General features: G+C 39.5%; 2 protein-coding genes across 7 annotated transcripts; one reads left to right on the top strand and one right to left on the bottom strand.

Moving 5' to 3' along the window:
- Positions 1–7,823: 7,823 nt before the first annotated feature.
- On the top strand, positions 7,824–57,743 carry FBXL5 (F-box and leucine rich repeat protein 5). Of its 3 annotated transcripts, none has more exons than XM_055246507.2 (11): positions 7,824–8,102; positions 18,886–19,101; positions 22,819–22,914; positions 25,005–25,191; positions 27,326–27,508; positions 33,532–33,657; positions 36,276–36,424; positions 37,350–37,432; positions 38,317–39,042; positions 50,389–50,537; positions 56,950–57,743. In XM_055246507.2, exons 1-11 carry the CDS (start codon positions 8,019–8,021, stop codon positions 57,024–57,026), a joined length of 2,076 nt encoding a protein of 691 aa, XP_055102482.1. In that variant the 5' UTR covers positions 7,824–8,018; the 3' UTR covers positions 57,027–57,743. The 3 variants fall into 3 exon arrangements, with proteins under 3 accessions (XP_055102482.1, XP_055102484.1, XP_055102483.1); XM_055246509.2 differs by having other exon boundaries at positions 7,895–8,102; positions 18,937–19,101; XM_055246508.2 differs by having other exon boundaries at positions 7,939–8,102; positions 27,329–27,508.
- Positions 57,744–63,124: 5,381 nt separating this feature from the next.
- CC2D2A (coiled-coil and C2 domain containing 2A) lies at positions 63,125–199,671 on the bottom strand. Of its 4 annotated transcripts, XM_055245538.2 has the most exons (39): positions 199,451–199,664; positions 193,554–193,610; positions 190,690–190,773; positions 188,693–188,816; positions 164,796–164,884; positions 164,390–164,491; positions 157,036–157,137; positions 155,859–156,032; positions 152,416–152,578; positions 151,284–151,420; positions 150,533–150,664; positions 139,619–139,828; positions 137,783–137,889; positions 133,331–133,471; positions 129,631–129,787; positions 128,569–128,807; positions 125,723–125,900; positions 115,452–115,608; positions 111,437–111,584; positions 109,525–109,663; positions 107,227–107,430; positions 105,477–105,569; positions 104,103–104,194; positions 103,121–103,135; positions 101,199–101,366; positions 97,240–97,345; positions 96,936–97,045; positions 95,332–95,428; positions 94,215–94,313; positions 90,395–90,571; positions 88,098–88,118; positions 84,561–84,764; positions 78,491–78,580; positions 76,802–76,915; positions 75,060–75,194; positions 68,463–68,585; positions 67,206–67,264; positions 64,985–65,162; positions 63,125–63,442 (listed from the first exon to the last, which is right to left on the bottom strand). In XM_055245538.2, exons 2-39 carry the CDS (start codon positions 193,590–193,592, stop codon positions 63,254–63,256), a joined length of 4,896 nt encoding a protein of 1,631 aa, XP_055101513.1. In that variant the 5' UTR covers positions 193,593–193,610; positions 199,451–199,664; the 3' UTR covers positions 63,125–63,253. The 4 variants fall into 4 exon arrangements, with proteins under 4 accessions (XP_055101513.1, XP_055101514.1, XP_063475476.1 ...); XM_055245539.2 differs by lacking the exons at positions 88,098–88,118; positions 103,121–103,135 and having other exon boundaries at positions 199,451–199,663; XM_063619406.1 differs by lacking the exons at positions 88,098–88,118; positions 103,121–103,135; positions 193,554–193,610; positions 199,451–199,664 and adding an exon at positions 190,168–190,423 and having other exon boundaries at positions 190,690–190,760.
- Between the last annotated feature and the right edge of the window lie 25,404 nt (positions 199,672–225,075).

The raw sequence follows: 225,075 nt of genomic DNA, 5'->3' as shown, positions 1-225,075 counted from the left end.
GTCAGTTGTTCAGTGACAGAAAGATTATTTTGACAAAGATCTGGTAGTAACAGTTGTGCACACTTAACATTTTTTAAAATCTGGGAATAATGTTTAGCCACAAACTTGTTCATTATTCTGCTGTTCCTTGTCAGCAACAAGAAAACCTTTGCAAAGACAAAAAAATTACATCTTACCATAGTATCAGCTACCTAGGAATAGATTACATAAAGATAATGGATTGAATGGATTGAGATTACATAAAGATAATGGATTGAATGGATTGATTCAATTTTAACTCCCTCTAGAATGATACTGAAAAAAACAATTTTTATCCTTCACCATTTCTGGGCTGGGAATGGAGACGAGAGGCTCACTTGAATTATCCAAGTAGAGCTTTTTTATTACCAGTGATTTCTAAGCTTGACCTTTTCATGGAACAATGCATATCTGATGATCTCCTGGGATATTCTCATTATTTAATGTATATAGCAATATTAAAAGATAGTATTGAATGCTTAATATGCCAAGTACTGTGAAAGCCTATTACACTTATTCTGTTAATCTTTACAACAACACTATGAAGTATGTTTTACTCTTTTTCATAGTTTATTAAGTGAGGACCCAGAAACTCAGAATAGATAATTTGCCCTTGGTCACACAAGTGCCACCACCTTTGAACTTAAATATGAAGACTACCCTCTAGAGTTGGTAGAGCCGTGGAAGGAGCCTATGCCCCTAAATAAAGTAGAGCTGTCAAACCAGTTCTGGACCACTTACATGGTGTACACATGAGTTTAGTAGCCAGCTTCAAAGATGGCCCTCAATTAATCCCTGCATTTATTAGGTACACCGTTGTGTAAGCAATCCCCTCCCACACTGTACTGGGGTTGTTCTGTATGACCAGTAGCATACGCATGAGTGATGGCATGTCTCTTCTGAAATTACGTTATAAAAGACTGAGTTATCTTGGGTTTGAAATCATTTGCTCTCTCTCTTTCTTGGCCCTCACCTTGAGGAAAGCAAGCTACCATATTATATGTAACTCTAGAGAGAGTACCATGTGGTGAGGACCTGAGGTCCTTATTCTAACAGCCTATGAGGATGTGAGGCCTCCCAACAGCCACTTGAGTGAACCTGAAAGCAGATCCTTCAGTCCCAGGTTATGTCATCAGATGATCGCAGCTTTGGCTGCCAATTTGACTGCAGCCACATGAGAAAACCTGATCCAGAACCACCCAGTAAGCCACTGTAATTCCTGATCCTCAAAAACTGAAATAATAAAGCCATTTAAGTTTTAAAGGGTGCTTAAGCCATTCAAGTTTTGGGTTAATCTTAAGCAACAACAGATAACTAATACAAGAGAAAAAAAGACCCCATCTTGTTTAAGGCACTGTTATTTTCTATTTTCTGTCACTTACAACTAAATGTAACAAGACCCTTCTCCAGTTAATTTGTAGAATTAACCTAAAGAAACAGCTTTGAAATACTATTCCTAAGGTTCCCAAACACTGAAAATTGGCAGAGACCAAAGAGAACATCACGACCAATCTGCTCATTTTACAGGTAAAAGTAATAGCTAACATTCAGTGCTTCCTATCCCAGGCTCTACTAAATTCCATAAAACACTTAATTCTCAGGATACTCTGTGAGGTAGAGACTTACTATCCCTTTAAGGATGAGGATACTGGTTCCATACTCCAACCCATTTTGCTTTACTGTCTCTTCACCATAAAAGAACACTTTCAAAACTGCAATTACAAGCACATGCCAAAGTTTTGTTACAACCTTGCACACAGGGGAAACACCTATAGTAGTCCAAAGAATCACCTTGGTAGAGACATTTTAGGGAAAGTGAATGGAACTAATCACAGTTAAATTGGTTACACAAATAAAATAATGATTCGTTAAAGGTTACCTAACTTTTTTTTTTTTTTTCGAAATGGAGTCTTGCTCTGTCACTCAGGCTGGAGTGCAGTGGCTCGAACTAGGCTCACTGCAACCTCCTTCTCTCAGGTTCAAGTGATTCTCCTGCCTCAGCCTTTCCAGTAGCTGGTACTACAGGCGTGTGCCACCATGCCCGGCTAATTTTTGTATTTTTCAGTAGAGATGGAGTTTCGCCATGTTGCCCAGGTTGGTTTCAAACTTCTGATCTGAAGTGATCTGCCCACCTCGGCCTCCCAAAGTGTTGGGATTACAGGCGTGAGCCGCTGTGCCAGGCCACCTAACTCCAGACTGACTTATCTGGACGACTGGTGACTGATTTCCCTTAACAAGTCAGCCTGGGAGAGTCCTTTTTACACGTGTTGTAGATTAATTAATATGTATTAATAATTTAGCACCTTTTATCACTCAAAAGTGTCCCAGACCAAGTCTGCACAGTTGAGGAAATGAAAGCTCCAGAATGGCCAAGTGATTTGCCCTAGATCTTGTGGGTAGGTAGGTAGTGAGAAGTGGGATTAGAGTTCAAATCAATGTTTCATGTATTAGCCAGGCTATTAGTCAGTGAACACAAATGAGATGTATACATGACATCTCTATTTCTAGGTAGCTCTCAGCATTTAAATTTTTTAGGAGGTGTCTTGTGTAATTAGGGATTTTTTTGTACTCTGTTTTGAGTTTTTAAAACAACGTCGGGGCTGGGTGCGGCGGCTCATGCCTGTAATCCCAGTGCTTTGGGAGGCCATGTGGGAGGACTGCTTGAGGCTAGGAGTTCAAGATCAGCCTAGGCAACATCATGAGACTGCACCTCTACAAAAAATAAAAATAAAAAATTAGCCTGGTGAGGTGGCACGGGCCTGTAGTCTTAGCTATTCTGGAGCTGAGAAAGGAGGATCATTTGAGCCTAGGAGTTTGAGGATGCAGTAAGCTATGTTTATGCCACTGCACTCCAGCCTGGGTGACAGAGTGAAACCCTCTTTAAAAAAAAAAAAAAAAAAAAATAGTCAGGTGTAGGGAGGAAGGAAACAGAACTGATACTTTCCTAATACTTTTTTTTCCCTCTCTGTAGGCAGGGATTAAGCAACTGCCTGCCAGATTTCATCATTACAATGAATGTAACTCTGACACTTTACAGGAAGCTTATCATTTCTTTCCATTCCAGAAACTTGTGATACTTTCTCACTACATGGTGCAAACAGCTGAGTCAAGTTGTCCCTGAGAGTAGCCACCTTTCCCTCAGGCCATACACATGGGACCATTCTTTCTCCCTACAAGTCAGCCCATAATAGAGCCTCTGATTGAAAATCAACATTTTGGTGTTCACTTGGCAATATTTACTAAGAGGTAAATGACACAAGGTAGGTGACATAAAGGTATATTTGGGAAATGGAAGGCTCTTTTCTGTCTGAAAATTTTGCAAGGAAACTTTATGGACCACTATACACATTATATCTCCAGATTTAAAATGAAAGAAACTATGATTTTAGTATTATGTAAACTTCTCTTCAAAAGGAGATCTAAGGAATGGGACTACTCTATATTTGGACAGTTAACTTAGTTTGTGGTGCAGCTCCCATTCTCCTGGTAGAAGGAATTGGAAATCTGAGTAAAGAGGTTCCCAGAACTGAATCTCACCCAGTACCCAGTTTAGGAATCAATTTTTGCTTATGAGGTCAAAATGAGAACCCTTTAAAGGAGGGTAACAATTGTTGAAAGTAAGAAGGACTTTAAATATAGCTTGTTTGGATTAGTTTTTCTTAACCATATATGTATATTACTGAATAACAGGAGTATTTTGGTTTGTAAAAACTTTTCAAATTCTCATTCATGCAGCAAGAAATATTTTATGCCTACTATGTATGCCTACTACTTGTTCAGGGAATGTAGATAAACATTATTACATAATGTCAGGTACCTACAATTGCTAAGAAATTAATTATTTTACTGGGTACCCTTCCATTTATGGCATTCTTCTAATTTTTTGTCATTAAATATATTATTTAGTTAAAGCACAGGAGGGACTGGAATTAATGAGGAAGAAACATTGATCACTGCAGCTGATTCAGGATGGGGTGGATAGTATGAAACTTTGAATTCAAAAGCTGGGAGATTTCCAAGAACAGTAATCTGGATTTATTCAACTTTATGTCTCAAGCTCCTGCTGCACAGTGGGTGTCCAATTTAATGCTGAATATGAAAAAATTAAGTCTCTGGAGTCCCAGATGGATAATTTTTCTTAATATTTAATGCTGAGCTTAAGGGCCACTTCCACCAAAAAGCCCTCTGTGGCTATCTAGAAAGTAGATTAAGACACCAACCTATATGTGCCTGTCTTAGTCTGTTTTCTATTGCTTATAACAGAATACCTGAAACTGGGTAATTTATAAAGAAAAGGAATTTATTTCTTACAGTGTGGGGCTGAGAAGTCTATGGTCGAGGGGCTGCATCTGATGAGGGCCTTTTTTCTGGTGGCGACTCTGCAGAGTCCCAAGGCAGTGCAGGACATCACATGGCGAGGGACTGAGCATGCTGGCACAGGTCTTTCTTCCTCTTGTAAAGCCACCAGTCCCATTCCTATGATAACCCATGAATCCTTTAATCCATGAATGAATTAAGCCATTCATGAGGGCAGAACTTTCATGACCCAATCACCTCTTAAAGGCCCCACTTCTTTTTTTTTTTTTTTTGAGACGGAGTCTTGCTCTGTCGCCCAGGCTGGAGTGCAATGGCGCAATCTCAGCTCACTGCAAGCTCCGCCTCCCAGGTTCATGCCATTCTCCTGCCTCAGCCTCTCTGAGTAGCTGGGACTACAGGCGCCCACCACCACACCCGGCTAATTTTTTGTATTTTTTTAGTAGAGACGGGGTTTCACCGTGGTCTCGATCTCCTGACCTCATGATCTGCCCGCCTCGGCCTCCCAAAGTGCTGGGATTACAAGCGTGAGCCACCGCGCCCGGCCAAGGCCCCACTTCTTAATACTGCCTTATTGGGATTAAGTTTCAGCATGAGTTTTAGAAAGGACAAACATTCAAACCACAGCAATTCCTAAATCAGCCTGCTGCAGCAGTTGTTGATTGACTATTTTGATGGACAGTAAGGATCAACTCTGGTACTGAGTGAGGACTATGATTCCAAATGGGTCAAAATGTAAACATTCTTTCATTGCTTGTTTTCACAACTAATCCCCTATTGGGGAAAGTGCTGTGTCACATACTCAAATAAAAGGAGTGAAATGCCTTAGAATTGACCTCCCCTGGCCAATAACCCTTTCCAGGGTTCTCAAAATTAGGCTTGGAAACTACTATAGAAGAGGCCTATTGATAACAGAATAAGTTATATTTTTAGGTTGCCAGAGAGAGAATGAGAGTAAGTAAGAGAAACGACCAATTCTACCAGTCATTCTACAATGTGGGTTTTCACTGCTTTGTTCACATGCCTTATTCAGACTTCCTGTGGTGGTCAATTGCTAGACCGTCTGTTGGAATTATCTGCTGTCATATACCCAAAAAGTTCTCACAGAGAGGTAAAGTGACAACCTTGGCCTTAATAACCCTTCCAATCTGCTGTAGTTGCAGTAACCTGTGGTAATGATACTACATTGATCAACGACCTCTCTAGAGCTAAAGTTCAGTATAGGTCAGTCATTTATTTTGGATATATCAGGTGATTAATTGCTACATAATTCAGCATATGGAGCTAATGTTAATAGCTTTCCATGGGAAAAATTACTCACAGGGCTTATTTTTAAAATCACTTTATTTCTTTCATTTTGTCATCTAAAACAAATTCCTTGAAATGGCCAGTGTCCAAAGTGGTTGTTATTACTTTTCAGCTGATTATAGAGCTTCAAATCTGGGTTACAGTGAAACTGTGTGGATGGACTTTTTTTGTTGTTGTTGCCAAATACCTTTTTAATGTGTCTGGTTCTAGAGATGGATACACTAGTGAACAGCACAAACAGTTGATTAGAGAAGACAACATAGCATATTAAACGTTAGTAAAAATGAGGAAATTACACAGTGCTATGAACTATTCTCATTTTTTTTCCAACATATTTACTGAATACTCACTTTATGACAGACATCATTCTAAGTGCTGTGGATAAAACAAAGTGCATGTTCTCATGGAGCTCATTTCTCTATATAACTGGTTCACCTGAGGTCTGATTCTGCATTCCAAGATAGCTGGAGTGAAAGATTAGCATGAGGTAAAGAAATAGAGGGTAAATAAGAAAATGCTCTCTGGGGGTTATTAAAAAATATAGAGGCAAAGTCCTGGGGAAAGAACAGAGAAAGAGAGCGAGAAACAGGGTGAAAGGGGGAAGGAGGAAGAGAGAAATGAGTCTTTATCAAAGATTTTATTATTCTATTTCTTAAGCATTATTCCTGCTTCTTAAGACAGACTGTGAATAAGCCATCTCTGTATCCCAACTAATGCAATGACTGTGGGGGTATTGTCAGATCCAGATTTATATGACCAGATTTTTCACTTACTAATTTGTGGGACCCTAGGCAATTACTAGAATGTCTTGAAGACTTAATTTCCTGCAGCACTACCTCATAGAGTTGCTTTGAAAAAGTATTACTAGCTTACAGACTTATAAGTGCTTCAAATATATAAATCCTCATAAAGATTCTGAGGTAGGTATTATTAGCCTCATTTCATGTAAGAGCAAACTGAGGCACAAAGAAGTCATATAGCTTGTTAACGGTTGTATAGCTAGTGTCTGGCAAAACCAGGAATCTTAACTTCATTTCCAGAGTCTGTGGTTTAACCACTGTTCACACTGTCTGTAATAGCATATAGTAATATAAGATTAGAACTAAATAGGGTGCATTCCACTGCAAAGTTCTTTCTCACCTCCTTCTACTCCATTATTTGTTGACTATTTACTGATCCCCATGTTGTCTTGCAACTGTGATAGGTAATAGAGAACAAGGGTGAACACAGCATATCTGGTTCTTGCCCTCCTGGAGGTTCTGGCCATTAAGCAAATAACAATTCCTCCCAAGGTTCTCAGGCTTCCCTGTTTTCTCCTATTTCTCTATCTGTCCAGCAGTACTCCAGCCAACCAATCTAAGACTGACCGGCGTGAGCAGAGAACAGGGTTTCCAGGAGGTCTGTGGCAAGGGCCAGGCGATTTATGGGGAAGAGAGAGACATTTCCCTGGGTTAGGGACCTTGTTTTCTCTCCGAACCTCCGCTTAAAATGGCGGGATTTGTACCAAGGTTCTTTCCCGCACTAACCTTCCATTGTTCACCCTTCTCCCCACCCCCAAGGCCCGTCGGGCCTATCCCTGACCCGCGTTCCTGCACTTGAGGTGCATTTCCGCACCTGGATCCCCAGATACTGTTTTTCCCCCACGTTGAGTCTCCCGAATTTCACCAGGCCTCTCTCTCGCGGTCTCTGCCCCGCCCCTCGCACCCAGGCCCCGCGCCCGCTGTGGGCGGCCGGCCGGGACCGAAGCTCTCAGAGCCCGCAGCGCTGGTTCACCAACAGCTGGGCGGGAGCCAGGCCCGGCCTTTGACTGGCGGGCGGGGTGGTCTGCGCTCGGCCCCAGGAAAAGTCTGGCACGGACCAATCGCAGGGAGGCGAAGGGCAGCTCTGGAGGTGCCAGCCAGACGCATTGATCACCCAGGCCAAGCAGGCGTCGGGGCCTGGGCACAGGCAGAGCTCGCGGCCCCGACCGCGGCCATTGTGCTTGGCTGCCTCTCCTCAAGGCCTGGTGGGCAGGGCAGCAACGGGAGAAGTGCCGAGAGCGCCACTGAAACGACTTTCCCCTACCCTCAGATACTGTGCTTTCATGTAGTGAAAGAAACAGGGAAAAGGTTTGGGTTCTTTCTGCCGCATATGAAAACGACAAGAAACGAAAAGAGTGGGGGCGGCAGGCAGAAGCCGCGAGCCTCTGCGCGCGCCCGGTCACGTGGGCAGCAGGGACCGCATGGCGGCGGCCTGCGCGCCCCCGCGTCCCCGCCTGCCAAGCGGACCGGGCGCGCGCGCCGACGGGGCGGGCGCATGCGCAAGGGGGCGCGCCGCCTCTGCCCCGCGGCGAGGGTGTCTATGGAGAGGCGGCAGCCGCGGCTGCTGAGGCAGTGGCGATGGCGCCCTTCCCTGAAGAAGTGGACGTCTTCACCGCCCCACACTGGCGGATGAAGCAGCTGGTGGGACTCTACTGTGACAAGGTAACGGAGCGCCAAGCCTCCCGCTGTGGGCGGTGCGGGCGGCGATGGGGAGCGGGCTGGGTTCCTGGGGCGGCCTGGCCTGCGCCGCGCCCGTAGCCCTGTGCCGTCGCCGCGCGAGTAGCCGCCTGCGCAGCTGTCAGCGCCGCCCGCTCCCGCAGCCTCCGCGCCCGCTGCGGGGTCCTCGCAGAGCCGGCCTCCCCGCCTGGCCGCCGCCTCGGACGTGCTCTCGGGGCGGGCGGCGTCCCCTGCCGAGGGTCTGGCGGCTGAGGAGGGGCGCTACCGGCGTCACTGGCCGCCCTCGGGCCGGCCCCACCGCCCTGGGACTCCCGCTGCTGCCTCTCAGGAGAGCGGCCCTACCTCCTCGAAGCCCTGGGTGCCCCGGCCGGCCACCTGCGGTGGACTTCCATCTGCACCGAGTAGTTGTTCCCGTCCCCCGGTCACTCCCCCGGGCCTATTCGGGGCTCTCCGTGCAGACACCCACCCATCCTCTGAACCTCTCGCTGGCTTCCTGGCTGGAACTGCAGCGTCTCCCAGCTACCCGGTTCCTTTTACCCCCAGCTTTCTTTACTGGTTTGATTTGGGAGAAAAGCCAAGTTTAGAACTGAAGAACCTTCACTCTTCATGTGTCGTTATCGTTTTCCTTGCAACTTTTATTGCCCTGAACACTTACTGGATGTAGATTTTGTTATAAGACAGCAATTTTCTGTTGGATTTTTTTTTTTTTTTTTTTTTTAGACGGAGTTTCGTTCTTGCCCAGGCTGGAGTGCAATAGCACAATCTCGGCTCACCGCAACCCCCGCTTCCTGGGTTCAAGTGATTCTCCTGCCTCAGGCTCCCGAGTAGCTGAGTTTACAGGCATGCGCCACCACGCCCAGCTAATTTTGTATTTTTAGTAGAGACGGAGTTTCTCCATGTGGGTCAGGCTGGTCTGGAACTCCCGACCTCAGGTGATCCGCCCGCCTCAGCCTCCCAAAGTGCTGGGATTACAGGCGTGAGCCACCGTGCCCGGCCTTCTCGTGGATTTCTTTACATGAGCTCGAATAAAGGGGGCCTCGGGAAAAGTTGGTTTAACTGTGAGAACCATTTTGGGCTCATAATTGGTGCAGCATAAGCTGAAGAGGCACTTCTGTGGAGATGGTTCAGGGCCCTTTGCTAATGATTTTAAAACAATATTAACATTCCACGTATTCGTCAGTGTATGTTGGGGAAAGTCATGGATATCTGCAAACCTCAGGCAGTCCCGTTTCTTGTGGAAATGATCCAGCTAAAGCATTCAAATGACTACTGTTTAAGCACAGAAATCAACTTTTAGGAATTCTCAGAAATTGCATAGTATTATGCAGAACCATTGTCTACAGAAAAGAGGAGTGTTTCATAGCTCAGCCAGGCGATTGGAGGATGCCCAGGGTATTCACTGCTAGGCCACACTCAAGACCAGCAATTTAAAGCAGTGACGTTGAATTTCTCCATCTTCTCCCTCCCTCCATTCTGAAAATTTAGAAATACCTGGTTCACATGTAGTTGGAAACACCAGGACTGTCTAGGACAATGGTTTGCAACCTTGGTTGCTTATTAGCCTTAACCTAAAAACTATTAGAATTCCTGATGTCTAGGTCACTAAAATTAGGATTTCACCCAGACATCAGGTATAAATGATTAAAGCTCTCCATTTGAGTGCAGTATGCAGCTGAGGGTGCGAACCACTCGTCTAGGAGAAGCATGAGGAATGGTTAAGCCATTAAGCAAAAGGGTATATCCCTGAATTTTTTAGTTAGCAGTATTGTAGTGTTTTTATCCTCTCTGGCTTTTGAATATGGTTCATTCAGACACCATTCTTTAATAGCAGGAAAGAAAAAAAAATTGGTCTCAAAAATCGAAAGTGGAAGTGAAGACTAACAAAATCCAAGGTTTTCTCTCCAGTTTAGACTGTAGAGAGGTAGCCTAGGATCACCTGAAATTATATGGAAGATTTTGTGCATGTGTCCATTTTCCTAGGGGGTTTGTAGCTTTCATCGATTTCCAGATGATTGTGACCTCCCAAAATGAAGAATCACAATTTAATTTACTTGCAGACCAAGGCTAACCAGCCTTATTTTAAAATTTTCAAGAAGTTAGTCACTCTTTTTCTGTGTCTCTTCCTGGTGGTTGAGAGTATTTGAACAGATTTTGAAAATGCAGTTGCTTTTTTACAAAATATCTGAGTCAAGTAAGAAGAGTCTTTTCAGTAATGTTCCCACTTGCATAACTAGTTTAATGAAGCATTTTCAATTTGACATAGTGTAAGTCAAAATTATTACTAATTCTGAATTAATTAGATATAGTTAATGAGATTGTTGTATATGTTTATCACGAAGATTAAAAGTCCAATTTTCTGAACTGAGACCGAGGCGATTTAGGGAAAAAAAAAAAACTGCATGGGAATTTTACATCCGGATTTCTTCTTGATACTGATAGCCAATGGAAATCTCTCTTAGGATGTCCTTTGGGAGCTAGAGTGGAAAATAAGTATTTTGTAATGGTTCAGTAATCTTAAAGGAATTAAAGGAAGAGTACCTTGTTTGTTTTTATTCATTTATCGTCTCACGTTTTGCCGTTATCCTTTGGTTGTATAGACCAAGGATATCCCACCAAACAGTTTACAATAAAGCTATACAAAATGAGAACTAGTTTTTATGCTCAAACTAAAAAGGTACAAAATAGTTATTTCACTGTACAAATTTGGGCTCTGAATGCCCAGTTATTATAAAGAAGGCAGTTACTATTTTCAATATTGAACTTCTCAAGTACAATGTATTTTAGAAGCATCCATTTATTTACTAGCATCAAGTAAACCACTTATATGCTTAAGCCAGTTAGTATAATGTATTCCAAAGTTATCTTAGTCTACTTACTTTTTAGGTATAAAGGTGAATAGGATGAGAAAATAAATTTTCAAAAGCTGACCGATTTATGTCTTAGACCATTTTAAATATTGCTATACAATACCCGATTTAGTAATTTGCCCATGGATTTCTTTTTACATGTGTAAAAAGTTTTATGGAAAGGTTTTTCACCTTTGTTATTCAGGCAACAGTGCTTTGAGTTATGTAAAGACAAGGTATTTCTGTTTTATAGCTGGGGACTTAGAGGCCTAGATTAGCTAGGCCAAGGTTACATAAGCAGCTAGTGGTAGATTCAGATGGAAACCCAAGTCATTGTTAGGATTCCTAGTTTAATTTTCTTTATATTAAATCATAGTAGTTTCTTACTTTTTTGGGAGCAATCTGCTAAGAAATCTCCTGCTAATTCACTGACCTTTCAAACTGGGATGATGTTAGTAAATATTTATATTGAATGACATCCTTTTTCCATTTTACTTCAATTTCTCAGTCTTTTCTCCAGTTCTCCAAGGTTAACTCCATTAATTCTGTCAGTGAGCATTGGAGTTTCTACCGTCTACTCTGTAGTAGCTTGTACTACAGAAAGACGTTGGCAATGTGACATGTGGTCTCTACTCTCAAAAAGTTTACAGTCCAGTATGTAATAACATCTATGCTAGGATGGAAATCCAAATAGGGTATAGTGGGAGCAAAGGGAGTTACATGGTCAGCTCCACATTAAAGTGTCAGGAGTGGTCTCTTTGATTTCTGAGAGAAGAGTAGGCTGTGGTTGTCAGGATGTGGTTCGTTCAGAGATTCCCAGGCTTATATATAAACCAGTTATTAAAAACTCAAGTGGTGGAGGCCTTAAGGCGTGCCCAAATTTTTCAGGTAAGGGTATTAAAAGTGCTGTTTACTTTTATTAAAGAATTTAATTTATTTATACATTTATTTATACACATAGGACATTTTATGACCCAAAACTCAAGTGGGAAGAAGCTTAGAGTAATTTGAATATATTCTTTTTTAAAAAAATGAGTGAATGTAGCTTTATGGTCAGTTTTCCTTCCCCCCTCCCCCATTTTTCTGCATACCTGTAACAATTTATTGACTGGCATTTGAGAAGATTGGCTTAGTGGAGAAAATATTGAATTGAGACCTGTGGAAGAAGGAAAAGGGAATTTAATGAGTTCTTACTACATGTCTACATTGTTTCTTTTAATCTCCACGAACTACGTAAGCCAAATATTATCCTTCATTTAAAGTTGAGGAAACAGTCTTAGTGGTTAAGTAACTTACCCAACTCATTCAACTAGTATTTAGTAGAGCCTGAATTTTAATCTTAGGATTTTTTTTGCCTTCGGAAGCCCATGGGTTTTGCATTACCTTACTAGTTCTGCTACTTATTGGTAGCTCTGTGATTTTATGCAAAACAGTTTACCTGTGGGTCATCATTTTTTCCATATGTAAATTTGATCGGATACTTACTAAGGTTTCTTCACTGAGTATAAGTCTCCCTTGATTAAATTAAAGCATTGTCTGAGTGAGTAGACAAAGTAAAAATGTATTTGGGGGAATAATATATGTGTTTTTGTTATGCCGTTTTCTTATCTATTTTTGAATGTACTGTATCGTCTTTAAGTGACATACCACTTTTGAGAATCAGTTTGAAACCAGGCTGTAATACTTGATTTATCACTGTAGAATGAGACAGAAAGTCAGTTGTAGATTGGGTGCAGTGGCTCACGCCTGTATCCCAGCACTTTGGGAGGCCGAGGCAGGTGGATCATGAGGTCAGCAGTTCAAGACCAGCCTGGCCAGGATGGTGAAACCTCATCTCTACTAAAAATACAAAAATTAGCTGGGCATGGTGGTGGGGTCCTGTAATCCCAGCTACTCAGGAGGCTAAGGCAGAATGGCTAGAATCGGGAGGCAGAGGTTTCAGTGAGCTGAGATCACGTCATTGCACTCCAGCCTGGGCGACAGAGCGAGACTCTGTCTCAAAAAAAAAAAAAGGCAGTTATAAATCCTTTTAAAATGTGGAAGATATCATGTTACTATTTGTTAATTATCTGTGTCCTTTTATATATATAAGTTCTTGAATTTGTGAGGCTTCAGCGTATATAACTTTATAGGTCACTAGGAACCTTTATATTTTACTGTAGAAGAGTGCTCTTCAAAATGTGTTCTGTGACCTATTAGTAGTAGGTCATAAATCTCTTTTGTGGGTCCAAAAAGCATTAAAAATTTTAACCGAAAAGTAAATATTAGAGTACATCACAGATTAGAGAGGGAAATACTGTTCCCTGAAATTTGTTTGAAGTGTTTGTGATGCGTGTGAATCTGGATTGCACTATATTTCATACTAAAGGTCATGGTTAACAGTATTTGAAAAACGGTTTTCTAGAGCAACATTTCTTAACCAGAGCATTATTGACATTTTGAGGCAGATGATTTCTTTTTTATGGGGGCTGTCCTGTGCGTTGTAGGATGTTTAGCCACATCTCTGGGTTTTATCCACTAGGTGTCAGTAGTACATTTCCAGTGGTGACAGCCAAAACTGGCTCCAGATCTTGCCTTTTATCTCTGGGGGATGGGTAGTGGGGTGGCAAAATTACTGCCTTGGTGAGAACTGTTGCTTTAGAGCAAGTGTTCTTTCTGACAATTTACTCTCTTGGATCTGAAAAGATAGCTTTATTAATGGGACTAACATTGTGTATGTAGAAAAGTCGTAGGTGTTAAGAGTTTTAGGGACTTGGTCTCGGTTTTGTTGTTCACTAGTTGTACGATGCGGGGTAAATTTTCCTCCTGAGCCTCTGTTAGTCTGTAAAATGAGGATTTTAATATCTACTTTTTAGATTGTTTTAAGAATTAAATATATAAAAACACTACAGTAATTTCTCACACATCATTGGCTTCCGTATGTCCTAGAAATTATTAGTGTCCAGGTTTTTTTTCTCCGTAAAGTCTATATGTGAAGGCAAACAATTTTAAAAACTATTTATATAAACAGATTTCAAAAAAGTTAAATTGTGTATATTCTGTTTATTCTTTTTTTTTTTTTTTTTTTTTGAGATGTAGTCTCGCTCTGTCTCCAGGCTGGAGTGCAGTGGTGTGATCTTGGCTCACTGCAACCTCTGCCTCCTGGATTCAAGCAATTCTTCTGCCTCAGCCTCCTGAGTAGCTGGGACTACAGGTGTGTGCCAACCACGCCCAGCTAATTTTTGTAGTTTTAGTAGAGGTTAGCAGAGATGGGGTTTCACCATGTTGGCCTAGATCTCTTGACCTCGTGATCCACCTGCCTCGGCCTCCCAAAGTGCTGGGATTACAGGCGTGAACCACCGTGCCTGGCCCTAGTTATTCTTCTAACTGCTAAATTTAGTAACTTTAGGTACCAGGTTAAAAACATTTGCACTTTGCATGTGGAGAAAAACTGAGTTGGGTAGTATCTTTAAGGACTTTTCTCTCTGTTGCTCTTTTTTTTTTTTTTTTGGCTTTGTTTTCACTTCATCAAATCAACAAACATGTTGAGGATTTAATATAGATAGAAATCTTATTTCTTCAACCTGTTGTACAAAATATTTTGTATTCTCCACCAAGAATTTAACTTGATCTGTTGATCACTTTTTCCCAGCTTTATTGAGGTACAATTGACAAATAAAAATTGTATATATTCAAGGTGTACAATGCGATGGTTTGATATACATGTACATTGTATAATGATTACCAAAATCAAATTAACACATCCATCACCACAAATGATTACCCTTTGTATGGGAGTGGTAAGGACACATAGGATGTACTCTCAGCAAATTTCAAGTACATAATACAGTATTATTAGCTATAGTCACCATACTGTACCTTATATCCCCAGAACATACTCATCTTAGAACTGAAAGTTAGTGTTCTTTGTTCAGCATCTCCCCATTTTCTCCATCCCCTGCCCCCTGACAACCACCTTTCATACTCTCTGCTTCTATGAGTTCTACTTTAGATTCCATATATAGTGAGATCATACATTATTTATCTCTCTGTATGTGGCTTATTTCACTTATCTGTTTTCCAGGTTCATCTATGTTGTTGCAAATGACAGGATTTCCTTTTTTATGACTGAATAATATTTTATTGTATATATCACATTTTCTTTACTCATTTGTGGACAAGCACTCAGGTTGGCTTCATATCTTGGCTATTATGAATAATGCTGCATTGAACATGGGAGTGCAGATATCTCTTAGAGATCCTAATTTTATTTACTTTGAACATATACTCAGGAATGGGATTGCTGGAACTTATGAAAATTACATTTTTAATTTTTTGAGGAATTTCCATACTGTTTTCCATAATGGCTGTACCAGTTTCTTTGTAATGATATTTTATTTTGGTCTGAATACAGAATTAATAACAGAAAAGCCTACTAAATAAGGCTTACAGATGCCTAGGTAGGGCTTACATTCTGTGTTCTTTATATTAACTTATTAAATTATCACAGGTAGCCAGGTGCAGTGGCTTGTGCCTATAATCTCAGCAACTCAGGATGCTGAGTCAGGAGGATCGCTTGAAGCCAGGACTTTAAGACCAGCTTGGCCAACATAGTGAGACCCGGTCTCTAAAAAATAAAAAAGTAACTGGGTGTGGTGCGCACCACACCTGTAGTTCCAGCTATTTGGAAGGCTGAGGCCAGCAGGAGGATCACTTGAGCCCAGGAGTTTGAGGTTGCAGTGAGCTATGATCATGCCACTGCACTGCAGCCTGGGCGACAGAGCAAGACCCTGTCTCAAAAAAATTCTCACAAGAACTCTATGAGGTAGTTAATGTTATTAGCCCTGTTTTACAGATGAAGAAACTGAGGTACAAAGAAATGTAATGACTTGCTGGTAGAATGGATTTACCCCTAGGCAATCTTGCCCTAGAGTCAGTGCTTTTAACTACTGTGCTAGATTAGCTGGATATAGATTCTATCTGTAATTTGAGTCTCTTTATATAGTTACTATAGTTAATTTGACTGTCAGTTTGTGGCATGAAACTAATCTTTACCTTAATGTGTTATTAGATCTAAAAGAATTTCTAATAGTCTAATGAGAATATATGCAAAATTCCCTGTATGTCGTTTAAGATACTATTTTTCTTAACTCATGTTAGGGCATTACAGTCTTCCCTTGGTATCCTCCTATTTTGTGGGAGATTGTTTTCAGGACACCCATGGATACCAAACTCCATAGATGCTCAAGTCCCTTAGATAAAATAGCATAGTATTTGCATGTAACTTACACATATCTTCCCATACGCTTTAAATCATCTTTAGATTACTTATAATACATAATACAGTGAAAATGCTATGTATGTAGTTGTTATATTGTTTTTTATTGTTATTTTTAATTTTTATTTTTTTCAATATTTTCTTTTTTTTTTTTGAGACGGAGTCTTGCTTTGTCGCCCAGGCTGGAGTGCAGTGGCATGATCTCGGTTCACTGCAACCTCTGCCTCTTGGGTTCAAGTGATTCTCCTGTCCCAGCCTGCCGAGTAGCTGGGACTACAGGTACACACCACCACTCCCTGCTAATTTTTGTGTTTTTAGTAGAGATGGGGTTTTGCCATGTTGGTCAGGCTGGTCTTGAACTCCTGACTCAGGTAATCCACTCACCTCAGCCTCTCAAAGTGCTGGGATTACAGGTGTGAGCCACCATGCTCAGCCTTTTTCAATCCACAGTTGGTTGAATCTGTGGTTTCTGCATCCCCATGGAGGCTGACGGTGTTTACTTTTTGCCATTAAAAAACTAATATCTAGAAGCTGGAAACCATCATTCTCAGCAAACTATCGCAAAGACAAAAAAACCAAACACCGCATGTTCTCACTCATAAGTGGGAATTGAACAATGAGAACACATGGATGTGGGAAGGGGAACATCACACACCGGGACCTGTTGTGGGGTGGGGGGAGGGGGGAGGGATAGCATTGGGAGATATACCTTATGTTAGATGACGGGTTAATAGTTGCAGCACACCAACATGGCACATGTATACATATGTAACAAACCTGCACGTTGTGCATATGTACCTAAAACTTAAAGTATAATAATAATAAAAAATAATATGTAGCATTAATGGTTTCTTTTGATTTGTACTCTGCTTCTACTAAGGCTATTTTTAAGTTTGCCTTTTTTTTTTTTCCAAAAAATGATACATGATAGTATTTGCAGAGATTAGCCACTAATGGATTTTATTGTAATCTTGTGGGGCGTTTCTTATGATTTAAAAAAAATCTATAATATGTATTTAACCAAATCTGTCTTACTTGTGTTTTTTGTGTGGCTTAAGAGCCAAGCATCACTTTCACATTTTTAAATGGTTGGAAAAAATCAAAAGAAGAATAATATTTTGTGACATGTGAAAAATTATATGAAATTTGAATTTCAGTGTTTATAAAGTTTTATGGAAATACAGCTACAGTCATTCATTTACATATTGTCTATGACTACTTTTGTGCTACAACTGCTGAGGTAAATAATTGCTACAGACCACATGGCCTGCAAAAGTTAAAATATTTGTTATCTGTCCTTTTATAGAAAAGTTGCCAATTCTTGCTCTAGATTATTTACTTGTGTATTGTAGTTAACTGTTCATTGTCTTATTTACCTTCACTGGAATTGAAACTCCATAAAGGCAAGAAATCTTTGTTTTGTTCATTGATATATTCCAGGTACCAAAGAACAGTGCCTACCTCATAATAGCTACTCAGTAAATATTTGTATAGAGTAAAAAAAGTATGAATTTATAAAAAATGAATATTTAATTTTCAAAATGATAATAGCTAATGTTTATTGAGTACCAACAACCATGTGAAATACAGATGTTTTATTATATCCATTTAACATCAAGATTAAACTAACACATTAAGAAAGAAAAGTAGGCTGGGCGTGGTAGCTCATGCCTGTAATCCCAGCTTTGGGAGGCCGAGGCGGGTGGATCATGAGGTCAGGAGTTCAAGACCAGCCTGGCCAAGATGGTGAAACCCCGTCTCTGCTAAAAAATACAAAAATTAGCCGGACGTGGTGGCGAGCACCTGTAATCCCAGCTACTCGGGAGGCTGAGGCAGGAGAATCGCTTGAACCCAGCAGGCAGAGTCTGCAGTGAGCTGAGATCATGCCACTGCACTCTAGCCTGGGTGACAAAGCAAGACTCCGTCTCAAAAAAAAAGAAAGAAAGAAAAGTAACTTACCCAGGGTTACACAGTTAAATAATGGTAGAACTGGTATCCCATCCTAGAGAATCTGACTTTATAACGGGTTCACTATGACTCTTAAAATGCATAATCCACACTACTTTTTATAGAAGATAGTTAATTCTGTTATGTATAGTAGGAATGATTTTGTTTTAGGAGCTTGTATGTCATCTGTTTTGATGGTCTGTCATCAGACTGTCATTCCTGCTGATAACAGGTAATAAGACAGCTTAGATTATATTCCATTTTAGGAATACTAGATACTTCAGAAAGCAAGTCTAGGAGGTATGGTGTTAGTAGCTTTTCCCCTTTCATCTACCTGTCTGTTGTATTTAACCTAATCAAGTTTCCCTCTTTAAAATTTCTGCCTGCCTGTATTTAGCATACATATAGAGTAATGAAATTTTAGGTTTAGAAGGGGCTTGGTTTAATCTCTTCTATTTAAAGAAACCGTGATTTGCGCACATATCATTTTTCTGTATCACCAAGCCCTCCAGAATGCAAACCAACATCTTCCTGGCCTAGTGCACTTTTTATTATACCATTATAACTTGTTAATTTATGAATTTCTTTTATTTGTACTTTAACCAAGTGTAAAGGAAGTATGCTGTGTGCAAAAGTGAATAGGGATGTATTTGAATATTTTTTATTTGTGCATATTTGCACGTATTTATTACACTTTTCTTTTTAAATTTTTATTCAGCTTTCTAAAACCAATTTTTCCAACAACAACGATTTCCGTGCTCTTCTGCAGTCTTTGTATGCTACTTTCAAGGAGTTCAAAATGCATGAGCAGATTGAAAATGAATACATTATTGGTTTGCTTCAACAACGCAGCCAGACCATTTATAATGTACATTCTGACAATAAACTCTCTGAGATGCTTAGTCTCTTTGAAAAGGGACTGAAGAACGTTAAGGTAAGTTGCAAAAATGGATATTCAGCTGTCAAAACTTGTGCCATCTTCTGGTATGTCATTGGCAAAACTTGTCACTGTTTTATAGTAAAGGATGTAATGTTGAAAAAAATTATTTTGTCACTTGTTAAAAATGGCAAGGAAGACTATTTAAAAAGAACTACTGCAGTGGGGAGTTTGCAGTAATAGAGAGAGATCAGGCCCAACACTGAATACAGTAAGGACAAGTAGGGATTTATATCCAAGGGGCAAAGTGGGAAGAGTGGATGGAAAACTACTGAGGAAACATCAAGGCCAAGGGGATTCTTGCTAGACTAACTATAAAATTCTTGCTGAAGGCAGGAGGATAATAACATATTGAAGGATCAGTAGTTTGATCAGGTGTAGATGCAGATCAGATACTAAGGCTGAGAGATTTTCACTAAACCAATTCAGCAGGATTTTTGCTGAAACTGGACTAAGCCGGACAAGAACAGAGTATAAGGTCAGGCCTAAGTTGAGAAGAGGGCCCAGAGGAGCCTGACTCAGGTTTGGTGAGAGTCTTCGTCAGTTACCTCTTTATTACTGTTTAATAAAATTTTATAATGAATGCTACTCACCAAGTCTGAAAGCTGTTTTTTGTAAGTTGAAGTTTTAATTATAAAATTTTTACATTCTGTTAACATTTGCTGAATTCTTAAAGGAAAGCTATCCAGTTAATGGTGACCAAAGGTATAATTATTACTTAGAATGAATAAACACTTTAATTTTATAAATTTTACTTGTTTTAGAATTGAATACCAGCCAGGTGCAGTGTGCGGTGGCTCACACCTGTAGTCCCAGCACTTTGGGAGGCCGAGGCTAGTGGATTACTTGAGGTCAGGAGTTCTAGACCAGCCTGGCCAACATAGTGAAAACCTGTCTCTACTAAAAATATAAAAATTAGCCAGACATAGTGGCAGGCACCTGTAATCCCAGCTGAGGCAGGAGAATTGCTTGAACCTGGGAGGCGGAGGTTGCAGTGAGCTAAAGATACTACTGGGTATAGTTTAGGATAATGATGCAGAGAGACTTTCTTCTTAATTACATTTATATATTATAGGATTTTGAAATTTGATCTTAGTTTATTTCCCTTTTGGCTTGGTGAAGCGTAAGCTTAAGTTACAACTCTGTTAAGCCACCATGCGCTCTTCACCTGGAGATTTATGTTCTGGAAAGGCTGTTCTACAGCTTAGGGAGGATGAATTAAAGATAAAGAAAAGACTAAAGGAGGAAGACCGTTAAAAAATTATTCTAATAGTTTCTGGAAGAATACTTAGTAGCTACTTGGTGGGGAGGTGTGGGAGGTTTGGTTGGGGTAGGGTACTAGATAGTAATATTAATAGAAGGGAGATTTACTTTATTGAATATTCTTTTATATTCTTTGAATTTTGTATCATATTATGTATTGCCACGTGAATATACCTTCAATAAATCTGAACTAAAGTCATGACTAGTTGAAATAAAGGGGAGGGGATCAGACGAGAATTATATAGGAAATAAAATTGGTAGAATGTAGTGATTATACTTAAAGGGAGGAGGAAAGAAGAGGAAAGAAATAAAAATGAGGATTCAACCTGACTTTCTAGAGTATATAGAAGAGGGTCAGGAAATAAAAAGATTCATTCTTGACAGATTAGGTTTGAACTGCTTGTGTAATCCAGATGGGCATTTATTAATAGAAGGTGGTAAAGATGGGTTTCATGGTCAGAAGAATGACCCAGTATGAAAAAGCAAATTTGATAGTTATTATTAGCATATAAGTAGGAATGGAAGCCATGTGGATATGCTTAGGGAAAATGTGTAAAATCATTAAGAGAACAGGACATTAGATTGAATATTGGGAAGCAGTTGAATAAATTAGTTCTGGAAAAAGAGACCAGAGAAGACTTAACAGAGATAAAATATTTTCATATTTTAGAAGTTTTCATAGGCTGGGCATGGTGGCTCATCCCTGTAATTCCAGCACTTTGGGAGGCTGAGGCGGGTAGATCACTTGAGGTCAGGAGTTTGAGACCAGCCTGGCCAATGTGGTGAAACCCCATCTCTACTAAAAATACCAAAAAAATTAGCTGGGAGTTGTGATGTGCACCTGTAGTCCCAGCTACTCAGGAGGCTGAGGTGGAAGAATCGCTTAAACCTGAGGTTGCAGTGAGCTGAGATTGCACCACTGCATTCCAGCCTGGGCAACAGAGCAAGACTTGTCTCAAAAAAAAAAAAAGTTTTCATTATTTTATAAATTTTCCACATGCTTTGAGAGGGCTGATACAGAAGTGGGGAAATGTGATTTTAGGTTATGAGGAGGAACTTTATAGCTCCTTAGAATTGCCCAGAATTAGAATGAGTTACTTCAAGATATAGTGAGCACCTTGCCTTTAGAAGTGTTGATATATATGACCTTACATCAAATAATTTCTTTTTTTTTTTTTGAGACACAGTCTTGCTCTGTCACCCATGCTGAGGTGCAGTGGTGCAATCTCGGCTCACCTTGCCTTTAGAAGTGTTGATATATGTGACCTTACATCAAATAATTTCTTTTTTTTTTTTTTTTTTTTTTTTTTGGAGACAGAGTCTTGCTCTGTCACCCATGCTGAGGTGCGGTGGTGCAATCTCGGCTCACTGCAACCTCCTTTTCCCAGGTTCAAGCAGTTTTCTGTGCTTCAGCCTCTTGAGTAGCTGGGATTACAGGTGCCCATCATTATACCTGGCTAATTTTCGTGTTTTTAGTAGAGACAGGGTTTCGCCACATTGGGCTGGCTGGTCTTGAACTCCTGACCTCAGGTGATCTGCCTGCCTCTGCCTCCCAAAGTGGTGGGATTACAGGCGTGAGCCACTGTGCCTGGCAGGATAATGTTAACAGGTACAGTTGACCCTTGAACAACATGGGGATTGGGTTGCCAACACCCTGTGCTGTTGAAAATCCATGTATAATGTTTGAATCTCTCAAAACTTTACTTACAGCCTACTATTGTTGACTGGAAGCCTTACCGTTAACATAAAACAATCGATTAACAATTATTTCATATGTTATATGTAAAATATGTATACTGGATTCTTACAATAAGGTAAGCTAGAGAAAAGAAAATGTTACTAAGAACATCATATGGAAGAAAAAAACATATTCACTATTAAGTGGAAGTGGATCATCATAAATGCCTTTATCCTCATTGTCTTCACATTGAGTAGGCTGAGGAGGAAGAAGAGGTGGGGTTGGTCTTGCTGTTGCAGGGGTGGGAGAGGCAGAAGAAAATCAGTATTTAAGTGAACTTGCACAGTTCAAACCTGTGTTGTTCAAGGGTCAACTATATTCTGAATTTTTTAGTGGAGGAGACACTAGATGACCATAAAGGGATTCTGTAATGATACAGTCCATTAGGCTTGGAGATATATTAAGAGAACTGACATAGAAATTATATAAATGTATAATTAGAAATCAAATCAATAAAAGTTATGGGCAGATACTTGCTATTTTTAGACTTTTTATGATATTTTAAAAATATGGGGTTACATACATTACTAAAGTAATTCAAAGCTTACTGTTTTACAGATACCTTTTATGCTAAAAGTACAGAGACCACTTTGCAATTTTGTCTATTTTTTTTCCGGAGGTTTTATGTCACATTTTAAACTAGCTTCCTGGAACCAGACATAATTAATGAAGCAAAACTTTTATAAAAATATTTTTTTTTTTTTGGTTTCCAGAATGAATATGAACAGCTAAATTATGCAAAACAACTGAAAGAGAGATTGGAGGCTTTTACAAGAGATTTTCTTCCTCACATGAAAGAGGAAGAGGAGGTAAGCATAATTTTTCCCTCTTGTGATTTAGATTTATAACATTCTTAAAATACTATTTTGCTTTAGAGACTCTTCAAAATAATGCATAGGAAGATGTATCTGGTTGATGGAGAGAAGAACCCAGTTCATTTTGGGAAAAAAGAAAACCCAAGGAAAAAAAAAACATTTGTTTTCTCAGAAAGGTTGTTGCTTTTCATTGAATAGATGATTTAATTAATTTACTCAGGAAATATTAATTTTCTTTTTTGTAAATGGCTCTGTCTTAAATGTTAATAACTTATGCTACCCTAATGTCTTTTCAGAACCTTTAGAGGATTCTTTAAACTTTTAAATATTTTTTTACTTTTTCATGCTATGTTTAAAGATTTTTTCATGTTTTTTTTTTTTTTTTTTCAGTAGTGTACTTTAGTATTTAAATGGTGACTTTAAATTTATTAGTCTTGGCTGAGCGTGGTGGTTCACGTCTATAATCCCAGCACTGGGGAAGCTGAGGCAGGAGAGAGGATTGCTTGAGCTTACGAGTTCAAGACCAGCCTGGGAAAAATAGCAAGACCTCGTCTCTGCTAAAAATTAAAAAAATCAGCTGGGCATGGTGGCATGTGCCTGTCATCTCAGCTGCTTGGGAGCTTGAAGTGAGAGGATTGCTTGAGCCCAAGAGGTTGAGACTGCAGTGAGCCATGATTGCGCCATGGCACTTCAGCCTGGGTGACAGAGCAAGACTGTGTCTCCAAACAAACAAAAACATTTATTATCTTAAGCCTACTTACTATACATGTATTAGGGTATCATTGAATGAATGGGCAAAATGTTTTCCCTTTTTCTTCTGTCTCTAATACAGGGTGAATATCACAGTACGAAATAGATAAATTATTTTATGAGGAACTGAATACCTGTTCAGCTGTAAATCAGTTATTATAGTGATTCTCAACTATAGCTTCACCTTATAATCAAATTGATATTTAAACAAACAAAAGAAACCCCAACAGTATTTTAAGCGCTTTCCAGACAAATTACATCAGAGTTAAATCAGAGGACATGCATTGACCTGGGTATTTTTTCAGGGCCCCCAACTCGTTGTAATATACAGCCAGTGTTGAAACCACTGAATTTCTAGACTGACTCGTGTTTTTTAACTGTATGATATCCATTACAATTATCTGTGGAAGTGAAAACAAAACAAAAAAAGCCTTGTTTCCAACCTCTAAAGATTTAATTCTGTAAATTGGAGGTTGAGACTAAGCATCTGTTTAGCAGAAGAAATCTCCATAGATAATTCTTGTAGGAACCACTGTTCTAAAATAATGATTTGAGGGAACATTTCCAAAATCCAGAAACAATATTGAAAAGTTAGGTGTCTCAGTAGAGTTCTGACTTTTAATGGTTCCAGTACACTGGGTACTACTCTCATGTGAGCCAGAGGCTCTGTCTGAGTAGAGTTCAGTTACTCTAGTACCAGAAGGCAGTTAACTGACCTAAACATCTAACAGAATGATTAAGAGTGTTTGACAAATTCTATGAAGGAAAGCCTTCTGGTCCTCATGCTTTAAAATTGTTTTGGATTGATTTACTAGCTGGGGAACCATAACAAGAAGGATTTATTTTATTTATTTATTTTTTTTGAGACAGAGTGTTGCTCTTGTTGCCCAGGCTAGAGTGCAATGGTGCGATATCAGCTCGCCGCAACCTCTGCCTCCCGGGTGCAAGCGATTCTCCTTGCCTCAGTCTCTTGAGTAGCTGGGATTATAGGCATGCACCACCACACCCGGCTACTTTTGTATTTTTAGTAGAGATGACGTTTCTCTATGTTGGTCAGATTGGTCTCGAACTCCCGACCTCAGGTGACCTACCCGCCTCGGCTTCCCAAAGTGCTGGGATTACAGGCGTTAGCCACCGTGCCTGGCCAGGATCTTCTTGATATACTCTTCTCTGCAATTTTTAGATAAACTAACTCAGTGGTAACAACTAAAATTTTTATCTTTTTGAGATATATGGTCATAATACAACATTCGAGCCATTAATAATTTAAAAGGGTGTAGAGTAAATCAACACGAATTAAGCATCTTTCCTCATGAATATTTTGTTTAATTCAGGTTTTTCAGCCCATGTTAATGGAATATTTTACCTATGAAGAGCTTAAGGATATTAAAAAGAAAGTGATTGCGCAACACTGCTCTCAGAAGGATACTGCGGAACTCCTTAGAGGTCTTAGCCTATGGAATCATGCTGAAGAGCGACAGAAGTTTTTTAAATATTCCGTGGATGAAAAGTCAGATAAAGGTGAGATTCATATATATAAAGAACAATTTATTAGTTATAAGGTCATTGACATCTTACTGATATGAACTGTAGATTTTGGTTGAGAAATAATTCAAGTTAGGCCTGCACTGTGGTCAGTTAAAGGTGTTATTTTCATGTATCAATTTAATTGAAGACGATGGTTCTCATTTTAGAATTTAGTGTTGTGTATGATAATTTAACATATACTTGGGACATATTCAGTGTAGTGTTTCTTGAATAAATTTATATATTAATGAATCAAAATTATTGAAAACTACCAGTACAGAGCACTGGCCCGCTCAAAATTGATCAGTCAAAATTGTTGAAAACTACCATTACACAGAGCACTTTTGCCATATCATCCTGCTTCCTGAGCTTTATTGACCATAGTGGCTGCTTTTCTCTTTCCTTGTGTTTTTTCATTGGTTTTCAAAATTAATTATGTTTATAGGTTATTTTCATCCTTTCCTGTGTATCATTTTTTCAGCTTGTATCCAGTAATATTCAGAGGAATGAGTACTAGAGGCAGAGTTTTTCTGTATTGTTACTCTGAGAATACAAACGAGAAATGCAAATAAAACATGCTGCCTTTTTTTTAAAAAAAAAAAACTACTTCCTCAGTAATTATTTATGTTCAGTAGCTTTGCTTCTTCAAGATTAGTGGCAGCAGTGGGATTTCTGTTAAAATAGCTTGGAGTTTTTTGAAATTGGTCCTTTTATTTTTATTTAACAAAGTAGGTGAAATGCATGTTGAAACTAAAATAATTTTACAAGTTAAGCTATAATTAATCCCATAAAGCTTGTATGCCTTACTCTGAAATGTAACTTGTGCTTTAGATACCCAGCTAAGACTTGTTGTATCTGGTTTAATTGTAATTATAACATGGGATTTAAAAGCATCACACTTATTACATTTTATTTTCCCACTCCTTCAAAGCAAATTGTAGCTGTATTATATTTAAAATATTTGGCATTTTAAAAGTGGTAGTTTAAAGAATGTGATCATAGCATTTCTATATTTAAGTTGCTTTGTGAAACAAATCAGATATATAAAGTACTCAAATTCTTCATAGGACTTTAATGATGAATCTTTTTTTTTTTTTTTTTTTTTTTGAGACGGAGTCTTGCTCTGTGGCCCAGGCTGGAGTGCAGTGGCGCAATCTCAGCTCGCTGCAAGCTCCGCCTCCCAGGTTCATGCCATTCTCCTGCCTCAGCCTCTCTGAGTAGCTGGGACTACAGGCGCCCACGACCACGCCCGGCTAATTTTTTGTATTTTTTTAGTAGAGACGGGGTTTCACCGTGGTCTCGATCTCCTGACCTCATGATCCGCCCGCCTCGGCCTCCCAAAGTGCTGGGATTACAAGCGTGAGCCACTGCGCCCGGCCAATGATGAATCTTTTATGTTTTTTATTATAACACCTCATTTTCATTTTTATTTTGGAAATTATTACTGAAATAATACATTATAGGTTTATACATCCATAAGTACTTCCCGCAATAGTTGCTGACAAAAGATTCCTTATCAGTGTGAAACAACATCAGAAATACTTACATTTTGTCATCTCACCTGTGACATAAATAATTGAAGTAGTTTAAAGCACCTCTAGGTTAAGGCAGTCAGATTTCGCAGACCTCTTGTATGAAATGTGAAAATCAAAGAGGGACTACAAGGAAGATTATTGACAGGAGTCATAATGCATAAATGGAAAAGGTCATGAGATTTGTGTGTGTCATTAAAAACGCCTTGGAGGTCTCATAATCTGGCTGACTCTATACTTGTTGATTTAAAGCCGTATAACCTGTTTGGTTCCTTTTTTAAGTGATGCTACTTAATGTTACAAAGTGAGTATTGTTTTTTCTGTGATGCCTTTGTAAGAGGAAGTTAATTCTGTGTTCATTATTGTAGCTCCCACTGATGAAGTATGATTTGGGCCATGATAGTTTAACCCTATTGGTTCTTCACAAGTTTAACATCCCCATGTTACCTCTAATACATGTTATTTCATTTTCACATCTTGCAAGCAGGAAGGAATTGACTTCAGGCACTGGATTGTGTTTATAGAAATGTAATTGTAATTTCTTATTGCATTTGCTCTTTAGCCTTTACTGGTAAAGTTTTTCTTTTTTATTTCAGAAGCAGAAGTGTCAGAACACTCCACAGGTATAACCCATCTTCCTCCTGAGGTAATGCTGTCAATTTTCAGCTATCTTAATCCTCAAGAGTTATGTCGATGCAGTCAAGTAAGCATGAAATGGTCTCAGCTGACAAAAACTGGATCGCTTTGGAAACATCTTTACCCTGTTCATTGGGCCAGAGGTAGGTAAATGGGTTTTTAAAATATTTTCATGTATTTTTCTAGATGAATATTCATTTACATTAATGAGCAAGGCCAGAGAGAGAAACTCTGAGAGGTCGATCAAAAAGTAGATTTTATAGTTAGATGATGTGTTGGTGGTATATATTTTTGAAAAACTAGCAATGCTGAAGTTCATGGGTAAATTATAATGATGTCTGTAATTAAAAATTAGGAAAATATATTTGTGGGAGGGGATGCAAAAAGATTGACAAAATATTGATAATTATTGAAGATAAGTGATAGATACATGGGGATTCATTATACTAGTTCTTTCTGCTTTTGACTGTTTTTCAGAATTAAAAGTTAAAAATTAAATTAGCTTTCAAAACTGCTTTAAATAATTGTGTTTGATAATAATTATATGACTATTTTAAAAATACAGAATAAATTCTATAAAATTTAAGGGTGATATACCATTATGGCTCCATTTTGGTGATGGCTCAAAATAATTGTGAATCTGTTTTTGTCTTTGACCTATCTTTATTTGATTGGTAATGCCACATTCTCTGAATCACAGTTTCATATTAATATCATTATAGTAAATTACTTTCACATGTGAACAGTTAAAGAAAATTTTCTTTTCATCAACATATAATGCAGTTATGGGTTAAATACAACTAATATAGCATACATTTTTTCTGTGACTGAATTAAAACAATTTCTGCTAGGTGAGGTTTTTTTTTTTTTTTTTTTTGAGACAGAGTTTCGCTCATGTTGCTCAGGCAAGGGCGCAATGGCGTGATATTGGGTCACTGCAACCTCTGCCTCCCAGGTTCAAGCAATTCTCCTGCCTCAGCCTTCCAAGTAGCTGGGATTACAGGCGTGCACCACCACTCCTGGCTAATTTTGTATTTTTAGTAGAGATGGGGTTTCACCATGTTGATCAGGCTGGTCTCGAACTCCTGACCTCTAGTGATCCACCTGCCTCGGCCTCCCAAAGTGCTGTAATTGCAGACATGAGCCACCATACCCGACCCAGGGGAATATTAGCTTCCAAATTCACATAATTTTTAAAAATTTTCTGTTTATGACTTTATGTCTGATTTAAATTGTGAGTCTGATTTAAAAGCAATTTTATTCATTACAATAACGTATAGCACTTTTTTTTTTTTTTTTTTTGAGACGGGGTTTTACTCTCGCCTAGGCTGTAGCTCAGTGGCACGATCTTGGATCACTGCAACCTCCACCTTCCAGGTTCAAGTGATTCTCCTGCCTCAGCCTCCCGATTAGCTGTGATTACAGGCGCCTGCCACCATGCCCGGCTAATTTTTTGTATTTTTAGTAGAGACAGGGTTTCACCATGTTGGTCAGGCTGGTCTCGAACTCCTGACCTCAGGTGATCCACCCGTCTCGGCCTCCCAAAGTGCTGGGATTACAGGCTTGAGCCACCGTGCCTGGCCACGTATAGTACTTTTAAAATAAGCTGTTAGATATTTTTTTGAATGAAGCTATTTGGAATATTAGGTAGACTTATATCATCTAAATAATTAGAGTTGTTATGTGGGATAATTTTTTCTGTTAGTTGTAGGATAATGAAATATTTAGTAAAACGACAAACATGGATGCAGAAAATATTTTCTCTGGCTATTTTTAATTTTTAAGAATTATGTCATGATTTGATAGGAATGTCAAATGTGATAATGCTGTGCTTTCATGAATTCACCTAAATCTCAAATATACTGCTTTTTTCTGTTATTAATATGTTTAAACAAAAAGTTCCAAGAAGCCTGAGCAACATACAGAGACCTCATCTTTACTAAAAAAAATAAAAAAAATGGCCGGGCACAGTGGCTCACACCTGTAATCCCAGCACTTTGGGAAGCTGAGGTGGGCGGATCACCTGAGTTCAGGAGTTTGAGACCAGCCTGGCCAACATGGTGAAACCCTGTCTCTACTAAAAATACAAAAATTAGCCAGGTGTGGTGGCAGGCACCTGTAATCCCAGCTACTTGGGAGGCTGAGGCAGGGAGAATTGCTTGAACCCGGGAGGCAGAGGTTGCAGTGAGCCGATATGTGCCATTGCACTCCAGCCTGGGCAACAGAGTGAGACTCCGTCTCAAAAAAAAAACAAAACAAAAAATAAAAAAAATTAATCAAACGTGGTGGCACATGCCTGTAATCCCAGTTACTTGAGAGGCTGAGGTGGAGGGGAGGATCATTTGAGCATGGGAAGTCGAGGCTGCAGTGAGCCATGATCACATCACTGTACTCCAATCCGGATGACAGAGGGAAGACTCTGTCTTGAAAAAAAAAAAAAAAAGCCGGGCGCGGTGGCTCACGCTTGTAATCCCAGCACTTTGGGAGGCCGAGACGGGCGGATCACAAGGTCAGGAGATCGAGACCATGGTGAAACCCCGTCTCTACTAAAAATACAAAAAATTAGCCGGGCGTGGTGGCGGGCGCCTGTAGTCCCAGCTACTCGGAGAGGCTGAGGCAGGAGAATGGCGTGAACTCGGGAGGCGGAGCTTGCAGTGAGCCGAGATTGCGCCACTGCACTCCAGCCTGGGTGACAGAGCGAGACTCCTTCTCAAAAAAAAAAAAAAAGAAAAAGAAAATCAATAGAAATCGGTTTTTATTTGTTTATAGTATTTGCTTTGAGTGGTTCTCAATCAAATTGATTTTTCCCCCTTCCAGGGGATATTTGAAATATCTGGAGGCATTTTTGTTTGCCCCATCTTTGGGTATCATACCGGCATCTAGTGGGTAGAGGCCAGGGTTGTTGCTAAGCACCCTATAATCCACAGGACAGCACCCAAAAACAACTACCCAGCCCAAAATGTCAGTATTGTCAAAGTTGAGAAACCTTAATTTAGATGTAATGTTAAGAGTTCAGTAAATTGGCCAGGCACGGTGGCTCACGCCTGTAATCTCCTAGCACTTTGGGATGCCAAGGCAGGCAGATTGCCTGAGCTCAAGAGTTCGAGACCACCCTGGGCAACAAGGTGAAACCCTGTGTCTACTAAAATACAAATACAAATAAAAATAAAAATAAATTAGCCAGTGTGGAGGTGCATTCCTGTTATCCCAGCTACTTGGGAGGCTGAGGCACAAGAATCACTTGAGTCCAGGAGGCAGAGTTTGCAGTGAGCGGAGACTGTGCCATTGCACTCCAGCCTGGGCGGCAGAGTGAGACTCTGTCTCCAAAAAAATGAGTTCAGTAAATTGATTCCGCATAATCTCATTTCATGATCATATAATTTAGTTGCAGTACATTCTCCAGGATCTATAAATTTATAGTTAGCTTTACATTAATCTTTCCCTTTGCTTCTGTTCTCATCTACTTCTGAACTGCTGACTGGTTGACTACAGAGTAGACAATCCTGCTTCCTTTTATTTATTAGCTGTTATCATAATGAGGCTATTGTGGGAACCAGTGTGAAACGACAGCAGGGGAAAATGTTTGCTCGTCGTGATTTCTAAAATTTTATGCAAGACTTGATAATCATTAAGCTTATTTCTATAAAAGATAAAGTTGAAAAACTTTTTGTATAGAGAGTAGATACATAGCAGGTACATAGCAGACGCTATACATTTTTGTAGTTATTGTTCTGTTTCCATAGTTTGAAAGAGAAAGATTTACTTTGGGAAAATATGAACTATTGGTTAATTGATTATTATTGTTAGTTGAACCCACCTGTCATAGTTCTTCTCAGTGTGTCTGAAATGGAATCCTTTGCTTATTTCAGTGTAACTTTTTTTAACCATAATTAAATATTTCTAAAAAATTGCCCATTGCCTGGGCAAAAACTGGAAGCGTTCCCTTTGAAAACCGGCACAAGACAAGGATGCTCTTTCTCACCACTCCTATTCCACTTAGTGTTGGAAGTTCTGGCCAGGGCAATCAGGTAGGAGGAAGAAATAAAGGGTATTCAGTTAGGAAAAGAGAAAGTCAGATTGTCTCTGATTGCAGATGACATGATTGTATATTTGGAAAACCCCATTGTCTCAGCCCCAAATCTCCTTAAGCTGATAAGCAAGTTCAGCAAAGTCTCAGGATACAAAATCAATGTGCAAAAATCACAAGCATTCTTATACAGCAATAACAGACAGAGATTCAAATCATGAGTGAACTTCCATTCACAATTGCTACAAAGAGAATAAAATACCTAGGAATACAACTTACAAGGGATGTGAAGGACCTCTTCAAGGAGAACTACAAACCACTGCTCAACAAAATAAAAGAGGACACAAACAAATGGAAGAACATTCCATGTTCATGGATAGGAAGAATCAATATCGTGAAAATGGCCATACTGCCCAAGGTAATTTATAGATTCAGTGCCATTGCCATCAAGCTACCAATGGCTTTCTTCACAGAATTGTGAAGAACTACGTTAAACTACTTTAACTATGTTAAAGTTCACATGGAACCAAAAAAGAGCCCGCATTGCCAAGACAATCCTAAGCCAAAAGAACAAAGCTGGAGGCATCATGCTACCTGACTTCAAACTACACTACAAGGCTACAGTAACCAAAACAGCATGGTGCTGGTACCAAAACAGAGGTATAGACCAATGCAACAGAACAGATGCCTCAGAAATGACACCACACATCTACAACCATCTTCTTTCACAAACCTGAGAAAAAGCAAGAAATAGGGAAAAGATTCCCTATGTAATAAATGGTGCTGGGAAAACTGGCTAGCCATATGTAGAAAGCTGAAACTGGATCCCTTTCTTACATCTTATACAAAAATTAATTCAAGATGGATTAAATATTTAAATGTTAGACCTCACACCATAAAAACCCTAGAAGAAAACCTAGGCAATACCATTCAGGACATAGGCATGCACAAGGACTTCATGACTAAAACACCAAAAGCAATGGCAACAAAAGGCAATATTGACAAATGGGATCTAATGAAACTAAAGCCTTCTGCATGGCAAAAGAAACTACCATCAGAGTGAACAGGCAACCTACAGAATGAGAGAAAATTTTTGCCATCTACCCATCTGACAAAGGGCTAATATCCAGAATCTACAAAGAACTGAAACAAATGTACAAGAAAAAAAAAACCCATCAAAAAGTGGGCGAAGGATATGAATAGACACTTCTCAAAAGAAGACATTTATGCAGCCAACAGACACTTGAAAAAATGCTCATCATCACTGGTCATCAGAGAAATGCAAATCAAAACCATAATGAGATACCATCTCACACAAGTTAGAATGGCCATCATTAAAAAGTCAGGAAACAACAGATGCTGGAGAGGATGTGGAGAAATACAAACACTTTTACGCTGTTGGTGGGAGTGTAAATTAGTTCAGCCATGTGGAAGACAGTATGGTGATTCCTCAGGGATCTAGAACTAGAAATACCATTTGACCCAGCCATCCCATTACTGGGTGTATACCCAAAGGATTATAAATCATGCTACTATAAAGAGACATGCACACATATGTTTATTGTGGCACTATTCACAATAGCAAAGACTTGGAACCAATCCAGATGTCCATCAATGATAGACTGGATTAAGAAAATGTGGCACATATACACCATGGAATACTATGCAGCCATAAAAAGATGAGTTCATGTCCTTTGTAGGGACATGGATGAAGGTGGAAACCATCAGTCTTAGCAAACTGTCACAAGGACAGAACCAAACACCATATGTTCTCACTCATAGGTGGGAATTGAACAAAGAGAACACTTGTACACAGGGCGGGGAACATCACACACTAGGTCCTGTTGGCGGGGGGGTAGGGGACTGGGGGAGGGATAGCATTAGGAGAAATACCTGATGTAAATGATGAGTTGATGGGTGCAGCAAACCAACATGGCACATATATACCTATGTAACAAACCTGCACGTTGTGCACATGTACCGTAGAACTTAAAAGTATTAAAAAAAAAAAGTTGCTTATTGCCTAGGGCTCAGGCGTTTTCTCTGTGTAGAGATTTTTATAGTAAATAGCGTGGTTTTTCGTAATTGCAGACAATCTGATATTATTTTGATCCTTTTACTTGTTTATTCATTGAGTAGGTGACTGGTATAGTGGTCCCGCAACTGAACTTGATACTGAACCTGATGAAGAATGGGTGAAAAATAGGAAAGATGAAAGTCGTGCTTTTCATGAGTGGGATGAAGATGCTGACATAGATGAATCTGGTAAGCTTGTTTGAAATTAAAATTATTACATAGTGTTTCAATAATTTATAATTAAGTACTTATAATTATTAGGTATTAGATTTATGTATTTTGTGTTTTGTAAAGAAACTGGTGTTTCTAAGCCTACTACTTTTTAAAACTTGAAGGAATAATAATAAAATTTTAAATTAGTTGTTTGAAGTACTTTAAAGAGTGCATAGGATTATTTCTCTTATTTTTATATTAAAATCAAAAATCAGAAAATGGTACTTTTTTCTTATGAAAATAATGTACATTTATTATAGTGCTTTATAGTTTCAATGTGATTTTAGCACCACTTCAAGTGATCAGTTGCACAGCATCTATTGAGTCATCTGTGGCTTGAGGGAAATAGGATGAAACTGTTGAGTTGACTTACTCATTTGTAAATAGTCTTACTACTTGCCTAAAAGATTATTGTAGAAGTAAGAAGTAATATACATAAATATTCTTTGTAAATGGTAAGGGATTACAAAAACTAATGTAGCCATTCATTAAACACTGGGGGAGTTCAAGGGTGGATAAGACTTAATCTCTACTCCAAAGAACTCACAAATGAGAGAGAATTTAGAAAACATAATTTTTAATTTAAAGTACATGATGGAAAAATGCTGTCATACTTGTGCAGAAAGATGCTATTTGGAAGTATGAGGAGGAAAACAAATTGTCTTGGATATTCTAGATAATAATTACTAACAGATGGTAAAATAGTAAAAAATGAACAGATGAGACATTCTTCTAGTTGGTAAAACTGAAACTATAGGAAATTTTATTTATAAAGTTACCTGCTTAAAGTAATTTGGTCTGGCGAAAGAACTAAATGTGGAAAAAAGACACGTGGAAAGTAACAGTGTAAGTATAAAGATTGTTGTATCAGCAGCTGAAGTAGTTTATTTTTATGAAACGCAGGTGTGCCACATTTTGATATAAAGATTCAAAATGTCCTATATAAGGAAAAGGTCTATTCTAGTTATGATAGATTTGGTGATGTGCTTACCTGTGGCAGGCATTGTTTTAGGTATGAAGGATCTAATGGTGAACAAAATGGAAAAAAAAAAAAAAAACTGGCCCTCGTTGAGCTTAAAATTTAGAGACGGGAGGCAGACAATAAATACGGGTAAAATATATTCCATATTAGATGGTGACAAGTGTTGTAGAGAAAAATAAAACAAGGAAAACATGCCAAGAAGAATTTAAAATTGCAGTTTTAAATTGAGCGATTAGTTAAGGTCCTTTGGGAAATTTGAGTAAAGACCTGAAGGAGATGAGATATTTGCTCAGATTGCAACTTAAGGAAGTCTCAGTTTATTCGTTCTAGAAAATTAATTCATAATACCCGGGTAAGAATTTTGAAGGTTCTCACAAATTCAGTGTATTTGTCTCAATACTTGAAGATAGCCAGAGCAAAGACTGTCGATTTCCTTCATATTGAAAAGTTAACGCTATAAATATTGAGCCTTTTCAGATAGTATATCTGTTGATTATTAAAGATTAAACTGCCATTTACTTCAGTGCTTTTTTCGGTTTAGCTGCCTTTTTACTTGTCCTAAGAAGTTACTGTTTTTCATAGAATGTTTAACTTTCTTAAAGATTTCACAGTTCCAATTACCTTGATTTAATCATCACACATTGTATACAGGTGCCAAAGTATCACATGTACCCCCAAAATATGCATAATTATTGTATATCACTAAAAAATTAAAAATTTAAGAATTTCATAGTAAATAGTATACATTTAGATAGTGAGGGCCACAGAAACAAAAGAATGGCTTGGGAATAAAATTATAGTAGAATGAGTAGGGCTCAAGTAATTTTTATCTCCTTAATATTTTATCTTCGTGTGTGTGTGTGTGTGTGTGTGTGTGTGTGTGTGTGTGTGTCTGGGTCTGGCTAAAGGAGGAATTTAGGATAATACCTAAACAAGGAACCATGAGTAACAAATTCTTATAGTTGATATCTTTTTGTCTGCTGTACTTAGTTTTGTTTTAAATGAAACTTCCTTAACTTATTCTGTTAAATCGTTTTATGTTTAAAGACATTCAGATTGGTCTTTAGGTAAGAATAATAACAATAGGATCCTGAGAAAGGCAATACAATACAATTATCATTCTTTTTAGTGTAGTGTGTTTTTTCCTTTTTTCAAATTGGAGTTTATAGTGTTTTCATGGTGGATGTTACAGTAGTACATTCTGTTGTAAACATCCAAGCTTTACAGAAGTTATTAAGTAAAACCAAAAGCCATGCTCATTTTTAGCTAGTTAGAAATTCTAAAGTACCTTCCTTTGCTTGATTCATTATGATCAGGCTAATTTAGTTGAGTTTCAAGTCTTTTCTAGCTTTGTGCCCTTTTTAGTTATGTGGAATCAATGATAGTACATTTTACTATGGATCATTTTTCTTTTGATATCGTGTTTTCTTTTCTCTTGAAAACTTATACTGTTCTTTTCAGTTTTCACATTTTTTTCTGAAACTTTTTCATTGCCTAAAAATGGGATGGTTTACATAAGAAAGTATAAGGATAGCACAAAGTATGTCATATTTAACAATTTGGTGAGCCCTTGAGTAGCTTAAGTTCTTAGACTTTTGAATTCATTTTACAGAAGAGTCTGCGGAGGAATCAATTGCTATCAGCATTGCACAAATGGAAAAACGTTTACTCCATGGCTTAATTCATAACGTTCTACCATATGTTGGTACTTCTGTAAAAACCTTAGTATTAGCATACAGCTCTGCAGTTTCCAGCAAAATGGTATGTTTAAATTAACACTAGTTTGGGTATTAAGAAAAATAGCATGATAAGACTTTGGTTTCCTTATTCCTGAGTTTAATTAAGGGGAAACAAACCCAAAAATGATTATTGAGTGCCTTCCTATGGGTAGGCATACACTGCTAGGTTACTTATTATTTCATTGCAGTTCTCACAACAATCTTCGTAGCATAATTATCATTACCTGTGTGTTATAGATGAGGAAACTGACTAGAAGAGGTTAAACATTTTATTCAGTTTCACAGATGTTAAGTGATAAAGCCCAGTTTTATGTGATTTTTAAAATAATATGTAAGGCATGGTAAGATGGGCAAATGAGATGAAATCACTGTTTTATAAAAGTGGAACTTACGACTTCCTACATCAGAATCTTGAGTGTTCCTTAAAAATGTAAATTTCCTGGTTTAGTCTCATAACTGCCAAAACAGATTCTTGGGCGGGTGCGGTGGCTCATGCCTGTAATCCCAGCACTTTGGGAGACCGAGGTGGGCGGATCACGAGGTCAGGAGTTCAAGACCAGCCTGGCCAATATGGTGAAACCCCATCTCTACTAAAAATGCAAAAATTAGCCAGGTGTAGTGGCATGTGCCTGTAGTCTCAGCTACTCAGGAGGCTGAGGCAGAAGACTCACTTGAACCCGGAAAGCAGAGGTTGCAGTGAGCCAAGATCCTGCCAACTGCCCTCCAGCCTGGGTGACAGAGCGAGACTCCGTCTCAAAAAAAAAAAAAAAAAAAAGATTCTCAGGGATTTGAGCCCAGAATATTTTATTATACTTTATTCAAGTATTCAGGTGATTTTTTTTATATTCACAAACTTTGTGAACTAGATTATGTTTACTAATAGTCATTTGTTACTTAGCTAACTGAAGTTCTGCAGATCTTCACAATGACAATTTTTTCCCTTTTAGGTTAGGCAGATTTTAGAGCTTTGTCCTAACCTGGAGCATCTGGATCTTACCCAGACTGACATTTCAGATTCTGCATTTGACAGGTTAGTTATGTTAAACAGTTTAAATATAATGAAAAACTATTTTATAAGGTTTCATTTATGTAATTGCAGTTTAATCATACTATTACTTTTTACTATCAAATCTCAGTCATGTCTGAGTATAATTCGATAGCACCCTCCAGTTCTTCACTTCTTATTCATAGGTCCCAGCTGATCCAAAAATCCCATCTTTATTACCTTGCAATCTCTGTAGTCCTATATTTTGTCTAGGCCCTTGAGCCCTGCTGTGCAACCATATAGATTGGTATTATATGTTTTTAAGAAGTTTTAGTTTTAGTTGGGCTCTAAGTGCCATTTGGCAAAGCTCCCTCTTAGATTCTTCACAGTTACTCTGAAATAGTATAGTATAACTTTCTTCAAGCCACCTTCTTCCCAGAATATATCTCCTTGACCACCAATTCTCTGTATTATTGCTCACTCCCTCTTTCCCACCCAACCATTTATATCAGCACCTTTTTTCCTGCTGCAGAGGAAGAGGTATACTCTTCTCGGGCTAAAGCTTCCTAGAGCTTATTTCTTACGGATCTTCCTCATTAACCATTAGTTATTCTTCTCTTTCTTTCATGTGTTTGCAGCCTTACTTCTGCTGATTACTTTTAGGATATAAATTTAAGTCTTCCAATCTTTACCCCTTTCACATCCTGCCCTTCTGTTAGGTTAGGAATACTTTGACTTCCTAATTACTCTCATTGAGTTTTTGTATCCCTAGCATCAAGAATAGTACTTAACAATAGATAATTCAGTAAATACTTAAGTGATTATATTAGATGTAAAATCTTTCTTCTGGTTTTCATCTACATACATATAGTCAAATGCTTTTGAAAAATTTAACAATATTCATTAATAGTCTTGTGTTTCAATTATAGTTGGTCTTGGCTTGGTTGCTGCCAGAGTCTTCGGCATCTTGATCTGTCTGGTTGTGAGAAAATCACAGATGTGGCCCTAGAGAAGATTTCCAGAGCTCTTGGAATTCTGACATCCTATCAAAGTGGCTTTTTGAAAACATCTACAAGCAAAATTACTTCAACTACATGGAAAAATAAAGACATTACCATGCAGCCCACCAAGCAGTATGCTTGTTTGCACGATTTAACTAACAAGGGCATTGGAGAAGAAATAGATAACGAACACCCCTGGACTAAGCCTGTTTCTTCTGAGAATTTCACTTCTCCTTATGTGTGGATGTTAGATGCTGAGGATTTGGCTGATATTGAAGATGCTGTGGAATGGAGACATAGAAATGTTGAAAGTCTTTGTGTAATGGAAACAGCATCCAACTTTAGTTGTTCCACCTCTGGTTGTTTTAGTAAGGACATTGTTGGACTAAGGACTAGTGTCTGTTGGCAGCAGCATTGTGCTTCTCCAGCCTTTGCGTATTGTGGTCACTCATTTTGTTGTACAGGAACAGCTTTAAGAACTATGTCAGCACTCCCAGAATCTTCTGCAATGTGTAGAAAAGCATCAAGGACTAGATTGCCTAGGGGAAAAGACTTAATTTACTTTGGGAGTGAAAAATCTGATCAAGAGACTGGACGTGTACTTCTGTTTCTCAGTTTATCTGGATGTTATCAGATCACAGACCATGGTCTCAGGTGAGTTATCAGTTCCAGAATATTAAGAAATAGGTGTGTTCTCATTTCCAAATGGAATATAAAAATTTTGATCTAAGTCATTCTTTTCAGTTGATTTACTTAAGCAAAAAGAGTTAACCAAGATCTGCCCTACTTCAGAGTGTTGGAGCAGTGTAACTTCTGTTATCAGTATGAAGTTTCATTTCTGTCAGTTCAAATCCATCGTGATGTATGGAAGAACATAAATTTGAAAGTTTAATAAATGCTTAGTAAATGGCTACATCACATATTTTAAGGTACTTTAGTGGATGAATAAGGTATAATTTTTACTCTCAAGAACATGTAACAAGAAAATATGCATATTCTGTTGCTGTGTATTATTTCTGTATGTTATAGTTTTATATTGAGGGTTTTGGAAAATGTAGGCTGTCCATGGAAGTCATTTAGTCCGACTACACGGCTGTCAAGTGTTTACAAAAGCCAAAGCTGAGCTAGAGTTTTATATGTAGCTAGAGTTTAGAAATTTGGTCTTTGATCATGATCAGCTTACCTTCTGTTGCTTTTTTAAGTCATAAAGAGAACATGTGGAAGAAGTTCTACATTTTCTTTTCTGTTTTTTTTTTATAAGCATAATCTTCAGCAGATTAAACCGACTTTTTTTTTTTTTTTTTTTTTTTTACCTCCTAGAGGAAAGAAGGGCCGAAGGTGACACATGTATCAGCCCAGACAGGTAGCTCTTTTCAGCAGCTAGTTTCTGTATGTTTTATAGGACCCACTTCAAGATTTTTTAGGTTACGAGTACTCTTATGCACTGTTGGAGAAAATACCATGGTGCACTGACTTGGAAGCATGGCAGACTTGATGTAGATTAATCTTGCTTTTTTCTGTATAACTGGCTTCGTGCAAAATACTTCACCTTATACTTTGAGGCTTATGTAAGAGGAATATATATAAGGCATCTAACAATGATACACAATAGATTTTCAATAAGTGGAAACTGATGTGCAGTAATCAATTATCTTTGACATGAGCCTTTGGAAATTGGATACATGTTTTTCTTTGATAATGGGATGTCAGATATTTTATAATGAAGAATTCTTCCAGCATAAAACTTAATACTCCCTACCATTATAAAAGGTACTTAATATGAAATTATTATAGGCCGGGTGCGGTGGCTCACGTCTGTAATCCCAGCACTTTGGGAGGCCGAGGCAGGTGGATCACGAGGTCAGGAGATTGAGACCATCCTGGCTAACACGGTGAAACCCCCGTCTCTACTAAAAATACAAAAAAAAATTAGCCGGGCACGGTGGTGGGCGCCTGTAGTCCCAGCTACTTGGGAGGCTGAGGCAGGAGAATGGTGTGAACCCAGGAGTCGGAGCTTGCAGTGAGCCGAGATCATGCCACTGCACTCCAGCCTGGGCGACAGAGCGAAATTCTGTCTCAAAAAAAAAAAAAAAAAATTATTGTAAAATATTTTCGTTGACAGTCATATACAGTAACCAAAAGTGTTTTCCCCGAGGTAACTGGTATAACAGTGGTTTGGCTGCTGTGAATCATTTCATTAATTTTCTGTTTTCTCAAATCCAAGGGCATATGTTATAGTTTAAAAACATAAGCAAAGATAACTTTATTCTGAGTTTTATTCTTTAAAAAAGTTTTACTACATGTGTGTATTCCTAACTGTAATATGATTTTGTTTTTGAATGCAACTTGATTTTAGAAAGTAAACGCTATTTTTAGTTCAATTTAAAACCTCGTAATTCATTTTTCATTGTCATTTTTTTCATTACCGTCATACTTATTGAAATTTATTTATGGCTCTATTCAGTTTGCATTTTCAGTATGACCAGTTTTTGTGTTTTTTTCAAAGAATGAAGTAATACATGTGACCTTTCAGAGCTGCAATGACTTCTGACCATGTGGCAGTTTTCTTATCTTTTAGTTTTTTAGGCTGTTTTAAAAAATAACCCAGAACTTACTAAAATTTTATATAATTAAAAATTGATTTCAAGAGCAGTCAAAATTTTGATGAATCAAAATTTTGTTTTTTTTTTTTTGCTTTCAAAGTATTTAGAAACTCTTCTAGTATAAGGTTTTGGAAAAAACTAGAAGGGAGCACATTTTATTTAAAAGCAGAATTGTAACGTTTTATTTGAGTACCAAAGAGTTTCTCTCCCCACTTCCTGAAAAGGCAGAGAGTTAATTTCTTAAGAGAAATTTGAAGAAAAGCAGAGAAAAGGTTTTTAGTTGTTGTTTTAGGGTATGATTTTTGGCACTTTATTAACAAATTCTGATATTATCAACCTTAGAACAAAGTGGATAATTTACTGTTGTTGGGATTGGAAATAAATTGCACTTCTTCTTTAGGGTTTTCCTGAGTAGTAGTGAAGAGCTTGCATGTGAGGTATTCTTGAAAAAAAAGTTTGCGTTTGAATTGAAGGAAAAATTCATTTTGGGAACAAGGGAACACATAGGATCTGTCTTATCTGTGGCTAATTGAAAAAGTCTTGTCTGAGTGCAGATTCCCTCATTTTAATTAAACCTTATCTTGAAGGATTCTTTCTAAACATTTAAATTTTTATTGAGCACCTACTGTATTTCTTGCACTGTTCTAATTGCTAGAGGTCTAGAGTAACTAAGACAATTCTCTGCCTTCATGCAGTTTATAATCTAATGGTAGAAATAGACAGAAAACATAGTATCAGACTGAATGTTCTGAAGAAAAGTAAAGTATGGGTACTTTACTTAAGAATACAGAGAATGCCACTTCATATTGAATGAACCAGGAAAGGCTTCTTTGAAAAGAAACAGGCATCATTTGAGTAGAGAGAGAGATAAAATTAGGGCATTCTGTGTACATTTCCTGAGAGACTAAGGAAATAGAAAACAAAAATTTAATTTTTAGAAGCAACTCTTTTTGCATTCATTGTATCAATTTAAAAAGTGTTTCAGTCAACCACTTACAATAGTACAACTTGTGTCAGTAGGTTTGAGGAAAAAATGCAACTCATGTAAACATACAACTTAATTTATAGGAATAGAAATGTTCAGGTATACCAGTTGGGAGCATTCAGTGTATCCTGCTTTAGTCATTATGTTTATTCAGGATGAGTAGCATGAGTTTTGACAAGTTGGTAATATGGAGCTTGTTAAAAGAGCATTGAGGCTGGGTGTGATGGCTTACACCTGTAATCCCAGCACTTTGGGAGGCCAACGCAGGAGGATCACTTGAGCCCAGGAGTTCAAGACCAGCCCGGGCAACATGGCAAAATTACATCTTTACCCAAAAGAAAAACAAAAATTAGTTAGGCATGGTGGCATGCACCTGTAGTTCCAGCTACTCAGGAGGCTGAGGTGGGAGGGTGACTTGAGCCCTGGAGGTAGAGGTTGCAGTGAGCTGAGATGGCACTATTGCACTCCAGCCAGGGTGACAAAGCCAGACCCTGTCTCAAAAAAAGGAGCATTGACTGGAGAATGTTAAGTTGATAAGGTTTTAATTAGATTGAAACCATAGGGAACAGATAGGGCCATTTGTGGTCTTAATACATTATTTTCTGGCTTTCATAGGAATGAAAATAAATCTTGGCTGTTAATTAAAAATAGCCTCTTATCTAAATTTTTAACTTTCTTTGGGCCCCTCATATAAGTGGAATCATATATTACTTGTCCTTTTGTGTCTCGCTTATTTCACTTGGTGTGTTTCAAGGTTTATTCACATCCTAGCATGTATCAGAACGTCATTCCTTTTTATATACTACATTTTGTTTATCCATTCATCTGTTGATGAACACTGAGGTTGTTTCCACCTTTTGGCTATTGTGAATAATGCTGCTATGAATGTTGGCATGTAAATATTTATTTGAATTCTTGTTTCCATTTCTTGCTTAATTCAGTGTACAAGTCCTTGGTTAAATTTATTCTTAAATATTATACATTTTGATGCTATTATAAATACAATTTTATTTCTTAAACTTTTCAAATTGTTCATTGCTAGTATATCGAAATATAACTGAGTTTTGCATGTTGATTTTGTATCCTACTATTCAGCTAAATTTATTAGTTCTAACCATTTTTTTGTGAATTCGTTAGGGTTTTCTATGTATAAGATCATGCCATCTACAGACAGATAATTTAATTTCTCATTTTCCAAAACGGACTGCTGAGACCAGCTTGGTCGGGGAGACCCTAACCCAGCGACGCTAGAGGAATTAAAGACACACACACAGAAATATAGAGGTGTGAAGTGGGAAATCAGGGGTCTCACAGCCTTCAGAGCTGAGATCCCTGAACAGACATTTACCCACGTATTTATTAACAACAAGCCAGTCATTAGCATTGTTTCTATAGATATTAGATTAACTAAAAGTATCCCTTATGGGAAAGGAAGGGATGGGCCGAATTAAAGAAATAGATTGGGCTAGTTAACTGCAGCAGGAACATGCCCTTAAGGCATAAATCGTTTTTATGCTTTTGTTTGTGGCTTAAGAATGCCTTTAAGTGGTTTTCCACCCTGGGCAGGCCAGGTGTTCCTTGCCCTCATTTCTGTAAACCCCCAACCTTCCAGCTTGGGCGTTATGGCCATCATGAACATGTCACAGTGCTGCAGAGATTTTGTTCATGGCCAGTTTTGGGGCCGGTTTATGGCCAGATTTTGGGGGGCTTACTCCCAACAATAGACCTTTTATTTTTCTTGTCTAATTATTCTGACTAGAATTTCCAGTGTTATGTAAAACAGAAGTGGCAACACTTTTGATTATTGTAGCTTTGTTGTAAGTTTTGAAATCAAGAAGCGTGAGTTTTCCAACTTTGTTTTTCCTTTTCAAGGTTATTTAGTATCTGGGGTTCCTTGAGATTCCATCAGAATTTTAGGGTAGGTTTTTTCTATTTCTGCAAAGAATGCCATTGAGATTTTGATAGGGATTTCATTAAATGTGTAGATCCCTTTGGGTAAAATTGACAACAGTATTAAGTCTTTTAACCCATGAATGTGGGATATCTTTCCATTTGTTTAGATCTTCTTTAATTTCTTTCAGTAGTCTTTTGTAGTTTTCGGTATCCAAGTCCTTTACCTCTGTGGTTAATTTCTTAATATTTTATTTTCTTTGATGCTATTCTAAATGGGATTTTTTAAAATTTATTTTTCAGATTGTTAATTGTTGATGTATAGAAATGCAACTGAGTGTTGTGTGTGTCCTCTCTTTATCCTTCTGAATTTTCTTTTTGTTCTTTTTTGAGACAGGGTCTTGCTCTGTTGTCCAAGCTGGAGTGCAGTGACGTGATCATAGCTCACTGCAGCCTCAGACTCCTAGGCTCAGGTGATCCTCTTGCCTCAGCCACTCGAGTAGCTGGGACTATTGGCATGTGTACTTGGCCTGTTGAGTTTATTTAGTTCTAACAGGTTTTAGGGTTTTCTGTATAGAGGATCTTATCATCTGTAAATAGAGATAATTTTACTTACTCCTTTTTCTTTTTTGGGGGGGGTGGGGGGAACTGGGTCTTACTTGTTACTGAGGCTTAACTCAAACTCCCGGGCTCAAAGGATCCTCCCACCTAAGCCTGCTGACTAGCTGGGATTACAGGCATGTGCCACCTTGACATTCCTTTTCAATTTGGATGTCATTTATTTCTTTTTCTTGTCTAATTGCTCTGGCTAAAACTTCTAGTACTGTGATAATTAGAAGTGATAATAGTATACATTTTTACCTTGTTCCTAATCTTAAGGGAAAAGCTTGTATCTTTCACCACTGAATATGATGTTGGCTGTGAGTTTTTCATATATATGACCTTTATCAAGTTGAAGAAGTTCCCTTCTATTTCTAGTTTAAAGAATATTGGGTTTCGTCACATGTTTTTTTCTCAGTCAGTAGAGATGATCATTTTTTTCCTTTATTAATGTGTGATTTGTTGGTTGATTTTCGTATACTGAAAGTTGATAGAAACCCACTTGGTCAGGGTGTGTAGTCCTTTTAATATGCTACTGAACTCAGTTTACTGGTATTAGCTGAAAAATTTTGCATCTGTATTCATAAGGGACATTGGCCTGTAATTTTCTTGTTGTGTCTTTGGCTTTGATAATACTGGTTTCATAGAATGAGTTGGAAGTCCTTCTTGTCCATGTTTGGAAAGAGTTTTTTTTTTTTTGAGACACGGTCTCACTCTGTCACCTAGGTGGGAATGCAGTGGTGCTATTATGGCTCACTGCAGCCTCAATTTCCCAGTGATCCTCTTACCTCAGCACCCCCCTCCCCCACCACTACAAGTAGCTAGGACCACAGGCGTGTGCTACCATGCCCAGGTAATTTTTGTATTTTTGGTAGTGATGGCGTTTCACCATGTTGCTTAGGCTGGTCTCAAACTCCTGGGCTCAAGCAGTCCACCTGCCTTTGCTTCCCAAAGTGTTGGGATTATAGGCATGAGCCACCACACCCAGCCCTCTTTTGGCAGAGCTTGAGAAAGGTTGATGTTAATTCTTTTTTTTGAGACGGAGTCTTGCTCTGTTGTCCAGAGTGCAATGGCACAATCTTGGCTCAACTGCAACCTCTGCCTCCTGGGCTCTAGCGATTTTCTTGCCTCAGCCTCCCAAGTAGCTGGGATTACAGGCATGTGCCACTGCGTCCAGCTAATTTTTGTATTTTTAGTAGAGATGGGGTTTCACCATGTTGGCTAGGCTGGTCTTGAACTCCTGACCTTTAGGTGATCCACCTGCCTTGGCCTCCCAAAGTGCTGGAATTACAGGCATGAGCCACTGCGCCCAGCCAATGTTAATTCTTTTTTAAATGTTTAGTAAAATTTATCAGTGAAACTATTTTGTTTTGGTCTCTTTGTTGAGAGGGTTTTGATTCATCTTCTTATAAGTCAATTCAGATTTTCTGTTTCTTCTTGATCAGTTTGGGTATTTCTTGAGTTTCTGGATTATGAGAGTCTCATCTTTTAATTATTTTCATCATTATTATATTTAGTGTCATTGTGTTGCCCAGGCTGCCTTCAGACTCCTAGGTATAAGCAGTCCTCCCACCTCAGCCTCTTAAAGTGTAGTTGGGAATACAGGCATGCACCACCATGCTGGCTTCTTGTGATCTTTATTTCTATAAAATTAGTGGTAATATCCTTTGTTTCATTTCTGACTTTGGTAATTTGTGTCTTCTCTTTTTTTCTTAATCTAGCTAAAGGTTTGCCAATTTTATTGAAATTCTCAGAGAACAAACTTCTGGTTTTGTTTTTCTTCATTATTTTTGTATTTGTCATTTAAAAAATTTTTGCTGTCATCTTTATTGTTTCCCCTCCTGTTACTTTGGATTTAGTCCATGTTTCCTTTTCTAATTCCTTTTTTTTTCTTTTAACTTCCAACTTTTAAGTTCAGGGGTACCTGTGCGAGATGTGCAGGTTTGTTACGTAGGTAAACGTATGCCATGGTGGTTTGCTGCACAGAGCATCTCACCAATCACGTATTAATCCCAGCATTTACTAGCTATTCTTCCTGATCCTCTCCTTCCTCCCACCCACTGCCGTTTGACAGGCTCCAGTATGTGTTGTTTCCTTCCATGTGTCCATGTGTTCTGATCGTTTAGCTGCCACTTATAAGTGAGAACATGTGGTATTTAAGGTTTTCTGTTCCTGTGTTAGTTTGCTAAGGATGGTTTACCAATTTGCTGGTTTGTTAGTTCCAGCTCCATCCATGTCCCTGGAAAGTACATGATCTTGTTCCTTTTTATGGCTGCATACTATTTCATGGTGTGTATGTACCACATTTTCTTTCTTTTTTTTTTTTTTTGAGACATGGAGTCTCACTCTGTTGCCCAGGCTGGAGTACAGTGGTGCAATCTTGGCTCACTGCAACCTCCACCTCACGGGTTCAGGTGATTCTCCTGTCTCAGCCTCCAGGGTAGCTGGGACTACAGGCTCACGCCACCATGCCTGGCTAACTTTTTTTTTTGTATTTTTAGTAGAGATGGGGTTTCACCATGTTGCCCAGTCTGGTCCAGAACTCCTGAGCTCAGGCAGTCCACCTGCCTTGGCCTACCAAAGTGCTGGGATTACAGGCATGAGCCACTGTGCCTGGCCTTGTACCACATTTTCTTTATCCATTCTATGACTGATGAGTATTTAGGTTGAGTCCATGTCTTTGCTATTGTGAATAGTGCTGAAATAAAAATATGCATGCATATGTCTTTATAATAGAATGATTTATATTTCTTTGGTTATATACCTAGTAATGGGATTGCTGGGTTGAATGGTATTTCTGCTTCTAGGTCTTTGAGAAATTGCTATACTGTCCTCCACAATGGTTGAACTAATTTACACTCCCAACAGTGTAAAAACATTCCGTTTTCTCCACAACCTCGCCAGCATCTGTTGTTTTTTGACTTTTTAACAATAGCCATCCTGGGAAAGAGGCAGCTTGCCACTGCAGGCTCTGTGAGACAGCTGAAAAACTGAGTGCCCAAAGTGTGATGGAAATGTCTGCCTCTGAACACAACATCCTCACTTGGGAACCTGAAGGTTCAGATAACGGGAGAAGGATTTGAGCTTATCTAGAGCTGAGATGAATTTAGAGAGCCGGGCAAAATACAGGGGTAGAGGAAGCAGTGGGGAGATCCCTGTGGGCATTCTTGGTCCCCTGGGAAGTCATTTCTGACTTTTTCTTGCAGAGGTCCTTGGGGAGGGCTGTCACTTGAATTGGGGAAAGACCACAGGGAGAAGGAAACTTCCAGCTGAACTTTGTTGTAACAGTTTCAGTTGAATGGGAAGTTTCCTGGACAGAATCTGAGGGAAGGGATGAAAGGGGAGTTCAGATACGAGCACAGAAGCCATGGCAGACAGGGAGGCATGAAACTCGAAAGCCCTGCTTGCTTTCTCAGTGGGGAGGCTTGTAGTCTAGGCAAGATCTTAGCGCTGCTCACCAGCTGCCTGGTTGAGGGGGCATGGTGCTGTAGGGGGTGCGTGCTGGGAGTGAGACCTGCCTTTTGGGCTGTGTGGGAACTGGGTGAGGCCTGTCACTGCCAGCTTTCCCCCACTTCCCGGGTGACCTGTATGACAGAGCAAAGGCAGCTGTAATACCCCTGGGAACATAACTCCACCCGTACTCCTGGGAACATAACTCCACTGGCCTGGGAACCATACCTTAATCCCCCACAGCAGCCGCAGCAAGCCCTGCCCAAGGACAGTCTGAGCTCAGATGTGCATAACCCTGCCCTCACCTAATGGTCTTTACCCACCCTGGTAGCCAAAGACCAAGGACATAATCTCTTGGGAGCTCTATGACTCTGCCCACTGCCTGAGAAACCTGAATACTTATCCAGGGGATACCAGGGCAAACTTGTACCCTCCCTATACTACTGCAGCTGATGCTTTCTTGAAAGCGGCACCTCCTGGCTGGAGGCCAACCAACACACTAAAGAAAACCACAAACAAGGACCCTCACAGAGTCCACTTCACTCCCCTCCTATCTCCACTGGAGCAGGTGCTGGTACCCATGGCTGAGAGACCTGAAGACAGATCACATCACAAGACTCATCACAGACATTCCCCAGTACCAGCCTGGAGTCCAGCAGCTCTGCGGGGTGGCTAGACCCAGAAAAGAAATAACAATTATGTCAGTTTGGCTCTCAGGAAGCCCCATCCCTAGGGGAAGTGGGGAGAGCACCACATCAAGGGAGCACTCTTGTAGGACAAGAGAATCTGAATAACAGCCCTTGAGCTAGATCTTCCCTCTGACATAGTCTACCCCAATGAGAAGGAACTAGAAAAACAATTCTGGTTATATGACAAAACAAGGTTGTTTAACACCCCCAGAGGAACACACTAGCTCACCAACAGTGGATCCAAATGAAGAAGAAATCTCTGAATTGTCGGAAAGAGGAAATCAGAAGGTCATTTACTAAGCTACTCAAAGAGGCACCAGAGAGAGGTGAATACAAACTTAAGAAATAGAAAAAAAACAAAAGTTACAAGATATGGACGGGAAAATCTCCAGAGAAATTTATAGCTTAAATAAAAAACAATCTCAACTTCTGGAAATGAAGGACACACTTAGAGAAATGCAAAATACACTGGAAAGTCTCGACAATAGAATTGAACAAATAAAAGAAAGAACTTCAGAGCTTGAAGACAAGGCTTTCAAATTAACCCAACCCAACAAAGAAAAAAGAATAAAAAAATAAATAAAATGAACAAAGCCTCCAAGAAGTTTGAGATTATGTTAAATGACCAAACCTAAGAATAATTGGTGTTCCCAAGGAAGAAGAGAATTCTAAAAGTTTGGAAAACATATTATTTGAGGGAATAATCAAGGAAAACTTCTCTGGCTTTCCTAGAGATCTAAACATCCAAATACAAGAAGCCACCTTTTAATTTTATCCTATTTATGTAAATACTGCTTTTATTCTTCTAGGGTATGCCATTAGGTTTTATTTTTTATTGAAATGTAATTAACATACCATAAAATTTACTGCTTTTTAAAAGTATACGATTAATTCAGTGATTTTTAGTATATTTACAGGATTGTTCAACCATCCACCACAGACTAATTCAAAACATTTTCATCATCCCAAAAAGAACCCCATACTTATTAGCAGTCACTTCTCACTCCCCCTTTCCCCAGCCTCTGATAACCATGAATCGACTTTGTGTCTCTGTGGATTTACCTCTTCTGGAATGATAATGTTAATGGAATCATTCAATATGTGGCCTTTAGTATCTGGCTTTTTAAAATTAGGTTTATGTGTTCAAGGTTTATGCATGTTATACTATGTGTCAGTACTTTGTTGGCTGCAGAATATTTAATTGTATGGATTTACCACATTTTATTTATCCATTTATTAATTAATGGACATTTGAGTTGTTTCTACTTTCTGTTATGAATAATGCTGCTATGAACATTCATATGCAAGTTTTTGTGTAAACATGGTTTAATTCTCTTGGGTATATACCTAGGACAGGAATTGCTGGGTCATATGCTAGGTGTATCTATAATTTTTTTTTAGAAACTGCCCAACTGCTCATTAGGTTTTAAGCTTCAGTAATTTTCTTGATAATTTTTACTTACTAATACAGTTGGGTAGGAGAATGAACATTACACCTCCAGGGTTCAGTACTTCCTCTAAGAATTGAGTTACCATGATGTTCTTATAAAGAACAGTTTTATAGATTTCTTTACTGAATGTTGTTAGGAAAAATGTTGAACATTTTCTGAGTTAAATGTATTTCTGCCTAAGGATGAGGTTAGTTATCAGTGTTTTACAGAAATTCTTAAATTTTCTCATTACCATATTGAAAAGTATGTAAAATAGTGGTTCAGTGGACCATAGGAATACAAATGTTTTTATAGATTACTATCTTCTAATTGTCAAATTATTTTTCTTACAGGGTTTTGACTCTGGGAGGAGGGCTGCCTTATTTGGAGCACCTTAATCTCTCTGGTTGTCTTACTATAACTGGTGCAGGCCTGCAGGATTTGGTTTCAGCATGTCCTTCTCTGAATGATGAATACTTTTACTACTGTGACAACATTAACGGTAATGCCTTTTAACAGTGCGATAATTTTGAAGAAATTAATTAAAATTTTTTTTTAGCAGTTCTAATAATTTTTCCATTTAGTTTTCTAGATTTCTGATTACCAGACTGTCTTACTTTCAGATTTAGTTAAATTTGATAAAATTTTAAAATTACATTTCCATTAATTAACATCTTGAAAGGTAAGTTTTTCTTGCAGATGTATATTCTAAATATCCATTGTGTCAGATTTTTGAGGCATGTAATAGTGTAATCAAGAATGGTAAGTTAATAGAAATATTAAAATTCTTGTTAAAAGTTTTAGGTATTCCTCTAGAGTTTTATAGCATTCATTAAAAATTTAGAACTATTTATGTTCTAGATACACTGATTTCTTAGGGATAATAGACACATATTTCTTATAAGACAGCTTTATCAAATGTAGAAAAATGAGGACTTTGGTAATGTGGACTTCCAGAGTTTCTGGATCTGATGTCAACTCCTAGCGAAGATTGAGGGGAGAGGATAGTATGTAGTATTGAGAAGAGGCTGAGATGCTTTAGACATGACTAGAATTCCTATAGTATTTTGGAAATTGATTCCTGAACCTACTTTCAAAAATCACAGGAAATATTTCTTGATTTTGTTCTTTTAAACATATTCTACCCTACAGTGGGCTTATTGAACATGCTTTTTCAAAGTATGTTCAGTGCCTTTTTGCACATTTGATAGTCACTGGTAGAGACTGAATTTCCCAGAAGCATAAAAAGCTGCTCTTCTGTTATTAGTAAGCAAATCAACCTCCTGTATTTATAACTGGAGGCAATTTTAGATGGCTCAGACTACTATGTACCTGTCTTTTTATACTGTGCCCTATTGTCTTTGAGTGCCCAATTCACCTTAAGATGACAGGAAAATCAACAAAATTTTTCTCAGGCAGAACAATTGACAGGAGTCAGGAAGACCAGAGGGAGTAATGACATACCAGAAAGTGGAGAAAACTGCTATTTCTCGAGATTAGACTTTCCTTAAAATATATAAGAGGAAACTGGAGATTGTAGCTGTCTTATTTCAGCAATCACATTGTTATGCAGGAGATGACCTCCCATGTTCTTGATATATCAACACTAAGTTGGACATTTCTTTGTTTTCTGTTGCCTTGTGTGTATAATCAAGGAATGGCCAAAGTGAATGTCATCGTAGTTGGTGAAAGTGAATGTCATCGTAGTTGCAACATGCTAAGCCTATGAAAACAAAGTGTGATTGATGCAGTGAAGCTGTTACTTTTGTGGATGCTGTGGATTTGAGAAGGGAGTTTTGTTTTGTTAACATAAAGTTATTTCATTGTAGGTTTAGTGCTATACTTCCTAAGGCTTATAGGACATATTATCAAGAGTAATAAGCAATTGTTTTTTTATCAGAAAAAATTTTATTTGTATGTTGCACTTGAATTTTTCATATTGATTTCAGCATGGGTTATGCTTTGGAATAAATCTCACTATCGAATTCATTATATTTATTTTTGGATTCAGAGATGTTATTGGGTAGAGGGAGGGGACTGGGTTTCAGTTTGTTTTTATGCTTACTTGTTTTATGTTTGTATGTTTTTAAACTTTGAAATAATTTAGATGATGGGATAAAATGAAATACTTAAAGTCTTTTGCACTTTGTCCTTATGCATTTCCTCTAAACTTGTTTTGAATATATAGTTTCAGAGGAGCTATTATATTCCTTTTGTTGAATGTGAAAGTTTTTTTGGATAAATGATTGATTTTTTAAAATAAATGAATTGTAATGAAGATATCTGACTTTGAAAGATTTGAAAGGAAATTTCAGTGTTTGTATAATCCAATATTAACTCTCCTTTTATGGCTTATTGAAGCATGATTTGGGGGAATGGAAAGCCTTTAAAATTTACAGGGTGACTTGTTATATAACTTGTATCTGAGTTCCACATAAGTTGTTCTTAAAGCAATGCTCTCCTATAGTCTTTTCCTTAAAAGGATATGTGGACAACCTAGAAAGTGTTAGAAAGAAGTTGTTTGCAAGATGACACTTGTTCCAGTATCTTTCAAAACAGCTCAGCTTGTACAGTAGATATCTAGTGAATGCTCAGGGGCATCCTTGTTACTATTTTTATTGTTTCTGAAAGTAGTGTGTTTTAATACGTGGTATTAGAGCAATGGAGAAGTGTATTTAGGTGACAAATTATATTTCAAATATTTGAAAGTGACATTTAACTAAAAATACATTTTTTAAAAGAAAACATATATAGTTAACTATCAGGTTACTAAATATAAAAGAAGTAAATATTGATAAACATTAGTCATTAAGTAATACATGATAAGTAAAACAGAATAATCTATTTTCCAAGCATTAGCAGAGATTTTGGAGACGATAAGTTAGTTATCATATTCAAACAGTAACTACCTTGAGCAAGACACTGTACATAAAGTGTCTTGATATAAAATGCAAATCTAGATTCTTCTGAATGATTCTTTATGACTTTTAAATTTATTTGATAAGATTTGAAAAGTCTTAGCCATAACATTAAAAAAATTCTTAAGAAGGGTTAAATGCAATAGCATAATTGTAGAGCTGTGAAGAACATTTGAACAATGATAGAAACTAAACTTTTTTACTGATTTGCATTTCAATGTATGTATAATTTATAAATTAAGATAGATTAGCTCATAGTTTTGGAGGTGACACAGTCTCAGATGATGTGCTCTTTTATGTTTCTAATTTAAGTTAAAGAGGAATTAAAGGTAAGTGAAGGTAAGTGCAGACATACAGCATAAGTAATATACTTAGAACTCAGTAAAAACAAGTTATTCACTAATAAAAATCTGGAGAAATAATAGCTAACCTTATACTTCCTGTCATCTGATACTTAAAAATGCTTTCTTACAAGATTATTCTTTACCATGCATTTAAATATTTTTATGATTATTCAGTTACCTTTTTCTATTTTCTTTATTATTCTTTAATGTAATTTAGGCTTTATGTATCTTAACCATTTGGGTTCTCTATCCTACATCGAGATGGGAGTTTGCTGGTGATAAGTCAAATATTTAAAGGGAACTACCTTGTGAATTGTCTTTGTCTATTAAAGCATAGCTGTCTACCTGGCAATCCATCATATCTTAGTCATATTTCTTTCTAATGTTCCTTCACCTTTTCTGTTGTCCATTTATTCTGTTGTCCATTTATTCACTTTTCTGAACAGTCCTTCTGTGTTACTTAAGGATTTTATTGTTAATGTTGCTTATACTTTCCATGCTTCGGAAGGTGCTAGTCTCCTGTTTTCTACAGTGTGATACTGAGTTTAAAACAGTGCTTGTCTTCATTTTTGTTTTGGCTCAGGCCTTCAGCAGATCCTTTAAATGGATGCTGTCACTTTCATGATTACTGGGATCAAATACCAGTAACTACTCTATTATTTACCTTATCATAGGATTGTAGTTTTGGGTCATTTAATACTATAGTTACTGATTAAGTTCATATAGGCTTCTTTAAACAGATTCTGCTTTCAAATTTGAAAACAATATATTCTCTCTCTTTACTCTGTACACTTAGAATCTCACTGAAACTCAATTCTGGTGAACTTAGAATGTATTCAGAGTTCTTGCCTATATTCATATAAAATGTGCCTACTATATGAATATAGGCAAGAACTTTGTTTTGTGATAAATAAGGAGATGCTGACAGTAGGATTGTGGTTTTTACCTAATACAGGGTAAAAACTTTTATTTCTACATTTTTCTTCCCCCATTATCTCTGCCACCATCCCTTAGACTTCAAGAGCATAATGACCCAGGTAGCTAGAGTGGAAACTGAGCATGTGGACCCTACATCTTTTGGGGAGGATGGTGAAAAACTGTGTCATGTCAGGTTAGATCTGAATCTCTAGGAGAATAGCTTTTCTGATCTGTTTGCTCCTTTGAGTCTCCCTTTTACTTTATCCTTTGAAAATCAGTTGCATACTTCACTTCCATTGCTTCCAGACATGGCATATGATTTTTCTTAGGCTACTGTTGAAATTTAGCATAATATTTCTCCCTTATCTTTCTGTCCTTTTAAAAAAATAGGACTATAGTAAGTCCTCAGTGTTGGCGGTATGTTTTTGGAAACTGACTTGAAAGAAAACAACATACAGGAAGTCCTCAAATAGTGTCATTTCATTATAATGATGCAAACAAAACAACTACCTTTGTTATACGTTATTTTGCTTAGAGTCGCAGTTTCTAAGAACCTATCGATGTTAAGTGAGGACTTAATGGTATAGACATTTTGAAGTATTTGGGGGAGTTGCAGTTTGGAAAAATTGTATGAGAGTCTTCATGTCTCTTCTTATTTCTTTAAAAAAATTTAGAATGGAATTTTAATCTGATAAAATGATAATCAGATCCATTTTGGCAAAACCCAGTGAATCTGGCATTTCGTGATGGACCTAAGGGTCAGAGCAGGAGAATGGCAGTGAGGCAGGGCTTGTGTCTTGAGGAGAGGCACTAGGTGATTGGTAGACAAAACAGTGAGCAGTGTAAGGGGTGAGGAAAGACAAGCTAAGAAGGGGAATAATGGGGATTGGGTGGTGCACAGTAGGTAAAGCTGGCATTATATTCAAAGGAAAAACTTGGTTAAAGATTGGCAGTGGGAGAATAATTTCAGATCATAGGGTTCCTTCTCAGGGCATTTTTATTAAGTATTCAATATATACTAAAACATTTTATCTTGAGTTTGTGATTAAGATGATTAACATTGTATCTTATTTTAAGGGAAAATAATTTTAACAAAATGCTGCTTTGTGAATTTTAAATATTTAACATATTTAACTTTTCATTTAAAGACCAGAAAAGATTGTTATTTTGATTAAGTAAAAATTGGCTTTAGTAATTCAACTTTATATTTAAAATAATTTTAAACTTCCTGTTATGGAAAAATTTAACATCGAATAATATAACGAATCCTCATGTACCATCAGCTTCAGCAGTTATAAACCTGTGGCCAGTCTCCTTTCATCTATACCATTGCTCATTCCCATATCTACTCCCCCATTAAGCTAATCACAGGTGTCATATCAACTTAAAAATTTAATACGACTGAAAGCATAAGCTATCGTAGTTCCACATATTTGCGTAATGTTTATTAGTTTCTTTCCTAAGACTGTATGTCTTAAGAAATTTGCCCTTTGTATTTTGTGTGTGCCATTTGGGGAATATAAGGAAAAGTTAAATTTCTGTAAATTAATGTGTTCTATGTGTTTAGTTGGAAGTAATTATTATGGTAGTATTAGCCTAGCTGCTTTTTTTTTTTTTTTTTTTTTTTGCAGTTGAATGCTGTTTTAGAAAACAAAAAGTAAATTTAAAATGTGTTTTTGAGTTAAGCTAGATATCACCCCAGAGTACTGTGATTTTTCGGTTACAATCCATTTGATATATTCTGCAGTAAAATTATATTTCATGTACAGTTTTCATTTTGTATTGTTCCTTATATCACAATTGCAAGTATTTTGGTTGTTCTTGTTGATATGTAAAGAACAAATTAACTACTCCTTATTTGTTCATGGTGCAGACATAATGAAAGACTTCAATATAGTTGAAACAGTCTTTTCCACATTTGCCTGCTTTTATGAAAATATCATTCATTCAGAGTACTTGACATTTGAATATGTGCTATGAAACTTCTTCTTTGATATTTTCTAATTCTCAGCTATGTTCCCTAATGGATCTTGTATCTAGTGCCTGGGTAGCATAGTGTGACTGGGATAAAATAACAGTTATTCCACAAATGTTTTATTATTCTTTGTAAGTGAATGATAATTTTTACTATGTCTTAGATAAAGTTTAATTGATCACTCATTATATATTTAATTTTGGAAAATAATTTCATCTAACCCTACCATATATAGATATTTTTGGCTACAAATACTATATAAAAATATGGCAAATATATTAAATCTATGTCTATATAGTTTATTTTGCTTTAAAATTTGAATATAATATTTATTGTAATTGCTCAATACTGACTTCTTTAGCTGATCGATTACAGTTAGGGCTGTTTTTTTGCCTTTATTACATTTCTAGGGAGGATGTTCAGATTATAAGAATCTTTTTATAAATTAGCTTTGCAATCTTGCTTCTGTGGATTGTCTCATTTCCATTTTGGATTTTTATATTATAAGTTGTTGCTAAAAATTATTTTTTTCCCTTCTTCCACTTACCTTTTGGACCATGAAGGATATATTAATTAAAGTCAAGCTGCTATTGAGTTTTGTGTCTGAATAATTTCTTATACACTCATCATAAGATTTACTTCTATCATATAAGTACTGCTAGTAAAACCAGTGAATGTTTGTAACTCCTTCGTAAGCAAAATTATTTTTATGTGATCTCTAAGAAATTCCTCCTTTCACATTTTTCTGTTTTCATACAGGTCCTCATGCTGATACCGCCAGTGGATGCCAGAATTTGCAGTGTGGTTTTCGAGCCTGCTGCCGCTCTGGCGAATGACCCTTGACTTCTGACCTTTGTCTACTTCATTTAGCTGAGCAGGCTTTCTTTCATGCACTTTACTCATAGCACATTTCTTGTGTTAACCATCCCTTTTTGAGCGTGACTTGTTTTGGCCCCATTTCTTACAACTTCAGAAATCTTAATTTACCAGTGAATTGTAATGTTGTTTCTCTTGCAAATTATACTTTTGTTTTAGAAAGGGATTAGGTCTTTTCAAAAGGGTGAGAACAGTCTTACAGTTTTCTTTTAAATGAAATACTTTAAAGAATGTTGGTAATGCCATGTCATTTAAAGTATTTCATAGATAATTTTGAATTTTAAAGTCCATGGAGGTGATTGGTTCTCTTTACACATTAACACTGTACCAAGCTTTGCAGATCTTTTCCAACATACATGTCTGAAGACTTATTTTCAAAGACAGCACATTTTTGGAAACTAATCTCTTTTCCATAATATTTCCTTTATTTCAACAATTCTCAGAAGGCCAATTCAAACAAACCCACATTTAAGGTTCTTTAGGATTATAGAATAAATTGGCTTCTGAGTGTTAGCTCAGTGAGCAAGGAAAGCACCAATCCATATTTGTTTCCTTTAAGGATACCTTGTTCTCACCACTGTCCCTATGTCGTCAAATTTGGGAGAGATTTTTTAAAATACCACAATCATTTGAAGAAATGTATAAATAAAATCTACTTTGAGGACTTTACCAAGTAATACTGTTGTGTTGTGATTTTTATTATAAATCTCAATCCAGGTTTACTTTAGTATAGAATAGGACTGAATACTTTGTCTTTGGAGCTCCCATGAACTTACTACCCTGACAAATAGTTTTAGACAGATACTGAATTTTATTGAGCTGAATTTTCTTTTTGAAATGAGTTATTCAGTAGTCAGAATTTGAATCTGTAGGTATATCTACTTTGCTTTGTTAAAACATCATGGGAGTGGAGGCCTGCCACCCCAAAAGGCACATACTAGTGCCTTTTAGTACAGTTTTATGTCATGTAGAAGAAAATGGCAATGTTCCTCCTATCAATATAGATACAGGCATATGTCATTTTATTGCGTTTTGCTTTATTGCACCTTGCAGATAATGCATTTTTTGCAAATGGAAGGTTTATGGCAACTCTGTGTTGAGCCAGTCTATTGGTGCCATGTTTCCAATAAAACTTATCCCTTCATGTCTCGTATATTTTGATAATTCTTGGAGTATTTCAGTTTTTCACTATTATTAAATCTGTTGTGGTGATCTGTGGCCAGTGATTGTTGTTACTATTGTAATTGCTTTGGAATGCCATGAACTGTGCCCTAATAAGACAGAAAACTTAATTGATAAATATTATATATGTTCTGATTGCTCCACTGACCAGAGGTTCCTGTCTCTCTCCTCCTCAGACCTCTTTCTTCCTAGAGACACAACAATATTGAAATTAGGCCCCAGCTTATAACCTTGCAGTGGACTTTAAGTGTTGAAGTGAAAGGAAGAGTCATGTCTCTCACTTTAAATGAAAAGCTAGAAATGATTAGGCTTAGTGAGCAAGGCATGTCAAAAACTTAGGCCCAAGTCTATGCTTCTTGTGCCATACAGCAAAGTTGTGAATGCAACAGGAAAGTTCTTGAAGGAAATTAAAAGTGCTACTCCAGTGAACACCCAACGATAAGAAAGTGAAACAGCTTTATTACTGATATGGAGAAAGTTTTAATGGTCTGGATAGATGAAACTAGCCATAAAATTCCCTTAAGCCAAAGCCTAATTCAGAGTAAGACCCTAACTCTCTTCAATTCCATGAAGGCTGAGAGAAGTGAGGAAGCTTCAGAAAAGGTTGAAGCTAGCAGAGGTTGATTCATGAGGTTTAAGGAAAGAAACCTCTATAACATAAAAATACAAGGTGAAGTAGCAAGTGCTAATATAGAAGCTGCAGCAAGTTCTTCAGAAGATCTAGCTAAGGTCATTTATTTGAAAGTGGCTACATTAAATATCAGATTTTCAGTGTATAGACAAAACAGCCTTCTACTGGAAGAAGATGCCATCTAAATCTTTCATAGCTAGAGAGGAGAAATCAATGCCTGGCTTAAAAGGGCAGGTGGACTCTTATGTTAGAGATTGATGCAGCTAGTGACTATGTTGAAGAGAATGCTCATTTGCCATTCTGAAAAACCTTAGGTGCTTAAGAATTATTGCTAAATCTACTCTGTGCTCTGTAAATGGAACAACAAAGCCAGTATGACAGTACATCTGTGTACAGCATGGTTTGCTGAATATTTTAGGCCCACTGTTGAGACCTGCTCAAAAAATTTCTTTCAAAACATTACTGCTTATTGACAAGGCTCCTGGTCACCCAAGAGCTCTGGTGGAGATGTACAAGGAGATTAATGTTTTCATGCCTGTTAACACAACATCTATTCTGCAGCTCCATGCAGAATTATTCCATGGATCAAGGAATAATTTTGACTTTCAAGTCTTATTAAGAACGTGATTGTATATCTAGAAAACCCCATTGTCTCAGCCCAAAATCTCCTTAAGCTGATAAGCAACTTCAGCAAAGTCTCAGGATACAAAATCAATGTACAAAAATCACAAGCATTCTTGTACACCAATCACAGACAAACAGAGAGCCAAATCGTGAGTGAACTCCCATTCACAATTGCTTCAAAGAGAATAAAATACCTAGGAATCCAACTTACAAGGGATGTGAAGGACCTCTTCAAGGAGAACTACAAACCACTGCTCAATGAAATAAAAGAGGATACAAACAAATGGAAGAACATTCCATGCTCATGGGTTGGAAGAATCAATATCGTGAAAGTGGCCATACTGCCCAAGGTAATTTATAGATTCAATGCCATCCCATCAAGCTACCAATGACTTTCTTCACAGAATTGGAAAAAACTACTTTAAAGTTCACATGGAACCAAAAGAGAGCCCGCATCACCAAGTCAATCCTAAGCCAAAAGAACAAAGCTGGAGGCATCACACTACCTGACTTCAAACTATACTACAAGGCTACAGTAACCAAAACAGCACGGTACTGGAACCACAACAGAGACATAGATCAATGGAACAGAACAGAGCCCTCAGAAATAATGCCGCATATCTACAACTATCTGATCTTTGACAAACCTGAGAAAAACAAGCAATGGGAAAAGGATTCCCTATTTAATAAATGGTGCTGGGAAAACTGGCTAGCCATATGTAGAAAGCTGAAACTGGATCCCTTCCTTACACCTTATACAAAAATTAATTCAAGATGGATTAAAGACTTACATGTTAGACCTAAAACCATAAAAACCCTAGAAGAAAACCTAGGCAGTACCATTCAGGACATAGGCATGGGCAAGGACTTCATGTCTAAAACACCAAAAGCAATGGCAACAGAAGCCAAAATTGACAAATGGGATCTAATTAAACTAAAGAGCTTCTGCACAGCAAAAGAAACTACCATCAGAGTGAACAGGCAACCTACAAAATGGGAGAAAATTTTCGCAACCTACTCATCTGACAAAGGACTAATATCCAGAATCTACAATGAACTCAAACAAATTTACAAGGAAAAAACAACCCCATCAAAAAGTGGGCAAAGGACATGAACAGACACTTCTCAAAAGAAGACATTTATGCAGCCAAAAAACACATGAAAAAATGCTCATCATCACTGGCTATCAGAGAAATGCAAATCAAAACCACAATGAGCTACCATCTCACACCAGTTAGAATGGCGATCATTAAAAAGTCAGGAAACAACAGGTGCTGGAGAGGATGTGGAGAAATAGGAACACTTTTACACTGTTGGTGGGACTGTAAACTAGTTCAACCATTGTGGAAGTCAGTGTGGCGATTCCTCAGGGATCTCGAACTAGAAATACCAGTTGACCCAGCCATCCCATTACTGGGTATATACCCAAAGGACTATAAATCATGCTGCTATAAAGACACATGCACACGTGTGTTTATTGCGGCACTATTCACAATAGCAAAGAGTTGGAACCAACCCAAATGTCCAACAACGATAGACTGGATTAAGAAAATGTGGCACATATACACCATGGAATACTATGCAGCCATAAAAAATGATGAGTTCATGTCCTTTGTAGGGACATGGATGAAACTGGAAACTATCATTGTCAGTAAACTATCGCAAGGACAAAAAACCAAACACCGCATGTTCTTACTCATAGGTGGGAATTGAACAATGAGAACACAGGGACACAGGAAGGGGAACATCACACTCCAGGGACTGTTGTGGGGTGGGGGGAGGGGGGAGGGACAGCATTAGGAGATATACCTAATGCTAAATGATGAGTTAATGGGTGCAGCACACCAACATGGCACATGGATACATATGTAACAAACCTGCACATTGTTCACATGTACCCTAAAACTTTAAGTATAATAATAATAATAATAAATACATTTTGTATGGCTATAGTTGCCATAGATAGTGATTCCTCTGATGGATCAGGGCAAAGTAAATTGAAAATATTCTGGAAAGGATTCAATTAGAAGGATTCACTATTCTAGGTGCCATTAAGAATATTCATGATTCATTGGAGGAGGTCGGAATATCAACATTAACAAGAGTGTGGATGAAGTTGATTCCAACTCTTAATGGATGTCTTTGTAGGGTTCCAGACTTTAGTGGAGGAAGTCACTGCAGATGTGGTGGAAATAGAACCAGAATTAGAAATAAAGCCTGAAGATGTGACTGAATTGCTGCAACCTCATGATAAAACTTGAATGGATATAGAGTTGCTTCTTACGGATGAGCAAAGAATATTTGTTTCTTGGTCGGGCGCGGTGGCTCACTCTTGTAATCCCAGCACTTTGGGAGGCTGAGGCAGGAAAATTGCTTGTGTCCAGGAGCTCAAGACCAGCCTAGACAACAAAGTGAGACCCTGTCTCTACAAAAAAATGAAACATTAGCTGGGTGTGGTGGCATGTACCTGTAGTCCCAGCTACTTGAGAGACTGAGGTGTGAGGATTGCTTGAGCCTAGCAGGCTGAGGCTGCAGTGAACCATAATCACACCACTGCACTCTGCCTGGACGACAGAGCAAGACTCTGTCTCAAAAAAGTTTTTTGAGATGGACTCTACTCCTGGTGAAGATGCTGTGAACATTTTTCGAATGACAACAAAGGATTTAGAATATTACATAAACTTAATTGATAAAGCAGTGGCAGAGTTTGAGAAGATTGACTCCAGTGAATCTTCTGTGGGTAAGATGCCATCAACATTTCGTGCCACAGAAATCTTTCATGAAAGGAAGAGTCAGTCAGTGCAACAAACTTCATTGTTGTCTTATTTTAAGAAATTCTCACAGCCACCCCAACCATCAGCAAGCACCAGTTGCTAATCAGCCAGCAACATCGAGGCAAGACCCTCCATCAGCAAAAAATTACAACTTACTGCAGGCTCAGATGATCATTAGCACTTTTGAACAATAAAGTATTTTTAAATTAAGGTATGTACATTTTTGAGATAATGCTTTTGCACTCTTAATACACTATAATACAGTATAAACATAACTTTGCACTGGGAAACCAAAAAAATTGGTGTGACTCATTTTATTGCAATATTCACTTTATTGCAGTGGTCTGGAACCAAGTGCACAGTATCTCCGAGGTATGCCTGTACATGCAAACCTATGGAAGATGAAGTAATCTTGCAGTCTTGGATATTTATTTGTTTTGTTTATTTGGAGAGAGGAGGAGGAGTAGCAATCAAAACTGGTAAACATTCAGTTCAGGCAAAGTGTCTTAGTGTTGTCTAAAGATAAAGGACGAATCATTTGATGGAATATAAATAACTGACTACTGCTTTTTATTTCAACTAACATTTGAATTAAACACGGCAAAGGAGGAGGAACTGTAAAGGGTCTAATGATGCTCTCTTTAAAGCTTTACCTTGCTCTAAGGTAAAACTCGTTAAATTTCTCTCAGTTTCATTCCATTGCTGTTAATATTTGCCCAAGCAAAAGGTAAGTAAGTGCAAAGGAATAGAGACAGGAAGCTCATAATGTATCCTACTGTGAGTAGTCTCAATTGAATTTCAGAGTCAAGTAGCAGAGAAAAGGCAGACTGCTAAATAGAACACTTTGCACAGTTTGAAAACAGTTGATAATTTTATTATTTGCCAATAATATGTTCTGATGTGATGCATATAATTTAAAATTTTCTCATATCTTAAGTGTAGTTTTTACATGATACAAAAAGTACAGTGAAAAAAATTACCTGTTGCGTATAAGAGAGGCAACATAGATCCAAACAGAAAAAACATTTTTAGGGTATGGGTGTATGTATACAGCTAAAGCAAATTCAACATTAGGAACATCAATATTATGTACTCCAGTACTATACACAGCATCAATTAAAGGCTTCACTTCAGAATAAGGCATGTGAAGAGGAAATCCAGAGAACTGAAGGGAAAAAACATTTGTAGTCATTAGTGAAGTTTGAAGATTTAATACATTTTTTCCTACTTAAATGTATGCAATTAATATAATAAGTCTTCTGCATCTCAGTTATTTGCTTGTGTTTTTCTACTCAGCTATTTATTAGCAATACAGAAAATGGAGAGTTGCTTAATATCCATTTTGTTTTCCTTGCTAGCATATAGGTGTATACGCCACCTGTTAGTCACCCCATCACTGTTCCCTCTTTTTGAAAGTACCTAGTACGCATAGTAACCATTTTAATTCCAGAGACATAGGTTAAACTAACAAATACATTTCTTTTTTCTTTTTCTTTTTTCTTTTTTTTTTTTTTGAGACAGGTCTCACTGTTGTCCATGCTAGAGTGCAGTGGCATGATCATGGCTCACTGCAGCCTCGGCCTCCTGCTGGGCTCAAATGGTCCCCCCACTTTAGCCTCCTGAGTAGCTGGGACTGCAGGCAAGTGCCACCATCCTGGCTACTTTTTGTATTTTGTGTAGAGATGGGGTTTTGCCATGCTGCCAAGGCTGGTCTTGAACTCCAGGGCTCAAGCGATCCGCTGCCTCAGCCTCCCAAAGTGCTGGGGTTACAGCTGTGAGCCATGGCGCCCGACAATGATTTTCGTCCCCTTGGCTACAGTGATTGATCCACGGGGATGGGCAAGTGATCAAAGGGAGTCTCAGAGGGAATTTCGGGAAACTTTTTAGGAATAATGGCACATGATGTTCTCCTGCTTTGGGTAGTATGTGCGCAGATGTGAATTCTGTAAGTGTTCCAGCATTTGCTTCCATGAGGAAACCCAGTCTCAGGATGATGCCATCATACGGAAGAGGAGGGCAGAATGGGAGGACTTGAAGAAGAGTGGGACAGCCCTGATAGCTACCCTCTAAGCTTTACTTAAGCCAGTAGATTCTCTATTGCTCAAGCCTGTTTTGAGTTTTCTGACACTTGAGCTGAAAATATCCTGGCTGAGAACCTGCCTTATAAGTTAAAGGATAAATTTTACTCAGTGAGTGATCTAATTTGACCTTCACACTGTTTAGCTAATAAGGCTTACTGTTAAGTTTTAGTTATTAGCCTGCTTTCTAGGTTTTATTATCCAGCTATAGTATGTGAACACAGCAGCAGGCAGTAGAGAGGGTATATCGTCTATTAATAACCACCTTTCTTAGCAATGAAAAGCAATCAGTATAAAACCATATCCTTAAAAAAAACTGCTCTAGAGTGTTTTGATCCTTATGCACTGTTGTGTCTAACATGATTTAGCCAGATGTTTTCATTTTATTTGATTCGTAAATGTATTTCATAAAAGGTATTTTTCATGGGATACTTATATGAAAAATGGTGGTATTTTGCTATTCCGTGATTATTGAGGTTTAAAACTTATGATCACAGTTTTTAGTTTATGCTGCTTTAAATATGTACTTCTGGTAGGAACGTGGGTCTTTTGATTCCAGAAACCTATTATTGGCTAATTTCCAATTTGAAACAAATCCACAGTCAGTTTAGGATCCATTTGTAACTTACCCTGTAGTCTCCCAGCTGTTTTAGCAGTTCTGCTCTGTGGTCATCTTCTACATCTTCTCCTTGACTTTTTTCTAACAGAGGCAAGAAGTGACGCAGAGTAGAGGTACAATACCTATTCCACCGAGTCAGATGGCGTGGCCTCCAGTCCATGATTTTTTCTTTTAGTATTTTTTCAATCCTGGTCACAAAACATAAATTCCATTTTTTGGTGACTCATTTTCCCTTGTTAAAAAATGTATGTAATATGTAGTGGGGATTCAGATGATTGTATAACTATTTTTGTTGATGGAATTGTGATTATCCAGGCATAGTTAATGTCTAATAATGGGCTACTCCCTGGGGATTCAAAATTAACATGCAGTCCTGTCCTTAAGGGTTGTATATGAGTTGAGATGGGAAATAGTCCTACAAATAGAAAGTATGTGTATCCTAAGAGCTATAACAGATGCTTGAAATGTAACACAGAAGAGGGAGTACTGAATGACTTGGGGATAGCTAAATTCAATACGTGCAGCAAAAGTTTATTATTATTAATTTTTTTTAAAGGCAGGATCTTGCTCTGTTGCCCAGGCTGTATTGAAGTGGTACAATCACAGCTCACTGCAGTCTCAACTCTCGGGCTCAAGTGATCCTCCCACCTCAGACTCCTTGGTAGCTGGGACCACAGGTGCATGCCATTATGCCTGGCTAATTTTTTTTCTTTTTTGTAGAGACAAGGTCTTGCTGTGTTGCCCAGGCTGGTCTCAAATTCTTGGGCTCAAGTGATCTGCCTTCCTTGGCCTCCCAAAGTGTTGAGATTACAAGTGTGAGCCACTGCGCTTGGCCATGAAATGTTTTTTTGAAATGTTATGACTATACTCATTGGTAGTATATATACAGACAGATGACTTAGACACAGGCATAAGAAGTAGGGCTTATGTTGAAAGCCTCATATTTGTGGGGCTCTTAGTGCCTCGTGATTTATTCACATCATGAATAGTGAATTCTATTCATGATGATGAATTTTTTTCTAAATTGCCTTAAAACTGCCTTTAAAATACCAACATCATTGAAACTATTTGTGATAAGTACAGGTATTGGGTTCATAGGGTATGAAGTTTAAGCATGGAATGAAGGAAAATAGCTACTATTTATTGAGCCATTATTTACCAGATACTGCGCTAAGTGCTTTTTGTAGATTTTTATTTAATCTCAATAATAACCTTATGAGGTAGGGGATATTGTCCTGATTTTACAGATGAGGGGACAGTTTGAGGCAGGATAAGTGATTTGACTAAGGCAAAGGAGCTGGGATTCAAATTGAAACCCTGCTGATTCTGAAGTCTCTTGTACATTCCCTAACTAAATGCATGGGTTTAGAGACCTAGCTAGCTTCTCATTGTTCAATAGTCACAGGGATCATTTCTTTTTTGGCACTTAACACATCTTTGTTTTGGGTTTCAAGATAGTCTGCGCAAGAAAGTGTGGACGAATTGTCAGGCATTTTAATATTGGAGAAATAAATGACTTGGGTCCAATCTATAGCATGTTGAAGCTATCAGAAAAAAACAAAAAGCTTGTTTGGAGATTAGTTCTAGTTGGGAATCTTGAATAATGCATTATGGAGAAATTGAGAGTAAATGAGTGTAAACCGATATTTTCTAGTAATAATGCCTCAAGAGGGGTCACACAGCTTAATACAGTAGAAACAGTACACATGCCTTGAAATCAGAAAGGTTGGGCTGGGCTCAGAAGCTCCCTTTAACACTTAACAAGTATGTGGACGTCTCTGAGCCTCAGTTTTCACATTGTGAAACCAGGAGAGTAAGTTCTATTTTTACAGGGTTATGAGAATTACAGAGACTCATATAGGCTCTTACTGATCTTCTCCATGTGTTAGGTCCATAAACTAGCTGCAGTTCAATAGGACAAAAGAGGTATATTTAAGCTGGTAATTATGATGTGCCTCAACACCTACAACATGATGTTAAACTCCAAGGTGAAGTCCCTGTAGAAGAAATACGTATTACTGGTGTTCCACTCTGGTTGGTTCCACAGGATGCTGATGCTAAAGGCTCCTTTTGAGCCATGGGATTTAGAGATCACATCTGTATTTGGAATCTATAAACATGAATTAAAGTTGCCTAAATTGTTTCACATCCATCCAGGCTGACAGTGGTTTAAAGTTTGGTATTATACTCCTAGTGACAGATTACGTGTGGATTTATGGATGTTATGTTACCTGTCTTGTAGCTCAGCTGCAGCTGCTTTGTCTGAGCGCTGGTAAATTAGCTCTTCAGGCTATAGAAGAAAAAAATAGTTCAGAAAGTATAAAAATCACCTACAGTTAATTTGAACATCCTTTTAAAAATCTTAAAAATCATTGAAGTCTCAGACATCAAGATATAGAAAATAATATAATGCATGCTGATGTACCCATGACCCACCATAAGTAAAACATCATAATATAGTTCTTTCTCAATTTCATTTTTCTTCTCTCTTACCACAGAAGTAACCATGAGCTGAATTTGTTTTAGCACCCCTTCATTCAATAAGTACTGATTCCCTGCTGTGTGCTAGGCACTTTTGTAGGTGAGAGGGATAGGGATTTGGCTATAAATAAAAATTCCTGTCTTCATTAACACAATGTGTTTATGATTTTATTACAGATATATGTACCCCTAAACAACATTTTATTGTTACGCATGTTTTCTAAACTTTACATAATTGTTTTATGAACATGCAACTTGTACTTTCTCCCTTAACTTTAGTGGCAGCAACAAACATATTTTTAGAGGGCTTACTAAGATTCATTACTGCTGATTGTTCTAACTACTGTAAAATATTCCATCGTGTTACATAATTTTTCTCTTCTGTCATTCCAACTCGTATGCTATTTCAAGCAATGCTCCTATTAAAAATCTTGTATATATCACCTTATACACATATGGGAGAATTTCTCCAGGGTAATGTTCTTCAAAGCTTTTTCTGAAAGGTAGATCCAGAGTATAAAATACATTTCATTACAAACCTAGTACACACATACATATATCTATCAAATGAAACAAAACTTTGAGTAAATTGCTTATGCTTACTACTTAACAATCTGCTACTGGTCAGGACCCTGTAAGTTAATTTTATGAGTCCCTAGTGGATCATACCCTGCAGTTTAACTTGATGTTTCATTAAAAGTTATGAAATCTATTTAGTGAATTGAGATGAGCATTTAAAAAATTTAGATAGAATACATTTTGTGGGACTTTTTATGTCATGAAACTTTTTATATCAACACTTTCTTCCACATGCATAAGATGTGTATACTGGTCCTTTCACATATATGTAAACATATATATCTGTTTCTTGTTGTGAGTTGAGCTCAGATGCGTTTGATAAACAAATACTGTTCTAGACTACCCAGAAGTAAAAAATATCTTGTAACCCAGTATAATTTCCTATCTTTCACTTTGTCTACATTTAATTGTTAACAAAAGATTTATACCTGAACACTGGAAAGGCCAGGATATGGAAGGCTTCTTGAAAAGAAAGATTTCCATAGCTTGGGCCTGGTGACATCAAAATTTATCCTTAGTGGAGAATCATATCGTTGAATATTAAACCAAATCTAAGAAAGACAAGACTACATTAGCATATATGTTAGCATATATACATGCACATGTATGTGTGCATGGATGTATGTGTGGCATAGAGGCAGCAGAGAGACAGCAAGTGTTCATACAGGCCACATACTTTTTGTCATTTTTTGATTATAAAAATTGTATTTTACAATCAGTGGCATCATACAGTTGTCATTGGCCATTTTTTCACATTTTTAATCTGAAGTTGGGGGTGCACCTTAGTGTTGACTGTAGATTTGATAAAAAGTGAGGTTTTTTTGTTACAAAAACCAAGGCCACTTCTTTCTTAGGCTAGTCTTTCCTGACCCTTCTCTTCCCCGCCTCCTAATTGAATTGAGTGTCCATCTCTGCATCCATAGCAACGTGCATTCTCTGAGATAGCCCTTGTGTTGGTGAGGCAGCGTAGCATGTTGGTTCTGGAACCAGACCACTTGTGTTTTAATTTTGGCTCCAACATTTACTATTTGTGTGACCTTGGGTGATTTATGTAACTTCTGTGTGCCTCGGTTTCCTCTGTATAACAGTGGGATAATACATAGTATCTACCTCAAGGTTGAGTTGATTCAGTGAGTTAATCTGTACCTCTTAGAAAAATGCCTGGTATGTAGTAAGTGCTCAATAATTGTTAGCTATTTTAAAATTATTATCAGTTAGCATTGTTTATAATTGCCTGTCTATTCGTGTCCACACTAGGCTGTTAGACTTTTGTCCTGAGGACATTAACTATGTGCCTTATTTACCATTGTATCTTTAGCACCTAGCATAGCTCCTGGCATACAGTAGTCATACTGAGTAAATATGTACATGAATTTGTCCATTCAGTATATTTAATCAGCTACCTACCTATGTTGAGGCTCAGTTCTAATTACTGGGGATAAAGCAGTGAATGAAACAGATGTTCTACCCTCACAGAGTATCTAATAAGAAAATATAGCAAACAAGTAAACAGTCAGGCACCGAGGCTCACACTCATAATCCCAGCAGTTTGGGAGGCCAAAGTGGGAGGATCACTTGAAGCCAGGTGTTCAAGACCAGTCTGGACAACATAGTGAGACCCTCATCTCTAAAAAAAAAATTTTTTTTTTTTTTCTTTTTAAGAAGTAGCCAGGTGTGGTGGTGTGTTCCTATAGCCCTAGATGCTTGAGAGGCTAAGGTGGGAGGATTGCTTGAGCCCAGGATTTCAAGGCTCCAGTGAACTGTGGTCACACCACTGCACTCCAGCCTGGATGACAGAGCAAGATCCTGTCTAAAGCAACAAAAACAACAAAAACCAAGTAAACACAAGGGATATCAGATGATGTTGCATGATGTGGTAAATTGTATCATTAGCCCCAATTCTGCACTCCTTTCTATATGCATACCCTTTCTCATGTTACTTTGCAGTTCCTCCCACTAAAAGAGAAAAAATACACTTCTGCATTCCTTGACTTTTGGCCAATAGACTGGGACAAAAGTCAGTGTATGGCCTCTGAGTCTACGCTTAAGAGGCTTTGTGTGTTTCTGCTTGTCCTTTTGTGCCTCTGCCATTGTCATTGCACTGCATCCCAGAATAAACACACCTGAAGCTGAGCTCTCCCAGTTGACCTACAGATCTACTGTGAGAAGCAGAGCTTGTCTTGCTACCACAACTTGCAGCAGAGTTTCCCAGCCTCAATTAGCAGAACCTCCCTAGCTGACTCAGATCCCTGAGAATAAATGTTTGAAGCCATTTAGTTTGGGGGTGGGTTTTTACTGTCTTTATTGTGGCAGTAGTTAATTGTGCAAGGGCTGTGGAGAAAACAAAAATGGAACATTTTAAGGCAGGCAGGGAAGTTCGAACTGGAAAAATCACTTTTCATCAGAAATGCAAGAAGTGAGGGAGAAATCTATGACGATATCCAGTAAGGGGGCAGTGGTCATTTATGCCTAGGAAACAGCAAATGTAAAGTGTGCTTTGTTATGTTTGAGGAACAGCAAGGAATATGAAGTAGTTTTAAAGAATGAGCAAGCTGGAGAGAGCAAGTAAGAGATGACATTATCAGAGGAAGGGGGAGAGAGGTGGGTAGGGTGGGTATCAGATCATGGAGGTCCCGTAGGCCATTTTGAAGATTTAGGCTTTGACTCTCAGGTGAGATAGGAAGTCACTGAAGTATTTGGGTAGAGGAGTGACAATTTGCCTTTTATTTTAACAGGAATTTTCTTTGCTGTTTTGAGACTAGACAAAAGAAGGTAGGGTCAAATGGTGAAACCTTCAGTTAGGACACTTATTTTGAATAATCTAGGTGAGAGCTACAGTGACTTGAACGAACATGCTAGCAGTAAAAGTGGAGAGATGTGGTTGGACGCTGGGTATACTGTGAAGGTAGAACCAGTAGGATTTGGTTTGGATGTAGGAGAGAGAGGAATCAAAGATGACTCCAAGGATTTTGGCCAAAAAACCGACTGATGGAATTGACATTTATTGACATGGGAAAGACTGCAAAGGGGAATCAGGAGTTTGGGCATCTTAAGTTTGAGATATCTCTCTGACATCCAAATGAGGATGTTGAGTAGGTGATTGGATATTTGAGTCTGAAGTTCTGGGGAGCTAGGAGAGCTGGAGATATAAACTTGGGAATTATCGGCATATATATGGTGTTCCCTGGGAGGAAGTATAGGTAGAAAAGAGGTTTGATGAACTTTGAGGATCTGTAATGTTTCAAATTTGGAGAATACAGAAAAGTAGCAAAGGATATAGAGAAGTAGAAGCCAATAAGGTAGGAGGCCTTGACTTGGAATCCAAATCAGAAAATTGGCTTAAGACAAGATCTTTAAGAACTATAATTTGGCTATAGAATAGGGAATGTTCAAGAAAGTAATGGGAAATTGCACTGCATACATAGGGCTTTGAAATCCAAGGTGGAAAGTTTACTCTTAAATCTGTATGCAGTAGAGTGTCCCTAGTACTTTCTGAGCCAGAAAGGGATGAAAGCTTAATCAGGTATCCGTGTATCAAAAAGTGAACTCAATTGGGGATCCTATTTAGTTAGTCATTTATAGAAATGTAGGGCAAAACAATAATGGCATGACCTGGGAAATAGCAGAGATAGCGTCTATATGACTTGGGCTCTATAATTAGGATTGAAGTAGAATGAAGTAAGGGAGAGGGAAAATCAGGAATAATTCGAGGGTTTGAATCAGGATAAGTGATATCCATAGAAATAGGAAGCCAGGAGGGGGAGCTGGTTTTGGGGAAAATGATTTGAGTTTTGCATGTGCTGTGTGAGATTTTGATAAGGCACCTGGGTGTCTGGCAAACAGTTGAAAATTCAAGACAAAGGTTATGGGGCTGGTTACAGATTTATGACTTCTCTACCAGGATAAACTAGATAGAGCCACAATTAATAATAATAGGTGTGGTCCTAGAAGAATCTAAATATAGAATCTTGAGGAACTTCTATTTTTAAGGGGTGGGAAGAAGAGCCAGTGAAAGAAACATAAGAAACAACTGCAGGGTAATGAAGAGCAAACCGTCCTTTATCAGTAAACTACAGAGGGGGAAAGTGTTTTTTCATGAAGAACATTAGTTGTGATTTTTATGTTAAATGACAGAAAAGGAGAGGAGTGAAAATGGGAAGCAGCCATTGGATTTATTTATTCATTAGCAAGACAATGGTGCTACTCAGTTTAATTTCTGCAGTATGGTCAGGAAGGAAGAGCTAGATTACAGTAGGTTAAGGTCTGAGTGTGCTTATAAAGTGAAAGCAAGAGATATAACTAGTATTTTAGTATTTGAAGAACTTGGGGAGGAAAGGAAAGAAAGGCAATGTAGTTTTGGGTGTATAGCCAGGTTGAGAAAAGGGTATTTTAGAATTGTTGGACCCCTTAGCGTATCAATAGATAGAGAAGGACAGAGAAAAAGTAGAGGAGTTAGTTGGATGGAATAGTGGAGCATGGAATGGGAATGGAAACAAGCACAGCGGAAAGGGAAGAGACTTATTCCTTGGAAAAGAAATGACAGGAGGAGAAAGACTGACATCCAAAGTAGTTGTGTGGTGGAGTAGAAGGCAGTTGAGGTTTCACAGTGCCAGGCCAACAAAGCCAGGAGGAGGTCCTCTGCTGAGTGGCCAAGGCTTAGAGCAGGTTTAGAAGAGCTACAATGGGGGATGCACAACATCATAAGCTATTATTACCCATCTCAGAGAAGAGGAGAAAAGAACGTTCTTTCTCACAAAACCTTAGCTTTATGAGAATTAGTCAAACATATAGTAATTGTTTAGAGAGCTGGTAATAATTTTGACAGATAACAGAGTTATTTGAAGGCTTTTTCAGTGCCTGTTAACCCTGCTTGATTACTAATGACCTTAAAATGATCCTCTAAATGTAGATGAGGCTTAGCAGATCACTTTTGATTATAATGACTTTAATTAATAATTAACATGAGAACGGCGTTCCACAGTGCTCTTTACATTTGTAATAGTGCTGTAGTTGCTATTTGCTGAACACATGAAGGACAGATATTTTGCTGGGTGCTTGGCATATATTATCTCTAATTTTAGCAGTAACGCTTAAAAAAATAGGCTGATGGGGCCGGGCACGGTGGCTCACGCCTGTAATCCCAGCACTTTGGGAGGCTGAGGCGGGCAGATCACCTGAGTTTGGGAGCTCAAGACTAGCCTGACCAACATGGAGAAACCCCGTCTCTACTAAAAATACAAAATTAGCTGGATGTGGTGGTGCATGCCTGTAATCCCAGCTACTCAGAAGGCTGAGGCAGGAGAATTGCTTGAACCTGAGACATGGAGGTTGCGGTGAGCCGAGATTGCTCCGTTGCACTCCAGCCTGGGCAGCAAGAGTGAAACTCCGTCTCAAAAAAAAAAAAAAAAAAAAATAGACTGATGGTCTTCAGAGAAGGGTGCATACCCCAGGAGGATGGGAAGAAAAAAATAGATTTTCTAATTATTTCTTTTTATGTTTAAAGTAGTTTTTGGTATATTGATACAAAAATATATATAATTCATAAAAATATGCATGTTGGGGATGCATGTGCAAACGGTTTTTATAGACAGAAGCACATAAAAACAATCATTCAATAATTTGCTGGGTGTGGTGGCTCGTGCCTGTAATCCCAGCACTTTGGGAGGCTAAGGCAGGTGGATCACTTGAGGCCAGGAGTTCGAGATGAGGCTGGTCAACATGGTGAGACCTCATCTCTTACTAAATTAGCCAGGCAAGGTGGCACGTGCCTGTGGTCCCAGCTACTCGGGAGGCTGAGGTAGGAGAATCGCTTGAACGCAGGATGTGGAGATTGCAGTGAGCTGAGATGGCACCACTGGACTCCAGCCTAGGCGACAGAGCAAAACTGTCTCAAAAGAAAAATAATAATAATTAAAAAAATAAAGAGTTGTTACTCTGTTAGGTGCTTAACATTAATTATCTCATTCACTTCTCACAACTATTCTATAAAGTAGTGACTTTACATTTCTAAAGTAATGACTTTACTATTACCTCCATTTTACCCACGAAGAAGCTGAAGCTGTGAGAGATTGACTTTCCCAAGCCCACACAACCAGTAAATGATAAAATTGGAGTTTAAACTGAGGCAGTCTGATCGCATAACTCATTTTTCTTTGAGATGAAGTCTTGCTCTGTTGCCCAGGATGGAATGCAGTGGCTCCATCTCAGCTCATTGCAACCTCCACCTCCTGGGTTCAAGCAAGTCTCCTGCCTCAGCCTCCCAAGTAGCTGAGATTACAGAGGCACACCACCATGCCCAGCTAATTTTTGTATTTTCAGTAGAGACGGGGTTTCACCATGTTGGCCAGGCTGGTCTCGAACTCCTGACCTTAGGTGATCCACCCGCCTCGGCCTCCCAAAGTGCTGGGATTACAGGCATGAGCCACAGCGCCCAGCTCTATAACTTATATTTTTAACCACTACTTTATTTAGTACCCTTCACAATAAAATCACGCAGCCCTTAAAACTGGCGCAACTAGAATTACCTGGGGCTGTTGCAGGCCAGGTGAGACCTGGGAATTTCCCTTGAAAAAACAGAGAGAAAGAGACAGAGAAACCCAATCTGCTCAGGTGACAAATTTGCCTCAGTTCTTAAAACACTACGAATTAGAAATTGTAAACTCTGTTTTGGATGAGAAGACTAAGGACAGACCCAGGACACAAACTCAGGTCCTCTGAATCTAAATCCTGTATTCCTTTGTTATTCTGCTTTGTCATTCTGCTTCTCGGGCAGATCAGGTGACTAAGTGAACCAAAAGTTTTATTGAGCACAGTTCCGCCACTGTCCTTGACACTGCATTTCTTTAACTGGTGTATATATATATATATATGTGTGTGTGTGTGTGTGTATATATATATATGTGTGTGTATATATATATTCATTTATATAAATATTTTGGTTTCATAAAATATTATTTAAATCAATAGGTCAGTTATTTAAAAGAAACAACAGCTAACCATATTTAAGAAGAAATGTTAATACTTACATTATCAGGACCTATTAAACAGCCCACATTTTTCAAGGGACAGAATGTATCGAATTGTCCATAAAAATGTCCACTGCAGGGATTCCATATTAAATAATGACCTTGCTCCCAAGTTAGCACATAGGCAGTTGGACCCTGAAAGAAAATGGCCATTAAAACTAGTTTTCAACTATTTATGCAATGAAGGCCAATAGTAGTTTGCACAGACAATTCATTATTTTACTTGGACCCCTAATTTCTGAAATTTCATGGTTAATGGTGAAAACTAATTTGAAGTTCTAGGTTATGCTGAATTTAAAAAGTAAAGTCGAATGCTTAGTTTTGCAAAATTCTTGCATCTGATACTAGTACAATGACCAAAAAAGGACAGTCATCATCTTACTCAACCAATATATCTTAAGATTGGCTGAAGAACTATTATTAGTGGAAATAAGCAGTCACTGGCGTTTTCTTCTTAGTAAGACTGCCATTTTAAGTCTATAGAAGGCTGATTATGTCTGAATAGAAATATTTCTATTTCTAATATAGTAATTTACATTTGATAAACATTTGTAACTATGTAAATGCATAGTAGATTTGGAGGGCTATGTACCAAACAGTTAAGAATGACTGTACCTGGGGAGGGGAGTGGAATTGGGGGTTGGGGAAGTAGAAGTCCCTTGTCAAGGTATTCTGGGTCTTCTGACAAGGGACTTCTACTTTTTACACAGAATATTTATGTATTGTTAGATTCTATTTTTACAATGAGAATTAATTTTTTATTATTTATTTAAATTATTATTTATTCATTATTGTCATTTATTCCCCCTGTATGATTTCACTTGATGCTCACAACAGTTTTCTGGGGAAGGCAGGGCAGAAATTATCCCAGTTTCCTATAAAACCCAGAGTTGTGGAGTGACCTACTTAGTGTCACACAGCTAATGAGGAGTGGGCACAGAAACTTGAACTTCAGCCTCCTAACTTCCAAGCCCAGTGTTCTTTTATTGGGACCAGACTATCTGGGAGATAATGATGGAGAATGAATTTGAATATGAATATGATACTACTTTATTACCTGCCTTGCAGCAACTCATGCTATCGAATTTCCAAGGATTCCTAGAGCCTTGTGGCCTCTTTGGATAAACTGCTCTAATCCATGTGAATTTTCTGAACTTACCTATTTGTATCCCAAATGTAGGGATATTTGTAGTGGGCTAGGGAAAAATTATTAGTCTCCAATCTAATAAAAATAACAATGTTAATATAAAAATAAAGCTGCTAACGTTCTTTTCATTCCTCCTTATCTGGCTTATTCCCCTTTGCATGCCAGGCTAGCAGCAGATACCTATAGAAGCAGCAGGCATGAAAGGAGGGATCTCTAACCTTACCATACACACTCCTTTGGCTCCTCTTCATTGCAAAGCATGAAGACTACCACATCATTAAGGAAATCTGAATTCTTGGGAACATGGCTGGGAAGAGGCCCATACTAAAAGGACAGAGCTAGGTGGGGGCTTTGGATGGTAAAGGGTTCGAGTTTGCCAAAAAATAATCTGAAGTGTTGCATGGGGCCCTGAGGACCACTGAAAACCATTTCATGTCTTGTCACTGATAGTTCTCTCACCTGTTATGGCATCTGTGGGCCACTTTCCTAGCAACCCAAAGGATCGTTATGAAAATACGTCCTGTGTGTGATCTGGAACACACAACTCAATTAGACAACTATACTCCTCTGTTAAAGGCAGCCTATGTGGTCTTACCTCAGGAATAGCATTGCCCATCAACAGCCAGGCCTTCTTACCCAGAGACAGAAAGTAATTACACAGTAGTACTGCATGTTCTTCTTCATCCCCTGCCAGAAGATCAAGAAATTGCTGACAAAAAAAAAAGAATATGTTGTATGACTCAATGCTTTATTCTGGATTGGTTGTGCAGGATTCTAATATGTCATAGTAGAGATTAGTGCCTTGAAGTGTAAGACCTATAATCTTGCCCCAAATTTTGATACTATGTTGATAATTCATTTTTTTAAAAAACCACTTTTAGTGAACATGGTGTTTTCTCTGACATTGATGATGTGGATTTCTAGAATCAATAGTCACTATGATTGTGGAAGGGCCGGGGAGAAAAATTTCAAAGTTTCGTTTTTATTTTTAATGTATATATAGTTCATGTGCTAAACAATCTTTAAAGCACATTACTTCATTAAACTTATTTAATTCTAGAACAATTTGCATATTTTACAGATGAGCAAGTTGAGGTACAGATTAATAAGGTAACACTTAGGAAGTAGTAAAGCCAGTCTAGCTCTAGAGCAAGGGTCCCCAGCCCCCCAGCTGTGGACTAGTGCCAGTCTGTGGCCTGTTAGGAACTGGGCTGCACAGCAGGAGGTGAGTAGCAGGTGAACAAGCATTACCACGTGAGCTCTGCCTCTTCTCAGATCAGTGGGGGCATTAGATTCTCATAGGAGCGCAAACCCTATTATGAATTGCACATGCAAGGGATCCAGGTCATGCAGCCCTTATGAGAATCTAATGCCTGATGATCTGAGGTGAAACAGTTTCATTCCGAAACCATCCCTGACTCCACCACTGACCAATCCGTGGAAAAATTGTATTCTACAAAACTAGTCCCTGGTGCCAAAACGGTTGGGGACTGCTGCTGTAGAGTACACAAATTCTAGTCTTTCAGTAACTTCTTATAGATGTTTCAAAGTTGTAGAAATTATCTCTCTAAAATTGTCAACATTTATGTTGCCAAAATGTATCGGGGAACAAAAAATTTAAAGTGCACTTAAATTTCTTCAATTTAGGGCTATATTTCAAAGGAAGTTGTATAATGCAATTCAGTTTTATGCAAAAGCAGTACAACATGAGATCCAGAAGTATAATTAATACCTGTGGTAATATATGCTTGTTTCATACTACCTATGATCTATTTGAAAGATTATGCAGCATACATAGATTGTAAATTTCATGAGGGCAGAGACTATGTTTATTTCACTTATAGCCAGAATTTAGTACAGCATCTGGTATGTGGTAAGTGACCAAGAAGTACATACTGAATAAATAACAATATGCCATGCCTTACAAAGCCCACAAATTAAGGAATATATCACTTCTAATTATAATATAGAATGTAATTTTGGTATTTTTCGTGAACAAAACCAAGAAGTTTTACAGTAATACTGGGAGGGTAAATCAGCATTAAGACATCTGAAGTGTTACTTTTAAATTTTTTGTGTAATTAATTTTTTCTTAACTTCTGAACTTTGAGAAAATTGAACCAGGAAGAAAAAATACTTCAAAATTTAGCTCATACTACTAAACAGACAGCCAATTAGATTTTTATGGCTAATGAATGTTGCAATTTAAAATTATGCAAGCCAGTTAGCTAATATTTCATTAAGTCAGCTCAAGTTAGTAAATCTCTGAAGAAGAACTACTTACATCAGATGTGCTCCAGAGGTCACAGATACCACCAAATGAGACAGTGTCAGGCAAGAAGGGAATCAAGGACACATATCGAGCCACCAGTTCCTGTATAATCAAAATGAGCTTTACAAAAATAATTTCTAATAAAACAGAATGCTGCATCCCCTAGCTCATTTCCTAAATCTCAAATATTACAAACACATGTACAAAATGAAACTAATGCTCACTAAATGCTTACTAAATATTGTATTAATATCATCTCCATCCTCACCAAACATCCTATATGGAAGGTTATTGTTATTACCCATTCTTTACAGATGAAGAAACTGTGTCCCTTTGACAAGTCTTTTTTAAATTTTCTTTCATTTTGCACTACTTTACTTTCTGATACAACAAGACTTTCTAGAATCATCTTGAATTTTCACTTGGCCCAGTCTTGAAAGCAGTCATTTCTCTAAGGAGCCCTGGTTGAGAGGGTAATAGTACTTGGGAACCAAGACATGTGGTTCCCAATAGTACTTGGGAACCAAAACAGTGTGAGGTTTCAATGCATTTATACATTGTATAATGTTGAAATCAGGGTAATTGGCATATCCATCACTTTAAACATTTATCATTTCTTTGTGGTGATAATATTCAAAATCCTCTCTTCTAGTTAGTTGGAAATATACTATACATTAGTATTAACTGTATTCATCATACTGTGTAATAGAACACCAGAACTCATTCTTCCTAACTGTAACTTTGTACCTGTTGAACATCCTCTCTCCATCTGCACTCCTGCCTTCCCTCCCCAGCCTCTAGTAAACACTATTCTACTCTCTACTTTGAGATAAACTTTTAGTTTTCACATATGCGTGAGATCATGTTGTGTCTATCTTTCTGTCCTGGCTTATTTCACTTAACATGCCCACCAGCTTCACCCATGTTGTTGCAAATGACAGAATTTCATTCTGTTTTGTGGTTGATTGGCATTCCATTGTGTATATATACCACATTTTCTTTATTCATTCATCCATAGATGGGTACTTTGCTTGATTCCATATCTTGGCTATTGTGAATAGCACCGCAATACACGTGTGAGTGCAGATACTTCTTCGATATACTGATTTCATTCCCTTTGGATATATACTTGGTAATGGGATTGCCAGATCACATTGTAGTTCTGATTTTAATTTGTGAGGACCCTCTATACTGTTTTTCAATATTGGCTGTATTAATTTACATCCCTACCAACTGTGTATAAGAATTCCTCTTTCTTCAGACCCTTGCCAGCATTTGTCATTTTTTATCTTTCTGAAAAGAGCCATTTTAACTGGAGTGAGGTGGTATCTCATGGTTTTGCTTTGCATTTCTCTGATGATTAGTGATGTTGAACATTTTTTCATATGTTTGTTGGACATTTGTATGTCTTGAGAAATATCAATTCAGCTCTTTTGCTAATTTTTAAATCAAACTATTTGGGATTTTCTGCTATTGAGTTGTTTGAGTTCCTTACGTATTCTAGATTTTAACCCCTTGTTAGACACAGCTTGCAAATACTATCTCCTATTCTGTGTAGGTTGTCTCTTGACTCTATTGATTGCTTCCTTTGCTGTGCAGAAGCTTTTTAGATTGATGTAATGTCATTTGTCTGTTTTGGCTTTTGTTGCCTGTGCTTTTGAGGTCTTATTAAAAAAAATCCTCGCCAGATTTCATGAAGTACTTCCCTTGTATTGTCTTTTAATAGTTTCATAGTTTCAGTTCTTACATTTAATTCATTAATCCTTTCAGAGTTGATTTTTGTATATGGTGAGTGATGGGGGCTCTAGTTTTTTTCTTCTGCCTGTGGATATCGTTTTTCCAGCACCATTTATTGACCAGACTGTCCTTTTTCCCAGTGTGTGTTCTTGGTGCCTTAGTCAAAAATCAGTTGGCTGTAAATGCATGGACTTATTTCTGGGTTTGCTTTCCTCTTCCATTGGTCTATGTGGGTTTTTAGACCAGTGCCATGCTGTTTTAGTTACTACAGTAGTATATTTTGAAGTCAGGTAGTGTGATACTTCCAGTTCTTTGTTCTTTTTACTCAAGGTTACATTGGCTATTTGGGATCTTTTGTTATTTCCATATGAATTTTAAGATTTTTTTTTCTATTTCTGTGAAGAATGTCTTGGTATTTTGATAGTGCATTGAATCTGGATTGCTTTGGGTAATATGGATATATTAACAATATTAATTCTTCCAATCCATGAACACAGGATATCTTTCCATTTATTTGTACCTTCCTCAATTTCTTTCATCAGTGTTGGTAATTTTCTATTCTTTTCTTTTTTTTTTTTTTTTTGAGATGGAGTCTTGCTCCGTCACCCAGGCTGGAGTGCAGTGGCACGATCCTGGCTCACTGCAAGCTCTGCCTCCCAGGTTCACACCATTCTCCTGCCTCAGCCTCCCGAGTAGCTGGGACTACAGGTGCCTGCCACCATGCCTGGCTAATTTTTTTTTGTATTTTTCGTAGAGACGGGGTTACACCGTATTAGCCAGGATGGTCTAGATCTCCTGACCTCATGATCTGCCCTCCTCGGCCTCCCAAAGTGCTGCGATTACAGGTGTGAGCCACCACGCCGAGCCCAGTGTTTGTAATTTTCGTTGCAGAGATCTTTCACCTCATTGGTTAAGTTTATCCCTAGGTATCTTATAAATTTTTGTAGCTATTGTATATGGGATTGCTGCTTGATTTTTTAAAGCTAGTTTATTATTGGTTTATAGAAACACTACTAAATTTTCTATGTTGATTTTGTTTCCTGCAACTTTACTAAACTTATTTATTAGTTCTAACAGTTTCTTGATGGGGTCTTTAGGGTTTTCTAAATTTATGATCATGTCGCCTGCAAATAAGAACAACTTGACTTCCTCCTTTCCAATCTGGATGCCCTTTATTTATTTCTTTTGCCTAATTGCTCTAGCTAGAACTTTCAGTACTATGTTGAATAGAGTTGGAGAAAGTGGGCATCCTTGTCTTGTTACAGATCTTAGAGGAAAACTTTTCAACTTTTCACTGTTGGGTATGATGTTAGCTGTGGGTTTGTCATTTATGACCTTTATTGTGTTGAAATATGTTCCTTCTATACCCAATTCATTGAGTTTTTATCGTGAGGGATGTTGAATTCCATTGAATTCTTTTTCACCATCTGTTGAAATGATCAAGTGGTTTTTGTCCTTGATTCTGTAAATGTGATATATCACACTTATTGATTTGCCTGTGTTGAACCATCCTTGCATCTCTGGAATGAGTCCCACTTGACCATGTTGCATTATTTTTTTAATATATTATTGAATTTTGTTTGGCAATATTTTGTTGAGGATTTTTAGAGCTATGTTTATCCTAGAATATAGGCCTGTAGTTTTATTGTTGTTATGCCTCTGGTTTTGGTATCAGGATAATGCTGGCCCATAAAATGACTTTAATAGAGTTCCCTCTTCTTTAATTTTTTTGGAATAGTTTGAGCAGAATTGATGCTAGTCCTTATTTAAATATTTGGTGGAATTTAGCAGTGAAACCATCAGGTCCTAGGCTTTTCTTTGGTAGGAGACTTTTCATTACTGCTTCAATCTCATTACCTGTTATTGTTCTGTTCAGGTATATTTCTTCATTATTCAGTCTTGGTAAGTTGTATATGTTCATGAATTTATTTGTTTCTTCCAAGTTTTGTAATTTGGAGCATAGTTGTTCAAATAAGTCTCTTATAATCCTTTGCATTTCTGTGGTATCAGTTGCAGTGTCTCCTTTTTTATTTCTGATTTTATTTAAGTCTTCTCTCTTTTTTCTTATTCCAGCTAAAGTTTTGTTGATTTTATCTTTTCTAAAAATCAGCTCTTTGTTGCATTGTTCTTTTGCATTTTTAAGTCTTTATTTTGTTTATTTCTGCTCCTATTTTTATTATTTCTTCCCTTCTACTTAATTTGGGTTTAGATTCTGTGTGCTATATTCCAAATAATTTCTTTGCATGTGTATTCCAGTTCAATAATGCTCTTTATATTTAACTGTATGTAATTTACCTCTTATTTAACTGTATTCAATGTTTTGTTTAACCTGTTTAATTTCTAATTTTAACTATTATATCTTTTATTGTTTTAAGTTCCATTTGGTACTTTAAAAAAATCTGCCTGTCAATTCCAATGCTCTATTGTTTTTAAATTATACTTTAAATTCCCCAAATTTCTTAAACATATCAAACATGTCTATTTTATATTTTACATCCAATAATTCTCCTGTCTGGAGTTACTATGGTCTGATTCTTCAGTTTGTTGCTTTTGTGAATGAACTCTTACCTTGTTTTTGGTGACTTACTTCTTCATTGATGATCTTTCATTGTATGTTCATGTTGCTTGGAATTTTTTTCTGTGGAATTTTTTTGAGGCTGAGTTAGAAGGGCATTCTTCTAGGAATATTTGTGGTATTTATGTTTGCTTTCAACAGGGATCTAGGGGCATTACCAACAGGAAATACTTTCAACTAGATTTTCAGTTGAAGTTTTTTTGGGTTATACAGGTAGTATAAATTTCAGTCTCAAATGTGAGTAAATACAGAGTAGGGGTTAGAAAATTTTCTTTTTTTCTCTTCCATCCAAAGTCAAGACTGAGACAGGCAGTGTTCCTTCTTTAGACAGGGCATTTCGTAGTTTATCCATTGATGGTATTATCCTGAAGAGTCCCAACTCTGCATTTGAGTCTCTAATTCAGTCTTCCAGGCTGCTCTAGCCCCATGCATTATCCCTGTCTCCTACAGCCTTGTGGTCATTGAAACCCAGCTATAGTCATTAGGAATTATCAGATGACCTGAGAGCAAACACTATTTCAAGCTTTCATCATTGTAGAATCTTCCTTTCTTATTTCTTGTCTCTTATATTTTCCCTTTCACTTTACTTTCATTTCAGCCATGACTTATTAGATATTTTATTCATCACTCTTAAGTGTTCTCTACTGGGAGAAATTTTCTGTACATCTACTATGCTAGGTAGAATAGAAGTCCCTATTATTGTTTTCTATAAAAATTGAATAACATAAAAAGCAAATGAAATGTAGAACACAAAGTGGGGTTTTTTGATACATCTATGTCTACAAAAAGATATATCATTACTTTGTTTCTAAATTACTATACTAGTGACTATTAGTAGCAATAACTCCCTATATTATCCACTCTCCAAAGGCAGTTATGGGTTATGGTATCCACGTAAAATTAGCCTGGTTAACGTATGGCTTCTGATTCACACAAGTTTGTGATGGGTATGGTGCTCTGAAGCCAGAGAATGGTGCATACATATTTAATGGCCCAGTGTGGACGTACTTTGGAATGATGGTCTAAATGCTGAAAATACTTAAATATTTGAAATAATTTTTGCTTAATTTGAACTCAGTGATACATATAGCATTAGGCGTAATACTGGATAGTTATCTTAGTACAGTTCAATGTGTATAACTTCTGAAGTCAGAGGCATCAGTTCAAATCCTGACAAAGTTATTGAGAATACATAATGAAAACATGTTTCTGTAATACATTTTGGAAGTGTAAAGTATTTTCCATATGTTAATTTTCCAACATAAGGAAACTGTCATCCCTGGTACCTTTAGACTTTTTTTTTCTTTTTTTTTTTTTTGAGACAGAGTCTTGCTGTGTCGCCCAGGCTAGAGTGCAATGACACGATTTTGGCTCACTGAAACCTCTGCCTCCTGGGTTCAAGCTATTGTTAGGCCTCAGGCTCCCGAGTAGCTGGGACTACAGGCATGCACCACCGCACCAGGCTAATTTTTGTATTTCCAGTAGAGATGGGGTTTCACCATGTTGCCCAGGCTAGTGTCAAACTCCTGGCCTCAAGTCATCTGCCAAAGTGCTGGGATTACAGGCATGAGCCACCGCCCAGCTGCCTTCAGACTTTTCTAAAGGAAGAAAACCTCATGTTAATAAAAATGTTTTAATCATTACTTTTGTCATTAATGATCTCAATATAGTTAACATCTTAAGCACTATGAAATATGGTAATTAAAATGGCAATATATTGAAATGTGAAAACAGTTTTAGCACAGCACTTACCGACTGTGAAATACTTACTGCAGTTGCCTGTAGATTATTGGGGTAGACATTAAGGAGCTCCTGAGGAGGGTTTAAAGGTTTGAGATAACGTGTGATAAAAACAGTTTTTCCGCTTATATCAATTACTGTTGTAAGGCACTGACGATTTGGAAACTTTAAGGCACATTCAGCTTGAAACTTCTCAGTTGCTTGAAGTAATTTCTCATCTTCCTGAGACTCAAACTTCAAAAAGAAAGACTTCATGGAGTTTATATATGATTACAAGAGAGAAAGTACGTGTTCAGATTCCACAGTCAACATGCAGGAAATGTATGGTTTGGGAATATGACTGACTCCTTACAAAGCTGTCATGTCCTGGTGTCCCTGCAGCTTTATTTAAATTAAATTTGTAGTTTGAAAATTAGACCGGCTCATTAAATACTTAAAATATATTTGACAGGATTGAAATAAGTAGTCAACAGGTAAGCAGCCATATGGAAACTACTACATTAATAATCTGAAAATTAGACTGTGATGTACTAATTCTGATTGATGAGGCTAGAATTAGGCAGTAGAGTTTTGTGTGTATTTTGATGGTGGTTTTAAGTGTGCAGGCTGGGGGGCGGCCTCAGAAAATCTAACATCTCAAATGTAAATCTTAGCAACTCATGTTAAATGGGCAGCAAATTTATGGATCTATATCGATGTGTTAAAATGTTTCAAGTCCATAAGCAGTGAAGTAACTAATAGTAATGGATCTCAAAGGAAAAAAGAGGCAGAACTAGAAACATCAAATGTATAAGAATTATTTTAAATAACAGGTTGCTCATCTTGGTTCTCTGAGCCAAGAAAAGCAAACAATTCGCAGACTTTTTTTTTTTTTTGAGACAGGGTCTTATTCTGTCACCTAGGCTGAAGTGCAGTGGCACAAACACAGCTTACTGTACCCTCAAACTCCTGGGCTCAAGTGATTCTCCCACTTTGGCCTCCTAAAGCAATGGGATCACAGGCATGATCCACTACATCCAGCCACCAATTCCCAGACTTTTAAAAAGTAACTCAAAGCAGATGAAACAGAACGAATGTAGATTTCCTTTACACACATATTGTCATTTCCTCCACTAAAGCTGCTACTAACAAAAATAACATGAAAAAGAGTGGGTCTTTAAATATTTTTAAATGATTTTTGTTTTCTTGTATAAAAATATTTGCATAGTTGGTTACATTTTAAAGGATTTCAGAACAAACTGAAATTTTTATTTTAAAAATTAATTTTGGGGGCTGGGCACAGTGTCTCGCACCTGCAATCCCAGCACTTTGAGAGGCCGAGACAGGAGGATCACCTGAGCTCAGGAGTTTGAGACCAGCCTGGGCAACATAATGCGACCCTGTCTCTATTAAAAAAAAAAAAAGGCCAAGTGTAGTGATGCGTGCTTGTAGTGCCAGCTACTTTGGAGGCTAAGGTAGGGGGCTCACTTGAGCCTGGGAGGCAGAGGTTGCAGTGAGCTGAGATTGAGCCACTGCACTCCAACCTGGGCAACAGAGTGAGACTCTGTTAAAAAAGAATAATAATTTTAAAATAGAATTTGGAGGCAGTGCTTGAAAATGTTTTTGACATTGTGATATATTTGTTTTCTCAGTCTTTCCCACAAAGTAAGATTCCTGACTTCAGGGATTTTGTTTTTTTATCTCCAGTGTGGAGAATACTACTTGGCACATAGTAAGTATTTAACAAATGAGTGAATGAATGAGGCAATGGAAAACATTTCATTACTTTTTATGACCTCGAATAGAATCTAGATTATCCCAATTGTTCTTGTCTGCCCCTTATATCGGGGCTGAACTGTGCCTTCTATTTCAAATTTGATTACTATACCCTAAGAAGTTGGAGTAGTGGTTGTAGGGGTTATTTAGGATGGAGACATCTCCAGAAGCCTCCTATATATTCTCATAAAATGTCCCTTGACATCTAAATCTTAGCATCATCACAATCATAACTGCCTACTGCTGAGCATGGTGTCAAGACACAGTAGCTACCTAATAAAAGTTATGATGAATATATAACTAAGTGAAAGAGGTAAGCTCATATGGCTTTGGTGTAGGTGTGTCACAGATTTCTAATGTAGAATGATCAGTCCAGAAGCAATTGTAATTGTGGAAAAATGGAGAATTATAAAACAAGAATGATGTGCAAAAAAGGACACAGTTGAATTCATCCCTATTCCTCTAAACTATTTCATTTACTCATTCATCCCAGTTTTGAAAAATGTTTGTTGGGAGTCTGAAAAATTCCAGGCGCTCTGGATAAATGAGTATGAAAGGATCCTCCAAAAGAACTTTTAGTCTACAGGGGAACATTAATAAGCAATCAGGGACTTGAGACCTACAGTGCTGTGGGAGCATTTAAGAGAGACAGCTATAGGCACTGTCCAAAAGAACAACAACAATCTTGAATCAGTACTGATTATTGGCCTTCCAAGTTAAAAAAAAAAAAGTGTGTCTAAAGCTTTTTCTGCCACTTTGGAATGTTCTGTTGAGTCACTTGCCTCTATAAGCAGTGCTTCTTGAGGCCTGTGTTTGAATATTCCTTATGTACACCTAGCATACACATGGTAAGCATTTAGTCTTTAATACTTGTCTAGGCCACCAAGATGCCATTTTATGGTGTGAGACAGGAATTTAAGGATTAGTAGTATGCTATGTTAGTGATCTAAGAAGTGCCAAGAAAAAGTTAAATGCTGAAAGAATTTGGGTCATTTAGGATGAAACAAATTAAGATGGAGCTGACAAATTTCAGTTTGATTCAACAGAAAATTTGAAAGGTTCTTGACTGGCTCAATTCTTTGGCCTCTAATGTAAACATTTGTAAAAAACTGAATGGGTGTATGTTGCCTTTGAAAAGCTACACTGGCCAGGCGCAGTGGCTCACACCTATAATCTCAGCACTTTGGGAGGCTGACGCCAGAGGATCACTTGAGCCCAGGAGTTTGAGAGCAGCCTGGGCAACAAAATGAGACCTCAACTCTACCAAAAAAATAAACAAAATTAGCTGTGCCTAGTGGCACATGCCTGTGGTCCCAGTACTTGGGAGGCTGAGGTAGGAGCATCGCTTGGGCCGAAGAGGTCGAGGCTGCAGCAAGCCGTGATTGCACCACTGCACTCCAGCTGGGTGACAGAGCAAGACCCTCTCTCAAAAACAAAAAACAACAACAAAAAAGAAAAGCTGTACTGAGACAGCCCCAACCCACCAGAAATAACTTTCAGAGATACACTGTAAGAAGCAACTCGTGGGTTTTATAGATTTGCAAAGAGTAGAGCTAGCTCCCAGTATGCTGGTGACATTCAGACTGATGACTTCTTAGATTCAAAGCTAACAGTCTTTCTGGTGAAATGAAATGGGCCAAAAGACAAGGCAGGACATTCCTCATGGAACTGGAGACATCTGTAATTCAATGCCCAGGCATTACACATACGTTAGGACATAACACCTGTCCCTCAGGTGGCAGTGGACAGAAGCAGCTAATTAAAGCCTAATAACTATTGACCAATAAAATAGTAAAACAAAATACTTAGTACCTTCTTAAGCATGTTACTCATCTATCAGAGGCAAGAAAGAAAGAAAAAGAAACAAGAGGCAGGCTTTAGTAACAGAAATAATCTTTTAAAAAAACTTATTTTTAACAAGATCATGTAAGTGATATTAAAATAAGTTTCAGGAGTTTCTATCCATCTTTAAAAATTTTCCATTAGTAAATATGTTTAAAACATCCTATGGAATGGTTCCATATGGCATGGTGGTAGAGGAGAGACTGTAATCTGCTAATCGGGGAAGTATTGCTGTAAGTGGAAAAACAATTCCAGGTTGTGGACCCTATAATTTTAGGATGAGAACTTCTCTTTCCTGAATTGTCTGCAAGTGAATCACTGAGCAGTGTTTTCTGCCACTGCCTCTTTTGGACATAAGGGTTCTGTCAATCAACATGCCTTCCTTATCAAACAGCCACAAAGAATCTGCCTTCCATAGGGGTTTTTTAAGCGCTTATTTTAGAGGTCTAAGATAAATGCTTCCTACAGCTACAGTGCGGTAGTGACCTGCCACCAAAGGCAGAATCTGACTGCCGTTTTACAGCTTTAGGGAAGGAAGGCTGCAGGACTTGAGGACTGTGGTTCAGAGCCCTGGAGGCCTCTTCAAAGTCCTGCAGTAAGAAGTCAGGGCCCATAAGGGATGCCTAGTGTGGAGGAGTCTTGGGGTTTCATCCTTTCTGCCAGGATAGACTGCTTTCACATGTTTTAGAAACACCCCCCCAAGGTGGGGTCCTAGCTGACTGCCTGTTCTTCAGTTACATATACATAGAAACGCAAAATCATCTTTTGTCTGGAAGTATTTTTGTGTGTAAACATGTTTGTTGGCGTTCATTTGAATTTATATGATACATGAAGACAAACATTCAGAATATATTTTTCCCTTTCTAAAATATTTTGAAATGCATATATCTAGAGAAGCACTGTTTTACTGACAAAATATACAATTAATTTAAATTTCAGTGCATTGCAGATGGGAGATAGTGATAATATTTTTCTCTGGGAACCAAACTGTAATACTGGAAAAAAAGGAGTATGTTTGTTTTTTTCCATCTCTATCTAAGTCTTAATTATAGTGGATAGACTAGAGTAAGCACAATAATCTGTGCACTATAGGTTAGTAGTTAACAACTTACGCTTACATGTGAATGTAAGCTTGGAGGAATTTTTATCTGCTTTTCTAGCCTACTGTACTCCCAGTGCCTAAGAAATGTCTGTCACATAGAAGATGTGCAGTAAATATATGCTGAATATATACAGTTTAGAGTCAGACAGACATGTGTTACCTCTGCCTATGTCACCCTGCATAAATCGAAGCTTATTTTCCTCTTCTGTAAGTTGGAGAACCCTTGTCCAAGACACCTATGCATATTCAGGTGAGAACATGTATCCAAGGTTTGACGTAGTGCTGAGGACAGAGTAAGGATTCAGTACAGCATGGTGGTTGTTGTTGATGTTATTACTGTATTTGTTTACATGTGAATAAGAGGTCACCATCAATATATTCTCCCAAATCCAATGAGGGCAGTATGTATAAATGCTGTACAAGTATGTTAAAGGAAGACATTTATTTCTTAACACATTTATGCCTGAGGTTGCAATTTTTTGAATTCTTGCAATCAGACCTTGGAAATGACCTTGAGAGGTAGGATATAAATAACTCCCATATGCGTAGCATTCCAGTAATGGAACACTAGGTATAAATAGGTGTAATGAAGGTTCGGGGACAGTTGCTAACCAGTGAAAGTTCTGGAAACTCTTTTCTAGAGCTGTTTAAAAGCACACTTGTACATATATTTATTTGTTTCATGAAAGGAATTGAGGTGACTCATGAAGGTTATCTAGTCATGTGATCCTATGAATTGATTCAATGCATACCATAGCCAAGGATGTAAGATCAGACATGGAAATGTATTCTTGCCAATACTTGTCAAATAAAAGAGCAATCTGATTTTCTAGTTTGTGATATTTCATTTTCTTCACATTGAGAACATTCTTCTAGAAGTAGAGCATGTTTATATTTGCCTTGCTTTGACTAAAAGTCTTAAGTTTTAGGCAAAGCAAGATAAATGTAAACATATGGCTGATTGACCCAATTACTGGTTCAGTGAAAGTACAAACCCACACATCTGTTTTCTCACCACCATTCTGTCTAAACTGAAAGAAGAATAAATGGAGACTGAAGTAAGGAAGCCTCTGTTTGTGTAGTACAAAGTTCATAAAAGCATAGCCTAGCAAGCATTTCTTATGTTTTATCAACCGACATGGGTTTCCAAACTATAAGCAGTTACCTTTTCTCGAATGGACTCTCCAGGAACCAGCTGGGGCTCAATGGTAATAAAGAGGGTAATGTAGGAGCCTTCACTTAAGCTTCGGACAGAATCAAAACCCCGCTCAAGAATCATATTTCGCTCCTTACTGTAGCCCAGAAGAACTGGGGGAATATCTATTTTAAATGTTCCATCAATCTGTGAAGAAAATATGATTTGGTAAACATCCTGATGCTTTTTCCAACAGAAGTTCAGAGGCAGGTGTCAACGCCTCATTGTTTAATAAATTGAACCAAAATTGCTCAGACTGGCATTCAAAGCCAATCCCATCTTTCTAATCTCATCTCTCTAAGCACTCGCCAGAAAGGGCTCTGTACTTCCTCGCCTTCTTTTCATTGTTTAGCAGAGGGTGTACTGAATATACAATTTGCTTCGGTTCAAATCTTGGTTTAAATGCAGTTTTGGGTTCAAAACTTGGTTTACAAATGAGGAATCTGAGGCCTCCTCATTAGTGAAAAGAGACATTAATAGTAGCTACTTTGTGGGGTTGTTATGAGTAGTGAATGAATAGATACAAAACACTAAGAAAAATGTCCAGCATATGGTAAGCAATCAATAAATATTGGCTACGGGCCATTCCCCATTTCTAGAATGCCCAGCTTCCCATCTCCATTTTTCAGAGTTTTTATTATATTCCAAAGCTTTGATCACATGTTATCTAAAGATACAGGAAAACAAGAGTATAAAAACTATGGCAGGCCAGGCACAGTGGCTCACGCTGGATATGCCAGCACTTTGGGAGGCCGAGGCAGGTGGAGCACTTGAGGTCAGGCGATTGAGACAAGCCTGGCCAACATGGTGAAACTCCATCTTCACCAAAAATACAAAAATTAGCCAGGTGTGGTGGCACATGCCTGTGGTCCCAGCTACTTGGGAGGCTGAGGCAGGACAATCGCTTGAACCTGGGAGGCAGAGGTTGCAGTGAGCCGAGATGGTGCCACTGCACTTCAGCCTGGACGACAGAACCAGACTCTGTCGCAAAAATGAAAACAAAAAACTATGGCATGGAAAGTACAGCTGAAATAACCGAGCTTGTTTATTCTGTAAAATACATGACACAGGAGGGAATGTGTGCCATTTTTGAAGATTTGAAGTATAAAGATTTAAGACAGGGTTTCTCAGCTTGGGCACTATGGTGGTTAAGTATCAACTTGATTGGACTGAAGGATACAAAGTATTATTCCTGGGTGTGTCTGTGAGGGTGCAGCCAAAGGAGATTAACATTTGAGTCAGTGGACTGGGTGGGCACCATTGATCAGCTGCCAGCATGGCTAGGAGAAGAGCAGGCAGAAGAACATGGAAGGACTAGACTGGCTGAGCCTTCCCCCCTTCATCTTTCTCCCATGCTGGATGCTTCCTGCCCTCAAACATTAGACTCCAAGTTCTTCAGTTTTTGGACTCTTGGACTTACACCAGTAGTTTGCTAGGGGATCTAGGGCCTTCAGCCCAGACTGAAGGCTGTAGTGTCAGCTTCCTTACTTTTGAGGTTTTGGGACTCGGACTGGCTTCCTTGCTCCTCAGCTTGCAGATGGCCTATTGTGGGACTTCACCTTGTGATCGTGTGAGTCAATTCTCCTAATAAACTCCCTTTCATATATATATATATCTATCCTATTAGTCCTGTCCCTTTAGAGAACCCTAATACAGGCACTGTAGATATTTGGCCAGATCATTGCTTGCTATGGAGGTCTGTCCTGTGCATTGTAGGATGTTCAGCAGCATCCCTAGCATCTGCACACTAGATGTCAGTGGCAGTACCAACTCTTACTAGTTGTGAGAGCCAAAAATGTCTTTAGACATTACCAAATGTGGGTACACTTGAGAACACACGCTTTGGAGTCAAACTTTTTAAATGACAGAAGTAATAAAGTCATTCTCCAAAATGTACTGAAACATAGAAACGAAAAAGTTCAATAGTTTTCTCTGCTTTTACCAACCTCATTTCCCAGGGATAAGCAATGATAGTATATTGAAAGCCAGTACAAGTTGAATCCCACCTCTATTGTAAACTTTGTGATTTGAGCAAGTTACTTAATCTCTCTAGGCTTCTGCTTCTTCATTGATAAAATGAGGATGACAATGCCAATTATGTTGTGAGGTTTAATTGAGGTGATGTATAAACTACCCAGCAATAACATATAATATGCACCTAATAAATATTGTTATTAATATTATTATTGTTGAATCAGGTTTCTACTTGTTATGTGTGGCTCCAGAGAACTGAACCAGGACCTAAGAATAGGAATTACAGGGAAGTGTATAGATTATGGCACAGTTCAAGGAAAACCTTTATGACAGAGCTGTTGGGAAGAGAGCAAACTGCCTCAGAAGGTAGTGAGTTTTAGAGACACCCACACAGAGCACAGATATTACCAGAATATAGTGAAGGAAATTCACTTGTCAAGGAGTTTAGAGTAATTATTTCTGAATACCTTCCCAAATGTGAAATTTAGCAATGCCAAACAACTATCACAGGCAGTGTGATTTGAAAAATAATGTGCTCTTGAATTTTTTTTCTATTTAAAATCTATTCAGAGAGGGAAATGTAAATTATTTCGACAAACATGTCACTGCATAACCTGTAACTAATCCCTTTTGCCTAGGGAAGATTGCATTTCCAATTGATTCTTGGGATACCAACCAATTCAAGCCTCTCAGACTTGAGTTTTGGTCTTTTTTTTTTTGGTTTAGACGGAGTCTCGCTCTGTTGCCCCGGCTGGAGTGCAGTGGTGCTATCTCGGCTCACTGCAAGCTCCACCTCCCGGGTTCACACCATTGGTCTTGGTCTTAATGGAGAGTCTGTGGTCCAGACAGCATTTACCCTGTGTGGACATTACAGTGATTCAAAGCCTCCTGTTGCCATGGACTTAATACTGGGACTTTAAAGTGATTTCAGAACGTTTAACTGTCCTAGATTAGAGCTACTAAGTCGTTCAAGAGTTGTCAACTTAATGGATCCCCTTAATCAAACCACTAACTCTGAAGAAGGGTGTCTTTGTTAAGCATGTCTCTGCATTTTTCATGTTTTAAATAGTGAGGACTTGTAGAAATATTAATGGAAAGCACTTGATTGAATGGGCTTTCAACCACCCTGTTTTCTTCAAGTTACTTTCAGGCATCTATCCATTCCACCTTTGTTGTTTTGACAAGTTTCCACTTTATCCCACCTTATTCTTTAATTTAATATTTAAAAAATTATCAGATTTGAACAGTCATACATTAACTACTAATTCTAAGGAACATAGACACTTAATGCAAATATGACAGAAGATCAATGGCTTTAGAGGTTTGTTTCTTTTGAGCCTTCTATGGGCTTTGCATATATATTCTTCCAGTGTTGAGGATGTGCCACACAAAGAAAGTTTTGTTTTTTTTTTTGTTTTTTTTTTTGACATGGAGTCTCACCCTCTCACCCAGGCTGGAGTGCAATGGTGCGATCTTGGCTCACTGCAACCTCCGCCTCCCTGGTTCAAGCGATTCTCCTGCCTCAGCCTCCCTGGTTCAAGCGATTCTCCTGCCTCAGCCTCCGGAGTAGCTGGGATTACAGGTGTGCACCACCACGCCTGGCTAATTTTTTGTATCTTTATTAGAGATGGGGTTTCACCATGTTGGCCAGGCTCGTCTCCAACTCCTGACCTCAGGTGATCTGCCCTCCTTGGCCTTCCAAAGTGCTGGGATTACAGGCGTGGGCCACCATGCCCGGCCCACAAAGAACGTTTTAATAGGAAAAATGGATAGAGAAGTTCCCTGCTCTCACGGACCTCTGACTTTAGATACTTACCCTTGCTTGGAAATATATTGTGCTAAATGGAATTTTCACACATCCCAGCCAGTGTCTCTCAATATGAGTATGGATTCCACTTCCTCTTTCACGGTCATCCTAAAGGAAGGGTGGGAAGTAATAATTGCATAAGAACTCCAGAAACTCATTTAATTAATCTGGCAGCAGGAAAGCAGCAAGATTTTAGCTGAAAGCATGTGAACTTACATTAGACAGACCTAATCAAATTCTGGTACAGATACATAATGGCTTTGTGGCCCTAGGAAAGTCATTTGACCTCTCTCAACCTCAGTTTTCTCATCAATAAACTAGAGATTTAACACTCTATAGGATTATTTAGAATTAAATCAGACAGTGTGTGTAAAGCACCTAGTACGATTTCTGGCACAGTGCAGACACTCAAGTGAAAATAAAAAAACTAGCTCCTTCTCCCTCTCCCCTGTCCTCATTTATACATGTCAAGTTTCAAATATTTCAAACACAAGAAAGATGGAAAATGTTACCAGAGGCGTTTGAACCAAAGCGACTCCATCTTGAGTGAGGGCTAGGAAACATGAGGCTGGGACTTGCTGGGCTGCATTCCCAGCAAGTTAGGCATTCCTGGCCTCTAGATGTTTTACAGTTAAGGGAACAGACTGATAATATTTACTAAACAGACCCAGACTTAGGAGTGTCCTGATATCCCGATATCTTGAGAACAGAGGCATTCCTAATTTTGCTTTAAATATAATAAATAGATTCTTGCAAAATACAGTAATTTAGGAAATTAATCCTTTATCACAAACTCCTGTAGCAGAGCACATCTTCCCATGATCTTTTTTTATCCTATATCTAAATAAGCATTGTACCTAGGGTAAACGCATTCTTCCTCTTACTTTCGAGAACACCCTGTTCTGTCTATGGAGTAGCTATTCTTTCACCACTTTACTTTCCTAATAATCTCGCTTTTGCTTTGCACTGTGGACTCGCTCTGAATTCTTTCTTGTGTGATATTCAAGAACTCTCTCTTGGGGTCTAGATCGGGACCGCTTTCTGGTAACAATGTGATTGGAACTTACGTAGTGGGTAGAGGATATGAAAGTGAATACAAGTGTCTTTCTTAAAACTGAGAACTTACCTCTAAGACATCATGCAGTACTTCATCAAAAATGTTAATGAACACAACATCTTTCACTGACTGCAGACTGGCTGTGCTATAATCTCCATTAGGAGCCCTGCAAGACAGCACATGACCAGGGACTGTGAAAATAGGCAACATAGAAATTATGAGCATTCAAATGTCAGCATTTGAAAAATACCCAAATATGAGCATAGATGTTAGAATTAAAAGCATTGCTTTCATTTCTAGGATTTCTCTTGTACAGGGATGCTATAATACCTACATTCAAATGGACAGAGCATTAGATTAGAGACTCTATGCAGAGACAAACCCTCTGCTGGCTTGTCCTGGTGAGTCTCATATTCCCCCACACCCTTGTGGTAAGCTTTTCAAGGAGGCAGCTTGCCAAGACTGAGCTGGCTTAGCGGACAGGCTGCAAGGTTTCCAGCTGACACTGGAGCTAGTATATGGACTTTCTAAGCAACTGGGCCTCAGAAGGGTGCTTCTCCAGCAAAACCACTCTCCAGTGATAAACCTCCTACTGGCTGGTTGGTTGAATGGTCCCTGCCTCACACTCACTTTTTCTGTATATAAGTAAAGCAATACAGGGGTAAGGTCTCCTGCAACGTAACCCACTCTGAGTCTAGCTAAGCCTGGAGCAACCGTGCCTCTGCATGGCAGGGCTGGCGTCTGGGGTAATAGGTGTATTTTGTTGAACATTTGACTTTATGTTTTCTTGTTCTTTTTGCTTGTTCTGTGCATAATAGTGGTAGCTGTTACCTTCTTCTGACTTAACTAGTTCTTATTTATTTATTTATTTTTGAGACAGAGTCTCGCTCTCTCGCTAAGGCTGGAGTGCAGTGGCGTGATCTTGACTCACTGCAACTTCCACTTCCTGGGTTCAAGTAATTCTCCTGCCTCAGCCTCCGAGTAGCTGGGATTACAGGCATGTGCCCTGGCCTCAAGTGATCTGCCCGCCTTGGCCTCCCAAAGTGCTGGGATTACAGGTGTGAGCCACCATGCTCAGCCTGACTTAAGTAGTTCTAATCCTTGCTCTGTCTCTAATTTACTGTGTGGCTTTAAGTAAGTCACCTTCCCTTTTTGGGTTTTAGTTTCTTCTCCATAAAGGTAGAGGTTGGACTAGATAATCTCCAAGGTTGCTTCAAGTACTGAAATAATAAGAACCATTTAAATATCTAAAATCCTTTGACCAAACTTCTGAAATGCCTATTTCTTTCTGGTGAGGAAGAAAGTATGATTTGTGGGAACTAAGGAGTTTCAGATTTACTTGAGGGGACACGAGGAGGAAAGGAAAGCAGTGTAGGTCATTGGGGTCAAGGGAATGAAAAACTTTGGGCTTTAAGAAGCCAGAGCCTGGAGGAGCATAGGATGTCCCAACAATGAATCTGGGGTTTTAAAAGTTGGACATTTTTCCTTTTTATTCTTGAAGGGAGTCAGCTGTGGTACAAGAGGAAAAGCATGGGACTTGGTGTCAGGACACCTGGATCTTGTTGCCGCTCACTAGCTACAAAACCCTTCACCTTAGCCGTTTCTCATGAGCCTGCTTTCTTCCCATTTCTTCAAAATGTCCTATAGTTCTTTAAAGAGGAAAATATGCTTACCTAAATGGAAGTTCTAGTTCTTCATTCCAGCTGGGGTTTGGTCCTTCAGCCGTAGTTGTATGGCAAACTGTTCGTTGAAAAGAGACTTCAACAAAGGGACGTACTAAAACCTTAAAATCAAGGGCAAATTCTGAGTTCCCAATGGTTAGTCAAATTATTTTATTCTTAGCAAAAATAGAGTATATTTACCAAGTAGTATGTTTCCAAAGAAAATGAAGCAGAGAGCAGACTATCCATGAAGTTTACAGGCATTTCTTAAAAACATAAGGGGCAAGATGGAAAGCTGAAGTCCAGCATCTCTCACCTGGCTGAGGGGGTAGTCAGCATTGTGGGTTGGGCTGTACGTGCTTGGGGAAGCAGCATGCTTTTCACTGAATGTCCTTGAAGACCTCGACGGCTGCTGGAATTTGCTAGGAGGGAAAATGTATGAAAGAAATTAATGATAGAGGAAGTCTAATTATGTATTGAGAAGACGATTATTTATTTATTGAGATAGGGTCTCACTCTGTCACCCAAGCTGAAGTGCAGTGGCATGATCTCGGCTGGTGCAATCTCAGCTCACTGCAACCTCTGTCTCCCAAGCTCAGGTGATCCTCCCACCTCAGCCTCCCAAGTAGCTGGGACTACAGGTGTGAGTCACCACACCTAGCTAATTTTTGTATTTTTAGTAAAGATGTGGTTTTGCCATGTTGCTAAGGCTGGTCTCAAACTTCTGAGCTCAAGTAATCTGCCCACTTTGGCCTCCTAAAGTGCTGGAATCACAGGCATGAGTTACTGCGCCCAGCCTTATTTTTATCTTTAAAAAATTTTTTGAGATAGAGTCTTGCTCTGTTGCCCAGGCTGGAGTACAGTGGCATGACTATGGCTCACTCCAGCCTCAACCTCCCAGGCTCAAGCGATCCTTCCACTTCAGCCTCCTGAGTAGCTGGGACTACAGACACACTCCACCATGCCCAGCTAATTTTAAAAATTTTTTTGTAGGGACCAGAGGTCTCAGTATATTGCTCAGGGTGGTCTTGAACTCCTGTGTTCAAGTGATCCTCCTGTCTTGGCTTCCCAAAGTGCTGATATTACAGGTGTGAGCCACCATGCCCAGCTTGAGAAGATGTTTTTTTCCAAAGATATATGGGCCTGGTGGCTGTGGTGACAAACATTCTCCCTTAAGCTTGTTGACATTGCAGAAGCCTTTAGTATGCTCTGGTCCCCACAGAGTCACCTAGAGATTGCTAGAGCCTTCCCCAACTTCCATGCCTAGGCCTGTGTGCTGAGAACAAAGGAAAATGTCTCCTTTCTCCTCCCCTCTAGGGGGCGCCTGAATGGGGGACCTGCCTTTCCCTCCATAGGTGAGAGCCTCAATCCCTCACAGGTAGGAGATCCTGAGCTTCCTGACCAGCCTGCCCCATCTCCATCCAGTCCAGGTTCTCCCCACTGTATGTTCTTTGTACCTGCACTCTCCAATAACCCCAAGCTACACATGTCAGGCAACGAATCTCCTGGGGCCTGCCAAGCCTCACCAGGAAAGGGAGGTGCAGGGATTCCTAGCTTGAGTTAGGATCAGCGAGTCTTATCCTCTTCTCCCTTCTCATTTGTTCTTAAAGGAACAAATGAAGATCAAATCCAGAGAGCCTCTTCCAGATACCTCCACCATCACCCTAACAACATACTTACATATTTGTATTGAGCCTTATGGTTTGCCAAGTATTTCACATTCATCACTGGGCAAAATACGAATAGTCTCTTTCTATAGACTATTACCTTTCACAGCTAAGGTTTCAGACAAAGGTAAGTGGAACATTTAATGCAACAGCTACCATAGAAAAGCTCTTTTCTCTTTGGAAAACTATCAGTTACTTTATTAAACAAACACTTGTGACTGGATGCAATGGTTCATGCCTGTATTCCCAGCACTTTGGGAGGTCAAAGTGGGAGAATCGCTTGAGCCCAGGAGTTCAAGACCAGCCTGGTCAACAGAATGAGACCCCATCTCTAAAAAAATAATAAAACAAATTAGCTGGGCTTGGTGGTGTGTACCTGTAGTCTTAGCTACTTGGGAGGTTGAGGGAGGAGGATCTCTTGAGCCCAGGAGTTCCAAGTCTGCAATAAGCTATGATTGCACCACTGCATTCCAGCCTGGGTGACACAGCAAGACCCTGGCTCTAAGAAGTAAAATTAAAAATCCCCCAAGAACCCATTTGTTTAGTAGCTATATTTTAGGCCCCATGTTAGACTTTGAGCTTTTAAGATGAAGAAGATAACACTTCACTGCAGACTAGACTGGAAGGCAGACACATAAACAAATCATCTCAATAAAGTGAGATAGGTATTAGACTAGAGGGATGGTCAGAGGCTGTATGAGAACAGTGAGGGAGGCAAAAAAAAAAAAAACAAAAAACCCCTATGTGGATGAATGCAAAGGTAAATGGTGAAGACTTGGGCAGGCTTAATGGAACAGTTGATGTCTGAGCTGTCTCGATGTATCTGCATTGAATGTGTAGCATGTAGGATCAACTGTGCTCCCTTAATTTAGTTGAATAAAATGATTTAACACTTAAAAATAGTCTATGGAGGTGAAAACTACAAGAAGCACCTATATGTTCTTTAAAAAATAGTTTTTCACCCCAGTTGAGCTTTGAGGCAATCAGGGTGAAAGGGTAGGCTGTGAGCTCAGGAAAGCAATGCCACAGCAGATTCAAGAGCTTATATGGACATTTACAAGTAACAAAGCATTAGGAATAGTTGATGATGGTAGATGCTCTCTAATAGGTTAAAGAATTAGTTAAAAAATAAAAAGACACACATACACACAAATATGTAGGGGCGGGGTGCAGTGGCTCATGCCTATAATCCCAGCACTTTGGGGGGCAGAGGCAGAGGATCACTTGAGGCCAGGAGTCTGAGACCAGCCTAGGCAAAATGGGGACACCCTGCCTCTATAAAAAATAAAAAATTAGCCTGGCGTGGTGGGGCACACCTGTAGTCCCAACTACTTGGGAAGCTGAGATGGGAGGATCACTTGAGCCCAGGAGGTCGAGGTTGCAGTGAGCTGTGATAGCACCACCGTACTCAGCCTGGGCAACAGAGTGAGACCCTGTTTCAAAATAAAAAATATAAGGCAAAATAATGGGGTGAGAGGAAGGAGAGAGACAGAACTAAATTAAAGGGGAAGAACCTAGGGAGAAAAGACTCCAAGGGCTGGAACAGTGCTCTTCCAAGGGAACAGGTAGCGCTGAATGACCTTAGCCACGCCACTTATACTCTCTTTACTTCCATTTCCCCTTTTGTGAAGTGGAGATAGTAATAGCAGTAACAGATAAATGAAATCTTTTATGTGAACCTGCCTACCATGGTGCTTGAAACATGGTGAATGCACGTTAAGTGCTACTTTCTCCCATTACACTGGTAAGGGCACTACAAAAAGAAGTTTCAGCCAGGTGCATTGGCTCACACTGGTAATCCCAGCACTTTGAGAGGCTGAGGCAGGAGGATTGCTTGAGGCCCGGAGTTCCAGACCAGCCTGGGCAACATAGCAGGACCCTGTCTCTACAAAAAAAAGAAGTTTTAATTTTTGGTCCTTCCTTCTCTGTTTCTTCAGACTCATCTTCCCAATGGCTGAAGGCTCCCTGTTGCCCCTAGTGTAGTGAATTCTAGTAATCATAACACATTTCTCAGAACAGATGAAAGGGAAGCCACATTTTTATGTTCACAGCACATATGTTTCAGAACCTTGGACAGACACCTTTTGTGAATCTCCCCAGCTCATACCCACTTCTCTGAGATCTGTTCCTATCTTTGGGGCTGGTGCTTTTGACCCTGTCTCTCTGGCTATCGGTGATTAGACCATGGATCAACACCTGACCAAGTTAGTACCTTCATACTTCTCTGGAGAAAATGATGCTTAATTGGTGGTCCTCTAGCTGCATGGGCCACTTCCATCACATGGAGAAAAATGAAGCAAACTCGGAGGCAAGTGAGAGACCATAGGGCCTCAGGAGAACTATCTTATCCCTGCAGTCTACCATGTAATTCAGCTATACCTCTTGTCCTGAGTTATTTGAGATGTTCTTAATAAATCCCCCCTTTAGCCTGAATTGATGGAATCGGAATCTATTACTTGCAAACAGTAGGGCCTTGGCTTTGCAAGGACCCTCAGCCCCCTGCTGAACAATAACCATGTTAAGAATGAGAGTGGGTGTGCTGTAAAGGAGCGATTGACTTGGCTGGGACGCTGCACACTGCATCTCGGGCTGTTGGGAGGGCTCTCACCTCACTGCCGGCTTCCTCACTGGAATGTCGTAAGCTCGGACAATGTTCACCAGCAGCTTTATGTCTCCATCAGACAGATTTTGGGCTGTCACCTTCTTCCGACCTTTTCTCCTTGGCCGCAATGGTCGCTTTTGTTCTGCCAGCTTGAAAAGGCTTAGGCCCAAAATGCTAATGATTACAGAACAGGATCAGGACTCTAAGAAAAAGAAAGGTCTGCAAAATTGTGATATGACTTCCCGAACTCTGCCCCATGGTCCTGCACAGGCCCCTGAAAAACTGCTTGTCCTTTGAAGGTGGGTGGAAATAGTCTAGAAATTCTCCCAAATGGGAGAGATCCTACTGCATAGATTGTTAAAACTTATTCTAGCTGCTGCTTATCCGAGGAAGAAAAGCCATGCTCTGGCCCCTACGTTTCCTGCCTTATCTCTACCTTGCTCACCCACCAGTTCCTCAAACATGCCTATGGTCTCCCACCCTTCACATTTGCTTGGGCCAGTCCTGCAGAGGGAATGCCTCCCTGCATCTTCCTTGTCTGGCTAGTTGGTTGCAGTTTTACCCATCCCTTGGCACCAGTGTCCACCTCCCCCAGAGAGACAGCTACTCCAGCTGGAAGGGTTACTTTCTCTTCCAAACCTCTTGATCTCCTATTAGCCTGCTCCCTTCACATGACAGTGGGTGTGTACAGCTGCTTAGGCAGTTCCTGGGTTATCTCTTTCACTCTGGAGTTAGAACTGAGTGTGAATCCTGGCTCCACTCTTTGCCCTTGGGCAAATTATTTCACCTCTTTAAGTCTCTGTTTCATCATCTGTAAAATGTGGATAATGATACCTACTTCTTTGGATTGTTGAAGGGATTGAAGAAGGAAGTGTGTGTAAAGCACCCTGACACTGGTCTAGCGTTTAGTAGATGTCCTAAAATGGTAACTATTGGGTTGATGCCAGTGATTAAGGTGGAAGAAGAGGAGGAAGTATAGGGAGGAGGAAGGGGTTAGGGGAGAAGCAAGAGGCTCCTTCTCTCATGTCTCTACCTTTCACGGAGATGATATGCAAGAAACACTTCCTGGAAGATGAAAGCAGCAGAGTCAGTGAATCATAGGAGAAAGGCTCATGGACCAAATAAATTCTGGCCCAGAAACTAAACAGAAACAAAGATGTGACTTTGTATCTGGAAGCTGATGTTAATGGCTGTGTGAAACAGCCAAAGAACAAAGCCAGCTCTGCAGAGCTGGCCACAGGCTATAATGCACATGGTTCTCTGCTTCCTTCCTGAGGATCAGAGCTGGCTAAGTGACCTCTTGACTGGAGCCCCTCTTTGCAAGAGGCACATGCCAGCCGAGGCTGAGGTCTCTGCAGCTCCTGTCTAGGCACTGCTGACAGCTCCTATAAGGAAACCCAAGGAAGTTCCAGGATTCCAGGAGCTGTTGTTCCTGTTTGTTCTCCAAGGTTTTACACAAAATAGCTACCATTTATAAGCACCTCCTATGTATTGAGAAGAGTGCTGGGTGCCTTACATGTAACATTTCTAATCTTTACACGTATAATATTTACCCCGTATTTCAGATGAAGAAATTAGAGGCTACGAGAGGTGTTATGATTTGCTGAAGGTTCCTTAGTAGTAGGAGGGAGAGCAGGGGTTCAAACTCAGGTCACTGTGACTACACAGCTCATGTTTTTAATCACTCTGCTAGGACACCTACCTAACCCAAACTAGGGGGCCTCAGAGACAGAACTTTGTTAGAGGTCCTAACATGACAACACTCTTCCATTGTCAATGCTTCCTCCCTCCCCTGGAGGTAAGTCCTCCCTGAGACTTTGATGTCTCCATAGCAGTCAGCATGGGAGCACCATGTCAGCCAGGACTATCAAATACAGAAACATCTTAAAGCCAAGAGGGAACTGAAATTAAAAGAAGAAAGAACATACCCTGAGCCTTCAGAACTTAATGCAGAAAGTAAAGCAGAAAAAAAGGAAGGAAAAGAAAAAAAAACAATATGAAAAATCATCATCTATTCTAAGTGTAATTTTCATCACTTTGAAAACATTCAATGACTGGACTGTGGGCCTGGAACAGAGAGAGAGAGGTTTTGCATGGATTTATGTGGGTGTAGCCTCCTTTCTATATGTGGAAAGGGGCTGCTATGGATTGCACATTTTTTTTGTCTCCTTCCCAACTTGATGGTGGAGAGAAAGTACATGCATAGAAAAAACCTTTTTAGGAGACCAAGAGACTTAATCACAGAAAAGGTCATGTGGCCTGCACAAGACCACCAGTATGGGAAATTATCTTTCATCTTTTCTGTATCCATACCCCTAGTTGAAGCCATTTGACAATTAATCCAAACTAATGAGTCAATCAAGCAAATACAGTCAATTCCCAATATCTGTGTGAATATCAAATCTTCCCTGCTGTTCTACACTCTCACCAAGCACATGCACCAGCTCTCTGCCCACCAGCTGTGGTGCTGGAACCAGGTTTCCTTGTCTACCCCAGAAGCTTGTGGGTGGGGTCTCAGCCAGCTCTACTGCCATGTGTCAGGAGAGTAAGGGAATGTCTGGCACTGGGAGACTAGGAAAACAGGAGAAGTACTTGCAGGAGGGAAATGCTGTCAGGTTTAGTTCAACGGGAATGAGAAAATGGCAAAGGCTAATGAAGGTGATTTGGAAGTAGGGGAAGTGAGATGGGCTTCGTTGGGATGCGATGGGAGAGGCCCTAGGAAGACTTGTTCTAATAGAAATCCCTCAACTAATGTCATCATCAGGTATTAACCAGGCTTAACACATTATTCCTGGCCCAAATGCATACCATACAATGATTTTTAAAAATCTTATATGACACCTTTCATATAATAGAGTACAAATAATAATTTTTATAAGAAGTGATAATAATGGCTTTGATTATTTTTACCTGATATTGGGAACTTCTTCTTCTACTATCATATCAGCAAGAAGAAAATACTGTTTTGCAATTAAGAAACGATTTATCACTGATTCTCTAACCTGGGGGAAGAAATCAGCTTATTTAAAATGTTATTATTTAAACTTAATAGTTCACTCTCCACACTCTAAGTTTTTACCCTAATGTCATTTCAGTGTCCCCCCAATCCTCCAGCCCAACTGTTACTTTCCTCTGCAATGCTGGTCTCCTCTTGCTGTAAACCCTCTAGCTTTCTGTACTAGACTGTAAGCTCCCTAAAGTCAGGGGTTTTCCTGTTTTGCTTACTGCAATATTGGAGTTCCTGGTAAAGTTCCCGGCATATAAGATGGCAAAATTTTGCTGAATTAATGAATTAACCATTACAAAAAATAGGGCCAGTCTCAAAACACACATACTTAAGAACTGATTCTTAAGTTATTCCCTTATTCAGAATGATTCACTTCTTAATTCCAGAGGACCTCTGGCTGGGCGCAGTGGCTCACGCCTGTAATCCCAGCACTTTGAGAGGCCAAGGTGGGTGGATTGCTTGAGCTCAGGAGTTCAAGACTAGCCTGGGGCACATGGCAAAACCCCATCTCTACAAAAAATATAAAAATTAGCCAGGCATGGTGGTGTGCACCTGTAGTCCCAGCTACTCGAGAGGCTGAGGTGGGAGGATGGCTTGAGCCTGGGAGGTGGAGGTTAGAGTGAGCTGAGATCACACTACACTACTGCACTTCAGCCGGCGACAAAGCCAGCCAGCCCCCTGTCTCAAATATATAAAAATAAATAAATAAATAAATAACCTCTTAAGTCATTTTTTAAAATAATACATGAGCCACAGGGTAGATACACTGGATGGGGAAAATGCACTGTAGTCACTGTAGCATTTGTGGCAAGTTAAGTTTATTGAAGGAAGGAAGGAAAGAAGGAAACAAAAAAGGAAGGAAAAAGGACAAACGAAAGGATGTTTCAGCTTTAATTTTTAGTTTTCTAGTGCATAAGGGCAGTTAGTATATGGTTTAAAAACTTTTGTTTTTTTTTCTGATTACAAAGGTAATCATTGTAATGCAATGCAATATTCAAATATTAGAAAAAACATGACTTAGAAATTGAATCCCTTATAATTATGACCCATTAAAAGATAACCGCTGATAATAAACCAGAACATAGCCTAGTTGTTTCATATATTTGAAAGGTGATGATAGTTGTCAATCAATTATATATTTGTGTTTATGAGGAAATTTATGCAAGCTAAGTGGCTTGCATAAGCTCACATAGATACTTAAAAGAGTAGAGGACTTTCCACCTTAGGGTGCTGGCTTTTTTCTCCCTATGAAGACAGTTTTATATGATTTTTCTTACCTGCTGGAGGTACTTGGCTACTATGGCCCTATGGGTGTCTATGTGTTCCTTGGTTTCTATTACATTTCTGTCTCGTAACCGTTTCTCATAGTCCTAAAATTAAAAAGAGGCAATGATTTTAAAGCACTCTCTGGTGCTTTTCTTAAGATCAGGGAATTATTTATCACATATGATTTAAGTTATAAATTGTGGTTTTAAATATTTCTTCCACCTTCTTCCTAACTTTTGGTTCAGAATTGGTCTTTGATCCAGTAACCAGGATTCTGAGACAGGTGGCTGAAATGCCTTACTAGTAGAAGAGAATTTTGTATAGTAGTTACAAGTTAAAACGTTAAGTCAGGAAGAAATAGAGACCACAGAGAAGCTCTTCCAAGCAACTTAGCCAAAGCTCCTGCTTAAGTTTTGCCTTTTCTATTTTAAGTAAAGTTTCAGTTAAAACATTACCATAATCATAAAACATCTGGCTGTAGCTGGGTCAGGTCATCTGCTTGGAGGAGAGTGATGCATACATTTGGCTTTGTCTGCTCAGGCCTCTCCCCTTTTCTGTCAACAAAATTATGTGTGTGCCCTGGGAACTGCTATGTTCTCCTCTAATCCCACTCTCTGGTCACAGTTGAATGCCTGGTAGTGGTACCTAACTCAGGCTCGGGGGACACACCTCTGCTGGCTGAAGATACTCGATGTGAACTTGTATGATGTTGGTGACCATGTGGTCAAGTAGAGAAAACCTGTCTGCAAAGGAGGAGCATGATGTCAACACATCAAAGAAGCTGAGAGAGGATGGAGAAGGGTCCTGGCAGCAGGCCAGGCACAGATGCACTCTTGCCATTCACACGTTTTTAGATATTTAATGCTATTTTGAGATTTCATCATCCAGTAAACTCCCCTTGGTGCCTAAGGTAGTTCAAAATTGGCTTTTATCTCCTGTGATCAAAGTCCAAACTAATGCAGAGAAGAACCAAATAACCAACCATATTCTTCAAGAATAGTTTTGGCATGAAAAATATTCCTGGTACTAATTCCTGATGGCTCTCCATTTACCTTGTTAAGTATTAATAAAAGTGCATGTGTCTACAGCTCATGAAAAGCAGGGAAAAAGAAAAACAAAGTGCATGCGTCTGGTTTCACTGGCCTGCCCCACCTACACAGGCCTGTTACCTGCAGTTCCTCAAAGGCTCCTCCACCTCACACGTGGAGGTGCGATCTGCCCTCCTCTGAGTCTTTGTTCCTCCTGCTGCCCTTGACCAGGATGAATGCCCAGCCCTGTTCCTTTACCTCCTTCCTGCCCCACCCATCCCATGGCTATTCAGATCCTATCCCTCTAGTTTTCTCTTTAGTGCTTTACCAGTGTGCTGAGTACACGACACTTAGTAAATACTACATTAAAATGGAATTGAATTCCTGACTAAGGCATTCAATAATTAGCCAAATTAATAATTAACTAGCCATATTATTAGCCATATTTACCCCTAAGATATTTTTCAACCCTACAATTCTAATTGTACGTAGTTCAGTTGACTCAGAATCCTGGTTACTGATTAGTTTATATATCATTATATTGAGGCGGAGAGATTATTTAAATGGTGAATTCAAGAAAAAGCATGGAAAGGTTATGTATAAAAGTGAAATAAAATAGAAACCCCTATTGCTGGTGACAACATAACAAAAACAAAATACATATACAGTAGTATACCTAACAGCACAGCAGGTACTTTGTTATTTTATTAACCCCTCTGTGGCAGTTTCTTACCTGGAATATCTTTTCCGTAATTTCTCGGTCATAGACTGGAACTTGCTTATAATTTCGGAATTCTGGCACCTCTTGGCTTCTAAGATGAAGAAGCCTAAATCGTTTGGACCTATTTAATTCTTGATCTGAAACAAAGTTAAACTCCTGTTGCAGCTGCTCCAGTCTAAAGAAATCAGGGACATAGGATTCACCACTGGTAGCAACCTATAAAAAACGGAAAATGCAAAACTCCAGATGACAGTCAGATCTCATCCAAAGAAACTTGGCACTGAGTGTCAAGGAACATTTAACAGTTTTAGATTAAAAGACTTGAAAGACAAAATACTTTAAAATATAATAATAACGAGTCACATGCTATTATATTCATTTAGTAGCTATAAACAATACCACAAATCATTTTCCAAACAATAAAAATTATATGTTTCACTTTTGGTATTTATGCTTCCCTAGTAGTGTTATTATGCAAATATACAGACTGAAAAAGAAGGGATTTGTGCCAGACTACAGTGTATTACTAGGTGCCTACTAGAAATAAGATTACCCATATACATATCATATATAAAATCGAATATATGACTTTTTAATGTCATGCGCATATGCAGATAAAGGCCTCAGAGGCAGCTGGTCAGCTCTACTTGGCTCCACAGCCATGCTTTCCTGACCCTGAATAGCACCTCACAGCCTTGGTCATTGAGAAAAGTTAGCCAGAGATGGATCGAGCCCAGCCAGCCTCCAAGGCCCCTGTGCATTGTCTCAAGAAGGCCAAGTCTGACACCTCTGAGAAGCTGAGCAGATGTGGACTGCACCTCACCCAGGTGCTGCCTGCCTCTCTGCTTGGTGCTTTGCTGGCTGTAACCTCCTCCTGAGCAGAGGGAAAGCCAGTGCCCCAAGATGTGCTGGGGCCTTGCATGGGAAAGGCAATCCTGGTTCATAACAAGAGACCAGTCAAGAAGGCAATCCCCGTTTTGTTCTTTGATGGGAAAACATATAGTTAAAAAGAAAATAATGAAAGTGACATGTCTATTGAAATGTGATTTGAAAACTTTACGTGGAATAGACTACATTTTAGGTAATATGACCCAATCTTCTTAATATTTCTGTTAGGCACACTAAGGTGTATCATGTTGAAGGAGAGTTTATAAAGATAAAAGTCAGAATAAACCAAGGTTTGTTATGGGACTCGGAAAAACTAGAACCAAAATGAAAATGTTCATACCGGCTACAATTATCCTATTGATAAACACATACTGATAGCCATGATCATAAGGATGTGTTGCTAGGGCTACCCTCTGGATTTACCTACTTGTTTATTATGGTTTTGTGTGAATAATGAAGTTGCCAATAAAACCAATTGTATTCGATACCAAGAAAAATAAACTAATGTTCCAATTTATTTGTAAATTCACTGAAAGAATTTTGAATATTATGGTAGATATGAGCAATTTATCTGGTAAATACTTAAGTGAAAGCTAAATGATAACTAATTAATCAACAACAAGAAAACAAAACAAATTTTCCCTAAAATGCCGCATCAGTGCTTTAAGTTGTGATGAAAAAAGCAAGTGTCCTGAAATCAAATCAACTTGTTAGCTGAGTGACCTTAAGCAAATAACGCTGAGTTTCTGAACTCAGCTTCCTCTCTGGAGAAGGGAAAACAAAACCTTTAGGAGTTTTACAGAGGTTGGAGGTAGGAGTGACAACAACAGCAATATTTACTGCTCACAAATTGTGTGCCCAGATAAAGGGGTTTTGTTTGTTTGTTTGTTTGTTTTTGAGATGGGAGTCTCACTCTATTCAGACTGGAGTGCAGTGGCAAGATCACAGCTCACTGAAGTCTGAACCTGTGGACTCAATTGATCCTCCCACCTCAGCCTCCTTAGTAGCTGGGACTATAGGCGTGCGCCACTGTGCCAAGCACATTTTTACATTTTTTGCAGAGACAGGGTTTCGTCATGTTGCCCAGACTGGTTTCGAACTCTTGGGCTCAAGCGATCCTCCTGCCTTGGCCTCCCAAAGTGCTGGAATTACAGGCATGAGCCACTACGCCCAGCCGAGCTAAGTGTTTATCTGCAGCTGTTCATTTCCTCATGACCGCACTATGACAGCAGCACAGGGCTTAGAAGCACTGAATATTTGCCTGGGTCCCATAGCCAGGCAATAAGCAGAGCTGGAATTCAAACTTGGCATTCAACCCAGCACCCATGTTCTTAAACAGTATTGTGTAGGAGAAGACAGTGTAAAGGAAAATTGTGTAAAAGGCCAAGTCAAGAAATGGCGTATGTGCCTCCTGCTACATACCGAGATTAGCTGCATCAAAGGGGCATTGTTGGGGTCATTTGGGTCAAGCTTGGACTCTGCTGCCCACCTGGCCAATTTTTTCATGTCCGTCAGTCCTGATGTGCCAATAGATGAGATGGCATCTGCTTTCTTCAAAGCACTGAAAAGAACAGTTGATTCCATGAGACTGACTTGACCACAGAACAGTTTGCATCAGGACCTCAAGTTCTAGAGACGGCATCACTTAAGGAAGCTATTATCCTCCATGAGAGAAAATGTTATCATAAGGAAGGATTTTGTCATTTTTCTTTACATGATGATGGCTTTTAAACATATTATAAGGACAATAAAGAAAAAGGAATGGGAGGACTGCAGATCTGACTAATTCCTACAACTCTGTCCAGTACATAAAAGTGCCCCTCAGTCCCTGGATTCTGGCCAGTGAAGAGGAGCCTCTGTATGTGGTGCTGGAAGCCCACAAAGCCTCACATCCCAGGCCGCTGGGGCCCACTATAGCTGAGGACAAACCAAAAGAAAAAGAAACAAAACCAACTCTTTTTTTTTGAGACAGCCTTGCTCTGTCGGCCAGGCTAGAGTGCAGTGGTGCGATTTCAGCTCACTGCAACCTCCACTTCCTAGGTTCAAGTGATTCTCATGCCTGAGCCACCCAAGTAGCTGGGATTGCAGGCATGCGCCACCATGCCCAGCTGATTTTATTATTTTTTTTTAGTAGAGATGGGGTTTTGCCATGTTGGCTAGGCTGGTCTCAAACTCCTGATCTCATGTGATCTGCCTGCCTCAGCCTCCCAAAGTACTGGGCTTATGGACGTGAGCCACCATGCCCAGCCTAAAACCAAGTACTAAACAACGAACTTAAGCACCAGCTTTGGACACATGGAAATCAAAGGAAGCCACAGTAGTCAGCAAGGTTGAGCTGGGGCTTTATTAATAGTCCTGCATATCTTGTTACTCACATTGTGTTTTACCTTCTATCCTGAGGAGTTGAAAGCTTTACTCCCCAGGAGATTTTTCTAGCACTAAACACAAGTGAAATGAATGCAGACTTCTTACATTCAAAGGCATAGTCAGGCCTCCACTGGAAGTGGCTTCTAACTTAGAAAGCACATAGCAGCATCTCCTTGTGGTTTTTATCACATGGACATGTGTGGTCGTTATGGGGATTGAGGGCATCAAGGGAACTAAACGAGCCCAATTCTGTTTTTCCACAAGTTGAACATGACAGCCTGTGACTTGCAAAGTGTCTTTTTGATGATCACAATGAATCCTTTTATTTTAGAGATGAGGCACCTGAGGCCTGGAATGGTGAAATGATTGACTGTAGACACATCTACTGGGGAATGACAGAGAGAGGCTCTGACAGAGGAAGACCCAGGCCACGGGCTACCACAATCTAAGCTTCAGGGACAAGCATCAAACACAGGGAGGGGCTGGCCTAGGGTGAGGCCCAGAGTGCCTTTCTTCTGTTCTGAGTAGAGACTCAAGGATATAGCGATCAAGGGAGGAGACTGGAGAATGGGGACTTTCATGTAAACAGCAGATCCTACACCAATCATCATTAGCAACAAACCTTTACTAAGGGCCAAATATATACAACTGTGATGCTGTGCATCTCCCCCATCTGTAAAATAGGGGAGAGAATACCTCCTAGAGTTACTGTGAAGATTAAGTTCTTTTCACTGTATCTAATACCGATAAACACTTAATATTTCTTAGGCTATTAATATTTTAATTTTTTGAACTAGAGGTTATTATAAAACATTTTTTGTTTTTACCTTAAGAATAAAAAACTCTTGAAAATACTGGCACCTGACAGTAAAAGGAAAGAATATGATATTGCAGGCTTTCTTTCCCCTTGGGTATCTTCAATGATAGCACTAACATTGCTCAGCAATTTACTCTTGCCATGTATTACCTCCGAAATCCGATGTTCTGCTGTGACAATGGAGGAATTAAAGGTATCCCGTTTTCTCCAATGGCCCATGCCACACTATGAGACACTTTCCCTGAGGTCATCAGAGTCAGCTGGTTACTGCCATCAGCTTCAAATGAGAAGGGCACTCCTAGGGAAACAACAGATTAAACAGGCTGCTGTTTAGAAAGAGGGACTGAGCCTAGTCCTGGCAAGCAAGCAGATAGTAGACAAATGGAACTTGGAGTGGGTGGGGGTGATGAAGATGGAGCACGTGATTCAAGCCAGTGTCACTGAATTTCTTCAGGTGATGATGCTGACAGCTGCTCAGCTCTGTCTCTGATGGCAGAGAGTAGACATTCTCATGATGCACTCTCGAGTGGGTCCACCTGCTTCACAGCTTTGTGACCTTGGACAAATTAGTTAACTTCTCTGAGCCATAGTTTTTAATGTATAAATCAGGGATACTAAATAGCACCTTCTTTGCAGAGTTATTTCAAAGACATTTATTTACTTAGTCATTCAAAATACTTATTTGAGCTTCTACTTCATGCCAGGCACTACTGCAGGCACTGAAGATAGCGCTAAAGAAGCAAAACTGGTAAGAATCCCTGTTCTAAAAACTGAGAAAGAAAAGAACTTCTGATCTCATGGGGTGTATATTTGAGTCAGGGAGAGAAGCAATACTAAGAGAAATAAGAGACATACTTAGTATGTTAGAGACTGTATGTAAGCATGTTAGTATACTAAGAGACATACTTAGTATGTTAGAGACTGTATGTAAGCATGTTAGTATACTAAGAGACATACTTAGTATGTTAGAGACTGTGTGTAAGCATGTTAGTATACTAAGAGACATACTTAGTATGTTAGAGACTGTGTGTAAGCATGTTAGTATACTAAGAGACATACTTAGTATGTTAGAGACTGTGTGTGAGCATGTTAGTATACTAAGAGACATACTTAGTATGTTAGAGACTGTGTGTGAGCATGTTAGTATACTAAGAGACATACTTAGTATGTTAGAGACTGTGTGTAAGCATGTTAGTATACTAAGAGACATACTTAGTATGTTAGAGACTGTGTGTAAGCATGTTAGTATACTAAGAGACATACTTAGTATGTTAGAGACTGTGTGTAAGCATGTTAGTATACTAAGAGACATACTTAGTATGTTAGAGACTGTGTGTAAGCATGTTAGTATACTAAGAGACATACTTAGTATGTTAGAGACTGTGTGTAAGCATGTTAGTATACTAAGAGACATACTTAGTATGTTAGAGACTGTGTGTAAGCATGTTAGTATACTAAGAGACATACTTAGTATGTTAGAGACTGTGTGTAAGCATGTTAGTATACTAAGAGACATACTTAGTATGTTAGAGACTGTGTGTAAGCATGTTAGTATACTAAGAGACATACTTAGTATGTTAGAGACTGTGTGTAAGCATGTTAGTATACTAAGAGACATACTTAGTATGTTAGAGACTGTGTGTAAGCATGTTAGTATACTAAGAGACATACTTAGTATGTTAGAGACTGTGTGTAAGCATGTTAGTATACTAAGAGACATACTTAGTATGTTAGAGACTGTGTGTAAGCATGTTAGTATACTAAGAGACATACTTAGTATGTTAGAGACTGTGTGTAAGCATGTTAGTATACTAAGAGACATACTTAGTATGTTAGAGACTGTGTGTAAGCATGTTAGTATACTAAGAGACATACTTAGTATGTTAGAGACTGTATGTAAGCATGTTAGTATACTAAGAGACATACTTAGTATGTTAGAGACTGTGTGTAAGCATGTTAGTATACTAAGAGACATACTTAGTATGTTAGAGACTGTGTGTAAGCATGTTAGTATACTAAGAGACATACTTAGTATGTTAGAGACTGTGTGTAAGCATGTTAGTATACTAAGAGACATACTTAGTATGTTAGAGACTGTGTGTAAGCATGTTAGTATACTAAGAGACATACTTAGTATGTTAGAGACTGTGTGTAAGCATGTTAGTATACTAAGAGACATACTTAGTGTGTTAGAGACTGTGTGTAAGCATGTTAGTATACTAAGAGACATACTTAGTATGTTAGAGACTGTGTGTAAGCATGTTAGTATACTAAGAGACATACTTAGTATGTTAGAGACTGTGTGTAAGCATGTTAGTATACTAAGAGACATACTTAGTATGTTAGAGACTGTGTGTAAGCATGTTAGTATACTAAGAGACATACTTAGTATGTTAGAGACTGTGTGTAAGCATGTTAGTATACTAAGAGAAATACTTAGTATGTTAGAGACTGTGTGTAAGCATGTTAGTATACTAAGAGACATACTTAGTATGTTAGAGACTGTGTGTAAGCATGTTAGTATACTAAGAGACATACTTAGTATGTTAGAGACTGTGTGTAAGCATGTTAGTATACTAAGAGACATACTTAGTATGTTAGAGACTAGTATGCAAGTGCTAAAGAGAAACAAATTAGGGAAGGTATATAGAAAATTTGTGCTTTGGAGAGTGGAGAGGGGATAAACTTTTAGAAGGGGTGGCCAGGAAGGCCTCAATGAAGGCAACTTTTGAGTAAATGGCTGGAGAAAATGAGGAAGTAGAGGTAGAGGTGTATTATTTTGGGAAAGAGCATTACTGGCAGAAGGAACAAGTGCAAGCACCATAAGACAGAAGTGAGGAACAGGAGTTAAATAAGTTAATATTTGCAAAGCACTTACACAGTGCCTGGCAAATAGTGATCACACAACACATGTTAATTATTACTAAGCTGTTGTGGCTACAGTAAACTCTCACTGATTTGGCCTCTACCAATGGGAATTTAATGGTAAAAACGCTCTGGGCAGTTATTTAATCAACTAAAGGAGAAGATTTTCAAGCATTAAATGAAGTAACTCTAGATCTTTCCTTCATATTGAACATCCTATCTTGATCTTCAAAATAACCTTATAAGACATTAAAGGAGCTATTAATAGATCCATTTTATAAATGAGGAAAATGATATGCAGAGAGATTACATGACTACCAGAGTCTCACAGCTTGCCAATATCAGAGCTGGAACTAAAACCCAAGTCTCTAGACCTGAGGATTGGATTTGGCCTCAAATAAATAATGCAAATAAAGTTCCAGATATAAGTCACAATAAAAAAACAGACATATGAGGAAGCAAGACACCATAAACAAGAGGCAACAGAATCAGACCAATAAGCAGATAGGTATTGGAATGATCAGATACCTAATATTTAAGAATATTTTAAATATATTTAAATAAATGAATGAATGAATGTATAAAAGAAATGACTGAGAGTCTGAGGAAAGGAAAAAAAAGCTGTCAGAACTGACCACACAGATTGGGAAAGAACTAAACATAATTTCTAGAGTTGAAATATACAGTAATTGGAAGGAAAAGCAGAAAGGATTAGTTCCAATAAGAAGAGACAGCCAAAAAGTGAATTCATGGCTTGGAGGACAAATTTAAAGGAATTATATAGATTGTAGCAGTGAAAGAAAATGACAGCAAAGGTAATAAAGAAAGGTTAAGAAACATGGAGGAAGGAGTGAGAAGATCCATCATATATCCAATTGGAATTATAGAAGGAGATGAGAGAATATTAATTAAAAATCTCCCCGTTATAATTATTTCAAACTTTTTGGGCTTATGAACAACACTGTGATGTACATTTTTATGCATACATCTTTGTCCTCATTTCAAATTATTTTCTTAGGAAAGATTTCTAGAAATAAAAGTAAGGCACCAAAGGTCATTTTCAAGATTCTTAACTTACACTGCCAAACTACTTCGTAGTTGCAGAGTTATATGCACTTACATTGTCACCAACAGTATATAAAAAGCAACTTGGCAAAAAGTTGCATAGCATCATTGTTTGAATTTGAATTTTTGATATCAATTTTATAATTCTATGGTTGTCTGGGAAGTGAAATAGATATATACACATTCAAATCTGACAATGAAACAGTGAACCATTGAAGATATTAGCTTTCTATACCACTTCCAACTCCCTCGTGGTCCAGTGTCACATGCTGATTACTGCTAAACTCCACTTCTTCAGTAGGAGCCCTTCCAGTGACAACAGTAGTCTCAGGAATAGGCAGAAACACTTCTGCTAGCAAGGTGGGACTACTGTGTCCAATAATTTCATAGACCTGAAAACCAGAGAAGAGAAATAGCCAATAAAAACAGCAATAGTGTGCGCTCACGCTCAGATAATCAGTCCATGTTGTATTTGTGCTGGTCACTGTTCCAGCCCTAAGAGCTCATCTCAGTGTGGAAAGTTGAGTTGTGTTACTATGGTTTCCATGGAGATGAGCTTACAACTGTTTGTGGTCAAGTTGTTGACACTCAGCTTTCTTGCCTGGACTAATCTTCTGGGTAGGGAGGCTAATCAAAGTAGCAGGCAAGGATAATTGTTTTTATTCCAAACCAATATACAGCTTGCTAGGAGAATGGGCCTCCTCCTTTTCCAGGCTCAGGTTGTATTCAGACAGTAATGCCATCAGGAGGAATGGGTGGGACAGTAAGGACATGCCCCCAGATGGCTTATTATCTGCACCAATCTCCAAGTCAGTTGGAGAAGCTCCATATGCAGAAGCACTCCAGAGTGTTACATTTTTAGTAAATCTATCAAGTTCTTCTCTGTAAGGCCTCGTTTTATCTGTTAGCTGCTGTAACTCCAGATTTTTCTCAGACCTTCTCCTAGATGGAGCCAATTAGACCATCAGCAGCTCTGCTACTGATCACTGCAGTGTGTCTCATTATGATGCCATCACCATGAGGTGAAGGGCCCCATTGCAGGGCAACCATCGTTTCAGAATACACAATCCAGCCTCAGTTGGACCCTTGGCTCCATTCGATCCCCTGTATTCTTGGCACACTTCACTTTTGCAATATGACATAATATTCCACAGTTCTCCTGGCTTCTTTCCTGTGTTTTATTCTTTCTCTACATGAGGTCTCTGTGACTGGTTTACATTTTTTGAAAAATGCTGATTTTACTACTTTTATTTCCACTAATTAATCTTTATATTTTTCTTCTTATGTAATAGTCCCCCACTAGTTAATATTTTCCACTTACCACTTGAATGCACAAAGATGACACCATGGATCCCTTCCTCCAACCCTCCCTTACAGGGCATATGATCTGAACTTTTCTTTTTTGAGACAGAGTCTCACTCTGTCACCTAGGCTGGACTGCAGTGCGGTGATCTTGGCTCACTGCAACCTCTGCCTCCTGGGTTCAAGCGATTCTCCTGCCCCAGCCCCGCAAGTAGCTGGGATTACAGGCGCCCACCACCATGCCTGGCTAATGTTTGTATTTTTAGTAGAGACAGGGTTTCACCATGTTGGCCAGGCTGGTCTCCAACTCCTGACCTCAAGTGATCTGCCCTCCTCGGCTTCCCCATGTGCTGGGATTACAGCCTGATCTGAATTCTTGTCCAGGAGTGAGGATGAAGTGGTGACTGGCTACTATCCTGGCCTTGCCTTCCCAGTATCCATCAGCTCACCTTTACAAGATGACTGGCTGAGCATGGAGGGGCACTGGGTCAAAGACAAAGGCAGAAATTGTACAGGTACTGAATTCAGGACCCCAGACTTAATTTCGCTGTGAGCTATTCTAATAGGCAGGAGTTCAGAAGGAAGCCCGTAAGTGGCACACTTAAAACACACTCTCTAAATTCATCTTTATCAGTTAAAAAGGCAATATTGTGATCTATACTAAAAAGTCTTTTATGGAAAATTTCAAACACACAGAATGCAGGAATAATAATATACCACAGACCTGTCACCCCCAGCTTCAATGATCACTATGTTATGACCATCTTATTTCATCTATACTGTCAACCATTCCCCTCCCTCCATTATTTTTAACCTAGACATCATTTTATCTGTAAATATTTCAATATGTATCTATAATAGATATTTTTAAAAAGCATAATTACAATACTATTTTTATAATAATTCCTTAATAACCTCAACTATTAGTAAGTTTCAAATTTCCTTGAGAGCCTCAAAAAATTCTGTAACATTTTGTTTGAATCAGGATCAAAATGTATTCCATATGTTGTAATTGACTGATATGTTCCTCAAGCCTCTATTAATTTATAAGTGATCCCTCCTTTTTTAAAAAAATGTTCTCTATATTTTTATTGGTTCACAACTCTGATGGGACAAGGAGTGCCATTTGTTGCTTGACCCAACACTCTTAAGAGCCTATAATTCTATAATCTTACACAGCTTAAAGAACATGTAGTAGTTATCATTTATTGCACTGGAGACCTTGGTCTGACCTCTTAATTACAAACTCATTGGCATGAAGTCTTGTCCCAAGAAAATGGTGTGTTTTCTTTCATTTTGTTTGAAATGAAAGAAACCACAATTTTTTTTTTTATTTTTTGCCAGAATTAATTGAGACAAAAATTTATTGAGACATCCTTTTGTAGGAAGCATAGGGACTTAAGGGACTTTTGGAGTGGTACCTTGTTTAATCTTCACCACAATCCTATGAAAGGCTATGAAAGGTGGTTTTTACTCCTCATAGGTGTTCCCTGTGCTGGTCACCATGCCTGGTGATGACCAATAAAACCTAAGTAATCACATAAAGGATGTTTCTGAGGACATCAGTGGAAGGTGGCTTATTCCTAGTTTCTGGTGCCACATTCCTAGCTGGTGTCTAGAGAGGAACTGAATGGGGGCTTTTGGTGCCAAGTCTGTAGGCAGAGGCAATCATGGACTCTAGGGAAGTGGAGGGTTTGCTAGTTGGTGTTACTGTCTCAGGAGATATTTATCAGATTTTTTTAATGAGAAAAAAACGGATTCCATCTGACAAAGCCAAAAAAATCCAGAATTTCCCCAATCTTTATTTCCTACTCTCTTAAGATAGCAGAAGTTCTTTTATTTATTTTTTATTTTTTTGGATACGGAGTTTTGCTCTTGTTGCCTAGGCTGGAGTGTAATGGAGTGATCTCGGCTCACAGCAACTTCTGCCTCCTGAGTTCAAGCAATTCTCCCGCCTCAGCCTCCCGAGTAGCTGGGATTACAGGCATGCACCACCACACCCCGCTAATTTTCTATTTTTAATAGAGACGGGGTTTCTCCATGTTGGCCAGGCTGGTCTTGAACTCCCAACCTCAGGTGATCCACCCGCCATGGCCTCCCAAAGTGCTGGGATTACAGGGTGAGCCACTGTACTGGCCCAGAAGTTCTTTTAAATGTTAGGAAGAAATGCTATTTTTAAAAATTAGGAAATGGGTACTTTGGGCTTTAAGTAGGTATTTATAAGTAGATCTCTGTATAATTTAGTTTCATTTTTGTTTTCTCTCAATGGTGCTGAGGGTTCTCAGGCCAAGTAATTCTTTGTTGTGGTGAGTTGTATGTTGTAGGATGCTTAGCAGCACCCCTGGCCTCTCACTAATATATAGGAGCCTAAAAAGCTGATCTTATGTAGGAAAAGAGTAGAATGATGGTTATCAAAGGCTGAGAAGGGAGGAGATAGAGGAGGAGGATGAAGAGAGGTTCATTAATGGTATAGAAATATAGTTAGAAGGAGTAAGTTCTAGTGTTTGATAGCACAGTAGGGTTACTATACTTAACAATAACTTACCATATATTTCAAAATAGCTAGAAGATTTAAAATGTTTGTAACACAAATGATAAATGTTTGAGGTAACAGATATTCTGAATACCCTGATTTGATCATTATACATTCTATTCATGTATCAAAATACCACATGTACCCCATAAATACATACAATTATTATGTATCAATAAAAAAGTTAAAAAAATCACAGAATATTGTAAAGGAACAAAAGAAAAGTAATCACGTGTTTTGTTTTTCCCATCTAAAATGACAGCATGGAATCAGCATGTTTTTTCCCTGCAGACGTTTCTATATCTGTCATTTTGTCAGAGAAATAAAGCAAGGAAAATTTTTTTTTTAATGGTAATCCTCCTATTATAGTACCCATGGCTTTCTTCAGCATAGCACGAGATAACATATGTAAATATTGTGGTTCTGCAGTAGACACTTACTAAACATTTCCTAGAGATTTCCCAGTTTCACAGGCCCTGTCTCATTCAAGCCCTCATTGTCTTACCTTTAGATGACCACACCTGTCTTCTTGCCTCATGCAACCTGTCTTCCCTGCAGCCTCCAGCTGACTTCCTACCAGCCCTCAACCACCTGCACACACCTGACCTTTCCAACTGCACACAGCAGGGCTTTCTGGGATCAGCAGTCTGACTTGCTGTCATCCAGTTTAAAGCATGGCAAGTAAGATGTATGTGAAAACATCTGTTTTGGACTTGGGTCTGTAAAGAACCAACAGCAACCACAAAAGTGAGGTAGGCGAGGGTAAACAAGGACACTTCTCCAAATATGACTGTTATTCCCACTCTGATAGAGGAGGTATTCCTCAGATGAGCCAGAGAAATTAGGAAAGGCCCTGAGAAGAGAAGGCTGAGCCATCACCAAGTAGGTTAAAAGGAGAATTTCCCTATCTCAATCCACATGCAAGGAATACAAAAGCTTAACAGGATTGACTAATAAGGAAAAATGATAATGTTAAAAAATTTAAAAGGCACCCAGCAATATTATACCACTGTTGTTAGTTGTTTTGGTGTTGAGAAGATGCATGTAGGATAAAGTTACATATGCGAATGACACAAAAATGAAGGCAAAGCTTTTTAAATTTCTAAGCCAAATTTCATTTTAAAAACCCTACACATTTATTTTGGAAAGGCCTCCAAAGCCAAGATTTTCAAGACCTTTCTGGAAGGACTGTGGCCTGGCTCCAACTCCCCTGTCCCATGAAGTCCAATCTCATCCTTCTCTTGGGGCCAACTTTTTTTTTTGAGATAGGGTCTCACCCTGTCTCCCAGGCTGGAGTGCAGTGGCGTGATCATGGCTCATTGCAGCCTCAAACTCCCAGGCTTAAGCAATCCTCTTGCCTCAGCCTCCCAAGTAGCTGGGACTAGAGGTATGTACCACCATGCCCAGCTAATTTTTTAAAATTTTTGTAGAGATGGGGTCCCGCTAGGTTGCACAGGCTGGTCTCAAACTTCTGGGCCCAAGCTATCCTTCCGTCTCAGCCTCCCAAAGTGCTGGGATTAGAGGTGTGAGCCACTGTGCCTGGCCCAACTCTGATTCTCCCCTTTTCACTTCAAGTTAAACTGTCACCAAGCTCTGTGGATTCCACCAATTCTGGCTGCAATCTTACTTTAATTAATTCCTTCTTCCTATTTCTACTGCCAGGCCCTGAGCCCATCCCCTCACTTCTGGCTTTCTGTGCCAGCCTTTGGACTTACCTTCTGCTTGTAGAACTGCCTTGGCATTCTTATCTCAAGCCTGGCTAGAAACTCTGAGCCTTATGGTTACAAACATGCAAGAAATCAAACATCACAGTCTACACTGCTCCTTTCAAAGGTCGTTAACATCTATGCACCAGTGAGTATTGATTCTTTGTAGCTCTCCCTTATATCCTAGCTGGACTGAAACTCCTGAGGCAGGGTCCCATGTGCCCCTCTGTATACATGGCTTCCAATTCTCCACAACACCCTGGCTTAGATACTCAGTTGGCTTTTCACAATCAAGCAGAAAACATTGACCGCTTGGTTGCTGAGTTATCAGTTGATGCATTATAGTTTTGAGAATCTTAGAACTTTTTCTGAAATATACTATGCTTTAAAGTTAAGAATTTGATAGCATTGGCATTAACAGATGTATTTTAGGTGAGTTTTTCTACCCTCCTAAAGTTGCCAGTAATTCTTCCCTAGTTTAAATCTAGCAATCATATGGAAAATTTCCAAATAGCATAGTACTTACTATGACTAGAGACTTGAAATACAGTATCTCCTGCATTAATTTAATCTGTAGTCACTACTCAGTCTTAAAAAACTATGCCATTATGCCATTGTGATATGAGATTTGGGCAGTTATCAAATCCCTTTAGATAGCTTAAGAACTTAGTCAAAACTCCCTTAATTTATAATTTTTTGAAAAATTACATGATTTATTTTTAGGACCAAGCTTATTGCCTAGGAATATATTCTGGATAATATTCTGGGTAACTTTGCTTTTTTATTTAAAAATGTATTTCATAGTATTGTCACATTGGTTTTTCAAAAATTATTTTGACTATAACATCCACAGCAAGCTAATATTCAAGGCAATAAGCAGGAGATAGTATTGAAGGCTTTGTTTACATTTTAGAATATATGTGAAATAAAATACTGGTGTGCTGTGGTAGACAGAAGATAGTCTCTCCCTCTAAAGTAATTCAGAACATTCAGAAGTGCCCATAGTGGGAGTGTGTTTCACAGGCTGCCTGGGTAGTCTGAGCTCTCACTCATCAGTGGAGGCATGGCTGGGCACCTGCAGGAGGGGAGGCCTTCTTGCCTTCTCTCCCGTCTTTCTGAGTCTGCCAGCGGATGTCTCCTGGCCCACTTCCTCTGCTTCCTGCCTGCCTCGTTACTGTCTTCTGCTCTTCCTTCTAGCTCTCTATCTGGTCTTCTCATGTTAATCTTGGTCTTCCTGATACCAGCTTTTCCTCTGTAGGGGAGGAACAGGAAGGATGAGTTGATGATGGAAGTCAGACTAGGAAGCAGAACTCTGAATACTGACGTCTTCACTATTGATGCCTGTAGAAAGGGAGGGACTCCTGTGGGCCCCTGCAGTTCTTCCTCTATTCAGGGCAGGTGACAGAGGAGCAGCAAGTGTGCTTCCGGAGTTTGCGTTTCTTTACTTTCTCAGTCAAGCTTTAGTCTTAGTTTAGACAATGTTTTGTGTGTAGTAAGTCTTACTTTAAAATTTAAGTGAACGTGTTCAAGGGCACAGCAGACAGGTTAATGTGGGAGGCAGTGAAGATGGGAGGCTTCAGAATTCAACTCTACCTAGCAAGGCATTCGGATTTTAAATGTTCCATCCAAATGGAAAGGAATCCCTGCAGGGAATCCCTGGCTAAGAAAGGCTGCTCTTAATCTGTTGTTAGTGGTATATAGTGTAATACACTTTATCATTTAAACATATCTGAAATTGAATGGTGTCTTCCAGTTGTGATGATGTACATAGTTTAAGTGGCTCAAATAATCATGCATCCCAGTGAGTGGCGATGAGATGAAGAGATTAGCTGAAATTCAGGAAGTAGGATAACAGACCCCACTGACACTGCTAAGAGGACAGAGGAAGAGAGGCCCTTCAAGTGTTCCAGGTCATCAGCCTCTGCAGAAGCCCCAGAGGAGATGGAATAGAGAGTCCACGTGGACCCCACAGGGAGGGCAGGGACCTCACAGGGGCTGTGTCCAGCAACCACGTATCTGAAGGCTGCCCCTGCTCTCCTTTCCCATGCAGAGTTGGGCAACTCTCTACTTTTACCTTCAGAGAAAATCACCTCATTTCATTCTCTGTGTTCATTCAGAGTTACAAATCAAGGAAGAAGTAAACATTAATAGAAATTATTTTCCACCAACCATCATTCTCAGCAAACTATTGCAAGGACAAAAAACCAAACTCCGTATGTTCTCACTCATAGGTGGGAATTGAACAATGAGAACACGTGGACACAGGAAGGGGAACATCACACACTGGGGACTGTTGTGGGGTTGGGGGAGGGGGGAGGGATAGCATTAGGAGATATACCTAATGCTAAATGACGAGTTAATGGGTGCAGCACACCAACATGGCACATGTATACATATGTAACAAACCTGCACGTTGTGCACATGTACCCTAAAACTTAAAGTATAATAATAATAAAATTTAAAAAAAAAGAAAGTATTTTCCACCGGTTGATATTCAGAAAGGGAATTTTCAGGCTTAAGAAAATCTCAGGTTTTCACCAAACCTCCAACTCCAATCCCCTTTCTAAAACCATTTTTTACTTGCTTTCTCCTCTCACTCATATTATGTTTAAGTTAGCAGCCAGAAGTTTTTTTTTTTCAAGTTTCAGAATACACAGACATTTAAAAAAATTAGATGGCATTTTAAAGAGTTATATGAGTGACAAGACTAAGCTAAATTCTAAAGTTCTAAAATTTCAAGAAAAAAATTTCAGCTGTGCAGATATCAATCCTGTTATCAGTACAGCAAAGGAATTTTGCTTGAGTCTTGATGCTTGGTGCTTTGTAAATGAGGACCACCCCTGCCCTCACCCACCCCCAGATCACAGATTAAAAGGTACAGGACAAAACTGCCACAGGCTCTGGAGGAATTCTAAGCCAAGGCAGTTGACCTTGGGTGCCCAGTGCCGGCCCTTTCAGTTCTGCCTCCCATTTCTTGGCACCCCCTCCTCTCTTTCCATGCAGTTCTGTGCTTCCTTCCCACTGTCAAAAGAACACATCCCAGCTGTCGTGAACGTCCTCTACAGGTTGTAGAAGGTTTTTAACTACTGAGGTCTAGGCGGGGCTTGATATTCAAAATACTGAACAATACACAGTACTGAACCCACCTCCTGGGTTCATTAGAAGAGCTGCCCACCACACCTTGGGAACAAGACCCTGGAGGCAATGGCCTTGGTCAGCCATCCCCTTTAATTGGTCAATTGTGGGAAGGTCCAGGGGTCTTTGAAGTGGGGCTTATGTGGCCAGGATGGCATCTGGGAAGGTCAGGGCAGCAGCTATTTATCAGTCAGTACAGAAGTATGTAAATATTTTATTAATTATACATCTGTGATGGTACCTGCAGACTTTGTCAGTTGTACTCACTAGGAATATAGTTATAGCCACTAGGTAGTGGCTACCTGAAGTACTGTATTGAGAAGAGTTCTAAAATTATATTCAGGCTCAGTGGGAAAACACAACAAAAATAGCACCATCAATTATTGCTTTCTGGCAAGGGTGGTGGAGGGGAGTGAGGAATTTCTGCCTAAGTGATGGATGAGGATCTGTGATTTCTGCCTGGCTGGTGGTGGGGAAACAAGGGCATGCATGCCACAAAGCTGCAATCCTAGTTAACAAGCCTGTTAGGATCATAAGAGAGACCTGTTAGCATTGTGGGAGAAGAGTCACCGAAAGAACAAGCAAGACTGAAGACATTGTAATGGGTTAAATAGCATCCTCCACATATTGATGTCCACCCAGAAACTCAGAATGCAACCTAATTTGGAAATGGGGTCTTTGTAGATGTCATTAATTAAGGATGAAGATAAGGTCATATTAGATTAGGGTGGGCCCTAAATCCAATAAGAGTGTTCTTATAAGCGACAAAAGAGGACCCACAGAGAGAGATACAGAGAAGGCCATGTGAAGATGGAAGCAGAGATTGGGGTTATCCTAACACAAACCAAGGAACTCTAAGTGCCAGGAGGAGCTGGAAGAGGCAGGGAAAGATACTCCTGTAGAGCTTTTGGAGGAGTATGGCCCTGCTGACACCTTGATTTCAGACTTTAGGCCTCCAGAACTGTGAGTAAACACATTTCTGTTGTTTTGAAGCCACCAAGTTAGTGGTTCCTTGTTATAGTTTAGTTTCCCCAGGAAATTAAAATAGACTCAAATAAATATATTGCTAACGGTGGGATTTAGGCTAATGGGGAGATTTATTAATTTTGGGGGGATCCTATCACCTGTATCTTTCCCACATCATAACCTCCTGTGATTGTGGCATAATTGATTTCTCTGTTATATTACGCTAGAGTCCTTGTAGAGGGTGATGTTGAAATATGTCTTCAATGAATGAGCTGGAGATCTCCCTGTGCCCCACTCCCTTCAGCACCCCTCTCCCATCTCAAGGCAGACACTCCAGAGCACTGTGGCCAGAGTTATTCTGCCAGCATTTTCAGTAGGTGAGTTGAGGAACAGATCTCTTTCTTCCCAGACTTTAAGAACAGATGTGCCAAGGAAGAGGCTTGAGACTCTTATCAAGACATATGTATAACCAATGGATGATTTAAAATCATCTCACACCCATAATGAACAAAAAATTATTGGGGCAGTAACTATAATAATAATTGTTATTACTATTGTTTTGAGACAGAGTCACACTCTGTCGCCTAGGCTGGAGTACAGTGGCGTGATCTCAGCTCAATGCAACCTCCACCTCCTGGGTTCAAGAGATTCTCCTGCCTCAGCCTCGTGAGTAGCTGGGATTACAGGCGCCCGCCAGCACACTTGGCTCATTTTTTTTTTTGTATTTACAGTAGAGATGTGGTTTTGCCATGTTGGCCAGGCTGGTCTCAAACTCCTGGCCTCAAGTGATCTCCCCACCTTGGCTTCCCAAAGTACAGGCATGAGCCACAGTGCCCGGCCAGTAACTATAATTAAAATGTGTACCTGAAGTGTTAAACTCTCCGGCCAGTTGACTATTTGCAAATTGAAAATCTGCCCAAAGTGAACTCGGAAGTCTGCTCCTAGTGGCCGACTGACTGTCCTGGACACCTCCTTGCTGTTGAAGAGCACTTTTAAATACACTGAGCGCTTCTTTACATCCTCCCTTCTTGAGACCTCCGCTCTGCAAAAGGAGACCGTTCACAGGTGGAGTTAGTAATAATTTACTAAGATCACCAAAATATATGATAAATAAGAACTGAACAGAACAAGATACACTGCAGGCAACTCTCCCAATCATGTCAGCCCTCATTTAACCAGAGGAGCCACACGTCTTGCAGAGTAGTATAGAATTTATGGAGAAGCCATTAATAGACACTCAAAAGGGCACAGAGGATTTAAGAACTAGAGTCCATTCATCGTTGTGCTATAGTCTCCTCAGGTTTTTCAGGCAAGCTTTACATTTGTGTCCCAAAGTTTTAAGTTTACATATTCCTTGTTAAATGGAATAAATTCAAGACATGAGGGATAATAATGATTTATATTTGGGTGAGAAGTTTTATTCTAAAAATACAGCAGCATATTGTAGCAGTAAGATCTAGTTCATTTTTCCAAGATACCAAGTTTTTCTCAACGTTTTCAGACAGTAAGTGAATGTTCAATGGATGCAGAGTATTAATAAATGTTCCTTATTTTTAAAGATAATCTGAATGAGAAAGTTAAAAAAAAAACTCCCATTGGTCTTTAATTTTATTGTACATATGTGTACAGACGTCCACAAAAAATGCCAGTTATTGGTTAGGTCAATAGCAATTCAAGCTTATTGAGGAAAGGAAAAGGTTAGGGCATCAAAATTTGAAACAAGCTTAGGTTTTTTTTTTGGGGGGGTGGTAGTTTATTAAAAATTGTTCTATTGTGGTAAATATGTATAACATAACGTAATGTTTCTCACTTTAACCATTTTTAAGTGTATGGTTCAGTGGCATTACATACAATTACTATGTTGTCCAACCATCACCACTATCCATCTTGAGAACTTTTTCATCATTCCAAACAGGAATTCTCTACTCATTAAAGGGGGTGGTAGTTTTAACTTTTTACATGTCTATAATTTAGACTTATTCTAAATGAAATAGCTCAAATTACTTCAGCATTTTTTTAATAAAGGATACTTCACAGCAAATTTGCAAGAAGTATCCAAGACACCCAAGACTTAGACTCCACTCATAGAAGATTACCAAATCAAGCCCAAATTTTCCTTTTAGAAAGCATGCTGTGTCATCACATATTCTGAACATTCATGTCAAAATTATAGGGTATGGTACTTGTGCCTTGAAAATTGCTTACTTAGTGCAGGGGAATAGTTAAGATGTATAACATCTTAATATGTGAAGTTGAAGGAACACATGAAAATGCACAAAAAGCTATAATTTAAAAATAAATCAATCATTAGAACATTAGCAGAAGTTTGAAACCAAGACTGAGAAGTCTTATAATGACATCCTAATTAACTCCCACATTTTAATGAACTCGGAGGCTGACTGACTTTATTTGAATTCTCATTTTTCACGTTGGGATATTGAAGATTCCAGTGTACAATAGTCCCTGTATTCATGATAGATATTCTATTTACTGGAGAACTAAGCCTGGGATTTTGTGGTATCGATTATTTTAATGGACTCCCTTTAATTAATGATGATATACCATAACATGCATCAGAATCACTTGGAGACCTTGTGAGAACAGTTTTCTAGGCCCCACCTCAGGGTTTCAGGTTCAGTAAGTCTCAGGTAGAACTTGTGAGTTTGCATTTCTTTCTTTTTTTAAATTATTTTTAAAATTTCTGTTTAGTTGGTTGACTTTAAATAATTGTCTGGCTAGTTTTTATTAATCTTTCTTAAACATATTTATTTCAATGTGAGGTATTAAAAATGTTTGGGGTATTTATTTATTTATTCAATAGAGGTGAGGTCTCATTTTGTTCCCCAGGCTGGTCTCCAAATCCTGGCCTCAAGCAATCCTCCTGCCTCGGCCTCCCGAAGTGCTGAGGTTACAGGCATGAGCCACCATGCCTGGCCTGAGTTTATGTTTCTAACAAGTCTTCAGTGATACTGATGCTGCTGATTCCAGGGCTATACTTTGAGAACCATGGCTATTCAGTGAAGGAAAGAATAAACAGGAAACAAAAATATTTTTATTATGTTATAATTTTAAAAAAGATGAACTTACAAATGTATGTTTATGAATTATTATATGTACAAATTATATAAATCAAGTGATGTTTCTCTTAGGCATCAAGTGAGAATGACTAGACATGTATTTTTATCAAATCTGGAGGGTGTGCTTCAGATGGCCTGACTTAAATACCACCCACAACTTTTTTGGGGGTCTTCAAGGAGAGAAGCTGATCCCTGGAGCAGCTGAAATCAAGGAAGGGGCAAGGAAAGGCATCCGTGCCTGTGCCAGAAAGGTGGGACATGCTGCCAGTGGACCAAAGGACTCATTGAGGTTACAGATAAGGGACTCAAATCAAAAGCCACACAGACAGCCACTGTGAAGAGCAGGCAGAGATTTGCAACTGGGATGCTTCTCCTACAGGGAGCTTTCCAGTGTGCTCCTGAGTGGCCAGTGCAGATGCATGAGGTAGGTGAATCATATGAAATCACCTAAAGTGGGCAAATATCAGCAATTTCATGTGGTTCAACCTAATATTCATTCAGAGTTAATGATTCTCCTGATGCTCCTGTAGGTCAGTAAGTGTACACTCCCCATGTCGTGCGTGTGTGTGCATGTGCCCACGTGAACATGTGTAAGAGATGTCAGCCTCATTTATGGTCAGAGCATCCACTCACCTGGGGCACTGGTCATTGGGTGTTATGCTTCCCGCCAGGCTTAGTTCCGGGACCAGCGTGGGCTCCCAAGGCCTTCTCCTGCTCTGGGCTGCTCTCTCCCTCACCTCCTGCTCTATCACTGCCCGATCAGTGGGCTCCGGAGGGCTGGGCTTCACGAGGTCCTCCTCAGGATACGGCTCTGCAATCTCATCATCGGGATGTTCTTCTGCTGCTTGTTTCCTTTTCTTCTTCTTGGCCCTCTGTTGAGTTAGAGGCAACATGACATCAAATAGGAATTTTGGAATTTCATTTAAGAGCACAGTCTTCATAGCCAGATGGACCTGGATGCAAACCCCAGCCCCATTTCAACCAGATGTGTGTAATCAGGCAGGTCACTAAGCCACCTGACCTCTCTGTGCCTCAGTTTTTTCATCTACAGAATGGAGCCCAGGAAATTTCTCCCAGGGCTGTTGAAATGAGACTGTTGAAATGCCTAAAAAGCATTTATCATACAGCCTAGTCCCTAGAAAGAGCTTAAAAAATGGTAGGTATTCATGTGATCATTAATTTTGGTTTTCAAGGCTAAGGACACATCTTAAAATATTAAAATAAGGCATGTAAGCGCAATGAGCATTGCAGGTCCACCTGATCTATTATTTGTTGCCCTTGGACTCAGTTTTGTAGGGTCATGTGCATAAAGTTATATAATTTTCTGAAGGAAACTCAGAAGCATCAATCCCTACATTTAATGGAATAATGCATGTAAGATACTCAGCACAGTGCTGGACACATTGCATTAGTGATTACTACATTATTACGTAAATAGTCACAGAGTGCTACCATAGCATTCTCTGTGGACAAAGCTGGCTCTGGTATCAGTCAGCTGGGTGGCTTTTTAAGCACATGCATTAGCCAGTCAATTCATTCATCCTTTTATCCCTTAGCCAGGGGATGGGGAAGAGACAGAGGGAGCCACAGGATACTCTAGTCTGCCAGTCTGGTTTCCCCACTCTTGTGCTGGAGGCTGCCCTCCCAGACCCTTCCTGGCCAGCCCTATTCCAGGCTGAGTGTTTGTTTACATACTTGCGCTTTCCTCCAGGCCTTCCACTGGTGTAACGACGTTCTGTATTCTTCCATCTTCTGTGCGTACTCCTCCGTGTGCTCTTCTAACAGTTCACTTATTTCAGCTTGAATTTCTGCTTCATATGCTTCTTCATCTGCTTTCTGGTCAGCTTTTTCCCTTTAAAATAATTTGTAGTCCCATGGTTATTTCTGGAAATTAAGTAAGAGAGCAATAATAACAGCAAATACTTATATTGGGCTTGCTATGTGCCAGTTCCTCTTCTAAAAATGTCACACATGTAAACTCACAATCCTGTGAGGCAGATGCTATTATTATCCACATCTTATACATGAGGTGGCAGAGGCACATAGAAGTTAAGTAAGTTACCCAAGAACACACAGCTGGTGAGTGGAGGGGCTGAATATGAGCCCAACCCACTGAACACTGAGCCGCCACGCCTCTCTGTGTTAAATGATCTGTGTGGTGTGCTGACATGGGGCCTGTAAGTTCTCAGCTGATAGTGGTGGAAATTTCATTAGTTATTTTATGACTTCTTCAAGTCTCTGAGGAACTGCTTCATTTTGTTGCTACTGAGTCCTGAAACCACTTTTTAAAAAAATTTAATTTTTTAAAATTATACTTTAAGTTCTAGGGTACATGTGCACAACGTGCAGGTTTGATACATAGGTATGCATGTGCCATGTTGGTTTGCTGCACCCATCAACCCATCATCTACATTAAGTATTTCTCCTAATGCTATCCCTCCCCCAGCCCCCCACCCCCTGACAGTCCCTGGTGTGTGATGTTCCCTGCCCTGTGTCCAAGTGTTCCCATTGTTCACTTCCCACCTGTGAGTGAGAACATGCGGTGTTTGGTTTTCTGTCCTTGTGATAGTTTGCTGAGAATGATGGTGAAACCACTTTTTTCACTTTGGATGGAGGATTTGGGTTTTTCTTTGATGATTTTGCTTATACTCCACCAGGACATCAGCCCAGTTCAAACCACTGTTTCCCACAGTGTGTTCTGTAGGACATTAGTTCTGTGAGATGTAGCACCAGGAAAAGATATTGTGGTCATATCAACACTGGATTAATAAATAAGTGTGAAAGGTTCCTTGCTGGTCATCTTTTCAGAGCCCTTAACATGTTGATGAACAGCATGGCTCTCCTGGTAGATGGCGGCAAATGTGCGGTGACTGCATCCATCCCACCCAGCACTTTGGAGATGGTGCCGAATACTGACTGCACTATTTCCCCCAAGGCAGTTAAGCTTCGTAATCCATTTTACATAAACCTAGACAAGTGCATAAAGCTGACAAATATTTGCTTATGGACACATGTCGCCTGGAGTTTAAGCAGTTTACAGTCCCCCAGGGCACAAGCTCTTACAGCTCTCTAGGATGACTACCAAGTAAATCACTTTGGATGCACAGTGGTACCCGAAATTTATAAACACCAGGGGGAATTTGGCCTCAAAATTATGTTCCATCTCTGATATACAGAAAACCATTCACTTTTCTCATTGCTATTCAAAAGCATGAGTAAACTTGAATAGTTTTTTTTTGTGGGAAAAACTATGCTTTATTATAAGGTGGCTAGATGAATCAAGAATGTGAAAAAAGGGTACTCCAAAAGAATTTGGAAGATAGCTACTTATCAGGGGAAGGAGTGTTATGACCTTATGGGTAAAATGCCTATAAATGTAGTTTACCCTATAAACTCAAAAAGAAGGAGGGGAGGGATGGAGGGAGAGTTAGCAGCAGGGATGATGGGAGGGAGGGAGAGAGAAAATAATCTGCCAAGGATTTCTGTACTGCTTCTGTGGGAGGCTCAGCCTAGGAGATGGAATTTGAAAGCACAAACACTGGAATTTCTGGGAGACAGCCATTATTTTTGTGGGGCAGCATATCTGAATTTGTTAACCAATATTAACTGAGCAGATACTAAGTGGCAGGTGCTCTTGTAGGGACCAAATATACAATGGCAATAGGGTCCCTGCTCTCAAAGATCACACAGTCTTACACTTGTCCTGAAAACCTTTTTTTTTTCAATTTTATAATTACAGCTAAAGAAAAATTACAATTTGCAGTTCTCTTTGGCTGAAAGATGGCTGTTTTCAAAGCAATATGTCAGATAACTGCCTAAATTTGTTACTATTGTTAACCAACATTAACTGAGCAGATACTCTGGTAGTGCTCTGGTAGAGACCAGATATACAACGACAACAGGGTCCCTGGTCTCAAAGATCACACAGTCTTATACTTGTCCTGAAAACTAAGCTTTTTTTTTTTTTTTTTCAATTTTATAATTACAGCCAAAGAAAACTTACAATTTGTAGCTATCTTTGGCTGTAATATGGCTGTTTTCAAAGCAATATGTCTGATAACTGCCCACATTTATTACTATTTGTGTCAGTATATGGGCACAACACTTATCCAGGTGAAACAATCAGAAAGGGACCAACACCAGCAGCATAGATGCTCTTGTTGTGATAAGCTGTACTCTTAAGCATATATAAAAGTCTAGTGAATTAGGTAGCAGAAATATTATCAAGCTTACTTTCTCCACACCACAAATGAAGGTCAATTCCAAATAAATTAAAGATGAAATGTGAAAACTAAAACTATAAATGTTATAGGAGACAATATCATAGAATATCTACATGACTCAGGGGAAGCATTTCTTAAGAAGCATACAAAAAGCACCAACAGTAAAAGAAAAAACTAATGTATTTTGTTTTTTTAAAGTTAAGAATTTGTATCCATCAAAAAGCAACAAAAAGAGAGTAAAAAGACAACTAACGAGTAGGAAAGGATATCTGCAATACACACCACTAACAAATATCCATGTTATATGCAGAATGCCTACAAATTACCAAAAAAGATAACAAGATAAATAATCCAGTCCAAAAAGTGACCAAAGCCTTGAACAGACACCTCACAAAAGAGGAAATCCAAATAGTCAATGCATGTATGAAAAAATGCTCACCTTCATGAATAGTCAGGAAAATATAAATTAAAACATGTCAGCAGGTCGGCAAAATGTTAGGTGATAGGCATGATATGGGTGATATGGACCTACGAGAACCCCCGTGAAGACATGAATCAGCACAACTTCTGGAATATGTTTGGAATCAGCAATGTAAAGTTGAAATGAAATCTTGGGCACATGTACCCTAAAAGACAAGTACAAAAATGCCAAAAGTACAGAAGTGGTTTCTGTAACAGTTGAAAATGGAATAAACTCAAATGCCCATCAACAGAAATGGACAAGTTTGGCTATTTTCATATAATGAAGTATTATAAAGCAAAGAAATCTAACTACAGCTATGTGCTGTCAAGTAGATGAATCTCACAAACACGGTACTGAAGAAAAGAAGCATGTATGTATTCACTAAAGAATACACACAACATACTTTCAGTTATGTATAAGTCAAATACAGGCAATATTAAACTATATATTCTTAGGGATTACACATAGTTGGCAAAAGTATAAAAGCAAGAAAACAATGATCACAAAAGTCCAGGTAGTTGTTATTTTGGGGATTGAGGAGGATGCTATTTGGGAGGGGCTGCTCAGGTATGCAGTATTCTATTTCTTAACCTGGGAAGTGGTTACATGCATATTTGTTTGTAATTACTTTTAAAACTATATCCATGTTTTATACATTTTTCTTAATGTATGATATAGCCCAATAAAGTAATTTTTCAAAAAAGCCTACTTTCTCAAAACAAGTTTCAAGGGAGTATTTGTAAATCTCTGGAACTCTCGAAGGGATTTCATCTCTTTCCAAACTTTTATGATGGTCTTAAGCAATGTTCTATCTTTTTCTTGTTCAGCATCACGGAATTTTCTTGTTTGTCTGCAAGATATAATAACACATGAGTATATATTAAAAAGTCAGGTGTGTTTGCAAAAGAAATTAATAATGCTACAGTGATTGTATATTCAATTTGATAGCTACCGTATTTTGAAACAAGTACAGAAAACTAAATACAAATGCGAATGTAAAGACAATAGGATGTCAACCTGTCTTGAGAGATTTACTTGATTTTGTTCTCTTTAGGCAGATCTGACTTTAAGTACTTAAAAAATTCATATTAAAACTATGCATCCTTCAACAAATAGTCACCTTTGAAGGTAAGAAAGGCAGTTCTCATGGACTAAATTATTATAAACACAGCAAAGTACGCTGCTGTCCTAGTTAGCAACAAATACATTTAAAGTCTTCCGTGTTAACAGAAATCACAAGTTCCACACTGAGGAGATGAAGTATTGTTATTGCATGCCTTTGAGATTTTCAATATTCACTAGATTACCAATATTTTTGGCTTGATCTGAAAAGGCATCATTTGAAAATGCTTTCATCTTTATTTTATTTAATACCTTACTTTAAGTTCTTTTTACAAATGATAGCCATATTTAGATACCAAATGCATTTTATTGCATAATGAGACAATTACTAAATTTTTGAACAAGTGCCATGAATCATTCCAGGGGATTTAGAAGTGTCTAAGAGACAGAAGATATCTCCGTATCTCCATCCTCAGGAAGTTTATAGTTTAGCTCAGGGGACGGACACATACATAAATGATATCAGTGTGAGGTTTGTCTAAGAAAGTATCGTGAGAAACCAAGGATGTAGCATTTCACAAATTAGCACCTCATGACCTCCAGAAGGCAGGCCTAAGTCTGGAGGTTGTATGTGTGATGACTTAGTGGTACAGAGAAATAAGGGGGTCTAGGTTTCTAATAGATCAACTGGTAGCTGTAGAAAAGGAAGATGGCAGAAAATGATAGTGGTTAGGTAGTCAAGATCTAGGACTCTCTGAAGCCCTTAGAAAAGCAAAAAGGCAACAAACTACAATAAGAAACATTTTCTTTGAGGACCAGTAAAGCATTGTGGTTAAGGGTGCAGTTGTTGCAACCAGACTACCCAGGTTTGAATCTTGGCTCTACTATTTACCAGCTGGATTGGGTAAGCTACTTCCCTTTGCTGGCTCACATCTTTAAAATGGGTATGGTAGGAGTTGACCGCAATGGGTTGCTGGGAGGAGTTAATGAGCTAATCCGCATAATGTGCTTAGAACCTTGCCCGATACCAAGTAAAGAGGCCTGCAAATGTTATCTGTCACCATCAGGTGGTCAGTTCGTCTCCTATGCCTTTAGCTGTTATCACCCCCTGCTTCAGTTTTAAAAACCACAATATAAAATTATTTTACTGAGTTACATGACATCTTCAGCCTTTCTGATATATTTTCTACTTTCTTTTTTAGTACGTAAAAAAAAGATTGTTTCCCAGAAATGCTAAAAAGAGCTCTTAGCAAGAAAAATTTGCATACGAGCTAAAGAAGCAGAAAATTACAAAATAATATTTAATTAAAATTTGTGACCAGAGCTGGGGAGGAAGAGGGAAAGGCAATTTTGATTAGGGAGTCAGGAACAGTTTTCTGAAACCTGATATAGATGGGGTCTGGACGGTGCAGTGGACTCCTGCTCAGAAATGAAACTTTGGGAGCCACTGGCATCTGGGTGATGTTTAAAGCCACAAAGTGGATTCATTTCAGGAGAAAATGCAATTTAAAAAAGGGTTCAAAAGAAAACAACAATAACACCTGAGACTCAGAACATGTATAAGCTGGACAGAGGAGAATGATGGTCAAAGAATGATGAGAAGGACAAATGGCTGGAAAGGGACGAGGACACCCAGGAGAGGGTGGTGTATGAAGATGCAGGATGTCCTGACAGGCAGTGCGTGGGGATGGTGTCTGCGTTCAAGCACTGAGCAGGCTGAGAGGTTCCATTCCACTTTCCCAGGTGGAGGTCCCCAGGGGCTGTGGCAAGATTTGCTTCAGAGGAAAGGTGGGCACAGCGGTGAGATAGAATGGTTTGGAAACAGGAGAGAGCGGAGATAGTATGAATAGCAAATGTTTTCCTGGTGTTTGGCTGTTAAAGGAAATATAGAGATAAAGTGGTAGCTGGATGGCGACTTGGGGTCATAGAATTTTTATGTGTTCAAGACTGAGCACATCTGAGGGCAAAGACCCTACAGAGAGGTTAAGTAAAATATTCCTATGTTGCATGACTATTCATGTTTTCTTCCTTCTATATCCTGGTTCCCATTCAGAGAATAAGGAATGTAGTCATGATGCCGCTATGGAAAATAAAATGGAAAATGCTTTATGGTGCTGGCCCGGGTTAACTGCAACAATGGAGGGCTCAGCAGATGCTTGAGGTGGGGAGTTCTCGGGGGTGGCTGATTAGATCCCAGGGGGCTTGAGGAAATGGATCCATGTGATGAAACATCCAGCAATAGATCATCTGCTTAGAAATTGTTTTACCACCTAGTGAAAAGTCAATAAGGGATGGAAATCTCTTTTACTGGGTCAGAAATGCTAAATTTCAAAGACTTTCATCTCCAGGGGCATAGAATTATTGTAATGGGTCTGCTGTCCGTGACTCTGCTGGGCATTGTCTCTAGATCTCACACGCAGTTCTGATGTTTTTCAAACAGTGACCAATAAAGACAGTTCCATATAAAATCACAATTGCTTTCACAATAGCTTTTTGTCACTTTTTTCTTAACGTATGCCAAAACAAAAATTATTCTCACAAGGAGACTGCAATATGTTTTCCTTTTAATATAAAAATAATTTTTATTAAAAAATATACTCCATACTTTTGCAATTATAGGTTACAAACTTCACTAATTTCTACTTTGCTGGAAGAATTTCCAACTCATAGCTAAATTGTAAAAAGAAAAGTATACATTGAAATGTCTCTGGCCGGGTGCGGTGGCTCACGCCTGTAATCCCAGCACTTTGGGAGGCCAAGGTGGGCGGATCACGAGGTCAGGAGATCTAGACCATCCTGGCTAACGCGGTGAAACGCCGTCTCTACTAAAAATACAAAAAATTAGCCTGGCGTAGTGGCGGGCGCCTGTAATCCCAGCTACTCGGGAGGCTGAGGCAGGAGAATGGCGTGAACCCGGGAGGCAGAGCTTGCAGTGAGCCGAGATCGTACCACTGCACTCCAGCTTGGGCGACAGAGTGAGACTCAGTCTCAAAACAAAAAATAAAAATAAAAAAAATGCCTCAATTTATTATTTCCTGTTCTAAGGATTTGTTCTGTGGAAGTACTCATACAGGTAAACAAATATAATATTTAGGAATTTTAATTACAGTAGAATTTAAATAATAAAAAATAGAATAGAAATGCAAATGCGTATCAGTTGAGAATTATACAAACTACCATAAATCTACATAATGCCAGCCTTTAAACCATGATATAAATCTACATGCACTGTGACAGGAAAATGTCTAAGATGCATTGTATATAAAGAAGCAAGTTGCAGAATGGTATACACGATATGATTCCTTATCCATGTTGATACCTGCAGATATGAGTCAGTCATCTTAACTGTGATACAGAAATACACTGTAAGCTTATACCAAGATGGGTTTACTCTGCTACTGGGTTATTTCTGGTGGCTTCCTTTTTTCTTTCTTTCTTTTTTTCTGAGTCAAGGTCTCACTCTGTTACCCAGGCTGGAGTGCAATGGTGCAGTCCTAGCTCACTGCGGCCTCAAACTCTTGGGCTCAAGCAATCCTCTTTCCTCAGCCTTCCGAGTAGTTGGGACTACATGCACATACTACTATACTCAGCTAATTTTTAAAATTTTTTGTACAGGCTAGTCTCAAACTCCTGGCTTCAAACTATCCTCACCTTGGCATCCCAAAGTGCTGGGATTACAGGCATGAGCCACCGTGCCCAGTCTGTCTTACTTTTGAATGATGCTGTGCATATCTTTGCACATGTCCCCATGTACATATGCACACGTAGCTCCTTAAAGAACATCTTGTATCTGAATCAGAATTGCTGGGTCCAAACTGATGAGCCTCTTCAACATTTTATGAGTTAGGGCCACGCTGCTCTCTAAAGTGGTAGCTGTAGTAGTTTTCCCTTACACCTGCAGAGTGACCATTTCCCTACATCCTCATTCACATTATTGGACTTCAAATACTGTGTTAATATGATAGATGTATTTGATTGTTTTATATGGCGTAATTTCACATGTATTCATTGCATTCAGAAAAAGTATCTGGAAGAATAAACTCTAACAAGCGCACATCTAACGGGAAAAAAAGTAGTTACACTTAACAACTTTACTCACCGAATTTCAGATTTATACTCATTGATGGTTTTTTGGATGGTATCGAGAGACTGATGAGGTTTTTCTGGATCAAGGCCAGTCTGAACAGCATTTCTTAGAGCTTGGAGCTTAAAAAGATATGGATACAAGTTTTGGGTTACAAACTCTATTCCCTACTGCAGTGCAACTGGACCCACCCACTTCTCCTGGGTAAAATGGTGCCAGCAGTCTGTGAATGGAATGGATGTTCAAGCATCTGGCTGTCTCCAGACTTTCACATAAATGAATTATGATGGAGAACTGTTTCATCTGTTCTTGAAGAAACTGGATTAGTAAAGCATAGTGTATGTCCATCCTTGTTCCATGGCCCAGATAATCAAGCTGCTCATGAAAATATTACTTTTATGTGTATATCTTAGAACCAAGTTTTCTTCCAAAGCTAAAAGCAGGTTTGTCTGGGTCCAGGACATACGATGGTATTCTTGTGATATAAAGAAACTATAAAATTACAGACTCGTAAAACGAGATATTCTGAAGTTATCTCTTCTTTGGGCAGTAAGGTTTTTTTTTTTTTTTTTTTTTTTTTTATTATACTTTAGGGTTTTAGGGTACATGTGCACAATGTGCAGGTTTGTTACATATGTATCCATGTGCCATGTTGATTTCCTGCACCCATTAACTCGTCATTTAGCATTAGGTGTATCTCCTAATGCTGTCCCTCCCCCCTCCCCCCACCCCACAACAGTCCCCGGAGCGTGATGTTCCCCTTCCTGTGTCCATGAGTTCTCATTGTTCAATTCCCACCTATGAGTGAGAACATGCGGTGTTTGGTTTTTTGTCCTTGCGATAGTTTACTGAGAATGATGGTTTCCAGTTTCATCCATGTCCCTACAAAGGACATGAACTCATCATTTTTTATGGCTGCATAGTATTCCATGGTGTATATATGCCACATTTTCTTAATCCAGTCTATCGTTGTTGGACATTTGGGTTGGTTCCAAGTCTTTGCTATTGTGAATAGTGCCGCAATAAACATACGTGTGCATGTGTCTTTATAGCAGCATGATTTATAGTCTTTTGGGTATATACCCAGTAATGGGATGGCTGGGTCAAATCGTATTTCTAGTTCTAGATCCCTGAGGAATCGCCACACTGACTTCCACAATGGTTGAACTAGTTTACAGTCCCACCAACAGTGTAAAAGTGTTCCTATTTCTCCACATCCTCTCCAGCACCTGTTGTTTCCTGATTTTGTAATGATGGCCATTCTAACTGGTGTGAGATGGTATCTCACTGTGGTTTTGATTTGCATTTCTCGGGCAGTAAGGTTTTAAAGTCAGGGCATGAGACCAAAATTGCCTATAGTCAAAATTATCCACAAAAATCCCATGGGATAGTGTCACATTGGGAATAAATCCAAATGCTTAGCCATTCCTTTGAGCATCAGTTGAAACACTGACTTGTGTTTAAGTGCTACACTATGGGGTAATAAATATAAAGATGAGAATGTTTCTAAGGACAGATATTCTCAAGCCACCAATTTTCTCAGGTTCTGAGATCACGTGAGCAAGTAATAGCCACATATCTTCCACCTAACACCCACTTCTGGTGGGTGCTGTACTGTTTACAGAAAGCCTTCTGTTTAGGGCGAGTGTGTGCCAATAAATTTGTACACATCACATGTATACCAGCTCTATCTTTCCCTTTGTCTCTAGCTGGATAATATATCACACATCCTAGACAGAGGAAACATGTGAAAGAGGGGCATGAACATTTTGCTGTTAGAAATTTTCATTGTTTGGGCTCATTGGAAGAACCAACTCCATTGACAATCATTATGGAAGAAATCACATGTACCTTATCAGTAAGAAATTTCGTCTTGTTTCTCTGGTGTCTTGCAAGATACTGGTCATATAACTGGGCCAGCTTGGCTGCCAAAACATGCTCTCGGCTAAAACAGGGATGATGAGTGAAGATTAACCCTGAAATATCAATGTCCAGTTGGAAATTTCCAGGAGGGTCTCCAGATCTGATCACATGCTGACTACTGTGAACGTATTTTACTGCCTGTCAAGGAAAGCAGAGTGTAGACAGAACACAGTTAAAGCACTTACTAGATAATGATTCTCTAATCCACAATGCGAAAACAGTCAGATGCAAAATACTTCCTATCCTGGACTAGTCAGGTGAAAGATGCTTGATTACTTACTTCCAGGTTTTAGAGGCCAGCTCTTTTTTCAATATTTGAACAGCAAAATGAAAGACTGGGAGTTAGAAAAGAAGCCATTTCAATCTTGCTTTCCTAAGTCTTCTAGGTTTCATTACTTGCTCAAGTCGTAGTTCTAATCTTTTTCATGCAGACTACCTTGTTTCTTGGAATCCTGGGTTTTGTAGCTGGTGACCTTGAAATTCTTTTAATGGGAGGAGCATAGATTCTAGTTCAAACCGATGATTATTTGGATCCCGGACATACCCCATGTATTTACATTTTAAAACATGTGGAGAAGGCTTCATTTTGTAGACAGCAGCAAGGGACATTTACCTAACTGAGCATCATGCTGGCACTCAGTCTTCCTGGGGAGGAGGGATGTTGGTTTGCAAAGTAAGAGTGGGGGCTGTGCAACTGAGCCAAGTGTGTAGAAAACAGAAACAGAAGTCTCCAATAGGAATTTCTTGGATTATTTGGTATATAATGTATCAGATACATCTCTTTGCTTTTCTTCCATAAAATCTTCAAGATATTTACTTTGATTACTACAGCTACTGTGGGTGGGAGCTCAAGGGTGGAGAGGAGACATCTTTGATTTTGTGCCTTTATTTTTTCTCATTATAAAGACTGACTACAGTAAGGATATGGTGGTTAAGACATTACTTGATCCTTCCTTTTTGCAGAGATGAGCTATTTATCTAGAAAATGATAATGTATGATAATGTGGCATAAGTGAATTATTTACAAATCATGAGCTTAAAGAAAAAGTGTAAAAATTCTAATCAGAAAGGAAGCTTTTATTCTCCCTAAATTATGGGTAACATGTTCAGCAAACTCTTCATTTAGTTCTTTGCATGTTATTATGTAAAGATGCTAGATCTGGGCTAGGACACTTGGATTCTAGGCCTGGCTCTACCTTGAACTTGCTCTGAGACCTTGGGCAAGTCACTATACATCTCTGGGCCTCTAATTTTTCATATGTAGAAATAGGAGGCTAAGGAAAAAGATTAAATTAGCGTTTTGTAGATCACTAGGTATCATATCAGGCATTTCACATGCATCAACTCATTTACTCAACAAAGATTAATGGATGTCTACAGTGTGATACAGCCTGTCTTCAAGCAGCAATCAATTTAGAAGGGAGGACAGCCCTAGGATCTAAAAGCATGAAGTCTGGGATGTGCAGAGGGAGGTAGGAAGCCCAGCCCGGAAGAGGGGATTCCAGCATCAGAGTTCTATCATTATAAGATTTGAACAGACTGTTTTATTTTAAAAATGCCCTTGTAAAACTGGAATGTGTTTACAAATATTTTAGGCACAAATCAGGATGAATTGACTATATTGCAGTACTTTCTGGAATATGCTGTATTTCCCAAATCTGCATTAGCCCACATTCCAATAATTGCTGGTGGTCTCTGCTTTTTGCTTAGCCCAACGAAGTATAAAAAGCTTCCAGGAGTCCTTGCAGCCACTGGGCTAGACTGCCCAAAAGACCACAACTCCCATGCTATTAGAGAGAAAGACCTCCAGTTCCTTTTCTCTTTGTTGTATCTGTTCCCTTTCTTATATATCGAGAACTATTATGAACACAGTAGCAACAATTTCTTTCAAGAATCTTCACTTGGATTTATAGGAGGAAAAACCACTGGGACATGGATCAGCTTCCACTGGTCTTTTGCATCTTATGAAAGCCCTGGGTGGCCTTTCAGAGATCAGATCTGGTCATTAATATCCCTACACTTCAGACTGCAACAATGGAGGGCCATTTTTTTTCTCTTTCATTCAGGTAAAAGTATTCAATTATAAACTGCATTAGTATTAGAAGTTTTTAATCTCCATGTGACCACTCTGTGTTTTATAACGCAGATTACCTGAATTAAAAATTTCCACCTCACAAATACATGTACAACTAGACTTCAAACCACAGACATAATGGAAAATTCCTCTCTAATTGCTTTGCAGCTGCTCGTTCTTGCTTTGCCTTGCCTCTTACCTATGGGGTTCCAGAGTTATGAGATCACTCAGGGTGTGGCTCTCAGGTTCCATCTTGTATGCTTCTTGGTATGAGTAAGTAACATGGGTAGAGTGGTTCTATTTACTTGTAATGTAACTTAGGTCACCTGTACTTTGCACCTCCTTCCACAAATCTGCATTAGCCTAAGTTCCAAAACCTGCTAGTGGTCTCTGCCTTAGGCTCAGCTCAAGCAAGTGTAAAAGTGTTTCAGGACACTTAGTAGTCGTTGGGCTAACTGGATCAAAAGACCCCAACTCTCTTCCTATTAGGGAGAAAGACACCTAGTTCCTTGTCTTTCTTTTTGTTGCGTCTATTTTCCTTTCTTATTTATTGACAACTATCATAAACACAATAGCAACAATTACTCCCAAGGAGGGATAATATTTAGAGTATATTTTAACTTTAAAATTGATTTGATTTTTTAGTCTTCAACTGAAAACAAATGCTAAGAGGTGATGAGTATGGATTATCTTTTGATGTTCTCACCATGTGCAGAGATGCATACAAAGGAGAAAAAAAAATTAAAGCCGGGCACAGTGGCTCACGCCTGTAATCCCAGCACTTTGGGAGGCCAAGGCGGGCAGATCACGAGGTCAGGAGATCGAGACCATCCTGGCTAACACGGTGAAACCCCGTCTCTACTAAAAATACAAAAAAATTAGCCGAGCGTGGTGGTAGGCACCTGTAGTCCCAGCTACTTGGGAGGCTGAGGCAGGAGAATGGTGTGAACCTGGGAGGTGGAGCTTGCAGTGAGCCAAGATTGCACCACTGCACTCCAGCCTGGGCGGCAGAGCAAGACTCCATCTCAAAAAAAAAAAAAAAATTAAAAATTGTACAGAAGGCCGAGTGCAGTGGCTCACACCTGTAATCCCAGCCCTTTGGGAGGCCAAGGCAGGTGGATCACAAGGTCAGGAGTTCAAGACCAGCCTGGCCAAGATGGCGAAATCCCGTCTCTATTAAAAATACAAAAGTTAGCCAGGTTTGGTGGTGGGTGCCTATAATCCCAGCTACTCGGGAGGCTGAGGCAGAGAATTGCTTGAACCCAGGAGGCGGAGGTTGCAGTGAGCCGAGATTGTACCACTGCACTCCAGCCTGGGCAACAGAGCGAGACTCTGTCTCAAAACAAACAAACAAAAATGTAGAGAAAATTAATAATCATTGGTAAGTTTAAAATACAAGTTTCTACATTTGCCCTGAGAAAATAATAGCAACAAAGTCTGGGTCCACCTCAGAGCCTGCAGTAGATTCTAGAATTATTATTCTGGTCTTCCCTGGGAAGCTTTCTCATTTCCCATCTTCTGGAAACATGCCATGTTTTCTGGACATGAGGTTAGTAGATAATGGTCTGCTTGCCACTGACTAGAGTTTATTTTTTCGTATTGATAATGTGAACTGTGGGGAAAAATATGATTCTTTCCTTCTGGAGTTGTTAAGCTTAGGCTATCAAAGGACACATCCCCTTATATATAGAGAATTCTGTCGTGCCTGCAGTTGCAGAGAATGAGGCCCACCAGTATTCAAGAAGAACCAGAGAAAAGAGGGGTGGAAGAGAGGCCTGCTGGCATCAAATCCCTGGTCCTAGCCCCTGAGACCTTGTTTCCTAAAGGTTCTCCTTCATTTTATGATTTATTCCTAGATCCTTTCCAGTTTTTTGGGCCACTAAGTTCCCTCTTTGCTTAAGCTAGTTTGCAATGGGTTTCTGTCATATGCAACCAAGAGAGTCCTGTGTAGTGAAGTGCTTAGAACGCAGCAGATTAACAATGCTTTGGTGAAAAACTGGTGAGAACAATGATGGGAAAGTGACACTTTTATCTAGTGGTACCTCTGTGGGAGCTTGGAATCATGACACAGTCCTCCAATGGGTATGCAGTTCTGAAAAAGGGAGGCTCCTACACATTGCAGGGCCTTTAACACCTGCTTCCATTTCTGTCTTTCCAGCCAAGGCACAAAGTCTCTCTATGGCCAAGCTAAGATTGCTCCCTCTGTATTCCCAGAATTTAGCACAGCTAAGAATATAGTAGACTTTTAGTTAAGTATTTTTTAGTTAAGGATGGAAGTAATAAAAAAGGAAGGAAGGAAGGACAAAGGAAGGAGAGAAGGAAGAGGGATGTTTGTACTGCTTTTCAACAACTTTTTTTTTGAGATGGAGTTTTGCTCTTGTCACCCAGGTTGGAGCGCAATGGCATGTTCTCTGCTCACTGCAACCTTTGCCTCCTAGGTTCAAGCAATCTCCTGCCTCAGGCTCCTGAGTAGCTGAGATTACACCCACCCACCACCCCCACCTAATTTTTGTATTTTTAGTAGAGATGGGTTTCACCATGTTGGCCGGGCTGGTCTTGAACTCCTGACATCAGGTGATCTGCCCACCTCAGCCTCCCAAAGTGCTGGGATTACAGGCATAAGCCACTGCGCTGGGCCTGCTTTTCAACAACTTTAACCCTACTCTGCTATCATGATTAGGCAAACTGCATTTTATATTGTTTATGTTTTACCTGCAATGTCCTATCTAGCATTTTAATTTTTTACTTTTGCACTAATTACTTCTTAAGATGTATTAAATTGTATTCTTAGGCCAGGCGCAGTGGCTCACGCTTGTAATCCCAGCACTTTGGGAGGCCGAGGCGGGTGGATCACGAGGTCAGGAGATCGAGACCACAGTCAAACCCCGTCTCTACTAAAAATACAAAGAAAAAAAATTAGCTGGGCGTGGTGGCGGGCGCCTGTAGTCCCAGCTACTCGGAGAGGCTGAGGCAGGAGAATGGTGTGAACCTGGGAGGCGGAGCTTGCAGTGAGCCGAGACTGAGCCACTGCACTCCAGCCTGGGTGACAGAGCAAGACTCGTCTCAAAAAAAAAAAAAATAAATAAATAAATAAATAAATTGTATTCTTTCTTATTGGATGTTTAACAGTTTTTCTTTGCATGACAGCTAATTCCTTTTTGCATTTTCCTATCTTTAATTGTCTCATCTCAATTTAAGAACATCTTAATATTGAGACAATATTAGGAACAGAATATTTCACTTTTAAAAACTACTTGTTTCCCCCTCCGTAATTAAAAAAAACATTCAAAAAGGCAGGGCTGAACACCAACTCCTTTCTAAATAAAACTCTTAAATTCTCTAATAGGAGGGTGCACGATCCATCATTTGAGTCGATAACATAGTATTTCTAACAAAAGAACAACTGGGCTTGACTCAAACGGGTGATCAGTGTTGGTCGATCCTGCTGGGTGAAGTTAGCATCAGACCCAAGTGCTCTGAGGCATAAATTCATCAAGGCTCTCTGTTAAGGGCCCAAGGAAATGCCAACTTTTGTTTTCTTAACGTTTTTCCTTGTATGTATGTATGTATGCATGTATGCATGTATTTTTTAGAGACAAGGTCTCACTCTGTCAACCAAGCTGGAGTGCAGTGGTGTGATAATAGCTCACTACAACCTTGCACTCCTGGGCTTAAGTGATCCTCCTGCTTCAGCCTCCTGAGTAGCTGGGACCACAGGCATGTGCCACCATGTCTGGCTACCTTTTCATTTTTTTGTAGAGGTAGGGGGTCTCACTATGTTGTCCAGGCTGTTCTCAAATTCATGGCCTCAAGCAAACCTCCCACGTTGGCCTCACAAATCTTTGGGATTACAGGTGTGAGCCCCTGCTCCTAGCTGTAATTGCCAACTTTTGATTTGGCACTCTGACTTGGTTTTCCATTATGTGGTTGCCGGGACTAAACCAGAACCTAAGGAAAGCTAGTATTTTGCAGGATAGACAGCCGAGTCAGAGACAGGCATAGAAAAGAAGGAATTTCTTTTAATACACGCAGCAGAGTCATTTTAATGACATTCAATTTGTGCTTTTATTGAGGTATTTCTATGTTCCAGGCACACTGCCAAGTGCAAGTTAAGAAGAAGACTATAATCCAGTTCTGGTCCCTAAGTCACTTTCAGCATAGCCAGAGAGGGAGAAAGAAAATGGATTAACAGTACATGAGCAAAACAATCTTCGCCTGCCGACCTATTTCTTTGCTCTTGCATCATGCCAGAAACTCCTAGGTGGAAAGTCTGTTTGGAAGTAAGACTGAAAATAGAGGCTGTAGGCATTTAATTTTTTTTTCTTAAAGGCAAGCCCATTTCATGGAATAATGGAAAAGCTATTTTTGGCAAGAGACAGACTGAATAAATGAAGGAAAAGGTTAAAGTAAATAAATACAATGATAAAAATGTTAATTGTTAAAGAAAAGCACTGTGTTTTGAATAATTGGAAAGTTACATAATTACATTTTTAAAAAAGACTGAGGTATATAATTCAACAATAAACTTAGTAGGTAACCTGTTATGGAATAACAGATATAATATCTCCTCCATTTAACTTAATCCCCTTTGCTTCTTTCTTGTGCAGTCTAAGACATTCTTCATGTTTTGTTGTGTTCAAAACATAGCCTTCCAATAAATGCCCTTGGAAGATGTCAGCCCCTTTGGACTTCTTCCTTCTCTAACTTCGTTTGCTCTGTGATGCTTTATGACAAGCCCTTGTCAGTAGAACTCTTCTTTCTTGACTTTCCTATTTCTGCTTGTATGATAGGAAGATTTTGCTTCTCAAAAGTATTGAAAGGAGACCCTCTGTCCTTCTCTACCCACCCTTCCAGCCCTACTGGCTGCTTCCCAAGAGAGAAGGAAGGACATGTCTGACTGGAGAGTCAGCTGGAGCCCAAGATCCTTAGTCCAGGTTACCTGCAAAGCTAAGCAGTGGCCCCTAGCTGTCCTGTCTTAGGTGTCTCCAAGGAGAGTTGTTCACTGGCCTGCATGGTCTGCTTGGCATTCCACCTCATAAATACACCAGAGCCGCTTAGCTTATGTCTAGATGGGGAACATAATTCGTGAGAAATGGAACAGGAAACCATCTGGTCTTGGGTTCAAGTGGCATTCTGCCATCTGGTTTTACCCTTAGTGCAAGGGATATCTGGATCCCTCTCTGACTCCAGTGTATTTCCAAGTTAGTTTAGAATTTCAAAAGGAGACAGATGAGATCCATTGGATCCCTCATGCCCTACCTTCCATATTAATTACTCTTCTGTTTTCTAACTTTAACCCATAATTCAATGTTCATCATATCTGTGTTTATTAGAATGGATGGATGATGATACAGATTGATGGGTTATTCAATAAATGCATAAGTTGATAACATTTTGATCACTAATTATATCATGTATTTTTGTCATATAACCAAATAGATGATAAATTCCTCATGGGCTGTAACTTATCTTTACCCTTGTTTTGTAAATCTGCCTCCAGGATCACATTTCTGTACGAAGTAGCCATCCACTGATACTTGTCAGTAATAATATTTTATAGAAATTTATAGTTTTTAAAAAGGTCATGCTCATATATCACTTCACTACTCATCATGACCCTATGAGGAAGAGAAAATGATTATTATTCCTATTTTTCAATTAATGAAAAATATCCAGAGAGGTGAAGGAACTTGCCCAAAGCTGCAAGCTAATTAGTTAGTAGGACAGCAGGACTGTACTCAGAGTCTCTGCCTGGGCCTGTGTTTTCTCTGTTCATCATTCCTCTTTATAGACAAAAATGATGATTGTTATACCCACCCCATTCTGTTTCATGTGATCAGTGCTGAATGTTACAAATTTAAAATTACACAGGTTTCTGAAGGAGGCAGTCCCAGTGATATGGTTTGGCTGTGTCCCTACCCAAAACTCATCTTGAATTGTAACTCCCACAATTCTCTCATGTCATGAGAGGAACCAGGTGGGAGGTGACTGAATTATGGGGGTGGGTCTTTCCTGCACTGTCCTTGTGATGGTGAATGAATCTTATGAGATCTGATTGTTTTAAAAAGGGAGTTTCCCTGCACAAGCTCTCTTTTTGCCTGCTGCCATTCATGTTAGATGTGACTTGCTCTTCCTTGTCTTCCACCATGATTGTGAGGCCTCCCCAGCCATGTGGAACTGTAAGTCCATTAAACCTCTTTCTTTTGTAAATTGCCCAGGCTCGGGTATGTCTTTATCAGCAGCATGAAAATGGACTAATACAATAAATTGGTACCAGAAGTGGGGTACTACTGAAAAGATACCCAAAAATGTGGACGCAACTTTGGAACTGGTAATAGGCAGAGGCTGGAACAGTTTGGAGGGCTCAGAAGAAGACAGGAAAATGTGGGAAAGTTTGGGACTCCCTAGAGACTTGTTGAATAGCTTTGACCAAAATGCTGATAATAATATGGACAATGAAATCCAGGCTGAGGTAGTCTCAGATGGAGATGAGGAACTTGTTGGGAACTGGAGCAAATGTGACTTGTTATATTTTAGCAAAGAGACTGGTGTCATTTTGCCTCTGCCCTAGAGATTTGTGGAACTTTGAACTTGAGAGAGAGATGATTTAGGGTATCTGGCAGAAGAAATTTCTAAGCAGCAAAGCATTCAAGAGGTGACTTGGGTGCTGTTAAAGGCATTCAGTTTTATAAGGGAAGTAGAGTATAAAAGTTCAGAAAATTTGCAGCCTTACAATGTAATAGAAAAGAAAATCCCATTTTCTGAGGAGAAATTCAAAGCAGCTGTAGAAATTTGCATACGTAACATGCAGCCAAATGTTTATCACCAAGACAATGGGGAAAATGTCTCCAGGGCATGTCAGAGGTCTTCACAGCATCCCCTCCCATCACAGGCCTGAAGGCCTAGGAGGAAAAAAATGTTTTCTTAGGCCAGTCCTAGGGTCCCCATGCTGTGTGCAGTCTAGGGACTTGATGCCCTGTGTCCCAGCTACTCCAGCCATGACTAAAAGAAGCCAAGGTACAACTTGGGCCATGGCTTTAGAGGCTGCAAGCCCAAGCCTTGGCAGCTTCCACATGGTGTTGAGCCTGCGAGTACACAGAAGTCAAGAACTGAGGTTTGAGAACCTCTGCCTAGATTTCAGAGGATGTATGGAAATGCCTGGATGCCCAGGCAGAAGTTTGCTGCAGGGGGAGGGCTGTCATGGGGAACCTCTGCTAGGGCAGTGCAGAAGGGAAATGTGTGGTTGGAGCTCCCACACAGAGTTCCTACTGGGGCACTGCCTAGTGGAGCTATGAGAAGAGGGCCACTGTCCTCCAGACCCCAGAATGGTAGACCTACTGACAGCTTGCACTGTGTACCTGGAAAAGCTGCAGACACTCAACACCAGCTCATGAAAGCAGCCGGGAGGGAGGCTGTACCCTGCAAAGCCACAGGGGCGAAGCTGCCAAAGACCATGGGAACCTACCTCTTGCATCAGCGTGACCCGAATGCGAGACATGTTTACCCAATACCTGAACCTCCATTGTATCTAGGAAGTAACTAACTTGCTTTTGATTTTACAGACTCATAGGCAGAAGGGACTTGCTTTGTCTCAGATGAGATGTTAGACTGTGGACTTTTGAGTTGATGCTGAAATGAGTTAAGACTTTGGGGGACTTGTTGGGAAGGCTATGATTGGTTTTGAAATGTGAGGACAGATTTGGGAGGGGCCAGGGGTGAAATGATATGGTTTGGCTGTGTTCCTACCCAAATCTCATGTTGAATTGTAACTCCCACAATTCCCAGGTTTTGTGGGAGGAACCGGTGATTGTGATTGAATTATGGGGGCGGGTCTTTCCTGCACTGTTCTCATGACAGTGAATGAGTTTCACAAAATCTGATGGTTTTATAAATGGGAATTTCCCTGCACAAGCTCTCTTTTTGCCTGCCGCCATCCACGTAAAACGTGACTTGCTCCTCCTTGCCTTTTGCTGTGATTGTGAGGTCTCCCCAGCCATGTAGAACTGTAAGTCCATTAAACCTCTTTCTTTTGTAAAGTGCCCAGTCTTGGGTATGTCTTTATCAGCAGTGTGATAACAGATTAATACACCCAGGAAAGCAAGAGCAATGTAATTAAATATGAGGGCAGGCAACTGTAATGATAGCCAGCAGTTACTAAGCTCTGTTTTAGGCACTTTTTTTTTTTTTTTTTGAGACGGCACTTATGTGGATTACCTCATTTAATTTACACAGCAAGCCTAGGAGGCAGACACTGCTATCGTGCCTACCTTACAGATGAAGACACTGAGGCATGAGAGACTAACGGCCAGGTTCACCCAGTGAATGGTAGAGCAAGGGCTGGAATCAGGCAGCTTGTTACCAGACTTAGGAAAATCCTTTACAATATAAAGGATTTGCAAGGATAGAAACTCTCCAGTTATATAATAAAGAGACAACAAATGGGAAGTGGTCCTGCAGCAAATGTGAGATGACAAGAGAAAAGAGAGGGCAAAAGAAGAAAAATAAGGGTAGCTAACCTGGATGTGTAAAAAAAGATGCAGACTCAGTCATTCCTAGCTAGGAAACTCACTCCTTGTTTAAGAAGGGATGCATTGAGTATAATTAGACTTACTCTTACATAATATGCCTGATGTTTGTTCTTTATGTGTAAGATAGTGAATTATTTAAAAAATTAAAGTAGAATGTTATAAACATAGCACCCCAAGCTATTCAGAAAGCAAAGCACTTTCAATTTCATTTAATAAAAGTAGAAAGAGGGGAGTGTCTACCTTTTTATACAGTGTTTCAAGCTCTGCCTTAATGCTCTGCTCCTGTGTTAGTACTGGTGGCCTTGAAGGAAATGGCTTGATGGGGTTTGGCAGAGCTAGGATCCTGCCGTCATCTCCAAACCATCTTCTTTCCTATAGATGAAGCAGCGGGAATGGCAACATTTTCTTCTAATCGAACAGAAAATGGTTCACAACACAAACAACGTTTCTTGAAAATTTTGTGTCAACATATATATTTCATGTACTTCCTCCACCAACAGAACTGTAAAAGTCTGTTTCCATTAGAAAGCAAGTCTTCACTAACACCTCTCACAATTGATTTAAAATAGACACCCTGGCTTCCTAAAAAGTATTTTAAAGAGCTTAAATGAATGCTTAAGAAAAATTTATCTTCTATTAATTAAACATTTAAGAAAAAAACCACAGAATAAAAACTCAAAAGTGAGACTATTCTACCTATGGATAATTTAAAAATTCTGTCAAGTAGGAAAAGGTTGCCAGGATCTGGTTTAGCAGGAAAAGCCCAGATCTAGCTAGCAAAGATGGGTTTTGAGCAGTTGAGAAGTTATGTTATTTGAGGATCAATAAATGTACTGAGAGAGAAAGTTAAAAAAAAAAAAAAAGAACCACTTTCTGTGGATAACCTCAAGAGGAAATGAGTACAGTGGATGCAATGACTGCCCTGTTAGGAAAATAGAAGCTATGTCTAGTGTGCCCAGGCTACACTTGAGAGCAGAGGGTGCACACTTACGGGGTCCTGCATCAGCAATCTGTTCTCCATGATGTTCTGATTGGTGCGTGCCACCTCTGGTCTTACCCCGGTGTAAAGGCCTTCATCTTCCAGGAACCTGGGCTGTACATTCTCAGGAAGCTTTTTATATGTAGGGACTAGATCATTTATAAATAAATAAAATAAACATTAGGGCCAATCTAAATATCTCAAACTGCAATTTGGTGAATTAATCACCAGAGATTTCATTTATGTTCTTAGAAAATGCAAATTTTCCAAATTAATTTTCAAAAGCAGAACCAAGGAAAAGATGAATGTGCTCACTTGCAGCAGTATGTTGTAGAATCAGGTATTTAAAGAAAACGCCTAAATAATTTAATATGTAACTCATCAGTGTGGCATACTGAGAAGAAGGTAGTATTCAAATCATGGGATGAGGGACCAGTTTTAGCTCTATTACTCTTCAGCTAGGTGAATTAGGGCCAGGCACTTCTTTGAACTCTCTCCTCCTGTACAAAAGAGATAATAATCTACTTAACTGGGCTTCTGGGAGAATTAAATGAGGTAAAGTATGAGGACGTGCTTTGTAAATGAACAAGTTTATTTGAGTGAACGTGATCATTACCTCATTTATTCATTCATGGCTTTATTCATTCATAGAACACATCTTTACTGAGAGCCTCCTTGTGCCAGGCACAGATGAGACTCTGGGAATCCAGGCCAGGCCCCTGCTGCCTTGGAGCTTGAATCGTAGTGGGAGTGACAGGCAGCAACAGGAAGCAAAGGTCTCTAAAAGATCACGCCATAGAGTAGTAAGAAAATACACAGGGGATGGTGACTTAGGGAAGGGTGGGGATAAACTTAAGACGAAAGAAAGGCTGTTCTCATAAACTCTAAGCCCCTGTAACTGATCACTGATTTGATAAAGGGTTCCCACAGTACTCTGGTATATCTTCCATTAGTCTATCAGTAAGTGTTTGTTGAATGGATATTTTTCCATGTTGTGTTTTTTTTGCTTGAAGATATTTCTTGATTGTTAGATCAGAAACTGGAATCAGTTCTGGAGATGAGGCATCCTTATACACTAGCCATATTTCATGACAAGCTAAGTGACAATGTCTAAGCTGAACAAGAAAATAAAAAGAGCAAGTACCTGTCTGCCTACTGGGTATGAAGAGCATTTCTCTTTCCATCTGCAGCCGGTCATGGATGCTTTCATAATCTGCAGGTCTGACTGCTACAAAATCGTCAGCCACGTGATCTAAGCCCAATAGGAAGTCCTCGGCATCATCACCATTAAGCAGTTCTTCCTCATCCTGCATAATGTTAAAAAGTAACAAGAAAAAATCATGCTAAGATTCTTAGTTAGAAAAATAATTCACAATATCAAACTCATGAAACTGAACATTTCCTACAACTTTATCTTTTCCTTTTTTTAAAAAAAATGAAAGCACAGAACTATATAACCTTTCGTATTTAAGAAGTGGGTTTTTAAAAAAATTGTTTTGCAGTATTCTGCACACCTGGAAGATGTCAAAATCAGAGATGGCTGTTTCAGAAGAGAAGTGGTAAGCAAAACAATCAAAATCCCAACAAATCTGGCCTCCTATGAGACTGCTTACTTTTTGCCATTTATGTAAAGAATTGGGCTCATAATTTATGTAGCAGTTTAACCTTCCACCTGGCACTAAACCAAGGGAAAAGGCACCAAGTGTATAGGTGCACAGTCCACACACCCTGTTCAGACTGCCTGGGTTTAAATCCCAGCTTCACCATATACTGCCTAAGGAACTTGAAACAGCTTATTTAACCTTCTGATCCTCAGTTTCCTCACTTATAAGATAGTTATAGTAATAGAGCTTACCTCTAAGCACTCTGTGGGGATAAAATTAAATGATGCACTTAAAAATTCAAAGAGGCTATAATCACAAATGTTAGCTGACATATATTGATTTTGTTTGGATATTTTCCAAACGTCTTCTCCTCCTTCCTCTTCTTTTTCTTTCTCCTTCTCCTTCTTTTAAAAATTTAAACATGGTGTCCATTTATGAGCAACGTCTTTTAAAATCCTGTGGAGACTTTCAAGTAGCTAAAGACAATGATGGCAGCCTAGCTACGTGCCTCTTAAGATTTCCTCCCCAAGTACACAAAAGAATAAGAAGGAAAAAGGGAATCTATGTGGAAACCATGCTTTTAACTTAACTTGAAGACAGAGAATGCCAAAACATCAAACAAGTGAAAAGAGAAAGATCACCAGATGGCAGTGTGTAATCTTCCTTCTCCTGCCCCACCTCTGCTTCGTGGTGAGCAAAATCACCCAGAGAAAAACTGCAGAGAAGCAGAAAAGGGAAGCTAGCGAAAGGGGCTACAGAGGATCTAAAACTTTGTTCAAAAAGACTAAATCAACCTTGAAGATGAAAATACTTTAAGTGTCTGGGCAGAGCAGAGCATGGACTATAGGGAAGGGGCTTCCAAATGTGTGTGATTTAAAACATCAGTTTTAGGAACACAGAGCTTCTGGGGCAGTGAATAGGCAAAAGGAAGGGAGAAGTGGCCTTTGGAGGAAAGTGCCATAATTTCAGAAGATGTTCACAATTGGAGACTTCTGTCTTCAACAGGTGAAGCCCAATTCTCCTTACACTTTGAGAGTGCACTATGTCTTGTGACTTGCTTCTCCTGAGTAGAATATGACAGAAGTGACAGTATGTGGCTCCTGAGACTACGTCATAAAAGGAACTGTGGCTTCTTTTTTGGGTTCTCTCCTAGATCACTTGCTTTTGGGAAGTTAGCTGTCATGTCAGGAGGACACTCAAGCAATGTTGAACGATCTGAATGCTGATTTGTAGAATGATTGTTATAGAATAAGCTAAAATATTCCCAAGCTTCTGTAGATCTAGGTAAAAAAGGTACATTTCCGGGAGGCATTTTTCAAGGGAGGAGATTATAAGTGAAGCACAGAAGTATGTCAATTATGCGAATATTAGAATATCCTAGTGTGTTTTCCTTATTTTTAATGTGGTAAAATATATATAACATGAAGTCCACCATTTTAACCTTTTTTTTTTTTTGAGACAGAGTCTTGCTCTGTCGTCTAGGCTGGAGTGCAATAACGCAATCTCGGCTCACTGCAACCTCTGCCTCTCGTGTTCAAGTAATTCTCCTGCCTCAGCCTCCTGAGTAGCTGGATTATAGGTGCCTGCCACCACACCCAACTAATTTTTGTAATTTTAGTAGAGACAGGGTTTCACCATGTTGGCCAGGCTGGTTGCGAACTCCTGACCTTAGGTGATCCGCCCTCCTCGGCCTCCCAAAGCTGGGATTACAGGCCACCGCACCCGGCCCATTTTAACCATTTTTAGGTGAACAGTTCAGTGGTATTAAGTAAATTCACATTGTGATTCTACCTTTACCACCATCCGTCCATCTTCCCAGACTGAAATTCTATACCCATTAAACATTCCCTCCTTCCTCTAGCCTCTGACAACCACCATTCTACTTTCTGTCTCTATGGTTTTGACTATACAATGTAGCTCATATAAGTGAAATTGCACAATATTTATTTATTCTTTTGTGACTGGCTTATTTTTCTTAGTGTAATATCTTCAAGGTATATCTATGTTGTGGTATGTGTCAGAATTTCCATGCTTTCTGCAGTTGTATAATATTCCATTGTATATTTATGTTTATCCATTTATCTTCCGATGAACACTTGGGTTGCTTCTACCTTTTGGCTTTTGTGAATAATGCTGCTGTGAACATTGGTGCACAAGTATATGTTCAAGTTCTTGTCTTCAGTGCTTTTGGATATATACACAGAGTGGAATTGAATTGCTGGATCATATTGTAAATCTGTGGTTAACTTTTGAGGAACCACCATACTGTTTTTCATGGCAGCTGCACTGTTTTACATGGCTACAAGCAATGCACCAAAGTCCAATTTCTCCATATCCTCTGTGACACTTATTTTTTGATAAGAGCCATTCTAATGGATGTGCAGGGGTATCTCATTGTGGGTTTGATTTGCATTTCCCTTATGATGAGTGGTGTTAATTATCTTTTTATGGGCTTATTGTCTATTTGCATGTCTTTGAAGAAATGTCTATTCAATACCTTTGCCCATTTTTAAATGGTGTATTCTCCTTTTATCTCACACATACCACCCACAGTTGCAGAATTTGAGTTGTAGCCTGGGTGTGGTGTTTGGTCACAAAGAGCTGCTTACTTTGTAAGGTTGTGGTAAGAGAGAGACCGAGATTTCATTTTCCTTGCAGAGGAACATATTTTGCACATGGAATAAATACTAATCATTATGTGGAGTCTTGCAAGAAAAACCTCAAGCCACATTATTTAATTCTTTTTTCCACAAAAGAAAAATGAACAGGTTTAATCAAGGTTCTTCCTACCACATTGTAGGGTCTAACCCAGGGCTACAGGGAGCCATGTGAATTCAGTACTTGGGATTTCAACACAAGACGTGGAGTGTCGTTCTCCTGGTAGTGGCGGGTTTCTCCTCAGCCACTTTCTTTCTTGCAGGGACATCACCCTTTTCCTCCTAGCCCTCCACCCACACCTCATTACCATCCTGATATTAAATACCATTTCCTTTCCTCCTCCTTGTGCAGGTGGTTCTTCTTCCCCTTCCTCCTCCTCTTGATTAGTTCCTGCTCTATGTCTTGCTTTTGGTTTTTCCTCTGATCCTTCTGGTTCGGGATCAAAGTTGAAAGTAAAGAAGTTATAGGCCTCTTCTGCAGAAGGGAAGCCAGGTGGAACCTAACGAAAAGCAAGGAGCAATTGCAATTTCCCATTTATAAGCTGTAATGAGCTCTGCACAATTAACTGACAGCTGGCTTGATGCTAATGAGATCAGGCATATTCCAGGCCTCCGAAGCATATTGTCTTAGTTAAAGGTGTGAGATTACTGGTAATAAACTTTAATACCTGCCATAGGCAGTTGGAGGCCTCCTTTAATAGTAACTCTGATTAGTGACTTTAACAAAACCCAGCAATTATTTACATTCCAATAAGTACATACATTATTTATAGCAGTAAATATTTTAGATAAGATTATCAAAATGACAAACAGTGGATTTACTGTTTTATCGGCCAATGCTGAGATAGTTTTGTTGTATTATGAGAAATATAGAATTTTTAAATAAATGACCTTTTTTTGTTGTTTCTCTTTTTGAGTTAGTACTCTCCTTTTTTCCTATAATGAAAGCCGGGGCAACTTCAGAGCTGAACAAACTGTCTTATCACCAACATTTCCTGTCTTTCCATGCACTCCCTCTTCCTCAAGTCAGGCAATATTCTGATCTCTCCAGTTAGTATGAAAGTTGGAATCACTTCTCATACTTTTTTCTTGCAGACTGCATGGCAACAGGAGTCAGGTTATATATGTAGTAATTTATTTTTAATTAAGAGATGAGGTCTCACTCTGTCACCCAGGCTGGAATGCAGTGGCACAATTATGGCTCACTGCAGCTTCGACTTCATAGGCTCAAGTGATCCTCCCATCTCAGCCTCCCAGGTAGCTGGGACCACAGGTGTGTGCCACCATGTCTGGCTAATTTTTGTATTTTTTGTAGAGATGGGGTTTTGCCATGTTGTCCAGGCTGGTCTTGAACTCCTGTGCTCAATCTATCTGCCTGTCTTGGCCTCCCAAAGCGCTGGGATTGCAGGCGTGAGCCACCACACCCGGCCTGTAGTCATTTCTCATTGGATATTTGTAAAAAACACAAACAAACAAATGATTTAAAAAGACAAGATTTCTCACCTGGGGTTTAGGCTTGATTTTTCGTGCAGAATCACGGAACTTGACTCTTGAATAACTTTGGGAATCAACTTCTTGTTGAGTCCTTTCTACCTCTTCCCCTGGCTATATGAGTGGAAAAAAAAGATAGATAAACCATTTAAACCAAGAAACTTAGGCTGTTCTAAAATGAAAGTTAACCCCCCCACCCCAAAGGCTTATCTTCTGACTGGTGCTGCATCTTATCATTCCTAAGGCATGGAATACTGGCAAATTTCAAATGCAGTCATGCGCTCCATAGCGACAGCCTGCAGAACTGCATGCATGACGGAGGTCCCATAGACTATAAATACAGTATTTTTACTGTACCCTTTTTATGTTTATGTAAAAAAATACTTACCATTGTGTTACATTGCTATGGTATTTAGAAAAGTAACATGCTCTTCAGGTTTGCAGCCTTGGTGTGCAGTTGGCTGTGCCATCTAGGTTTGTGTAGGTACATTCACACAATGGGTTCACACAATGACGAAAATGCCTAAGAACACATTTCTCAGAACATATCCCCATCACTGAGTGATGCAGGACTGTATATTTGAAGGTTGATGTTGATATTTTCTTAACTCATCTCTCTCAAGACTAAACAAATATAAAATTGTATACTCAGTAAGCTTTAAAATGAAAACTGTTGGCCAGATGCAGTGGCTCATGCTTGAACTCCCAGCACTTTGGGAGGCCGAGGTGGGCAGATCACCTGAGGTCAGGAGTTCAAGACCGGCCTGGAAAACATAGTGAAACCCCACCTTTACTAAAAATACAAAGCTTAGCCAGGCGTGGTGGTGGGCGCCTATAATCCCAGCTACTGGGGAGGCTGAGGCAGGAAAATCCCTTGAACCTGGGAGGCAGAGGTTGCAGTGAGCTGAGATTGTACCACTGCACTCCAGCCTGGGAGATAGAGCAAGACTCTGTCTCAAAAAAAAAAAAAAAAGTGTTATCCTATAAATTAAGATTATCCACTTCACAGAGGATCATTTCCAAACAGTCTATAAAGAAAAACATTATTAATGTCTGATTGTAAATAAGTCCAACACACATCCTCCAGGGTACATGGCCTGTCCTCACTGAACCTCTGGTCCTGCTATCCACCCTGGGAAGCTGAGCCCTCTGCCTCTACTTGCTCTATGTGATAGTTATCATATGGGTATTCCCTTTTGCCTCTGAAAGCTAATCTGCAAGGTGCTGTTTCCAACTTCTTACCCATCTCTCCTTCTAATCCACCCTTTTTAAAACCCAGATACTCCTCCTTTTTCATGAAGCACAGTCTAAATGTCAAGCAATTTTGAGCAATTCTAAGCCATCCCAGTAGTACATATAGGTGTTCATGGCAAGAAGGAACATACTTATTCTACCTATGACAGAAACTTGATCATTATCATATGGACAGAGAATTATTTCACAGCATGGAATAACTGTCACCCAACAACAGTAATGTAGTGTGCCATCTTCACTGGGAACCTTCAATATATCCTTCCCAAGTCCTACCTGTTCCTCAAGACCACACAAAGCTACTTCCTTTCTCCATCCTAAAATGAACTCTCTTTTTGGAATCAAATTGTCTGATTCATGTCAGGCACTGTCCTGTAGAGCTTGACAATTGAAACCATGGGCTCTGAAGTCTGACTGCCTGGCTTTGAATTTTAACTCTACCACTTACAACTTAGGCCACTTGAGTAGAGCATCAAATAAGGAAATGTACATAAAATATAACCAGTTAGGTGCATTAATGGTAGCTATTATTATCATATTACTAGCTTTTTCTTACATGTCTTTTTTTTGGTCTATAGTTTGTATGCATATGATATGACTAAACATTTTAGTTTAGCCCATGGGAAACCAGAGCCTGTGGCAAGGGTTTTTCTGTGCCTGTAGTTGACTCTGAGAAGTGACACCAAAGAACAGGAATTGGGGACTGGGAAGAATAAAGCAGGTGGAAAGTGAGTGCAGGAGAACTTGATTGACAAGGCTACCACTGTGGGCAAGAGAGTTTAACCCACAGGGATCCTCTGAGGAGTCATGTAGACTGCTTCTCAGAATTGTCCGCCAGGGACACAGAAGAGGGGAATATTTGTCTAATGGCTCCTGTCCCCTAGGTGGTTGGAGGGGCTCAGAAACAGATGGCCCAAAATATGATGCTTTGACATGCTGAACTGAAGAAGCCTCAAGGTCTCTCTGACCTCCCCTACCCTGGATGCCAAATTCCCTATCTCTCCTAAAGCACAGGATGAGGTTGTTCTCCGAAGTCCCCTTAGCTGCCTGAGTCCAAACCTGCCAAAGAAGAAAACAGTGACCTTTGGTCCCTCTCCTGAGTGTTCATGAACTGTACCCATACTGCAGGAAGAAAGACTGAAGTCCATCAACACACTTGGACAGACTTCAGTCAAAAACCATTGTCTGCTCTGCTGGCCCAACAGACTTTGTCCGAGGCCACTGTTATGTTCTTCAAGCCCATTGAATTCCCCTAAAAATCATTTGCTACTTGCTAAAATCACCCACACTTCTCCATCTCTCTTTCCTCTAGGATGAAGGGTACGTAATTATCTGTACTCCTTGCACACTAATAAATGTGTGTGCCTTTTCTCCTATTAATCTGCCTTTTGTCAGCTGATTTTCAGTGAACTTTCAGAGGATGACAAGGAAGTGTCCCCTTGGCCTCTACATAGTTGGTGATTGCACCAGAGGGTGTTAAGCCCCTGGTGCTTCCAGTCTTGCATATGTGTCAGAATACATGAGTGGGCCTCCGCAAGCCTTCTGGAGAGGCAGGGATACCCCTGGAATGAAACCTGGAGGTATAGCTAAAGTGAGGTGCTGTCAAATTTCACTTAGGTGCAGCTAGATGTCTAGTAATGGCCAGAATAAAAATGAGGGTGTCAGTTGGGCATAATCTATCATAATATCAAGCGACTGTATACAGTTTCCTTTTATGTTGAATTCTATACTTCTCCTTCATTTTCTCATTTTGTAGTGTTAAGGTTAAATAGTTATCTACCAACTCAATTGTACAGAAGTTGAAGCTGTGCTAATCAATACATTCCACAATGCAATGCTAAATGAAGTTATTATTTGTCTTAGTAAATTTCAGTATTTTAAATGTTTTTGAGGATGAGGAAAGAAGCAGATGAGTATTACCCAGTGTAAGGATTTTTTTTTCTTTTTTTTTTTTTGAGATGGAGTCTCGTTCTGTCACCCAGACTGGAGTGCAGTGGCGTGATCTCAGCTCACTACAAACTCCGCCTCCCGGGTTCACGAGATTCTCCTGCCTCAGCCTCCCGAGTAGCTGGGATTACAGGCACCCGCCACCAAACCCGGCTAATTTTTTTTTGTATTTTTAGTAGACACGGGGTTTCACTGTGTTGGCCAGACTGGTCTCGAACTCCTGACCTCGTGATCTGCCCGCCTCAGCCTCCCAAAGTGCTGGGATTACAGATGTGAATCACCGCACCCGGCCTAGGATTTTTAAAAACTGCAGTGGAATAAAGATCAGATTCCTGTGCTTGATCAGGAAGGCTTTTTAAGATTCTGCCAAGTCAGGTCCCCTTGTAAAATAGGGCTAAGACTTTCTCATGCATTGTTGATGATGCCATTCTATTCCTGTCTGCTGCACTTCCTGTAGCAAAAGAGAGAGACTGATGTGTTTGAAAACACACAAAACAAACCAAGAAGTCAACCCATGAGAGAGAAACTTGGCTGTGTATAGGCAAGCCTTGGGCTTTAGAGATCTGTGAAGATGATGATAATAAAATACAAGACCAGGCAGAAAGCTTAACATTAGTAATCTAGAAAATAATTAGGTTAAATTCCATGGGGCAAAATATGTGGAAATTATTATTTTTGTTTCCTTCCATTGGGTTGGTATAGAAAATATGCTCAGATAATATAATTTCATTGATGTGATTTATTGCAGTATTGATGGTTTTATTACAGTATTTATGGACTTGATAAAAAAGTATATAATGTAATTTTTGTCAAAATCTTAAAAGGTTTCAAAGTCAATTATATTAATACATTTAAGGCCATTAATTATACTTAAAATGATTGAGCATGCTGAAGTAAATTTTAAAGAACTATAATACATTTGTATAATCTTAAAGTAATAATTACATTCAATTTCAATCCAGCAATAAAATATTGAGTGCCTATCATCATATGTGCACATATCCATCTAGAAATTCTTTCTCACCCTTAAATTTGTTGTATCCTCCAAGAAGGCTCTAGGCCTTCTTCTAACTTGAGCTAGACCAATTCAAGTCCCATTGCTTTTGTTATAGCATAATTACAAAATATATTAGCTCTAGCCCTGATCTGTCTACCAAACCGTAATCTAAACCGATTTCTTAAAAGACACCCTAATCTGACTGTCTTGTAGACCCCTCAAATTTTTATATATGCTTGATACTGGTCCTGATACTAATCAAGTTGCATGATTTGCAAATAACTTCTCCATTTCATATGTTCTTCTTACCTTGTTCAGTGGTTTCCTTTGAAGTACAGGTTTTTAATTTTGATGAAGTCCAATGTAGCTATTTATTCTTTTGTTACTTGTGCTTTGGGCGTCAGATCAAAGAAAGCCATGGACTAATTTTTATATAACCTGATTTTGAGGCTGGGACAAGGTGCCATTTTGGTGGGCTGCTAACAGCACCCACCACAGAGCTGAATCCCCCTATATCCCCACTGGCTGTCAACTCCACTGAGCTCCTCAAGGGTGAGCTGTCACTGTCATCACTGGGTGTTCTGAGCCTATCGGACACCTGGCAGGAAGGAGTTTCTCATAAGTGCTGGCTAGGTAACAGGTAAATTAGATTCAAGGATCAGATCTTGGGTAACCTGAGACAGGGAACCAGGGCCACATGTAGAGAAATTTTGGTCATATCTAGTGGAGGCTAAGTTTTCAAGGTTCTGTGTTACTTCTACTTTGATGTTTATGTGTTCTTAGAGATTTGCATTTGTTCACCTATCACAAATCTGCTGAGCATAAAGTGAAAGGAAATACAAAAGAGATTAAGCAGTGGTTTGCGTTGGTGAATTTGGATTACTGACCAAAATATTCCTAACTGGTTTCTCCTTTTCTCTCTGAGTATACAGCATCTAACAATCATTAATACCTAAATACAGAGGGCTGACCATGTGCCCGGTACTATGTGAAACACTGTAACATGTATTCACTCATTTAATCCTCAAAACAATACCAAGAACTAGGTTCTGGAATTACTCCTATTTTATAGAGGCGGGAAGTGGGGTCTGGAGAGTAGCTAAACTCAAAGGTCACATCACTAGTGAGTGAGGTTGGCAGCCTTTAGCCCTGGTCAGCTGAAGTTCAGCATCTGTGCTCTTTGTGTACTATATTTTTTGATGAACAGGATGTTGAACCATTTTTTAGATATTCCTTCTGGATTTGAGGTATATACATGAAGAAATGTGGTTGTGAGATGTCCTATTATGAGTATGTGACTTGGTCTAAAGACAAAGCAGTTGATGTTTGCCTCAATATCGTAAGAATGGTCCTTAGGGAATATGGAATATTATGAACATACAAGCCAAGTCCTGATCACAAGGAGAAATAAACACCCTAGTAGCCCAGGGAGTATATTTTTACTTCTACAACTTCCAGCTTTATTGGAGATATCAGTATTTGTGGCCCATGGACAGTAAGAGCTACATGAATAATGATATCTATTTTTTGAAATGATGTTGTGAAATGATTTTCAGTCAGAAGGTATAGAAAAAGCCAGATATGAAAGACCAGAACCTCTTATCACTTAGCCAACATGACCAGATGCTTAGCCTCACATGCCCACCAAAATAACCACAGTTCTTGTGGCAAGCTGATGGGATTATAGATATTTTTCTTTATTTTCCAATATTTTTAAATTATGGCTTTTGTAGTAAGAAAATAAATGGGAATTAAAGGAAAGAAATGCTTTTTCAGTAGAATGGATCATGAGGGCACATGACAAATAGTCATAAAGCCATTTCACTGGACCGACCAGTGTTCCTACTGAAGACCACAAAACATAAGCAAGGCTGCAACATTCCTTATAATTATGCAACTTGTGACTTCTTTGGGGTGAATATAGGTAACATTTTATAACACCTCATCATAGAAAAAGAAAAGGCATCATTTAAAAAATCAGAAATATCCCTAGAGCCTGCGCTTCTTTGTCTTAATGGTTAAAAACAACCCAAACCAATAAAAACAACAAAAAACCAATTGGATTGTAGTTGCAAACACCTCCTGAACCATTTGCTGTTTTTCTTTCTGTTCCTTTTTCTGCCGTCTTAGCACTTACCCCTCATTGAAATCTCTGTTTTTCTTTTCCTGGCTCCCTCTCCTCCTTAACAGCATTAACTCTAAGGTTTTCTCCAAAGGCACTCTCAAAACTTCAAACACTCACCACCGTGGAAACACTTCCTAAATCTATTTTTCCAGGTCTGGGCCCTCCTCTGTGTCTCTGGAGGAACACATATTGAGATTCCTCACCAGCACCTCATATGCAAATGAAATTCACTCTAGTGCATTCAGACTGCTTCGCCTTCCTGTTGTCAATAGCTTTCCATCCATGGCTTGTAGAAAACTACCACCGAGGCTCCTAAATGTGACATTCAAGGACCCTTAGCATCTGACTCTGTTTTTCTGCTGCACTTTTATCTCTCTCCCTGCTTTCCAGGAAGATACATGGATCCAGCAATGCTGACCCAATGAGACAGACTGGAAATGATATAGAGCTGGGATCAAATCCCAACTCTTCCACATGTATGCTCTGTGACCCAGGGTGGTTTCACATCTACTCTGACCCTCAGTTTCCTCATTTGTTAAATGTGAATGAAAATAATAGTACCTGCCCTGTAGGGATAATGAAATGTGATAACATGGGACAAAGGTGGTAAAATGCCTGGCACAGAGTAGTACCTGATAAATAGTAGCTATTGTAATTATTAATATTTTTGAAATAGGGTCTCACTGTTGACCAGGCAGGACTGCAGTAGCGCAATCATAGCTCACTGCAGCCTTGAACTCCTGGGCCTAAGTGATCCTCCCACCTCAGCCTCCCGAGTAGCTGGGACTACAGGCATAAGCCAGCATGCCCAGCTAAATTTTTTATTTTTATTTTTAGTAGGGGTGGGGTCTTGCTCTGTTGCCCAGGCTGGTGTTGAACTCTTGGACTCAAGCGATCCTCCCACCTCAGTCTCCCAAAGTGTATTATAATTATTAATAAGTATTTAATACCTCCTCTGTGCATAGCTCTGCTCTAAAAACTTTTGCTGGAAACTTTACATTCTGCTTTACTGGTTTTGATCACAAAGTAGAGAGGGTATTTCTCACCTCTGTGCCAAATTCAGTCTCCAATTCTTTCTTACTGGGACTTCGTAAGCGTCTGGGCCGAGGAGTGGGGATTTCCTGCAGCAATGCACTTTCTGCTTTGGACTAAAAAGTCAAACAGAAATTTGCTGCTACATGATGTCAGGAATGCCGAGAAATAATCAGTAAAAAATACATGCTATCCTTCTTTAAGGGGAAGAGCAAGGAAAATGGTTTAGAAAAGTGACATTAAATTCTGAAGCATAATTTTCATCTGTGCCAATGCAAAATAAGACATTAACATTTAAAACTTGAAAGACAAGTTGAATGGTATTCAAATCCATGCAGTTTGGGGCATAAAAAGTAAGCTAGACAAGCCCTGGAAGATTGCAATCAGCACTGAACAGAATATTCATGTGGTTTCTCTCACCCTCGCAGCTTGCAATTTCTCCCTCATGCGTCCCCTCATGGAAAATTCTGCAAAGCCTGTTCTGGAAGTTGAAGGAATTGGAGGTAAGCCTAAAAAACAAAAACAAAAACAAAAACAAAACAAAATTAAAAAAAAGAAAAAGAAAAGAAAAAGGAAAATTACTTTAAAACAATTCCTTCCCCCCAAAAGGGAAGGTTAAATTTAAAAAGAAATGAGAACATAATTTTATTTTGCACATTTAGATCTTCACATAAGCAAACATGAGATCACGCTAACAACCATCCTTTTGATGTAGTAAGTACATGTCTTGGCTTTTCTGAAACTGAAAGCCAAAACCTCAGTCCTGCCTGAGACTGTCATCTTGACTTAACTAAGAATGAAATGAATGACACTTGACTGTTCAAGGCACACGAATACTTACCAATTCAATTGCCACTGGGAAAAGGCTCTCAAATTTGCTGATTTGAGAAACAGGCTTGTTGGGTGAATGGGTGGCTAATGAGTTTGGGGTTTCTGGGTTTAACTTTCAATTGCACTGATATCTTTGATCAGAGAGAAGGATCCTCACACTTGTAGACAATGACACTGTCGTGGGAGGAAGGCAGCAGGTGAAAGTAAAAGTGGTAGAAGGAAAAGTGGCAGAGAGAAGGCAAAGATAACAGGTCTGCAGGTTCCTCCTGAGCCTGCTTTATGCAAGCAAAGACAACAATCACCGGCCTCAAAGCCCATTTCTGCAGCACAGCCACTCCGTTTCTTGGGTTGTGCCTTCTTCCATATGTGTGATAGAAAGCTATAAAATACTACTTATATCATGCCCCCAACTATCACTTAATGCGTGTATGGAGGCATGAAATATTTATGGTAATGATTAGAGTCTGGCATGCATGTGTTGAAGTTCAAAGTTCTTTAAGAGAATCTCCATTAGCTTAATAAAATGGCCTTTGGCATTCTTTTAAAACTCACTTAAAATCAAGTCATTTTTCATTTTACAGATAATATAACTATGGTAGATTATGTTCCTGTGGCATATGCGCAGAGTCCTGAGACTTCCTTCATCTGTCACATTTTGAATTTATATACAGTTATGCACTGCACAAAGATGTTTTGGTCAATGGCAGACCCCATATACAAAGGTGGACCAATAGGATTATAATGGAGCATATGTAGAGATCTGATCTATGGCACCTGATATTGGCTTTGCAGATCAAGTAGGAGAAATAACTGATATTCAGTAATGACGCTGAGACATTTGGTTTTCCATATTTAAAAAAAAATATATACACACACACACACACACACAATCTAGGTTTGTGTAAGTACACTTTATCATGGTCCCATAATGACACAATTACTCAGTTATGCGTTTCTCAGAATGTATCCCTGTCATTAAATAACACATGACTGCATTTGTTAGCCTATTTGATTAGTACCCGTTTCCTCCCCAGGTTCTAAGGTCCCCAGCCACGCAGGGAAGGCACACTGTTAAGTATCACTTAGCATGTGTGGAATGCCTGGGTGGGTAAACAGGGGCTTCTAGACTGAACCCCCCCTTCTTGCCAATGCTTTCCTCTGTCTGACCATTAACTGTGCCTCTGTCCCTATCACCAACCCCCTCCACCACCAATCAGAAGCCTTTTTCAAAACTAGTAAGTTTTTATGAACATGAAAAATAATCTTATTTACCCCCCCCTTTAAAAATTCAGGGTTTTTTAGTTTTCATAAAACAGTTATTATTTGTACATGGTTTACTAGAACAATTTTATGAATTATTCTTTAAAAGAGAGACAAGATATTAAACACTATCTCTTCTGAATAAAACTGAAGTAGGTTTATTATTAGTTTTAAAAACACTGACAATTTTTGAAACCATAAAAAGTAGCTCTTGCCAGATTCTTTTTTGAAATTATGACATTTATCACTTTTAATAGACTTTAATTTTTTAGAGCAGTTTTAGGTCCCACAAAAAAGTTGAGGGGAAGTTGCAGAGACTTCCCATATATTCCAGCCCCAACATGCTTAGTTTCCCCGATTATTGCACCCCCCACCAGAGTGGCACATTCATTACAATTGATGAACCTCCATTGACGCATCAATCACCTAAAACCCATAGTTTGCTTGGGGATTTACTTTTGGTGCTGTATATTCTATAGATTTGGATAAAGCTTATAATGATATACATCCAGCATGATGAATAATACAGAGTAGTCTCACTGCCCTTCAAATCTTCTGTGCTCCACCCATTTAGCCCTCCCTCCCCTCTACTTTCTGGCAACCACTGATCTTTTTACTGATTTTGTTTTTAAAGCCTGTGATAGTAAAAGACATGTAGAGGATTTAAAGATTTCCAAATCAGGTCTGTACAACTAGCTGATGGCATGTCATCTCCCTAGCCAGACTGTGACCAGCTGAGAGCAAGAAACATACTGGAGGACTTTTGAACTTGGTTTTTGTAGTATTAGATCAGTGAAGGAAAAACATAGAAAGGAACCATGATGGTGTGAGGGATATTATACTCAAAAAGGTATTTCAAACAAGATAAATGTAATCTTCATTTGTTTGAAACCAGATAATGATGAAGACTTTTTAAAAAAGATAATATTACTAACATGACATCCATGGAAGCCAAAGGTACCAGTTCCCTCCCTTTGACATCATAGCTAATGGGGTTAAGTACTTTCATTTTTGTCTTGGTAGAATATGGCAAACAGTGTTTCTTTAAACAGCTGGAAATACTAAGACAACCCTCATTAAACATTTTTCTTCTAATTTATTGTCAGTTGCTCCACTCCATTACTAATCAGCTACATGATCTCGAACTGTCTCTCCCTTTCAGGCCCCGCGGGTGAGAACTGATCTGCCAGGCTTGAGGAAGCGCTTAATTTCACATTTACAAAAAGAGGCATATTCAGAAAATGGCCCTTTGACACAGCTAAGAAAATCTGACATGAATAAATTTTCTGTAGCATCAAATGCAAAGTGTGATGAAAATAATTTTTTTAAGATTTGATTTGAGGGCATGCAAGAACTTATGGATAACGACAGAATTTTAGGACATTCCATTAAAAATATATATATAATGTCAATGTAGCATGAAATGTGGATTTATTTGGCAAAGTGATGTTTTTCATCAGACACAGCAAGAGACTAGATGTTCAGCAATGTTGCTCTTGCTCCCTAGCAAACCCATTAACCCCAAGGCTACATGAGCCTTGTGTTTGAAATGGCTTTCAGATCTTCTCTGCACTCTCTCTCCTCTTTCCTATCACCGATACTCACTGTTCCCCAGTTCTTTCTCTTTTCAGGCTTAATAAAGTAGTGGACACTCTCCATTTTTCTCCTAAGGACTTCTGTTATACCTGACCCCTCAGAAAACACAACCATGTTTTCCTAACAAACAGGTATTTCATTTCAAATAATTTTCTGTTCCTATCATGTTATGTCCACAAATTGATGTGATCCAGAATCCTGATGCCTTACTTATGTTTTTCATTAATAACAGTTTTATTGACATATAAGCCATATACCACAAAGATCCTGGTTTTAAAATGTGCAGAACACATGAATAGGCATTCTCTGAGAAAGAAGTACAATTGGCTAACTAGCACATGAAAAGATGTTTAACATCATTAGTCATTAGGAAAATGGAAACCAAAACCACAATTAGGTACCACTTCACCCCTATAGGATGACTATAATAAACAAGAGAGATAATAACAAGTATTGACAGGGATGTGGATAAATTAAAACTTCTGTGCTGGTAGGAATATAAATTGCTGTAACTACTTTGGAAAACATTTTGGTAATTCCTCTAAATCTTTGGCAAATATTTAAAAGTATGATAAAAATTTATGTCAACTTAAAAATATGCAAGGAGAACCTAGTATTTCCATAATTATTGCAGGGGAGGTGGACAAAAGAGTTACAAGGGCACAGGCCTGAACTACCTTTTACTTCTGCCTCTCCATTCCCAGTGCTCAAACCTCACCGCAAAATTATCTTTCCCTAATTTAAAATTCCAGGATAGACTATAAAACATAGAGATAAGGGGGTAGGAAGAGGATGGGGCAAAAGCCAGCTTGACTTCAGTAGCAAAAATGGGAGAATAACAGGACTGAGAGGGAAAATGTATTTCTGGGCTCTCTAACCTGTTCCATTGGTCTGTATGCCTGTTTTTGTACCTGTACCATGCTGTTTTAGTTACCGTATCCTTGCAGTATAGTTTGAAGTCAGGTAGTCTGATGCCTCTAGCTTTCTTCTTTTTGCTTAGGATCATGTTGGCTATTTGGGCTCATTTTTGCTTCCAAATGAATTTTATAATAGTTTTTTCTAATTCTGTGCAAAATGTCATCAGTAGTTTGATAGGAATAGCACTGAATCTTAAATTGCTTTGAGCAGTATGTCCAACCTAACAATACTGGTTCTTCTTATCCATGAGCATGGGATGTTTTTTCATTTGTTTGTGTTATCTCTGATTTCTTTCAGCACTGTTTTGTAATTCTTCTAGTAGAGATCTTTTACCTTCCTGGTTAGCTGTATTTCGAGGCATTTTATTCTTTGTGTGGCTATTGTGAATGGGATTGCATTCTTGATTTGGCTCTCAGCTTGGACATTATTGGGGTGTAGAAATGCTACTAATTTTTGTACATTGATTTTATATTCTGAAACTTTGCTGAAGTTGTTTATCAGATCTAGGAGCCTTTGGGCAGAGACTATGGGGTTTTCTAGGTATAGAATCATATTACTTGCGAAGAGAGATAGTTTGACTTTGTCTCTTCCTAGAAATAAAGCCACACGTCTACAACCATCTGATCTTTAACAAAGCTTACAATAACAGCAATGGGGGAAAGGACTCCCTATTCAATAAAAGGTGCTAGGATAACTGGCTAGCCATATGCAGAAGACTCTTTCCTTTCACCATATACAAAAATCAACTCAAGATGGATTAAAGACTTAAATGTAAAACCTAAAACTTTAGAAATCCTAAAAGTAAACCTAGGAAATACCATTCTGGACACTGGCCCTGGCAAAGACTTCATTATGAAGTCTCCAAAAGCAATTGCACCAAAACAAAAATTGACCAGTGGGACCTAATTAAACTAGAGAGCTTCTGCACAGCAAAAGAAACTATCAACAGAGCAAACAGACAACCTACAGAATGGGAGAAAATATTTGCAAACTATGCAACTGACAAAGGTCTAATATTCAGAACCTATAAGAAACTTAATTCAATAAGCAAACCACAAACAACCCCATTGAAAAACAGGCAAAGAACTTGAACAGATAATTTTCAAAAGAAGATGTACTTGTGGCCAACAAACATTTGAAAAATGCTCAATATCACTAATTATTAGGGAAATGCAAATAAAAATCACAATGAGATTCCATCTTACACCAGTCAAAATGGCCATTACTATATTAAAATCTCAAAAAATAACAGATGCTGGCAAAGTTGAGAAGAAAAGGGAACTGTTATACACTGTGGGTGAGAACGTAAATTAGTTCCGCCACTGTGGAAAGCAGTCTGGCGATTTCCCAAAGAACTTAAAATAGAACTATCATTTGGCCCAGTAATCCCATTACTGGGTATACACACAAAGGAATATACATCATTCTACCATAAAGACACATGTACTCACATGCTCATCACAGCACTATTCACAATAGCAAATACATGGAATTTACCTAGGTGCCCATCAGTGGTGTACTGGATAAGGAAAATGTAGTACATATACACCATGGGATACTACATAGCCATAAAAAAGAATGAATTCATGTCCTTTGCAGCAACATAGATGGAGCTGGAGGCTATTATCCCCTAAGCGAATTAATGAAGGAACAGAAAACCAAATACCGCATGTTCTCACTTATAAGTGGGAGCTAAACATTGAGCTACATATGGACAAAAAGAGGGAAACAATAGAGGCTGGGTGTGGTGGCTCATGCCTGTAATCCTAGCACTTTGAGAGGCCGAGGTGAGAGGATTGTCTGAGCTCAGAAGTTCAAGACCAGCCTGGGCAACATGGTGAAACCCTGTCTCTACTAAAATACCAAAAATGAGCTGAGTGTAGTGGCATGTGCCAGTAATCCCCTCTACATGGGAGGCTGAGGCAGGAGAATCACTTGAACCCAGGAGGTGGAGGCTGCAGTGAACCAAGATTGTGCTACTGCGCCCCAGCCTGGGCAACAGAGCAAGACTCTGTCTTCCAAAAAAAAGAAAAAGAAACAACAGACATTGGGTATTTGAGAGTAGAGGGTGGGAGGCAGGTGAGGGTTGAAAAACTACCTATTGGGTATTATGCTGATTACCTGGGTGACAAAATGAACTGTATACCAAACCCCCGCAATATGCAGTTTACCCATGTAACCAACCTGCACATGTACCCCTTGAACCTAAAATAAAAGTTGGAAAGACAATTAAAAAATAGATAATTTGTGAAGTCACCATTCTTTGTTTTTAAATTTACATATGCTTCACCCTGTTACATATTATAATTGTTGTCAATCAAAGCATGTAGTTGATTAATACTAATTAAAAACTTTCAAATTTTGAGGATTAAAAAAATGTAATTAGTGGACAATCTGATGCAAGACCCTAGGATAGCCTTTAAGCCACAATTAATGCTGTGGGTACATAGGACACGACCTTATTGTCAGGCAGGTTTTTACCCAGGGCAAGAAAAGGGCCCAAAAGCTTATTGGTGGCTGTAACTAGAGTTTAAGAAAGTAGGTCATTGATTTCTTCTCCTGATTTTCTAATTTTTATGAAATAGGCTAGTATCACTTGTGAAAGTATCACTACATAAAAAGAAAGTCAGAATGGGCTGAGAACAAACTGGCTGTCCCTGTATGAGCCCCAGCACTGCTGATAGTTCACATTTGCTGAGGTGCTCTGGAGGAACTTCTCTGGTCACTATCTTTTTTTCTAGTTCTCCCAGGCTCACTCTTTCCGAGTCCCACCAGCATTTTCATTTTATGTTAGCTGAAAACTCAGGAACCCTGGCTCTGGCACATGCGTCTCTTTCTCATGTGGGGTCTTGGGATCCTGGCCTTGCCCAGTGCCCCTTCCTCTTCTTTATACTTCAGCAGATGGCGCAGGCTTGGGGATCATCAGCCTGGACAAGACTCGGTGCTCTCATACTGTTGTGGTGGTGCACAGGGCACGAGGCTCCAAACAGGACTTTCAGAGACTCTGACAGTTGTCAAGAATATCACAGATATATTTTGACGTGGAGATTCTACTTAGGATTGAGTCTTCCCCATTGTCTTCTACAGAGTGGAAAAAAATATTAACAGGTATTCAGGAGGGCCAAGAACTGCATGAGAAATGCTAGGTTAAGTGTGTGTAGTCTCAGAACAAGCTTCATGAATTTCCAAGAGTAGAAATGATATGAAAAGTTTCTCAACTTGAATTCTCTTTTTGGGGCAGTTCATTTCTAAGAGGATACTAGTATTCTACAAAGTCCAGTTTTGGAAATGCTGGATTACAGAATCTTGTCTTGACTCTTCATTCAACCAACAAATATTCTCTGAGCATCTGTTATGTGTTCAAGGTACTAGGGATAGGGCAGTAAACAAAACAAATGAATGCCTCCACCCCCAGAAAGAATGTATGCCAGTGGGGGAGATGGACCACAAACAAGTTCTGTAGTTAGTATGTCAGATGGTGATACAAGTGTAGAGACAAATAACACAGGATCGGGGATAAGATGGGCCAGGAGGGAGGGGTGAATTGCAGTTTTAAATAGAGTAGGCCAGGTGCAGTGACTCAAGCCTGTAATCTCAGCACTTTGGGAGGCTGAAGCAGGCAGATTGTTGAGCTCAGGAGTTTAAGACCAGCCTGGGCAATATGGTAAAATGCTGCCTGTACAAAACTTAGCTAGGTATGGTGGTGTACACCTGTAGTCCCAGCTACCTGTAGTCTCAAAATTAGCTAGGTGAGGTGGGAGGATGGCTGTCCCCAGGAGGCAGAGGTTGCAGTGAGCCGAGATTGCACCACTGCACTCCAGCCTGAGCAACAGAGCTAGACCTTGTCTCAATAAATAAATAAATAAATAAATAAATAAATGAATAAATAAATAAATAAAGTGGCTAGGTAAGGGCCTCCAGGTGACTTAAGAACAGGTGAAGAAAGTGGGGGATCAAACCATGTAGACACGTAGGGGATGAGAATTTCAGGTACAGGTAGTACTATCTGATGCAAAGACACTGAGATAGGGCTAAGCCTGATGTGAGGCCAGAGCAGAAATGGGGAACCCAAAAATTGAGGGAGGGAATGGAATACTAGGATATTAGGTCATAGAAGTAAGGGGAAATGCAACCACATAGGTCATCCTAAATAATTAGGCATTAACAAATATGATGACATCAAGAAGGTGGTGAAGCAGGCATCAGAGGGCCCCCTCAAGGGCATTCGGGGCTACACTGAGCACCCAGGCTGTCTTCTCCGACTTTAACAGTGACACCCACTCTTCCACCTTTGATGCTGGGGCTGGCATTGCCCTCAGCGACCACTTTATCAAGCTCATTTCCTGGTATGACAATGAATTTGGCTATAGCAACACAGTGGTGGACCTCATGGCCCACATGGCCTCCAAGGAGTAAGACTCCTGGACCACCAGACCCAGTGAGAATACGAAAGAAAGAGAGGCCATCAGCTGCTGAGGAGTCCCTGCCGCCTTTAGTCCCCCACCTTACTGAGAATCTCCCCTCCTCACAATTTCCATGCAGACCCCCTGAAGAGGGAGGAGCCTAGGGAGCCCCACTTTGTCATGTACAATCAATAAAGTCCCCTGTGCCCAAAAAAAAAAAAAAAAAAAAAGAATTTAGCGTTAACTCTGAGTTGAGTGAGAGCCATTGGAAGGTTTAAACAGAGAAGTGACATGACTTTATTTTCATAGGACCACTCTGGCTGTTGGGTTGAAAATGAGGGGTGAGAATGGAAGCAAGAAGATCAGTTAGGAGGCTACTGCAATATTCTAGATGAGAGGTGAAAGTGGCTTAGATGAGGGTGGTAGCAGTAGAGAGAGTGAGAAGTAATCATTAGATCTATTCTGAAGGTAGAGCAGACAGGATTTGATGGTAGATAGGATGTGGGCAGACAGAAAGACAGGGGTTATGGATGACTCCAAGTTTTTGACCCAAGCAATAGAAAAAAATGTAAAGTCCATTTAATGAGATGGGATTGAGTCTAGGAGAAACAGGTTTGGGTTGATAGAAACAGATCAGAAGGTCAGTTTCAGTTAAATAAAATTTGAGTTGTCTCAAAATACATAATAGATCTAGAGAAATGTAAGAGCTAAAACTGTAAAATTTCTAGAAGAAAACATGGGAGAAAATTTCCATAACCTTGAGTTGGGCAACTAATTTTTAGATACAACCCCAAAAGCACAATCCATAATAAAAATATAATAAATTTGAGTTTATCAAAATTTAAAACTTTGTACTTCAAAGACACTATTAAGAAAATGAAAAGACAAGCCATTGACTTGGAGAAAATATTTTCAAATTATGTATCTGATAAAGTACTTGTATCTAAAATACATAAAGAATTTTTACAACTCTATAGTAAGACAACTCAATTAATAAATGAGTAGAAAATGTAAATAGCTGGGTGTGGTGGCTCACGCCTGTAATCCCAGCACTTTGGGAGGCCCAGGTAGTTGGGTCACTTGAGGTCAGGAGTTCAAGATCAGCCTGGCTGACATGGTGAAACCCTGTCTCTACTAAAAATACAAAAATTAGCTGGATATGGTGGTAAGCACCTGTAATCCCAGTTACTCAGGAGCCTGAGGCAAGCGAATTGCATGAGCCCAGGAGGTGGAGGTTGCAGTGAGCCAAGATCGCACCACTGCACTCCAGCCTGGGTGACAGAGCGAGACTCTTGTCTCAAACAAACAAACAAAAAGTAAACAGTCATTTTACTAAGAAGATATACAAATGGCTAGTAAGAATATGAAAAAAATACTCAAATCATTAATCATGAGGGAAGTGCAAGTTAAAAGCACAAGACACCACTATACATCTACTGTAAAGGGTATAATTAAAGACAGATAATACCAAGTGTTGGAAAATATGTGGAGAAACTGGAACTTTCATACATTGTTGTCAGAAAAGTAAAATGATGCAGCCACTTTGAAAAGTATATCGGCAGTTTCTTAAAAAGTTACACGTAAGTTTATCATATGACTCAGAGATTCTATTGTAGCAGGACAAGCCGCCGACAAAACCCCTTAGACACCAAGTTAAAGAAGGAAGGGCTTTATTCGGCCCAGAGCTTCAGCAAGACTCACATCTCCAACAACTGAGGTCCCTGAGTGAGCAATTCCTATCCCTTTTAAGGGCTCACAACTCTAAGGGGGTCCACGTGAGAGGGTCGTGATCGATAGAGCAAGCAGGGGTACGTGACTGGGGGCTGCATGCACCGGTAATTAGAACAGAACAGAACAGAACATGGATTTTCACAGTGCTTTTTTTATGCAAATAACCAATTAGATCTTTAACTACCAGGGCCAAGGGTGTGGCACCGGGCTGTCTGCTTGTGGATTTCATTTCTGCCTTTTAGTTTTTACTTTTTCTTTCCTTGGAGGCAGAAATTGGGCATAAGACAATATGAGGGGTAGTCTTCTCCCTTACCACCACTAGGAATCCTCCAAAAAGAAATGAAAACATAAGTTTACACAAAGCCATGTTGCAAGTGTTCACAGCAACACTGTGGATAATAGCACCAAACTGAATATAATCCACATGTCCATAAACAGGTGAATGAATAAACAAAGTATAGTGTGTCCATATGATGAAATATAATTCATCAACAAAAGAAATGAAATTGAAATGTGGATACATGCTACAATACTTATGAATCTCAAAAATCATTATGCTAAGTGAAAGAGGTCAGGTGCAAATCACTACATATTGTATGATTCCATTTACATGCAATGTTCAGAAAAGACGCACAGGGATAGAAAACAGATCAGTGTTTGTCTAGAGCTAGGGCTAGGAGTGGAGGCAAATAGGCACAAAGGAACTTTTTAGGGTGATAAAAATGTTCTAAAACTGGATTGTGTGATATTGCATGTTTATATATCTACCAAAAATTCCTTAAATTGTACACTAACAGTGGGTGAATTTTATGATATGTAAGTTATATTTCAATAAGTCTACTAAAAATATGAGTTGTCTTATTAGATGTGCAAAAGTGGATGTTGAGTACACGGTTGCATATTTAGTCTGGAAGAAGTCCATGCTAGAGATAAAAATTTGGAACTGGTCAGTATATAGATTGAATTTAAAGTCTTGAGATGACACCAATAATTGAGTATTGATAAAGACAAGAGAGCCAAGCACTAAGCCTAGGGTGCTCCAACATGGAGTAGTCGGGATGTGAATAAGAACAAGCAAAGGAGAAAGAGGTACAGCCAGTGAGGCAGAAGGAAAACCAGGCAAGTGGAGTCCTGGAAGCCAAGTACAAAAGTAGGAGAGAATGATGAACGCCATCAAATGCTGTGAAAGTCAAGTAAGATAAAGACTAAAAACTGACTATTGAATTTAGCAAATGTGTGAGTCATTGGTCACCTTGGCAAGGACATTTTCAATAAATGGGTGGGAGTGTGAGTTACATTGGAGTGATTTCAAGAGAGGACTGGAGACAAAAATGAGAGAAAATGAGTTTGAAAGACTTTTGCTGTAAAGAAGTTTTATTTTTTTGTTTGTTCGCTTTAAAGGAGGGTAGGGAATTGGGGCTTTGAGTACAGATTAATTGTGGCCTTGGCTTTCCTCATAACTAATAATAGGTAATATTTATTTATATGTATTAGTACTTTAATTTAGTCTTCCCAGTACTGTGTGAGGTAGTGAACTGCAGTGTTAGTGAATGTCTTGACGTTTCCTACATTCTCCACTGTGCATCCTTGGACTAGAATGTTCATCCCATTCTCCAGCTGGTGGGCACTAAGGTAACCCCCAAGGCGCGGCTCCTTCAGGCAGCTCCCCTCTATGTCTCATGCTGTGCTTTATAACATTCCCCTCCCACCCCAGGCCAGTCTCTCCAGGTCCTCATGACTTTTAAAAAGTATGCCTAAAATAAACACTTTATTTCCTTTCATTTACATCATATTTCACTCGATTCTGAACTTTCTTTTCCACCAATACTGACAAATTGGCTCCGAAATGATGGTTTAATCAGAGAAACTAACACGAATGAATGGAAAACAGATGTTAGTAATGAAGAAATTTATGTTCATAAGAAACTACTTAATGTGTAATAGTTACTCCCTCAAGAGATGGTGCAAGATGGAATCATGGGGGAGTGTGTGTACTTTTAAACTAGATGTTTATTTTATTTGGAACTATTCCATGTTCAGGGAAATGCTTTCTTTATTTGGAATGTCATGACTATATATATGTTTGAAGAGCAGATTAGAAGCCAAGCTTTCACTGCATGGGTTTGTGGTGCGGTTCATTAGGGAGGTGGCACCTCTGGGCATGTGCCTGAAGCAGTGTGTGAGGCCATAGGTTAGGGGTGCTGCTCTCTGCATCTCTAAATGCAGCCTGACCTTGACAATACTTGGAGCCTCGTAGGACAGAAGGTCACAGGTTCAAGGTGAGGAGCTGGGCTGGTATCACTGAGGGACAGCCCAGACTCATGAGAAGTTTGGGAAGTAAAAGGTCAAAGGAGTAATCAAACATGTGGATCCAGATGTTTGAGCAGACTTGGTTGAAAAGACCTGGTGGGCATGGTGGTAAGTAAGCACACCTAAGGCAGAGCAACACCTAGAGGGAAAAGCAGAGAGGCCACGTGGAGATACTGTTCACCCAGAGTGCCGTCTGCATGCCAGCACTATGCTAAGCAGAGCTGAAAGTCAGGCTCTGCCCTCAAGGACTGCTAGTTTGGTGAAGGAGGGGAGGAGGTGTACCAATGAAAAGATGCCTCTGGATACTCACACAGGCACAAGGGCCATGGGAGCAAAGAGAAGATCTACTCAGCTTACTCTGGGGAATAGGGGATGTTTTCCAAAGGGGAAGACATGTATATATTGATTTTTGAGAGATAAATAGTTAGAATTAAGACAAATAAATGAAAACCCCAAATAGGAAACATGCTGTTCTAGGGAAGGAGAGAGAGGTGGATGATCTACCTGAGTATCATTCTGTTTTTTTATTTTTTTATTTTTTTTTTATTTTGAGATGGAGTCTGGCTCTTTCGCCTAGGACAGAGTGCAGTGGTGCTATCTCAGCTCACTGCAAGCTCCGCCTCCCAGGTTCACGCCATTCTCCTGCCTCAGCCTCCCGAGTAGCTGGGAATACAGGTGCCCGCCACCACACCTGGCTAATTTTTTGTATTTTTAGTAGAGACGGGGTTTCACCGTGTTAGCCAGGATGGTCTCAATCTCCTGACCTCGTGATCCGCCCGCCTTGGCCTCCCAAAGTGCTGGGATTACAGGCGTGAGCCACCGCGCCCGGCCTCATTCTGTTTTTTAAAAAATGAAGCACAGTCAGATTATCAATCTGGTGAACACTCTAAACTTGTTTTATGCACCATATTAAGATTCCTCTGTGGGTTTCTGGACCCACTGTTGACAGTGCTGGCTGGGTCATAGCATTACCATTGTACCTTCCATGGGTAACTGTAAACCATCAGATCCAAAGATCAAAGAGGGTTCAGTTTGAAGCTATGGAATGATGCTGGAGTGCAGCAATTAGGAATATAGGTTTGGATGTCAACATATTGGAGTTTGAATTTTGGCCTTACCACTTCTGACTGTTGGTTTTCTCTGAACTTTAATCTCCTAATAAATGAAACAATGCCTCATAGTAGGACTGCTCTGAGATTTAAATAATATAATGCATGTAAAGACCTTAGCACGACGCCGGCAAGCTTTTTGCCTAACTCAGAACATGGTCTTAAGTTCTCAGAGTTCAAGATGTCAGATTCATCATCTGTTTGCCTGTCTGTCTGTTTATCACTGCTTCCATCCCCCACTCTGGGAGGGTAAAAGCCTCAGGTAAACCAGTAAGTGCTTAGAGAAGAAAAATAAAATTGAACCATGCAAGCGTAAAAAGTCCCATAGCTTTCTCAGCATCCATCTGTGAGCATAAACTTTCTTGTTATGGCTGAGGAGACTACTGAATCTGAGGTTCCACCTTGGAAACCTCACGTAAGGTAAGCAGTGTTTATAAATTAGTCATGAGGAAGAGCTTCATGATCCATTTATAGAGTATTAATGTTAGCTCAGGTTACCAAATCTTACCTGCAGGCATGCTTCCAAACATGCGACTCTCCCCTTAACATTTAAAAAAAGGGAGGGGAGTACAAGGATGGGCTCAATGTTTGAAAATCAATAAATGTAATACACTGCATTAACAGAATGAAGGACAGGAAGTGCATGATCTTCCCAAGTGATGCAGAAAAAGCATTTGATAATGCTTTTTACAATTTAATGGCTTTTCATGATAAGACCACTCCACAAACTAGGAATAGAAGGAAGCTACCTCAACAAAATAAAGGCAATACAAAAAGCCCATCACTAAGACGAGTCTCAGTGGTGAAAAACTGACAGCTTTTTCTGTAAGATCAGGAACAAGGCAAGAATGCCTGTTCTTACCACTTCTATGTAACAGAGTATTGAAAGTCTGAGAACAATTAGGCAAGAAAAAGGAAATGAAAGCCATCCAAATTGAGAAGGAAGAAGTAATATTATCTTTGTTCATGGTGACATGATCTTGTATATAGAAATCCTAAAGATTCCACAAAAAAAATTGTTAGAACTAATAAAGAATTCAGCAAAGCTACAGGATATAAAATCAACACACAAAAATCAGTTGCATTTGTATACATTAAAAATGAGCAATCCAAAAACAAAATTAAGAAAACAATTCCATTTACAATAACATAGAAAAGAATAAACTACTTAGGAATAAATCTAACCAAGGAGACAAAGAACTTGTACATTGAAAACTATTAAAAATTGCTTAAAGAAAGACACAAATAAATGTGAAGACATTCTGTGTTCATAGATTGGAAGACTTAATATTTTTAAAATGTCAATACTACCCCCAAATTATCTACAGATTCAATGCAATCCCTATCAAAATCCCCATGGCTTTTTTTTTTTTTTTTGTAGAAATAGAAAAATTCATTCTAAAAATCTTATTGAGTATCAAAGGACCTCAAAGAGCTAAAACAAATTTGAAAAAGAAGAACAAAATTGGAGGTTTCACATTTTCTGGTTTCAAAACATATTACAAAGCTACAATGATCAAAGCAGTTTGGTACTAGCAAAAGACAGATATATAGACCAATGGAAAAGAATTGAAAGCCTGAAAATAAACCCTTGAGTATATGGTCAAATGATCTTCAGCAAGAGTGTAAAGACCACTCAATGGGGAAAGAGCAGTCTTCAACAAAAGATCTTGGGAAAACTGGAAATCCACATGAAAAAAAATGCAGTTTGTCCCTTACCTTATATCATATACAAAAATTACCTCAAAATGAATCAGAGATCTAAACATAATACCTAAAACTATACAACTCCTAGAAGAAAACATAAAGGAAATTTTTATGACATTGAATTTGGCAATAGTTTCTTGGATGTGACACCCAAAGTACAGGCAATGATAGCAAAAATAAACAAATGGGGCTATACCAAACTTAAAAACTTCTGTGCAATTATCCCTCCCTTAGGAACACCAAATTGAACAATTATCTGTGTAAGAAAACACCATTATAAGAACCAAAAAACCAGGTGAGTGATCAAAGTATCTAGTTTTAACATAATAACAAGGAAAGATGCATTGAGGAGGGTAGGAAGGGCAGTCTTTCACTGCCTACACCACCCTTCCCCCAAGCCCAGGCAGCACAGCACAGAGAAAGAATCTATGTACTTGGAAGAGGAAGAGTGAAGTGAGTATGGGATTTTGCATTGGAACTCAGTGCTGTGCTGACACAGTGGAACACAATAGTGAGCAGAATTCTGCTGGTGCCCGTGGAGGGAGCATTTAGATCAGTCCTGGGCCAGAGGGGAATCCTCCCCTCTTCCCAGTGGGAAAAACCTGAGTCCTGGCCAGCCTCATGACCAGCTCACTAAAATCGTCTACTTCTCTAAATAAATTGCACTGGCAGTCAGGCTACAATGACTGCAGTCCTTGGGTAAGCCCTGGTGCCATGCTGATCCCAGAGGCTGTGGGGTGGGATGCAACCCAGTGAGACATCAGCTGCAGCAACTATGGGAGTGATTCATGACTCCTTCCTAAATCCAGATAGTACAGTGTGGAGAGAGACTCCTTCCACTTGGAAGAAGGAGAGAGAAGAGTACAGAGGACTTTGTCTTGCAATTTGGGTACCAGCTCAGCCACAGTAAAATAAAGCATGAGGCAGATTCCTGAAGTCCTCCATTCTAGGACTTTGCTCCTGAACAGTGTTTCTAGACCCAGTTTGGGCCAGATGAGAATCTGCTGCTCTGGTGGGATGTACCCAATCCTGGCAGGATCCACCACCTGTTGACTAAAGTGGCCTTGGGCCTTGAATAAACAACAGTGGCAGCCAGCCAGTAGTGGCTGTGGGTCATAGGCAAGCCCAGTTCCATGCTAGCCTGGGAGCCTGTGGGATTCAGATGTGACCCAGCAAGTGTGATCAGCAAGGTGCCAGCTGTGGTGGCCACAGGAATGCCCACACTACCCTCCTCCAACTTTAGGTAGCCCAGTGCAGAGAAAGATTCCTGCTTGGGGGAAAGTGAGGGAAGAGAGCAAGAGACTTCACCTGGAAACCAAGGGAATTCTCCCTTATCTTCCTAAGTTTATCAAAGCTGTGTTTCTAGGAATGTGCGAGAGTTGCAGTGTTATTGGGCTTAGGGCTCCCCTAGTGCTGAAACAGCTGCAGTGGCCTCAGGCTTAGATAACTACATTCAATCCCCTTTGAGTTTTTGGAAAGCCCTCTTAAAAAGGATGGGTACAAGCAAGCCCAGACTATGAAGATTGGAATAAATACCTAACTTTTTGATGCCCAGACATCCATGAACAATCATTAAGAACATCCAGGAAAACATGACCTCACCAAACAGACTAAATAAGGCACTGACCATTCCTGGAGTGATAGAGATATGTGCCCTCTCAGACAGAGAATTCAGCATAGTTGACTTTAAGAAGCTCAAGGAGCTTCAAGATAACACGGAGAAGGAATTCTGAATTCTATCAGAGAAATTTAACAAAAAGATTGAAATAATTTTAAAAAATCAAGCAGAAATTCTAGAGCTAAAGAATTCAGCTGACAAACTGAAAAATGCATCAGAGTCTTTTGACAGCAAACTTGATCAAGTAGAAGAAAGAATTAGTAAGCTCAAAGACAGACTATATGAAAATACACAGAGAAGAAAAATGAAAATAAAAAAGAATGAGGTATGCCTACACGATCTAAAAACTAGCCACAAAGGCAAAAGCTAAGGGTTACTGACCATAAAGACGATGTAGAGAAAGAGCTCAGGGTAAAACATTTATTCAAAAAATAATAAGTTTTCAAACTTAGAGAAAGATATCAACATCCAGGTACAAGAATGTCAAAGAACACCAAAACACTCAAATCCCCTAAGACTACTGCAAGGTCTATAAAAATCACACTCTCAAAAGTCAAAGACAAAGAGAGGATCCTAAAAGCAGCAAGAGAAAAGAAACAAATAACATATAAAGTAGCTCTGATTCATCTGGCAGCAGACTTCTCAGTGGAAACCTTATAGGTCATGAAGGAATGGGATGATATATTCAAAGTGCTGAAGAAAACAAACAAACAAACAAAACTTCCAACTTAAAAGTATTATATCCAGCAAAGTTATCCTTTAAACATGAAGGAGAAATAAAGACTTTTCAAGGCAAGCAAAAGCCAAGGGATTTCATCATCGCCAGACCTATCTTACAAGAAATGCTAAAGGGAGTTCTTCGATCTGAAAGAGAAGAATGCTAATGAGCAATAAGAAATCTGAAGGTATAAAAATCACTAGTGAACATAAGTACACAGACAAATACAGAATACCCTAACACTATAATTGTGGTGTTTAAATCACTCATGTCTTTAGCCCTGAAGACTAAAAGAGAAACCTATCAAAAATAATAACTACAGCAATTTGTGAAGAGATAGACAGTACAAAAAGATACAAGTAGAGACAACAGAAAATAAAAAAGCAGGGGAGAGACAGGGTTAAAATATAGAGTTTTTCAGTTTTTGCTTTTTATTTTCTTTTCATTGGGATCAGAGTTAAGTTGTCATCGGCTTAAAATAACTGGTTATAAGATGTTATTTGCAAGCCTCATGGTAACCACAGAGCAAAAACCTATGACAGGTACAAAAAAAATAAAAAACAAAAAATGTTTAACTTATTACCAGAGAAAATCACTTATACACTATGAAAGACAGGAAGAAGGGAGAAAGGAAGACAGGACTAACAAAACAACCAGAAAACAAATAAGAAAATGGCAGTAGTAAGTCCCTCCCTATGAATAATGACATTGAATATAAATGGACTAAATTCTCCCATCAAAAGACATAGATTGGCTGAATGTACTAAAAAGATAAAAAAAAGAACCAATTATATGCTACCTATAAGAAACTCACTTCACCTATAAAGATGCACATAGACTGAAAATAAAGGCGTAGAAAAAGTTATTCTATGCAATGGAAATGTAAGAAGAGCAGGAGTAGCTGTATGTATATCAGATAAAATAGATTTCAAGACAAAAACTGTAAAAAGAGACAAAGAAGGTCATTATACAATGATAAAGGGGTCAATTCAGCAAGAGGATATAATACTTGTAAATACATAGGCACCCAATACTGGGATACCCAGATATATAAAGCAAATATTATTAGAGCTAAATCCCAATACAAGTCTCCCATTAATAATAGTTGAGGATCTTAATACCCCCTTTCAGCATTGGATAGATCATTTAGAGAGAAAATCAACAAACTAATATTGGACTTAATCTGCAAATAAAACAAATGAAACTAACAGAGATTTAAAGAACATTTCATCCAACAGCTGCAGAATACACATTTTTCTCTTCAGCACGTGGAACATGCTCAAGGATGGACTATACGTCAGGCCACAAAACAAGTCCCAAAAAATTCAAAAAAGTTGAAATCATATCAGGTATCTTCTCTAACCACAATAAAATAAAACTAGAAATCAATAACAAGAGAAACTCTGAAAACTATACAATTTCATAAAAATTAAACAATATGCTCCAGAACAACAATTGGGTCAATGACAACATGAAAAAAATAAAAAATTGACTGGAACAAATCATAATGGAAACACAACATACCAAAACCTATAGGGTGCAGCAAAAGCATTACCAGAAGGGAATTTTATAGCAATAAATACCTATGTCAAAAATGTAGAAAGATTTTAAATAAACAACCTCACAATGCATCTTAAAGAAACAGAAAATCAAAAGCACATCAAAACTCAAAATTAGTAGAAGAAAAATAATAAAGATCAGAGCAGAAACAAATGAAAGTGATAATAAAAGTAGAAAAGATCAATGAAATGTTGTTTTTTGAAAAGATAAAATCGACAAAACTTTAGCCAGATAGTGAATAGAATGATGGTTACCAGAGGCAGGACCCTGTCTCGAGCATTTGTTGTTATGCCCACGGCAGTTTTTCAACATATGTTTATCAAGCTCCAAATATTTCATTGGGGAATAAGCAATGAATACAGCAGACAAAGTCTTGCTCTCAGGGAGCTTTCCTTCTAATGATCAAGATAGTCAGCTGATTGGAAAATGCCAGGAGGTGATGAGTGCTCTGAAGGAAAATAGAACCAGCTGAGAGGAAGGAAGACAGAGGTGGGAAAGGAACATTCTAGATAAAAGGTCAAGGAATCCCTCTCCACTCTCCACCTCTCCCCAACCACCAGATCCCTATATCCATACATCCATGTCCACTTGGATATTCAACAGGCATCTCAACTTTGCATGTCCATTCAATTTCTGCCTTCAAACCTGACCTTTCTGCCATCTTTTCCTTCTCTGAAACTCTATTGGGAAAACTCTGAAACTCTATTGGGAAAATGGAGTTACCCATTTTTGACTCAAGTCAAAAACCATGGAGACAACCTTCCTGCTTTCATAATTCTTGTTCAATCGCGAAATATACCTGTTTGTCTCTACCTTCCAAATACCCAGATTTCCCACACTCTTTCCACCCCTTCCACTACCTGCCAGTCCCATTCCCCAATAACTCCCACCTGGATTTTTGCTGTTGGCCTCTACCTGGTCTCTGTGCTTCTGCCCTCACTCCTTCCAAAGTCTACTCAGCACAGCAGCCTTCATCCTTAAATCTGATTATATCAGTCCTGGGCTTGAACCCTCCAATGACGCTCATCTCATTCGGATTAAAAGTCAAAGGGCCCGCTAGCCTGGGTACAATTCCCCTCCTCCCTTCTGACTTTATTTTTTTCCTTTTCCTTGTTGTTCACTCTCCACCACCCTTGCCTCCTGGCTGTTGCTTAACATCGCAAGCACATTCCTGCCTTAAGACCACTACCTGGAACATTCTCCCCTTGGGGATCACTCATTTCCTTTCATAAATGCACCTCATCCTCTCACTCCCACTGCAGTCCTGCCAATATCTTTCTCTTCAGCACTTCTCATACCTGCCGTACCCTATGTTTATCTAGTTTACTTCATTTGTTTTTCTCTTTTTTCCTCTCATCCCTCCCACAACTGGAGTATAAACTCTGTGGCAGTGTTCACGCAATCTATTATTGTCCCTGTTTTACAAATAAGGAAACTAAAGTTTAGGGAGGTTGGAGAACTTGCCCAAGGGAGTAAGATAGGTAGAGACTGGTACCCACTCTTGTCTAAGCCAATGCCCATGGTCTTAACTACAACAGCTCAATTGCCTTTCAATCACAAGCTTAATAAAGATGCAAGTAGAGAACTCTCTTTAAGTGGGAACCAAAGCCCAGGAATGCTGAGATGGTCATGAGGCATTCAGAGGCCAGTAAGGAGTCAACCAAAGTGGAGCACACTGGAAAAGACTGGAAAATACAACCGGAAGGAGCCCAATTGCATAGAGTCTTAGAGCCCAGAATACATAAGAGAGTGTGGATTTTATGTAATGTAATATAATAGATTTTGAGTAGAAAAGTGAGATAAAGAAGAGTTTTAAAGAAAAATTAATGTGGTAGTAAAAATGTCCATACATTCTTTGACACTCCTTCTTTCAAAAGAAGGAGCCTGATTTTCCTCCTCTTAAATGTGGGCTGGATTTAGGGACATGCTTCTAACAAATATGTTGAAAGCACTGATAGGTGATTTCCACGACTGAGTCAGAAAGCACATGGCTGCTTCTATCTTGCTCTCGACCCCTCTCCGTGTTTTCTGCGCATACATCTGTGTGTTTCCAAGACCTGAATTGGGAATCCTCCTCACCCTACAGTTCCCCATGCAGACTCCTCCGTATGTGGAGGCTCCATTCTTCTGTCACCTCCCTTGCTACCCTTGCCTGCCTAGGGCAGTCCTGCACTCTGCTGTTTCTGCCAGCACTCATCATTCCTTTTTACTTGTCTGTCTCCTGCTCTAATGCCACTGGTATAATACGAAGTCCTCTGCTCTCTTGACTTTGTCTGCTGGCTTTGACTTCTCATTTCTGACAGATGCCTGGCTCCACAGGCTCCTTATCCACCATGTGCTCCACCCCTCACTGCTTGGTTTATCAGTGCTGCCAATTCATCAGCAGCTTCCATCTCCACCCAGGGCTTCCCAGACACTGGCTGGTCGTGGTGTGGCTCCAGTAGGCAGGTCTCAGCCTTCTGTTCATTCCAGACCTCTCCATTCCCCAATTCAGAAATAGTGCTTTTTGTGGGGGAAGGGACTAATGCATAGATCATCTCCGTGGTGACAGTGGACAGTATCTTCTTCATTTTCGAGTTAGAAAATAATCCACTTTTTATGTCACAGAGCCTTGACTGGTGGCCACCTCTTATGGCAGTTTTTCTCTTGATTTTAAAATAAATAATTAAATATCCAGTAGTTGTGCTAAGGACTGAATTGTGTCCCCCCTCTGAAAATTTGTATGTTGAAGCCTTCTCCCCCAGTCTGACTGCATTTAGAGATAGAACCTGTAGGAGGTAATTAAGGTCAAATGAGATCATAAGGGAGGGGCCCTGATAGGATTAGGATTAGTGTCCTTATAAGAGGAGACACTTAGAGCCTCCCCCTCCCCCAATGCAGGCACAGAGAAGAGGTCATGTGAGCACACAGCAAGATGGTGGCCACCAACTAGCCAGGAAGAAGGGCCTCACTGGAAACCGGCCATGCTGGCACCGTGATCTCAGATGTCCAGCCTTCAGAACCATAAGAAAATAAATGTTGGGTGTTTAAGCCCCCCAGTCTATAGTATTTTGTTATGGCAGCCTGAAATGACAAGTTGTAATCCTTGGTAGTAATAAATAATTTTGAGCATTTAGAAAAAGAAACAGCCATATGAGATAAATTTTGGTTCTGTTTTTATTAATTCATAACAGCTCTCATTGTATCATTGCTTTTAGATTAGAACCACATTTTTCCAATCTAAGAGTCAACTTGCTTCCAAAGTCCTCTAGTTTCCAACAGTTACTTATTTCCCAACTTTGCCATAGGGAAAACAGTCTAACAATTATGTAACAATTAAAAAGTGTAACCACTTCTCCTCTTGTCTAATCCACTTTTCATGAAAAGCAATGCCTGAAGGGTGGTCATTTTCCCTATAATGAGCAGGTAATTCCTAATGTTCATTGTACTGGGGAAGAAGAAAAGGCATGTGTAGGGGGAGAAGTATATGTGTCCTCAATGGCAAGGTCACCAGGAGCCTCAGAAACCTCCCTCATTTCTTCCAAACATCTGATTCAAGCCTTACTAGGTTAACACATATGTCTTCCCTAACAATTTCATCTTCGAGTTTTTTGCATATTTAATTTCTATTCGAATTAACACTCCCTAACTTATGTATTGTTAGTCCATTTTGCATTGCTATAAAGGAATATCTGAGACTGGGTAATTTATAAAGAAAATAGGCTTATTTTGGCTCACTGTTCTGCAGACTGTACAATAAGCATGGTGCCAGCATATGCCTCTGGTGAGGCCTTAGGAAGCTTTCACTTATGTCAGAAGGGGAAGGGGAAACAGGTGTGTCACATGGTGAGAGAGGGAGCAAGAGAGAGGGGAGGAGGTTCCAGGCTCTTTTTTGTTTGTTTTCTGAGATGGAATCTTGCTCTGTTGCCTAGGCTGGAGTGCAGTGGCCCAATCTCAGCTCACTGCAACCTCCACCTCCCAGGTTCAAGCAATTCTCATGCCTCAGCCTCCCAAGTAGCTGGGATTATAGGCATGTGCCACCACGCCTGGCTAATTTTTTTGTATTTTTAGTAGAGATGGGGTTTGTCCATGTTGGTCAGGTTGGTCTCGAACTCCCAACCTCAGGTGATTTACCCGCCTTGCTGGGATTACAGACGTGAGTCACTGTGCCTGGCCTGCCCAGGCTCTTTTTAACAACCAGCTCTCCTGTGAGTGAATAGAGCAAGAACTCACTCATTACTAGAGGACAACACCAAGCAATTCATGAGTTGTGCCCTCATGACCCAGACACCTCCCACTAGGCTCCACCTCTAACATTGAAGGTCACATTTCAGATTTGGAGGGGACAAACATTCAAAGAATATTATGTGGTTATAGAAACACATCCTGAAACTATGTGTCCTGTCTCCTTGGCAGGGATTAACCTAGAAAGTCACTCACCAAGTTGGGGTAAAGTGGGTGGAGCAGCTGTGGCAATGCATGAAAAATAACACTCATAAAAAATCCCTATACTGCTCTGTGCTGAGCTCACAGTAGGCAGTTAACAAGCACCAGCTGAATGGAAGAGGGGCACTTACTCCGTGGGCCTCTCCGAACTGTCATACTCAGGAGGCGGGTCTTGGGCTCCCCCTGCACAGGATCCTGCTGGTTGCCAAGGTGAGACTTTTCGGACACCATTTCCTTGGGGACAGCAGTTGGTGGCTGGAGGAAGAAGGTCAGAGGTTCAGAGACTCCCAGGACTTTATTTGAGTCTGTTCCTCTCTTGGGAAGATGGGTCACCATTGAGGGGACAGGCCTTAGTACTATTCACATCTAGATAACCACAGTCCCTGTCACCTGACTCACTGTGGGTACCCACCAGGGAAGAGGTGCCAACCCAGACTTTCTCTAGAAATGCTTTTGTGAAATTATCAAGGCATCCCCAAATAACGTGATTATTTTCACTTTTTCTGGGTAAAATGTGTAGAGCTCTGCAGGAATTTGGAGGAAAGAGAAACAGGAAAATCAGTTTGTTCCCAACTTCAAATAGTTTGCAAACAGCAGCTAAAGTGTCACTGGGTAATTCAGGGGCAAATATTTAGTCCACCCTTTGGGCACCCCCAAGAATAGCCTCTGGTTCCTTCTCCAAACTCTCAGTGAAGGAAAGCAAGGAAGCAGAATTTGCAATAACACCTCTGAGGACAGATAGACTAAAGCTTGCCTCCAAACTCAGATTGACTGTGGGACTTTGGGCAAGTTATTTAACTTCCTTTTACACTGCTTTCTTATCTGTAAAAGAAAAATATAATAAAAAGAGCCCATTTGTTGAGATGCTACAATGTATGAGTTATTGTAGAAAGCACAGAGATTCTGACGTAAATAGATGGCCCGGGGTGGAACTTATTAAAAAAAAAAAAAAAAAGTCCCCATGTGATTCTGATTCTGGAGTGCAACTACATTTCTTGCAATGCTCCCAACCTATAAAGTTGAGAGCTGTTATATTCCCTTCTCCATCCTTGCCCCTTTCTCCTCTTCAGTCTAAGCTCCATGGCAGCCTTGGCACTGGTCACCCACTGCTCACTGTGCCTGTGACTGTGGAGCTAAGGGCTTGAACCCTTTTCATCTACTGCCTCCATGGCCCCTGGCCCTGGGGTGCAGAGCTGCAGACTGACCCCACAGGAAGGGGTTAAAGCTTCGGAGCTGTGTCTGGCTGTGGGTCTCCTCAGTCCCCAGGAGGGCCCAGAGAGCTAGCCCACGTGGCCAGGCAGTACCTCCCCAACCACATGGACCCTCCCTTGAAAGGCTGAAAGTGACTCCTCTGCCCAGATTGCCCCGAGGAGTGTGCTGAGCAAGAGGGGAGCTAGGAGGGAGGTCTCTTCTGTCTCCCTGTGACCTCCTCATCTCTCCTGGCCACCCCTCTCTGCAGCCCCTTCACGTGACTGCTGGCTCAAAATGGCGCTTCCCTCCTCTCCCTCCCCTGCTGGCATCTCGATTGTTCCAAGCAGAGCTCCCATCCACAATAGCTGCTTCCCTATCTCCCTTCTCAGAGGACAACTTCTTACCAAGGACTTACCTTGAAAAGATTTACCCTGCACGGATGCCCCCAACCTAGGAGGGGAACTCCTGCGGAGAGGTGGGGGAGGATCTGCCAGCAGGCTCGGGAGAAAGGAGTTGGCTTCTGCCTCAAAGACGGAATTTGGGCTTGGAGTTGGAAAAAGAGGGAGTTTCCCAAGATTTGTAATTGTGTACTGCCATCTACTGCCCATCATAGTCCATGGCCTTCAATGAAGCACTAAAACAGGCTCCTTCTGTCTTTTCTAGACTCCTCTCTAGGAGATGGGAGAAAACTTACAGTAAAAATGCTCTAAGTATGGACCCCTGCCTTATTGTGAGGCTCATCTATAAGTCTCTGAATCAGGATCCTGCACCCTGGACCATCCATCTGCATCCCCACCTCACAGTCCCCCCAGAACAGGCCAAAAGTTGGTATCAAAAGAAGGAAGTCTGCCTTTGTGGATTCTGATGGCCCTGGAGATGCAGGCGGGTTGTTGATCAATGACACAATACGCAGACACAGTTTCTTGTCACTTCCTACCTGTTTCTTTCTTGGCTGTCTTCGAACCTTTGAGTTCTTATTCTGTCTTCCCATGTCTGCATCCTCATCATTTTCAATGAACTCCTTTGTTAAAATGCAAGAGGGAGAGAATCTTAAGACAGGAAGAGAGGTATGACTTTTAGGTATTAAAATTAAAACCCCCATCTTGACCCTGGGCTTCTATCCAGTAATGCTGAGTGTGAGTGGGGGGGACAGTTAACAATCTGTGCGGCTATCGTCATCCACTCTTCTCAACATAGACATGTTTTCGAAAAGTCATATCCATATTGGAACATCATACACGAGATGATGTTGGATCTTCCATTGTCCCAGGTCCTCATTCATGCATACAGCATTTATTGAGCATTTACTGTGTTCCATGCTCTTGGGACACAGAATTGAAAGCCACATGCTGTCTGCTCTTAAAAGTCACAATCTAAGAAAGGCAACTAACAAGTGAATCTGCTAGGACAGACAGAGAACCACAGCCCAGGACAGACATCAGAATCATATTAGGGATTTCAGAGGTTAAGTTTTTCTGCTTTCCAGCCTTACCAGCAGGAAAAGGATAATAATGATACATGTTACATCATCACAAATGCTTCAAGTTAAAGGCAATTTTGGCAGATTTTTTTTGAAAAGGAAAACAGTCCTTTAACAGTGCAAACTTCATTTCCTCTTTCCACCTTACACTTTCTAATATTTTAGTCACAAAATGTTAGAGCTGAAAGCTCTAAAGTCTACAAGCTCTAAAGTTTTTTAGTCCTAGAGTTTTATAAACTGGGGCACAGGTGCCCCGGGTGAACAAGAAGTTGCAAGATAAACAGAACCTCTCTGGGGTACACCAAGGTTACTAGAATTTTTTTTCCTAAAATTAGGATTTTTTTTTGTTTTTATACTGAAACAAATTTGGAACACAAAGTATGAATTTTAAAGATATATAATTTCAAAGAAATATCATGCAGGTTTCTGGGCTAGACCTCAATTACTCCTGACTCCCTTTGGCCACTGGGGTTAGGGAAGACATGAACCGCAATAACAGAGGAAGGAAGTGAGGTCGAACGAGAGAATAGCCTTGGTTTGGGCCTTTCGTCCGTGTGTGTGACCTGATCTCTGACTTGTCCTCTGAGCTGCATCCTCACTCTGGACTCTTTCTTTGGGCCTGACTAATAGGGAGTGTTCTTAGTTCAGGGGATTCGCCAACTTAGATTACAAGAAGATAATTATATTGACGTGTGCAAGCATGGCTTTCAATTCAATTCTAAGTTTTTACTGACTTAGAATGGACTTGTGAGAAACCTACGTAATCTTTTGCTTTTCCGTGATGTTTTCATCCTCTATTCTAACTATCCAGTAGGACTTCAAATAAGATAGAATGTAAGTTCCATGAGGGAACAAGGTTTGTTTACTGCTGTATTCCCAGGGACTACAGGCACAAAACATATTTGGTTATATGAATGAATAAGCAAATATAAATTTATGTGGGTTTGTCGGTACTTGATCTTGCTTAAAGTTTTGTTTTGGTTTTTTTGTTTTTTGAGATGGAGTCTTACTGTTGCCCAGGCTGGAGTTCAGTGGCGTGATCTCGGCTCACCGCAACCTCCGCCTCCCAGGTCAAAGTGATTCTCCTGCCTCAGCCTCCCGAGTAGCTGGGATTACAGGCATGCCCCACCACGCCTGGCTAATTTTGTATTTTTAGTAGAGATGGGGTTTCTCCATGTTGGTCAGGCTGGTCTCGAACTCCCAACCTCAGGTGATCCACCTGCCTCGGCCTCCCAAAGTGCTGGGATTACAGGCATGAGCCACCATGCCCAGCCATCTTGCTTAAAGTTAATCTGCATGGTTTTATAATGAGTTTCCTCAGGCTTTTTGGAGCACTGCATTGGACAGCACATATCGTCTCCATTTCCGTCTTTGTTGTCTCAAGCCAGTGAGCCCTTGAAACGAGAGAGAAGTAAGGATTGAGAGGAATACTCTCTCTTTTGTTGGATGGTCTGCAGTCTCCAAATTAGACAGCCTCGCTTCTCTGGTGTGGGCAGTGCTTTAATGAGTTTTTACATACAATGAGTCAGAAATTGCAGGACTCCAGGACAGAGGCTTGTATTAGCAGGTGTCTACAATTGTTACCTTCATTCTGAATGTCTTTAGAAATCAGCGTGCTTCAGGCAGAGCTAGGCCCAATAATAGGTAGTAACTTAGAGCTGCTGTGTGTCAGAGTTCATAGAATGGTGACAAAATAGCTTCAGAGCATTCAGGTAGAGGTAAGACCTTGGAATGTCAGCAGGACTGCATTTCCTTCAACATCCACCTCCCCTTCTCCACCACGTATCTGATACAGCACCCTCAGGGTGCATTTAGTAGGTGTGTGTTAAATTAAACTAAATGTGGCTTGAGGATACCTCTGTACTTTGAGTTCTTATGTAACAAACTGCAATCTTAGTAAACTAACTGAAAGCCTAATTTAGGAGTATGCTTCTGTAGCAGGTGGCTGAGTCTCAGCCAATCGCAGCAGCTGAGTGTCAATCAATCACAGGTGGCCTACTGATCAGACCGTGTTTAAATAAGGCAACACTGAGCTGTAACTAATCAAGCTGTTTCTGTACTCCACTTCCATCTTCAGTCCATAGATGCTGTCTGCCCAAGAGCAGAGCAGAGCTCTCTGAATCTTTTCAGGTTCTGAGGGCTGCCCAATTCACAAATCGTTCTTTGTACAATTAGACGTTGTTGAATCTAATTCATGTAAAGCTTTTCTTTTAACATGTGCAATAGATGCTGGTTGGCCTAACTTCCTCATTCAAAAACACGTGTAACATAAGCATGCACACACAAACACATCCCTAGAAGACATCAAAGTGGCCACTTACCTCTGTAATTATTTTTACTTTTTCTTCCCTGGGATTCATTTTGGCTGGGATGGGGCCCTGACAAAGAACAATGAAGAAGTCAGGCATTTTGAAATCAGTGAAATATTGCTTCTCTTACTATGGATATATAAGAGGCTGGCTGTGATGGTAAGTGAAGTGTTTGAGCTGGGTAGACTTTCCACTCACCAGGAACCCCGGCAGACCCCAGGATTGGTGGAGATAAGTGCCAGAGGAAAGGAAGGATGCCAGGTCTCCCTGTCCCCGGGAGCCTGCCTTTACTGTGCCCATAGAGTTGGATGGCACTGGTTGGAATCCAGCTCTAGAAGGACCATTTTATAGCTCCTCTCCGCTACTGCCCTTCTGCACTCTCTGCCCTTGACCTTGGCCCTTATTTCACTAAGTAAAAAGACAAGACCAGAGAGGGCTTCTACATCCCCTTCCCCTCCCACCACATTGAGCCACTGCCACCTCCTCTGCTTCCACTTGCTACTATGAACCCCCATGTTCCCATGGGGCCCCTCCTTCAACAGTGCACTGGGCCCCATCATTCCTCCTCCTCCAGGCCCTTGATCCTGACAATTCTTCACTTTCACCTGGATTTTCTTCCTGCTTTATTGGCTCATTCCTACCAGTGGAAAAAATGCTGTAATTTTTCCCTTCCTTTAAAAAAAGGCCCCCGCCCCCCACCCTTTTTCTTTTGAGATGGAGTCCCACTCTGTTGCCTAGGCTGGAGTACAGTGGCACGATCTCAGCTCACTGCAACCTCTGCCTCCCAGGTTCAAGCGATTCTCCTGCATCAGCCTCCTAAGTAGCTGGGATTACAGGCGCATGCCACCATGCCTGGCTAATTTTTGTGTTTTTAGTAGAGACAGGTTTTCACCATTGGTCAAGTGGGTCTCGAACTCCTGACCTCGTGATCTGCCTGCCTGGGCCTCACAGAGTGCTGGGATTACAGGCGTGAGCCACTGTGCCCAGCCAGAAAAAAAGCCCTCACTTAACTCTACTTCTCTTTCTAGCTGTTGCTCAATTTTTCAACAATTACAGAAAAATCCCTCAAAACATTCCCTCTCTTTTCAGTTTTATTTTTTTATTTTTTTATTTTTGGGGTCTAGCATGCTCTGCAACTGCGCTTGCCAATGATTCATCTCCAGTGACCCCTGCATTGCCATGTCCAGTGATCAGTTCTCGGCCCTCATTTTACTTGACTTAGTCAGAGGCATTTAAAACATTTTCTAAGTTTTTAAATTTTGTGGATACATAGTAGGTGTATATATTTATGGGGTACATGAGATATTTTGGTACAGGCATGCAAAGCTTAATAATCACGTCGCAGAAAATTGGGTATCTATCCCCTCAAGCATTTATCCTTTGTGTTACAAACAATCCATTTATACTCTTTTAGTTATTTTTAAATGTACAATTAAATTATTATTAACTATAGTCCTTTCATTATGTTATCAAATACTAGGTCTTATTCATTCTTTCTATTTTTTTTTGTATCCATTAAACAACCTCCCCCGACCCCTGACTACATTTCCCAGCCTCTGGTAACCATCCTTCTCTTCTCTATCTCCATGAGTTCAATTATTTTGATTTTTAGATCCCACACATAAGTGAGAACATGCCATGTTTGTCATTTGCATGTTCTCACTTACTTGTGGGTGAAATAAGCCAGGCACGGAAGGGTCAGAAACATTTAGTGATGAAAGTGAACCATCCGTTTCTTTTGAGATACTTTCTTTAGTTGGCTCCTGGGACAAGTTCTTTCTTGGTTTTCCTCTTACCCACTGACTGCTCCTTCTCAAACTCCTTTGCTGGTTTCTCCCCATCTCGCAGACCACCAAAGATTGGAATGCTCTGGGGCTTAGCTCTGCCTGTTTTCATTCCTCTGGCCATCTCACCATGTGTCTTGGCTTTAAATACCATCTGCATGCTGATACTTCCCAAATTTACATCCCGGGTCCAGACATCTCCCTAGAACTCCAGACTCAAATATCTGCTTGATGGACACCTTCACTTGGCTTGACATACCTCAAATAAAGTTCTTTGCTTTTACTCCTGAGCCTGCTTTGTACTGCAGTTTTCCTGTTGTAATAAACAGAAATCCATTTTGCTCAGGCCAGAAACCTTGCAGTCGTTCTTAACTCCTTTCTCAGTCTCACATGACACACCACACTCAATCCATCAGAAATCCTGCCAGTTTTGGCTTCAAATTATATTCAGGATCTAATCACTTCTAAACATTTCCACTATTATCACCATGGTCAAACACCATCTTCCCTCTTGAAATCTACTGCAAGAAACTCCTAATTTCTCACCTTCCCACATTGCTGGGCTACCATATTCTCTGCATTGAAGCCAGTGCAAATTGATGAAAATTTGAGTGACATCATCACATTGCTTCACTCAAAATCCTCCAATGATTTCCCTTTGTCAACAGAGTAAAACCCAGTTTTTTCCAAGGCCTATAAGCCCTGTGTGATTTGCACTTGAATCCTCTTGCCTCAGTACCTTTGCACCTTCGGTTCCTGCTACCTAGTTCTCCTTTTCCCCAAGATATCTGCATGGCTCTTGCTCTTTCACTTTCTTCAGGTCTCTGCTGAAATTTTATTATCAGAGAGCTCTTCTGTGACCATTCGTAATACAATGATCTCCTCCCAACACCCTCCTGGAATTCCCTAACTACCTTACGATGATTTTTTCACAGTGCTTATCACCACTCAACATACATACTTACTTGTTAATGTCAGCCCATATCCATTAGAATATAGCTACAATAGGGCAGAAACATTATTTTGTTTATTGTTTACCCCCAGAGACTAGGATTATGGGACATCATGGACATTCAATATATACTTGCCGAATGAACGACTAAGTCACTGACTTATTGGCTGTGGTTCCATAGCCACATTCTGGGACTATTTAAAGCTCCATTGTTTTTTCTAGGCTGCTGTGAGGATTAAGTGAGAAAACACGTGGAGAAACAACAGGCATATGGCTGACAAATCATAAGCCCTTTCTAATATCCGTGAAACCCAAATCTTAACTGGGACTTGGTCAGGTCATTTAAGCAGCTCGTCTGAGCTCAAGGTTTCCCTGACCCTACAGGGGAATTAGCATGTTAAAGGGAAATAAAGCATTTGAAATTCTATTGTCTTCTCTACAAACCTCATCACAGGGTACAAAAAATAGAGGAAGGAAAATGTAAAAGCAGCTAAGAGAATAGAGAGGCAAAAAGATAACCTAGAGTGAATGAGGGGGCAGATAATAAAGACGAAACGCAAAAGTACACGAGAGCTCTCTAATGAACAACTCTGGTCATTGCAAACTGGAAAAAAAAAACCTGTGAAATATTTTAGTAACTAAAAAAAGTTCCCTATAAGTTAAAAAATGCTTTATATGAAAGAAAAAAAACAGAAGTAGAAAATGAAAAATGTAATGGGATTTTCTTTTTTCCTCATTCTTTCCTGATTTCCTTTAAATGAGTTTCTAAGGAAATCAAATGACACTGAAATTTATTTTTTATATGAATACTGTTGCTAAGAAAAGATCAATCAATACTGCCTGGTTTTAATATGCAGCTTGCCATCATCTCACACATTGGTACTTGTTAATATATTCCTACTGGCAACATCAAAATAGCTATGATTTACTGCACACTTCTTTTGTGCTGACTCTAGACATATATTCTCTTTAGTCCTCACAATAATATGTCTAGCTTAGTAGTATGTGCCCCAATTTGCATATGAGTAAACTGAGGCTCTGATAGTTTGCATGATTTTCCCAAAGTTGTAATTATTAAATGTCACATTCAGAACTTGACCCCAAGACTCTGTGATTCCCAAGTCCTCCCTCACTCCACTCTACCCCTCCATCTCACCATTTATTCTTGCTTTTGCAATGGCATCAATAATTATTCTATGCTTTCCAGAATAGCCCACTCTTCTGGAAATATTTACAGTTGAAAGCTGTGAAGCACTGCACTGGTGAGAAAATGCTTAGGCTACATTAAGCCAGTGATTTATTTTACTCAGTGCAGAAAACCAGACATATTTTTTCAAGGAAAGTACTGACACCTTCATCTGAATAAATGGACTATTCCTAAGAGTCATCAATGGGTCAGAGCCATACCTGGAGGTTGAGATACAATGCATCTCAACTCCATATTGGTTGCTTAAAAAATCATACAATATATATGCCCTACTCCAAGATGGCAAAAACATGGGTTTATAGGAAGAGTTGCCCACATATTTCTTTGCCAAGGAATATGTGGACCTGAGTTTCAACTTCAGCTTTATTTATTAGCTGTGTGATCTTGGAACAATGCCCTCCCTTCTCTGAGACACATTTTTTTTTTGTCTGCAACATTGCAGTCATACTTCCTACCTTGAAGGATGATTAATTTATAAGGGCTAAATTATGAAATGTGTGTAGTAAAATGCCTAGCACAGACTGGGCTCTCAATATTGGTAGGTTTTGTTACTAAGAAAAAGTGATTGGGGGAGGGAAAGTGGAAAAAAGGAATGAGGAGGGAAAAGAGCTTGGGGGATAGAAGAGGGTTCATGAGAAAGACCTTAGGTGATGTTCAAGCCCACCCACCTTCAGCTCCAATCTTCCACCCCCAGCTACCATAACTCATGTTTCATGTCTCCCTCCCTTCAGCCAGGCCCAGGGCAGTTGCCTTGCTGTTTCCATTTATGGTGCTTCTGAAACCTTCTGCACTTCTACCCATGAGTATTTTCTTCCTCACACCCTGAGAACATTTTTCTGTTCCATCCTGGAGCTTGGACACCTGGCAAGGTACCACATACATTCTTTTGGAATACATTATCTTATTCTACAAGTTATTCCAGCTGCAGTTTCCCTTAGCATAAGGTTAGTGACAAATAGCTTTATAGAATCATTTAATCACCTCGATATAATATACATTGGCCTTGAATAGTACATATGAGTACCATATTTGAGCTGTGTTATGTGATATATGACCAGTGCATTTATATGATGTGCTAAGTGCTGGAAGCCCCTCCCTGGATGTCATCCCACTGTGCTTTCAGTGTTTTTATAAATCTCTTATGGCACTTAGCTCATTGTACTCTTATCATGTGTTTATAAGTCTGTTTTCCCAGCAAACTCTGAGCTTCTGACCTAATCTAATTTATGTTTGCACACTCTAAACTGAAGTTCATTGCGTGGTGCATTGCTGATGCTCCATAAATGTTTGAATGAATGACTCTCTAAGTGAGCTCTAGGAGATATATATATATATATATATATATATATAGAGAGAGAGAGAGAGAGAGAGAGAGAGATTTCATGCTGGTGCTGAATTTATTTGCAGAAAAGGTTATATGAAAATGCAATAGCAAACATATTTCTTATTTGACTTTATTAGCTTTTCATAGCACCTCTTTGCAATGAAGGGAAACAATCAGCTTAAGTTGTAGCCAGTAGATTTTCTTGAAGTCTTTGGAAAGCACAGCAACTCTCAGCACTGTGGTTAGTAACCCTTTCTCTGTCTAATACCAAGAAAAGTGTATTTTGCAGTAACTAGTGCTTCTCCCCTTAAGCCAGTTTGAACTAAAAGGCCCATAAATGCAACACGCAGCTAATGTTTCACAGAGCTTTGGTCAGAGAGCATTTTCACTCAGGACTTGTGATGAACTGGACTTACATTTCCTGCAAACCAGATACCAGATAGCAGCTCAAATCAAAGCTGCCAAGTAATGGTCTATGTTCCCATTTCAGAAAGTAAAAACATAAATAACGATGAGGGCCCCTGAATTTACAATTCATTAAATCCAGTCTCACGGTATCCTGGAGAGGCTGAACTTCAAGCCGGGTAACTGAAAACAGGAAATCATTGTTGCAGCCCAAAGTCCGGTTAGGGACTGATTTACCTTAAGAAACTTTACAAAAGGCACTTTGCAGATTCTGCATTCTAGGATGGAAGTGGAGACAGACGGTGCTGTTGAATCTTTTAAAAGGGTCCGGAGGGAAAGGCTGAGTGTTGGAGATGCCCCTGGGCTCCTCCCTGGAAAGCTGCAGCCATGTCTTGGAGCAAAAACACCAGCTTAGCAACCCGTTCCTAAGGAAGGTCACTCGGTGGCTTTTTTTTTTCTTTTAAAGTGACAGGCTACTTCCAGTAGTGGAGTACAAGCATGCTGGGTAAGCAGAGACGCATAGCCTGCAGGAGAAGAACAGAGAGAAATCAACATGAGCAGCACTGGAAATTAGGTCAAGCCTTAAGAGCCGCCCCTCCCTCATGTCATCCGGTGGTCTTGCATTTCCAATGAAGAACAGGCTCAGAGGTGGGGCGATTTAGAATCTTAAAAGGTCATCATTGCATGGTGAAGCTGTCTAACGTGGCAGCAGCAAAACCTCTGTGGAGGTGCTGCAGGGTACCAACAAATGTTGCACTTGAGTGTTTTCCAGTTAAAAGTGGAAGGTTGAATGCACAAGTTTAATCTTTGCCTATTCTCTGAATCCCACTGCAATTCCTGAAAACGGATATAAATGTTATGGCTCAAAAAAGTTGAAAAAAAAAAAAAAAAGAGGGAGAGGTAGGAGGCAAAGTAGCTGGAAGCGTAATAGAATGAATGGAGCCAAGGAAACACACTCCAATAGACTAGTGGGTATGTGCACATGTGTTTGTGTGTATCTGTGTCTGTGTGTATGGTGTGTGTATGTTTGTGTGTATGTGTATTGACTGTATTTTCTTATTTTCTGTATTCTCGATGCTCTGGCATTTGGAGCCTTGATCCTGGAGAAACTGATTCTCCTATGTTAGCTAATTTCTAGAGATAGCAAATGATTCCCCTGAAATATGCAAAGTCTTCTTTGATATACAAGCCAACCAATCCAGAGCCCACACAACCAACCATCTCCATTATCAAACTCTCACACACTAAGCCAATATTCCTTCTGTCCTAAGACACCTCAGGTCCAGATACCAGACCACTATAGCCCAGAGAACACCACGATTATTCAAGCTATCCACTCCTAAATTTATGCAGCACCCTACCCTGCTTCGCCTATTCCTTCCTGGGAAAACCCTGGTAAAGGCTGTATGCTGTACTCTGCTGTCTCCCTTCTGCCTTCTGACCAACACTGGTTCTTCCCTATGTGGTCCTGTGTGGCATGCCATGTTCTATGATTTGAATGTGTCTCCCCAAAAGCATGTATTGGAAACTTAATCCCTAGCACAATGGTGTTGGGAGGTGGGACCTAATAAGAGGCAATTAGGCTGTAGGGCTCTGCCCTCATGAATGCATTAATGCCATTATTGCAGGAGTGGATTTCTTATAAAAGAATGAGTTTGGCCTCCTTTTCTCTCTTTCTCTTTCTTGCTCTCATGTTCTCTTGCCTTGCACCATAGGATGGTGCAGCAAGAAGACCCTTGCAGGATGCCAGCCCCTTGATCTTGGACTTGCCAGCCACCAGAACTGTGAGAAATAAATTTGTTCATTATAAATTGCCCAGTCTGTGTATTCTGTTACAACAACAGAAAATGAACCAAGACACCATGCTTCTTGTTTCTAGGGATCTGTTAAGTATAAACTTCTTTTGTGCCAATCATGTTTGTGTCTGTGTGTCTTACCATACCTAATTAAAACAAATCCAGAGTACACTTTTTGACACAGCCTGCATGCGTGTGTATGTGTCAGTGTATTTGTGTTTGTGTCTCTGTATGTGTATGTATGTGTGTGTGTCTGTGTATGATGGGGTGTGCAGGTAGGCATGAATATGAGGAAATGAGCTGATTTACTGTGCCGGGATTTGGGGCAGCAGTGTTATAGCTGAATCGTGTTCTCTCTCACCCTCAAAGATGCTGAAGTCCTAACCTCAGTATCTCAGAATGGGACCTTATTTGGAGATAGGGTATTTACAGAGGTAATCACATTAAAATGAAGTCATTAGAGTGAGATCTAATCCAGGATGATTGCATCCTTACAAAAGGGGAAATTTGGATTCAGAGACAGACAAAATAGAAGAAAGGCAACGTGAAGACATGGGGAGAGCACCATCTCCAAGCCAGGGAACACTCAAGGCTATCAGCAGCGAGGAGAGAGGCCTGGAACAGACTGTCTCTTGAAACTTCACAAAGAATCAACCCTGCCACACCTTGATTTCAAATTTCTAGTCTCCTGAATTGTGAGAAAATTTCTGCTGTTTAAGCCACTCAGTGTGTGGTACTTTGTTACAACAGCCCCAGGAAACTAATACAACCATAGACTAAAGAAGGTGGGGAGAGGTATGGGGCTAAAAATGCAGGAAGATTTGAAAGTCTGTATATTAAGGGATTGATCCTCAGGATCCTTTTTCTTGGCAGCCTGAAAAATGCCCATTCCTCAGGCATAATTTCTGTCCTCCACATCTGCCTCATCTGCTGCTGTCCAAAAGAGATTGGGGGTTTCTTTTCTAGGGAAGTTAAACCAGAGACTCTCTGGTCTCAATTTCCCAGGTACTGCAGAAAGTGAGTGTGTCTCAGGACTGAAAACTATATATGAAATGAAGATGTTGCAGGGCCCTTTCTGAACCTTTCTCAAGAACTTAGACAATCAAGAACATACCATTGGCTCCCCCATCCTACCTCTACCTGCACAAAACTGGAGAAAGTAGAAAATTATTTTCTGGAAAAACTGAATGATTATAAAGCACAGACCCCACATATTGACATTTCTGAATCCTCCAATGAAAAAGCTAGCATATTGCCCTTACAGAAAAGCATTACAAAAAACATTAAAGGATCTCAGGCTAAGAAATTTAATGCTTATAGTTATAAAAAGAGAGAACCATGAAAATGGAAAGGTATAATTTACCAAAGGAGTAATACAAGAACAACTGTATGAAAGAATATATTTTCCAATTGAAGGGGACGATCTAATATCTCGTAGCAGATAGTACTACTACATACTATCTTGTAGTAGATAGTACTGGTACTGCTGTACCAGCAGTACAAGAAGACAATAAGAAAACTTGTCTGTCTTGGCTTGTATTCTGCATGTGGTGAGAAAAATATGAAGCATTTACAACCATTGGTTTGCACCATGCAGTTTGTCTTATTTATGCTCCTTATATATTTTAGGAGGCCCCTAAGTGACAACTTTTAAAAAGCGGCCTCTGTCTACTGTATCCTCGTGGGGTGCCAGGCAGAAGTTATTACAAAACTTTTCTGGAGGAACACACCTTCAATTGGACAATTCAGGATGTCCACAAATAAGCACAGAGGAAGATGAGCTCACAACCCAAAATTAGACAATACAAGAGAAACACTCAAGAGTCCACAGACAAACCAGAGGACACTATTAGATACTCAAGAGTTTCTTGCAATACAATAATCAGATGGAGAGTGGAAAAATAACAATGACCAAATATTCAAGAAGATAAAAGGAGGATTTGAAAATATGAAAGAAGAGTGAGATACTATCAAAAAGATCAGACAAATTCAAAAAGGAACCAGATAGAACTTTTAGAAGTAAATAATACAGTCACAAATTTAGATAAAAGTCAAAGAATGTGCTAAACTGTAGATGAGAGAGCTGAAGAGATGCAAAAGATAGGTTTAAAAAATTGAAATGTGGCACAGAGAGATGGAAAATAGGAAAAAGTAGGTAAAAGATACAGGGAGAAATTGATGAGGTCCACCATATCCAGTACAGTACCAGAAGGAGAGGAGAGAGAAAGAAATTGAATGCTCTATCTTACAACTGAGCGATCTCAGTCAACTTCCTTAACCTTTGTAGGTTTCAGTTTCCTTCTCTGTAGGAAACTGAGTTTTAATAATAGTAACTATTCCAGAGGGTTGTTAGGAGATTTGTTAAGTTAATAATTGTAAAGTGCTTAGGACAGTCCTGGCACATAGTAAATGTTGCGAGGTTTATTAAGTGAAGAAAAATATGAATGTTTACTCTAAGAGATTATCTACTTGAAATGGTCAACTGCCATGAGAGGGAGGACTTGTTCACCACTCTTCTGCTAATTAACTGTCTGATTAATACCTCCCTGATCTTTTAAATGTTTCATACTCTGCCAACTGAGCTAGCTGGGCATGTCCTCTTTGATCTTTAATACCGAACTGATTCATAAGAATTATACAACTTCTTGTTAAATTCCAAAAATATTAAAAAGTATCATTCCAAAACACCATTACTTGCAAAAGTTCTTATGTAAGCAAAATAAATGAATCTAGCAAATTTATTTTACATCATAATGCAAAAATCTCATTCTTTTGGTTAAGTGTTCCTAGTTGGCTAAAGAGTTTTTAATCAAGAATAAATGTTGAATCACATTATCACAAGCTTTTTTCTACATCTTTTGAGATAATTAAATATTATTTTTATTCTTTCATCTGTTAGTGTAGAGAATTGCATTATCAGGCTTTTTAATGTCAAATTCTGCTTGCATTCCTGGGTTACACTCAATTTTGTCAAGATACTTCAAAAATTAATATTGGATTTAGTTACCACTTTCTAGAAATTTTTGCATTTATGTTCTTAGCTGAGATCAGCCTTGTATTGTTCTTGTCTCATTTTAGGATAAAGGATAGTCTAATCTCAAAAAAAAAAAAAAGCAGACTAATATTTCTCTCTCACTCATCTCTGTAACAGTTCAAGTAAAATTAGCTTTATCATTTCTGTGAAATCTATACAATTGTCTGGGTCTAATAAGTTTTTTAAAAATTATGGTAAAATGTATATAACATAAAATTTGCCATTTTACCCATTTTAAAGTGTATGATTTAATAGTTTTTAACACAGTTGCAATGTTGTGCAACTGTTACCACTATGCTTCCAAAACTTTTTCATCACTCCAAACAGAAATTCTACACCCATTAAATGATAACTCCCCATTCTCCCTTCCCTCTTTACCCCTTGGTAACCTTTAATTTACTTTCTGTCTCTTTCATGCGCGTCCGTGTGAAGAGACCACCAAACAAGCTTTGTGTGAGCAACATGGCTGTTTATTTCACCTGGGTGCAGGTGGGCTGAGTCCGAAAAGAGAGTCAGCAAAGGGTAGTGGATTATCATTAGTTGTTATAGGTTTTGGGATAGGTAGTGAAGTTAAGAGCAAAGTTTTGCGGGCAGAGGTGGATCTCACAAAGTACATTCTCAAGGGTGGGGAGAATTACAAAGAATCTTCTTAAGGGTGGGGGAGATTACAAAGTACATTGATCAGTTGGGGTGGGGCAGAAACAAATCACAATGGTGGAATATCATCAGTTAAGGCTATTTTTACTTCTTTTGTGGATCTTCAGTTACTTCAGGCCATCTGGATGTATACGTGCAAGTCACAGGGGATGCAATGGCTTGGCTTGGGCTCAGAGGCCTGACAGTCTCTATACATTTGCCTATTCTAGATATTTCATATAAGTGGATTATTACAATATTGTCCTTTTGCATCTTGTTTAGTTTACTTAGTATAATGTTTTCAAGGATCATCTATGTTGTAGCTTATATCAGTATGTCATTCCTTTTTAAGGCAGAACAGTATTCCGTTGTCTATGTAGACCACATTTTGTTTATCCATTCATCTGCTGATGGACATTTGGGTTGTTTCCACCTTTTAGCTATTTTGAATAATACTGCAGTGAACATTTGCCTAAAAGTATTTGTTTGAGTATCTGTTTTCAATTCTTTTGGGTACATACCTAGAAGTGGAATTGCTGGATCGTATGGCAATTCTGTTTGACTTTTGAGGAACTGCCAAATTATTCTCCACAGTGGCTGCACCTTTTTACATTCCCAGTAGCCCCGTACAAGGGTTCCAATTTCTGGACATCCTTGCCAACACTTGTTATTTTTAGTTTTTTTTTTTAAATTATTATTTTATTTGAGACTGAGCCTCACTCTGTTGTCTGGGCTGGAGTGCAGTGGCACGATCTTGGCTCACTGCAACCTCTGCCTCCTGGATTCAAGCTATTCCCCTGCCTCAGCCTCACTGAGTAGCTGGGATTACAGGCACCTGCCACCATGCCTGGTTAATTTTTTTTTTTGTATTCTTAGTAGAGACGGAGTTTTGCCATCTTGGCCAGGCTGGTCTTGAACTCGTGACTCCAGGTGATCTGCCTGTCTTGGCCTCCCAAAGTACTAGCATTACACATGTGAGCCACTGCACCTGGCTGTTTTTAGTTTTTTAAATTGTGGCCATCATAGAAGGTATGAAGTGGTATCTCACTGTAGTTTTAATTTGCATTTCCCTGATGAGTAGTGATGTAGAGCATCATGCTCCATTGTACGTATTGGCCATTTGTACATCTTTTTTTGAGGATTAGTATATGTGTGTAGGTGGTTGTAACTAGAATTCTGACCACTGACTCAATTTCTTTAGTCCCTACCAAAGTATTCAGGTTTTACATTTCTTCTCATTTCAGTTTTAGTATAGTATATGTTTTTAGGAAATTGTCCTTTTTCTTTTTAAATTGATTAACATAAGGTGTTTCGAAATATTCTTTATTATTTTAAAACTGATAGACTTCTGGTTATATTCCTTCGATTATTCCTAATAATCAACATCCTGTGCTCTATCTTGGTATGCCTTTATGGTGGCTTTATAAACAACCCCCCCAAATTCTTTGACACCCCTTTTATCAAGAAGTGGGGTCTACCTTTTCTCTATTTGTAACTGAGTGGACTAGTAACCGTATTGACCAAGAGAGTATAGCAGAAGTGATGCTGGCTTCCTGGCTGAATCAGGAGGCTAAGCCATAAAAGATGACGTGGTTTCTATGTTATTTGCCCAAACTTTTATACTTAGAGACCTGACCCACCATGTGAGAAGTTTGACTACTTTGAGGCCACCATGCTATGAGGGAGCCAGGCCACATGGGAAGGCCACACATATACACTCTGTTGGCAGTCCTAGTCTGAGTCGTCCTAGCCAGGGCTCTAGACATGAGAGTGAACAAGCATTCAGATGATTCCAGCCCCAGGTTGTTTAGTTGCCTCCTCAGGTTCAAGTTCTCTAGCGAAGACTCCAGACATTGTGGAGCAGAGATTAGTGAACTAGCTGTGCTCTGTTCAAATTCCTGTCTCCCAGAATCCATGTGTATTCTAAAATAATTATTTTAAACCACTACATTTTGAGGTCATTTGTTATGCAACAATAACAACTATAGGAGTTATATCTTTAAATAAATGAAAAAATATGAATGAATGAATGAATTAATTAATGAAATGCAGTCATGGTTTTTTTACATGGAATTCTGAGGGACATACTTTTTACATGCTGCTGTAGTTTAAATGTTTTTTTCCACAATTCGTGCTGAAGTTTAATTGCTATCGTAACAGTGTTGAGAGGTGGGACCTTTACAAGGTGATTAGGTCATGCGGCCACCACCCTTATGAATGGATTAATGCTGTCATTGAGGGAATGTGTTAATGATCACAGGAGTAGTTTTCTGGTAAAAAGAATGACTTCTGCCCCCATCCTCTCTCTGCCTCACAGTTTGCTCACCATGTGATCCTTTCAGTATATTATTATGCAGCAAGAAGACCCTCACCAGATGCCACTTCTCAATCTTGGACTTCTCAGCCTCTAGAACTGTGAGCCAAACAAATCTCTTTTCTTTATAAATTATACAGTCTTTGGTATTATTTTATAGCAGGAGAAAATGGATTAAAGCACATGTTGTCTTAGTTGGCTTGGGCTGCCATAACAAAATATCATAGACTGAGTGGCTTAAACAACAGACATTTATTTCCTGCAGTCCTAGATGCTGAAGTTTGAGAACAGAGAGCAACATGGTCAGGTTCTGGTGAGGGTTCCCTTCCTGGCTTATAGATGGCCACCTTCTATCTGTGTCCTCACAGGCTAGAGATCAAGTGAGCCCTGCTCTCTTTCTCTTCTTATAAGGACACTAATCCTATCATAGACGCCCCACCCTCATGATCTTGTCTGAACCTAATCACCTTCCCAAGACCCCACCTCCAAATACCATCACATTACGGGGTAGGTCTTCAACATATGAATTTTGCAGGGAACACAAACATTCAGTATGTGACACATGCATACCTAAGAAAAATAAGCAAATGCATTGAATGCCTTTGAGGATAATGCCACTAAAGCATGTTGCATTTGAAGCCTCTTTGGGAGACTAGGATACTGTACAACACTAAAAATTATAGAGCCCGATATGAGACTACTATGCTATATTCTCTTTGGGGTAAAGCTGCAATGGTGCATTATTTAGGTCAATAAATGACTAAAATATGCCTTTCACACCTGTACATGTGAAACACTATCATAGCTTTAGATGAATGTGTCATTCTTACTGGTTCTCTGAATTTTATACTACTTTTGATTGTAGCTGATTCATTCTCTCTGAAAGAAAAATTTACCACAAGGGAAAACCTCACTAAAATAAGGTTCGAGTTGGATGCTGAAGAATGACTTTTGAATCATAAATTTTATAAAACCATGCCTTTCCATTTGGATTTATCTTTTCCAGTTTACTGAATTACATACCTCTCTCCCTCAAACATAACTTGAACTCCAGCAAATTGGAACCTCTTGGATTTACAGTAAATAGAAACACTTACTGACTCAGATACATTGACTGTGTAGCCCATGTTTATTTTATAGATACTAAAGCATTTAATTTTCTTCCTCTAGTGCTATGATTTTCAACCTGTTTTGAATTGCACACTTTCTTCTTATTGCTGCATTTCACAACATTCTCACTTTCTAAGAGAGCTGTTGGAGCTATGGAGAATAAAATGCTGTAAGATTCATTTTATTTAGAGTCACGTCATAATTTGAATTAACTAGAGATGCTCTTACATGTCAGAGAAAACTGCTGTTCCAGTATAAGTAGTGAATTTTTATTATTTTTGTTGAAAAGTATATTTTTCTACAATTTTCATATTCTTTTCTTTCCAGCTGCTTCCCTTAAATGCATCTCACTGGCAGTACCTGCTTCACCAGCTTAGTGTACAAATATCATCACAACTCTTTCATTTTCTGTGTAGTTGCTTGAAAATGTTCTTGCCCTTTTTAGCAGGACAGGTAATGTCTCCATCTTGAAGCTTCATTGCTATCTAGAATTGCTCATAAATCTTGAGGGGCTCACTTGATTCAAAGGGTAACCCTTTGTGCAAATGCTAATGGAGAGAGAACTAGCTAGTCAATTACTGCTGGAAATGGTTCCCAAGAAGTCTAAGCAATTTTGCATTCAGCTACATTGACGTGACTGCTAGTCATACCAGCTGCCTCACATTAGAGATTACAGGTTTACCTTCTTTCAGGTTATACTAGTGCCTTTTCAACCAATGTTGACCCTCTTGGACATTTGGCAAAGTTTGGGGATATTTTTGGTTGTCACAACTTGGTGGGGGGGAAGGGAGTGCTACTGGCATCTCGTGGGTAGAAGCCAGGAATACTGCTAAACATCCTACAATGCATAGAACTATCCCTGCACTGCCATTCCAACATAAAAAAATTATCTGTCCACGTATGTCAATGGTGCTGAGGTTGAGAAACCCTGTTTTTTCCAATATGGTTTACACCCATATGATCTGCTACTGCTTCCAGAATTTAGCAGGTTTTAAGACCTCAATCCCAGGTTACATTTAAACCATGAATGGACCCTCCTGGAGCCCAACATCCTCTGAGTTCTAGTTTGAACCATGGTCACTAATCCACAGCCCACAGACTCCCTTTCCTCATGTTGCATTCCCCTCCATAGAGGCAAGTATCCGTTTTGGCTAATTAATGTCAGTTTTAACTAACCAAGTTTATCACTGAATTTTTAATGCTATTGAAATTCAGCAGAAAAGAAATTAGTATCAAAATTTCTTTTTCCTCTAGGAGGTTTCTTGGCTCCCTTTGCAGATTTATCCAATGTATGTCAAAGAGCACAAGGGGCATTTTGAAAATTGGGGAGCATCAGTTATGCCACAGAAAATGATGTTATAGTCCCATTTTCCAGGGCAGTGGGTGTCCACTTGCCTTACATTTGCATAATCAAGATGAGTTGCTCACAGGACACAGGACTCTCCATTGAAACAAGATTTTATCCAAGGAGACTTACTGAGCTTACTGGACAGAGGATTAGCTGATAATACCCTCCTGATTAAAAAGTAGGTTTTGCTTTCCTACACAGCCTGATCCATCTTTCATTTTTTCATGCCCTGTGATGCCACAAATTGTACTGTATTTCCTTCCAATGCAGCAATTGCTAAAGATACTTGGGAAAAAGGCAGTTGGCTAGATTCAATATAAGAATGATCTCTCTGCTATTCCAGCTCAAGAATTTTCAACTCTTTGTTGTTTGTAGCCACAGCTCCTGGTAGAGACAACTTTGCTTTACCCTCTGATGCAGAAGCTTGGGGACCTGTGGGGGTTTGGGTGCTTATATTGGTACAGAGCATAGTTTGGTTAAAAAAAAAAGTACCCAGGAGCATCTATACTTGTTTCCTGAGTTCTGCTGAATTGAGGAGCTATGTTTCCAACATGCTTAGATGGACTAGGGTATAAGTAGAATTTTCACGGACTCGCCTCTGATCTCAGTCACTGTTGATGTTTTTGGAAATGCATGGCAGATTCCAAAGAACTGACTAGCAAACAGATTTCTGGAGTAAAATCCATCCATAAATTGGTAGCTGCTTGTGTTCTCACTATTTGAGAGATGGAATTTGGAGCAGAGGACAAAGGGTTGCCTGCTACTGTGCACCATTCTGCTCTCTGGGGCTTGGACTCTGAGGGGCTTTGCCATACTAGAGGATTTTCCTGGCAGGGAAAGATGGACACTGCCATGTACTGCCAGACAGAAGAGCAGTAGCACTACAGGGACCCAGCCAACTTCATGAGGGTGGACTAGATTTTGTGGATCACAAGTGCCATCATATCTAGTTGCCAGCTTTTGGTAATTCTCTGTGTTATAATTTTCTCCTCTTATCTCTAACACATCTGTAAAATCTTATAATTATTCCCTTAGAGACTCATCTATGCTGTGGGGGAATTACAGAAAGAATTTATATCCATGCTCGAGATGAGAGGGTAAAGAATAATTTCAGGAGCAAGAATGCTGGTATCAGTGGAGATTGCTAAAATTCTCAAAAGGCAAGTAAATTTTAGGAACAATGATTGGGGATCAGTGTTGAGTGTAAGTTTGCCCCTTCCTATATGGAGATTTTCTCTCTTCACTGCCAGCCTGGGTTATTTTTCCAAGGGATCCTGAGAATCACTCATGCTTTCTCCATGATTCTAAAGTATGCTTGAGACCTTCAAGGCTCCCTCCTAATTCAAGTCTCTGCTAACACCGGAGAAGGATCCATCATCATTAACAAGCCTTTCTTCTTTCTTTATCCTTCTAGTGCTTACCACTAGCATAGCTGTTGACACATCATTTTGTCTTTCCTGCTGGGTTTCCATTGCTCAGGGAAGCTCCTGGTGCATAGTAGACACTTAGTAAATATGTTGAGTGATTGAAGGAACAAATCAACACACAAAGCAAAGCCTTCACTGAGTCCTTATTTAAAGACAAAAACTTATGACTGAGAATCTAAAAAACGTATGACTGAGATCTAAAAAACACAAACTGATGACTGAGAGTCTGAAAAACACAACCTAGTTTTGAATCAGCTGTGTGGATTCAAAGAGCCAGAAATGCTGCATCTGGGAAAGTCGTCACTAGTAGGAGGGCGTTCCTCGGGCCAGTGAAGGGGTCTTTTAGGAGTAGTAGCATTTAGTGTGAAACTGAACTACTGGCCTCAAATCCTAAATCTGCCATTTGCTAATTGAGTAGCAAGACAGGTAGCTTTTGGTTTTAGTTGATGCTTAATTTCAAATTAAAATTTATCTTTCCACCAATTTATTCATCCATCTGACATTTATTTAATGCCTGCCACATGGCAGATGTGGTGCAAAGTACTAGAGATTCAAAGATGATTAAGAAAAAATCCTCACTCTCTAGCTGTTTACCATCCAATGAGGTTGAAACCTCTTTATATGGTTTGGCTGTGTCCCCACCCAAATTTAACCTTGAATTGTAGCTCCTATAATTCTCATGTGTTGTGGGAGGGACCCAGTGGGAGATAATTGAATTATGGGAGTGGTTTCCCCCCTACTGTTCTTGTGGTAGTGAATAAGTCTCACGAGATCTGATGGTTTTATAAGGGGAGACCCCCTTCACTTGGATCTCATTCTCTCTCTTGTCTACTGCCATGTAAGATGTGCCTTTTGCCTTCTGCCATGATTGTTAGGCCTCCCCAGTCAGGTAGAACTGTGAGTCCATTAAACCTTTTTTTCTTTATAAATTACCTAGTCTTGGTTATGTCTTTATCAGCAGCATGAAAATGGACGAATATACCTCTATTCACACTTATCCAATCAAGCTTTGCAGGAAACCACAGAGGGATTATCTGATACTGAAATGTCACGTTTACTCTAATTGTTCATTAATTGCAGTGTATATGGCTAAGTAGCTTTAATAAATGTATACTAGGCAATGGGAGGAGATCCACATGGAAGACAGAAGACCTTGACTCTAGTCCCATCTTAGCGACCACCGACAAGGCCCTCATCCTTTATGGATCTCTGTTTCCTCTTCTGGAATATGAGGTGGGCAGAGAAAGTTGATTTCTAAAGTTTCTCCTAGCCCACACTTGGATTTTACATAATCTCTGGAAATTGTCTCTAATAGAGTAGTTATTGTTGCTGGCCACTAGAGGTCAGTACCTTAAAAAGTAAACTGGATTCTCCTGCCATCAAAGTATGCCTTGAAGCAAAAGCAAAATTACTGTTTTCTTATCTTGGTTAGGAAGAAACATTCCCAAAGAAACAGTTTTCTCCTTGACATATTAGAGCTTGTAAGATGACATTTCCAAACTCTGGCTGAGCATTCGCTGCAGAGTTCACTAACAATCTTAGCGTGAGAGATGAAGGAGCAGAAGGTCCGGCCCTAGTAGGGTTTCTGAACAGACCTGAATGCATTGATAGCTGCGTAACAGGAGGAAAGAGGAACTGAAAATGACTCTTCTGTAGAGCAAGCCCCTCACTGTATCCAATGGTGCACTTGCCCCTATCTGGTCACTGAGAATTAAAAGGTAAATACGTTTTCAGATCAGCTCTTTTCTCATAGATGTGGTAGGGAAGGCACAATTTTTTTTTCCTTTCCCTGAGTTCCTGCCGCTCTGAAAGGTAGGAACTTCCACTCTCTTAATAATTAGTGGCTTACCTCTCCATGGCTCCTTCTGGTGGAGGGAGGAGGAGGGATTTCTCTGATTGGTGAGTTGGCAAGAGTCTGGCACCCCCTGAGCTCTGTGTTGGGAGTGGGCTGTGTGTAAAAAGTCACTTGCACATGTGGCCTCTCGGGTTCTATGAGCTTGATTTGTGGGGAGGAAGACTTCTGTTCTCTAGGAGGCTGAATGGAAAAGTTTCTGTTCTGGGACGCTAATCAGGTCTAGACCTGGAGGCAACTACTGGGAAGTTTGTTTCAGCCTCATATCTAAGTTGCTTTCTCTGATTTGGTGCTACCAGTGGGAAGACCAGTATTTTGGTACATATGTGGCTTCTGTGTGCATTTCTCAATTGACTTGGCACTCTCAGGGGTGAGGAGCAGGATTAAATGGAAGCCCTTCTCAAATCCTATCAGTGGAGGTGGATTAATACTGTCCCCTCACAACTCTAATGACTGCAGGCTTGCTTGTGATGTTGTTGGTGTAGGGTTTAGGTAAGAGTGGGGCTCAGGGTTGTCCTTGGGGATACAGGACCAGGGAAAGGAGACAGGTATAGCCCTCAACACCTTATGCAGCTGAAACCAAACTGAAATGAATATAAGGGGCAAATAGTAGAAAAAAATCATTAAAATTCAACTTGAGGAGTGTGTAGGAGAGAGATGTTTTGTTCTGCTTTGCCTAAGTCATGGTAGTTGTGCAAAAAGAGTTGGTCTTAAAACTCAGGCCTCTTTTGGTACAAGGTGGTTCTGTGTCCCCCAGCTGCTCCCCTTTACCCTCTCCCATCCCGTTACCTCTTTATTCATAAGAGAAGAAAAACAAATAGAAAAGATCTCCAACAATTGTCCAAATAATTCATTCATTTATATAGACATTTCTTCATTCATTCATTCATCCTACCAATATTTACTGAGCTTTGATAATGCACCAGGCAGTTTCAGGTACAGGGAAATAAGCAGACAATACCCCCTTCCCTTGTGGGGCCAACATTTATTTGAGGGTTGACCAAGTACTGTGAAGTCATTGCCTCTTCCATATCCCTTGCATTAACCAATTCAGGGTGCTTTGGTAGATTTTTAACTGTCTTATCTCCATCTCTGTGCCTGAAGCCTTTTTTCAGAACCCTGAAAAGCCACTTTACCTGAGCAGCAAAGGCACTCCCAAAGTGCTGGAAAAATATTGTTCCTGAGAGCGGTCCTCAGCCAATGACTCTTGGAAGTTGGTGTTTCAACACTCCAGCTTCCTCCCTTTTTGAGTGAGCTGATTCGGTGTGTGTTATCCTGTTCTCCCGGGCAGCTCCTTGAGATGAGCTTCAGTCAGTCACCATGACAGTTAGCTTAGAGACACAGTTATTGTTGCTCTGTTGCTTCCTCACTACCCTATTGGTGTTTCCTCCAACTCCCAAATAACCACTTATACTCAAGTCCTTGTCTCAGAGTCTGCTTTTGGGGAAAATCTGCTAAAATTGTCATTTTTTACATATGTTACCACATTTTGTTCTTGCAAAGACTCTGTGAAATTATGAACTGAACATCGCAGTGCCTACCTGATGACACACTTCTGGAAAAAAACAAAACAAAACTGCCTACGTCTCCTGCTGATGAGCTTTGAGCAGGCAACTGTGCTTTATACCAGTATTCACAATCCTAGCTGATGGGAGCAAAGGAGGGTGTGGATCAGCTGCAGCCAATCCCCAGCCTGGCTCTTTGGTAAACAGGGGTCTGCCAAGCATGAGATCCTCACTCTGGGGATTTGAACTGAGACATGAAGAGTCCGCAGGGATTGAGCAATTGGAGCTAAAGCAAAGAACATGTCATGAACTAGAGCTGGGCTGGGAGATACCAGCAGAGATTGAAATGATGAGAAATCAGAATCCATGCTGTAGAAAAGACAGATACAGGGTGAGGAAACCTGTGAGTGGTATGAGAAGCCCATGGATACAAAAGAAGCAGAGACGTGAAGCAGAGTGGAGTCAAGTTCTTCACTAAGGGCCAGTGTCAGGATCTACCCTGGCCTCCACCAAGGCCCTGGAGGGCTGTTGGAGCCACTCAGCTTGAAGTAATGGCCTGTAAGGCCTGGTCCAAGCAGAACTCCAGCACCCATTACTCCTGCTCTGATTTTGTAAAATATTGATTTCAGAAGGCAGTTGCCAAGTTTTGCTTTTAATTGGGAGTGCAAAACTAGGTATAGCCTTGCCTATTGAATTAGAATACAAGAGATTCCAAACTTTCATTAGAACTGGAAGGGAAGCCAAAGGCTCCTTTAATTCAGGGAAGGCAAGTTGATTTCATCTCGAGGGTGCATGCTTGTTGATGGATGGACCTGGAGACTTTGTTGAGAATTCTGAAGCTGCCCTGGGGCACAGTGGGAAGAAATGCTGCTACCTATTAGCAATGTCTACCATGAGTTTGGAGAAAGATAGCAACTTACTTTCCACCACCAATCCAGTGTGGAATCAGAGGCTTAAAGGATTTAGGTGATTTGTCTAAAAGTCACAGAAAGTTGATTATTGGAATTCCTGGGGCTAGATCTTGTCTTCTGACTTTCTACCCAAAAGATTCTCTAATGGCTTTCTCATCCAGCTAACTTTGGCCCTTTAAAACTGTTTTAGGAAGCTAAGAATCCCTTCTCAAAAGAACAATTACTTCTTGTTATATGAGAAATTATATGCACGGCCTTCCGGAAAGTTAGTGGGATTCACATTTATGGTTTTGTAGGTGAGTTTTAGTTTATAATTTAGAGTTGCCAAATTTAGCAAAAAGGAATACAGGACACCCAGTTAAATATTTGAAACAGATTTCTACTAAATGATTATTTTGTGAAATTTATATTTGAATCTTCTGAATTTTATCTGGTAACCCTAAAGGGGAATCAGGTGGGCAACTCCTTGTGTGGACACACCTTGATATATTGGTGGATATATGGCTTCTGGGCCCGGACCATCTCACATACTAACCTTCTAGTTATTATTTGTCAATATTCTGACCAACTGGGACATCTCAGTAGGCTGTGCTTTAATTTTAGTTCTGCATGTAGTAAGACCTGGATGTTTTCTGTAGAAAATCCTTGCAACTCTCTTTGTTGTTCTGGAGTAATAATAATAGTAAGACCTGAGTGTTTTCTGTTTCAGTAACAATGGGGATGCTCAGTGGTGCCAAATTTATCTGAAACTGTGGTTGGAATAGATCACTGAGACTTTGTTTTTTCTTGTTTATTTCCACCAAGGCAGTATCTCACAATCTTGTAAAAGATAGCACTTTTATAATGAAAGAGCATCTATGCAACCCCTTAGACTTTATGATTTTTCTCCTTTTAGTGCTAGCAGATCATTTTTTGGAACCCTGACTATATTGGGCAAGTCTTTACTTCAATAAGTTCTGCCACCTCCATGATGGCACTGGAGTGAAGCCATGAATTCAGTCTTCTTCATATAGCTGCTCATAAATGCCTTTGCCATCTGACAAATACATTGGTTCTGTATGACTTCATACTGTAGTAACCCTTTGGGTTCATAGTTCTGGACTAAGAAAAACTCAATAAAATGATGTAAACTCAAGACTCATTTCCTTCCCTGTTCTAGTTAGGAAGAAACAATTTAAAAACATATAAACTAGTATTATTTGGTCGTATTCTTGCTTTAAAAAATCCTCTGGAATAGACATCCAGGTATGCCACCAGGAAACTTTAAGAATGATATTGTGTAAGGCCGGGCACGGTGGCTCACGCTTGCAATCCCAGCACTGTGGGAGGCTGAGGTGGGCGGATCACAAGGTCAAGAGATCCAGACCATGGTGAAATCCCGTCTCTACTAAAAATACAAAAAATTAGCCGGGCGTGGTGGCGGGCGCCTGTAGTCCCAGCTACTCAGAGAGGCTGAGGCAGGAGAATGGCGTGAACCCGGGAGGCGGAGCTTGCAGTGAGCCAAGATTGTGCCACTGCACTCCATCCTGGGTGACAGAGCGAGACTCCGTCTCAAAAAAAAAAAAAAAAGAATGATATTGTGTTTTACACTTCAACTCCTAAGAGTTTTATTTCTCTCTCCTTAGACATTTTCTCTGCAATTTTTGGAAACAATATGCAACTAGCCTAAGAGCGTACATAAAATATTTTATGTAAAATGAGTACAATGTTTATTATAAAAATTAAAAATAAAGATCAAAAGAGTAGAGATTTAAAATTCCCCATTAATATTTTAATTTAGACTTTTTCTATGCATATGGGAAAACAGACTTTAAAAATGAAATGAGTACTGAAAATATTCCTTAGTCATCTACTTTTGTTTAGTTAATATTTTGTGAATATCTTATGGTGCCAATACATTTCCATCCTCTTTTTTTTAAAGACAGGGTTTCCCTATGTTGCCCAGACTGGCCTCAATTCCTGAGCTCAAGCAGTCCTCCCCAGCAGCTGGAACTATAGGTGCAAGCTCTTGTGCCTGGTGGTGCATCCTCATCATTTTTTATGACTCTGTTTCATTGGATGAGTGTATCACAGCTCATTTTACCCATGTTGAGGCTATTTCTCAATTTTCCTTATTGCAAGCTTTGCTGCAGGGCTCTTTCTGCAATTAAACTTTTGCACACGTTATTATTTTCTTGGAGTAAATTCTTAGAAATGGGAGACTTGGTGATTTTTGTATCTTAGACAACATTTTAAAAAATCCTGGCTATAGTAAAAGAGAATTTGGATGAGGGCACAGTTTCTTGCTATTCCTGTACACCTTCCAGGATGGAGTCCCTTTAACTTGGGACTCTCACGAGGGAACAGATATACCTGAAATGAGGAGCAGCTAAGGGGTCATTTCTGTAAATAAAGGTCAGTTGGAAAAAGTAGATTTTGGGGGCTGAGTAGACTCTCTCACCATGACAAGACTGTACAGATATGGTTCACAAGTGGTTCTCAATTTTGACCCCCCAGGAGATATTTGGCAATGATGAGATATTGTTGCTTGTGATGACTCACGTAGTTGGGTGGAGATGCTACTAGCATCTAGTGGGTAGAGGCCAGGGATGCTGCTAATGTCCTATGATGCACAGGACAGCCCTTAAAAAAAGAAAGATCTGGCTCAAAGTGCAAGATTCCTACCGAATTTAGGAAACAGTGATGCAGAGCAGAAATAAAAAGGGATCAATGAGTCTCTTGAAAACCATGGTACAGCACTGCAAATTTTATGTTTTTTTTCTTTCAATTTTCTCTTTCAAAAGACTCTTCAATTACCCAATATATCTGGCATGTCTCAGGCTGATCTACACACCACATTAGGGGACACACAAGGCCTTGGAATGTGTGGTCCTACTTGCTCCTGGCTTCTGTTAGGATTAATCTTGACAAGAATGTGCAGTGTGTATAGAGGAATTTAGACTGCCTGGATTTTTCTAAGCATAATAGTACAACAATGATGCTAAAAGATTGCCTAGGTTCCATTTGTGGAACTAAACCAGATGCAAAGGGTCAGCATCAGTCCTTTGGGGCCAGTCTCTGTTCCTTGGGCAGAGCAAAGTAGGTTGTTATATTTGGGACTCCTTAGAGTTTGCCGAGCTGCATGTTCTGGCTGCACTGAATATTTTGGTCATGAGTAAGCCAGTCATGATTGTGACAGGCTTAGCTCCCAGCTAAGGTCAGAGGAGAATGATGTTTGCTAGGATCAAAGGAAGATAATTGCGGATGTTGCATTTCCTCCATAATGCGATGATCTTGCTGTGAAAACATGTCTAAAGAAGAGGCCTTGAGAGGCAGGGGAGTGCAGGTTTGTGTGCTCATGACAGGGCATGGGCATTCCAGGTGGATGGGCAGAGCTACAATATCCCACATTTATTAAGTCTTGTCATGGGCAAATTGCTCAATTGCTCTGAGCCTCAGTATTCTTACCTCTAAAGGGGTAAGAAGAGTATTTAACTCGTGATGAGCTGGAAAGCTACTAGGTTAGAATCTTGAACTCCTAAATCTCCACCAGCTGTTTGTTGCTGTTGCAAGTTTAGGAGAGGGACTTAGAGAGGGACACTGTGGCAAAAACCCTCTGTTCATCAGTCCAAGGACTTCACTCCAAAATCCCATGCAATTTTTTATAAGTGGAGCTGGGCCACTTCTGCGACTCAACGGTTCCTTTTGCATAAATTACACACAGCTCTGGAAAAATGTTCCTTCTGCTGTATGCATTCAAGGAACCAGTAAAAACAGGGAGCCAGTTTTATTGCATAAGCTGTGCGGAGTTTTAGAGAGACTTTAAAGAAGGAAGAGATCTGGGAGGGGAGCCCTGTGCTGGTTGATTTCTGTTGCTCCCACCCTTTCTCCTGGCTCCCATCCATTTTCTATCCCTGTTGGTTCTGCGTTTTGCCCAAGAAGTTCATCTCTGTGCATTGCATCACCAAGACTCTCTGGGCACCTGGAGTCATGGGCTTTGACCAGTGAGGGATATAAATAGGAGACTGAAAGGTAGAAGAGGGTGGTCAGGGGATTCACAGTCCTGGCTTCTTCCCTACTTCTGGCAGTGGCTGAGCTCTTCTGCAGGTGTAGCTCCTGTAGGCTGGTCCCTCTGCCAAGTCTCCAGTTCTTCAATGCACTTTGCAACCACCACTGCCTCTCCTCCTTTTCAGGCTTTGGGATGGTGAAGGATTCCTGCTGTTGCTGTCCTTGGATACTTCAGCATCCCTGCACGGTTCTTTTCACCCCACCTGCACCTTTAATACAGTTCTTTCATTCGACCTTCCATAGTGAAATCCTTTTGAAAGTGTTCTGCTGCCTTCTGCCTGAACACTGATAGGCACATCCCGGAGAGAGAAGAACCCCTAGAGATCTTGGTATGTGGCCTTGAGAGTCTTTGAACTTCTCCATTCTGATGCTGAAGTGGCATCCCAGAACTTGGGAAGCTTCCATCCCAATGTCCATACAAATGCTACTTTTCTTTCTTTTCTTTTCTTTTCTTTTCTTTTCTTTTCTTTTCTTTTCTTTTCTGTGTGTGTGTATGTTTTTTTTTTTAGAGAGGAAGAAGGTGAGAGTGGTACTGAATTCTCTCTAGAGGTTAGAAGAATGCGCCACTGACAGGGGCTCTTCCTGAGGATAAAATAAAGTACCATGCTGAAAGGATCCAGTATGGTGCCATTTACTAGGCACACAGTAAATGGTAACTGCTGGTATCATGAGACACTGACTGGTGATCTCTCAAGGAAACGAGGAGGAAAACATGAGGTCAGTAATGGAGTTAACAACTGAGAGTAGCTTTTTAATCTCTCCTTTCAGGGCTGTCATTATGTGTTGGCCGAGGAATGAATTGGATTTAGGGGCTCCTTTTTTTTTTTTTTAAAAACTTTTATTTTAGGTTGGGGGATACATGTAAAGGTTTGTTACATAGGTAACCTCGTGTCATGGGGGTCTGTTATACAGATTATTTCTTCACCTAGGTATTAAGCCCAGTACCCAATAATTATCTTTTCCGACCCTCTCCCTCCTCTCCTTCCACCCTCAAGTAGACCCCAGTGTCTGTTGTTCCCTTCTTTGTGTTCATGAGTTCTCATCATTTAGCTCCCACTTATAAGTGAGAATGTGTGGTATTTGGTTTTCTGTTCCATGTTAGTTTGCTGAGGATAATAGCTTCTGGCTCCATCCATGTTCCTGCAAAATACATGATCTTATTCTTTTTTATAACTGTGTAGTATTCCACAGTGTATATGTACCATGGATTCCGTCACTGATGGGCATTAAATTGATTCCATTTCTTTGCTGTTGTGAATAGTGCTGCAGTGAACATTTGCATGCATGTGTCTTTATGGTAGAATAATTTATATTCCTCTGGGTATATACCCAGTAATGGGATTGCTGGGTTGAATGGTAGTTCTATTTTTAGCTCTTTGGGGGAATTGCTGTACTGCTTTCCATAGTGGTTGAATTAATTTACACTCCCATCAACAGTGTGTAAGTGTTCTCTTTTCTCTGCAACCTCAAACTGGCTCTTTTTGATACCATAGAGACTTATCTCCAAGGATGCTCTTCCTCTTCTTTTTATCATTTTCTAAAATAGTTGCATATGTTATTGCCTATTTTAGTGTATTGATGTCAAAAATCAGAGAGTTTGAGGGGAAGCAGAAGTATTTCAGTTGGAAATAATTTATTCTTTCATTAAAAGTGGCCATTGGAGATCAGCATTATGACAGCCTGTAGGATGAGATCATCATAGATGCCAGGCTTTTACCGTATGAAATATTTAGTCAATTCTGACCAAATATTATAAAAAATTAGATTATTTCAGGGAAAAATCATTCTAACAACACGTTTATTTTGCATCATGCAGACAAAATAAATGTGGTTTTGATTTTATATGAAAACAGCTTAGGAAATCTCTAGTTAATTTTGTCTGCCAATTAATTAATCTCTCTTTTTCTTGACCCGGAATCTTCATTTTCCTTTGGGAAATAATTTCTTCCTCCTCCTACCACCTCTGTCCATGTGATTTAGATGAGATGGATTTTTCTTTGAGCTGTAGTGCTGGGTTGTGATGTAAGCCTGGCCAATGGCAACATCACATTTCTTCGGCCAATTGTTGGTTGAGGGATAGGCTCATGATTCAAGTAGAACCATTCAGAATCAAAAGGCTGTCATTTCCAGGTATTTCACTGGAACTATTTAGGAAGATAATTTTTTCTTCCCCCTGCTAGGACTGCAAAATGCAAACCTGAGTTGCTGGTGGCCATCTGCGCAATAAATAAAGGCAATACCCTTCCTGAAAGTGAAGCCAGCAATGTGGGGAGCTGCTCTATAGGAGGGAGAGAGATAAGACCCTGGTGACATTGTTTGGGTACTTAGGCCTGGCTCTGGGATTTTTGTTATTTCAGTGAGTTTCCTTTTACTTGAACCATGTTGAATTGGAGCCTGGCAGTTATAATCTAAATGATACTGATTAATGTACAAGATGATTATAGGATTTTCCTGTTGTGACACCTCCCCCATTTGACTCTGACCACATGTGTAGATTGTGACTGAAAAGAACTTGTCACTAATTAATTCATCATAATTTTATTGAGCACATACTATAGCAGTCATCATGTAGAGTCCTGGGATATAAAAATCAATAGGGCAAACAAACTCTCCATCAGATAGACAAATGTAAAAAATATATGAGCAATATGCCAGCATGGTGGTTAAGAGAGTGGGCTTTGGAGCTTCACTGCCTAGGGCTACTGTGCCACTTACTATTTACTTCACATATTTCATAACCTCTCTGCCTCTCAGTTTATCCATCTGTAAAATGAGGTGAATAATTGTTGTGAGGACTGTCTTAATTCATTTGAGCTACTATAACAAAATACCAAAACCTGCATAGATTATGAACAACAGAAATTTATTTTACAGTTTTGGAGGCTGGAAAGTAAGATCAAGGTGCCAGCAGATTTGGTGCCTGGCGAGGGCCTGCTTCCCCATTCATAGATGGCCATCTTCTCACTGTGTCTTCATGTGTTGAAAGGAGGTCTTTAGGGCCTTTTATAAAAAATAAGGGCACAAGTCCTATTTATGAGGGTAGGTCCTTCATGACTTAATTACTTCCCAAAATCCCCACCTTCTAACACCATCCCACTGGTGATTAGGTTTCAACATACGACTTTTGAGGCTACACAAACATGCAGACCGTAGCAAGGACCAAGTGAGCTGATACATGTAAACCACTCAAAAAGTGCCCAGTAAGTGTTTGCTATTGCTACCATGACTATGCACTGGTTTTCAGATGGCAAGGAACATACACGTGGTCATCTGTAATTCTCCTTAGGCACGGGGGAAGGGAAAGATTAGAGAAAAGAAAGTAACTTTTGAGCTGAACCTGAAAAGGTGAGGCACCCCAGGGCAAAGTACCCTAGAATTGCAGTTATCTGCATATTCTTGGATAATAGTTACATGTGGGTGACTTTTGAAGATGTGACTGTAAAAGTTTGCAGAAGCTACATCCTCAAGGGCTCAATGCACCATGCTAAACGATGCTTTTATGAGTATTAGGTAGGATAACATCTTTTCCAAGTGATCAAATAATCAAAGGGCTTAAGTAAAAACAGCATTTAACAGTTACCATAATTGAAAAGTCCAAGGGAACAGCTGGCTATAGGTACGTCTACATCGGAGTCCAAATGATGACTCCAAGACCCATTTTCTCTCTTTGTCTCTCTGCTTCATCTGTGCATGGGTCTATTCTTGCATGGTATTATGCTCTGTGGTGGTAATGTGGCTGGTGGAAGTTCACAGGCTTAAGTCCAGTGGAAAAGAAGGAGATTCTCTTCTATAGATATCCCAGCAAAGTTTCATCGACTCTCATAGAGTCACGTGAATCAATTATTTTGGTGAGTGGGATGCTATACTCTGATTAGTTAGGCTAGAGATTTACATACTGGAAGTTTCAATTCCACTGAGAAGCTCATAGACTTAGCATGTAAAGGAAGATGGTCCTTCAGAAGGAATTTAGGTATGGATACCAGAAAACAATATGAAATACACACCTGATGGCAAAACATATAGAAGTTCAAAACACCTTTTATAATGGAGGGATTGGGAGGGTCATTGCTGTTTTCTAAGCTGGGAAATGGCATGCACATTTTCATTTTAAAAGGACATACTCAATCTAGTGTGGAGGATGGATTGGAGGGTTGTGGTTGGAGGCAAAGGGCCAGTTACAACGTTTTTCACTGATTAAGGGAAGTGATGATGAGTGTATGAATGACACCTTTTGCACCGGGAATGGAAAGGTGCAATGAATCAGATATGTGCATTTAGTGGCTGGACCCATAAGAATTTTATGCTGGGCAAAGTTCAGTAGGGAAGGGAGGGAAGACATTTTGTTTGCACCTTAGGGTTTTGGCTTTGGTACAGGGTGGGTAGAGATGCTATTTACTGAAAGTGGAGCTACAGAGAGAGAGAGACAAAGAGAGAAACCTAATGATGTGGTTTGGATGTTTTTGTCCCTTCCAAATTTCATGTTGATATATGACTCCCAATGTTGGAGGTGGGCCTAGTGGGAGGAATTTGGGTCATGGGGGTGGATCCCTCATGAATGGCTTGGTGCTATCCTCATGCTAATAAGTTCATGTGAGATCAGGTTGCTTAAAAGAGTGTGACACCTCCCCCCCACTCTCTTGATCGCTCTCTCACCATGTGATAGGATGGTGGTGCCCTCTTCATCTTCCACCATGATTGGAAGCTTCCTGAGGCTGCACCAGAAGCAGATGCTGGCACCATGCTGCTTGTATGGCCTGCAGAACCGTGAGCCAAAATAAACCTCTTTCTTTATAAATTACCCAGCCTCAGGTATTCCTTTATAGCAATGCAAATGGACTAACCCAGCTCATATCTAAAATTTATTTACATCCATGATCTTTTACACAGAGTGGTAGAAAAAAAGTATATTTAGAGTTTATAGAATCTATTTTTTATCATAAGCAACACTATTCACAATGATAAATGACCTGGAAATACCCTTGTGCATGCGGGGGCACAAAGAAACATTTGTGGCCTGAAAATGTGTAACACAGGCACATGCATGTTCATGTACACACAGCATTATATTAGCCTCATTATTTTCTTTTTTCTTTGTTTTTCCCATTTCTTCTCATCTGCTTTTTACTGCTGTTTTCTTTTTATATCTTATTTATCTTCGTAAGTGGCTTTAAACTCTTCCAGAACAAGATGGTATATAGTCAATAAATATTGCTTAATACATATTCATTACAAGTCAGCCTTTACAAAGAATGATTGGAATGAGGCTTAGAATTTTTTAAACCAAAACTGTTTTGCTATTTTCTTTATACAGATATTTACAAATGTGGATAAACTGTATCTGCTATTTTTTAAGAATAAAAGACACCTACGTTTGCTTAAGATTTTATTCGTTTAATACCAAAACAGCTCTTCCTTTCTCATGTTAGTTCTCTGATCCCCATTACCATCCCACCAGATATTTCAAAACAAAATTCATCTCTAGGCTTCAAACCAATTAAAGGAAATTCAGTTTTAAAAGCTACTCAAAATAGGCTTTGTAATAAAAGAAACATTTAAAAGATAAGTAAGCAATGTCCAAAAAATGAATGCATTTGTGGATTACGATCAGAAGTTTTAATCACAGTAATCTGTGGTTCATGACTGTCTGCAATAACTTCTCCATTTCCAGTTTATCCAGCAAATCCTGTAGTCTTCAAAGGGCCCGTATGTTCATTTTTCCCAGATTAGTTACTTCTCTTGGCTCTTTTTTATGCTTTATAACTTGGAATTCTATCTTTGGCTGTTATCTGTAAGCAGGTGACTATCTGAAACCACCTTTGCTCTCTCCTTTTTTTCTAATACTCATTGTTCTTGGTCTCCTGTACACATGTCCTGACTCAGAA

Source organism: Symphalangus syndactylus, chromosome 16 (genome assembly GCF_028878055.3).
Source record: "Symphalangus syndactylus isolate Jambi chromosome 16, NHGRI_mSymSyn1-v2.1_pri, whole genome shotgun sequence".
NCBI classification, from domain to species: domain Eukaryota; kingdom Metazoa; phylum Chordata; class Mammalia; order Primates; family Hylobatidae; genus Symphalangus; species Symphalangus syndactylus.
The sequence above is the reverse complement of the archived record's forward strand: the minus strand, read 5'-3'. Positions and strand labels throughout refer to the sequence as shown.

Bases quoted from the DNA above. Each gene is read 5' to 3' on its own strand.
- FBXL5 (XM_055246507.2), top strand. From the start codon at position 8,019: ATGGCGCCCTTCCCTGAAGAAGTGGACGTCTTCACCGCCCCACACTGG. The intron at 19,102-22,818 runs GTAAGTTGCAAA...TTTGGTTTCCAG, and splicing joins AGGGACTGAAGAACGTTAAG to AATGAATATGAACAGCTAAA. The intron at 25,192-27,325 runs GTGAGATTCATA...TTTTTATTTCAG, and splicing joins GGATGAAAAGTCAGATAAAG to AAGCAGAAGTGTCAGAACAC.
- CC2D2A (XM_055245538.2), bottom strand. From the start codon at position 193,592: ATGAATCCCAGGGAAGAAAAAGTAAAAATAATTACAGAG. The intron at 97,046-97,239 runs GTGAGAGATGCT...CTTGATTTTAAG, and splicing joins CTGACTACCCCCTCAGCCAG to GTTTTAGTACGTCCCTTTGT. The intron at 94,314-95,331 runs GTAAGTTCTCAG...CCCTTCCTTTAG, and splicing joins TACTGCATGATGTCTTAGAG to GATGACCGTGAAAGAGGAAG.